General features: G+C 40.6%; 4 protein-coding genes, 2 long non-coding RNA genes and 1 other non-coding gene across 15 annotated transcripts; 4 read left to right on the top strand and 3 right to left on the bottom strand.

Moving 5' to 3' along the window:
- Nucleotides 1–15,898: 15,898 nt before the first annotated feature.
- LOC125904278 (uncharacterized) lies at nt 15,899–37,029 on the bottom strand. Of its 5 annotated transcripts, XR_007451410.1 has the most exons (19): nt 36,831–37,029; nt 35,172–35,260; nt 32,890–32,962; nt 32,677–32,754; nt 32,468–32,551; nt 32,268–32,345; nt 32,062–32,142; nt 31,652–31,741; nt 31,487–31,570; nt 31,326–31,391; nt 31,061–31,096; nt 30,891–30,941; nt 30,651–30,730; nt 30,224–30,336; nt 29,982–30,023; nt 29,681–29,853; nt 16,487–16,551; nt 16,221–16,321; nt 15,899–16,117 (listed from the first exon to the last, which is right to left on the bottom strand). XR_007451410.1 is itself a non-coding variant. In XM_049601605.1 (16 exons), the coding sequence occupies exons 6-16, from the start codon at nt 32,320–32,322 to the stop codon at nt 29,829–29,831; spliced, it is 723 nt and encodes a 240-aa protein (XP_049457562.1). In that variant the 5' UTR covers nt 32,323–32,345; nt 32,468–32,551; nt 32,677–32,754; nt 32,890–35,068; nt 35,172–35,260; nt 36,831–37,029; the 3' UTR covers nt 28,889–29,828. The 5 variants fall into 5 exon arrangements, 1 of the variants encoding a protein (XP_049457562.1); XR_007451411.1 differs by lacking the exon at nt 32,890–32,962; XM_049601605.1 differs by lacking the exons at nt 15,899–16,117; nt 16,221–16,321; nt 16,487–16,551 and having other exon boundaries at nt 28,889–29,853; nt 32,890–35,068.
- Nucleotides 17,227–20,224, top strand: LOC125904311 (uncharacterized). Its single transcript, XM_049601650.1, has 2 exons — nt 17,227–17,803; nt 19,816–20,224. Exons 1-2 carry the CDS (start codon nt 17,441–17,443, stop codon nt 20,152–20,154), a joined length of 702 nt encoding a protein of 233 aa, XP_049457607.1. The 5' UTR covers nt 17,227–17,440; the 3' UTR covers nt 20,155–20,224.
- Nucleotides 37,030–110,605: 73,576 nt separating the features above from the next.
- Nucleotides 110,606–246,327, bottom strand: sacm1la (SAC1 like phosphatidylinositide phosphatase a). 2 transcript variants are annotated; one of them, XM_049601576.1, is made up of 20 exons: nt 246,224–246,327; nt 220,032–220,129; nt 213,403–213,477; nt 213,176–213,303; nt 187,234–187,383; nt 175,588–175,647; nt 175,463–175,496; nt 173,994–174,095; nt 149,081–149,166; nt 148,827–148,913; nt 148,669–148,737; nt 148,491–148,570; nt 145,113–145,211; nt 144,892–145,030; nt 144,378–144,447; nt 144,200–144,272; nt 143,992–144,085; nt 115,168–115,260; nt 115,026–115,083; nt 110,606–112,810 (listed from the first exon to the last, which is right to left on the bottom strand). In XM_049601576.1, exons 1-20 carry the CDS (start codon nt 246,250–246,252, stop codon nt 112,674–112,676), a joined length of 1,761 nt encoding a protein of 586 aa, XP_049457533.1. In that variant the 5' UTR covers nt 246,253–246,327; the 3' UTR covers nt 110,606–112,673. The 2 variants fall into 2 exon arrangements, with proteins under 2 accessions (XP_049457533.1, XP_049457534.1); XM_049601577.1 differs by lacking the exon at nt 220,032–220,129 and having other exon boundaries at nt 246,224–246,281.
- On the bottom strand, nt 240,420–242,937 carry LOC125904354 (uncharacterized). Its single transcript, XR_007451446.1, has 2 exons — nt 241,232–242,937; nt 240,420–241,087 (listed from the first exon to the last, which is right to left on the bottom strand). It is a non-coding gene; the product is annotated as an uncharacterized LOC125904354 (long non-coding RNA).
- A 13,934-nt stretch (nt 246,328–260,261) lies between the features above and the next one.
- On the top strand, nt 260,262–263,253 carry LOC125904334 (uncharacterized). Of its 2 annotated transcripts, XR_007451421.1 has the most exons (7): nt 260,262–260,634; nt 261,221–261,368; nt 261,563–261,602; nt 261,967–262,011; nt 262,304–262,351; nt 262,815–262,868; nt 263,001–263,253. It is a non-coding gene; the product is annotated as an uncharacterized LOC125904334 (long non-coding RNA). The 2 variants fall into 2 exon arrangements; XR_007451420.1 differs by lacking the exon at nt 261,967–262,011 and having other exon boundaries at nt 260,264–260,634.
- LOC125905424 (small nucleolar RNA SNORD52) lies at nt 261,646–261,712 on the top strand. Its single transcript, XR_007451643.1, has one exon. It is a non-coding gene; the product is annotated as a small nucleolar RNA SNORD52 (small nucleolar RNA).
- A 2,824-nt stretch (nt 263,254–266,077) lies between the features above and the next one.
- Nucleotides 266,078–283,006, top strand: lg17h6orf47 (linkage group 17 C6orf47 homolog). Of its 3 annotated transcripts, XR_007451416.1 has the most exons (4): nt 266,098–266,595; nt 266,853–266,900; nt 268,085–268,327; nt 278,329–283,006. XR_007451416.1 is itself a non-coding variant. In XM_049601627.1 (3 exons), the coding sequence occupies exon 2, from the start codon at nt 267,394–267,396 to the stop codon at nt 268,318–268,320; it is 927 nt and encodes a 308-aa protein (XP_049457584.1). In that variant the 5' UTR covers nt 266,078–266,375; nt 266,853–267,393; the 3' UTR covers nt 268,321–268,327; nt 278,329–283,006. The 3 variants fall into 3 exon arrangements, 2 of the variants coding, with proteins under 2 accessions (XP_049457584.1, XP_049457583.1); XM_049601627.1 differs by having other exon boundaries at nt 266,078–266,375; nt 266,853–268,327; XM_049601626.1 differs by having other exon boundaries at nt 266,078–266,595; nt 266,853–268,327.
- The last annotated feature ends 5,352 nt before the right edge of the window (nt 283,007–288,358 follow it).

Genomic DNA, 288,358 nt, shown 5'->3' with positions numbered 1-288,358 from the left:
AAACAAAAATGACATTCCAACAGACATCCAGCACTACCACACATTCCAAGATGAACTGAGTTTCCAGGATGGCATCGTGTTCAGAGGAGAGAGAGCAGTGATACCTGATGCACTCAGAGTTGAACTCACCCACCGTATCCACTCTTCACACCTTGGAGTAGAAGGGTGTCTCAGGCGGGCGAGGGAATGTGTATACTGGCAAGGGATGAATGAGCAAATAAAGACTTTCATCTCTAAATGTGACATATGCAGGTCAGTAGACCCAAAACAACAAAGAGAGACACTGCACCCCCATGATATGGCATACAGACCCTGGGCCAAAGTGGGAACAGATTTGTTTTCATTTCAGAACAGGGACTACTTGATAACTGTAGACTATTACTCCAACTTTTGGGAGATAGATTATCTACCAGACACAAAGAGTAGCACTGTAATCAGAAAGCTAAAGGCCCACTTTGCACGACAGGGGATACCAGATGTTGTCATTTCTGACAACGGGCCGCAGTACACCTCCCAAGAGTTTCAACGATTCAGCCAAGTGTGGGAGTTCGAGCACAGGACATCCTCACCTGAATATTCCCAGAGTAATGGCAAAGTTGAATCTGCAGTTAAAACAGCCTCATGCTGAAAGCTAAGGCTGCAGGACAGGATCCATACTTGGCCATACTGGACCATCGCAACACACTGAGCCAAGGTCTTCACACAAGCCCAGCACAGAGACTTCTGAGTAGGAGAACGAGGACCCTTCTTCCTACCACAGACACTCTGTTGGAACCAGAGGTAACTAACAACACACAAGGACTGATACACAATAGACAGAGACAGAAGAAATACTACAACCGCACAGCAAAGGATTTGGACTCTCTTGAGAAAGGGGACAGTGTAAGAGTTCAACCATTTGAGCCACATAAGATCTGGAAACCAGCGCAGGTGATTAAACCTGTGAGCCACAGATCTTATGAAGTGAAGCTGGAGTCAGGAGGTGTTCTGAGAAGGAATTGTCGACACCTCAGACTGAACCATGACACGTACAACACACCGCCTCAAAAAGGGACTGTGATGCAGACACCAGGAGAGAACATGACAGAGAGGGGCCAAGAAAGAGGTCAACACCCTCTTACTACAAGGTCAGGTCGCCAGGTGACCAGACCTCGCTACCTGGCTGACTATACACAGGGATGACTCTTTTGTTCCAGAACTTGAATGTTTGTTGTTGATTGTTCTATGAACAAGTTTCTAGTTCATAAAAAAAAAGGATAAAGATGTGTTAACATATTATTCTAAAAGAGAAAAAAGTGTTGATAAAGAGATCCAGAGAGGATTATTTTATTTGCAGGATTTTATTTGTTTCAAGTGATATTTGAATTGATCTGCTGAGAAAGTTGGTTTGATTAAGAATAACATTGTTGGTTGTGAAGATGTGATATGTTAAAGAGTAAGAGACTACACTTCAAAGAAAAACAAGAAAAGATGTAACAATAGAATTGTTCCTAGTTATGTTGTTCGGGGGACGGCTTTGAGTGTGACACGGGATAGTGCAAGGAGAGCTAGAGAGAGTTAAATGTGTAGCCTGCTGGAATTAAATAAAGACCCACGTTGGAGTGAATGAGTTAAGTCGTCGTCCATTCTGTAGAGCTTATAAGGAACGGAACGGAATGAAACAACCTTTATTGATCCCATAATTGAGAAATTCCGGTGTTACAGCGGTCAAGGGGAAAGAGTCGGATTGAAGATTTCAAAATTTAAACCTGAAAAACTAGGCATGCCAAATAAGTACAAAATACAAGAAACGGCGATAAATAAAAATTATAATAATAATAATGAGAAGCCGTGAATGAAAATGAGCTGTGGCTAAAAGGGAGCGCATCTAGTGCAAAGTGATCATTTTAAAAGTCATTATTTTATTCAAATTGTATTCTTAATGAAATAAAACAAGTAATAAATATGAAATATACGTTTGTTGGATAGGGGGGAACGTTTATGAGCCGACGCGTGTTTCACATCGGACCTATATCACATATGCAATGTACGTTTGTTGGATGGGGGGAACGTTTATGTGCCGACGCATGTTTCACGTCGGACATGTATCGATAATGGTCCAACTTCATGTTTGTAGCATTGCAGCGTGAAGCCGACACAGATCCTGCGTTTTTACTTTTTTTTTTTAAAAAAAAAAAAAAGAAAATAAAAGGTTTTTTTTGACTCACCGGTTTTACGACCGTTGCGAGAAACACTCGGTCGCCCGTCGCTGTCGCTGCTGCTGCTGGTGCTGGGCGTCCGCCACCTCTTCCTCCCGGGTGCAGAAGAATATAGCGTTTGTACAGGAGGACGTGTAGTGTCCTTCGCATGCTCCGGAGCGGTCTGAGACGATGATTGGACCGGGTCAGCTCTTTTAACCACGTTGGCTGTTGAGGGAATCGGCGCCGGAGCAGAGTGCTTAGTTTCTTCGGCCTCCGCTTGACGAATGATTTCCCTCAACTCTTCCAGATCATCGACCATGACTGTAAAACAAACAAAAACAACGGAATTCATTGTGTAATAGATGCGTAAATGTGTATGAGATGTGCGTTAACAACATCAACAAGAACAAGACTTACAGTCGGACAGGTTGTTATACTCTGGGCTCATGAGATAACCTTTGTCCGTTAGATTGATGATGCCTGTAAATAGAAAATAATAATAAATTAACGGATCGCTGTGAAACTTAAAGGACAAGAAAATGGTTTTAAAAAGATGGTAAAAGTTTTCTTACCAAAGTCTATGACAGGTCTTGGTGTGAGTAACTAACGAACGGTGGAAAAAGCTGTAGGCGAAAGAAAACCGTACGAATGGTAACTTATGCTTTATTGATTGTAGTAGGCCTATGTGCTTAAAAGCTCACTCCATAATGGTCACCCCATGTGCTAAGGTGATTTGGAGAAACTGACGCAAAGTGAATTGTGTGTGTGTGTGTGTGTGTGCGCGCGCGCGTGCATGTGTGGAGGTGAATGTTGGGTGAGAATCGCTTGTACTTTCACACTTTGTACTTTTAGTGAGAACTCATCTTTTCACCCCCTGTAACTAATATAATTAACGTATTTTTTCATGTCACAAACAAAAAGAGTTTAAATAAAGTGAATATTTAATTGCTGTGTGTGTGTGTTTGAGAGAAAGAGAAAGGGAAACAAGAAGATGGTGACGATTTATTTTAACTACATCACCGTATCGTGATATTGTGAATCATGTCTGGCGTGTTCCCCCTTCAGACCTGAGGACTTCGACAGGACTGGGCGGACTCCTAAAAATAATACTAGCTACTGTACACTGTATTTTTTGTAAATATGACCTAATAATATAAACAGTTCTGTGTCCAGGCTCCCATGAGCACTGTGGTGTTATACATAGGAGATTAAAGCAAAATGTTGTGTAAACATGGAGCTCTAAGTCATTTATTTTCACTTGTACAAAACCAACATTTGTTAATCAGAATGTGTAACTCCACTGCAGCTCGGCACAACCCTGCTGATACACTATTTTTTGCACATTGTGTGAAATGTGAATAAACATTTATAATCAAAATTAATAATTAAATGACATTATGGTGGGCATTGTACATCTAGTAAGAAAAAAGAATATTTATTACATGGGGAAAGTTTAAATGTGTTGTAGAACTATTACTGTTACTTTATCCACATAAGATCAAATATTTTGGTATGAACAACTGCATTTTTTATTTAACCAAGTATCCTGTATCATAACTACATGTCTGACGATTGTAACAAACCAAACCGCATGAAAATCGGTTGAGAATTAAGCGAGTAATGATGATTTTAATCATAATTAAAGCTGCAAGCAGCGTTGAGAGGGACCTCGGCCCCCCGCCGTCGTCCCCCAGCTCAAGTTGCAGACGTAAGCCATGTGACCTAATGAAACTTTGACATGTGCGATGATCAAACAACACACACACACAAACACACACAGGCCTGTGTCTGTCAGAGTGAAGCCATTGTTATGCTAATTAATGACCACGTACTTAGGTGACAGCACAGGCAATTCAAGTTCAGTTTGACTAATGACTAATGATAACAGAATCAGCAGGACGCATTTGACACCACAGCAGCAACACAACCACACACACCACACTATCCAGGCACCGCTGTGATAGAAGTTAACCTGCAAGACAGTGGAACACAAAGGCTCTGGAGAAGAGGCCGAGTTACTGATATGCAGTACGGCAGTTAGTGACGAGCAGAGAGGGAGAGAAGGGAGAGAGAGGAGAGAGGGGGGAGAAAGAGAGACAGAGAGAGAGAGGGGGGAGAGGGAGTGGAGTGTTTGTGTGTGTGTGTGAGTGTTATTGTGTTGCTAAAATTTGCAAATTATGAGCTGCAGGTTGCTCTAAGGTTACATTATTTTTTTTCTCCATGTCTCTCTCTCTCTCTCTCTCTCTCTCTCTCTCTGTCTCTCTCTCTCTGTCTATCTCTCTCTCCCTGTCTTTCTCTCTCATACACCCACAATGAATATTTGGTATGTATACTCTGACTAGGAGTTAAAAATCAAAAAAAAAAAATTAATATTTTTATGGTTGTTTTTCAACAAAGACAAAAAAAAGGCCTGAAGGGGAACAGTGTCTATTTTTATTGAAAAATAGAAACTGCCGCAAAAATTGATAATGCATCTAAATTGGTGTTGTTATTTATCATTCACATATCACAGACTGTGATAAATAAAATTAAAAAATCCATCCAACATTTATTATATAGTTAATCTTAATTCATGTTTTTTTTTATTAAAGTAACAGTGACTTCATGTAAATAAAATGGCAAATATATTGTGAAAATCCTCAAAAGGAATGAATATTAGATATGCATAATCTGAGAACAAGTTGCTTAAAAGATTTGAGCAAAAAAATGTAGAGAAATATGTTAATATTTAATTTGTTTCTGTTGTTCACACCGTTCCGACGGGGACAGGTGTGATTTTTTATAAGGGGGCCCGCAGGGTTAAAAATGCAAGGTTCTTATGAAGGTGGTGTGAGCTTATAATTTGAAACTTGTAGACACAAGCCATGTGACCTAATGAAACTTTGACATGTGTGATGATCAAACAACACATCCATATTCATTTGAAATCATGTGACCTAGTGAAAGCTTGAGTGATATGTACTGGCTGCTTTGAGGATCTAAGTGCAGCAAACAGACACAAATATATACTAAGACCTACAAATGTTGAATTAAAATCTGATTGTATACATATGTGACACTAATAATATGTGTATAATAACACTAGAAGTATGACACACACAGACAGACAGACATAGACGGCCGAGTTCTCAACATGCAGAGAGGGAGAGACGAGAGAAAGAGGACAGAGGGAGGAGAGAGAGAGAGAGAGACAGAGAGAGAGAGAGAGAGGGGATAGGGAGTGGAGTGTGTGTGTGTGTGTGTGTGTGTGTGTGTGTGTGTGTGTGTCTGTGTCTGTGTGTGCCATACTTCTACGGCTATTATAGACATATGATTATTGTCATATGTATACCATCAGATATTAATATATACTTCCCACATGTTGTACCACAATAGCCAGAATTATAAGTAAAACTCAATTTTAAAAACTGTAAAGGGTTCTTATGAAGGTGGTGTGAGCGTATATTTTGAAAGTTGAAGACATAAGCCATGTGACCTAATGAAACTTTGACATGTGTGATGATCAAACAACACATACATATTCACTTGAATTCATGTGACCTAGTGAAAGTTTGAGTGATGTGAACTGGCTGCTTTGAGGATCTAGGTGCAGCAATCACACACAAATATATACTAGTTAATGTCAGTGGAGAAAGTGAGCAGGACTACATATATTCCCATTCTTCATGAGTTAAAAGACTTTCACCAGGACATCTTGTATTTACAGGTTTTTGGTATCAGGCATTTCTTTCAGAGTTTTAGGAATGAGTTTGGTAAATGTTATACTGTCATGTCTGTGTGACCACACACACACACACACACACACACACACACACACACACACTTCACTCTGGTTTGCTATGTAAACATTATACTGCAAATACAACAATGCATACTACAACAAAATTTTAACACAATACCAGAACATTACCATGGAAAAATCATGAATTATAAAGGACAGTGAATAACAAAAGACAATGATTTTTACAAAGACTCATCAGTTATTAAACAAAATAGCTTGTAATTTTTCATATATCATTTCCTCAAAGAAATAGATTCTTTCCTATGATTGACTTGCACTTGAAATTATGTAATTTGCTCTAACCCTCCACGTCAATCACTTGAATTAAGAGAAATCAAATTAGTGCAAATAAATGGAAATACATTTATGGTTATTTTTACAATAATTTTAAACCTCTTCATCTGTTAAAAGCTTGGGTATACAACTAATGTATGCAATCATTGTCAAGCTCAATGTCACATGTAAAGGGTGCTTTTGAAGGTATTGTGAGCTTATATTTTGAAAATTCCTCACACATCACACTATCCAGGCACCGCTGTGATAGAAGTCAACCTGCGAGACAGTGGAGCACAAAGGCTCTGGAGAAGAGGCCGAGTTACTGACATGCAGTATGGCCGAGTTAGTGACATGCAGTAACAGGACACGAGACAGAGAGATGGGGGGACAGGGAGGGAGAGAGAGAGTGTTTGCTGACATTTTGACATATCTCACATGTTCACATACTTCCTGTTTGTGGCAGAGGGAGTTACAGATTGCACTCAGTATACATAATGTTGTATGCATCAAAAAGACTACATTTAATTTTTCTGTCAATTACATCAAAAGAAAGGTGTTTGATGAGACTACTGTGTTTTTGAATGTAACATTTCCTCAAAGATGTATATTCTTTCCTGATGTTTGTAACACTGTTACTGACTTGTACTTGAAATGAGGTGATTTACTGCAACCCTCCAGGTCAGTCTCTTGGGTTCAGAGACATAAAATTGATAAAATACATGGAAATACTTTTAAGGTCATTTTTAAAGTAATTTAAAACATCATGTGTGTGTGACCACACACATACACACTTCACTCTGACACACAGACTGTCAGAGTGAAGCCTTTGTTATGCTAATTAAGGACTGCATGCAGCTGACACACAGAGCAGAATGGCTTGAAACTTTCTCAAACAAATCCTTCCAGATCCCAAACCGTGGGTCCCATCTTCAATCTGAAAGCATCACCAGATAGATACATTTGTTCTGAACGCAAACATATAAAGCTTGTATGTCTATGGCCTGAAAAATGTCACCTTAATCACAGGTTTACAGTGTGTTGGCCCTCATCTTTTCTTCCAGAGATCATCATGAGGAGTTGTGTCCTGCACCTTCTAACGCTTCTAAAATCCAAACCGTTCAAGTTATGACAAAGTCCTTCACAAGTAATGTTCAGCAGGGGTAGAGTTGTAATTTGTGCAAGTTTGAAGCAGTTATGATAAACGGTGTAGGAGCAAATAATTTTTGATCGACAGAATTTGTCAAAAACGCCATCTTACATTCAAAGACCGACAGCGCACTTCCTGTTGGAGTTAGGTCAGGGGTTGCAGCGCGACATTTGTAGGTCTTGATGAGACAAACGAGACAGTTTTGGTTTGGTCTTTCTAAGTGGTTCCTACCCGTCACAGCGGGCATTTTAATGTGTCTAGTTGGCACAACAAATCATCAGGAGGATTGGGAGCACATCACCTGTAACACGCCATTACATCCAAACCATTTGAGGATTGAAAAAGTTACGCACAATAATTGATAAGGACACGTTGAAGAATAATGTGTGCGAGTTTTTTGTTATGCTAATTAAGGACTGCATGCAGCTCACACACAGAGCAGAATGGCTTGAAACTTTCTCAAACAAATCCTTCCAGATGCCAAACCGTGGGTCCCATCTTCAATCTGAAAACATCACCGATAGATAAATTTGTTCTGAACGCAAACATATAAAGCTTGTATGTCTATGGCCTGAAAAATGTCACCTTAATCACAGGTTTACAGTGTGTTGGCCCTCATCTTTTCTTCCAGAGATCATCATGAGGAGTTGTGTCCTGCACTTTCTAACACTTCTAAAATCTAAACCAATATGTTGAATTAATATCTGATTGTATACATATGTGAAACTAATCATATGTGTATAATAACAGTAGAAGTATGACACACACAGACAGACAGACATAGACGGCCGAGTTCTCGACATGCAGAGAGGGAGAGAAGGGAGAAAGAGGACAGGGGGGGAGAGAGAGAGAGAGAGGGGAGGGGGGGGGGGGATCAGGAGTGGAGTGTGTGTGTGTGTGTGTGTGTGTCCGTGTCTGTCTGTGTGTGCCATACTTCTACTGCTATTGTAGACATATGATTATTGTCATATGTATACCATCAGATATTAATATATACTTCCCACATGTTGTACCACAATAGCCAGAATCATAAGTCAAACTCAGTTTTAAAAACTGTAAAGGGTTCTTATGAAGGTGGTGTGAGCATCTATTTTGCAATTTGTAGACATAAGCCATGTGACCTAATGAAACTTTGACATGTGTGCTGATCAAATCAAACCTCTGTCGTTTTTATATTTATTTGTTTTAATAACACTGTGCACAAGGACCAGACTGTCAGTCTGTCAGATCAGGTCTGAAATGTTTAATGCTCATAATATGTAGGTCTTATTGTTTACATTTTAAAAATCTTTATGACGCTTCAAAGACGTACTATCAATGACTAATAATCTCTATCAATGATGTTATTAGTCACACTGATGGAACATAATTCCTATAGCCTAATATTGCAAATTATTTGTTAATATTTCTGAGTGAGCAATGGTGTAACATTGCAGAGTCTTTAAATTTACTACATCTGTAACTGAAATACTGTCACTGAATGCTGTTGAGTCAAGAAACAAATATCGATCAATCAATCAATCAATATCACAAATCACAATTTGCCTCACAGGGCTTTACAGCATACAACATCCCTCTATCCTCAGGACCCCATGAGACAGAAGGGGAGACAGAGAGAGATGCAGGAGAGATGACCATGGCAGTAGCTTACAACAACATTAATGAAAGGAATAATATTAAAATTATAATTCTAGCAATTGTGGTACAATATGTTGAATTAATATCTGATAGTATACATATGTGACAATAATCATATGTGTATAATAACAGTAGAAGTATAACACACACAGACATAGACGACCGAGTTAGACATGCAGAAAGGGAGAAAAGGGAGAAAGAGGACAGAGGGGGGAGAGAGAGAGAGACAGAGAAAGAGAGAGAGGGGGGGTGCAGGGAGTGGAGTGTGTATACAATATGTTGAATTAATATCTGATTGTATACATATGTGACACTAATCATATGTGTATAATAAAAGGGAGTGGAGTGTGTGTGTGTCTGTCTGTCTGTGTGTCTCTGTGTGTCCGTGTCTGTCTGTGTGTGCCATAATTCTACTGTTATTATACACATATGATTATCACATAAGTATGACAAAGTTTTAGGAATGAGTTTGGTAAATGTTATACTGTCATGTCTGTGTGACCACACACACTTCACTCTGACAGTGTGTCAGAGTGAAGCCTTTGTTATGCTAATTAAGGACTGCATGCAGCTCAGACACAGAGCAGAATGGCTTGAAACTTTCTCAAACAAATCCTTCCAGATGCCAAACCGTGGGTCCCATCTTCAATCTGAAAACATCACCAGATAGATAAATTTGTTCTGAACGCAAACATATAAAGCTTGTATGTCTATGGACTGAAAAATGTCACCTTAATCACAAGTTTACAGTGTGTTGGTCCTCATCTTTTCTTCCAGAGATCATCATGAGGAGTTGTGTCCTGCACCTTCTAACGCTTCTAAAATCCAAACCGTTCAAGTTATGACAAAGTCCTTCACAAGTAATGTTCAGCAGGGGTAGAGCTGTAATTTGTGCAAGTTTGAAGCAGTTATGATAAACGGTGTAGGAGCAAATAATTTTGATCGACAGAATTTGTGAAAAACGCCATCTTACATTCAAAGACCGACAGCTCACTTCCTGTTGGAGTTAGGTCAGGGGTTGCAGCGCGACATTTGTAGGTCTTGATGAGACGAACGAGACAGTTTTGGTTTGGTCTTTCTAAGTGGTTCCTACCCGTCACCGGGCATTTTAGTGTGTCTAGGTGGCACAACAAATCATCAGGAGGTTTTGGCGCACATCACCTGAAACGCGCCATAACATCCAAACCAGTCGAGGATTGAAAAAGTTACACACAATAATTGATAAGGACACGTTGAACAATAATCTGTGCGAGTTTGAAGCCGATACGATCAACGGTGTCGGACTAGTTGATTTTTAAAGGAATTTCTTTTTTTGAGGAAAAATCTTACTTTGAAAGGAAATAGCTCACTTCCTGTTGGATTTAGGTCATAGGTGCAAGTGCGTGATTTGTAGGTCTTGATGAGACGAACACGGCTGTTTTGGTTTGATCTTCCTACGACGTTCCTACTGGCTGCAGCGGCCATTTAAGTGGTCTAGACTGATAGGTGGCGCTAGAGAGCCCATTTTGGCACTTTTCAGATTAATTTTTTCATTTTATAAAATTTTTCGCCAGTCCTGACATGCGTGCCAATTTTGGTGAGTTTTGGAGCATGTTTAGGGGGTCAAATTCCAGTTGAAAGTCGCGTCGGATGAAACAAACAATAATAATAAAAAACGCTACAAAAACAATAGGGTCCTCGCCCTTTCAGGCCGAGGTCCCTAATAATAATAATAATAAACACTACAAGAACAAGAGGGTCCTCGCCCTTTCAGGCCGAGGTCCCTAATAATAAACCTTACAAGAACAATAGGGTCCTCGCCCTTCAGCCGAGGTCCCTAATAAACGCACCAAAAACAATAGGGTCCTCGACCTTCAGCCGAGGTCCCTAATAATAATAATAATAATAATAATAATAATAATAAACACTACAAGAACAAGAGGGTCCTCGCCCTTCAGCCGAGGTCCCTAATAAACACTACAAGAACAAGAGGGTCCTCGCGCTTTCAGGCCGAGGTCCCTAATAATGATAATAAACACTACAAGAACAAGAGGGTCCTCGCCCTTCAGCCGAGGTCCCTAATAAACGCACCAAAAACAATAGAGTCCTCGACCTTCAGCCGAGGTCCCTAAATAATCTCCTGCCTCAATAGACATACATGCATTAGGCAGCGCGGCTCCACCTGGGCAAGATGGCGGCCGCAGTGACGTACCGCTCCAATGAGGAGCACCGTTGAATGCGGCATCTACGTATTTTTTTTTTATTTTATTTTATTTTTTTTTAAGGCACGATAGGCATGACAGCATCGTCAAAACACTTAAGAAAACCATTATATACATAAGTATAGATACATACATCAAAAAACCAGTGGAAACAAAGGATTAGGACATCCTAAAATAATGGGGGGAGAAGGAAAGAAAGCAAAAAAAGAATCAAACAAACAGAAAAAAAAGAAACATTGCCAGAAATGTACATAAATAACATCCATATTGTTCTTAAAGTGGGGCTATATTGAGCCTCTCAAAAATACAGTTTGTTTTCATGGCTTTTTTATTTTTAATGTCTTTTATTGTTATTGCATATTGGTGGAATTCTTGGGTGAATTGTTCCAGACTGGGTTTTGATTCTGCCCATTTTTTTGTGGATATGGAATTTGGCCATAAGCAGTACCAGCTGTATGAAGAATGTTGTGGTTTTTGTCCATTTTCAAAAGAAATAAAAATGTCCTTTTCCTGTAAAAAGATCGTTTGTCCGGTTGTTCTTCTTATGAAGTGTTGAATGCCAGTCCAGAATATTTTAGAGTACATACATTTATAAGACAAGTGCTGTATTGTTTCGTTTTCTCGTCCACAAAAAACACAAAGAAAGTCCATATCAATTTTAAATCTTTCCAGAGTCTTTTTTGCTGGATAAATGTTGTGCATTATTTTGAAAGACACTTCCTTTACTTTGTTACCAATACAGAACCTTTCACCAACTAACCATGCTTTGCTCCAATTGATGTCACCATATAGGGAGTTCCAAAAGGATTGCCCTGGTGACAGAGTTGTAATTTGCAAACAGTTTCTAATGTATTTATTGGAGCATCGTTTCTTTGTATTATCTATCTTATCAATGAAAATCGCACTGTTAAGTGAGTCCTCGCTGGAGACTCCTGAGCCTCTGAGGAGGTGCAGTATGCCCCTTGGTGCAGCATCATAAACAATAGCATATTCTTTTGGTGAAACTGGTAACTGAAACTTAGAGGGAAATTCATCATAACGCAACAGTTGTCCTTCAGTATTAAGAAGTTGACTTACTAGAACAATTCCATGGCCAAACCATTTTTGATAAAACAGTGACTTGTTTTTGTACAGCATACTCTCATCGTTCCAGATGTAAAGGTTAGTTGGTGAGAAGTTATGTTTATAGATCAGTTTCCAGACGAGTAGAGCTTGTTTGTGGAAGTTAGATAGTTTAATAGGTAACTTTTCAATTTTATAATTACATTTCAATAAGAATTTAATTCCACCAGCACCATTAAACACGTTTAGGGAAGGTGTTCCAGATGTTGTCATTCTCTTTGATCACATTTGATAACCATTTCACTTTAAAGGTTATTATTTAACGAATCAAAACTCAGTACCTCCATACCTCCTCTACTCTTGGTGTTACATAGAATTCCTTTCTTTAGGTAGTGACACTTATTCCTCCAAATAAAGTTAAACAGAATTTTATCTAGGTTTTTGCAAATTTCAGGAGGCATTGCGAATGATAAGGATACATAAACCGACCTTGATATACCTTCAGCCTTAGAGAGAAGAACTCTCCCATTCAGTGAGAGGTCCCTCATCAGCCACATATTAAACTTTTTGCTTACTTGTTGAATTATTGGATTATAATTAAGATTACAACAGTTGTTTGCATTTTTATCAATCACAACACCTAGACAAGTAATTGAATTGAATTGAATTTTTCACAGGAATGTTGTCAAGTTGTAATAGATCACATTTTTTAATTGGGAATAGCACAGATTTATTTAAGTTCATCCTCAGACCCGATACAGCTGAGAATTCTCCAATGCATATAATGGCTGTATTCACTTCATGTTTGTTTTTAAAAAATATTGCTGTATCATCAGCCAGTTGAGATAATTTGAATTCTCTGTCTAGAGCTCTAACACCTAGAAATGGATATTTTTTGATATGTACTGCCATAACCTGTGCAACTAGCAGAAATAAAAGAGGACTCAGTGGACAGCCTTGTCTAATTCCCCACTTAATATCAAATCTGGGGGTTGTTCCGTTTGTTAGCTTCACTGAGCCATTGCATCCTTTATATAAAGTTTTGACCACTTTCAGGAATCTTTCTCCAAATCCAAAGAAATAAATAATCCTGGTGATAAACTGGTGACTAATAGTATCAAAGGCTTTATAAAAGTCGATAAACAAGATAAGGCTATCATCCAATACATAATCATTATAGTCAGTCATATCCAATATTAGTCGTATGTTATTGGTTATGTTTCTTCCAGGCATAAAACCAGACTGTTCTTCATCGATAATTTCATTTAAGCCAATCTTTAATCTTTTGGCAAAGATCAAAGCAAAGATTTTTGCATCATTGTTCAATAGACTGATTGGTCTCTAATTCTCAATGTTAAGTTTATCTTTTTGTGGTTTTGGAATTAGTTTGATAAGACCTTGTTTCAAGGTTGGCAGTAGCTCCTCTTTTTCTAGAGCTTCCTCAAACATTGCTACTAAAAAAGGAACTAATGTTTTATTGAAATCTTTATAGAACTCACCTATTAATCCATCATTACCTGGAGATTTGTTGTCTTTTAAAGCATTAATGCAGTTTTGTACATCTATTATATTGATTTTTTGATCACACATTGATTTAAAGTTGCCATCGATTTTTTTTAGTCTCTGGTTCTATTCCTTTCAGAAACACATTCATATCATCTTCATTCAACTGATCTGCCCCATACAGTCCCCCATAGAAATTAGTCACAAATTGTGAGATTTGCTTTTCATCATCACATATGAGATCATTGATTTTGAGTTTACACAATGAAGATAGTTCAAAGTTTCTCTTTTCTAAATTAAAAAAGTATTTGGTGCATTTCTCACCTTTCTCTAGCCATTTTCTTCAGGATCTGACAAACACACCTCTGGCCTTATCTTCGTATGCTTTGTCAAGTTCTGCTTGTGCAATTGTCAGTTCTTTTACCTCTTCTTCAGACAGATTTAATTGGCCTGATAAACTCATAATTTTTCCAACCATTTGAGATTCTTTTCTTTATTCGTTTTGGAAAGTTTTTTACTTACTAGTATAGCCAGATTCCTGATTTCAAACTTCATTAGCTCCCAGCATTGTCCAAATTTTTTTGAAACCTTAGCTTGTTTGCAATATTTGTCTATGATTTCTTGGGCTTTTTTTTTTTAATTCTTTGTCATATATCAGAGTTTTGTTCAGTTTCCAGTATTCACTATTAGAGTTATGTCTCCTTGTCCCCAGATTAATTTTGATTGTTACGCTTTTGTGATCTGTAAGAACTGTTGGTTCTATTGTAACTGAATCCACTTTGTTTTCAATATCTGATGAGATTAACCAGAAATCTATTCGTGATTGAAGAGACCCATCCTTATTGCTCCATGTATATGCTTTTTCACGTGAGTTCCTGTATCTCCAGATACAGGACACGAGCATTCCAGCCGCCGTGTCATAGTACGCTTTCTGTCAAGATCTCATCGGGATAACATCTGGAAGGATGCCAGAACATCAGAGTTTCTCAAAGAAAGAAGAATAAAGATCATGGAGGACCTGACACAAGAAGCCAAGGAATCCAGGAATCAGCTGTGGCCACAGGTGGAGAGGGCAAGGAAAGAGGGGAAGAAAGCCGGCTTCAGAGGAGCGCATGCCTACATCAATGGTAAAAGAGTCACAGTCAAGGACATGTAAGACTTTTATTTTTTTCTCTTTTTCTTTTTCTCTCCTCAGTAATACTACAGCCTTTGGCTGTTAGAACATTGAATTCAGATTTTTGGGCATCTACGTATAGCCTATATATCTATGGTTCTTTCCACTGTAGCGTCGTGAAGCGACGTCCATTCCTGATGACGGCGGCAAAGCTGGACCCCCCCCACACCCCCCCCCCGACTTTGGTCACACAGTTTTGCATGTATTACCATTGTTATTGACTCATTTGCCGAAGATGAGCATCATTATCATTATTATTATCACTAATATTAAATCCACTCGCCATCATTCAACTAGTCAGCTGCTGAGTGAATAAGACATATCCCAGCAAACATTTTTTAGTTGAAAAGACGTTTAAAAGACGACTATGGTAACCGGTGAAAAGACATTCAAAATTGGTTCAAAAGTGAAAGTTTTTTTACCAGCTATTTGAAGACGTTTATTGAACGTTGACATATAGACCATATGTCACCAGGAAATGCAATATTACAAAAATTGTTCTTGTTTAATGTGCAGACATAGTGTATCGTCATTTTGGACCTTAACTAGTAAACCACATTCAAATTTCTCATTTAAAAACCATTATTGGAAATTAAGGTGAAAAATGGTCTAAATATGAACGTTTAATAAACGTCTTTAAAAAGTCGGTAAAAAACTTTAACTTTCGAACCAATTTTGAACGAGTTTTCAACATAGCTGTTTTTTCAACGTCTTTTAAACATCCTTTAAACCTAAAAATGTTCACTGTTAAATTAAACAGTAAAATTAATTCCTATTATAGTATATATAATTATATAATAATTCAACTATCAGCATGTTACAATTTACATACTTAGTCATAACAATTTGAGAGTGTCCACTTTAAGACCAAAGAAAACCATGACAAGCTACAATAAAATTGAATTTATTATTCAAATATACAGTGTATCACCCCAATTGTGCAATATTGCATCAACAACAGAAAAAAATAAAATAAAATAACATAAATTTGTCTAGGACCTCTATATCCTCAATAACTTCAAAAACGTAAAGCCTCCACAGGCTGTTCATTCAAAGCCCCCCCACCAGTCCTTCCAGGAGCCTGTTTGAGGTGGTCTGCCATAGCGCCGTCAACCTGTGCCTCTGTGGCACTTGGATTGGACCTTATGACAGCATCTAAAATATTAGAGGAGCAGCATTGTCAATAACATACAACGATTTCACACTGTGCAACCACTCATTGATAAAGGCAATTTTGAATATTAGCTAAAATTATTACCTTTAATCACAGAGTACAGGGTAGTTTCCCTGAAAGGCCTCTTGTTTTTTGGACCACCCCCCTTCATGTTAAACGTGGCCATCAACTTGTTGGTTAGAAGTCTGTGAATTTGATAATGTAGTGTCATTAAAGGAATTTCACACTGGACTTCAGTTAGGCTCCCTTGTTTAGAATAGCTCTATATTGAGTCATTGTCATATCTATTTGCTTTATACTGCTTTAGATATAACTGTGTGTGTGTGTGTGTGTGTGTGTGATGTTCATACCTGTCCATTATTTTATTTGTATTGTCCTTTATACTCTTCCCACCAACTTTGGCCATTGCTTGAACCTGTGAAGAAAATAGGGACACAATATCATGCTCTGTACTAAAATACCAACCAAGTTAGGAGTTATTTTGAAGTTATTTAAAATATATATTTAGACTAAAGTAAACTACGGAGCCCCTAAAGTGTCATGAAGAAAAAAAAAACTATATCGTGCGCACGAGATACTACAACGTGCGCACGAGATATTAAAACGTGCGCACGAAATACTAAATCGAGTGCACGAGATATTAAAACGTGCGCACGTTTAAGCTAAATCGTGCGCTCGAGATACTAAAACGTGCGCACGTTTAAGCTAAATTGTGCGCTCGAGATACTAAAACGTGCGCTCGAGATACAATTATTTCCCCCACTTTGACTTGTCCGTGCATACGGCTCTCGGTAGTGACCACTTCAGATGTTCACAGTAACACACGTGATACAATGGAGAGAAGAACTCAGCTAATTGACTTTTATTTTCACCTAGGAATGTCATATAATGACATTCTTGTTGCTCTTGCCCGGAGACATAGGATAATCATCAGCAGGAGTACTTTGCTGCGCATACTGAAGAACAATAGGCTCAGCCGACGGAAGGACTATGCAGATTTAGGCCGTGTCATTGACTTTATCCAGGAACAATTACAGGGTCCGGGGAAGATGCATGGATATCGATGGATGTTTACTAAGTGCAAAGAAAATGGCCTAAAAGTTAAAAAAGAAGAAGTAAGAGTCATATTGGCCGAGCTGGATCCAGAGGGGTCAGCATCCAGACAGCGACGGAGACTTCATAGAAGACAGTACTTTTCAAAGGGACCTAATCACCTCTGGCACATCGATTCATACGACAAGTTAAAACATTTTGGTGTGTGTATTAATGGCTGTATCGACGGCTTCTCCCGGAAAATAATTTGGATGAATGCATACAACACGAGCAGTGACCCGCGAGTGATCGGCGGCTATTTTGTAGAGGCTTTAGAAACATTAGGCAAATGTCCCAAACTTGTGCGCACTGACCATGGCACAGAAAACGGCCTTGTGCGAGACCTGCAGATAAGTTTACGCACAACCCATGGAGACGATTTGTCCGGAGAGCGAAGCTACATCGCTGGAGCGAGTACAGCAAACCAACGCATCGAGAGTTGGTGGGGCATCCTCCGCAAAGAGGGTATGGAGTATTGGATCCAGCTTCTTGGGGAATTACAGGACGAAGGAAGCTTTGATGGAGGTGTACTGGACAAGGCCATACTTCAGCTGTGCGTAATGGGATTGATTCAGGTATGATGATTGTGTGTTAATGTGGTCACACATGAGTTATTGCCGGTGGCAGACGAAGTATTCAGATCGTTTATTTCAGCAAAAGTAGACTAATCCACACAGTGGAAATACTCCACTGCAAGTCCTGCATCCAAGGCCTTACTGAAGTAAAAGTGTGTGTGTATTATCTGCAAAATGTACTAAAAGTATCATATGTAAAAGTACTCACTGACAACGTTTCCATTCACAAAATATTCTGGTTTTTGCCCTTATTCTGAAAAAGATAATATTCCTACTAAGCTTTTACATGGCTAATGAAAATGATTATTCCACTTATATTCCAGTTTACATGCGGCCGTGCATACTCTCATTAAAACGCTTGTTGGTTTGTTCACATAGCTGACCATAAACAGTACCGTCCGTGATTAGTCCACAGATCGTGCGGGGCACGTATTAAAAATAGACATTCTGATTAATTGCGGGTGAATGGAGTAATATCCCACCCCACCTCCACCGCCAGCAGAAAGGATGAATGTGTTTCCCCATTGAGAAAAACGCTGCGCACTTTTACGCACAAGGCACAGCCTCGTATTTCATTAATTATTTAAATCTCCAGACACACCGACAGGATCGGTCAGGATGTAGGGGTAATTAATGTTCTTCTGCACATCCAAAAAGTCAAGTGTTCATACACAGTCCAGGTTCATACAGTGAAACAGTTTAAGTAAATCAGCCATTCTCCTGATAAATCCCCAACTCCATCAGAGCTGTCTACAAATACTTCAGAGGCTAAAAGTTTAATTCTGTTTCCCCTGGAGAGTTTCCTCTGTCCTGTCAGCTTTATAAATACAGTTTTTAGTTTTGCTGCTTAAATGTCCCACAATATATGCTTCAGTGACGTTTACAGTTACTGAAAGCAGCCTCACTATTCTTTGAAGTAAACCGTGGAAGAAAACGTCACCCATTCATCAATACAACTCACAATAAAGAAATCATCTAGAAAGAAAACATCAGTACCCTATATCAGGTCAGAGCTGATCCGTGCATCTCCAGTCAACAGGTGAGAGGCTGTGCGTAGCAAACTGCAGTAAAACACCAGCTGAGACGCATTTTCTGAATGCGCTGTATACACGTCCAATTAATCCTCTTAAAACCAGGAAAATAGCGGAATAACCCAGATGTCTTAATCGGAAATTGCTAAATTCTGAAAAAGGCTTAATGCAGAAAATCCAAACGGAATATGCTGTTTCCATGACACCTTTCAAATTCAGAATATTGTCAGATTCGGAATAATAGTGGAATATTAACTGCATGCAGACGTGGGCATTAAAATAGTCCCTCTCAGTGTTTTACTATTAATATAGGATGTTTTGGGTTTTATATTACTGCTGCGTTATGTATGTTGCATTTTACTGCTTTATGTCTAAGCTCATTTTAACTCCTTTTTATACTGTTGTGTATTTTTATAGATCATTATATGTTTGTAGCATCGCTGTCCTCTGAGAACCACATCTCTACAAAATCAGCTTTTCTTGTGCACAGAATAACAGCCTGTTATCAGCTTTGTGATAATGCATTTTCAGGCTGATCCAAGAGCATTTTTAAAGATAATTTTCTCAACTGATAATAAATACACCACCCCTCACTTCATCACAAACATTTAAAATCAGCACATCTGGAGATACATGGTTTCCACTGGAGAGGAAGAATGTGAAAAATTGCAATCTGAAAAGTAACTAAAGCTGTCAGACTAATGTAGTGGAGGAAAAAGTACAATATTTCCTTCTCAGATGAGGTGGAGTAGAAGTATAAAGTAGCATAAATGGAAATACTCAAGTGCAGCACAAGTACCTCAGATTCGTGCATAAGTATAGTGCTTGAGTAAATGTACAAGTTATTGTCCATCACTTACTATTGAAACACGTATCAGGCAATTAAAATAAGTAATGATTATGATTAAGTCAGTGAAGAATGTGATTTTCAAGTATGTTGTTTCATTTTGGCCATTATAGTGGATATCTTTTTCTTTTTAGGAAGAGCTGAATAACATAAAGGATGTCTGGAATGCACACAGAATCCGACCCACGTCCAACCCAAATGTGCCGCATGGAATTCCAAATGTGATGTACTCCACCCCAGAGTTATGGGACACTGAGGACTGTGCCATGCCACTTGATCAAGAGGAGCTGGATGTGTCCAAAGGACAATGTGTGTTGCGCAGTTGTGTTCCTTGCGATGAAGATATATTTGATCTTTGTATGATAATTGTGGAGGAACTGGGCTTACAGTTCCCCAGTAAAAGCCCTCTGGAAGCCATTGATCTATATTTAACACTAAGGAATGCCATCAACACAGAATTAAGGGATGGCTAGACAGTGGTGGATAAAGTGTTCAGATTCTTTACTTCAGTAAAAGTACTATACCACTGTGAAAATAGTCCACTACAAGTAAGTCCTGCATTCAGAAACTTAAAGCTGTACTCTACGATTTGAAAGTTTGATCATTATTAACAACCTCATTTATATGGTGGTTATGGTCCTATAGTACGATCTACACAATGTGAAAAGCAAAAAAAAATGAAAAAAATCCATTCACTCTAGTGGCTGCAGGGCTGCAGAGAAGTTGACCAGTGGAAGCTAAACTGGTCCCTCTGCTTCCATTGGTCAACGTCTCTCTCCTACTCTCTCATCCAATCCCCTGCTCTAGTAAGGAAGGATCAGGGAGCACAGAGGGGAGGGGTGTGTGTGTGTGGGCGGGATGCTTTTTTCAAACGTCTCAATCTTTCTCAACTGATTCTCAGATCGTAGACTATAGCTTTAAGTAAAAGTATGTATCAGTAAAATGTGCTTAAAGTATCATAAGTAAAAGCACTCATTGTGCGTTAAAATGCTCCCTCTCAGTGTTTTACTATTATATAGGATGTTTTTGGATTAATATTACTAATGCTTTAATGTGTATGTTTTGTTTTACTATTGTAGAAGTTTTAAGGTTGATTAATTTTAACTACTTTATATACTGTTGTGTAGGTTAACCTGTAAGACCATCATAGCCTGTTTACAGCATTGCTGTCCTGTGAGATCCACATACTGTATCTCAAAAAAAGCCAACTTTTCATGAGCTCAGAAAGGTCAGGGTATGGAAAATAGTCATCTGAAAAGTAACTAGTAACCAAAACTGTCAGACAAATGTAGTGGAGTGAAAAGTACAATACTTCCCTGGAGTGGAAGTATAAAGTAGCATAAAATGGAAATACTCAAGTAAAGTACAAGTACTTCAAATTTGTACTTAAGCATAGTACTTGAATAAATGTAATTAATTACTGTCCACCACTGAGAATAGATATTTTTCATAGTTTTAGACTACAATACCTCTGTCACTCCTGTGCAAAGAATTAATTTAGGCAGTGAAATGTTTTATTTTACCCTCTTAATCCCTAGGCCCGGGTTAGGGTTAAATGGAGCAGTCCTGCCCCCTCAGGCTGAAGAGATTAAATGACCTCTAAATCCTTCTCAAGAACCTAAAAAACTTCGAGGACCTCAAAAAAATGTGTCTCAAAGCAATGGACAGGCTGTTAGGCAACCGGAGGCTCCTTCGCCTCTCTTCAGTGGCTCCCCTTGGCTTAGATAAAAAATTAATTTAATTAATTTTTAATAAATTAAAAAAATTATTAATTTTTTTTTTTTTTAACATTTCAATTTTTATTCAGCATTGTTGTATGCCTTAAGTGATTCTTACATTGTCTATCTTTGATTGTTTACATTTTTCAAACAAAAATGAAAGTTTCTTTATTGTTGTTGTATAGTTTCAGAAATTAAACATGTGTAAACAAATAAATAGCCCACTGCTGAGTGGCCACATGTGGTAAAACATTAATGAATGCTCATGACACATCTGCCCATGCACATCTGTGGTACTGTGACACATCTGTCTTTAGGGCATTATTTTAACATTGTTTGAGTACTGTATGCTTAAACTGGGGTTCTGAAAGAAACAATACTTCGGTCCTCTATATGTCCTGTACATATGGCAGAAGGGACAATAAAACTGACTTTGATTTCATTTTGATGAATGAGTTCCTTTGACATTGGCAGCCCTAGACCTCCATACAGGAGGGCAGCTGTTGAACTAACTAAGCGGCTGCAGTCTTGATGCCAACATGAATCTTCACACATTATGGCACTCTTTAACTCTTCTAAGCTGTCTTTGAAATGGAGCCGGTCTTGTGGGTCATAGGCAGATTTATACTTAATTAGCTGTTACAAAATTTTTTGTGGCTCAAGACAACTGTTTTTATAAAAAAAATGTCTCTTTTGATAGTAAAGGTTGCTGACCTGGTGTATGGGGAAGCGTGCATCACAAACTGCCAGCTGTTTCTATGCACCTCCTTGTGCTGATTTAGACAGAGAATCATCCATAAATTCAACTAATGGTCGCTGTTCAACAGCACAGTATGAGTTCCAGCTTTTTTTGACAGTGTATAACAACATGTGCTGTTGATCCTGCAATGAAGCAGTGAATAAGTATTTAATGCCAATGTAAAATTATGTAAAATGATGAAACACACAAATACTAAAGGGAGTGTTTTTTTTAATTTATTTTAACAGTAGGCCAAAATTAGGCAGACTTAACTTCAACAATGACTAAACAGGCACTGGCATTAGAACTGGAGTGGCGGGTGCCCACTGCACACCAACAGTTAAAATGGGTAAACAGTATAGTATAAAAATATAAATTAAAATAATAACTGAAATATTTTTACAGGCCTTAGTTTTGCAACCCATTCATGATACAAATAATAACCTGAAAAACAGTCATATGAAAAGACTGAAAAAAAAAATATACCCGTAAAAACAGGAACAATAAAGACATGGCAATAACATTTCTAAAAAGTAGATAAAACAAATAAAACGTCCCTCTACAGTGATACTGCCTTTTGGAAAAATGCCTGTGTCTAACAGGAACAATAGTCATTGAAATAAAACTTCCCATAAAAGCAGAATTAGAATAGCCTTTTCTCCCAACACATTTCAGTGAGTCTCGGTTGTCTATGATGCTGCCACCTGTTGCTATCTTGGACCACAAGACCTGCTGTTGTAGAGATGCTCTGATCCAGTCGTCCCGCCATCACAATGTGGCCCTTGTCAAAGTGGCTCAGGTCTATACGCTTTACACCTTTTTCCTGCTTACAACACATTACTTCAAGAACTGACTGTTCACTTGCTTAAAAAATAGGCACACATAAGGATATGAGCCACTTTGACAAGGGACAAATTGTCTAGACAACTGGGTCAGAGCGTCTCCACAACAGCAGGTGTTGCGAGGTGTTCTCGGTATGCATATGGTCCAAGGAAGCAGCCAGTGAACAGGTGACAGGGTCATGGACACCCAGGGCTCACTGATACATGAGGGGGGATAAGGCCAGTCTGATCCCACAGAAGAGCTACTGTAGCATAAATTGCTGAAAAGGGAATGTTGGCTATGATAGAAAGCTATCAGAACACACAGTGCATCACAGCCTGCTGCAGCAACATTAAACAACATTAAAACATGAAAACAACCAAATAGGCAGCTGGTTTAAATGTTGTGACTACTCCATGTATATTTTGTTTTAGCTTCTGTCTTTAAATGTTCATCCCAGGAATTTCCATTCAGGATTTTCAGAACCATAACAGCAGTGTCCAGTGGTACCTATAGGCACTCTCATCCTACTGGCCTAGATTATATCCATCACCCATACAGAGCTTGTGAGTATGCTATTGAAGTCACTGCGGAGATCAGGATAATTATGGTAGCCTACAGGCAGCTTTAAAAGAAACCCACGTGTGTGATTGTGGTCTTCGCTCAAAATCGGACATTTCGATGAACTCCACCTTTATTGGCTGTTCCACTAAATTGGAACCAGTGCAAAAGCGGAGAAAAAGCTGAAGGGTGCGGGAATCAACTTCACCCACATATCTCCTCAGGTAGCGGGCAACTGCTGTCTGGGCAGGGGTCATGTCGTCTGGGAACTGCAGGAGCTCCTTCACAGCTTTTCCAGTTGGTTTTTTCTGTTGAATGACGTGATGTAGAGCATCAGGTGGCAACACACTTGCTAACTGCAACACGATGGGACGCCAACAATCAATTATATACATTGGTGCCTGTATTAGAGCCTTGTGTCCAATCTGGGACAGCAGTGGGATCAAATTGTCCTTTGTAGGGGTTTGCTGGCACTCATGTGCCTCAAGGGCATCAAACAGTGCATCACTGTCAACAGAATCAAAGTTCTCCAAAGCCTTCAGAAGTACTTCTCTCTCCTGATCAGACACATACTGAATGAAGGTGTCTTTTAAGCTGCTGGTGGTTTTGCCGTACAGTGCCTCCTCGAGGAATGGTGCTGCCAGTTTCACTGGGAAATAGCGGGCAATTCGCCACCCCACTACTAAGATTCTGGCAACTGCCTGCCACTCTTCAGACAGAAAATCATGCCTAATAAAGGGAACTTTCACATCCCCTCCCAAAGTGCACCTTTCATAAAAGTCTGTCCAAAACTCTGTTAAGCAGTCCCGAGTCACACCACTTCCCTCCCCTTCCTCAAGGTTTCCATTGGGTAGACGCATCTTAATAAAAACCTCAGTACTTAAAATGTCTGGGTCTTTGAAGGCTTGGATTAGGTCAGTGAGACAATGCCCCCTCCTAATAATCAGTGTAACAGGAGCATGTTCAGGATAACCCAGTGTCTGGTCATTCCATGGCTCTGAAACAGGAGCAGGTTGCGGCTCGCTCAATCCCTCTGTTGGCTGTTCATCCCAAGCATCAAGTTGCTGTTCGCCTGTTGGCTGTTCATCCCAAGCATCAAGTTGCTGTTCGCTTGGTCTCTCTGGTGGCTGGTTATTCAGGATGAGGATCAGGATGAGTTTCATCCAGTCCCTGAGATGACTGATCATTCCATGGCAACGTGTCATCTAATTGCACATCTTGATTTTCCCCAGCCCCAATTATTACCTCAAGGTCGATCTCTTCAACCATGGCATCCATCCCTTGTACCTCTGTTGAACAATGTTGCTCAGTTCCAGTGAGATCTACAACAGTGGCTGAGGTTAACTGCATGTCTGCTTCCTCCTCCTCTGAGGACAGCCCCACTTTCTTCATTTTGGTATGAAGATAGAGTCTGAGGATTCTAACTTTGCTTTGTTCATACATCTCTTCCACAGTGCTAGAACTGCAGACCTTTATCTGAGAAGATTCAATTTCTGTTGAATAATCTGAGAGTTTTTTTTTCTTTTTAGAAAAACCATTTGGGAAGAACAGATTTTCAGCCATTTCTTTGATTTCCAGCACTGTTTTGTCCCTGTCGATGGTCAGGTGTCTTGTTCCTCCACCATTGAGTGCCTTCACTTGTTTGTAACACTTTTCTTTTTCAAAAAAGTCCATCCAGCCAAGCTCAATCCGTCTCTCGTTTTTTTTTTGCACTTGTATTTCCAACCCATTGCTTTTTTCTGGCAGGTACTGTCACCTCACTAGACACCAATCTATGTCGCAGCCTTTTGAGTATAGAGTCTTTCCTGCTCCTTGTCTCCATCGATGTGCTGGCTTGTCAGCAGAAGGCCACAGTGGCTAATCTATCTCCACATTTAGGGATGTACTTTGCCAAATCCCCATCAGTCATTACAGGAATTACAGATGCATCAATCTGGAAAAACAAAATTTAAAAGAATGATTACACTGTTGACTGCATTTAAGTAGTACAATTGTAAATGATTTTAGTCTTAAAACATTTTTTCCATACACTTTCAATTGGGGATACTATAATTTTTCAAAATCTTAGAGATACTCTTTTCATGTCAACATATCTGTTATTCAATCCCTGCTACATTTTTTTGATTTAAAGTTTTCACATTTTGATTAAAAAGGAAGTTAAGCCCTCATTTTGGCCTAAAGTTGTGCTGATATCAGAATTTGTATTAAGTTTTCTCTGTTATTTTTTGAATACCTTCCCTATGTTCTTCTCAGTTGAAATTTCTTACACAGTATCTCCTTGTATTCCTCTGCAGCCTGAATGACAAGCAGATTTTTATATTTTTATTATTAAGTCAGTCAAAATAAAGCCTTTGTTTTTGCTAAATTCTAACTTGGATGATTCTTTACTGGTTATAGTGAAATCATATGGTTCCCAGTTCACAATAAAATTTTGAGTTTTGTTCATTTTTGGATCAGTTCATTAAGACATGTCAAGGTCCCCTTTTTGGGCTGTTTTTCACTTTAATAATTCAGATAAAAATCTAAAAAATCAAACACTAGTTAGATTTGCCATGGCTAGCTCTTATGGTCACATACACCTGGAGAAAAAAATCAACATTTAATATGTTTTAGACCTGTTAAGTTTAAGCCCTGTTAAATATTTTGAATCTCTGTCTACGAATAATTACTACCTTTTTGCCACTTGTATTGTGATGCTGAACATACTATGATGTTGTAGAACAGAAATGTCAGAGATACAGCCTGCCAGCAAGTTTCATCCAGCCCGAAAATAATAATTTTTGTATTTCTCTCCTCTGCTTTAGGTCATTTTACATAATGTGTTATTTTCATGTACCAAAATGAAGTTTCTCATTAGTAGGCTACAAATTATTTGATTTAATAAATCAGAAAGTAGTCTAAAATAGCTATGTATTAACTCGAGTCATATTGATGTTAGCAAAAAATAATCCAGCCCTGTGAGATCCTGCTGGAAAGAATGTGGCACTCTAATGAGTATGACACAGTATGAGTATGACACCCCTGTATGGAGCCACCATCTGGTCAACCTGAGTACTGGCATATCTTTATATTCATTGTATAGCAAGGCTCTTTTTATATAGTCCTTCAACCAACATTAGTTAATTAAAAGTTCCTGTTCATCTGTTTTATTGGAAACCAGCCTAGTTACATACTGTATAGGAGTATGGAAACTCCAGTTTGTGAATTTAGTTGTTGTTGGTGGCCGTTGTCCAATAAAAGGGTTGAACTGAACCCTTGGACTCGTGATTCAGACAGATCATCTGTAGTGGGCTAGTTTTCCAAACACAGCACACAAGTTAATTTGAAGTAGCCATTCTTTCAATACACAGGACATGATTATGGTGTGCAACACATAATCCAACTAGCATTTCAGTTGAATCACAGCTTCTTCGAATCCCCAAAATTACTATTCTTATCAGTGGCAGTCAGCATAACAATGACAGAGTACACAACAGTTTAAGTATTAAAAAGGGAGAGTTCACCACAAAATCAAAAAAGTATATTTTTTCTCTTATCTGTAGTGCTATTCACCCATCTAGATCATTTTGCTGTTAGTTGATGAATTATGGAGATATGAGGCATAAGAATGTTTGCATTCTCTCAAATAAAATGGGACTGAATGGATTTTTTCTGGTGGTGCTCACACTGTGAAAGCAAAAACAGTACAACACAAATTTGTAAAACTCAAGAGCAATGTCTCTTTCCAGAAATCATGAACTGGTCACTCAAGATTATCCACATACCTTGTTGTGAGCAGTTTTTTGTAGTTATGTCAAAAGATAACAGTTCTTACAGATGTGAAACTGCTCACAACAAGGTGTGTGTATTATCTTGAGTAACTGGGTCATGATTTCTGGAAAGATACATTTCTGTTGAGTATTTCAAATGTACTATTTGGTGCTGTGAGCACTGCAGGAAAAGGTCTATTCAGTTTGGTTGCATTCCAGAGAAGGCAGAAATCTCTAAAGCCCATACTTCCAAAATTTGACAACTTACACCAAAACCATCTGGATGGATGAACAGCACCACAGGTAAGAGGAAAAATATTTTATTTTTATTTTTTTATTTTGGGTGAATAACACACAAAAGGGGAATGGAAACATATGTAAAGAGGCTTACCTTTTCATTTTCGAGCTGTTGGATAAACTCCTCAGGAATTTTCCGCTTACGTAAGAAGTCCCTCAGCTCTGCATCCATTGTCTTAATTGTCTGCTGTGTAAAGGGGATTACACAAAATAGAAGTACTTACTACTTAGTATGTGGTGTCTTGTATGCCCATGCCAACTGGGCATACAATTGAATGTATTAACACAATAATAAAACTTCTTTCAATCATTCTTTATTCGTATAAAATTCTAAAATTCTATCGAGAAAATTTATTTGGATCCAGAGCGAAGAGGGAGATGTTAAGTTGTAGGCCTTTGATAATCAGGAAAAAAACAGACTTGTAAATATATCTTCATAGTAGGCTATACAATTACAAAATCATTGCAGACATCCTTGAGGGAAAATGACAAGTTATTGTCATCAAATAATAGGGTGATGGCATTGCGTTATGTTTGTAGGAAAAGCTTGGTGAGAATACTATGAAAAGGCAACTAATATTCATTGAATATGATTCACAGTATCTCATACTGGCAATGGTTGGCCCATCATTTGAAAAGATCAAAATCTCAAACTTTTAGACCATAAACTGGACAATTACTGTATTTTTCCAGGTTCACTGTAAAGGCGGACTTCTCGATCTCAAAGTTGAGAAGCAGAAAAACAACCACTTCGAAATGAATTATTTCTAAATCTGTCACATCTCGTCTGGAGGTTTAAACTCGTCCTAGCTGATAAACGCCTGGAACACAAACGGCATGAGAACTGCACTTCCAGCTCCATTAGAGAAACCCCCAGCTGAGTTCAGACTGTTTTATTATAGCACAGTTACACTCACAGATACGTTTCATACCTGTCTGTCAAACAGCAAGCAAACCATAAAACTTCTCTAGATAGTCCGGATCTGAGAGAAGTCCTGCTGGGGTCAAACGTGAAGTCTGCGTTGTCGCTCGGCCTGCAAGCTGCTGCGGCTAACGATGGTCGGAGCTAATTAACTGCTAACAGCCACAAATCCACTGACCGGCTCCTCCAGCCACAGTCAGACATAATGTTACGGCAGCTTATTTTCTGCCAAGTTACAGCTAAAAACTCCCACTAACAGCTGACGCTGCTCTGGCCAGTGTTTTGTAGGCTAGCGAGACATACAGGCTGGCGCCGTCTATTTACTAAAATTTACCCAAGCCGCTGCTCGAATTTGAACATTTTAATTATAATGACTTGAATCGTTGGTTTTGCAGTGATGTATAGTTACCTCTAACTATTGCACCAATTTTCTATAAAGAATCAGTTTACCTTGTTTGCTGCATTAGTGTTCTGACCTGGGATGCCCTGGGGGGATTCGTTTACTGTTACAGGGCCGAAGTTGTAGCTAACTTCGGGGCTAACTCCCTCCACTTTATTTAGCAGGTGGCAGCAAGACACATAAGCTTGGCTTGAGTCTTGAAAGTTGTGTAGCTTTTATTTAAAGGTACTGATAAATAGCCTTTGAGGCTTACATTCACAGACAACCCTTGGCTAACGTTGGCTGACAGCTGGTCAGGCGGCGGACTTAACAGTCACAAACGCTCTCAATATGCACTGAGCTACCGTCATGCAGATATGTTGTTTGCATACCTAGTTGTCCCTTTCCAGAATGATTTACACTATGATGAGCTCACAATATAATCAAATCAACTTACCAATACTTGAAGTAAGTGTACTTCTTGTAGGTGTAGAACTTCGACGCTTCAGCAACGGAGCCCGGCTGTCTATTGTTGTTGCTACCTGTCTGTATAACTGAAGGAGTGCATTAAATCGAGCGCACGTTTTAGCATCTAGTGCACACGTTTTATTATATCGTGCGCACGATTTAGCTTAAACGTGCGCACGTTTTATTATATCGTGCGCACGTTTTATTATCTTGTGCACTCGATTTAGTATTTCGTGCGCACGTTTTAATATCTCGTGCGCACGATATAGTTGTTTTTTTCGTCATGACACTTTAGGGGCTCCGTAGTAAACAGCTAAGTTAAAATGAAGATATTTTTATTATACCAATGATGCCCTCTCTTTGGGATTCCTCAGACTAGCCTCCAGGTCTTCCAGCTCCTCAAGGGTATTTAATTATTTGACTTCTCTTGGAAGGCCCTCTGGCTCCATCGCTCCCCGGAGTCCTTTGACCTCCTCGGTGAGGTCCACCAATTTACCTATAACCACCCTCTGGAACTCTTTAAAAATAGGGGGGATAAAAAAGGAAAGAAAGAATGAACACCGTACACCTTTTCATGTGTACATGAAACTTCTGTACATTGCTGTCCATACAACATACAAATCACTCAATTCAAAAAGCTATTACTTGCTGTAGACATTGGGAACACGCTTTTCGAGGCGGTCTTTCCTGAAAGGAATTGAGAGACAAGTGGAAATGCATATGAGTCTGTGTGGAAGTCAAGTAGTTTCTCTTGGTCTACATTAACTGGAACAGCAACATATGAGCACATTTGAGAGTTGATGAGGAAAGAAACTTACAATTTGGTTATATTTAGGACATACTTATTCACAGCTGGCCATAGTACTTTGTTAGTGGTTAAGGCTCACCTCTTGGGCTCTTTTTTTTTTGAACTTCTGTGTCCCTGGCTTGTGACAGAAAGATCTCCGGAGCTGTTGAGACCGGTCTCTTTGTTTTTTCTTGTAGGGCTGGTGTAGGCAACCTGATTGAATTGAATAACGGTTATTTTTAAACATTTTACTTTTCATTTGTTGTTGTAACTTTTAGAAGTTCTGGAGAAGGGTTTAGATGTTCAGGAGGACATTTAGGGTTTCTACAGAAGGTATTAATCGATTTGCACTGTGACAGAAAATTAATCGCCAACTGTTACTCCAAACCCCTAACAATTTTCCAGGACCTCTTAACCTTTTGCAGGACCTCTAAAGCTTCTTGTAAGACCTAAAATATTTAGAACTATATATGTGTGACTAGATATTTAAAAAAAAAAAAAGTATATGCAACAAAAAATGTATGTACCCATATACATGTTACCCCACATGTCATACCTCCTCTGGGGCTCTGTCTGTGCAGAGAACTTGGCTTTAGTTGGTGGAGGTCTGTATGTTTGTAGAAAAAAAAACAAATTAAAGCTTTGTCAAAATAGAATGTACTCGGTGTTGTATGAATTCATGTTTAATATGTACTCTAGTCGTATGACATTAATAGAAATAGTACAGCATTGCTCTTAAGTATACTGTGCCGGTATTGTTTTCATACCTTTTGTTGTACTCTTCTTTTTCTGCACAGCCAATCGATATTGCATCAGATCTGTGTCAATACAGAAGGTGTTAAACAAACACTACCTCGCTACATGATGTTTACGAGTAATGTCAAGTTGCATAATATGAAAATTGTTTTGGTTATTCAACTTAGTGATGTAAGGTTACCTGTCCTCGGGCTCCGGTTTGTAGTTTGTGAAAATTCTGAAACATTTAAAACAACTTAGCATGGCACAATGAATGTAGTGCAGATATAGAACAAGATAATGTAGATTATAGGGGAATTGAAAAACACCCATATCAGCAAGGTAAATTACAGAATGTGTCTGTTTAAGGCCTAGATCCACCTGCCACATTGGAAACATTACCTACATAGTTTTTCTTCACTTGCAAATTCATAACATGGATTATTTTGTAAATGGTATGAGTGTACCAGTTTGACTTTGGCTACTGGTGGTTGCTACTGATGGTGATGACGTGAGGAGTCTGCGTTGAAGATCTGTGGGTTACACAAAAATTGTCACATTAGAGAATTTTACATTCAAAAAGTAAAGAAAGAATATAGCATCATAACTGGCGAGTTTGTGATCCTACTTTTTCGTCCCTTCACAGTTTTCGGAGTACACGGGGTGGAGGTCAGGTCAGGGATCCAGGTGTTATCGGCAGATCCCATGGTAGCTTTAAATGATAATAACATTTCTGCATGATCAAGCAATGTGGATAAACATGACTACATACAAAAAATAAAAAAATACTCACGGGAGGCAGTCGGTGAGAGCTGCGAAGCCTGGGTTTTGAGTTTTGGAGGAGGCATAAAAAGGTCCATCGACCAAGGTTCTGGAGTTTGTGCTGTTTAGGAAGTCAGACTTTAAGTTAGCTGAACTCTGTAGTCCTCAAACATCAGTATATCAAAAAATTCTATAGGAACATATCACTATGGGATTGAAACATTCATCCCCGTCTCATAGTGGAGTGTTTCTCTGGCAGACGTTTTTCCTGAGTTGATTTGTCTGTTTAGGAAAAATGATTTTCAGCTTGTTGAACTATATATATATATATATATATATATATATATATATATATATATATATATATGTATCAGTATGTTAAATTTTCAAGATGAACATATAACAGGGTGAAAACTTTCATCAATGTCTTATTTTACTTACATGTTGGTGTAGCAGGTGATGGCTTGTTTCTCTGTAATTTCTTGGGTGGCTCTGGCAGAGTTTTTCTCGTAGATGCTGCGTCTGTTAAAGAAACACCTTTTTCAGTTTACTGTATTCAATAGCGCTCAACATGTCAGTATGTCAAATTTTCATGATGAGAACATAAAATGGGATAAAAACTTGCATCAAGGTTTTATTTTACTCACGTCGGATGGGAGGTGACAGGTTTTTAATCTGATTTTTCTTGGCTGGCTCTGGCATACTGTTTCTCTGAGATGATGTGCCTGTTTAAGGGAACACCATTTTCATTTTGCTGTACTAAATAGTGCTTGAAACATCACTGTTTTAAAACTTGTAGATGCTCATAACAGTATGAAAAATTCCATCAATGTCCCATAATACTCACATGGTGGAGTCAGCAGTGATGGGTTGTTAATTCTTTTCAGTTTTTTTGGTGGCTCCAGCAGGCTGGTTCTCTGTGTTGATGTGTCTGTTGAGGAAACATGATTTCCGAGTAGTTACACACTTGAGTGCTCATTAAATAATTTTTGACAGTTCATATAGAAGAATACCACACGGGTATAATAACAGCTTTTAATGTCAATTATTACTCACATGAAGGATTTGCTTTATCCTTTCTAATCTTGTCATGAGTTCCTTGTGAGCAACCAGCGTCTTCATCAGGGGAATCATCTGAAAATATACACTGACATTAAGATGAGTATAAATGTCTATTCAAATGGTACAGATGGCTTAAAAAATTTGCATATATAAAAAATGACAAGTGCATGTGTAAGTAATTTTCATGATGCAGCACAAGATACTCACTTTGGATAAAATCTTTAAATACTCTTTTTTTCCCCCTTACTCTTTTATCTATATTCAGAGTCACCACAATCACCTGGCAAAAGAAAATTATTAAGCATTTGTCCAACAAACATTAACATTAATTTGCACCTATAAAATAGTATAAATATAGATACCACTAAAGCAAATCATTCCATATTGTGGAGAAGGGGGAATACTGCAAACCCTTCAGCATATGGAAGGCATACTGCTTTTCTATGCAAGTCTTTGTGCTGCAACAGACATCTCTTGGGTTTGTCCATGGGGCTCTTGACATAAACCATGTCAATGAGCCTGGACTTGCAGGGAGTCTCAAACAGATCCTCTGTGTCATCCTGCATAATGACATTGGCAACAAGAGTTCTGTTGGATCTTTTCTCCAACACAAAGGCATAGCTGTCATCCTTCAGGAAAAAACAGCAGTCGCGAGTTTTGGCTGACACAAACCGGCCGGTCTGTTTTGGGCACCTGGTGGACCTTTGGTGATGTTTCTTCTCTGCCAACCTCTTTCTGACCTGGGCAATAGGGTTTTTACTGTTCCTCACTTGTTTTTTTAATTCCTGGAGGTGGTTCCCAAATGGGAATGATGACAGCTCATTCAATGAACACTGGAAGTATGCGACATCTTCATGCAAATGCTGCACACTGTGGACATTGTAAACAGTGAACGTTGGTCCGTACAACTCTTCACACTTGTCCACAAAGTGCTTCAGGAGGTTGGCAGCGTAATCAAGATATGCCTCTCTCTTCTGAGTATCTGACTCTAGAAGGATTGACATACCCACAGTCAATGTCAAAAAATGTTCGTAGAAACAGTCCAGCAATAAGTCCCGGAGAACCACCGGCCCTGTGTACAACAGGAACTGGCGGAATTCTGTTGCTTTCCAGCGATCCACTTCCTTTAATGAACGGGGCTGCCTGGCAAACTCTGTTGGCATGGCACCCTGCAGCATTTTCATGCGATTGGACATTTCCTCCCTCATTAGCGGTGCCAGCCTGCAATTAACAGGTCCGCGCAATAGATAGATAAGCACTCTTTTAACCACTCCAAGACAAATAAGGTGCATGTAGTCTAAGGCAAATTGCTTAATGCATAGGATTCCAGCACTACTGAGGGGTGATTTATTTTTCTGATGACCTGCATAGCGGACCTGATCAAAATCCACATCTGACCTGGACTCAAAAGCTTCTTTTGAAGGGTAAGTGACCCTTCTCTGAACACTAACAGCAGGTGCCACACACCACTCACACCCTTGAAGTCCATTGTGTCCAACTGTGCACTTCAGGAATGCTCTAGCAGGTGCATCGCAGACAAAGGCCTTAATTTTGACCTTGTGCACAGTGCCTTGATGAAGGACACCATTTTGCTTGAGAGTCTTTATTTCCTCAACCAAGTCCTGCACATAGTCCTCAACTGAGTTGGGCTTTTCTGTTGCACAAAATAGTGCAACCTGGAATGGTTCCGAATTCTGAACAGCTGCCAATGTAGGCCAAAACTGCAATTTGGAAGATTTGAAAAGAGGAACACCATCAACATTTAAAACTACTTCAATGTCTCCTCTGAAATTTGGGCTCTGCGTAATGTGTTCTAAGATGCTGGTCTCTAAGCCAAAATATATATACTTTCCATTGCGCTTGTCTATTAAAGTTGCTGAGTGTGGGGTGGAAAGTAGTGTCCGGGCATCTTTGGGGAGGTGAGACCCGTGTTTTCTGAGAACACTGAGAAGTGCATTTACATTTCTGTGTGTTTGTTTTGTCTCCGTGGCCCAATCTGCCAAGTCTTTGGCTAAATTTGGAGCTTCTTCTTCCAAATCTGATTCAGCAGCGACAAGCTCTGGTTCAGAGTCACTGGAATCAGGATACTCAGCATATCCAAAGTCAGCCCCATCAGCATCTTCATCTTCCGCAGAAGTATCCAAATCCTCATTTGTCAGAAAGAAAATGTGTGTAGAACACCCCTCGAGTGCAGACGAGTCAGATCCCGTATGTACAGATGTGTCGAAATCCTCATTTGCAGATGCATCAGTTCCCTCACGTGCAAAAGATCCCTCCCGTCCATCATCAGTTGTGTCAGCTGTGGCTAATGCATCAATTTTAGCCTTTCATTCCCTCCATTTTCATAAGTAATTGGCGTCCATTATTTGGACTACATGTGATGTTACTGAAATTTAAAATTAAGCCTAGTTAGATGAAACTTGTATTGAGATTAGAGTAAATTCAATTAAAACATGAACAAAATCATGTGTGTTTAATTAGTTACTTACTTTTTCTCTTCTTCTGTCTCTCTCTTTTCTCAGTTTCTCTCTCTCTCTCTCTCTCTCTCTCTCTCTCTTCTGTCCTATATGGTGGACACCTGTAAATAAAAGTATTAGAGAATCTACAAGAAAAGGGTGAATGTCAATCAAGGTTTTGATAAATATCACTGAGCATAATTGTAATTACTGGAGACATTAAAAGGCCAAACTCAAGTAAAGTTCAAGAAACTCAAAATTTAACTTACATGCAGTATTTTACTAATTGTACTTAATAAAGCTTTTAACACTTCTCATATTTTCTCTTTCTATGTTGCTGTAGAACAAACAACAAGCTTTTAGTCTAGGGGCCAATACTGATATTTTCACAAATGACTACCAATCAAGGTGACCAAACCATTTTTGCATTTTTGTCTTCCACCATGTCTCTAGATGAGATTTTGGTATGATAGCCTTGCTGATCTTGTATCATATTAGAGTTTATCCCCTCTTAATTCTTATTCCCCATTATTTTATCCCCAGGTGAAAGCGTTAAAAATATTAATTAATAGATATCGCCATGAAAATTCCTCATTTGATTACTTACATAAAGCCTTTTTTTTTTTTTTAAATTACAAGCTTTCTGAAATTAAATGTTTAAATATGCAAGTGAGGCATTATCTACTTAAATAAGCACTAATTTGCTTACATTTCCAGAACAAAAATCTGAACATTGGATAAAGCCAGGTTCAAAATTCTTCTTTAATTTTGTTGATATATTAGAGCCAAAGGTTTTTACTGAGTGAATTTTGGATATCTGTTTTTAGCACTCCATACATCAGAAAACTCTGTCAACACTCATAAAAAAAAATCAATTTTCACCATGTTTACAGGAATACAATGTTCACTTCAGCAGCACTTAACACACCAGACTTTCCAGTTTAATTCCCAACTATATTCCGATTTATTTTTATATAGTTGTTTGTTCATATATCATTCATAGCCTGATTTATACAACATTTTATTCCTAAAGACATGGCGAAAATGGATTTTTTTAATGTGCTGAGAGTATTTTCTGATGTATGGAGTGATAAAAAGAGATATCCAAAATTAATTAAGTAAAAACCTTTGGCTCTAATATGTCAGATAAATTAAATTAGAAATTTGAACCTGGCTTTATCAAATGTTCACTTTTCTGTTCTGGAAATGTATGCAAATTTGCACTTACATAAGTAGATAATGCCTCATTTGCATATTTAAACATAAAGTTACTGAAAACTTGTAATACAAAAAATGACTGTCTTCATGTAAGTAATCAACTGAAGAATTTTCATGGTGATATTAATTAAATTTCTTACCTTTTTCACCACTCTATCATGCACTAAGTTTGCAGACTTCCTCGCTTTCTGTCATGTATTTTCGACGTAAAATGGCCTGAGTATTAAATTTTGAAGGCTACATCGACAGCCCAATTATGAAAACATTTGCAATAGCAAGCCAAAATCACACACACAACGTGAAAAGTAGTGTGGCAGTAAGTTTGGTCCAGGCCGCAGCATGCTAACGTTACAAGCTAGCATGCTAACCTTACTAGCACGCTGGAGCAGGCCAGCCATCGTGAGCAGCATAAAATTAAACTCTGTTGTTACTATTTATTGTTATAAATACATTAACGTTAGTACAGGCACTTACCAAGAATGCAGGGGAGGAATTTACTATCGAGCAGCGGCACCAACGGCTCAACAGTGGACAACAGCTCAGCTGCAGACCTGTGCAAGACACGTTAACAACGGAACCTCTTCACCTCTTGTACTTGCTAAGTACTTGCGCATGCGCGTTACGGCAGTAAGTGTGTTTCATCTATTTACATAGATATTGAGAAATACCTACACTGTGGTGTTCTGGAGGCTTCCTATTGACAGCACATAGCCTATATAGTTCCATATTTATGATATTTTATGAAACATTAAATGCGTTTAAATTGCGTTTACGTCTAGACGACATTTTGCCTCGCTATTTTAGAGAAAAAACGTTACTATATTCAATAAAATCGCTCTTTTGTCCTAGAACTGAACTGATTATCAATAGAAATTTTAAAAATATGTGTTTTGTGACACGTTGATGTTGTAAACGCTTTTTAAACGGTTGAAAAGTGGTTGAAAGACGTTCAAACCTAATATCAACCAGTTTTAAACTAGATATCAACGTTGCAATCCCGGTTTGTGCTTGCTGGGATCAGACCTGTCAGTCTGCCTCAATCAATTCAATTTTATTTATAAAGCCCAATATCACAAATCACAGTTTGCCTCACAGGGCTTTACAGCATACGACATCCCTCTGTCCATACTATGGGGTTCCATTTGTGCCAAAAATATGTCGACACGCGCACTGTCTATGTCTATTAAACACTGAACTCTCCTTGTGTCATTTGACTTTGTCATTACATCGTGTTGTCATGCTGTGTCATTTGACAAAGCGTTGTTATGATGGGTTGTTTGACAGTGTCATTATGATGTGTTATGTTGTGTTGTCTTGCTGTGTATTATACTAAGTGTTGTTTGACAGTGTCTTTACGTCGTTACTATGTGTCGTCTTGATGTGTCGTTTGACAACGTCGTTGCTATGTGTCGTTACTGCGTGTCGTTGCTATGCGTCCTTACTGTGTCGACTTGATGTGTCGTTTGACAACGTCGTTGCTATGCGTTGTTACTATGTGTCGTCTTGATGTGTCGTTTGACAACGTCGTTGCTATGCGTCCTTACTGCGTGTCGTTGCTGTGTCGTCTTGATGTGTCGTTTGACAACGTCGTTGCTATGCGTCGTTACCGCGTGTCGTTGCTATGCGTCGTTAGACAACGTCGTTGCTATGCGTCGTCTTGATGTGTTGTTTGACAACGTCGTTGCTATGCGTCGTTATTGTGTGTCGTTTGACAACGTCGTTGCTATGCGTCGTTGCTATGTGTCGTTTGACAACGTCCTTATGCCTGGCTACCGCGGTGGCACCGGGCGCCCCTTTCCCGACTTACCCTTTGCGGTCGGCGGAGGAATCACGATCTGCACATTAACTTCACCTATAGCACTGGCGAGGGACACAGTCAGTACACACACACACACACACACATAATTCAAGTCCCCCCGCTGCAACAGGTGACACGGAACCATAAAAATACTTAATTCGATTTAACACTGGTTTTACAAAAATATGAACATACATGGATAATATTACACATAGGTTTTGAGAATGTTCACAAAAATACAAGATTTAAAATAAAATACATGATAATATGTGGAACACATTGACACAGCTACACAATAAACATTAGTCAGAGTGATCAGAATTTATTTAAATGTTACAATACAGTAATGCAATAAAATAATAATCAAGGGGCATCATTGTTAATCACTGCTTTCACACAAAATTACACTGGAAACACAGGGCCAACAGTCACCAGTGTCCACTCAACTTCAAAGTTTACTGAGCACCTCATGTAGTTGGGTTTAAAGATACCATTTCATTTCAAAAGTAACACAAATAACAAAAATATTGATTAGACTGTATTTCACTCCAAATAAATCTGAACTGTCGTCTTCTTTTGTATAATGTTCTTTGGTATAACAAGAAAGTAAGCAACGATCTCACACGCAGTGAAAAATCTTCTAAAATACTCTATGTTTTTATTTCCACCAAGTCAGATGCACAATTTTTCCATGTGTCTCTTGGGTTCCTCCGCACGGACTGAAGGATGAACTGAACTAGCGTGGCCCAAGGATGGCGCTCACACCAAAGTGGTGACGTCACAGTTACCCACAGCCACCCTGTGGTGAACAAACAAACCGTTAACAGCAGTGTTTAAGACAAATTACACATTTCCAAATGGAGTTTCATGATCAATTGACACAATCTGTATCAAAAGACAGGAAAGGACATAGAAACAAAGGTAGCACACATCACAGGACCCATCAGTCTTGTGGTCACACTCAACTTGGCCCTGAACAGACACTCCACGGCAAAACCTGCAGAGGGAAAAAAAACTATATAGCAAAATCAGTCTCCAACACACATGTACCATACGTACATGTGCAACCAGTGTAGTGTAACAGGCTGGATTTGACAATTCCACTTTCAAAGTAAAAGCCTATAGTTGTTAGATGAACACATTTCAGCATTCAATGCACATGCAACAAGTATTAGCGACAGAGTGAGTGACACAATTACGCTGAAAAATAATGACACAAATATGAAGTACAGGGCATTACCCTGTGGCTGACAATTTAGGCGTGGTGGTATGGTACTATATACAGTGCCTTGCAAAAGTATTCATCCCCCTTGAACTTTTCCACATTTTGTCATGTTTTAAGCACAAATCTATATGTATTTTATTGGGATTTTATGTGACAGACCAACACAAAGTGGTGCATAATTATGAAGTGGAAGGAAAATGATACATGGTTTTAATTTTTTTCTCTAAATAAAAACAGAAAAGTGTGGTGTGCAAAAGTATTCACCCCCTTTACTCTGATACCCTTAAATAAAATCCAGTGCAACCAGTTGCCTTCAGAAGTCACCTAATTAGTAAATGGAGTCCACCTGTGTGTAATCTAATCTCAGTGTAAATTTACAGCTGTTCTGTGAAGGCCTCAGAGGTTTGCTAGAGAACGTTAGTGAACAAACAGCATCATGAAGCCCAAGGAACACACCAAACATGTCAGGGATAAAGTTGTGGAGAAGTTTAAAGCATGGTTAGGATATGAAAAATATCCCAAGCTTTGAAAATCTGACAGAGCACTGCTCAATCCATCACCTGAAAATGGAAAAGAGTATGGCACAACTGCAAACCTACCAAGATAATGGCCGTCCACCTAAACTGACAGGCAGGGCAAGGACAGCACTGATCAGAGAAGCAGCAAAGTGGCCCATGGTAACTCTGGAAGAGCTGCAGAGATCCACAGCTCAGGTGGGAGAATCTGTCCACAGGACAACTATTAGTCATGTACTCCACAAATCAGGCCTTTATGGAAGAGTGGCAAGAAGAGAGCCATTGTTGAAACAAAGCCATGCAGTTTGCCACAAGCCATGTGGGGGGCACAACAAACATGTGGAGGAAGGTGCTCTGGTCAGATGAGACCAAAATTGAAGTTTTAGGCCTAAATGCAAAACACTATGTGTGGCAGAAAACTAACACTGCACATCACCCTGAACACACCATACCCACTGTGAAACATGGTGGTGGCAGCATCATGCTGTGGGGATGCTTTTCTTCAACAGGGACAGGGAAGCCAGTCCGAGTTGATGGGAAGATGGATGGAGCCTAATACAGGACAATCTTGGAAGAAAACCTGTTAGGAGTCTGCAAAAGACTTGAGACTGGGGCGAAGGAAGAATGGGCAAACATTTCAGTCTCTATATGTGTATCGCTGGTAGAGACTTACCTCAAAGACTTGCAGCCGTCATTGCAGAAAAAGGTGGTTCTACAAAGTATTGACTCAGGGGGGTGAATACTTTTGCACACCACACTTTTATGTTTTTTATTTGTAGAAAAAAAATTAAAACCATGTATCATTTTTACACTTCACAATTATGCAACACTTTGTGTTGGTCTGGTCTGTCACATAAAATCCCAATAAAATACATATAGATTTGTGCTTAAAACATGACAAAATGTGGAAAAGTTCAAGGGGGATGAATACTTTTGCAAGGCACTGTATATAGTACCATACCACCACGCCTAAATTGTCAGCCACAGGGTAATGCCCTGTACTTCATATTTGTGTCATTATTTTTCAGCGGTAATTGTGTCACTCACTCTGTCGCTAATACTTGTTGCATGTGCATTGAATGCTGAAATGTGTTCATCTAACAACTATAGGCTTTTACTTTGAAAGTGGAATTGTCAAATCCAGCCTGTTACACTACACTGGTTGCACATGTACATATGGTACATGTGTTTTGGAGACTGATTTTGCTATATAGTTTTTTTTCCCTCTGCAGGTTTTGCCGTGGAGTGTCTGTTCAGGGCCAAGTTGAGTGTGACCACAAGACTGATGGGTCCTGTGATGTGTGCTACCTTTGTTTCTATGTCCTTTCCTGTCTTTTGATACAGATTGTGTCAATTGATCATGAAACTCCATTTGGAAATGTGTAATTTGTCTTAAACACTGCTGTTAACGGTTTGTTTGTTCACCACAGGGTGGCTGTGGGTAACTGTGACGTCACCACTTTGGTGTGAGCGCCATCCTTGGGCCACACTAGTTCAGTTCATCCTTCAGTCCGTGAGGAGGAACCCAAGAGACACATGGAAAAATTGTGCATCTGACTTGGATGGAAATAAAAACATAGAGTATTTTAGAAGATTTTTCACTGCGTGTGAGATCGTTGCTTACTTTCTTGTTATACCAAAGAACATTATACAAAAGAAGACGACAGTTCAGAATTATTTGGAGTGAAATACAGTCTAATCAATATTTTTGTTATTTGTGTTACTTTTGAAATGAAATGGTATCTTTAAAGCCAACTACATGAGGTGCTCAGTAAACTTTGAAGTGGACACTGGTGACTGTTGGCCCTGTGTTTCCAGTGTAATTTTGTGTGAAAGCAGTGATTAACAATGATGCCCCTTGATTATTATTTTATTGCATTACTGTATTGTAACATTTAAATAAATTCTGATCACTCTGACTAATGTTTATTGTGTAGCTGTGTCAATGTGTTCCACATATTATCATGTATTTTATTTTAAATCTTGTATTTTTGTGAACATTCTCAAAACCTATGTGTAATATTATCCATGTATGTTCATATTTTTGTAAAACCAGTGTTAAATCGAATTAAGTATTTTTATGGTTCCGTGTCACCTGTTGCAGCGGGGGGGACTTTAATTATGTGTGTGTGTACTGACTGTGTCCCTCGCCAGTGCTATAGGTGAAGTTAATGTGCAGATCGTGATTCCTCCGCCGACCGCAAAGGGTAAGTCGGGAAAGGGGCGCCCGGTGCCACCGCGGTAGCCAGGCATAAGGACGTTGTGAAACGACACATCAAGACGACACATAGTAACGATGCATAGCAACGACGTTGTCAAACGACGCATAGTAACGACGTTGTCAAACAACACATAGTAACGACGCATAGCAACGACGTTGTCAAACGACACACAATAACGACGCATAGCAACGACGTTGTCAAACAACACATCAAGACGACGCATAGCAACGACACGCAGTAACGACGCATAGCAACGACGTTGTCAAACGACACATCAAGACGACACATAGTAACGACGCATAGCAACGACACGCGGTAACGACACATCAAGTCGACACATAGTAACGACGCATAGCAACGACGTTGTCAAACGACACTTAGTATAATACAGAGCAAGACAACACAACATAACACATCATAACAACGCTTTGTCAAATGACACAGCATGACGACACGATGTAATGACAAAGTCAAATGACACAAGGAGAGTTCAGTGTTTAATAGACATAGACAGTGCGCGTGTCGACATATTTTTGGCACAAATGGAACCCCATATTAAACATTATTCCACTCACATGACATGCAGGACAATTAATGATGGGCAACTCTGTGTGTGTGTGTGTGTGTGTGTGTGTGTGTGTGTGTGTGTGTGTGTGTGTGTGGTGTTATGTCAACACGTGTGGTTCTGGACATGAGCAGCTGCACATTTAACAGCCACACATCACCGACAGTCCGCTGAACAACGCAACGGGTTGTGAATGAAATAAACTTAATTACAACATGACAGTCTTGCAGGAAATATCATTAACGTTACTCTTTGTAGTCACCTAGGCATGTGAATTATAGCGTTTCATTGCAAAGAATGCATGTAACGGGTACACTTGCGCTGTTTCTCCGCCATCTCGTTCAGATGAGCCAGATGTAGGGGGCGGGTATTTATAGCCTACGTCATGGCCTTCAGCTGAAAAACTCTTCCGGATAGGAAGCTCTCGACCATCCCAGCTCGTAGCTGCTTAAAGCTTGCTGCTAGCTCCTATCAAGACTATTCAAGAGAAGGCTGGACACGGGGTCAAACATGGGGGGATTGCACATGCGCAGTGTAACTTGAGCGGCGATGCTGGAGGGTGAAAGCAGGGGCGCTAGATAAAAAGCGCAGGACCCGCTTAGGCGATCAAGGAGTGCGCTTGGTGCGGTCTGCTTGGACTTTTGGACGGCGGCTGCCTGAAGTTGTCGGAATTGCATCTCTGTCATTCTCACCCACAACGCAGGCCACCAGTGACAGTCCAATAATAAGCTGTGAAAATGACATGCATGCACATATCCCAGAACCAACAAAATGGAGCCAGATCAAATACCTCTTGTTTTGCTGTGTGATGTTTCCAGCACAAAGCTCTTCCTCAGACTTTTAGTTCATTTGTTATTTTTGTGGTGACTATTTGTGTGTGAAACCGCAAAATAAATCATTTTTGTCCTGCAATTGTTCCTGTGTTTTGTGGTGTGTGACATCAAGACAATAATGAAACTGAGAATATTTGAATACTGGAATATGTCAAAATGTGTCAATAAGATCTTTTTTCAATATCATTTTAATTTGTTTTTCTTCATAATAAAGTAGCTAACCTTAACTAATGCCTCTGGTAAAGAACTGGGGCTGTTGTCATTGGTTTTGATTCTGAGAATCATCCTTCAGTGTAACACTAGATATTATCACAATATATTTTGCTATTAAGCCAGAGCACAGATTATCAGTTTTGCCATAATTGCTAAATTCTATTGCAAAAACAAATATTTTCAAATCATTCATAAATTCCCAAATGTAACCAAAAATACAAATTGATCATGAAACAAACATCCCCCTTATTCCAGATTTTACTGCACATGTGCAATCCCCCCCTGTTTGACCCCGTGTCTCAGCCTTCTCTTGAATAGCCTTGAATAGTTCCCGGAAGTAAGCGGCACATGCTAGCAGTGCAATTGAGTTACAGCAGAAAAGTTGAGCATAACAATTGCTCATTCTGTGATGATTGAAACCACAGAGCATTTATTTTATGATTGCAAGTTTATTAATGTCTTTTGGGAAGATTTACATGACTGGTTATTCCCCAAATTTGTCAATTTCTCTAATTTAACAAAAGAAAATATTTTATATGGCATACCTGTAAACGATCCAACACATGATCTGGGAATTAATACAATCATCATCCTTGCAAATTTTTTTTATACATAAGAACAAATTCATGGAAATAAAACCCCAAATCTATGTTTTTCATAAGGAGTTGTGTCATTATTTCTCATCTTTAAAACGCATGGAGAAAAAGACGGCTGTAAAGCTTTGTAATTTAGTAGAGGAGCTTAACCTCACAGAGTTCCCCTACCTCTCTCCCCTTATTTCCTATTTCTTTACTTATTAAGGTTTTTGTTTTTTTAATTTACTTATGTATTTATTTTCTTTACTCTTAGTAATTGGGTAAACTTTTACTGTGACATTTTGACTATTTGTACTGTTAAAACCCATCTTGAGGCTTGTCTGTAGCCTATATGGTTGTATAACACTGTTCTATGCCAAATTGTATTGTAAATTTGTCAATTAAAAAAAAAAAAAAGTTAAAACAGAAAAGACTGGCTGTGATGTACAAATTTTACATTATCAACACAACTTATCTAAATTAACATGTGCATTAAAGCTTGTTAGTGTATTATCTCCCATTAAATTAGTAACTTTAGATTTATGTAATGTTAAAAGATAAGATAACAGATTAGGCTAGGACACTGTACATACTGTACACACCATACAGGTAATGCTAGTTTTAAATTGTCTTCTCCTAAACCATTTTATCTAACACTGGGAAGTTAGAGCGCTTCCAGTCCTGATTTTTTGCGAGCCAGTCTGAGTTAGATATTAGCTCAGTTAAATATGACATTGCTGTGTGATTGTTGAGTGGAGGAGGTGAAATGAAACAAAAACGTAACTTATGGTCTGTTTTTTAGGCTTTGTGATTCTGTTGAGTATCAGTTGTGGTGAGCATGGACTTTTGGCTTTTATTTTATGAACATTTCTGGAGTCTACTTCCTGTGTGGGTTGTGTGCTGCTGTATTTACCTGTCTCCAGAGGCTTCTCCCCTCCCCCGCCCTGCACTGAGGCTGAGTGTGCACACCTGAGAGTCATCTGCAATCAACGGGCTTTAAGATTGCCACAACTCTAGCCTCAGCGCCAGAGTATTTGCTACTGCACGCAGTGGTATCTCGGCTCCTCTGTTCCTCCAGTGATTTGAGTAATCTTGCAAGTTTGATTGTGTTTTTGCTCTTCAAGTGTTTAACCCTCGTTCTCCTATCTCCTATCTCCCTCAGTGCCTCACAGCAGCCCACAGCCCAGCACTCTCACCTGGTTATCTCTCTCTGCACCTGGACTCCGGATCTCCTTTGTTCTCTGCATCATTCTGGCACAATAAAACTGTTAAACCTTTTCCCTCGGTCTGTCTGCATTTTGCGTCCATAACCTCGCTGCCACCACATTAGTATCAGTTTAGTACTCACTTTTGTCTACCCACAGACATATCCCATAGTGGTTGAATGCATACAGTATTTGGGAACACTTTATAATTACTGAACATGCATACACTCATTACATATCCATGAGACAGCTTCAAACAAATGCAATTAAAACTGATGCCATTTGTCATACTTGTGCCTTATCTCACAAGGCAACGTCAGACCCAGGCATATATATACGTGTGCCTAACCATTTCTCCTCTTTTTTTTTTCTCTTTCAGCACAAGAACAACAGGGGGATGCAATGGAGCCAGAACTCACCCCGCAATGAAACAACCCCCTTACCCTGAGTCTCAACTCCGTGGGTTTTGCAAGCCTTTCCCTGTTCCTTATTTTTAATAAACCAAACACTGAGCTTCCCAATAGTGTGGTATTTGTTTGTGGAAATGTGCCAATGCAGTATTTAAGAATGATAACCTTACATATTTTTGTTGTTGTAGTCTGTAGTGAATCTCAGGTTACTCCTGCTGACTTTAGCCAAAAAAAATTCTCATCTCTGTGTCAATGAAGAATGTGCATGCGTACCTCTCTCTCGATTGGAACATCCCCACACAGCACCATGGTGGAGAGTGTACGAGAGGACAACACAGAAGAAAGGGCACAGACAAACTGCTTGACATCCAAGTCATGTTTCTGAGTTTATTAAAAATTAATTTGTTATAGTAAATAAGTAGGCTACATAGTAAAAAGACAAAGATACATAAAATATATATGTCTATAAACTGCTGCTGCTGCTGCTGCTAGCCCAGTGACCCATTGTGCTGTCACTTGACAGTCATTGGTAAACACCTGTCGTCAGTCTCCTTCTGTCCCATTGAAAGTAATTAAGATAACATTAGTTATAAATCATTAGTATCATTACATTATCAATAAATGTTAGGATGTGATTACTCTTGACAACCACACAAGACTAAGGACAGAATTGAAAACATAATTTAAAGCAATAAAAGCAACATGCTGTTTCACCAAGGTAAGGAAAGACTGACATATTTAAACAAGGCAGACAACAATATATGTGCACTGTGTACATACTGTGTAATATTCCTGTGTGCAATATTTTGCCACTTCCTGGGGGATATCTATACATTCCTATATTTTTACAGTAAAAATACTACACATCATGTGTATTACACTCATCCTGTGCAGCTATTAATCATGAGCATACAGTATCTGTTTCAGTGAAAGGTGTATATGGATTTTCTATTATTTTCACTATGTCTAATTTGTATTTAAAAAATATTTTATCCTTTTTCTATTGCCTCTGCTCTGAGCTCTGAGCTATGGGGGGCCGTTTGTAAAGTGGCTCACGCTGAAAATAACATCAACATTTTGCCACATTTAGCTTCAAACAATGTTTAAAAAAGTGTTGTGAATTTTTTAAAAAAAATTTTAAATCTAAATACTAAATCTAAATCTAAATGTTAAATCTAAATATTAAATATAAATGTTAAATCTAAATCTAAATGTTAAATCTAAATGCTAAATATAAATATAAATCTAAATGTTAAATCTAAATATTAAATATAAATCTAAATGTTAAATCTAAATATTAAATATAAATCTAAATGTTAAATCTAAATGCTAAATATAAATCTAAATGTTAAATGTTAAATCTAAATGTTCATTTAACATTTAGTACTCAAAGTACACGTCAAATAAAATTTCTCCAAACATGTTTCTTGTTATTTTAGATAGTTATTATCACGCTAATGTATGTTCAAGTGTTCATTTCCCCCGATAAGTTGGTTTTAATTCGTTATTTGATTCTATAAACACAGTCTGACCATCTCGAGCTTTTATTTTGGTACTTCCGGTGACCGGCAGTGTGAATTTGCATATCAGCTAAATATTTAGTTTCACCCAGAACATTTAGATTTAACATTTAACATTTAGATTTATATTTAGCATTTAGATTTAACATTTAGATTTAGATTTAATATTTAGATTTAGATTTAGATTTAACATTTAGATTTAGATTTAATATTTAGATTTAACATTTAGATTTAGATTTAGATTTAGCAATTAGATTTAGATTTAATATTTAGATTTAGCATTTAACATTTAGGTGCCACATTTAATATTTAGATTTAACTATTTAATATATTTCTAAGTTAACAAATATTGCTGTAAATGTGGTAAAAGGTGACGTTAAAAAATTCACAATACTTTTTTGAAGCATTGTTTGAAGCTAAATGTGGCAAAATGTTGATGTTATTTTCAGCGTGAGACACTTTACAAATGGCACCCCATACTGAGCTGCTGTGAATTTCCAAGGTTGGGATTAATAGAGTCTTACCTAACCGTAGTAAACTAACACTAATCCTCAAATATTAGCACATTTTACTTTAAAAAACTACATAAAGATGTAACTGTTTATGGCGTGCTACACATAGGCTATATTATAAATCAATGTAGACCTAGTTATTGACAGCTACTTACCAAAAATCGGAGTTTTGTCTCTGTGTCCGAAATCACTCCCTACTCACTAAACAGGCCTACTGCACTAAATAGTGTGTTCGCCATTTTGTAGTGCTGTCCGAATGTTTAGTGTAAATTAATATACCCTATATAGTGGACTCATAGTACCCCACAATACAGTGCGAAAAGTAGTGTACAACGCCGCATCGAGTGGGTTTGCCCGCTGCTGCTATACGTCAACGTCGCCACCATATTGGATGTGGCAAGGCTGCGTTGTAAACTAATAGAAGTGAATGGACTTAATTTCATAAAGCACCTTTCTACAAAGAAATTTACGTTAATGCCTCTCATTTATTCATTCACACACGCACTAATATACAGTTAGGCACCAAAAACAATGTATTTGATCTTCTCAGATGGCTAAGATAAGAACTTTATTGATCCCACACAGGAGTAATTCACGTTATATAGGCTAATACTGATGCCTTATATAATGACTTGCTAGATGTCCTATCCCACTCTCTTCCCATTCTTTCTTTAACTCCATTATGCTTAGATCTATTCTAGGTCTCGGGAACAGCCGGGGGGGGGGGATATTACTAATAGGCGTAGGGGTGTTAAAACAACGTTTTCCAGCCTATATTCTTGCGATTTAGCCTTTGTTATCCAACCAAAGCCATTACCTTGAAATGTATTGTATTCCCAACATTCCTGAATTACACTCTTGGTAGGGTTTTCATTACCACACGTAGAACGCTCCAATATGTAAGCATAAGTTTATCACTTCTTAGATCTAATGGTACTGTTGTGGCTAATTATGTTGTGTGTTGTGCATGGTGTGTGTGTGTGTGTGTGTGTGTGTATGGGAGTGGGATAGGTTGTGTGAATGTCATCATCTCACCTGGTGATTGGCAGGTAAACAATCACTTGACCTATATATGGGAGCCACAGGTGATCTACTGATGGAAAATTAGGTCAGGGGAAGCCATACAGTTTTTCAACCGTGCGCGTGGGTCTGTATGTGCAACCGAGTTAATTTGTATGTTTTACACGAGCTCGGTATTTAAAAGAGTACACCCGTTTGTGTAGATGGTTTTTAATCTTTGCAAAACTTAATAAAGTATTGAACGGTACGTCATGGCAGACCTCGTTTTTGGCTACACCACGCGTTGGAAATGACTTCTGATTCCCATTAGTGGCCTTTTTTGTGGTTCGATGGCCACTACAAAATGTTGAAAAACTCAGCTTCAATGAATGAATGACGTTGACCTGCTCTGCTCTGCTCTCTGCTCTCTCTGCTCTCGGCTGAACGCTGATGAATGAAAGCCTGGTGAAAGCAACCGAAGAATCACGGTAAGATTATTTCAGAATTGTTAACAACTGTGGAAGAGATTGGCCTTCTCGCATCAGGATACAGGTAAATCCTGCTACAATTCTAAATAAAGCTTTCGGCAGCAATTAATTAATATCAACATGCGTCATGTGGAAAGTAATGCATCTGTCAATCAAAGTGAAGCAGGAGATGCGCTCGGTAAAAGACCGACTAAACTCACTATAAAAGCATCGGAAGCAAAAATAATATCAAATCAAAAGGAACGAAATGCCAGGATAAAGAAACTTTACACTCTAACAAAGAATACTGAACAGCTGATGCTTTCAAATAAAAATGTGTCTGAAGTGCAAGCCATGTCTGAAATGTTTTTGAGATTGATGGTGGAAACAACGGAGTTGCGTGAGTCTTTGAAACCATTAATATCTGAAGAGGAAATGACAAAACAAAATGCATGGTTTGAACCCCGAATGCACAGCAATAGAGAAATGATGCATACAATGAAAAAATGGTTGCAAACTACAAAGGAGCAATTTAAACATGATGATGGTGGTGGTAATGATGAGCCAGATGATGGCGATGATGATGCAGTGACTCATATTAATGTTGCAACAAATACAACTATGGTTGTTGATGATATTGATCCTAATGACAGCATTTCTAATGTTGGTGATAAAACATGCTCATCAGTTGGCCGCTCCAGTCATAAGTCTTCAAGGTCATCAGCCTCCTCTGCATGCCTCAAGGCAGAGGCCGAAGTGGCTGCTCTCAATGCTATGGCAGCTGCCCTCAAAGAAAGACATGCTCTGAAGGCTCAAGAGGAGCAGATCAGGCAAAGGAGAGAAATGCTTGAGTTGCAAAGTAAAATCGCTGCCCATACAGCAAAAGTTACTGTGCTTAAATACAGAGGCTCTGATGTACAGAGCTCCAGAGCTTATTCAGATGTAATGAATTCCTATCTGGAAAGTTCAAAAAGGAAATCCTCTCTCAGACCCTCTGCCATGGAATTTGTGCCACAAAGTTCAAAGCATCAGTTTAACTATTCACCAAAAGGAGACAGCAAAGCTACACTGTTGGTGGAGACTCAGCAGAAAGACACAAGCTCTCAGTTCCGTCATCCACCAAGGGGAGGCAACACAGCTGCAATGGCAATGGAAGCGCAACTAAAGGATTCAACTGATCAATTCCAGCACCCAGCAGCAGGAGACAGTAAAGCTGCTATGTCAATGGGGGCACGGCCCAAGGTTTCAAATCATCAGTTTCATTATCCATCAATAAGTGGCAGCAAAGTTACAATGCCAATGGAGGCAGCAACAAAGGAAACAACTTCACAAGTATATAGATCTAAAGCTTATGAGCCCAAATTGTTTCAAGAATGCCAGCAGACATATTATAACGCCAGGGCCACACTGCCCGCGGAAGCACAGCGCACCGAAATTCTCGTGCGCGCCGGAGCACCTCCGTTCACATCAGACGCGCATTTCTCCATGCTGTCGACAAGCGATTCTGCTCCCAGCTCTTGTTTTTCACTGCCTGGCTTGTCAGATTCCCTCGCAGCTCGCGCAGAAAATAGACCAGACGCCGAACTGATTGCTGCAAATCGTGAGCCTGCCGCGGAGCTTCCCGGCGCAGCGCGGCCAGTGTGGACGACACAGTCGGTTAACATGGGTGTCGAAAGGCCTTCTCTTCTTCTCGGCGCTTTGAGGCTGTTCGCGGCGCTTCCGCGGGCGGTGTGGCCCTGGCGTAATGCAGATTACACTCAGGAAGCCGCCACTAATTTCATGCAGGAAACCAACCAATATGCAAATTCAATGCAAGCCAATAAGGGCCAAGATAATCTTTTCAACATCATGCAAAGGCAAAATGACATCACAACCCTGCTAGTACAACAGCAGTCCACATTGGTATTACCCCCAAGAGATATACCAACCTTTGATGGAGACCCTCTGGAGTACAGAGCATTCATAAGAGCATTTGAGCATGGAGTGGAAGCAAAGGCTACTAGCACTGCAGACTGCTTATATTTTTTGGAACAATACACAAAGGGACAACCCAGAGAGTTGGTAAAAAGCTGTCAACACATGCCACCTGACAGGGGCTATCAACGAGCAAAGATTCTTTTGCAAGAACGCTTTGGAAACGAGCAAAGAATAGCCACTGCATATATGGATAAAGCTCTTGGATGGTCACTATTGAAATCTGAGGACATCAAGGCTTTGCAAGCCTTTGCTTTGTTTCTGCGTGTCTGCTGTAACGCAATGGAAGCTTCATGTCAGAGATGAATATGCCATCTAACATGCGTGCTATAATCTCAAAATCACCGTACAAAATGAGAGAAAAATGGAGGAACACTGCTTATGAGCTGCAGGAGAGGCATCGTCGTCAAGCAGGTTTCAGTGACATCGTCAATTTCATTGAGAGACAAGTGTCGATTGCTTCTGATCCATTGTTTGGAAACATTCAGGATACATCTAATACCTCACCAAAAAATAAGAGTGGGAATAGAGTATCACAGAACTGTATTAAAGGGAAAGGAAGTAGTTTCGCTATCTCTATTGCAGCTGTCAATCCTGGAACTGTAACTCAAAAGCAAAAGGAGAAAACTTCATCTCATAAGTCTATGAAGGTGTCCTGCCTGCTATGTGGAGAGGGTCACAAATTGGAGATGTGCCCCAAACCTAGAAAGGAAGCTCCACAGAGAGAAAATTAACTTCTTAAAGGAAAGAGGTGTTTGTTTTGGGTGCTTATCTGTTGGACACATGAGTAAAGACTGCTGTAATCGTCTGTCCTGCCAGTTATGTCATTTGAAACATCCGACCATCCTCCATATCCATTCAGAGGAGAAGGAAACCAAAATAGAAGACACACAGCAGGAAGCATCAGGAGAGAGTCAAGCAATTTCTCCCAAAACATGTGGCCATATAGGGGCCGGAGGACAGGATTGTGCCTTGTCAATTGTGCCTGTTCAGATTAAGGCTAGGAAAGGCAGTAAAACACTAAAAACATATGCATTCCTAGATCCTGGCAGCACGGCCACCTTTTGCTCAGAGCGACTGATGAGGGAGCTAAAGGTGAGAGGAAGAAAAGCTAAGTTCTTGTTGAGAACAATGAACCAAGAAAAGTTTGTGAATAGTTACATCATATCTGGATTGGAGGTTTCTGCGCTCAACAGTAACACCTGCCATGAGTTGCCTGATGCGTTCACACAAAATGAGATGCCTGTGACGCATGACAACATTCCAAGACAGGAAGAGTTAGGTGCTTGGCCGCACTTAAGCTCAGTGGAAATTCCCGTCATAGATGCTGATGTGGAGCTGCTAATTGGAACCAGTGTTTCAAAATTAATGGAGCCATGGGATGTTGTAAACAGCAAAGGTGACGGACCTTATGCTGTGAGAACCCTGCTGGGGTGGGTTGTCAATGGACTACTGAGAGAAGAGGACGAGGCTGAAAACAGTTGTCCCACCATTACAGCCAATCAAATTTCAATAAGTGCCTTAGAGGAACTATTGGCGAAGCAGTACAATCATGACTTCAATGAGAAATCAGCTGATGAAAGGCCAGAAATGTCCAGAGAAGATCTCAAGTTTTTGGAAATTTTGAACGCTTCAGTTGATCTCAATGACGGCCACTACTGTCTGAGATTACCTTTCAGAAATGATGATGTCATTATGCCCAACAATCGCCAGGTTGCTGAGCAAAGGGCACTGTGTCTGAAAAGGAAACTGCGGAAAACTGCTACATTTAAGGAGGAATATGTGAATTTTTTGAACAATGTCATACACAAAGGCTACGCAGAAAGGGTGCCAGAACATCAACTAAAAGGAGATAAAGGAAAGGTCTGGTACATTCCTCATCATGGTGTGCACCATTCTAAAAAGGGAACCTTGAGAGTGGTGTTTGACTGTGGTGCCAGCTTTAAAGGAACATCACTGAACACTCAGCTACTCCAGGGACCTGATTTGACAAATTCCTTGCTTGGAGTCCTCACAAGGTTTCGTCAAGAGCCAGTGGCAGTGATGGCTGACATTCAAGCAATGTACCACCAAGTAAAGGTCGCAAAACAGGATACAGATTTTCTACTTTTCCTGTGGTGGCCAGATGGCAAACTGACACAACGCCTAGCTGAATACAGGATGACTGTTCATCTGTTTGGTGCAGTATCATCACCCAGCTGTGCTAGCTTTGCCCTAAGGAAAACTGCTGAGGACAACAGAGCAAATTATCCAGCAAATGTGATTGACACCATCAAGCACAACTTCTACGTGGATGACTGCTTGAAGTCCCTGTCTTCAGAGGCAGAGGCCAAAGCCCTAGTGAGAAACCTGACAGCTGTATGCAACTTGGGAGGATTTCAGCTGGTAAAATGGATCAGCAACAGCAGGTCAGTTCTGGAGTCCATTGTCGTGGAAAAAAGGGCCAAGGAGGTAAAGGAACTTGATATGGACAGAGAAAATCTCCCTGTTGAAAGAACTCTGGGACTGCTGTGGTGTGCGGAAACTGACACCTTCAAGTTCAAGTTGGCATTTGAGGAAAGGCCACCCACAAGACGGGGTATCTTGTCCGTGGTGAGCTCAGTGTATGACCCCATTGGTTTTCTTGCACCTTTCACCCTATCTGCTAAGTTGATGATGCAAAACCTCTGCAGGTTGAGCTTCGGTTGGGATGATCAAATCCCACATACATATCAGATGCAGTGGGTGGGGTGGCTGGATGACCTCCGAAAACTCAGTGTGTTCAGTGTGCCAAGAAGTATCAAACCCAAAGATTTTGGACAAATCACCAGTGCCCGACTACATCACTTCTCAGATGCTTGTGAAAATGGTTATGGCACAGTGTCCTACCTGAGGCTGCAAAATGAAAGAAATGAGACCCATCTAGCCTTCATGCTAGGAAAGGCACGAGTTGCTCCAGTAAAGAAGGTTACAATCCCAAGGATGGAACTAACAGCTGCTCTGCTTGCAGTCAGAGTCGATAAGTTGCTGAGAGCAGAGCTGCAGTTAGAGCTGAGAACATCAACTTTCTGGACAGATAGCACAACAGTGCTGAAATACATCAGGAACGAAACAAAGCGCTTTCACACCTTTGTAGCCAATAGGATTTCTGCCATAAGAGAAACTACTGCTGTCTTGCAATGGAGATATGTTGGCACAAAGCAGAATCCGGCGGATGAGGCCTCTCGAGGTGTCAAAGCTGAGTACTTTCTTGTATGCAGCAGATGGATTCATGGCCCTGACTTTCTTTTCAAAAATGAAAGAGAGTGGCCTGTGAACATCGTGGAGCCTGCTCCTATCAGTAATGATGACCCAGAGGTCAAAGGAGAGGCTACAGTGAACACCATCATTATCAAGGACAGAAGGACTGCAACAGATCAGCTGGTAAGTTATTTCTCATCGTGGAAAAGGTTGAGAATCTCAGTTGCATGGTTTCTCCAGGTGAAAAAGACGTTGCAGGTGTTGAGTAAGAAGCGAAAGGAAATAAAAGCTTCTGTGTCCAGCAGCAAACTTGATGTGACTCATCAGAAGAGCACAGTGGAAAAGGAGATACAAAGATTCAGAACTATACTTGGTAACCAAACTTTGTCTACAGAGGATATTGATGCTGCAGAGCAAGCCAGTGTCCAGTTCTGTCAACTCGATAGGTTTCAAGATGAAATAATTGCTCTGAAAAAGGGAGCATCTGGAGTCAAGAAAAGCAGTCATATTTACAAACTCGATCCAGTGTTGGAAAAAGGACTCTTGAGAGTAGGAGGAAGACTTAGCAAAGCAGCAATGCCAGATGACACAAAACACCCAGTTATTCTTGCTAAAAATCAACACATCTCCGCTCTCATTTTACGCCACATTCATGAACAATTAGGGCATTGTGGAAGAAATCACCTGCTTTCCAGGCTTCAGCAAAAATACTGGATCACCAGTGCTAATGCTGCTGCCAGAAAGATTCTCTCCTCCTGTGCTGTCTGCCGACGTTATCGGGGAAAGCTGGCTGAGCAAAAGATGGCAGATTTACCTAAGGAAAGACTTCAGCCCGACCTCCCACCATTCACAAATGTAGGTGTAGACTATTTTGGCCCATTTGAGGTGAAGGTTGACCACAGCCTCATCAAACGCTACGGGGTTATCTTCACCTGCATGGCCAGACGTGCAGTACATTTGGAAATGGTATACTCATTGGATACAAGTTCTTGCATCCATGCACTGCGCAGGTTCATTGCCAGAAGAGGTCAAGTGTCGCACATCAGATCAGATAATGGAACCAACTTTGTGGGAGCAGAACGTGAACTGAGAGAAGCTCTGTCTGCTCTGAATCACAAGAAAGCAAGTTCAGTTCCTGGTGGATCTCTTTTGGCACAGATGGGTTCAGGAATACCTGCCACTGCTACAGGAGCGTCAGCGGTGGTTAAAGGACAAGAGGAGCTTTGTTACAGGAGATATCGTCATCGTAGCAGACTCTACTGCCCCCCGTGGATCCTGGTTGTTGGGAAAGGTGTTGCAGACCTTTCCTGACACAAATGGACTGGTGCGGTCTGTCAAGGTCCAGACCAAGTGCAGCATACTGGAGCGACCGATCACTAAGATCTGTCTTCTTCAGGAAGCTGAATGAAAGACTGACATAAATTTCCATCTTAGGGTTGTCTGTGACTATGGACACATACATGGACATTATGGACTGAGACACACACTTGCACTATGGACTCATAATTGGTGCCACATTTCATAGGGTGTAATTGTTAGGCTACAGTAACAATTAGGGGCCGGTGTGTTGTGGCTAATTGTGTTGTGTGTTGTGCATGGTGTGTGTGTGTGTATGGGAGTGGGATAGGTTGTGTGAATGTCATCATCTCACCTGGTGATTGGCAGGTAAACAATCACTTGACCTATATATGGGAGTCACAGGTGATCTACTGATGGAAAATTAGGTCAGGGGAAGCCATACAGTTTTTCAACCGTGCGTGTGGGTCTGTATGTGCAATAGAGTTAATTTGTATGTTTTACACGAGCTCGGTATTTAAAAGAGTACACCCATTTGTGTAGATGGTTTTTAATCTTTGCAAAACTTAAAGTATTGAATGGTACGTCATGGCAGACCTCGTTTTTGGCTACACCATGCGTTGGAAATGACTTCTGATTCCCATTAGTGGCCCTTTTTGTGGTTCGATGGCCACTACAGGTACTTCTCCTAATTCTATCTGTATTGCCTTAATTGGTGTTGACCTCATTGCCCCAGTGCATATCCTCAGTGCTTTATTTACCACTCTATCAATTTTATCTAAATGTGATTTGGCAGCTGCGCCATACACAAAGCAACCATAATCTATTATTGACCTCATCAAAGCCGTAAATATACATCAATGCCTGTTTGTCTGCCCCCCCCCCCCCCTTGTCCCACTACTGCTCTCACTAAATTAACAACTTGTTTGCATTTTGCTTCCACCTTCTCCACATGTGTTTTCCATAAGCCCCTCTGTTCTAACCAAATACCCAGATATTTAAATTTATCCACTTTCTCCATGTCTTGTCCATATAACTTCAGACTGCGTTTATTTATCCCTTTCTTTCTTGTAAAGAGCATGTAACAGGATTTGCTTGTAGAAAGTCTGAATCCCCAATCATATGACCTCCTTCTCCTTCTTCTTCTCCTTCTTCTTCCGAGAGGAGTGAGAAGGAAGAGCAGAGCACATTCATTAGCATTTTTTTTCTATATCATTATACCTTTTTGACTGAGTTTTTGAGTATGAATTGTTTAATACAGTTATTTAGTGTTCATAGGGTTAAATAGTTCTTTTTTGTTGTTGTTGTTTGTGCGCGCGTACCGGCCGGTCGGTGTCTCAGGTGCCATGGCGAGCCGTGATGGCTTCACCAGGCTCACCAGGGGTACGTCCCAAGTCCCTTAAATTTACTGCTAACCACCGAACCTAGCCACTTTACCTAACTGTTTAGTCCCTCCCACTTAGGAAAACATGCAAGGAGTCAGGAGTTAGGGGTGAGTAGCGAGAACTGCTGATAAGAGACGTGAGACAGCCTTAGAGGCCGTTTACACATACACGGTGATTTTGATAAACGGAGACATCTTCCTTCGTTTGTGCCCTTCGTTTATACGCAAACGGAGATTTCTCCTCTGAAAATGAGTCTTTCTAAAAACTCCGGCCAGAGTGGAGATTTTGGAAAACTCCGGTTGCACGTTTGCATGTAAACTGAAATAAACGGAGATAAACGGAGTTATAGGCAGTTGACGTCACAGTATGCACCGGAATTTACGCCTGTGTCAAAAGTGTGACCTATGTTGCTATGGTGACAATGGATACATGGAAGGCTTGAGCTTCTCGTTACACTGCCACCTACAGGTTTGGCATGCATTTTGTGTATATATACACGGGTAAGTATAAACGAAAATCTTTTTGAAAATGGAGACGGTGAAATGTCCATTTATGAAAATAGCTGGCAACGTGTAAACGGCCTCTTACTCTGAAGCGTCACGTAAAGCGACGTCCTTTTCTGATGACGGTGGCACAGCTGGATCTGCTGCATAACGGAGCCAGCGTTTGGCGTACATCCCAAGTCACATTACATTCGCTGATCAAAGCTGTAACCCCCCAAAAAATCCCTTTAACGGGGAAAAAAAACAGTAGAAACCTCAGGAAGAGCAACTGAGGAGGGATCCCTCTTCCAGGACTGACAGACGTGCAATAGATGTCATAGAAAGAGAGACAGAGAGAGAGAGAGAGAGAGACAGAGACAGAGACAGAGAGAGACAGAGAAATGCAGGACAGATGGTAATGACAAAAGCTTTACAACAACATTAATGAAAGTAATAATATTAAGTAATATTAATATTAATAATTAATATTAGGCTACCTACAGGCTATTAAACATTTCCACTCACATGACATGCAGGACAATTAATGATGGGCAAATGTGTTTGTGTGTGTGTGTGCGTGCGTGGTGTTATATCAACACGTGTGGTTCTGGACATGAGCAGCTGCACATTTAACAGCCACACATCACCGACAGTCCGCTGAACAACGCAACAGGTTGTGAATGAAATAAACTTAATCACAACATGACAGTCTTGCACAAAATATCATTAACGTTACTCTTTGTAGTCACGTACGCATGTGAATTACAGCGTTTCATTGCAAAGAATGCATGTAACGGGTACACTTCCTCTGTTTCTCCGCCATCTCATTCAAATGAGCCAGACGTAGGGGGCGGGTACTTATACATCAGGGCCTCAAGCTGAAAAAGACTTCCTGTCAGGAACCTCTCGTGTTACCTTACACATCGCACCTAACAGATCCTAACGCCTAACGCTAACTCCTTACTGGCAGAAATAAGAGACATGAGACGGCCTTAAAGATGGCGGACCTCGAACGACTTCAGGTTCAAGTAAGGAGTTAGGAGTTAGCAGTATAAAATAAGAGACTTGGGACGTACCCCAGGAAGCACGGGGTGAAGGTTGGTGGCAGTGCTTGGTATAGTGTAGAGGAGGTCGCTTTAGCCGTGGGGGAGGTAATTGGGCATGGGTCTGTGAAATCGGCGGCCCGTATGAACAGTGCCGGGGTCTTATTTATGGAGACAATAGAGCAAGCAAACACATTTGTGCAAACCGGCATCACAGTGAACGGGATGTTTGTGACAGTGCTTCCACTGACACAACCGGCGACTAAAATCGTCTTATCAAATGACCCCCGTTCATCAGTGACGATTTTCTATGTAAAGAATTATCACGTCACTGTAAGGTCGTTTCGCCAATTAGAAAAATGTCATCTGGCTGCAAATCGCTGCTGTTAAAGCACGTTGTGTCTCACAGGAGACAGCTCTTCATGATTTTAAATAACCGTGATGAAGAGTTTAACTATAGGTTTCACCTAATATATATTTAGATTGCTTCTCCCCAATTTCGCTTCAAGAATTGACCGCAGTGATTTCTTCATCTAAATCATCAACGTGTCACTAGGCTACTTAAGGAAGTCTTACCTTTAGTTAACACTCATATATTAGATATGATCAATATATCCTTATTAACAGGCTATGTACCACAGTCTTTTAAGGTAGCTGTAATTAAACCTCTACTAAAAAAGCCCACCCTGGATCCAGAGGTGTTAGCCAACTATAGACCAATATCTAATCTTCCCTTTCTGTCAAAGATCCTTGAGAAAGTAGTCGCAGACCAGCTGTGTGATTTTCTCCATGATAATAATTTATTTGAGGAATTTCAGTCAGGATTTAGAGTGCATCATAACACTGAGACAGCACTAGTTAAAATTACAAATGACCTTCTGATTGCTTCAGACAAAGGACTCGTCTCTGTACTTGTTTTATTAGATCTTAGTGAGGCGTTTGACACAATTGACCATCAAATTCTACTGCAGAGACTGGATCACTTAATTGGCCTAAAAGGTTCTGCACTAAGCTGGTTTAAATCTTATTTATCTGATCGATTTCAGTTTGTTGACGTTCATAATGAATCATCCTTACGTACCAAAGTTTGTTTTGGAGTTCCATGAGTTCTGTGCTCGGACCAATCCTATTTACTCTATATATGCTTCCTTTAGGTAACATCATTAGAAATCACTCTATAAATTTCCATTGTTATGCGGATGATACTCAGTTGTATTTACTGATGAAGCCAGAAGAAAGTAATCAATTAACTAAACTCCATAACTGCCTTAAAGACATAAAAACTTGGATGAGCACCAATTTCCTGATGTTAAATTCAAACAAAACTGAAGTTATTGTTCTTGGCCCCAAACAACTCAGAGACTCTATCTGATGACATAGTTTCTCTAGATGGCATTGCTCTGGCCTCTAGCACTACCGTAAGAAACCTTGGAGTAATATTTGATCAAGATTTGTCTTTTAATTCTCATTTAAAACAAACCTCACAGACTGCATTTTTTCATCTGCGTAATATTGCGAAAATTAGGCCTATCCTGACCCAAAAAGATGCAGAAAAATTGGTCCACGCTTTTGTTACCTCAAGGCTGGATTACTGTAACTCTCTATTATCAGGTAGCTCTAGTAAGTCCTTAAAAATTCTCCAGCTAATTCAGAATGCAGCAGCACGTGTACTAACAGGAACTAAGAAACGTGATCATATTTCTCCTGTTTTAGCTTCTCTGCACTGGCTCCCTGTAAAATCCAGAATTGAATTTAAAATCCTACTGTTAACTTATAAAGCTCTAAATGGTCAAGCTCCGTCATATCTTAGAGAGCTCATAGTGCCATATTATCCCAGAACACTGCGCTCTGAGAACGCAGGGTTACTCGTGGTCCCTAAAGTCTCCAAAAGTAGATCAGGAGCCAGAGCCTTCAGCTATCAGGCTCCTCTCCTGTGGAATCATCTTCCTGTTACGGTCCGGGAGGCACACACCATCTCCACATTTAAGACTAGACTTAAGACTTTCCTCTTTGATAAAGCTTATAATTAGGGCTGGCTCAGGCTTGCCCTGTACCAGCCCCTAGTTAGGCTGACTTAGGCCTAGTCTGCCGGAGGACCCCCCTATAATACACCGGGCACCTTCTCTCCTTCTCTCTCTCTCTCTCTCTCTCTCTCTCTCTCTGGTATTCTATTACTGCATCTTGCTAACTCAGCCATTCTGGATGTCACTAACTCGGCTTCTTCTCCGGAGCCTTTGCTCCTCTGTCTCTCAGATTAACTCATATCCCAGTGGTGCCTGGACAGCGTGACATGTGTGGTTGTGCTGCTGCCGTGGTCCTGCCAGATGCCTCCTGCTGCTGCCATCTTTAGTCATTAGTCATACTTCTACTGTTATTATACACATATGATTATTCACACATGTATACTGCCAGATATTCAACATATTGTACCACAGTAGCCAGAACTATAACTATAATATTATTACTTTCAATAATGTTGTTGTAAGCTATTGTCATTACCTGCATCTCTCTCTCTCTCTCTCTCTCTCTCTCTCTCTCTCTCTCTCTCATTGTGTCATACGGATTACTGTTAATTTATTATGCTGATCTGTTCTGTACGACATCTATTGCACGTCTGTCCGTCCTGGAAGAGGGATCCCTCCTCAGTTGCTCTTCCTGAGGTTTCTACCACTTTTTTCCCCGTTAAAGGGTTTTTTTTGGGGAGTTTTTCCTTATCCACTGCGAGGGTCATAAGGACAGAGGGATGTCGTATGCTGTAAAGCCCTGTGAGGCAAATTGTGATTTGTGATATTGGGCTTTATAAATAAAATTGATTGACTGAAATTGATTGACGTTAAGGTGGATGATTTTGAGTATGTGCTTTATGCAACTTCATCACACATGAAATGTTTTAACTGTGGTGAGGAAGGATATCTCATTAAAGTCTGCCCTAACCAAGCCGGACCGGCACCGCCCGGACCAGCACTGGCCGGCCCCGCTGTGCCTGAACCGATGCTGTTTGGCCTGGATCCATCCAGCGCGGAGGAGCGGAGCTCCACGGAGCAGAGCTCCGCTGCTGTGGAGTCCGGGACCAAAAAGCGCCGAGCCACCACGCTTCAACCCGGACCCGGAGTCGGCAATCTAGCTGTGGATCTGCCCGGACCAAGTACCGGTGGTTCGGCTGCTAAAATTAGAGCCACAGACAACCCTGTGATGTCACCGACGGTCGGTGAATCTCAGGTGTCTGAGGTAAGCGGTGAAGGAGAGAGAGACACAGGTGATGGTGGTGTTGGGGGTGAGGAGGCAGGAGGGGAAGTTGAGGTGACAGGGGAGGAGGATGAGATGACAGGAGAAGAGGGTGAGGTTACGGGGGAAGAGGACGAGGAGTCAGGGGGAGATGGGGATTTGACAGGTGAGGAGGGTGAGGGAAGGTCAGGTGAAAAAGGAGCAGAAAACATGCAAGAAAGAGCATGTGAGGAGCAGGCGGGTGAGTCAGCTGAGACAGCAGAGACTCTGGAAGTAAATATGAGGGAAACTGAATTGAAGAGGGGACTGACGGTAAAATGATCAGACGCACAAGACTGTCAGCCAGGGTGGAGAGCAATGACGGTGAGGACTGGTTCTCTGATGGCAGTGAGACATCAGCCACCTCGAATAGTGCAGTCTACCCTGCCAAAATGATCAGAAATTTTTTCCAGACATTAAACAGTTTTGTGAATCAGCCAGACTCCACATGAGAAATGGAGAAATTGGTACTCCAGAAAAGTATAGATTACAGAAAAAAAATGATCGAAGTTAGTAAAACATTGAAATAAACATGATGAATAGAAACATCTGTTTTTTATTAACTTATCTGGTTGTTTTTAGTATAGGTTTTAATCTCTCAATTTCCATGGATAGTTTTAGAGTTGGGATTTTAAACCTTAACGGGGCCAGAGATGCAAAAAAAGAGGGTGTTTTTATATGAGACTGCTAAGCTCAAGAAGGTTGACGTTTTATTTATTCAAGAGACACATAGTGATGAACATAATAAAACAAACTGGGAGAGAGAATGGGAGGGCAGAATGTTTTTAAGCCACAGCACCACAGCGAGTGCAGGAGTGGGATTCCTCTTTACAAAAGCTTTTAACCCACAGTCTGTAGAGGTGGAACATGTTGTCCAGGGAAGGTGCCTTTTAATAAGAGCCGGCTTTGAGCATTTTAATGTTGTTTTTAATCAACATTTATGCTCCTAACAACGGTGCAGAGAGGAAACACTTTTTAGAAAAAGTTAATGATAAATTAAAAGATTTTAATTCGTGAGATTATGTTTTTTTAGGTGGGGATTTTAATTGTACAGTGAATGAGCTTTTAGACTGCAATCATGCAGAGCCTCATCCAGCTTCCCAGCGTGCTCTGCAGCAGCTGGTCCACTGCCATGTCCTGGTGGATGTATGGAGGAGGATGCACACAAGCTCCAGACAGTATACATGGTCCCACTGCAGAGACAACAGGATCTCTATAGCATGCCTTGACTGATTTTATTGTTTTAAACAACACTTTAATGTTGTTAAAACATGTTGCATTTTGCCTGTTGGTTTTACCGATCACTCCTTGGTTTTATGTAGAGTTTTTATCAGAGGTGTTGTACACAGAAGCGCCTACTGGCATTTTAATTTGGTTTTAGCGGTTGATAGAAATTTTAAAGATGCTCTTAGTTATTTATGGTCTGATTTTAGAGAGAGGAAGAGCGAGTTTACAAGTCTGAGACAGTGGTGGGACCATGGAAAATTACAAATCAGACAGTTATGTCAGCAGCACACGCTCAATGTCACACGAGACATCACCAGATCTATTAGTGATTTGGAGACTGATATCATGGAACTGCAACATTTGAGTGAGTCCACAGGAAATCGAGGATATATTGAAATCCTCAAAACCAAAAAGATGGCGTTAGCCAACCTGCTGGACAAAAAGGTACAAGGTGTGCTGGTCCGGTCCTGTATCCAGACCATCACAGAGATGGACCCTCCCTCTGGCTTCTTCTTCAGCTTAGAGAGGAAACACGGGCAGAGGAAACAAATCCACTTGCTGCTGTCAGACACGGGGAAGGACCTCACAGAACCAGGCCAGATCTGGAGCAGAGCTGTGGAGTTCTACTCACAACTGTACACATGTGAGTACAATGGCAATAAACAGTTGTTTGAGGAGTTCTGTGGTGAACTGCCACAGATCCAGCAGGACATGAAACCACAGCTAGAGTGCCCCTTATCAAGGGAAGAACTGTTTGCCGCCCTCCAGGGCATGCAAGGTGGGAAGGCCCCGGGCATCGACGGCCTCACTGTAGAGTTCTACAAGGTCTTCTGGGACATTTTTGCTCACGATATGCTCCAGGTTTTCAATGAGAGCCTGGCCCATGGTTCTCTCCCAGTCTCCTGCAGAAGAGCTATCATCACCCTTCTGCCAAAGAAAGGAAACCTGCAGGAGATCAAGAACTGGCGCCCTGTGTCCCTTCTCTGCACAGACTATAAAATTCTCTCCAAAGCCCTCGCCAACCGCCTGAGAGAAGCCATGGAGCAGGTCATCCACCCGGACCAGACGTACTGCGTGCCCGGCAGGTCCATGGTAGACGATGTCTACCTCATTCAGGACATTTTGGAGGTCTCCAGCTCACTGGGTGTAAGTACAGGCTTGGTCAGATTAGATCAAAAAAAGGCATTTGACCGCACTGAACACAGCTTCCTTTGGGAAACCATGGAGAAGTTTGGGTTCAGCACTGGTTTCATTGCCAAGATCAAGGTGCTGTACAGTGACATTGAGAGTGTGCTGAAGGTCAATGGTAGCTTGTGTGCTCCTTTTGGGGTGCATAGAGGTGTCCAACAGGGCTGTGCTCTGTTGGGGATGCTCTATGCACTCTCCCTGGAGCCCCTCCTCCAGAAACTAAGAGAAAATCTTCAAGGTCTGTTTATACCCGGTTTTAATAAGAATTTGGTTTTGTCTGCCTACGCTGATGATGTTGTTGTTTTTGTAAAAAATCAAAAAGATGTGGAAGCGTGGAAGAGAGATGGTCTCAAATATCTCGGCATTTATGTGGGCAACGAAAAACAGAAAATAAAAACTGGGAAGACATAATGGAAAAAATAGATTCAAAACTACTAAAATGGAAATGGCTCCACCGCCAAATGTCTTTTAGAGGTAGAGTCTTGATTTTAAATAACCTTGTAGGTTGCTTCACTGCTGAGGCACTGACTGGCCTGCTTGGACCCACCCCCCGACCTGTTGGCTCAAATAAGATGGTAAAATTCTTCTGGGACCAGCTGCATTGGGTGCCACAGTCGGTGTTGTTTTTATCCTGAGAGGAGGGGCGCCAGGGTCTTGTCCACCTGGCCAGCAGAACAGCCACCTTTAGAATACAATTTGTCCAGAGGTACTTAACAGGACCTCCAGACTTAGTATGGAGGGATTTGGCCAGCTGTATTTTCAGACGCGTTAACAGCCTGGGACTGGATGCTGCTCTGTTTTTAACTGATTTTAGATTTTTAAGGTTAAATGGGTTACCTAAATTTTATCAGGGTGTTTTTAAATCCTGTTTGCTTTTTAACTGGGAAAGATCCCACAGGTTTAACTCTCTGCACTGGTTGTTAGAAGAGCCGCGAACAAATGGAGCCAGACTGGATGTGTGCAGCGACACCACGCCTGGGCTGAGGGGGGTGCTGTGCCAAAAAACCTGATAACCCTGAAACAGCTGATAATTTCAGCAGGGCCAGCGCTCGCCGACGCCCAGGCTGTGGCCTCAGCTCTGGAAGTATGCTCCGTCCAGCTGGCGCAGAGGATCCTGGAGCTGTGGAGGCAAAAGCTCTGAGAGAGAGAAGAGCCTCTTACAGCAGTACAGCGAAAGCAGAGTGGAACCCAACCCCCTGGATGACTTCCCTGAAATCCACCTGACCCCTGACCCCTCACCGAGCTGAGTGCCCCCTCCTAACAAACTGTACCAGCGACAAGGTCAGTCTGAACAACATGAACAGAAAAAAAAACTATATATGAACTTTGTGAAGATAATCCACAGGAAAAAACTGCAACAGACAGCCCACTGTGTGGACAGAGAGACTGGATGGACAATGGATGGGGCCATCGCCACAGACAGTTTTTTATCAGCTTTTAATCACTGTGTTTTCAACAAGTGTCCTTTCTGTGGACAACCTGAAAACGTCTTCCATGTTTTCACTGAGTGCAGCAGACTCACTAGGTTTTTGAGTTTTTTAACGGGTGTTTTTAACCTTTTTAACATTGCATTCTCTGGCCCTGTTTTTATCTGCGGTGTCAAACAAAATAAAACAGAAAAACAAAAGTGCCAACTGATAAATTATCTCTTAGCAGAAGCAAAACTGGCAATATACTTGACCCACAGAGACAAAAGTCAGACAGGCTCCACAAAAGATGCTGTGACTGTGTGGAAGATGGGTGTTAAAGCCCGACTCAGCTTAGAGTTCTGCTTCCACAGGGCCACAGGGAGCCTTGTAAATTATGAAAACATGTGGTGTTATGAAAACATCTTGTGCTGTGTAATGGATGGGGAGAAAATAATATATAAGAAGTGCCTTATTTAAACATAATGTATGAATTTGTTTGATTTGTTTTATGTTTTTGGCTGAAAATGTTTTCCCTTGCAAATAGTTGTTAATAAATGAGTTTTTAAAAATCAAAATCTTCTCCTCCTTCTTCTTCTTCTTCTCCTCCTCCTGCTCCTCCTTCGTCTTCTTCTTCTGCTCCTCCTTCTTTTTCTAATTCTGCTCCTCCTTCTTCTTCTTCAGCTCCTCCTTCTTCTTCTGCTCCTCCTTCTTCGGCCCATTCCCAAACCACTCCCTACCCACTACCACTTCACTACCGAGTGCCACTCCGTGTGCCGTGGAGGGCACTCCTGATTAAGGGGGAGGGTATAAAAGAGAAGCCAAACAAGTGGGACGCCTTCGCCACCTTACCGGAAACAGGAAGGAACCGTTACCATGGAGATGGACAAACACATTGCCTGTGCCGCAGCTGTCATGCTGTTTGACAGGCTAAGAGGAGCAAGAATGGCATCTCGCAAAAGACAAAGGCGTCTACAACGTGTCGCTGCATTGTTGTATGAGCAAGAGGTAATTCATCAAGCCTCTTAGATAAGGTTACATGACTCCTACCATTCCATAAATATTTACCCATGTCTGTCGCTACTGCAACAGATCTGAATTTCCACAGCTCAGGTATCACTGACGTATTTTGTTATGAGGCTACATGAAGTGATAATAGACCAATAAAACACAGGTGCATCTAAAAAAAAAATAGAATATCATGGCAAAGTTAATTATAATAACTTAAATTCTACATTAATTGCACTAAAATGACAATGATGAAGTCCAGGGCAGCCTATATACAATTTTCTTTCCTGGAATAACTGACAGAAAATATTAAACTCTAACACCATTTTCTAATTTCTTGACATGCACCTGTATAAATATAACCTGGCCATTGTTGACAGTGCTATTAACACTGTGCATCTTTGATGTAGGCTTCATTATCAATACATCAAGCAATATGTGCTTAAATAATTCAAATATTAAATACAGGAAGCAATTATTTATTTATTTTGCAAGTGATGTATTAATTCAAACTGCCACTCTGGTGCATGTTATCTGTTTTGATTTGGGACTTGATGAGATCAAGTTATGAAAATATATGTCCTGTATTTTCCTAGGGACGTGGAATGCTGTACATGCAGCTGAACCCCAATAGTCCAATTCTGCGGGTGTACAATGATCCAGAGACCTGCCTCAAAAGAGATCTCCGGCTCACCCGGCAGTCTGTCAACCTTTTATTGAGGATTATCCACAGTCCGAGGGACCATGGCTGGGGCCAGGAGTTGGAGGTCCTCATGTTTTTATACAGCCTGGCACACGGCCTTTCCCTGTCAGTGGTGTGCCGTGCCTTTGGGGTCCCCAGGTCCACCGTGCACTGGGTAATTCATAGGATAGCTGCAGAGATCAAAGCCAAACTGGGAACACTCATCTCACTGCCATCTCAGGACATGCTGTCAGACACTGGTATGGGTTTCTGCCAGCTTGCCTGAAGTCCAGTTTTCACTCGTGCTGCTGGTGCAATCAATGGCTGTCATATCAGAATCAAACCACCAGGTAACCAACATCGTGCCGATTACATAAACTGCAAGTTATTTCCATCAATACAAGCCATCTGTGACGCAACTGGCAGATTTCTGGACATTTTTGTGGGGTACCCAGGGTCTGTGCATGATGCCAGGGTCCTGAGAAATAGCCCCATCTTCAGCCAGGCACTCTACCCACCAGTGGGCTTTTTTCTCCTGGCAGATGGTGGCCATCCATGTCTGGAAAAACCGATCTCACTCATCACACCATACAAACTGCCTCTACAGGGTCGAGTACAGGAGCGTTACAACACCCATCATTCAAGGGCATGTTCAGTTGTTGAACGTGCCTTTGGAATGATGAAAGCGTGATGGAGGGCCACGCTTTTCAAGGCACTGGAGGTCAGTCCAGCCTTTGCTCCCGATATTGTTGCCTGTTGTGCCTTCTTGCACAATCTGTGCCTTAAGACAGATGACAGCTTGGAGATGGAGGACATCCCACCCAGTTCCCCTCCATGTCGCACCTGGCAGAGCTGAAACATCCGGACATCACATCAGGGAAAGGATAGCTGCCCAGTTGTCTGCACCTGCCCTCCTTCCACAGCACCCGCAGGAGCATGATTATTTCTGAACATTTCAAGGTCATTGTAACCTCCACATTTTGTGGAGCGCTTTGTTTATTCTGTGAAGCATTTTGTTTTATTTTGTGAAACAGTTTGTGTTGCATTTTTATTGTATGAAAAGTGCTATATAAAGCAAGTTTGATTTGATGTAACCTATTATGTACTGATCCATGCACATCTAGAATGTGTCTCTTTCCTTTTTGCATTGTCCCTGACAAATAAACCAGTCTATGAAACAAGGTCCCAGCAAAAATCATTTTATTTTTGCTGTGAATAACTTAAATTCACTGGACAAAACTATAAATTCCAAGAAAAAACAAAAGCAAAAAAGTGTTTACTGTATCTAAGACAAAATAAATTCCTGCATATTTCATTGATAAAAATAAAAAACAAATGACATTTTATCCACCATTTTCTCAAATGCCGAAACTAAACGTTCAGTTTGTTTATTGAAGTCCTCCTGTCTATGGTCCTCTTTTGCCGACTCCTTTTCCAGGAATTGTAGGACACCCTCACGTGCATGTCTCATCCTTTTGGAGACTGGTGGCTGGGGAGAGTCAGGTGAGGGCCTAGGGCCAGGTGTATGATCTGGGCTTGAGGGGCAGATGAGGGAGGGGGAACTAGAGGGGTCAGGAGGGCTGGTGGGACATGAGGGTCCAGGACTGCTCTCTGCAGGTGAGGGAGGGAGAATGGTGGGGTCTGGCAAGCATGATGACACAAGCACTGGGGGGATATTGAAGGCCTTGCCCCCAGTGCCTCATGCATTTCAAGATAATAAGGCCAGGTGCTTGGAGTGTCCTCTCCCCGGTCAGTTCCTGACCCTGTTGGGGGCTTTCTCAGTTCCTGTGGGTAATAATGTACAGTATGTTAGCTCTCAGCAGCAATAACACTAACGATTAACCAGAGATAACATGATTCACCTTATATTTCTTTTTAAGATTTTCCCACTTTTTGGAGGCCTGCTTGTGGGATATGGCGTCCTGCAGCCTCATCTTCTTAATCACAAAGCTATTGTACAACACAACATAAAAAGGAGAGGAAGATGCTTGTCTTTGGTGTAAGAACCTAGCCCATTTAAGCAAGGTAAAGCTGGGCTGCTTTAATTGTACAGCACACTTTAAACTCAAGACAATTCAAAGTGCTTTACATAAATAAAGAACAGACATGAGGACAGAACATAGAAGCAAAACAGTGCAATATGAAGGACAAAACATTTAAATAGGATTTGAAATGGGTTAAATCAAGACTAAAATATGACATAAAATTGAACATAGGAGTTACAATGTTATATAATCAAAAGAATAACCTTGTTCATGTGTTCTACAAACAGGATTTACAAAGTGCCATGTGAAATTGATTAATCAAATACTTACTCCCATGCCTGTTTTGCAGCATTTCTCTTCTTTGTGAAGAGGCTGTCATTTTTCATTCTGAGCTCTATCAGCTGTTTTGTTTGCTCCACTGTCCCTGTAAACACATAATATCTCAAAACATGAGATATGAGGTAGATGATGTTTATTTATGCACACAGGTATTTGTGGGTTTGCCACAAGTCAAGCGACCTTAGGGACAATGTGATTATCTCCTTTTAATCTATGTTTTTTTGTTGGTGATCTTTTAACTCTACATATTCTATGATTTAGTTTGAGATGTCAGAAATTAGACGGAACTTACACTTGAATGATGTTTCCTCCATTGTCCGGACGTAGTTTCTGCTAGTACCATCGGGGAGCCTGCACCTGTGCAGACTTGCTATTTAAGGGTTTGACAAGCCACTTCCACTCAGTGGTAATTGGTTTGGGACGGCCCTTAATATGGCGGAGCTCCGCGTGACCGCGCAAACAGAGGGGGAGTGAATAGGGCGTGGGGATAGGGGCCGGTTTGGGATTGGGCCTTCTACTCCTTCTTCTTCTGCTCCTCCTTCTCCTTCTTCTTCTTCTTCAGATGTAATGGAGGATTGCACACCATTGTGTATAGGTGCATACCGCCACCTACTGTACCGGAATGTGTAACCTTATTGGTTTATGTACTTCAGGTTACATTCTAATTTAAAGTAAATAAGAAGTAAAAATCAAAACAAGCAAAGAAAAAAAATAACCTACAATTCAAATAAATAAATACATAAATAAATGAGTAGAATAAATTGCACTTTACAGTCTAATCCTGTGTGAACACAAGGAGTGCCTGATAACATTCCCTCATTTAGTCACTCCTCCCTAATATTCCTTCCAAGCTCCATCTCCTTCCTAGTTTATATATCTTATTACATAGAGCGTTCCTCTCTAAGTCATATTTACAACACTGAAAAATGACATGTTCCACATTTTCAGGAACGTTACAGGCATCACATTTATCAGACACACACTTTGCCATTATAGAGTTGTTTTTAATCCAATGTGTCCTAATCGTAATCTAGAAATAATTACTTTGTCTCACCTGCATTTCCCTTTGAAAATCTTAATATCAGTTGATTTTTGTATGGTATATAAATTACCACTCTCTCCGGCCTTAACTCTTCTACCCATTGTACACAGTAAAAACTAAAGGTTCCTTAGTGGTTCCTCCAAGAACTCAGAGGTTCCTCTGAGAACTTCAAAGGTGCCTCCAAGAACCTTTGGGATTCTTCAGTATGAAAACTGGTTCCTCAAAGAACCCTTTTGAATTAAGGTTCCTGGAGGAACCCAAGGAATACATATTCCTTAGAGGAACCTGTTGAAATTTTCTCACTGAAATAAACCTTTGCTCTGCAAAGGCTTCCTTCTCCTATGTTTTACAACTGCCTTCTGCCAGGTATAGCCTTCACTAAATCGCTCCACAACCTGTGGGAACTTTTTAATTTACATTATGTATCCAGTGCTGGTAACCAGTTTGTCAAGAAGTCGAAACAAGAAACTTGCCACAGGACGATGTATGTACCACAGCTGTACCATGATGACAGTCCTATTCTGTTCTTCTGTTTTTTTTCTATTTTTTTTAAGTGCTTATTTGCTCCATTTCTTTCTCAACAATACGTTTTGTAACTGTTGTCTGCACATATTGTATGTTTGTAAATGTTAAAAATAAAGTAGTAAAAAAAAAACTGTCACTGTGATGACATAATGCAAGGCTACTTACAAATCAAAACTACTGAGCAATGTCTCTTGCTTGAGAGGATGAGTTTAGGATGTCCGTATTATGTAATAATAATAATAATAATAATAATAATAACAACAATCATTATTATTATTATTAGTAGTAGTAGTAGTATTATACATCTTTATCTATAAAGCACTTTTCATTCAAAAGAATCCCAGAGTGCTACAAAAGAATCAGGTCAACAGAACAATAACAAGTTGTCATCAACATGTAATCACAATAAAACACAGTTAAACAGTCAAATGCCTTTTTGAATAAAAAGTTTTCAGGCCTGTTTTTAAAGGGTTAAGTTTCTGTGGTGCCCTCAGCTGGATGGGGAAGCTGTTGCATATTGGGCAGAGGCCATGCTTTTCACAGCCAGTCAACCTGTCATCGCGTCATCAAGTTTGATGCAGCCATCCGCATCTCTGCCTCTACCAGCTGTTCATGAAACTGGCAAATACAACGCGTCTGTACCGAGCAGAGCTTCAGTGTCAGTTTCCAGGGGGACAGAAACTGGACAGAAACGAAGGTGAGTGCTACCGTTTAAAGGCCCATTTATGCTCCCTTTACGTATGACAATGTATACGTCCGTTTCAAACGATGTTACTGTCACTACCCACATACTTCCATGTGTCCTTTACGTTGGCATGGATGTTAACCAATATATCCACCAGGGGGCAGCCCAGAGTCAAAAGTTTATGACAACAAACTCAAAAACAAACATGGCGACTGTGGAGGAGATATTGATAATGTACCTCTTGCATAAAAGACAAAAACAGAGGGACCTCAGTGGGAGGGCGCAAGAGTCGGCCCTGAGAGCGGAGTGGAGCCGAGAGGGCGGGCGGCTCCGCAGGGAGGGAGACCCGAGCCCCACCTATGTGCAGGGCTGGGAGGGGGGGCTCTGGGGAGGGAGGCCTCCCTGTTTGAGACGGGAGCAGGCGGCGGGAGGTTGGACGCTCCCAGAGAAAGGAGAGGGAGAAATATAAGAACAAAAGATTAAATAGGAAAAACCTGTCTCCCTCTTTTATTTTATTTTCAGCGTTTCAGGTGAAAAAGTTCCGCCATTGTTATTTCTTCTTCGTGTCTCACTAGAGCTACATATCGGGTAGTGGCAGCAACACTGCCCCCACGGTTTCCAGTGGTACTGCTCCGTTTGGCGCGTATCCGTAAACTTTAACTTTTTAACTTTTGTCCATTTCAAACGATGTTACCGTCACTTTCCTACATACTTCCATGCGCCCTTTACGTTGGCATGGATGTTAACCAATATATCCACCAGGAGGCAGCCCAGCGTCAAAAGTTTATGACAACAACAAACTCAAAAACAAACATGGCGACTGTGGAGGAGATATTGATATGTACCTCTTGTATAAAAGACAAAAACAGAGGCAGCGTTGCAGGAGGCGGTGATCAGTGAGGCCATTAAATTCATCGTGACTGGAGGACGGAGAATTCTTTTCTCTAGTAGGCCTACTGCCGATGAGAGAAACTGAATTGTTACTTCTTCTTCGTGTCTCACTAGAGCTACATATCGGGTACTGACAGCAACACTGCCCCCACGGTTCCTGGTGGTACTGCTCCGTTTGGCCCGTATCCATAAGCTTTATGGAAACGTGCAGAAATACGGACAAAATTAATGCGGAGCACGGACAGAAGGCTCCCTCCGTATCCGGATCCGTATTTAACGTTGAGCATAAATGGGCCTTAACAGGTTACACCTTAATACTTTAGTTTGGTTTTGAAGCAATACATTCATGTTGATAAGACGTAGCAAAGACGTGCTTAGTTACAAACAGAGAGACCCGCATTTTCAAACTAAAAACGTCATGTCAGAAAAGGGCTAACTACCTAGCGCTAACTAACTGGCACTACTTAACGGTTGTTTTCAGTTAACGCTAAACGGCTTAAAACGAAACTTAAAGTTTCAAAGTTGGCCAGCAAGATGTCCCATTTAGTCCAGATATGTTATGGCATTCCTCTTTTCAACTGAGCTGTAATATTTATCGCCTAGTAAGACATTTGTTAATGTGGGGAGGACTAGATCATTATAATTTTGATAAACCCAACCATGACTAACGTTATAGCACTGTTTTGCTGACTTGCCAGTGCCCAAAATTAACAAAAACCTAGTGTCACAGAGTTCAGAAAACAAATAAGATTTTTTTTACGATATTTTTGGGAGCATTTCTTAGCCTTTATTTGGTAGGACAGACAAGTGTGAAAGGGGGAGAGAGAGAGGGAGTGACATGCAGCAGAGGGCCACAGGCTGGAGTCAAACCTGGGCCGCTGCGGCAACAGCCTTGTACATGGGGTGCCTGTTCTACCACTAAGCCACCGACGCCCCAGAAAATAAATAAGATTAAATGAATATGAATTCATTTAAATAAAATGAATGCTATTTTACATTTATTTCATTGACCTTGGTCTTTTTTTAAATAGCCTGCTTATAGGTAGTGCTTTAATCATGATCAGGTATCCATATAAGAATATTTTTTTACAAATAGAGAAACACTGTGACATTTTTAATCAATCATTTAATGACATGCATGTTATGTGTTATGTGTTTCTTTTAAAGGTACCCAACCTGTAGGCAGTACCATGATGTTTGTGCTGCACTGGTGTCTAAACATCCTTTCTTCTGAGTTCGCACAGGACAAAGATATGTAAGTAAATGGTTAAAAGCATGCTCTTCATGCTGAATGTCTATCCTACTATTGCTATATTGCTTAATATGGTGTCCATAAGACAAAAGGTGTTTGCTGTGAATTTCTTGTTATTTCTTGTGATATATCTTTCATAGGGGTCTTGGCTGGGAATGCTGAGAAATAAGTTTAAAAAGGAGCGAATCCCACTTGTCAGTCCTGATGTAGAGTTTCACAACCAGCAAAGAAAGTCATGGTGAGTGTTGATTATTCCACAAGCAATTCAACATTTTATTCTCTGGACAAGTGAATGTTAAAATAACGAATAACATGTGTTATCCATCCTAACCCTTACAGTTTACTTTGTTTGATTTTCTTTCTCGTCCATACAGGTGGCTGCTAGTGATGATGCTGCAATGCAAGGTCATACCTCTGCAACCTCTACTATCAAGGTAGTAACCACCCTAAAGCCTGCTGTACGCTGCAAGTTTTTGACAAGATCTAAGACATACAGCTTTTATTGAGAAAAATGCATTTTAAGTTCACTAAAAGCCTGTAGTGTACTGTAGGCTACAAACCAGAGGCTCAGGCAATGTTGAGAATTTATCTGTGGAAACAGAAAAGAAAGTTTAGGACTGTGTGCTACATTTTCATTTACTTTACATTATAATAACCTTTGGTATGCCTGAATAAATACTGTTTCTAATTTAATGAATGATTACATTTTTATTTTTCTGTTCGACTAGACACCTGCTGGGAAGGATGGAGATGCTCTCGGCCACACCTTCGTCATTGCCAGTGTAAGTTTCAAATTATGCATATTCACTGTTTTTAACCACTTTTTCCTCAATATTAAGTAGACATGTCATATAAAATTTTACAGGGATTTGAAGACAACTATAGTGTAGAGCTGCACGTCGCAAAAATGAAAGAGGAGTGTAAAAAGGCCCATCCAAATATGGACATGCTGAAGGAGAAATTGAAGAGGACATTTGCAGAACGAGAACGCTTCATTCAAAGCCACTCCACCAGTGACGTTCTTCAGGAGTTTCCAGCTTTACAGCATATCAGCATTGTGAGTTCAAACCCCGCATGGAGTTAATCTACTTAAGTTTAACTCTCAATAGGTTACTCTTTCAGACAAATCTATAATCTATGGAAATAATTATCTTTTAGATTTTGCCTCAAATGGAACACATTCATAAAGTGGATGTGGACAAACTCTTGCTGGAGGGCTTTGGGAGAGCAGCTGACAAAATCATTGCAGAGGTCAGGAGAAGGAACCTGGGTGAAGATATCCTACACACGTACCAGAGTACACTGAGCCAGGACTGCGTGGAGACACACAAAGGTATTTATCTGAGGTTTTTCAAATAAGTTTATCCATCATTGCTATAAAACTGATCCAAGTTTATTTGAATTTAGGCATCAAAGTAAGTGCTTCAATGCTGCTGCTCCTTCACCTCTTCAATGAGGATTCCAACAGGCTGTACGCAATTGACAAGGTAAGAGCACCACCAGTCATTCATAGCTAGGGCTCTTATATGCCTGCTATGTTTTCTTTGTTTTGATGAACTCTGGTGTGTATTACTTCTTTGGTGTGGTTCATTATGCCTACTGGAAATTGTGGGATTTTCTTTTGCTAATGATAGTCTTAAGACGGAACTTATTTCTCATTTTGTTTTATTACATTGCATGGTCAACATGATAAGGTAACTTCCATATCAGATGTGCTGACTAATTCTTCTAAACTTAAATTTGAAAATTGCACAACATAAGCTATAAGCAGCATAAGTACAGGTGCATCTTGATAAATTAGAATATCGTGAAAATTCAGAATTTTAGAAAGTAAAAACATATATATTTATATCTAAATATTTCAATGGTGTCTGAAAATATTTTTATATATTTATTTTTTCACTTTCTAAAATAACTGACAAAAATTACTGAACTTTTTCAAGATATTGTAATTTATCAAGATACACCTGTATATTCTTTCACAAGGGTTGCAAGGATGACATGAGAAAATTGGTGAAATCTTAGATGGCCTTCTCACTTTAAAAAATAATCTCATTTGGTATACTTGGATGTTCACTTGCTCCAATATCACATCTTTAAGGCAGGCCTAGCTTTTGATATTCAGTGTGCATCTGGGATAGATTAGGACATCCTCACCTATCAGAATGAACCACACCAAAGAACTAATACACTCCAGAGTTCCATTAAGTCAAACAAAGTACGACAAACATACAGTACATAATAAATCAAATCGAATCAAACTTCCTCACATGAGGAACCATGAACCATTGAATCTATTCCTGTAGTATTTTGCATGTATTGAATTTATTGAATTTATTCCTGTAATATTTCGAATTTGTTGTATTTATTCCTTTAATATTTTGCATTTATTGAATTTATTGTATTTATTAATATTTTGTATTTGACTCTATTTTTGCGAAATCAGATATGTAAATAAACCTTGCAGCTGTTGTTTCATCATCATAATTTAGTATTATCATTATTATCATTAGAAGTAGTAGTAGTAGTAATATTATTAGTAATATTAATATTATTCTTATTCTTATCAATAAACATCGCTTACATACAGTGACTTTTAAAGGTTTCTCAAGTAACCTACAGAAGGGGTTCTTCGAAGAACCTTTTCTTAGGGTTCCTCAAAGCACCTTAAAAGGTTCCTCCACAGTGTCAAATTGAAGAACCCTTAAAGGTTCCTCAAGGAACCTTTAGTTTTTACTAATATTATAGCTGTTATTTTTTTCTTCTTGGTAAAGAGCATGTAGCAGGACTTTGTAACTGACATCTTAAATCCCCAGTTGTAGGGCCACCTCTCAACCTGCACTATAGCACTCTTGTCCATATTGCTGTTTCACATGATATGCGTGGCTTCTCGCTATGACGAACGGTCGCGGAGAAGATCCATAGAGAAGAACAGGTGGGAATTTGGACGCACTATGCGTCGTTCAGGCCCATAGGGTTAACCTATGAGGACGTCATCAAAAGGCCAATGATGTCATTGGTTTCCTCATGTGAGGAAAAACCACCTATGGGGAGCTCATTATGCAAGACTATCATAAGCAAAAGAGAATCCCACAATTTCCAATGGTCATGATGGTACTAATGAATTTCTGTTCACCCTGCAAATGCTTGACTAATAAGCAACAGACATCTGCAAACATGTGGTTTTGGGTATAAAATGGTATGTTTTGTTCTTTTTGAGCAAATCAAAACAAGTGAAAAATGTAATATATCAAATATTATTTTCTTATATTAAAAGGTAGACTGAACAAAGGTTACATGTCTAATAGCATTATGTGAATTGGTCAGTGGCACACACAGGATTTCCACAATACACGTGTGCAACAACCTTCAAACCTTATGCTTACCACCAGCACTCAACAGCAAAATAATGTCATTGTGTGGAACTTGATATCTAATTAATGCCTAATTAACCTACATATCAGACTACATAATATGCAATAGACACAGCATTTAAGCTGCCACTTGCAGTTGAATAAAACCAAGAATGTTTGAACATCACATTTTAATTATATATATATATATATATATATATATATGTGTGTGTGTGTGTGTGTGTGTGTATATATATATATATATATATATATATACATGTAAAATAGATATAATATAATCATGTCAGATACTGTCTATTTGTTGCCTGCTTGTTATAGGTGGTGAAGGCTCCTACACCCGTGTTGCTTGTCAGTGGGAACCCCTTCAATGCAGACAGTGACATCTCCCTGCGCTTGGATGGAGTTTAAATAACAAAGCCTGACGACATCACAATGGGAGTTGATGCCCTATTTGCAGTCTATTCATTTTTGGAATCAGGTTTGCTGAAAAATTAAGGAAGACTCTAATTTTTCTGCAGCAGTGCATGATTGGGATTAAATCTAATGGAAAAAGTTCCAGCAGGGGTAATTAACATGGCAAATTTCTTGTTCTAAGTGAATCTATACTGGAATCATATAATATATGATTCCTGTAATATTTTGTATTGACTTTATTGTATTTATTAGTGTAACATTTTGCATTTATTGACTTTATTGTGGGGCGGCACGGTGGTGTGGTGGTTAGCACTCTCGCCTCACAGCAAGAGGGTTGCTGGTTCGATCCCGGGCGTGGGAGCCCTTCTGTGCGGAGTTTGCATGTTCTCCCCGTGTCAGCGTGGGTTCTCTCCGGGCACTCTGGCTTCCTCCCACAGTCCAAAGACATGCATGATTGGGGACTAGGTTAATTGGTAACTCTAAATTGTCCGTAGGTGTGAATGTGAGCGTGAATGGTTGTTTGTCTCTATGTGTCAGCCCTGCGATAGTCTGGCGACCTATCCAGGGTGTACCCTGCCTCTCGCCCAATGTCAGCTGGGATAGGCTCCAGCCCCCCCGCGACCCTCAAGAGGATGAAACGGTTAGAATGAAGATGACTTTATTGTATTTATTAGTGTAATATTTAGTATTTATTGAATCTATTCCTGTAGTATTTTGCATGTATTGAATTTATTGAATTTATTCCTGTAATATTTCGAATTTGTTGTATTTATTCCTTTAATATTTTGCATTTATTGAATTTATTGTATTTATTAATATTTTGTATTTGACTCTATTTTTGCGAAATCAGATATGTAAATAAACCTTGCAGCTGTTGTTTCATCATCATAATTTAGTATTATCATTATTATCATTAGAAGTAGTAGTAGTAGTAATATTATTAGTAATATTAATATTATTCTTATTCTTATCAATAAACATCGCTTACATACAGTGACTTTTAAAGGTTTCTCAAGTAACCTACAGAAGGGGTTCTTCGAAGAACCTTTTCTTAGGGTTCCTCAAAGCACCTTAAAAGGTTCCTCCACAGTGTCAAATTGAAGAACCCTTAAAGGTTCCTCAAGGAACCTTTAGTTTTTACTAATATTATAGCTGTTATTTTTTTCTTCTTGGTAAAGAGCATGTAGCAGGACTTTGTAACTGACATCTTAAATCCCCAGTTGTAGGGCCACCTCTCAACCTGCACTATAGCACTCTTGTCCATATTGCTGTTTCACATGATATGCGTGGCTTCTCGCTATGACGAACGGTCGCGGAGAAGATCCATAGAGAAGAACAGGTGGGAATTTGGACGCACTATGCGTCGTTCAGGCCCATAGGGTTAACCTATGAGGACGTCATCAAAAGGCCAATGATGTCATTGGTTTGTTAGTGGTCCAATGGTGTGTTAACGACGGTTGTTGAAACTCCTGCTGCAATGGTGGTCGTTGGAGTCGTTAGAGTCACATGAGGCCATTTGTGAACGACCATTGTTTTTAGTGGTTAAGCTGTTAAATCTCCTGGGCAAGGATGAAAGGACAACATTATAGGTGGGGGATAGGTGGTGTCGCAGACCTCCTCCTCTGTTGAGAGATGTTTTTTCCAATTTCACATAGATGGCGTCTTTTACTCCTCTTTAAAAACATCTGTCTTCCCTGTCCAATATGTGCACGTTGCTGTCTTCAAAGTAGTGTGCTTTCTCCTTGAGGTTTAAATAGACAGCGGACTGTCACCTGCTCAACGCATCAGCATCTTCGGATGCCGTGACAGTAATAGCCTAATAATTTTAATAATAATAATGTCAAGCTATCATTTACAGACCGATTTAACAGACGATCTCTGCTGCCCGACCCGCAGGTCCATTTGCAGGTTCCGCGGGTTATGGGTCGACCCGCGCATCACTACTCAGCTCAGTCTATAAGGCTGTACACACAACAGTAAGGCTATAGACATTATATTCTATTCATGCCGGCAGAACCAGCAGCGCATCGGCTCTATAGTGCACGGCACTGCTGATTAACCATTTTATTGCAGCACAGAGTGTCTGCCAGCAACCAATTAGCCTACTTGCAGAGGCTTCCTACAACTTGTTTCAACGGTTCCGATTTAATCAGAAGACAAATTAAACAGGATGACTAGCCAATGTGAAAATCAAAAGAAGGCATAGAATAAAGTACTGAAGGAGACTGTTGTGCCATCACATTTTCTTGTGGTTTGAGAGCAAAGATCCGGTCACTGCTGTGTAAAACTCCGCAATACAATTCTCAAACTTGATTGAAAATCAGTTTCGGAGTGGGGCTGGTTCGGAACGGCGGTGTTTCGGAATGGAGGGCTGTCCCCTGTTGGAACATTGTGCGCGCACAGCCCTTCACCACCTGGATCCTAAAATAAACACCTGTTTTATTAGGTAATCATGCTTCCGTGTGCGCCATTCATTAAGATCCTATATTTCTGTCATTCAAATAACAAGAATTGTGGTTTAATACTCTTAATTATAACAGCCAACTTATTGAAAAATGGCGGGTTTAAATCATAATTCAAATCCCGTCATAATTTAAATCCCGTCCCGAACATAACGTGCACGGACTCGGGCCGGGTCGGGCTGGATTTTTTGGGCCTGATCTAAGCTCTATTAGCCGCTTTCGTTTCCCCTGAGCCGCCTCAAGAACTGTCTGCTCTCGCCCTGCAGCTACGCGGAGTCCCTCCTGATCAAAACGCCGCTCCACCTCTGAGGGCAGCAGGTCCAGGGCCTCTGTAGCCTATGTTGTCAGGCAGGCTGCATATCACATCAAAAGCATAGATCTATGCATTCATGATATGAAAGAGATAAATGTAAGTCAGAGAAACTGAGCTTAAATTCAGATTCTTTGTTTTTTGTTTTATGTTTGTGTTGTATGGAGCCGCGGACGCGCCATTGAGAAAAAAATAAAACACACCAGCGCTAGAAATGTTTGATTGCGAACCAGATAGGCCTACAATTTGGCTCGCTTTTTGATTTATTTCTATTTTTTATAACTGGGGAGTTCTCACAATACGGTGCCAGGGTTAGTGGGGATACAGCCAGACGGCTGGGAGTCTACCCAGAGCCTGCCGAGGATGCTTGAGGCTTTACCGGGCTGGTGAGGCAGTAACAGGTGCACACAATTGAGTGCTTGCTGGAGGCTGTATCTTTCTCTCTATGGCCCCTCTCTGTATTTTACCTAATGTATGAGAGTGGAAGTGAAGAATGAAAAGTCTTTTTTTACCGTAAGTAAGGTAATATAGGGACCTTTGATTCGGCTTAAAAATAATGTGGCTGGAGGGTAAAAGTGGGGGGGCCAATGTGCATGTTGCTGTCTTCAAAGTAGTGAGCTTTCTCCTTGAGGTTTAAATAGAGGGCTGAGTCTTGCCCTGACGAGTTATCCCTTGTGTGTTGGGTCATGCGTTTGTTTAGTGGTTGTTTTGTTTCACCAATGTACAAGTCTGGGCATTCCTCAGGCATCTTGACTTAAATGTTTTCTTAGAATTCTGAATGCACGATTCCTTTCTTTAATAGCAGTTTTGCAGTCATCATTCCACCATGGAACGGTTTTCTTTTCCAGTTCACAGTGTTCTTGGGAATACATGTTGAGGCAGCATCAATTGTAATGTAAGTCACTGCTGCTGTACAGCTATCTATATCGCCCTCTATGGATATTCTTTCTGTGGCTTTAATATAACATTCTTTAAATTTTCCCCAGTCAGCTTTAGAAAAGCACTATCTTTCTATTGCATATCCTTCCTGCACATGGAAGTCAAAATTTATAGAGCATAATATCATAAAGTGATCACTCCCTATGTTTGTATGATCCTTTACATTCCATTTGCATAAATTACTCAAATTCCCAGAGACTAGAGTCAGATCTAAACATGACACTGTATTTCTTCTAACATCTCCTTGAGTGCCTCTTCCATCAATTAGACACACAAGTGATCTTTCTTCAATCAATTCTTCAACTACTTCTCTGTTTGCATCTGTATAATCACTTCCCCATAAAGTACTGTGTGCCACACCATATTTCTCTTCTATTAACACTTTCTGAGATCTCACGAAACATCTGTATTGATAAGCTCCTGCAAGGATTATAAAAGCTGACTAATTTAATACTTCCTCTGGGACTACACATTTCTATCACTATGCATTCATACTCATTTGATACATCAATTTTCCTGTATGGTATATATGTAAAGTATTCTTAATGTATTCTTAATGAACGTCACACACCCTCCACCTTGTTTACCAATTCTGTCACATCTGACCAAGCTGTAGCCTGGCATGACAAAATCCAAGTGTGGTCTTCATCACGTTTCTTGTATACACATAACATCAGGTATAACTTCCAGATCATCTACAACCTTCGTAAACTCTTGCCCATTAGCAATTAAACTTCTGGCGTTCCACTGAAGAATACCAATGAGAATACGAATCACCTTGAGACAGATCATCAGACTTGGAAGGATTCAGCATCTCATGAATCAGCTCACAGCTCAGCTTACAGATGAAAGCAACAAAGTTGATTTTGTCCACAACCAATGTATTCTCCAGGGGCGTTGCTCGGAGCTGAAAACATCCAGGGCTTTAGCCCTGAAGTATTAAAGTGTTTTTTACCTGGGAGTCTGGGGGTTTCTTCCCACTCCCCAGAGTGAAACAATGCACTGATCACGAGAAATATAGTGAGTGATGGGCTACAAGGCTGTAAAAACCCTTTTTACATGCCCCAAACACAGTTCAAACAACAACTAAATAAACAACAACAAATCAATACATGTTTATTTAGTTGTTTGTTTATTTAATTGTCAATCAAACAACAACTAAATAAACAACAACAAATGAAACACCATACAGCACCAATGTGCCAACCCACACTGCATATTTCGGGCTCTACCTCGACGCCACGTTATGCAAAACACACCATTTATCTCAAATGAAAGCAGAGACTCTGCTGTTTCTACACATATCCACCAAAGCTTCGGAGAGATAGAGGCCAAAGAACAACAACAACAGAAATCGTTTCGCTGAGCCATAATTGTAATATTTCTCTTACCGTTGTTGTTTTGCCGTGAAACGGTAATTCTGTTGGTAAACATTCCTGGCAGACGGACATTGTGATGTGTTCAAATTAATCTGGGCGAACATGACGGGCTTTAGGTTCCGGCCCCACAATGGTGTTCTGTTGACTCTGATTGGTTTACAGTGCTGTCAGTCTCGTTTTGGTGGGTATAGCCTCATTCTATTGACCTATGGCTAAGTCCTGCCCTCAAATGAGCCAATCACAGTGCGTATAGCCCATGTTATACCATGGTCTGGATGAATACTCAATTCTGATTGGCTGCAGGTGTCCGTTAAAAGGTGTTATGCTGCATTCTATTGGTAGCCGGAACCGGGATTGATACAGTTTCCGGTCCGGAAAGGTACAAAAGAACACCCGTTCTACCCGGAGGTCTAACTCGGGCAAGGTCCAGGTAGACCGAGTCGGTAGAACTGACGTCACGACAAAGATGGCTGCGCACATTGTGAATGGTAAACAAAGTTATTTGTCCTCAATTTGTCCTCGTATATGCTGCTTAATTAAGCGTTTGTGTTGTAAAAATCATACAAGCTTCCGGTTTTTTGTGCAACACTTCCGGTCCAGCACTCTTGACCACTGTGTAAATGGGGAACTGCCCATTGGTCCGACAGCCCATTGTTCCGACCATATTAAACCCATTGTTCCGAAGTCCGTTCCGAAATCATCATGATGCCCTGTGGTTAAGGTCTGGTTAGGTTTAGGCACAAAAACCACTTGGTTTGGGTAAGGAAAAGATCATGGTGTGGGTTAAAATGAAAAAGAAAGTGATAAAGACATAAGCTGTGAGCCTGCTTCGCCTCAAGCCTTTCCCAGCTGACCCAGAGCCGGTCGCGGGAGAAGGACCCAGCTGCAGACATGATGGCGGACATGGGCGGCGCCATATATCCAATCCATACCGGAAGTTGGTCTGTGTGTGTGTATTATTCGCCGAAGAAGAAGAGGAAGAAGACAACGGAGAAGACGAATAGAAGGATGCAAACAATACACGCACAACGAAGAGAAAGAGTGGTAAGAGAACAAGTCTTTTAATTATTAGAATTAGACAACTTTATTGTCATTGTGCATTGTACAACAAAATTCTGTTCGGCACTTAGCAATAGCAGTAATAGGTAGTAGCTAGCACTAGCACAGAGTACCAAGCCGATGCGTTTATACGCACTGCCATCTTCATTATCTTGTAACACGTGTGTTATGTTCTCTAAGATGCAATTCTACGTAATCTCGGCATGCACAAATTACTACCACCGGATGGATTTAGCTACATTTGTTGTGTAAAAAAGATGACATGATTGGTATTAACTTAACGTTAGCTGCTCAAGGTCTGTTGTGCTCCCTTTCATCAATGTCTGTGTGTAAACAGTGTTAGTGCCCTATTTAGATGGTCTAAAGCGGACGGCGGAGGGCTCATAATCCATGTCGCAAGTGTCATTGCTATTTAGATGCAAGCCCAGTTGTCATTTTCATGCCCTGCACCCTTGTCGTCTAACTGGCAAATGAACTTGGGCTTCTCCGGGTGTGTTGGTCTTAAAATGAGGAGTGGTCAGGCACAGTCATGGCACGTTGATAGTTAGATGATGTAAAAAGCAAATGCGCCATTGACCAACAAAAATCTGGTCTAAAGTCAATGGTGCAGTATTTCACTGTTAGACAAGTTAGTAACACACACACAGAGCAGCCACACATATGCAAAAGATAACAAATAAAAATATAATTACAATGTAAAATGTTATTATTGTGCACATTAAAATATTTATCAGAAACACATCTTAATGGTCAGTCATTAATCACAATGATCTAATGGCAGTAATAATGATCATCATAATCCGGGAGGTCCAAGCTCGCAGTGTCCAAATATACGGAACTGCGAGCAGACCTCCACGGGCTGATGATGCATAGCCTGTAAAATGAACTTGTCTTTCCCAATTGAATTGTGATCATTTTGGCATGTAAATCACAAAATCAAATATGTGAAATGTTTGATAAACTTAATTTTGACATAAACACAACAATAACCAGCTTCTGTGAACTAAAAACGTAAACTTATAGCCCTACAAGTACAAATTACAAGTACAAAAAAAAAGAAAAAAAAAAAAAGCTTTTAGAACGTTAAACTGAAGATCATCTTGTCAGGAGGAGGAGGAGGAGGAGGAGGAGGAGGATGACCCCAGCTCCACAGCCAGCACGCAGCCAGACCAGACAGGCCCGGGTGCAGCCACGGGACCAGCCCTTCCTGCACCTTCAGGCAGGGGGGGGGGGGGGGCATTCAGGATGAGGGAGGGAGGAGAGGGAGCTGGGCTCTCTAACCTCCCGGGTTAAAATAAAATACATTTGAATAATTTACAATTTGTTGACAGCGTTTCTCTCGTGCGCGCGCACTCTCTCTTTCTCTCTCACAGTCTCACTCTGTTTCTTCTCTTTTGGCTTTTCTATGACAGATGCTGAATCTATCTGATGCTGTGGCTGTTTGTGGCTGGCTGAGAGGGATGTGGACTTATTAGTTTGCAGCTGTGTTAATCATTTCAGGTTGGGTTTCCAGTACACGTGCCAAACGGTGCCAATCCCCTTTGATCTGACATCAGATGTGATGGGACAGTCGATATAGAGATACATTTATCATCTCCTCAGCTGTAAAACGCTCACTCTTTCCAGTTGGTGGGTCCGCCATCTAACTAGCTCTCCGCCGTGCACTCCAATCGCACCTCTTTTAAAGGGAATGAGAGGTGACACTCTGATTGGCTTATTGAATGATAGGCCCAAAACACACTCATGACTAATTCAGAGTAAGTCCAACCCTTTTAGACTCTCCGCCATGGTGCAGTCTGAAAACGCGCTGTCTAACGAACAAGTGACTGGGACACACCCATGCGCTGCACGCCTGGCGCTTTGCGTTTCAGACCATCTAAATAGGGCCCTTAATGTCTGTCAGAGACTATTACTGCCCTCACTTGATGTTTTGGTTCATTTAGATGTGTAGTTTGCAGTGGGGTTAATATGTGTTCCTCTGCTTTTTGTTGTGTTGTGGTGTAAAACATCTGTGCACACACTCACTGCACACAAGCCATTTTTCCCAATTTTTGGTTCGCCTGGTCTCCTTGTGTATTAATGTTTGTATAACCTCAACCCTGCACTGCTCAATGAAGTTATATACAGCTTTTTTTCCCAGAGATATTCTAAAAATCGTTTAGAATTAGTCGTTTCATGTGGTGTACGACATGAGCGACTCCCGAGGGTTAACCGGGTCAGATAAATAACGTATACATAGCCCCGGGTGTCTGCAAAAAATACATTTGTATTATGTTTTAGTAATGCAGAGCACTAATACACATACACATGTGGATACATAAATAGCTGTAGTGCCTTCTCCACCATGAGTCCTTTAGATCGGTAAAATATGGTTGATGTTCAGTATGTTTACCAGCTCTCAATGTTGATTGATATGGATATCTGGAATAAAAACTTGTTCACAAAAAAGAGAACTCAAGTCTACTTCTTTATGTTGCCAGTACAATAGTGTAATATTGTGTTTACATGTGTTCCTGGAATATAATAGAATACATCTGACAATATGACAATCTAATTATTACGTTCATTTAATAGTTAAATAGTTACAATTAACCAAATTGATGTAAGAGTAAGTATGACATTTGTTGTGTCCATGGTTTTCAGTTGTTTTGAATGACCTGATAGTAATCTGCATGTTGCAACTGTAGCCCAATAAATGAAAGTGCTCAAATTAATCCAACTAAAATTCATGTGTTTGCTTATTTTCTGCAATTTTTGTAGGTTTAACTTGCTGAGGTCAATGTTATTCCAAACAAAACACGATTGTATTTAAAATAATTGTTGAAATAATTGTATTTTATATATATATATATATATATATATATATATATATATATATATATACATATACATATATTGTTGGTTGCTAAAAAAGACAGACTTAAAAACCGACTTCTGGGAGAAAAAAAAAAAACCTGACTTCTAGTATCGTAGACACAAAGAAGATTGACTTCCGGTATGGACTGTATATATGCAGAGATATTGGATAAAGCGAGATAGGCCACTCAACTCACTTCCTGATTCAGTGACGTCAGCGCCACGCCCCCGTAGGAGACTTGCGGCAGCTCTGAATGTATCGTTGTCAATGAGGAAAATGAACGTGATTACAATTTATGGTCAATTCTTTTGCCCTATAGTCACTAAAGTAAATATTGGACTCATTTTCCACAAGCCACACATCTTACCAACATTCTGACACTAAAGCTGCATTTTTCATCCATACAGATCAAGAGAAAGTTAACTTTGGTTTGAGCCCTGTCCGTCTCAGAAAACAAGTTCTCGCGAGATCTCGTGATCTTGATAAACAGGCGGTAAAATCAGGCGCACAATCACAGTTATCTTACAAACAGTTATTTACTGCTAGTAATAAATAAAAAATGCCCAAGCTTTGTGCAGCAATAGGCTGCAATAATAGGAAGAATGTATTTTCATTCCACCTGCTTCTCAATCCGCATACACAGACATCCACAGATCCTCTCTTCAACATGGTGGTGGTGGGGGGGTTGAGGGAGAACAGGCTCTGATTGGAGGGAGAGCTAACAACGCCCACTTAGGAGACAGGAAGAGTAACCGTTTTCTTAACATTGGATAAGCCTACGGTGGGATATCTCCTTTATCTAATATCTCTGAAATATGGCGGCGCCCTTGTCCGCCATTTTGTCTGCAGCTGGGTACTCTTGGGGTCGCAGTGCACCATCAAGGCAGAAATACGCCCGCCGGGACCCATTCAGCACCGCGGACCGTAGTACTAATGGGATGTCAGACCAATGGGCTGTCGGACCAGTGACATGGACCCGTGTAAATGGGAATCGCTTTGTTGTTTACCTTGTTGAGTTTATATATGTATATATATATATGTATATATATATATATATATATATGTGTGTGTGTGTGTGTGTGTATCACATTTTTCACGTCTCTATATCACCGTTTAGACTAATCTGATGTTTGTACAGTCTATAAACACAGTGATTGAACAAACATTACTATTTCTGTGTGTGTAATTAATAACATGGTTATCGTAGATTAGCTGGGCTAACCGTTATCTGTTAGCCATTAGCGGTGTCTGTAATAACTCACTAACTCAGTAAACTGTCCGTGAAAAAAATATTTTCTCCAGCGGATGCCTTAGTTACAACATGATTGAGCTAACTGGAGTAGTTTCATGTCATATCCGACAACGGGAGGCTTTTAACAGATGACGTCCTGATGTTAGCTTTGCTGCTAGTGTTAGCTGTCCCTGTCAGCTGCAGCCACTGATGCTTTCTAGACATCGTGATTTCCCAAAACTGCAGAAATACCACACATAGCAACACAAAACTGCTTTGCTAGCTCAATCATGTTGTAACGGCTGGATGGTTGATGCGTACATGCTGATTTGGGTGCTATCAGAGCCGATCCGTGCATCACTATGGCTTAATAATCAACTCAGTCAATAAAAACAACCTGTCCTGTGTTAGGAGTGTGTCGCTGACAGAAAGAAAGAAAGAAAGAAAGAAATGGAACAAAAAGATAGAAAAGCAGCGTACACCTCACATATTTATTTCTCACAGTTGCGCACACATTTGGCTGGCATGCAGAAGCACCGTCTGTGTGTCTGTGTGTCTGTGTGTCGAGGGTGCGAGCTTCGCCTCCACAGTGCATTCACTTCTATTGAGGAAGGAGCTGTATGCACAAGTAAAATAGAATAACTCGCTGAATTTTCAACTGATTTTCACGCGGCTTGGTTTGTTACAAACGGCGTACATGTAGTTATGATACAGGATGCTTTCGTTCATTAAAAATGCAGGATTTCATGCTTTAATACTTCCTACAGATAGCAACAGCATGTTATTTAGGTCACAACACAGTTATTTTATTCACCTCAACCCCAGAGTGGGATGGATATATATATATATATACAGTATTAAATAGTCCGCTCAGCTGTGGCTTGTGAAAAACTCATGATTTTAACTGTAAAACATATTAAATATTCATTTTATTTAATATTCATTTCTTTGGTAAGTGACCATGGTATAAGCGGGTTAATGCCCTTCGAGGTGTCCATTATAAGGAATGAATGGACTTCACGGAAGCTTCGCGTCGGACGGTTCACGCCTCCGCGTCGTCCATTAATTCCTGATAATGGACACCTTGTCGGGCATTAACCCTTACATCACTACTGAAAATACGTTCGAGACTAGAGTCATAATATCGCATTTTAATTTTCTAGGGCATAGCATTTTCAAATTCCAGGAGTGTCGTGTTCTTAAAGCAATATTTAAAAAAAGTAATAAGTTCGTCTGGCCACTGTGCAGTACGCAACTCTGTTTATTTTTTCTTGCTCGGCAGTCACCCTCGACAATACAATACAGCCTGACGCCACAGCGCCCCCACATGGTAACATGACTCAAGAACTCCCATAGCAATAAACCATACTATGAATCAACATACAATAACACCACATCTCCCCTTTCTAGAGAACAAAGAGTAGACTACCTTTGTCTCGTCAGACCTTAGAGGATTATTCTGCCTCCTTTGAAGAAAGGTCTGTTCCTATCTAAATCCTGAACAGAAGAACACTGTAAACATAGACTCTTTAGTGGTTATTCAGTCTAATGTAATCAAACAATTACCATTTCTTAAATTCTCAAGTATTTAACTTAAAAGTGCTCAAAACTACCCCAAATAGCAGTAACATAAAATGTCCATAACATAAAATAAAATAGGAGTTTCTATTCTTTTTCTCAATATTTCCTTATTTCAGGTTTCATATTGTCCTCTTTGGTGCATGTCAGTTTATAAGTTAAGCCTAATAGGTTTAACGATGGCTCTCCCAGACCTGGTTCTGGGAGCAGGAGTCTCTGCAGGTGAGACTTGGGGTACCACAGCAGGTGACCAGGATGCCTGTGTTGGAGATGGCTCTGGCGTCTGCTGCGGTGGTGGTGAACCTCTGTTTTGTGCAGGTGTGTGTAGAGGTATTAGATGCTGACGGTTTCATCTCACCACCCACTGAGGTAAACCCACCAAGTATGAGCTCGGAGTGGTGTGGTGCTGGAGTACAGTTCCAGATACTTTCGCGTTGGTTTCCCATACCTGCTGTCCTGGTGACAAGTCACTGAGAGCTTGGGCACGGTGACGCCTGTTGTAGTTCCCAGCATCTGCCAACTCCTTCTCCTTTTCTTTCCTGGTGAATGTGACACTGTCAGGCAGTGCAGGGTCCAGCTGAGAGAGAAGAGTCGGCACCGTAGTGCGAAGACGTCGGCCCATGAGGAGCTGAGCCGGACTGTATCCACTCTGGAGAGGTGTGGCCCTATAGGAGAGTAGAGCCAGGTAGGGGTCTGTTGCCTTTTTCAGGAGGTTTTTTACAGTCTGGACTGCCCGTTCTGCTTCACCATTACTCTGCGGAAATCCCGGGCTGCTTGTGATGTGCCTGAACCCATATGTAGCTGCAAAGGAAGTGAAGACTTGTCCAGAAAACTGTAGCCCATTATCCGACATCAGGACCTCCGGGATGCCATGGCGAGCGAAGATTGACTTCAAATGAACAATGATGTCTGTGGACCTGGTGTGAGATAAGTGTGCAATCTCAACATACCTGGAGAAGTAATCGACAACAAGCAAGTATGTTTTACTCCCCAGGACAAACAGGTCTGTCCCCAACTTTTGCCATGGTCTTTCAGGGCGCTCTGATGGCATAAGTGGCTCTTTGGGATTGTGTCGCTCCTGTATGCATGTCCTGCAATTGAGCACCATTTCGTTCACTTGCTGGCTGAGTCCCGGCCACCACACAGACTGACGTGCACGTGCTTTACACTTCACTACACCAAGGTGTCCTTCATGTAGTTTAGTGAGAACGTCATTCCGCATTGCTGAAGGTATTACGAGCCGTGTGTCTTTCAGCAGTAAGCCGTCTTTCACTGTGAGTGTAGCTCGCTCTGGCCAGTAGTTTTTCAGCACTGGTTCCTGTTTTGCATGCGCTGGCCATCCTTCTGTGCACAGTGTCATGATGCATGAGCAGACACTGTCGGCTTTCAGCTGCTCTTTCAGATTTTCCATGTATGATGAGCTGACAGGTAGACTTTCAATGACACAGTCCACGTAAATGTTGGTGCTCTCCATCAGCTCCTGCTCATCAGTGGACATGCATGATTTCACAGGTGAGCGTGACAGTGTGTCTGCTGTCCACAGTGACTTTCCTGGTACATGCTCGATGGAGTATGAGTAGCGCATCAGCCTCATTCTGAAGTGCTGTATTCTTGGTGGCAAAAGATCCAATGCTTGAGCTCCAAGCAGGCTGAGAAGGGGTTTATGGTCGGTCTCCAGGCAAAAATGCTTTCCTATGAGAAAATCCCGGAACCGTTCGCAGGCCCATGTGAGGCCCAGGGCCTCCTTCTCTACCTGTGCGTATCGTTGTTCGGTTGGGGTGAGCGACCGGGAAGCATAAGCCACAGGCCCACCTCTGGAGAAGAACGCCCCCCAAGCCATATAATGATGCATCAACAGATACTTTGGTGTCTCTGCCTGGGTCGTACATGGTGAGCACAGGAGGAGAGGATAGAGCTTTCTTTAGCGCTGCAAACGCTGCTGCCTGGTCCACATCCCAGACCCAGCAGTTTTTCTTCGAGAGAAGGTCACGGAGCGGTTTATCTTTTTCCACTAGCTGGGGAATAAACTTTCCCAGCTGGTTGACCATACCGAGAAAACTCCTTAACTCACTCACATTTGTGGGCTCTGTCATGTCTGTGATAGCCTCTGTCTTTCTTGGGTCAGGGCGGACGCCTGCAGTTGTGATGATATGGCCCAGGAAGGCTACCTCACTCTTGGAGAGTTCACACTTGTCCACATTCAGTGTGATGCCTGCTTTTTCCAGTCTTTGTAGCACAGCATGAAGTCGAGCGTCATGCTCTTCCTGGTCCCGCCCCCACACCAACAGATCATCGATGTGGCAGACCACACCTTCGAGCCCCTCTGTGATCTCTGCCATCCTGCACTGAAAATGTTCGGACGCAGAGGCGATGCCAAACGGAAGACGGTTAAAGTGGAACCGCCCGAAGGGTGTTATGAATGTAGTGTACTTGGCTGATTCCTCTGTTAGTGGAATCTGCCAGAACCCCATGTTGGCATCCAACTTGCTGAACACTTTTGCTCCAGTAAGCGTTCCCAGGCTCTGTTCCACTGACGGCAGAATGTACTTTTCACGGCACACATACTCGTTCAAGCCGGTCAGATCCACACACAGCTGCACCTTTTTCCTGTCCTTTTTGGGCACGACCACCATGCCGGCACACCAGTCTGTCGGCTCCTCCACCCGGCTGATAACGCCCAGAGCTTCCATGCGCTGGAGCTCTTTTTTAACTTCGCCCACCAGAAGTAGTGGAATCCTCCTGGGGTTTTGACAGAATATGGCACAGCACCAGGCTTGAGCTTGATGGTGTAAGGTTGCTGTAGCATGCCTAGCCCGCTGCACAGCTTAGGGTAACTTGTCTTGAGGGTCTCCATGTTTATGCTATCGACACGGATGAGCAAGCCGAGAGCTTTAATGGCTGGCAACCCAAGCAAAGGCGTACTCAGGTTTTTGACCACATCGACCTTCTCCATGGTCTGCTTGGCCCCTTTCCTTAGCACCAGTCTGGCGAACCCCGACACCTACAGAGGAATCCGTCCTGGGCCAAACAATGGTTTTTCTGGCCTTTGGAGAACCGGCTGCTGTGTGTTGAAAAAGATGTTGTTAAACTCTGTCTGTGACACAGCGGTGACATCTGCCCCAGTGTCGAGTTTGAAGGTGATATTTTTGTCCATTATGTCTATATCAGCAGTCCACGTACTGACATCTGATGTCACAGAGCCCAGAAAGAAACTTTCCTCCTCTTCCTCTATACAATGCACAGCTTTTCCAGCACGGCACACACGCTGGTAGTGACCCTTTTTCCCACAGGAATGGCACTTGGCATCATTAGCAGGGCACTCATGTTTTGGGTGAGGTGTGCCACCACATTTGTAGCACTGGGAGCCTTTTTGGTTTTTGCTCTGACTGCTGCGTGGCTTTGCTCCGTTACTTTTGAACTTGTTGAATTTTGGCTTTTCCTTTTGCTGTTTGCCTTTAAATACTCTATCCACAGAGCATACATCCATCTGTTTTACACCACTGGCTTCGCTCCTCAGTGTGTTTTGCTGCTTTTTGATTTCCTCCGATTGCCTTGCAATATTAATGGCTTTTTCAAGTCTAAGTCTTTTTCCATCTGCATGCGTTCTGAGAATCGTGTGTCAGCCAGTCCAACCACTATCCTGTCCCTGATTAGCTCATCATGCAATATCCCATAACTGCAGTGCTCTGCTAATGTATACAGAGCAGTGACGAATGCATCGACAGTCTCATTTGGCTCCTGTTTGCGCATATTAAAGCGTGCACGTTCATACACAATGTTCTTTTTCACTATGAAGAATGACTGGAAGCCATCTCTTACTTTAGTGTACTGGCACTGGTCTGCATCACTGAGCTTCAAGCCTCTCAAAACATCATCCGCTTCGTCTCCCATACAGTAAATTAAGGTATTCACCTGGTTTTCTTCAGAGCTTGCTGATAAGTTGCTTGCTTGACGAAGTCTTTCAAATCTTCTTATCCATTTTGTCCACTCGTGCGGCTTGGAAAAGTCGAAGGGCTCCGGTGGCTGAATGCTAAACGTAGCGCTGGGTGTGCTAGCCATCCTGCTAGCTCCTTCCCCACTGTGCTCGTCTTCTCTGTCACTCATTTGCCTTGCTCACCAAAACTCCTCTTTTTCCTCCCAGTTGGACCTTTTCCCGTTCGGGTTACAGTTTCACAGCACTTCTGACACCATGTCGTGTTCTTAAAGCAATATTTAAAAAAAGTAATAAGTTCGTCTGGCCACTGTGCAGTACGCAACTCTGTTTATTATTTTCTTGCTCGGCAGTCACCCTCGACAATACAATACAGCCTGACGCCACAGCGCCCCCACATGGTAACATGACTCAAGAACTCCCATAGCAATAAACCATACTATGAATCAACATACAATAACACCACAAGGAGCACAGAAAGGCTATTTTCACTCCCATTCTTTGTGTTTGCAATCTTGTAGCTTTCACCACTTTTCCACCTTTCACTTCCTGTATTATTTCATCCACTGTTATAGCTACAGGTACATCATAAATAACACCTCTAAGCTTTGCTGTTTTGTTTTGTTTTTGTTTTGTTTTTTTTTACCAATCAGTGTTTCTGCTTTATCTCTTTGCAGCTCCTTTTCAGTTGCTTTGGTCAGTTTCAAAGGCCATTCAGTTTGTTCATCTTCCCTCATCAAACTGTCCGATTTAACTTTTTTAATCATGTCACCCTGCTCCAAATCAGAAGCTGCCCTTCCAGAGCTGATGCTCCTATCTTTCATTCATTCATTCATTTTCTAACCGCTTCATCCTCTTGAGGGTCGCGCGGGGGCTGGAGCCTATCCCAGCTACATCGGGCGAGAGGCGGGGTACACCCTGGACAGGTCGCCAGACGACACATAGAGACAGACAACCATTCACGCTCACATTCACACCTACGGACAATTTAGAGTTACCAAATAACCTAGTCCCCAATCTGCATGTCTTTGGACTGTGGGAGGAAGCCGGAGTGCCCAGAGAGAACTCCCGCTGACACGGGGAGAACATGCAAACTCCACACAGAAGGGCTCCCACGCCCGGGATCGAACCGGCAACCCTCTTGCTGTGACGCGAGAGTGCTAACCACCACACCACCGTGCCGCCCGCTCCTATCTTTCCTTTTCCTAATTACATCCTGCCATGACATACAATCATTATTACTGTCTCCATCCGTACTGTCTCCCATGATGGTTATATTCAGGGTACAGTTGCTGCAAATCCGATTCAAATTTTCGCCCGCTCACCAACACCAACACAGCGTCGCTCCTCTTCTTCTTCTTTTAGATGTTAATAGTAAACTAGGTACGTTCGGCGCATTGCTGCCTCACTCTGTTTACACTGTTCATTACACCTTAGTCAGCTCCTGTTGGCCTAAATCCTGGGGTGCAGGCCTGTTGTATGGAGAAAATCAATGATTTTCATGGCAATTTGGCTTTTGTGTTGGGTCTCCCCCGACAGAGTCCTCTACAGCACTTAATTTCTAATGTCTTACATTACTCCAGCACTTTAACCCCCAATGTCTCTACATCCATTACTGTCGTCTATCACAACTGATCACAACCACAACAAGATCTATGTACTGGACTCTGCATTGCTACAGGCTAACACACTATTCACATACCTCATACAGCCCCCTCTCCCCCATCTGCTTGTTAGCTGGTTGCACCCAGAAACACGGCGTAAAGCATATACATACTTAAGGCACTGGAGGCAATATGATGTGTGCAATACTTCTGTTATGTGTCGCTGGCCAACTCTATACTGCAACAATAAGACTGTTAACATCTGGCAGGGGGACTACCAATGTAAATCAGCCCCTGGCTGCAATTAGGTGCATCTGCATTTTCTTTTTTCTTATCTTTAAAAGAAATGTTTATTGATGTACACTGTCCCTTCTTAAACAAATAAATGTATTGTATTGTATTGTATTGTATTGTATTGTATTGTATTGTATTGTAATGTAAGTACATCTCCACTCTCAGCTTAGCCACTTCCTCAAACAAGAGCTTCCTTTCTTCTGTGTACAGTTGGCACTGGAGCATCACATGTTGGACAGTATCTATCACTCCATCACACCATCCTGGTGTTTCCCTAGCAACAGTAGCCCACTCCACAGTCCAAAGTGCCCCAGCCTGAATCTTGTCAGCTAGATTTCATCTTCTCTGTTTAGTTTGGCAATACTGTGTCAGTTAGCCCAATTGAAAAAAGATGCCCAGCCTCATGTGACAAGAGTGTGGAGGCAGTTCCTGGATGATGAAGGCATTAATGCCAATGACTGGCCCTCTCTTTGCCCTGACCTAAATCCAACTGAGCACCTATGAAACGTTATGTGGGTGCATCCAATACATAATTGAGCAGAATATATGAATGCACTATACAAGAGAGGACAGTGCTGACTCTATCTGCTAAGGGGACTTGGGTCCTTTAGAGTACAGGGGGCACTCCTGAGGACCTTCTATGACTCGGTGGTGGCATCAGCCATCTTCTATGGAGTGGTTTGCTAGGGCAGCAGCATCTTTACAGCTGACAGGAAGAGACTCAACAGACTGATAAAGAAGGCCACCTCCATTCTGGGATGCTCTCTCAACCCGGTGGAGGTAGTGGGGAAAAAGGAGAATGATAGCCAGGCTATCATCCCTTATGGACAACATGTCCTTCCCCATGCAAGACACTATGACAGGACTGGGCAGCTCCTTCAGTGACAGACTGCTTCAGTCGCAGTGCTTGAAGGAGAGATAACGCAGGTTCTTCCTTTCTGCCGCTGTCAGACTATACAACCAGCAATACTCCCAGTAGACCACAAATATGAAAACTACTGACAATCAATCATCCTTCTTGTGCAATATCTGTATCTGTATACACAAACTTCGAAATATCTACACTTGATACGCACAATAATGAAAATTCTACCACTCAGCCTGTCTATTTATTATTATATCTTGCTTTTATTTTTAACTGCTTACAATCCAAGCACTAAGGTACAATATCAGTATTGTAAAAATGTGCAATATCTGTACTTCCATCAGTCAATAATGTAAAATCCGCGATTCGGTCTGTTTCTTCATAACATTCTGTTTCTTTTTAATGCTTCCTTATTATATTGCTTTGTGTTTCTAAATTGTTTGTTTATTATACCGCTCTTGTTTTTGTACAGTTTACTTATTTTCCACACTTCTATATTGCTTTGTATTTTTTTTTCTACTGTTTGCACTATCCCTTTGCTGCTGTAATGTTGCAAATTTCCCTGCTGTGGGACAAATAAAGGATTATTTTATCTTATCTTATCAGACACCGCCAAGTACCACTGCAGACTGTCCACAAGCTCACTGATGCCCTGATCCAGGTCTGGGAGGATATCCCCCTGGACACAATCCACTGACTCATCATCAGGAATATGCTCAGACATTGTAATGAGTGCATACAGGCACACGAGGGCCATACACACTACCGACTTACGAGTTGCCATGATAAAGTTCACGCATTGATCATTTTATTATTACCCTAAAACCTTTCTTACCCTAAAAGTAGTTATGTTAACTTTGATTGGGTAGGCCTACACCTTACACAGTCTAATAAAACAGCCCTGCATAAATCCTATCATATATGTTCAGTTATTGACAGCTCCGTTCATATCAATAAGGGTTCTAAGTATTGGTACCTCTCTCAGTGTGACACAATACAATTCAACAGCACCACAAACTACAGCTTCCAAACTAACCATCCAGGTGAATCAACACCTCTTTCACAGTTTTAGCAAAAAGTAAACATTATAACCTTAACACAGGGAGAATTTATTGCATAAGTGTTGTATAAGCTAGACTGTGTTAGTTTTAGCTTGGTGGACAGAGTGAACTTAAGTGTAAATTGTGTAAAAACAGCAGAAACAGCTATATGGAACATAACCTCTCACCAGCATGTTAAAATATCTACAGGACAAACAGACAAAGTACATAAGACTTGACCTGAGTACCCTAAGTGGTAGTGTAGTGTAATGTCTACTGAAGTGTTTATACTACACCTTTAAGTTGAACTTTAAAGACACGTGTTGAAGCAATGTACTCTGTGCACTGAGAAGTCACACACTGGTTTATTATTTTATGTATTCCTATGACACACACACTCACTGAGCATTTAAGTATTGTGGTGGAGAAGTACCAATTTCATCATCATTTCTAAAAATAGCATGCATGAGGATGGGCTCAGAAACACTGGTGGAAAGTTAGGGGAATTACAGCTTGTCCTGATATGACCCTGGTAAGAGAAGGCGGTCTTAGACTGTCCAGGAAAACATTACGAGTACAAGTAAAGAGGCGGGGTTTAGGATGAAAGGAGAAAAAGTGAAGACTCAGCAGAAATATGACACCGTTATGGTGGTAGGATGACACCGTTATGGTGGTAGGATGACATTGTTACGGTCAGAGCCAAGTGGGAAGGATTAAGAAAGAGACAACTCAGCAGAAAATCTTCACAATAAAAACGAGTGCGCAAACAAAGAAATTTCAGTCTTGCTCCGGAGTTTGACTCATTGAGTTGTATTGTGCTGATGCCTGCGTGCACAATAAAACTCAGTTGCATCTGATTCTACGTGTCTCCAGTGATTTTTTTACCTCTGAGTATTTGAGTTTTTGATATCTAGACAACTTAAAAACAAAATGCTTCCAGCTACGGCTATCAGGCATACAAAAGCCAAACGAACAATGCTGCCATGATGGTAATCTGTGTGTATTCACTGGAGTTTATTGACATTTACAGAAACCACAGGATGAGGTCTGGTTCTGGAAGGAGAGCACTGAAGACTGCTGAGGAGAAACACTGGGTCATTTACATGTTCCACCATAAACTATATTACTGATTCTGGCTTCCAATACCTAAGATAAGACTTGTAGAATGTTGTTTATAGATTCGATTCAAAATAATACATTTACAGCTATACAATCCCAAATGCTCCTAATATATGACACTATATTAGTACAATGTACTATATATGTACAATCTTCAGACATAAAAACAACATCAGCTGTACTGCACAGAGTTGTAACATCATTTGCAAACTTGTGACACAAACTGTAAATTTGGAAATATCTGTTTGTGTTTTGTACCGATTTGCAACTTGTAAACAGATGTTTAAAGTATTTCATTTTATAAGGTTGAATACTTTATATGATTTCCTTCCTGATTCATTATGTTTATAAGCAAAACATACAAACAGTAGAGATATAACGATTACATCCAAAAAAAAATCAAAGTATAACTGTGGAGCCTTCAGGTCAGGTTTCAGCCAGTAGCAGTACATGGTGGACACAAACTCTTACTGTTTTCTTTATATAATGATATTACAGTACAATGTCCAAACAGACTTCAAATAAGGTGCTGCTGAGTGACTGCTACTTCCTGTTCCAGATGGAACCATCACTTTATCCCACAAATAATACTGCATTAGATCTGTACATGCAAATCTCAGTTTCAAATGCACAGGCATTACAGGGATATGTCCATGAGACAGATTTCACCTACACGCACATATTACATACATATTACATATGACAGTCAGTGTTCATTCTTGTGAGTTGTGAAATGTTAAAACAAAAACAAAACACAACTTTGCTTAAGGTCCACTTACTGCTGTAACTTAAAACTCCACAACAACTGAGCATTAAGCTCCGTTTGTTGATAGAGGTCATAAGATGCAGCTGAAATTCTATTAAGTACCCAAATTGTGTTTTTTTTTTAGTTTATATTCACAAGTTATCTTGTGTAAATAAGAGATCAAGTTATTATCCAGTTTGCAAAAAAAGGGATATCATCTTCTTTGCACAAGATAACCTCATTTGCACAAGTAATTATCTAATGTGCACATGATTAAAAAAGATCTTTTCTTGGATATGGGGACTCCATAAGGAAGTGGACCTTGGTCTATACTGTCATATGTTATATAGTTCAGATAGAGATATGACAACCTCTTTGAAAAGCTAGCATGATGAGAGCACAGTTAGATACACATTTGACTAATGTAGCAATAGTGTGAAAATCAATCACTTACCCAAAGGCTTGCACTACTTGTTGGTATGATCTGATACATGAGATAATGTTTGCAGGAATGATCTTAAACACAGGAATGAAAACTAAAACCACATTTTGCATGTTAAATCATACACAGAATAGAAGGCACAGTGACGAACAAGTACATCTTAAAACAACATCAGAGAAAGGTTTCAAAACCAAAGTCTTATCTTACTATTATATAAAGGTTTAAATGTCTGCGCTCTCCATGAGGGGGCAGCTTTATAAGGCTGCATTTGGACAAACCCCAGCCCTTTGTAAGGGAAACAGGAAAATGAACCAGACTGAAACATTCATGAACAAGTGCACTATGGAAGCTGAGCACTGCCATGATTACTGATTGGTGTTTTGTTTTGTTTTGTTTTTATGCCTGAGATCTCAATTTACTAGTTACTATTAATAATAATCTTGAGATAAACTGTTTGGACTCGACCACAACCTAATTCTCTAGTAATCTGAAGATACAGTGGTGCTTCTAGATCTTATAATACTACTATAATAAGAAATTGAAATATAATAATATAATAGTAACATTATGTGTAAGCCCTCTTCCTTTCACCTCAGTCTGTTCTCCCATTAAGCTATTCCAGTGAACCAGCCTGCACAATACCAGAGCCTCCCCAAAATGGAATGCAGACATCATTATTAAATTCACCTGTGCTTTTCCCACTATGAAATGACCCAAAAGTATCCAAGTGGAAGCAAGGATAAGAGCTGGGCTGAGGTCCAATACTCCAAAAATTACTTTTTGTTTTTTACTTAAACAAATGACCTTAACCGAAAATGTCATGAGGTTGCTCAGGAAAAGACAACCACAGTACGAAGAGAATCTGACTGAACATACACTAGGCTACACTGAACTGACAACAGTTTTCTGAAGATGGACTGATAAAAGCACATCTTAGGGTACTCACCCCATGTGTTCTTACCATTTTGTTTTATGCAGGCTATATAAACATGAACAAGCAGGTGAAAAATATGACTTCCATTTCTACGCTTAGAATTAAAATAAACTAAACTAGAATACAGAAGATTTCACCTGAGTGCCCTAAGTGGTAGTTACGCCCCTGGTTGTGCACAGGATGCTGAATGTGCATTGATACTATTAATGTTATGTAAAAATTAAAATAAAATATAGCCGCGAGCGGCAATCTGCGGGTTCTAACCTGTTCCGCCCCAAATCAGCCACCGTGACCCTCACCACCCACCGTGACCCTCATCTGCCGTAGTTCAAGACGTTCTCCCCTCTGTCCCTGAAAGCTCCCATGAATACATACTCTTTCCAAGTCACATCTAATTTTTTTATCCATCTAATGGTCTTTGAGATACAGATGTGTGGCATTTATAGCGCCCCCTATAGGTTGATCTCAAAATCTTTTTTTGGGTGTGTTCTTGGTCCCCTTCTGATGATATTTACCCAGGTTTGTGACGATTGGAAAAACGCTTAACATTTTACAGCCGTTATTCGCTAAACCCCGCCCTTTCCAAGGACACTTTGCGTGACGGCAGCCGTGTTTTTTGTCCGATCTTGCACATTTATAATAGAAATGAGTGTCTCGGTCCCCCGATGCCTCATACCAAGTTTGGTGTTGATAGCACAAATATTTCAAAAGTTTATTCATTTTACTGTTTTTAACAATATTAAAATTAGCAAAAATTCTGTAAGGGCGGCATTCATGGTGCAAGAGGCTTTTTTGTAGAGGACTATCAGAAGGATGTGTGTGTAAAGTTTCAAGTCAATAGCACTTGTGGTGTGGCGGGCAGAGCCTTTCAAGCTTTACGCTCTATGTTATAGCGCCCCCATAAGGCCGATTGGGACCAAATTTTTTGAGCAGTATTTGGATGTCCTTTATAGTCCATGTACCACGTTTCATGTCCCTAGGTCCTTCCAGCTGCTCATAAATTAATAAAACGCAAATTATGACGGTTAATGACGAATGGACCACGCCCACTTTCACCTATGAACATGGCACTCAAGATAGTAGTTAATAGCCACCCCTAGAGCATGCATACCAATTTTGGTGAAATTCCATCCAATGGTTTTTGAGATACAGATGTGTGGCATTTATAGCGCCCCCTATAGGCTGAGCTCAAAATGCTTTGGTAGGCAGCTTCCAAGTCTCATTGTGGACCTACCCACCAAGTTTGGTGATGATAGGTCAAAGGGTGGGAGTTATGGCCAATCAATTCTAAGCTCCGCCCACAGCGAAGATTCATTGGTCCGTGGCGGCCATGTTTTTTGACCAATCTGGCTCATTTGTAATAGAAATGTGTCTTGTCATCCCCCAAAGCCGTGTACCAACTTTGGTGTTGATGGAGTCAAAATTGTAAAAGTTTATGTCATGTTACTGTTTTTCAAATTATGCAAATTAGCAAAAATTCTGTAAGGGCGGCATTCATGGTGCAAGAGGCTTTTTTGTAGAGGACTATCAGCAGGATGTGTATGTAAAATTTCAAGTCAATAGCACTTGTGAAAGCGGCAGAGCCTTTCAAGCTTTACACTCTATGTTATAGCGCCCCATAAGGCCGATTGGGACCAAATTTAGAGCAGTATTTGGATGTCATTTATAGTCCATGTACCACGTTTCATGTCCCTAGGTCCTTCCAGCTGGTCATAAATTAATAAAACGCAAATTATGACGGTTAATGACGAATAGGCCACGCCCACTTTCACCTATCAACATGGCACTCAAGATATTAGTTAATAGCCACCCCTAGAGCATGCATACCAATTTTGGTGAAATTCCATCCAATGGTTTTTGAGATACAGATGTGTGGCATTTATAGCGCCCCCTATAGGCTGAGCTCAAAATGCTTTGGTAGGCAGCTTCCAAGTCTCATTGTGGACCTACCCACCAAGTTTGGTGATGATAGGTCAAAGGGTGTGGGAGTTATGGCCAATCAATTCTAAGCTCCGCCCACAGCGAAGATTCATTGGTCCGTGGCGGCCATGTTTTTTGACCAATCTGGCTCATTTGTAATAGAAATGTGTCTTGTCATCCCCCAAAGCCGTGTACCAACTTTGGTGTTGATGGAGTCAAAATTGTAAAAGTTTATGTCATGTTACTGTTTTTCAAATTATGCAAATTAGCAAAAAATCTAGTAGGCGGAGCTTAATGGTCCTTGAGGCTTTTTTGTAGAGCACATTGAGCTGGACCTGTGTGTCAAATTTCAAGTCAATCAGACTTATGGTGTGAGGGGCGTGGCCTCCCAAAAAAGTCATTTTTAAGCCTTAATTACAGCGCCACCATGTGGCCGACTGGGCTCATATTTTAATAAAAGTTGATGCACATCATTTCCAATCATTGGGCCAAGTTTCAGGTTTCTGGCTCATTCCAGCTCACGGGAATTTCAGCTCAAGCGGCAGACAACAAAAAATAATAATAAATATAGCCACGAGCGGCAATCTGCGGGTTCTAACCTGTTCCGCCCCAAACCAGCCACCGTGACCCTCACCACCCACCGTGACCCTCATCTGCCGTAGTTCAAGACGTTCTCCCCTCTGTCCCTGAAAGCTCCCATTAATACATACTCTTTCCAAGTCACATCTAATTTTTTACCCATCTAATGGTCTTTGAGATACAGATGTGTGGCATTTATAGCGCCCCCTATAGGCCGATCTCAAAATCTTTTTTTGGGTGTGTTCTTGGTCCCCTTCTGATGATATTTACCCAGTTTTGTGACGATCGGAAAAACGCTTAACATTTTACAGCCGTTATTCGCTAAGCCCCGCCCTTTCCAAGGACACTTTGCGTGACGGTAGCCGTGTTTTTTGTCCGATCTTGCTCATTTGTAATAGAAATGAGTGTCTCGGTCCCCCGATGCCTCATACCAAGTTTGGTGTTGATAGCACAAATATTTCAAAAGTTTATTCATTTTACTGTTTTTAACATTATTAAAATTAGCAAAAATTCTGTAAGGGTGGCATTCATGGTGCAAGAGGCTTTTTTGTAGAGGACTATCAGAAGGATGTGTGTGTAAAGTTTCAAGTCAATAGCACTTGTGATGCGGCGGGCAGAGCCTTTCAAGCTTTACACTCTATGTTATAGCGCCCCCATAAGGCCGATTGGGACCAAATTTTTTGAGCAGTATTTGGATGTCATTTATAGTCCATGTACCACGTTTCATGTCCCTAGGTCCTTCCAGCTGCTCATAAATTAATAAAACGCAAATTATGACGGTTGATGATGAATAGACCACGCCCACTTTCACCTATCAACATGGCACTCAAGATATTAGTTAATAGCCACCCCTAGAGCATGCATACCAAATTTGGTGAAATTCCATCCAATGGTCTTTGAGATACAGATGTGTGGCATTTATAGCGCCCCCTATGGGCTGAGCTCAAAATGCTTTGGTAGGCAGCTTCCAAGTCTCATTGTGGACCTACCCACCAAGTTGATGATCGGTCAAAGGGTGTGGAAGTTATGGCCAATCAATTCTAAGCTCCGCCCTCAGCAAAGATTTATTGGTCCGTGGCGGCCATGTTTTTTGACCAATCTGGTTCATTTATAATAGAAATGTGTCGTGTCATCCCCCAAAGCCGTGTACCAAGTTTGGTGTTGATTGAATTAAAATTGTAAAAGTTTATGTCATGTTACTGTTTTTCAAATTATGCAAATTAGCAAAAAATCTAGTCAGGCGGAGCTTAATGGTCCTTGAGGCTTTTTTATAGAGCACATTGAGCTGGACCTGTGTGTCAAGTTTCAAGTCATTCGGACTTATGGTGTGAGGGGCGTGGCCTCCCAAAAAAGTCATTTTTAAGCCTTAATTACAGCGCCACCATGTGGCCAACTGGGCTCATATTTTAATAAAAGTTGATGCACATCATTTCCAATCATTGGGCCAAGTTTCAGGTTTCTGGCTCATTCCAGCTCACGGGAATTTGAGCTCAAGCGGCAGACAACAAAAAATAATAATAATAATAATAATAATAATAATAAACCGGTACAATCTTAGAAGGGTTCTACCCCTTCGGGGTTAGAACCCTAATAAAAAAAAATAGCCAAAGGTTTACTAGAATTACAGCTGCTAGAAGTTAGAATTAACTAGAATTACCGCCCAATGGTTGTATGCCTCCATGTACCAATCAAGTTTCTCAAGTCTTCTGTTTCTTCACACACATTTTCCTCTTGGCAGAAGATCTATACATTCAGTACAGCTTCAAGGTGGACACCCAACATTAGTGTCACCAATTCAGTATCTGACCAAGTGTCTCTCCCTCTGCTTCTGAGATATGACAATGAGTAATGGCCAGAAAATTGTTCTTGCGCAATAGAGTGTGCCAGGGCTGACATCAAAACCCGGAAGTTTAGCATCGCGCTGGTTCCTGGAAGAGAAAGTGAATGTGATTTTTGCATTGCGTTTTGGATTATGTCAGAAAATAAGCTCCGTGGCTAACACAAGTTTATGATACTTACAGGTTTTGTTCAGCGAGATAATCTTCACATATGAACACCTTTCATACCGCATTTTAAGCTTAAATGCGATCGCCAGAAGTAAAAAGCTAAAGGCTTTAACGGACTTCATGACTACTCCACGGTCGCATGACTCTTGACGTCACAGCCACTAAGCTTTCAACTGATTTCGGCCGCTTTATTTTAAAAATATTGTATAATGGGGAAATCGGACTGTTTAAGCTAAATAAGAAGCTGTAATGGCGGACTGCCAGCACTCTCGCCTGTTCGGGGGTGATAACGTTTAATGTCCCAGACAGGGTTTGTAGTCGTATTGAGCAACTTGTTAGCAACCGCCTTTTTTTACGACACATAAAAGCTTCAAAATCCACAAGTAGGGTATTTACTTAAATGTTTTATGTCAATTCAATCAATCAATCAATTTTATTTATAAAGCCCAATATCACAAATCACAATTTGCCTCACAGGGCTTTACAGCATGTCGTAGAACAAAACCTGAATCTCGCTTAAGCTTTTGTTAACCACAGACCTTATTTGAGGCATTTTACCAAAATCCCATTCAAAAAACGTATTGACTTTTAGACGAGAGAACCGGAAGTGCTAAAAGCGCTAACAGAGTTCCGGGTTTACTGGCACACTCTATCCACCTTATTTTTCACAGAAACACGGAGGCAAAACACAACGCAGCCAGCTTCCATTTTTTTGTGCGACACTTCCGGTCCAGCACTCGTACCACTGTGTAAATAGGAATCGCCTTGTTGTTTACCTTGCTGAGTTTAGCTATATATATGTATATATCACATTTTTCACGTCACTATATCACCGTTTAGACTAATCTAATGTTTGTAAAGGCTATAAACACAATGACTGAACAAATATTAGTATTTTCTCTGTGTAATTAATAACATTGTTATCGTAGATTAGCAGGGCTAACCGTTAGCTGTTAGCCTTTAGCCATGTCTGTAATAACTCACTAAACTCAAAGTGGCCCGTAAAAAAAATATTTTCTCCAGCGGATGTCTTACAACATGATTGAGCTAATTGGAGTAGTTTCATGTCGTATCTGACAACAGGAGGCTTTTAACGGATGACGATCCTGATGTTAGCTTTGCTGCTAGTGTTAACGTTAGCTGTCCCTGTCAGCTGCAGCCACTGATGCTTTCTAGACATTGTGATTTCCCAAAACTGAATAAATACCACACATAGCAACACAAAACTGCTTTGCTAGCTCAATCCTGTTGTAACGGCTGGATGGTTGATGTGTACATGCTGATTCAGGTGCTATCAGAGCCGATCCGCGCATCACTATGGCTTAATGATCAACTCAGTCAATTAAAACAACCCGTCCTGTGTTAGGAGTGTATGTCGCTGACAGAAATAAAGAAAGAAAAGGGAAAAAAAGATAGAAAAGCAGCGTACACCTCACATATTTATTTCTCACAGTTGCGCACACGTTTGGCTGGCATGCAGAAGCACCGTCTGTGTGTCGAGGGTGCGAGCCGCAGCTTCAGCTGCTCAGGTAGAGAGGCTGTGTAGCCCAGTGTTTTTTCGCTGATTCGGTTCTGCAGGTTCTCTGCTGGTACACTGGAGACGGGGATCAAGCAGTTTGTCTCACTCGGGATAGATTGTACTTTTTTTGGTTCATAGTTTATGATTGACGTGCGATTTATTCGCGTTTAGAGGGAATAAATTTCCGTTATAACGGAAACGTGGGCACAGTTATCTATACAAAATACACAGACTAATAACTAACTGATTGACTAACATAAACAACTGAAAATTGAAAAAAAAAAATAGCTTGCACCGTTAGCTCTGGTAAGGGAAAGCATGAGGGAAAGCGGCTGACCGGAAGTCACGCACAAAAAAAACGGAAGTTGATCACTATTTACTTCCATGTTTGAAAATAAGGTGGATATTAATGGTGCGCTCCAGGCAACCCGTAACTCGTGTTTTCACAACCTGTAACCCGTAAAAGTGCACTGGAACGGCAGTCAAACCTGTAACTTCCCACCCGTGAACTCATACCAGATCGATGTACTCCCAGTTATGGTTTCTGACGTCACACAGCCCTCTAAACCAATTACCTTACTCCTCTAAACAACAATGGCAGCCCTGTGGATGCGGTGTTGATGCAGGTGATACATGGTGAGAAATAGACATAAAATAACCCTAATATTAACGCATATTGGCAGCTGCTCTAACAGCTGGTTTCTAGTGCAAGAATAAATCAATACAAAATACGTTTCCAAACCCACAGATAACGTAAAAAATAGCCTATAATAGCATCTGTGACCCTATCCTCCTCCGTTTCACTCAAATGAGCAAGGAGCAGGTATCTTTGGCGATAGCAATAATGGGGAAGCACAAACAAACGGTTCGCCATGTTCAACGTTAAACAGGAAGTAACTGGCAGTTTGCTGTGACTTTCCTGAACGCTACAAAGTCGTGACTTGAAGTCGTGACTTACGAGTTCAAAAGCCTGCCTGGAACGCACCATTAGATGTCACAGTAAAGTTGACCTTTGACCTTTTGAATATAAAATGTCATTACTTCATTATTTTATCCTATTAGACTTTTTGTGAAGTTTTGCCATATTTGGCTTAAAGCAACACTTACCTTTCTGGAAATTTTACACTTTTCTGTGTTTAGGTTAAAATGCTATTAATATGCTGATGGCACACTAATATCTAAGTGAATTCCACCAGAAATAAAAACTCATACCATTCTCATATGGTGAGAGGCCTCCGACTGACGTAACCGCTCGCGGCCGCACTTCCCCCGCATCTTGCGGCGATGTTACGCGAGCGATTACGTCAGCTCTAGGCTAAGAGTTAACCCCATCAAACCAGCTGTTCCCAGCGTCCTTCTGGCGAACTTCCGCTTGCTGGACACGAAAATGGATTACATCCGACTGTGGAGATCCACACACTGAGGAGGGAGGGACTGTTTGCTTGTGTTCACTGAGACATGGATGAAAGGTAACATATCAGACTCCGGTGTTGAGCTAACGGGGCTAACACTACGTAGAGCAGACAGGGAGGCTGCATCATCTGGTAAGCTCCATGGTGGCGGTCTGGCAATAATAATATTGACCAATCATGTTTGAGCTGGCTGCAGTTGTTGCCAGGTTAAACGGTCCGTGCGGTGAACTAACGAGGCAGAACATAATTGGCAAACTCACTGCAAACTCTGAATCCATCGCAATGTTTCAGCATATTTACTTATATATAAACGGAAGTTGTAAATGGAAATTTGCCTCGGGGGTCTGCCCCCAGAGGCTGTTCTGCTATCTGCCGGAAGTCAGATGCTGAATACAGCCGATGGGTTCCGAGAATGCGTTTCCACTTACTAGTAACATTAATGCTACTATTGAACGTTAGCACTGTAACCTTATTCTAAAACTCATCAGTCATCACTGACTCTGATTGAGTTTTAAAACTCCGGGGTTACGTTTTACTGTCTTGGTTGTAATGTTACACTCGCTCTCCTCTTCCATGTATTTAACGTTACCTTGCCAACGCCTACGTCTATCATAGAGGTAATGAGGACGTAATGGAGGAGGGGGGAGTAGGCCTTTGGAGGGAGATGGAGTTGCAGAAAGAGGGGGATGGGACTGTGGAGGCATGGATGTTCAGATTTTTTCTAAGTGCTGTGTGAAATGCAAGAAAGGTAAGAGTTGCTTTAAGAATTACTGAGTGATAGCCAAAAACATGATTTGCGAGGTAACACTGACCTTGACCTTTGACCTTTAACCACCAAATCCTAATCAGTTTCTTCTTCAGTCCAAGTGGACACCTGTGTTAAAATTTAAGATATTACCTTAAGGTGTTCTGGAGATAGCGGGTTCACAAGAATGAGACGGATGCAAGATTACAGTAACCTTGACCTTTGACCACTAAAATCTAATCAGTTAATCGCAACCATTTTACTTTTGTGAGTGGTGGCCTATAATACTCTCTTACTTTAATTGCTATTCATATTTTTCACCAGGTTGTCCATGATTATATAGCCTGCATGAAACAACGCTAAGAAGGCACAGGCAGAAATATCTAAAATGCACTTACAGTATTTCATCTTCAGATCACTGTTTATACCACTGCAGAACCATGATAGTAATATCTACTGTCACATCAGAACATAGCCCAGTTTAAGTGCAGTCGGATTCTCTTAAGACCACGGTTGTCTTTTCCTAAGTCCTTATGAATTCTCTGTCACGTCTCCTTAACCTCATGATGTTTCCATCAGGGTCAAGAAAAAGTGGTTAGGAAAAGACAAAGGACATCATGTTTTGACTATTTGACTGCAGCACAGGTCTCTAAAAACCTAGTCAATAACTGATTTGTTAAAAGACTCAAATAGGTCTGGTGTTTTTCCCACTGACAGTCAGTACGTTTACATGATATTAGCCACAGTGAATTTATTGTGTTAGCCTGACTAAAACCGGACTTTTAAAATACAAGTAAACATGTTAGTCTGATTGAAATTGTAATATATTGAATTTCTCAAAGTCGGACTAACACATCCAGATAATGTGAATGGGAGCTGAATATCTCCTGCATGTGCACAGTCAGTCAGACCCAAACTGGCCTAGGTGCTCTGCATATGCTCCACAGTTTCTACCCTGGGCTTTGGCCTTGAAGTCGAATTACATTAAATGTGTAACAGAGGAAGACGCCAGTAACAACATGGCGAAATCTACATCCAGAGCTGTGCATTTTTGGATGGACATAATGTAGAGTTGTCAAAAGCAGTCCACCTTGGTACCAGTTTGCCACTAAATAACCATAGCTAACTTGTTTGTCGATTGTTTGGTCTGTGATGTAATAGGTCAACCAGAAAAAGGTCCAATACTAACAAGCTGAAATGGGACATATCACCACTTACCATAGAGGAGTCGGACATACTTTGGTAATTAATTGATTTCCCACCTGTGCTTGTATACTGGTACAAGGACAGACATCCAATTAAATGGCCTAGTCAAGCTATAAATGTAGCTCCATTAAACTGCATTGAGTTTTTCCCCTGGATAGAAAGCTAATCAACTAACCACAGCTTTGTAAGCCAAATAAAGAATGGGGTTGTTACAGTCCCATCTAGCTAGCTAAAGCAGTGGCAAATAAAATCACGCCCCTTTCCCCACCCCAAATGCACCATGCCACACCACATAAACTGTTCAGGAATGTCTTGATGAACGGGACAAAGAGCTTGAGGTGTCTACCTGGCCTCCAAATTCCTGAGATCCCAATCTGATTGAGCATCTGTCGGAAATGTGCGTACCCCACTTTACAACCCACAGGACTCAAGGACTTGCCACCAACGCCCTGGTGCCAGACACCACAGTGATGTGTCGTATTAAGGGACCAGTACATCCCACAGATGCTCTATCAGATCAGGATCTGGAAGATTAGGGCAGGTCGACACCTTGTGCTCTGTGTCACGTTCCTTGGGCCATTCCTGAGCAGTTTTTACGGTGTAGCGTGGTACACTGTCCTGCTGGGGGAGCACTGCTATTGGGGAATACTGTTGTCAAGGGGGGTGAGGGTACCTGGTCTGTAACAGTGTTTGGGTGGGTGGAGCATGCCAAGTGGCATTCACATGAATACCAAGCCCAGACTACCTCTTGAAGTTCATCGAGAGAATGCCAAGAGTGTGCAAAGCAGTAATCAGAGCAAAGGGTGGCTATTTTGAAGAAACTAGAATATAAAACATGTTTTCAGTTATTTCACCTTTTTTTGTTAAGTACATAACTCCACGTGTTCATTCATAGTTTTGATGCCTTCAGTGAGAATCTACAATGTAAATAGTCATGAAAATAAAGAAAACGCATTGAATGAGAAGGTGTGTCCAAACTTTTGGCCTGTACTGTATGCAGGGAACACATTTTGTTTGTTTTTTTCATGGGGCAAAGGCATCATAGATACTCTCCCAAAGTTAGCTTAATAGAAATATGTATTGTTCACTCCACTTACATACAGATTAGCCAGATATTTATATTTCATATGCAAGTTCGTAAGGCTTGTTATATTCAAAACTCAAGTGCACACACTGTATAGAGTGCACTATTCATCAGTTCGATACATCATTACTATGTAATAAACTGCATCTTGAGTGCCACATCATTGACAGTAACTGTTCAGGGTTAATTGACCTTAATAAATAATCACATTGAGTTTCTTTAAAGCTGCACTAATCAAGATTTTTATATTAACGATGGATCAAATGACTGTGTGTAGCATGAATGCGGTCATTTGTGGTGATGAACACAGAGAATTATCACTAACTCCAAAGCACTACAGAGCTTTCTAACTTCTTCAGCTCACTGTTTTGGTTTTACGGTCCAAAACTCTGCTCTTATCAACTTCATTTCTAGCAGCAGGCAGCTGTTTGAAGTAAAAAGCTCTGAAAATTCCCTGTACACTACTGCCCAACTTCAAATAATTAAAGTTAGTCACTGTTTGCAAACATGTTAGTCATATCAACTTTACACGGTGTTTACAGGTTGTTCCAAAGACTGTGTACTTGTATAAACTGCACTTGACATCTCCTTCACTCTTTGGTTGTTTTTGGTATACCGATTTAGACAGGACATCTTAATACTTTTATCATTTATTTGTACACAGAGCTTGTTGATATTATGTAATTTCCAGCATAGCTCCACCAAACGTGACAACCTGACTGGAGGTCTGATCAGCCAGAATAATCAAAAACACCTATGTGGGTGAGCAGGGCTGCTAACTAAAAGGCTTGTAATGAAGCACAATAGAAAAATTCTTGTTATAACATTGTGACAGATTTAAATTTTTAAGAATGATTCACAAATAAGAAAATGAGCACTAGTGTTAGGAGTCTTTTTGGTGGAAAATAATTAACACAGAAACAGTTACCTAAAGTGCCATCACAGATCCTCTGTATAACTGACAACCTATGGCCTACATAACCAACAAACCAGCATAACCAACCTAAAGATACAGTATATGGAATCTAGGAAATTCAATGCAAACCATGTGATGGAGTGTGTGCAGTACAACTGAAGAAGGTTAATAATGTAGTCAAATAACAGAAAAACTGTTTTGGATGAGGAAGTCTGGAGGGCAGTATGAAGGCAGCAGATCAGTCTGGAGTCCAGACCTGGGGAAGAAGACTTTAAAAATTATGAGGTATATGAACCTGCTGGGCCCAGATACTCCTCACATACGCACGCACGCACGCACGCACGCACGCACGCACGCACACACACACACACACACACACAAAAACATGCATGCATGCATGCTCAGTCCAGCTTCTCCTTGTGAACCAGTTTGGGGGCGTCCACAAAGTCTTGGCCGTTAAACAGGATGATAGTGGCTGTAATCGCACTAGCAGCCCCCCAGAACATCACATAAGCCAGGGTCTCTGTCCAAGTGTCACCTGGAAAACATATTGTAGTCATTTAGTCTGGTTTTCAAAACCACAACTAGAATTACTGGCTCACAATTGTATGCCTCCACACACTAGTTTCTCTTACAGTTTACATCCATGTCTGTGAAAACATGGATGCTTCACACACATCTTCTCCCCAACAGCACAGGGAATCTATACAATCAGCACAGTTTCAAGTTGGACACCCAAGATAAGTGTCACCAGTTCTGACTGGGGCTGGGTATCGCCACTGATTTCCTGAATCAATTCGATTTCGATTAAAGGGGTCCCAATTTGATTCGAATCCTGATAGTGATTCGATAGTGTAACATTTACAAGGAATTATTTTTTAAAAAGAATAAAATCACAACAGGAATAAAACTGAATATTTTATAACTAAATGTTGTTTCTAGAACAGCAATTCAGTATCTGACCAAATGTCTCCCCTTCTGTTCCTGAGTTGTGATGTTAAAAAATGGCCAGAAAAGTGTTTTTACATATTTATTATGATGTTAAAGTGAAGTTAACCTTTGACCTTTTGGATATAAAATGTCATCACCTCATCATTTATCCTATTAAACATTTGTGTGAAGTTTTGTCATAATTAGCATATGAATTCTTGAGTTTTGGCCAAAACCATGTTTTGTGAGGTCACAGTTACCTGACTATCGACCAGGCCAGACTTCAATACTGAGGGTTAAAAGGGTTTTCTTCATAAATTAAATGTAACACGGCATGCCTTAGAGATTAACAAATGGTCATTTGGTCATGGGTGAAGTATTCCTTTAAGTGTCAGCATCTGGAATACTGTCGCCCAACATCTCTCTGACACAAAATGTGCATTCCAGTACCCATACAACCATACTATATAGTATACCAGAATGTATGTCCCAATACATAGTATGTCAATTGCAGTATGCCAAAAATACCAGGATGTTCTACTACATCCAGTCATATTTTGCAGTATGCAAGCCAGCATGCTTTTCTGGCTGTTCTGACGCACAATCCTCTGCACAGATGAAGATTTGTCACATCACCAGAGCCGCCAAGAGATGCCTGCTTGTTGACAGCTGCTTGACAGCTCTCAGAGGCTGCAATAACAGCACATTCAAGTAAGTGATGACTAACCCAATAGTAAAAACAGGAATATTAATTGTTTAAATGAACAAAATAATCATATAGATTACCACCAACAACAGGAAACATCTATGAAAATAACAATAACAGAGAAATGCAGATGTAATTTTACTGTGGTATATGTTATAATCTCCCTTGTATGCAATTATAAGTTAAAAGTTAAACTTCATAAATTGCAGAGTAACAACAACAGCAGATCTCTCCGGATCTGTCTCTGGTGAGCTCGGTGAACGTTTTGCTTTATCACCAAAGTAACAAATATATCACAAAGACGGTCAAAGTTCAGGTTGTACTGTTTATGTCCCGATTGTGTGCATGCTGCATGCAACAGTATGTACTCTCTGAGAGTAGCTGCAGTACATAATAAAAGTAAAAGGCAAAATTATGCATTTTGGAACACACCTAACATCTTGAGGCTCTATCCCGCCGGTTTTGACAGAGAGGGAATGGGTGGACTTCTCATTCAGGAAATACTGTTTGTTTATACTCTTGCTTTATAACTGCATGGTGAAATAATACAGGCAGCAGGGAAGAAAGGATGTTGCTCTAAGTGGCCAGAAAGTCACACTCCCTATCAGGAATTTGTTTATAACCCTACCACCCTGTCTCCACTGCTTTTTGCCACTGGGCCCCTAGTAAATGTTGCTTGGTAAATCTTGGTCTGACTGCAGCTTTAAACTGCAGACTTTTTTACCCCACTGTCAAGTGTGGCCATTCAGAGCGGGTAAAAAGATGCGGTTAAACACCATGTGAAATTTATATGAAGACAAATCTGGCCTAATTGACAGGTTTTCAACTGTAATAGTCCTTCAGTTCAACCCCACAAAAAGTCACTATTTTAAACAGTTCATAACATTTTAACAAGGGAATAAAGTAACAAGTAACAAAACAAAAGAAATAAAAAACTATTAGTTATTGAAAGGACAAGCTAATAGCAAAACTACCAATGATGTTAAGACCTATTTAATCACAAATAACAGTCTCCTGTATCTTAAAATAAATTGTTCACCGAAAAAGATTTCAGCAGTGCTGGCTTGAACCAACATTGACAAAATCAGCGTAGATTCATGAGAGGAGAAGAACTTACCAGCCATGAGAAGACAGACGATGCACATGGAAAATGCCACCAGCATAATGATGGGCAGCTGCAAGAGCAGGATTCAAAGGATCAGACTAACAGTCACATTAACTGCTGCTGCTGAGAAGACAGAAAGTACTGATATACTGACCGTGAGGAACTTCCAGTCCTTCTGCACACGAAGAGGAGTGGGTCCGTCAGACTCATCGACAGCAAAGTTACCCAGAAACAGGTCAATAGAATCCTGAAACCAACAAAACCACAGTGACGCTGTGACTGGATTGATGATACTATTCCAAACCACATTTATTTCTTTACTGGGGCTCATTTCACAGCCAGCTTCACTGCCCCCCCCCCCCTCGAAAATCATGACCCATCCCTAGAACTAGCAGCAATGAAAGCCGACTGTTGCGTCACATCATGTCCTCAGTGCCTTGGCCAAAAAGTTGCGCTTAAACACAGCACAAAGACTACAGCCGAAAGCCAACAAGCACATACATTCTGCACCTGTGTGTGAAATAACTCTCCACACCAGCAGGCGTTGGTCGTCTCTATTCATCATTAAAAAAGGGAACCCGGAAGACGGTCTTGACGCTAGTTAGCCAGTTAGCACATGAATAACACAATCCAATGTTGACAGAACAGAGCACATTTACTGTGTGCCAATGTAAAATAACACAAACCATCAAGAAATGTTTCTGCTAAAGAGCTCAGTGGATGAAGAAAAATAATCTGACTTTATGTAACAAGTTTGTTTTGGTCTCACTCGTTCTGGATTTTAGCTCTTTGTTTACTTTCCTCGATTCTGTTTGTCCTCTCATGCACTGAGCTGAACTGACAATCACAGTGATTTAATTCACAGATGGGCTCTGCCATCGCTGATTCAACATGCTGAATCAGCTGACAATAGCTGACAGGGGCGGACAATGGTGCGTGAAACACCTCAATCATTATGGTGTCAGACGCTCACCAGTGTTAACTCTGTTGATGAAAACTATGATGAAAAGTTTTCGTCAACGACCTTTTTTCCATGACGAAAAGGAGACAATGACAAGCTAAAAATAGATCTTGATGATAAAAACTAAGACAAAATTTAGGTTTCATTTTCGTTGACTAGACTACACGTGACAAACATGTTTGTGGTGGACTATACAGCTAAAACACTCACAATGGAGCAGTGTCAGCCATTGTTGCGAGTTGTGAGCCGTAATTCAGCAGTAAATGATCAGCCATGTGTGTCTGACTGTGGATGGTGAAGCTGTTGAATGGATTTGTGGAGTTTGTTAGTAGCAGCAGTGGCTGTTAGCAGTCAGCTCTGCTTATTAGCCACTGAACGGCAGCGGAGCAAGCAGCCACCAGCCGCCGGACTTCACAGCTGTTGATTCCCGCAGGACTCCACTCAGAGCCAGATTGTCTTGATAAGGTTTATGGTCTGATGCTGTTTGACAAGCAGGTACAGTAGGAGGCTCAGTTATCCGTGAGTATAGCTGTGCTGTCAGTAAACAGTCTGAACTCAGATCAGTTTTGATGAAAGTTTTTCTGCTTCTTAACAGTGAGATGGATAAGTTACACTGAACCTGGGTATATATCCTAGTTGTCTCAGATTACAGTTGTGCTCTTAAGTTTACATACCCTGGCAGAATTTGTGATTTCTTTGCTATTTTTCAGAGAATATGAATGATAACACAAAAACTTTTCTTTCACTCATGGTTAGTGGTTGGGTGAAGCCATTTATTATCAAACAACTGTGTTTACTCTTTTTAAATAATAACGACAACAGAAACTACCCAAATGACCCTGATCAAAAGTTTACATACCCCAGTTCTTAATATTGTGTATTGCCCCCTTTCTTTAACATCAACAACAGCTTGAAGTCTTTTTTTTTTTTTTTTTTTTTTAGATATTTTTTGGGGCATTTTTAGCCTTTAATGGATAGGACAGACAAGTGTGAAAGGTGGGGGGAGAGAGAGGGAGTGACATGCAGCAAAGGGCCACAGGCTGGAGTCGATCCCGGGACGCTGCGGCAACAGCCTTGTATATGGGCCGCCTGCTCTACCACTAAGAGATGGCCACTCCAGAACCTTCACTTTATTCTGCTGTAGCCAATGACAGGTTGACTTGGCCTTGTGTTTTGGATCGTTGTCATGTTGGAATGTCCAAGTACGTCCCATGCGCAGCTTCCGGGCTGATGAGTGCAAATTTTCCTCCAGTATTTTCTGATAACATGCTGCATTCATCCTGCCATCAATTTTGACCAAGTTTCCTGTGCCTTTGTAGCTCACACATCCCCAAAACATCAGCGATCCACCTCTGTGTTTCACAGTAGGAATGGTGTACCTTTCATCATAGGCCTTGTTGACTCCTCTCCAAATGTAGCGTTTATGGTTATGGCCAAAAAGTTCAATTTTGGTCTCATCACTCCAAATGACTTTGTTCCAGAAGTTCTGAGGCTTGTCTCTGTGCTGTTTGGCGTATTGTAAGCAGGATGCTTTGTGGCATTTGCGTAGTAATGGCTTTCTTCTGGCAACTCGACCATTGCAGCCCATTTTTCTTCAAGTGCCTCCTTATTGTGCATCTTGAAACAGCCACACCACTTTTTTCCAGAGAGGCCTGTATTTCAGCTGAAGTTATTTGTGGGTTTTTCTTTGCATCCCAAACAATTTTCCTGGCAGTTGTGGCTGAAATTTTTGTTGGTCTACCTGACCGTGGTTTGGTTTCAACAGAATCCCTCATTTTCCACTTCTTAATTAGAGTTTGGACACTGCTGATTGGCATTCTCAATTCCTTGGATATCTTTTTATATCCCTTTCTTGTTTTATACAGTTCTATTACCTTTTCCCGCAGATCCTTTGACAATTCTTTTGCTTTCCCCATGACTCAGAATCCAGAAACGTCAGTGCAGCACTGGATGAAAGATGCAAGGGTCTGTCAGGAGTCTAGAAACTCAATGCCCTTTTATACACACACTGATTACAAGCAAACAGATGACAGGTGAGGATCGTTACCTTTAGTAGCCATTCAAACCCGTTTGTTTCAACTTGTGTGCATTTTATCAGGCCAAAATCTCCGGGGTATGTAAACTTTTGATCAGGGTCATTTGGGTAGTTTCTGTTGTCATTATGATTTAAAAAGTGTAAACACATTTGTTTGACAATAAATGGCTTCACTCAACCACTAACCATGAGTGAAAAAAAAGTTCTCTTATCATACATATTCTCTGAAAAATGGCCAAAAAAATCACAAATTCTGCCAGGGTATGTAAACTTATGAGCACAACTGTAGTTATTTGCGGTGTTTTTGAGAGCATAAATAGAGAAATGTTGAGCTTTCCAAATGATGATCAGAATCTCTTTATTGTCATTGTATGAGTACAACAAAAGTGAGGTAGCAGCTCTCAGATTCAGTGCAATAGAGGTATACGTTAAAAACAAGGCAGCAAAACAACAGCTATAGAAATATCATAAAAATAAACTTTAAATAAGAAATAAAAAATATCACTAAACTGTACAAAACAAATTACACTAGTATACAGATTTACACTATCATTTTAAGTAGAACCCAGTCTATTATATATTGCACAGACAGCATAATATTGCACAGATGGCTGTATATTGCACAGTAGAGTATTTAGTGAATATTCAAGTGTTTTCAGGATTGTGCAGAGTTCAGTGCAATGACAGCTTTGGGGTAAAAGCTGTTTTTCAGTCTGTTTGTTTTTGCTTTGATGGTGCTATAGTTCAAATAGGTGGTGGCCAGGGTGGGATGGGTCTCTGAGGATGCTGTGGGCTCTCCTGAGGCAGCATGTATTGTAAATGTCCTCAAGATAGAAGACAGTAGAAGGACACTAACAGTTTCTGTGTTAAGTTTTTCTTCCTGAGTATCCTTAGGAAATACAGTCTCTGTTGTGCCTTCTTCAGCAGTGCCGTGGTGTTTGTTGTCCATGACAGGTCCTCCTTGATGTGAGTGCCGAGGAACCTGAAGTCTGAGACCATCTCCACTCCATCCCCATTGATGACAATAGGCTGAATGTCAGATTTCCTTCACCTGAGGGCGACTATCAGCTCTTTGGTTTTGGAGGTGCTGAGGATGAAATTGTTCATGGAGCACCATGCTGACACCTCCTCCCTGTATGCAGTCTCGTCTCCTCCTGAGATGAGCCCCGCTACGGTGGTATCATCCGCAAACTTAATGCCGTCGTTCGGGTTGGTGGGTGTGCAGTCGTGGGTATAGAGGGTATAGGTGGCTAGGTGGCTGGGAAATGTATTGCTCCAAATAATATTGCAATAATTAAGATGAGACTCAAATAATGACCGATATAATGTTACAAGTGCTTCACCAGGTAAGAAATACCTCATCCAACATATTTTGATAGTTTCGTAGTTAATACATCAATATGGCCCCTGAAATTTACAAACTCGTCCATATGAACTCCCAGGAATCTAGTGGACTTCACTCTCTCAACAGGACAGTCATTTATTTTAATATCATTAAGTTCAAGGTTGCCCCGATTTCTGTTGGATCAAAAAATTATAAAGTTTGTCTCATTTATATTTAGAGATAATTTATTGCATTTTAACCATGTATCAACCTTGATCACTTCATCATTGAGGTTCTTTTGCAGATCATTTATGTTCTTGTGTGATAAAAATAAATTAGTATCATCTGTGAACAGTGACGGACTGGGACCAAAAAGAGGCTCTGGCATTTCTGATACAGAGGCCCCATGGCGCAGCATCGGCGAGCCAGGGGTGAAAATTTTCATATTATTTTACAAAAAATATATGCATTTTTACATCATTTTAGATCATCAGTTCCTTATTTGTGAAAGAACAGGCGTGGTGTCTCATATGCCCCCTCCCACATATTACTAGGTACTATGACTGATGATTTTACACATACTAACATAAAAAACACTACCATTGGCAGAACGTTTCAGAGCGCCACAGAGACACAGACTGTTCCACAACTACCATAGAAACTCACACACTCACTGCCTTGATGCACAATAGAAGAGGAGATATACAGACACAGTCATTATGAATGATAAAATTGATTAGTGGCTTGCATGGGAGCATGTGGAAAGCTAACCATATGATGAGAATGTAGAAATTCAGAACACACACCACGCAATCAACTCACTACAATCGCACTGGTACAGTAGACAACAATGCACAGCACACAAGATAATAAGGCAGCAGCAGAACCCCCATAAATTCAGGCACGTTCAAAGGCCAGACTAATAATCTCAGTTAATAATACTAGCTCTATGTCTACCAAAACACAAAACTCTGAAATTAAACACCACACAACTTCATCCTAAAGGCTTAGCCTACTTCCACCATTAACCATAGGCGCCCCCTCTTGGACAGAAGACAGCACAACCAAATTATAACAACAGAAACATAAATCTTACACCAACCACAATGCATGTTACAATAGCTTCACCAAAACATGAAAAGAGCACTGAACAGCCACAGTGCACATTTCAATAGCTCTATCAAAAGCACTAGTTACAACAGAAACAAGAAGGACCCTATGTCTTATAAGCCATAATGTTACAGCAGCCACAATGCATATTACAATAGCTTAACCAAAACATGACAAGAGCACTGCACAGCTAAAGTATAAAAATAAATATGTGTCTCTTAGTGTCTTCTTTTAAATCTCTTCTTACTCACATTTATCGTATGGTCTTTTCTTAATTGATGGTAATTAATTATTGTAACTGTTTTTAAATTATTTGATGTTTTATTGTTTTATGTACTAATTGTTTTTATTGTGTAATTGTTTTTATTGTTAAGCACGCTGTGACTCCGTTTTGAAAGGTGCTATACAAATTAAGTTATTATTATTTATTATTATTATGTCTTACCTTTAAGTAGTTAGCAGGCTGCGAAGGAGTTTGCTCTTCTCTGAGGCAGAGGCCGTACTGCTAGCTGCACTTGCTGCAGAGGTGCTCGATCTGTCGCCGCCGGGTAAACACTTTTTTGTAAATAAATCTTATATTTTCGCATACTTTTCACTCCGCGAGCATAGCTTTCCTTTTTTCTCTTTTTCTCCGCTCCACTCTTCTCCACTCGTCTTTTTGTGCCTCGATCCATTTTCTTTTGTTGCTGTGATGTTGTCCTTGACGTTGAGTGCATTATCCATCATTCATTTGTCACTTGTCAGATGTCAAATGTCATCACTTAATGATCGCGAAAAAATGCTTGATGACCAAAAACACTTTATATTACCGGTAGCCCCATTTCACTCATATTTATTTAAAATTATATTTAGGCTACTACTTATATGTATATTGTGGCCGATAAAAATGTTTTGGGCCGCCAAGAGAAGATTTATTTATTTATTTATTTATTTTATTTATTTATTTATTTTTGCCTGGCGGCCGTTCTGGCATTTGCCCAAATGCCAGATGGCCAGTCCGTCACTGTCTGCGAACAGAACTTTGTGTAGAATGTTAGAACAATGTATAAAATCATTTATATATAAAAAAAATAAATATTTAAGCTTATTTAAAAGAATTTCAAAATCAATCGTGTCAAAAGCCTTTGACAAATCAAGGAAAACTCCAATGCCTAACTCGCCTTTATCAATACAATCATAAATTTTTTCCAAGAGATTCAGAATCGCCATAGAGGTGGAGCCAACCTGATCTCACAGAAATACGTGAAATGACCACGACCTCTTAACACCGCATTCCCTGGTGGCAGCACGTAATGGGTTGAAATTACGTGCTGCCACCACGAAAACAATGCCAATGTAAAGTCAGTTAGGATCCTCTCCCGTGGTGGACACACGGATTCCATGATTCAATCACATCACGTCAACCTCGTTTTCCTCAATGATATCTTTAACATTCCTGTATGGCCTACACACAAAAACGCGGAAGTGTTCTTGATATTAAAACGGCAAATACATTCCACTGTTATAATTTCCCACCAATAATAATAATAATGATAATAACGTGATAGTTCGGCTGTTCTAGATGTTTGTTAGGGTTAGGGTTAGTTACTATTACTATTATTACTATTCAAATATTCAATCACAAAAACGCCGTTTCTAGAGAACTGGCTAAAATATCTGAAATGAACCATCATGCCTATTTTTTCTTAACATATTTCATCTAGGTGCAGTGACATTACTAGTTCAGCTTTACTAGACATTTGATATATTCAGTAGATGTATCTTTTTACGACCCTGTTTTACAACAAGCCGCAAAAAACCTACCGTCCCAAAAACGCTGTTTTTAGAGTACTATCTAAAATAACTACGATTAGCCAACATCCTTGCTTTTTTTCTTAACATAGTTCATCTAGGTGCAGTGTAATAACTACTTCGGCTTCACTAGATATTAGATTTATTCAGTAGATCTATCTTTTTACAACTCTATTTTACAAGCCGCAAATGAACCTACTGTCCCAAAAACGCCGTTTCTAGTGTATTAGCTAAAATATTGAAAATTAACCGACATCTTTACTTTTTCTTACCATAGTTCATCTAGGTGGAGTGTAATAACTAGTTCGGCTTTACTTGATATTAGATATATTCAGTAGATATATCTTTTTACAACCCTATTTAGAACCCTACTTTGCAAATCAGAAGAACTACAACTATGTTGCTGATATGTATCAAACTGCATGGCGCGGTCCCAGGGGATTGTAGTTTTTTAAAAATCTAAGTGTTTTTCCCAGATTTGGAAGTTGTAAATACTGAATTGAGAGTACACTGTGGACTTTAAGAGGATGGTAAACACATTTGTGAAATCAGATTTTAAATATCTAATTTCTAAATGGGTGAAAATTAATTTTATCCATATTTTATCCATATCTGACAGCACCCTCAGTTGTTGAATGCAAATCTTGGTGCTGACGTGCTGACGTATTGCGGAAAGCGAGTTGTGTCATTTCCGGTGTTTCTGTGACAGCGTCTCTGTACTGCTCTGGTGGATTCTACTAGCCTGCTTTCTCACTTCAGTTGCTTTAACGTCTACTTCAAGTCTTAACCCACACTGGTTCTGTTTAAGCACTTATAGCTCTCCTCCTTTCTACGACTGTCTCGCTAATCTCTTAGCGGTTGTTTGCACGTTACCAGCCTTGGTAGCTACATTAGCTTTACAGTTAGCGATGGCTTCTCCCTCTGCTCTCTGTTGCTCGGTGTGCCAAATGTTCAGTTATGCCTCTGCCTCCTTTAGCGACAGTGGTAATTGTAATAAGTGTAGCTTATTTGCTGCGTTGGAGGTGAGGCTTAGTGAATTAGAAGCGCGGCTCCGCACCATGGAAAACCATTCAGTAGCTGCAGTAGTTAGCCAGCCCCCTGTAGCCGGTGCGGAGCCACACAGCATAGCCTTAGCCTCTGCTAACTGTCCTCCGGTAACTCCCGTTCAGCCGGGAGGTTGGTTCTGATTCGCCAGAAGCACAGCTCCAAGCCGAAGCCCACGGCTCACCACCAGCCTGTTCACGTTTCCAACCGCTTTTCCCCACTCAGCGACACACCCGCTGAGGATAAAACTCTGGTTATTGGCAGCTCTATTCTGAGAAACGTGAAGTTAGCAACACCAGCGACCATAGTCAAATGTATCCCTGGGGCCAGAGCGGGCGACATAGAATCAAATTTAAAACTGCTGGCTAAAGCTAAACGTAGATTCAGTAAGATTGTTATTCACGTCGGCGGCAATGACACCCGGTTACACCAATCGGAGGTCACTAAAATTATTACTGCCTGGGTGTGTGAATATGCAAAAACGATGTCGGACTCCGTAGTTTTCTCTGGACCCCTCCCAAATCTGACCAATGATGACATGTTTAGCCGCATGTCATCATTTAATCGCTGGCTGTCCAGGTGGTGTCCAGCAAACGATGTGGGTTTCGTTAATAATTGGCAAACTTTCTGGGAAAACCTGGTCTTATTAGGAGACGGCATTCATCCCACTTTGGATGGAGCTGCTCTCATTTCTAGAAACCTGGCAAACTTTATTAGTAATTTAAATCCCTGACAACCCAGAGTTGAGACCAGGACTCAGAGTCGCAGTCCTATACACCTCTCTGAGCTTCTAGTTCAGTTACCCAGCCATAGTTTTCATAGTTTTATACAAACGGTGTCTGTCCCCCGACCACCTAAATTATTTAAATCTAAAATTAAACAAAGAGGAGTTGTGCATAACAACCTCATAAAAATTAAAACCTCTTCTGTGACAGACAGACAAAACAGGAGAATTAAATGCGGACTGTTAAATATCAGGTCTCTATCGTCTAAAGCAGTGTTAGTAAACGAATTAATATCAGATAATCATATTGATTTACTCAGTCTCACTGAAACCTGGCTGTGTCCAGATGAATATGTCAGTCTAAATGAGTCCACTCCTCCCAGTCATAATAATACCCACATTCCTCGAGGCAGCGGCCGAGGAGGGGGAGTTGCAGCCATTTTTAACTCTAGTCTGTTAATCAGCCCTAAACCTAAACTAGATTATAATTCATTTGAAAGCCTCGTTCTTAGTCTTTTACATCCGACCTGGAAAACCTCGCAGCCACTTTTATTTGTTATAGTGTACCGTGCTCCTGGCCCGTATTCTGAATTTGTATCTGAATTCTCAGAGTTTTTATCCAGTTTAGTTCTTAAATCAGATAAAGTTATTATTGTAGGCGATTTTAACATTCATGTCGTAGTTGCTTATGAATCCCTGGCTACCGCGTTTATCTCATTATTAGACTCCATTGGCTTCAGTCAGGGTGTACATGAACCCACTCACTGTTTTAACCATACCCTCGATCTAGTTCTGATGTATGGAATTGAAATTGATAACCTAAAAGTCTTTCCACAGAATCCCTCGCTATCGGATCATTATCTGATTACTTTTGATTTCTTTTTACTCGATCACACGCCACTCAGCAACAGTTACTATACTAGATGTTTATCAGATAGTGCTGTCGCAAAATTTAAGGAAAAGATTACTCCGTCATTAAATTCAATACCAAGTCCCTCAGTAACAGAGGTTTCCCGTACCGACTTTGATCATTTTGTCGATAGTGCCGTAGGCTCGCTGCGAACAACACTTGACTCTGTAGCTCCTCTTAAAAAGAAGTTAAAAAAGCAAAGAAAATTCGCTCCTTGGTATAACTCTCAAACCCGTAAGTTAAAACAAATATCGCGAAAGTTTGAAAGGAATTGGCGATTAACCAAACTGGAAGAATCTCGTTTAATCTGGACAGACAGTCTCAAAACTTATAAGAGAGGCCTCCGCAATGCCAGAGCAAACTATTACTCAGCATTAATAGAAGACAATAAGAACAACCCCAGGTTTCTTTTCAGCACTGTAGCCAGGCTGACTGAGAGTCAAAGCTCTATTGAGCCTTGTATTCCTTTAGCGCTTAGCAGTAATGATTTTATGAGCTTTTTTAATGACAAAATTCTAACTATTAGAGGCAAAATTCATGACCTCCTGTCCTCAGATAGTACCTATCTAACCTCAAACACAGCTGTAAAACCTAATATATATTTAGATTGCTTCTCCCCAATTTCTCTTCAAGAATTGACTGTAGTGATTTCTTCATCCAAATCATCAACGTGTCTCTTAGACCCCATCCCAACTAGGCTACTTAAGGAGGTCTTTCCTTTAGTTAACACTCATATATTAGATATGATCAATATATCCTTATTAACAGGCTATGTACCACAGTCTTTTAAGGTAGCTGTAATTAAACCTCTACTAAAAAAGCCCACCCTGGATCCAGAGGTGTTAGCCAACTATAGACCAATATCTAATCTTCCCTTTATGTCAAAGATCCTTGAGAAAGTAGTCGCAGACCTGCTGTGTGATTTTCTCCATGATAATAATTTATTTGAGGAATTTCAGTCAGGATTTAGAGTGCATCATAGCACTGAGACAGCACTAGTTAAAATTACAAATGACCTTCTCATTGCTTCGGACAAAGGACTTGTCTCTGTACTTGTTTTATTAGATCTTAGTGTGGCGTTTGACACAATTGACCATCAAATTCTACTGCAGAGACTGGATCACTTAATTGGCCTAAAAGGTTCTGCACTAAGCTGGTTTAAATCTTATCTGATCGTTTTCAGTTTGTTCACGTTCATAATGAATCGTCATTACGTACCAAAGTTTGTTTTGGAGTTCCGCAAGGTTCTGTGCTCGGACCAATCCTACATACTCCATATATGCTTCCTTTAGGTAACATCATTAGAAATCACTATATAAATTTCCATTGTTATGTGAATGATACTCAGTTGTATTTATCGATGAAGCCGGAAGAAAGTAATCAATTAACTAAACTCCATAATTGCCTTAAGGACATAAAAACTTGGATGAGCACCAATTTCCTGATGTTAAATTCAGACAAAACTGAAGTTATTGTTCTTGGCCCCAAACAACTCAGAGACTCTTTATCTGATGACATAGTTTCTCTTGATGGCATTGCTCTGGCCTCTAGCACTACCGTAAGAAACCTCGGAGTAATATTTGATCAAGATTTGTCTTTTAATTCTCATTTAAAACAAACCTCACGGACTGCATTTTTTCATCTGCGTAATATTGCGAAAATTAGGCCTATCCTGACCCGAAAAGATGCAGAAAAATTGGTCCATGCTTTTGTTACCTCTAGGCTGGATTACTGTAACTCTCTGTTATCAGGTAGCTCTAGTAAGTCCTTAAAACTCTCCAGCTAATTCAGAATGCAGCAGCACGTGTACTAACAGGAACTAAGAAACGAGATCATATTTCTCCTGTTTTAGCTTCTCTGCACTGGCTCCCTGTAAAATCCAGAACTGAATTTAAAATCCTACTGTTAACTTATAAAGCTCTAAATGGTCAAGCTCTGTCATATCTTAGAGAGCTCATAGTGCCTTATTATCCCACCAGAACACTGCGCTCTGAGAACGCAGGGTTACTCGTGGTCCCTAAAGTCTCCAAAAGTAGATCAAGAGCCAGAGCCTTTAGCTATCAGGCTCCTCTCCTGTGGAATCATCTTCCTGTTACGGTCCGGGAGGCAGACACCATCTTCACATTTAAGACTAGACTTAAGACTTTCCTCTTTGATAAAGCTTATAGTTAGGGCTGGCTCAGGCTTGCCCTGTACCAGCCCCTAGTTAGGCTGACTTAGGCCTAGTCTGCCGGAGGACCCCCCTATAATACACCGGGCACCTTCTCTTCTTCTTCCTCTCTCTCTCTCTCTCTCTCTCTCTCTCTCTCATATTCTATTACTGCATCTTGCTAACTCGGCTTCTTCTCCGGAGCCTTTGTGCTCCACTGTCTCTCAGATTAACTCATATCGCAGCGGTGCCTGGACAGCGTGACGTGTGTGGTTGTGCTGCTGCCGTGGTCCTGCCAGATGCCTCCTGCTGCTGCTGCTGCCATCATTAGTCATTAGTCATACTTCTACTGTTATTATACACATATGATTATTGTCACACATGTATACTGCCAGATATTAATACATACTTTCAACATATTGTACCACAGTAGCCAGAACTATAATATTATTACTTTCAATAATGTTGTTGTAAGCTACTGTCATTACCTGCATCTCTCTCTCTCTCTCTCTCTCTCTGACTCATTGTGTCATGTGGATTACTGTTAATTTGTTATGCTGATCTGTTCTGTACGACATCTATTGCACGTCTGTCCGTCCTGGAAGAGGGATCCCTCCTCAGTTGCTCTTCCTGAGGTTTCTACTGTTTTTTTTCCCCGTTAAAGGGGTTTTTTTGGGGAGTTTTTCCTTATCCGCTGCGAGGGTCATAAGGACAGAGGGATGTCGTATGCTGTAAAGCCCTGTGAGGCAAATTGTGATTTGTGATATTGGGCTGTATAAATAAAATTGAATTGAATTGAATTGACTACACTCACATGATAGCTGAGGTCAAGAGCTCTCTATAACAGTTGGTCCCATGTCTGTACCCCCTTTAGTTGCTGAGTTATAAGCCCTCAAACATGCACTGAGGTCAAGGTTCAAAGGTCAATGGCTGAAAGCAGGAGCCATGTAGAATCTTCATACTGACATATGTTACTCTCCAGGTTGAGACCTTTCCAATGATGTATTTGGTTTAGCTCTACGACAAAGTTTAGATTTTTTCATTTTTTGGACACAAGCCATGCCAGGTGTAGTTTCAGAGAGCACTTTGAAGGCCCAGTGTATAAAATGAGTTTTGTTTGTTTCTTTGCTTGTTTTTTTCTTTTTTACTGTACTGTTACTAACATGAGTTATCCTCAGACAATACTACTAAAAAGTAAAACCAACAATAACTAATGAAATAAGCAAAAAATAATATTAAAATCATATTGAAATTTTAAAATCTATTTACAGAGTGGAATGGTAGCCTAATAGATAACTTAGATAATATTTATTATTGTTTAGAGACTTTATTATTGCTTAGATACTATTTAGCCTATTATTGTATTTACTTTTAGCATGTTCTACTTTTGAGTAATTTCCAAGAAGTTATGATAAAAAAAAAAATAAAAAATTACAGACTATAGGAGACAACCTCTTCAATGTCTCACGTCAATTAATTAACACTATTTGTCGGCTTTTTATAATGCCTTGTTTTTTGTTTTTTTTTTTGCTGCTGTCTCCAGTTGAGAGTGGTGATTTGCTAAATACATTCTACAATAATAATTAGATTAACATTTGGTCTATAATATTGTTGGCTATATTACGCATTTTAATTAAAAAAACGGAAGAATAAAAGAAATAAGCACCGAAATAATTACTTTTTTTTTATTGATACTCCTCTCTGAAACACACACACACACACTGAACACGCGATTGAATGAATGAATGAATGAATGAATGAATGAACATTGGAAATGGTTCAGCCACAGTCCCGCCGGCTGGCGTGGTCACATTGAGATTACATTTGTTTTTTATTACCAACAAAATGTTTTATATTGACCGTATGAATGGTTTCGTTTTCAAATAAATATTTGGAAACGAAAATATGCTTTGGTGTACTTTTACATAGTTTTGCAATATGTATATAGCCTACCTGTATCAAAATGTATAATTTTCAGCAGTGGTTTGTGTGACAGCTGCCACGGTCGGAGGTATAACCAGGGGGCAGCCGCTGGTTCTGTGGCGCTGGCTTGGGGTCCACTCTCCCCTGGTGGAGTGGAGGGTGGCCGGGTTGCCAGGGGCAGACGGCTCCATGTGATGGTGTTTCCTCTCTGGTTCTTCCGTGCTCAGCCTTATTTTTATCTTCTTATTTATTTATTTATTAGTGGCTTTTGGATTCAGTTACGGCAGACGGATGGTAATCTGAAATGGCATTAAGCCCACAGACGGCAGAGAGCAGCTACAAAACAGTAGTGGCACGTGCCCCATCCGCCCACAGCACAATGCTCTTAAAGCCCTACGCTATCAAAAGCTGGCAAAATACATTTATTTTATTTTATGGCCTTGACATTAACCTGTCATATTGTTGAGTTATCAAGGACACTTCCGCGTTTTTGTGTGTGTACAGGAATGTTAAAGATATCATTGAGGAAAACGAGGTTGACGTGACGTGATTGAATCAGGGAATCCGTGTGTCCACCACGGGAGAGGATCCTAATTGACTTTACATTGGCATTGTTTTCGTGGTGGCAGCACATAATTTCAACCCATTACGTGCTGCCACCACGGAATGCGGTGTTAAGAGGTCGTGGTCATTTCACGTATTTCTGTGAGATCAGGTTGGGTGGAGCTCTCTTTCCTAAAGCCATACTGTTGTGGAGATAGGATTTTAAATTTTTCTAAAAAGTCACTCAGTCTACGACAAACAACTCTCTCCAGTACCTTGGGGAAGACAGGTAAAATAAATATGGGTCTATAATTATGTAAGTCATTTTTATCCCCCGACTTAAACACTGGTACGATTCTTGCATTTTTTGTCATATCAGGCACAACTCCACAGAGTAAGAAGAGATTGATAGAGTGGACCAGTGGCTCCAAAATTTCACTTGTAATAGCTTTCAGAATTTTATAACAATTTTCAACACTTCATCTCTATCAGTTGGCCTAAGGAAAAGAGAGTTCAAATAATTGCCTTTTGAGGTATTGTCTAAATGTGGCATTGTGTGGTTGATTAATCTTTTGAGAGAGGTTTTTTCCAATAGAAACAAAATGATCATTAAATTTACTGTCGAGTTCATCATTGTTGGTGGCATTTCCAGTGATATTTTCAGCATTTTTGGAGTTTCCCTTGATTTTGGTATTTTCTGAGAATAGTATTTTTATGCTTACAACAGAGGATTTCATTTAGTACCTGCCACGATTTCTTTTGGTCACCCCGATAAACTTTAATGTGTTCAGTATAGTAGGGCTGTCAAAATTGCTCAAAAATGACGTTCCAATATTCTTTCTAAAAATAACTCATAGGTTTGAACCATTCGAATTTTTTTTTTTTGCATTATGTCCACAAGAGGGCAAATTAATACAAGGAAACATACTTGTATATGTATTAATACAAGGAAACATAACTACGTGTAGGTATTTTTATTTCAACATAAACGTCTTTGAAAACATTTACATACCTACGCATTAAAACACATAAAACAATTATCTATAGGCTAACATTACGTTAAAAACGACCGCGGACCTCTCGCTCGCCCCCCTCTCTGACCCGTGGCCACACTGCCCGCGGAAGCGGTGCGAATAGCCTCGAAGCGCCTGACCGTGACATGCTCGCTCCCTGCAGCGATCATTTTGGCGTCTGGTCTATTCTCTGCGCGAGCCGCGAGCGAATGTGTCAAGCTGGGTGACGGAGACAACAGCTGGGAGCAGAACCACTTGTCAACCAGCGCAGAGAAATGCGCGTCTGATGCCAACGCCCACTCGCCAAGAGGACAGCTACGGTGGTGTTTTTTTTTCTCTCCACAATCGAATATCAATTTTCACATTCGAAGGTCCATTTTTTTTTCAAATTCGAATTTAAATTCAAATTTAGAATATTCGTTGACAGCCCTACAGTATAGTACCTTCGCTTACTCATGCGAATTACTTGTGTGAGCTCATTTCTATACTTTGTACATGTTTCTTTATTTGCATCACTAGGGTTTTTAACAAATCGTACGATTTATTCTTTTTATTGATAGATTTTAAAATACCCTTTGTAAGCCAGGGTTTCTGTGTAATGGCACTTTGTTTTATGAGTCTTTCGCTTATAGTGCAATCCATAGAATCGTTGATTTCATTAATTAGTACATTATATGCAGTATTTGGGTCCTTACAATTATAGACAGAATCCCACGTTTTAGTTCGCAGGTTTGCACATAGTTTTTGTAAAGATTTTTCATTTAAAACCTTAACTTTAGTTTTGGTGGGGGAATCATCAACTTTCTTAACAAGATCAGTGAATAAAACAATAGGATAATGGTCTGTTAGATCTGAGAATATTATACCAGAATCTATATGAACTTTGTAAGAATTTGAGAGGATACTGTTGATTATTGTCCTGCTAGACTCTGTAACTTTAGTGAATGTATTGATTGTAGGAAAAAATGAAAAGGAATGCAAAATATTAATAAAGTCATTTGTCATAGTATCATCCTTAACGAGGTCTATGTTAAAGTCCCAGAGAATGAAACATGTTTTATTTGTTTTGTTTATACGATATAAGAGTTTTTCTAAATTAATTTTGTAGATGTCAACATCAGAATCTGGTGGCCTGTAAATTACTCCAACTATAATGTTTTTACTACTTTTTACATCTATGTCTATGAATAGAGAATCAGAGTGACCATCGGCAATAATAAATTAATCACAAATGCTAACTGAGAGTTCAGAGGCTGCATACAAACAGACTCCTCCTCCTGATCTACCAGATCTATTTTTATTGTATAATTTATATCCATCAAGATTAAGGATGTCCATATAAGATCCTTCATTTAGCCAGGTTTTGCTGCAGCCAATGACATTAAAGCTCTGGCCTATACTTGTTAAGAGGGAAACTAGGTCATCCTGATGCTTGTTTAGACTCCTAATGTTAAGGTGCAACAATGAAAAGTTATTATTATGATTTAAGTGTTTCAACTGGTCTGGCAAAAATTGCCTACAATTTAGCTTCCCATCATTGTAGAGGCAAAGCTGTTCAAACTCATCATAATCTACAGTACAATCTAAGCAGTACTCAAGCTGAGGTGGGATGAGAGGAGATGGCATCCCCCTTGAAATAAAAATGGTCAAAATCATCCCCCTTCTAAAACTGCCATCCCCCCTTTCCATCCCTTGTGTCGTTTTTTTGAATGAATGTGGTATTACTACTATTTCAACATTTAGTTTTACCTTTGGTTTTATGCATATCGAGTAAAATACTGTGGGTGAGGGCACGCATGCAAAGATATTTTTATATTGTATCTCAGCGAACTGTGCTGTGGATGTTATGTGTGTGCCCTATTGAGGGCGCCCGAACGACGCATAGTGCGTCCAAATTCACACCTGTTCTTCTCTATGGATTTTCTCCGCAACCGTGAGTCATAGCAAGAAGCCACAGTGGAACCGTAGCTTTCCGACAAGACCAAGCACTTGTTGGTAGTCCAATGTTTTCACAGTGAAAAAAAATGATAATGTTACACTCAAATTATGTAGAACAAAAATTTCATACAGCTTTGCACATACATTACTCTTGGATGGATTACTCGCGAATGCAAGGTCGCACAGAAATGCCCCACATATCACATGAAAGCACAGGAGCAGAGCTTTCCAGTGATACCAGACATCATTGTGCTGTCATCCCATCACGCTGTAAATCCAGATCAATCGTCTACAAAATAAAAACCTGACGAATTTCTTTACAATCCATTATACAGATCTTGTTATCAGTCACTTCATAAAGTGAGGAATATTGTATCTTTCCATGTCTTAGGCTTGCGTGTGTTTCTCCCTGTCTATCCACATTTGTAGTCCGGCTTTCAAGATGCAAATATCTCCATATTGTCCAGTTGACACTCCATCAAACTTTGTATGACAAGACCAGCACACTTCACCTTTGCGCACCCAGACAACAGAGACCTAATTATGCATGCTGACAGGGCAGCAGTCGCCATATACATTGAGGGGGACACGTGCCCCCCCCCACCACCCATTGCCCAAAATCCCCCCCCCAATATATAACTGACATTATTGCACTTGGTTGACTATTTTTCTATTATCTTAGATGTAGATATTGCATGTTTCTTTCAGATAAAACATATTTTTGACTTGTGAATGAGTCAATGGAATTTCTTGCAATAATGAAAAAATACTGGCAATCATGTCCGCCTGGCACAAACCACATATTTTGGACAGCTGTGATGTGACAGAATGTCCCACCATCCCCCCTCCCCTCTCCATATATGGCAGAATATGTCAACTTCCAACTTGCTATGGTGAGATACATGTAAAAATGTAAGAATTTAGTCACACAGATTTGTTTTTTTCATTGATATAAAAATTAATATAAAATACAGACACATAGAAGGACATGGAATGATGGCAGATTGTCCTGAACACCCCCCCCCCCCCCCCCCAAGATAAAGCATGTGTCATAGGGTTAAACAGTAATATTAAAAGGAAGGTGAGAAATTATTTTCAGCCCCAAAACTATTTTATCTTCAGTGTTTTTTTTAATTTACATGATTTGATTAATCACAATTAAAAATTAACCTTTCAATACCAGGTTTGATCATATACCACAAACTGCTTTTTTGAAAAATACACTGTAATTCAATATTCTAAAAGCAAAACTGACTTTGATTATTATTAGTATCATCAGTTGACCCATCTGAAGAAATGATTTTGCACTTGTCCTGTGCATTTGACCCTAACAATGTAAGAGCAGTGGTGCTATGGCAGACCCTCTGCGCTGTCATCAGCACAAATTATGTCCCCATGTGATAAAATCCACCACCCCCCCGATTTTTTTTTACAACTTGAGTACTGAATCTAAGTCATTTGATCCCATACAATGTAAACTTAAGACAATAATTCAATGTTGGGTGACTGATGAAAAGAACTAAGACCAAAATACAAGACCTCATGTTACTTCCTATTACTCTACTAAAAACTAATCTAAGTTCCATTTCCTAACTACTTCTGCAGAGAATAAAAACAGATATTTAAGAATCAATTCAATGTCCAGTACAAGTACAAGGGCCAGAGAAATCTTCCAAACACTGCTTAAATCCAGCAAAAAACAGCAAAACACTGTAGTCTATGTGTGATCAGGTAGTCCAAAGTCATTTGTGTCTAGAGTTCAGATGATGCACAACTTACTGGCGTCAGAGAGTCTACTGATAACGTGTAGTTTCTTCTTGTGTGTCAGCAGATGAATGCACCCATCTCGAGTCCAACTAGCAGCCAGTTTATTCCTGTGTTTTTCCCGGAGATCAGCCAACAGTTTCACTCTCTTGGTCGTTAAGTTCTCCAAAATATGCATTTTAGAGTCCTTCAGTGCTTTTTTTCGCCTTGAAAACATTGTCCCAAACATAATATTTGGTGAACTTGACAATAATGCCCCTCGGTTTAGCCTTCGGGTTTTCAGGCTTTTGACCAAGGCGGTGGCTCCTGTCAGTCTCCGTAGGCTGCACCTCTATCTTGAGATTGGTCTTAAAAATGTCACAAACGACTTTGGTTGTATCCTCATCTCTCTTTTCAGGTACACCAAAGACAATAAGGCAGTTTTGTCGAGAGTACTGTTCTTGTTCATCGAGGTTGTCAATCAAATCATCATACTTATGTTGCAGATCACATAGTTTATCAGCCGTGTCTTTTAGTTCATACTGTATGGTTTCCTTTACCATCTCCGTGATAGACTCTGCGATAGCCTTTTTAACAGGTTCGATGAGGGAAACCGTCAATATTTTGCTGATTTTGTTGACAAAATTGGTGTCCAGAAATAGGATGTCCATCTGCTTGCTTATTATATCTTTGATATCAACGCTGGATAGCTGATCATCCACAGTGTTTGTAGTGGTGTCGCCTTCCTTCGTCAGCATGATGGTAGTTTTACTGCCAATAGTGACACGGTGAGAGTCCTGTTTCTGTCCGATGGACTGACACTTTAATGGTCAGTTTTGGCGATACAGATGTTCCGGACACCAAAAACACAAGAATTAGTAAGCAAGCAGCAGAAGATCACTATAGAAAATACACTGGTTGACCGGAGCACGTTTGGTTACTCCCATTTCGATCTGATGACGTCATGTCCAAACTCCCTGTAACATCGTTGCAGAGACAGAAACCAGACTTTTTCATAGCATATTCAAAGGACATGTAGCTAGCGGATCGTGAGGAGATGTTTGCTGTATGTGACATATGACTTGACTTGTGACTTGCTTGACCTGAGCAATGACTCGACTTGACTTGCTTGACTTAAGGTGTGGACACACCAAACTGACATCAAAGAACTAGCCGTGATGAAAGCCAACTGTTGCGTCGTCTACGTCGCCTCACGTCACCTCACGTCACCCTGTGTCAGTTGCATTTGAACACACTACACGGACTACATCCAACGGCCAAGTGGCACGTACGTTCTGCGCCTGCGTGAGACAGCGGAGTGACAGAGTGGTACATCCTGACAGCCGAGGTGTTACCTGTCTGTGCAGCCGAGCACTGCAGCACCTCCACAGACTATTACATTCAGATGGTCCTGTCATTTCCTCCACAGGCTCCACTTCACTCAGCTGCCCGATAAACCCGTTGCTTCTGCCACTTTAACCTGAATAACAAACCAGGGCTTGGTGCTCCAGTTGGATCCAAATGGAGAGCCGGGGCTAGCTCAGAGACTAGCAGAGACTAACTGGCTGTGCATCCCTCCGTCATGCTGCGGCTCACGCTCCGCTAGCCACTCCCAGCTAGCCCTGGATCTCTGTTCGGATTCAAACGAGGAGCCGGGACTAGCTGGGAAGCTAGCGGAGGCTAACTGGCTGTGCTTCCCTCCGGTCATGCTGCGGCTAACGCTCTGCTAGCCGCTCCCAGCTAGCTCCGGTTTGTTATTCAGGTTAAAGTGGGAGAGTCAGCGGATCTGTTGGGCAGCTGAGTGAAGTGGAGCCTGAGGAGGAAGCCCGGTTTCACTACAGGCAGATTCACTCGCTACAGGGGCAAGGGAATAAAACCTAAACAGCCAATCAGAGTGATCTCTTTCACCGACTAGCTCTGCCGCCGATTCAACATGCTCAATCGGCCAAAAAGTCGCTGACGCCGAAGGGCCGACGGTGCGAGACACACCGCAAAAACTAGGCCGACAGACACTCACCGACGGCCCGACTTTAGTCAACGGCCGACCATCAGCTTGGTGTGTCAGGGCCTTTATAGCAGGGACTTGACTTGCTTGATTCTCACCACAACTAACTTGGGACTTGCTTGAGACTTGAAGGTACAGACTTGAGACTTGCTTGTGACTTATCCCCATGTCTGGTTGGTGAACACACTGGCCAGCTGGTCTGCGCAGTCTCTCAGCACCCTCCCAGTCACACCGTCTGGTCCAACAACTTTTCTGGGATTCACTGCCCGCAGAGTGCACCTTACCTCCTGTGCCAGCACTGTGAGGATGTGGCTACTGGAGGCTGGTGAGTGTGGCCTTTCCACCACTGGTGTCCCAACCTCAAAGCGGGCGAAGAAGTGGTTTAGCTCCTCGGCCGATGAGGCATTACCGTCGGCTGCAGTTAGGTTGCTGGACCTGTAGTTGGTGATGTTTTGGACCCCTTGCCACACCTGCGGTATGTTGTTGCTGCTGAAGTGGTCCTCAATCTTCCTCTTATACGCTGTCTTGGCCTCCCTGATGCCTCTCCTCAGGTTGGCTCTGGCAGCCCTGTGCTGAGCTTCATCCCCGGACCTGAAGGCGCTGTTTCTCTCCTTTAGCAGCACTTTGACCAGTTTTGTCATCCATGGCTTTTTTCTTAAGGGGGGTGTATGCTGGTATCATGAGCAGGGACATGTGATCAGATAGGCCAAGGTGGTGTAGCTGTGTAGTCCTGTAACCATGCTTGATGTTGGAGTAGGCTTTTTCCAGCGTATTTGCTCCTCTGGTAGCACATTTTATGTGTTGGCGGAACTTAGGGAGCACTACCTTCAAGTCAGCATGGTTAAAGTCGCCTGCTATGATGTGAACTGTGTCTAGATAGGTGTCCTGTTGAAGGCTGATGGCATTATACAAGTGGCTGAGGGCTAAGTTAGCGTTAGCATTTGGTGGAATGTACACTGCAGTCACCATGACAACAGTGAACTCTCATTGAAGATACGTGAGTCTGCATTTGACAGTCATATACTCCAGGTCTGGAGAGCAGTGGCTATCGATGGTCGTAGCGTTGGTGCACCAGTTGTTATTCACATAAATGCATAACCTCCCTCCCTTGCTCTTACCAGAGTTATTAGCCCCTTTTACACTGCCAGATTTTCCGCGAATGTTGGGCCGTTTTGCCGGCAAGCTGCGAGCGTTTAGACACACAGAGCCGGATTGGCGAGTTGATCCGAGGTGCCCAATTTTCTGCCTCATAGGGCAGACATATTGGCGGAACCTTTTTGGTTTAAAAAGAACGAGGCACCACGGGTGGGGCTGTTGATGACTTATGGGAGGAGCTGTTGATGACGCTACATGTGCGACCCACTGGCGATGGATAAACAGGAAACAGCTGATAGCAGGAATGAGCAGCTAGTACTAGTAGCAAGAGGGAAATGCAAACCTGACAGACACTGTAAAGATGAGCAACTGGGGAGACAAAGAATTGCGTGCCCTCCTTGCCTTGCAAGGGCAAGGAGGGCACCAAGAGGCCATTAACTGTCAAATGACGGGGACGGTGAAGGACGGGCTGACTTATGAGAGTCGCCGAAGGACTGAGCAGCTGCCCTTGGAGTACGTCAGTGTTTACGTCACACACTGAGCTACATGTTTTGTTACTTGCTCACACCCCCCATTGCCCCAAAAAAGGCACATTCTGTATGAACAAAATAGGCAGGCGGCATTTTGCTGCACTCTCCGATTTTATTTTTGCCAATGCTGAAAGAAGACTGATTGGGCTTTACTGCAAATTTGCACAATTCCTATTTAAAAAGGGCTACTGTCTCTGTCATGGCGGTGGACTGTGCAGCCTGCTAACTCGATAGCCATATCCGGAATGGATGAGTGGAGCCAGGTCTCTGTTATCAGCAGAATGGAACAGTCCTGGACGAGCCTGTTTGCTGCAATCTGTAGCTTCAGCTTATCCATTTTATTTGCAATGGATCTGGCAATTGAAAGGAAGATGCTGGGAACTGGTAGTTTGTGTGACCATTTATCGCAGCAATATAAAGGACGCCAGCCCGCAAGACCATCTTTTGTTTTCTGATCACGCTGCTTCCTCCTCCTGCCCGCAGGGATGATGATCCATGGACAGCCCCGACGAGCTATATCCTGCGGTATGCCGAGCGATCGGATAAAGTCATTGTTTACAGGTTGTTTACTCCATAATCCAATGCTTAGGAGATCCTGGCGACTGTAGACAGGATTTGCACGACAAACTGGATGAATAATAGAAAATAACAACATGTGCAAAAACACTGAACGCTGAAAACGAGAGGAATTACGAGCCGCTGCGTCTGTGTGCGCCAGCATCTTGAAACACTGTTAACACTGTTGATCAATAAGTAAGATGTAAGATGGCGGAATGACGGTCACCTGGGTGATGAGACGCCCCAGTGTGAGGGAGGCCGACGCGGCGACTGGTGGACCCACCAGAGGCAGCACCTTCCCGGACAAAATGGGGATGACGAACACCAGCGCCGGAGACGCTGACATCGAAGCAAGTGAGGTGGTGTGCTTACTAAACTTCGGGAAAGCCCCTTGAGCCATGCCCACCTCTATTTATTTTTCACCCCTCTCTCCAGTTCTGCTGTATTAACACCGGGTTTAATATATTTTGCTTCCATCTCTCTGCCCTGCTCTACTTCAACGCTACTTAGCTCTCTCTCTCTACTCTACCAGTAGACTACCACATCCACCTGTTGCACAAAACGCACACAGCAGTGTTTCCCCTAGGATGGAGTTGTAGCAGCGGAGGTGAAGCACATGTATGAAAAATAATTTTCACATATGTGAAACTTTTTTGTATGCTTGCAAAGCACAGCCTGCTGGGATGTTTCTATGTATCTACTGGCACCAGAAGGGCTCTTTAGGACTAAGTACATACAGTACATGTGTGCACAGTAATGAGCAGGTGAAATGTCTGTCTAGCTTACATATGAGGTGTCTCAAGATTTAGGAACATACAGTTTTATTGAATATAATAAATAGTGCTGCACGATTTGATAAAAATGTGTAATTGCGATTATGGTGGACAATATTGCGATTTGCGATTGCGATTACAATATAATTACAATAAAATGTAATAAATAAATGGTATCATGAGTCTTTTTTGCTTGATTCAATGTTTCCCCTACATTATATTAGGGGGGCACTGACCTGACATTTATTATTTATTATTATGGACAGACAGTGCGTCAATGCCCATCAACAGACTGAGCACAGTCAAGCACGCTGCTCACACAGCAGCGCAGCACATCTGCAGATGAAAATTAGCCTGTATGGCTAAATTTGGCACATTTACGTGACTTAAGTGATTATGTTAATTAATGTGCACTGTCCCTTCTTAAATAAAATAAACATAAACACAAACTGTACACAGAGCGGAGCGAGCCTGTGTTGCGTTCAGGCGTTGTCACGTAAATGACAAATTCCAGCACGCCATAGCACAACACAGCAGCATGTCAAGTGGGCCGAAACAGAGCAAAATTGCTCAATTTTTCATTTGTTATGGAGTCCATGATTTCCCTGTGACACTTACAAATGTCTGCATAACTGTGCTTGGATGCTATTTTATGAGGCTCTGGCGGCTTTCAGTTGTCTCTTTGTCTTTAACGTTACACGGCTCGGCTTTCTCTCGCATGCACTCTTCCTACTTTTCTCTGTGCTGTGCTGTCTCAAGTGCTGATATAGATTGGTCGTGTTGCTGCGGGACGTGGCGACTTTAACTTTTACACTTACACAGCACGTCTTTCTGTTCAGCGTCGCCGTACCTGAATCCAAAGTATTGCCATGTAACAGACGTTTTTTTCGCCACCAACTCAGCCTGTTCTTGGTCGAGCTCACGCTCTTCTTCAGCGTCTGTGTTGGTCACTGCTGCACGCCAGCTGCACGCACCAGGATAGCTTGTGGGCGTGATGTCAACAAACTCCACACACTACAGGAGAGGCAGTCACGTTCACAGGCACACACGTTAACATTTATTTAGCCTACATTAAATCGCAAATCGCAGCCTTTATGCAGTTATGTAATCGCACAGCCTGACATCGCGATTGCGATTGCGATTAGATTAATCGTGCAGCACTAATAATAAAGTAAAAAGTCACTTGACATGCTGCTGTTTTGTGCTATGACCTATTTAAGTGTTGGAAGTTGTTATTTGCGTGACAACGCCTGAACGCAACACAAGCTCATCATGAGTGCCGTACTGAGCTGCTGTGCGAGCAGCGTGTTTGTCTGTGCGTAACAGCAGTCTGTTGGTGGTTATTTACACACTGTCCATTTCAATAACTTTGTCAGCTGACAAACTGCACCGGGCTCGGGGTCAGGTTTGGTCAGGAAAATGCGGCCCGGGCCGCTCTAGCGTGCTCAACCGGTGTGTGTGGCGGAACTCCGCCGTGCACCTGCATCAGAGCAGAAGAGCACGTTTTAAAATTCATTTATTTTATCAATTAGTTATTAACTTTTACTATTTTTAGCAACTTGCCCGATCGGGCAAGTGAGGTTGTTAGTTTACATGCCCGACCGCGAGTTTTACTTGCCCCGGGCAATCGGGCAATCCTTATTGTTGAGCCCTGCAGAGGATCTGGATCAATACTGCGATGCTGTTACTGGATATATCAACTTCTGTATTGATATGTGTGTTCCACGTAAGGTGGTGAAACAGTATTCCAGCCAGAAACCCTGGCTTAATTCTGATGTCAGACTCAAATTAAAGGAACGTGCCACGGCTTTTAAATCTGGAGATGCTACTAGCTACAAGCTGGCCAGATATTCACTGGAGCAGTCTATAAAAGATGCTAAGCGTGCCTATGGAGAGCGAATTGAGGGTCATTTCAGGGAGAATGACCCCCGACACATGTGGCAGGGTTTGAACACTGTTACCTCTTATAAACCCAGAGGCCATGCCACTGCAGCTTCCAAATGAACTTAATCATTTCTACTCCAGATCTGATGTCATGATCACTGAGTCTCCTGTTTTTATCCCTTCTAATCTTAGTGACCAGGCCAGTTTCACTGTGTCAATAGATGAGGTTCACAAGATTCTGTCCAAAACTAGGATGAGGAAAACCGCAGGTCCAGACGGCATCCCTCCTTGGGTTGCTAGGTTATGTTCTGAACAGCTTTCCCCTGTGCTCACGGACTTGTTCAATATGTCACTGGAGCACCGCCTTGTTCCATGTAGCTTCAAGGAATCTATCATAATTCCAGTACCTAAAAAGTCACCTGTGTCCTGTCTTAACGATTACAGGCCCATCGCTCTTACTTCTGTGTTAATGAAATGCCTGGAGCGGCTAGTACTGGATTATATTAAATATCAGACTCCTGTTTCTGTTGATCCTCTGCAGTTTGCTTATAGTAAAAATAGGTCTGTGGAGGATGCCATTTCTTTTGCTTTGAATTCTGTCTATGCACACTTGAATATGGGAAACACCTATGTCAGAATGCTTTTTATAGACTATTGTTCTGCTTTTAACTGTATTATTCCTTCAAATCTCATTCATAAACTCCAGTGTCTTGGTTTGTGTGATGCTGTATGTGAATGGATTTTTAGCTTTTAAACCTCGAGACCTCAAAGAGTCAGAATCGGTGACTGTGTATCTGATGAACTTGTTTTAAACACCGGCTCACCGCAAGGCTGTATTCTCAGCCCTCTGCTGTTCTCTCTCTGTATGTACGACTGTACTGCCTCTCACCATAACAATCTGATTGTAAAGTATGCTAACGATACAACCGTCATTGGCCTGATAAACTCAAATGACGAGTCACACTACAGATCTGAGGTAAAAATTTAGTCAAGTGGAGTGAGAACATCAATTTAATCTTAAATGCTTCCAAAAGAAAGGAAGTTGTTATTGACTTTGGCCGCAAGAATGAATCCCATCTCCCTCTCACCATAAACAGCACGGAGGTCGAGATGGTGAGTAGTTTTAAATTTCTTGGTGTCACTATCACTGATAATCTCAGCTGGCACTTAAACATCAGCATCATTGTTAAAAAATCACTGCAACGACTTTTCTTTCTGCGCAAATTAAAGGAATTCACCTTAAACTGCCAGATTTTATCAAATTTCTATCGTTGCATGATTGAAAGCATCCTTACCTCCTCGCTTACAGTGTGGTTTGGTAATCTAACTGTACAGGATCAAAAATCCTTAAACAGAGTCATTCGGTCCGCCCGCAGGACCACTGGTGCTGACCTGCCAGATGTTGATGTCGTTTGCGGCTCTAGGCTTCTGTCTCGCGCTTTAGGTATTGTAAACAACCCTACTAGTCACCCTGGTGCTGGTCTTTTTGTTCTTCTTCCATCCGGCAGACGCTATCGTTCTATCAAATGTTCTTCCTCTCGGTCTGCCAATAGTTTCTTTCCCAGTGCTGTGCGTAGCCTTAACAACTTCATATCACATACTTAACAATGTATGGTGTATGCTTTATATTTCTTGTACTTGTGTACTTGTATTGTTTGTAAGGATTGAGAAATTATTTGTATTTGTAGAAAAATTTGTCCAAATGAAATTTTATACAACCCATCACATTGATTCTAATTTCTGATACATAAATCTGGATTAGTTTAAAGATAATATTTAAAGCAACACAATGGAGTTTTTGAGCCCTCAAAATATATATCCAAGATTCTTGTGATGGTATATCACATAGAGAGCATCTGTTGCACTTGCACTGGCACTATGCAGTTTCAGGTTCGGGTAGGAACCCGGACACAAACAGACTACAAAATTTGGCTGCTTTACGGCATACGTCATATCCCCCTCCTCTCTTTAGAGTAGTGTAGCCGAACCAAGGTGAATGAAGTTAGTCGTGGTTGTCATGGCTGAAGCCACAAAGAAAAGGAAGAAGGTGAAGGTGTTGTTCAAGGAGACAAAGAAAAGAAAATGGGAGAGCGATAAAACAAGCGCTCGAATAAGGATTAATATTGGCCCGGCTTTCACACAGCTGGCGAGAGCTGAAAGAGGAGGAGGGATGCCCGACCGATGGTGAAATACCGTTTTTCGTCTATAGGGGGACCCCGTGAGGTAAAAAGCGCAATCCTCCATTGTGTTGCTTTAAAAAAAACATAGAAAAAATTATATTGACTTAAAGTAATGACTAAAATGTCACAAATTTTCATTTACTTGAACATTGAGTTTTTGTCGACTAAAACTATAGGATAGGAAGGATAATATATGGATAAAAATTACTAGAATGTGACTAAAACTAGTAAGCATTTTCGTCTCAAGACTAAGACTAAATCTAAAATAGTTGTCAAAATTAACACTGACGCTCATCGATGGCCTAGCCTTGACCAATGGCAGCTTGGTGTGTCAGGGCCTTTACACACTGAAAGATTAAAGATGTAAAGCCTGCTATATGTGGGTTGGCTCTATAGCATGACATGAGCAGGATATAGCGATGCACAGAAGCATTATGTGGAATTTAATGCTTGTCTTAATTTCAGAGAGACTGTAATGCAACTAGAGGATTTGTACACAATCTTGTAAACAAATATTCTGTCACAAAGAGGGTGTGTAGTTACTAAATACATAATGTGCAGTTACTCTGTGTGTGTGTGCAACATTTTATTCTCTTATCTGCCAAATTCAAGAAAGTTTGTGTTAGTTTAGTCTACTGGAAAGTTCCTTGGGCATTAAGAGTTAAACTGTGATTTTTTTTCTGGTCCTGTATTAATTTCTTTAATAATGATGGACCTACAACAAATCATGCCACAAAAGTCATACCTGTCTGAATCCATCAGAGAAGTTATTTTTGTAGTAACGGATCATTGAGTTCCAGCCATCCATCAGAAGCCCCCACCTGGTCCTTTTCCCTGTCCTGATGGGCAAATTAAGTTTGACTAAACAACAGCCATGACACTAACACAAAGGAACTCCAGAAAACAACATGTTGATCAACCGACGTGTGGTATAGGATTGTACACTACTGTACCTTGTGAAGTCTGTTTTCAAGGCTCCAGTTCCTGCGTACTGTATGGCACATGCATTGGCATTGTCAGCCCATGCTGGTTAAAGAGCACACACACAGAATAGTGAGGACACACTAAGAGGCTACAGGGTCTACTTATCACACAACACATGCTTATAGTCGATCATACACAATACATTACCATTCTTGTAGATCTTTTCAAACTCAGCCTGCTCTTCAATCCGTTGACCCACATTCAGAACTCCCATCCTCTGAGCACACACAGGCACAACACATATAAAGGTCAATAACATTCAAGCCTCTCAATATGAGCAGATTCTGTATCTTTTCATAATGAATGTGTGTATATTTATTACAGGTGGGATTTATTCCCCAATTGGCTGAAAACATACATTTAAAGGGATATACCATCCAAAACGGCACATCTATCTATTTATCTACCAACATCAACTTGCTCAGTATCTTTGGAAGATTATATTTGCCAAAATATGTTCAAAGTGTTGACTCTGGGAACAGTAGTATAGCAAATCAATCTGAGCTATTTCACTTTAACAAAACTAGGTAAAAAAAAAAAAAAAAACAAGGATATGGCTGGACCGTGTATGAAAAAAATTACCCTTAAAGCATAGATTGTGACAGTATTGTATGATGAATTTGTTCTTCTAAGAGGCTTTGCAGTAGTCAGTAAAAAATACCTGAAGCTGAGACTGCAGGGAGCGTCGAGCCAGCAGGCTCTGGATGACATTAGTCCTGTCCAGGCAGTCCATGCAATTACTGCGGAAGACTCCTCTCTGCTGGGCTACTGTCTTCCCCTCTGAGTTCACCATGAAGTGACTACACACAGAGGAAAGTTGGAACATTCCAACAATGTATTCAACAACAGATATTAGCCTGGAACAGCTGCTGGTTAAGTTACCTGTATTCATCTTGTGTCTCAGCGACAGCATCCACTAAGATCTGGAGACGATCCCATCTCATGTGGCTGCACTCTTTGTGGAAGTCGAAGGCTATGTAACTAAAGACGTAGGAAACAACGTTACTGTACCATAGTCAGATTAGGAGGACATGTCTGGATTATTTTGTTTTTGATCAGGCAGCAATTCATTGTTACAGAGATGGCTGAAATAGTTATACACTTCACAGTACCCAAGGAGAGCTAAATGGAAAATGAAAATGTCTCCCAGACTCCGGACAGAAATAAAGTCAGTGCATTTACATGCAATCACGTAACTGGGTTACAGCCAGCTTTATCCAGTAAGATGATTTTTCAAACCCGGTACTGTATTCACAAAGCTTCCTTGTACAAAGAGGACTCCTACTGAGTCGTACTAAAATTCTGAGAAAATTCTTGAAATTATGCTTTCTAAGAACTTCCTCTTGAAGTTAAGACTGGATCCTGGTAAAGACAAAAGTTATTCACAAAGCATCTTAGCCCTTAACAGAGCTCCTCAAGTGAAAAACTGTAAGGAGGAGCGAGGACATTTAAGAGGCTTAAGAGCTTCTTAAGCAGATGAAACACTGGATGAAAGTGCGTAAATGAAATGCCACAAATTAGATGGTGCAGGGATAATGACTGCCATCAATCTTATTAGAGATGCACTCACATCTGCCACCCAACACTATAACAACATAATGCCAGAAATAAAGCGATCACAACACTAAGATATTTGGGAAAAATTACTGGGTCACGGCGGTATGCCTCTGCACACCAGTCAAGTTTCTCTTACAGTTTACATCCATGTCTGTGGAAACATGGATGATTCACACACATCTTCCCCCTGGCAGCACAGTTCTGACTGGGGCTGTGTATCGCCACTGATTTCCTGAATCGATTCGATTTTGATTCAAGGGGTCCCGATTCGAATCAAATCCAGATAGTGATTCGATAGTGTAACGTTAGCACAACACAGCAGCATGTCAAGTGAGTCGAAACTGAGCAAAATTGCTCAGTTTTTCATTTATTATATAGTTTGTTATGGAGTTTGCGATTTCCCCATGACACTTAGAAATGTTTGCGTAACTGATTTTGATGCTCCTCAGTCTAAGGCCGTTGCAGTGAAAAGTCCAGTGTTCACAGCTGGGCATAACTTAGCTGGGCGACGTCCATCGATAGCTGCCTCCGTGAGAAGAGAACAGAAGGAAGGGGGTGGGTATCACTGTAGAATGGCAACGAGGATGTCAGCCGACCAACACTCGCTACCCGGTCCCTGGTTGTGGCGATTTGTGATGCTGGCCAGCTAGGAATTAACTAGCAGCCAGTACAGTACAATCCTCTCTCGTCTAGCTAACATTTAGCCATGTTACTTACTGATCCATTAGAAAGAAAGCTAGCTGGACATGGGTTTTGAAGCCTCTTTGGTCATGGAGCTCCCTCCATCTCTTGAACGCCGGACTGAGGTTTACCCTTGTTTTTCCTCTTCTTCTATCACTCTTCTTTGCCTCCTCAGACAGAGGAACTTGTTTTCTTTTGCTAGGCCGTTTTTCACTTGTCTCCAAACTTTGTCCGTCTGTCATTGTGCTCGTGACTCAACTACCTCATGCCCAGCTCCTTGTAAGGACCAGCTACAGTCCCTGATTGGCTGACCCACCAGTTTCGCAATACATGATGCCTTTCCTGCCGTAAAACAGATTTTTTCCATGAAATTTCGCCCCCAGTGGCAGAATCTTATTACAAAGATTGTAAAGCCACTAAGTAACCTATGTAAATGCTGATAGTCTGACTTTACTGTGGCCACTACCCTGTGCAACCCACATTATTTTCATAATGGTATATTTAGGAAAAAATGCTGTCTGTTGCCTCTTTAACGTTACACGGCTTGGCTTTCTCTCGCATGCATTCTTCCAGTTTTTCTCCGTGCTGTCTCAAGTGTTGAAATAGATTGGTCATGTTGCCACAGCACATGGCGACTTTAACTTTTAAACTTTACACAGCACGTCTTTCTGTTCAGTGTCGCCGTACCTGAATCCAAAGTATCGCCATGTAATAGACGTTGCTTTTTTCCGCCACCAATTCAGCCTGTGCTTGGTCGTGCTCTTATGGTCACCTGACCATACATGCTGCACATACCAGGATGGCTTGTGGGCGTAATGTCAACACACTCCACACACTACAGTAGAGGTAGTCACGTTCACAGGCACACACATTAACATTTATTTACATTAAATTGAAAATTGCAGCCTTTTATGCAGTTATGTAATCGCACAGCCTGACACTGAGATTGCGATTAGATTAATCGTGCAGCACTAGTGTAAAGTTTTGTCATAATTAGCATTGAAATTGAGTTATGGTCAAAAACATGTTTTGTGAGGTCATGCTGACCTTGACCATTGACCTTTAACCACAAAATTCTAATCAGTTTATTCTTCAGTTCAAGTGGACGTTGGTGTCAAATTTTTAAAATTCCCTTAAGGTGTTCTTGAGATACCGCATTCATGAAAATGAGATATAGCAAGGTCACAGTGACCCTGACCTTTGACTCTTGACCACCAAAATTCAATCAATTCAACCTCGTGTTCAAGTGAACATTTGTGCCAAATTTGAAGAAATTCCCTAAGGCGTTCTTAAAATACTGCCTTCACAAGAATGAGATGGATGCAAGGTCGTGGCCACCTTGACCTGTGATCCTTGACCACCAAAATCTAATCAGTTCATAACTGAGTCCAAATGAACATTCATCCAAAATTTAAACAACATCTGTCAAGGCGTTCTTGAGATATCGTGTTCACAAGATGTACAGATGGACAGACAACCTGAAAAGAAAATGCCTCTGGCCACGGTTGTCGTTGGTATGGAGGCATAAATTAGAAAAATGCAGCAGTGATGATTCAGCAGAAAGATCACACCGACAATTTCCAGCACTTTCAGTCTCATATTGTGATGCAGTTCATTTCACATCCACTAGGTGTCCACACCTTGCAGGCTCACAAAAGGACTACCAATCACATGAGTTAAAAGAATGTCACACCTGGCAACAGGATCAACCCCACCCCCTAAAAGTTTCTGTTCTTATGTTTCCTACATCACTCCTAAGCTAGGACTCCTTTCCTGAAATGTTCAAGCCAAGTTAGGAACTCTATGAGAGTATTCTCAGAAATGTGAAGACGGACCCTGGTTTCTGTAATCTGGCTATGGGATTAGAAAAACCCAATTTCCCCAGGTAGATGCATTTATACACATATTTACAATAGCCAGGTTACTACAGTGAATGTAAATGTGTTCTCTGGGTAACCTGGTCACTAGAGTGTATGTCCTTGACGAACATAAAAATAGTAGAAGCCACTGAGCGACACTTACTTGAGCATACCATTGTTCATGCCAGACACCATCTTGGCAAAGGCCTGTTCCAGTGGTTTCTCTGAGCCCTTCTGATTCACCTAGAAAAACAAGAAACCCCAAAGTGGCCTGATAATTACTTGCTTACTTACTTCCTTTAAAAACATATCATGAAAAGAACATGAAAAAGGGTCCTCACCAGGTTCAGAATTGTTTGCTTCCCATAGATAAGCAGCTGAGAGTCAAAATGTCTCTGGAAACCATCCATCTGTACAAAGTTTCCATGAGGTTAACATCAGATTTCCACTGCTATCACAATTTAGAAAGCACACAGAAACATTAAACGCCTGCTCTTACGTGATTGGTGGTTTTGCTGATTATAGGTTTGGGTTTGTATTTGAGGTTGGGCCTCTGACTCCAGTAAAATGGCATGGAGCCTCGTGTCTGGGGATGGAAAAAAATGTCTTGAAAAGTAATTTCTGAAATCTTGCACTTCTCAAACCTAAATGTTTTAACTTCTGAACTAAAAGCTGCAGAGAAGATGAAGAGAAAGCCAGGTAAAAATGAGCCACAAGTGAATCAGTCTAACAGTATAACTGGCTTATACTTGCCTGTACAAATGAAGCCTTTGCTCCCTCATACAAAACTATCTGCTCAGTCTCCACAAAGTTAGCCGCATGGCCTTCAGAGTCGATGCCTGTGAGGACAGCAGAAGAGAAACATCCATGTGCAATCAGTAGTGTTAGAAGTCATGTCATTAGTGAGGCAGACAACATCACCTTCTGTTGGACCTTTTAGGGCTGCACAGTATATATATTTAACCGAGATGGCGACATGGATTGCCGCCTTGCTCTCTTGTACTTCTCCTGGTTTTGTCTGTTTTTTTAAGCCTCCTGCTCCCCCTTTCTAGTCACCTTCACCAGAGAGGAACGCTTATTGATCAGTCCTGCACTGCACTTTATTTTTTGCATTGTGGTTTTTCTAGGATTTATTTGCACTATGCGGTATATTTCTGACAGGAGTATATTGTTTTCCTCCTTTATAATTCCTAGTTTTAATTTCTAGTTTTGCTTCTATTTTTTTTTTTAAATAATTATTTATTTGATTTTAAAAATCATCAGTACATAGTGCAATGTAAATAAGGAACCAAAAATAAAAAAAACATGAAACAAACAAACAGAAACAACCAAAACAAATGAACAAAGCAAAAATTGTATGCTGTTTCATATGGTAGAACAAAGAAAAAAAGGGTCCATGTCATTGGTTTGACAGCCCACTGGTTCGACATCCCATTAGTCTGACTGTCCGCGGTGCTGAACGGCTCGCGGCGGGCGTATGGTGCGCTGCGACCGGCTTGAGGTGGAGCAGGCTCACGGCTTATGTGTTTGTCACTTTCTTTTTCATTTTAACCCACACCATGATCTTTTCCTGACCCTAACCCAGTGATTTTTGTGCCTAACCCTAACCAGACCTTAACCACAGGGCATCATGATGATTTTGGAACGGACTTCGGAACAATGAGTTTAATATGGTCGGAACAATGGGATGTCGAACCAATGGGCTGTCGAACCAATGGGCAGTTCCCAGAAAAAAATGTATGCTGTTTCACATCGTCAATAGAGAATTAAAACATTCATCAATGAAGTATATGCAATTAAGTAAGGGTCACCCAAACAAATGCAAACAAGAAGAAATCATAATTCTAAGCAAGTATAAGCCTCCAGAAAAAAGAAAAATAAAGAACAATAGTTTAAAAATAAACACAGCCGTTGAGGCAGCAAGAATGATTCGTTTCCATGTATGTGGTAATGTAACATTTGGGTTGTAACCAAAAAGCCAAAAGGCTGGGCAAAATGGGAGATGTTTATCCAACAAATCTGACAGTGTTTGAGCAACATAGACCCAAAGAGTTTTTACTATTACACATTCCTAAAACATATGTAAGTAAGTTCCTAGTTTTGAATGGGGGCACCTATCACAAAGATCGCTACTTGACAATTTCAGTCTAAATCTGCGTTTGGGAGTAAAATAACCTCTGTGAACAAATTTAAAATGAATAAGCTGATGAGCAAGATTTTTGGACAAAGAAAAGACGTAATTCCAGATCTTAGGCCAGTCCAATTCGAAACCAAGCTCATGCAGGTCTCCATCCCAGACCGATGTAATAGGTAGAGGATTAATATTATGTTTTAATAACCAGTCATAAAAAGAAGTAACAAACCCAGACTTTGAAGTAGAAAAAAGACAATTTACAATAGGATGTGAACTTAAAGGATGGTCCCACGGTACTCCATACGTTTTTAAAGCAGTACGAAGTCTGAGATAGAGAAACCAGGAGGAGCCTGGTAATGAATAAGACTCCCTAATGTCCTGAAAGGAACGGAGACCTTGTTGATTAAAAAGGTCACCGAGAACATTTATACCCTGATGAGCCCATTTAGGGAAGTGGAAAGGCATGGAATCAGTTAAAAGATAGTTATTATTCCGTATGGGGGTCAAATTATGAAACCTACAATTACTACACTGTAAATATTTAACTATTTGATACCAGACAGTCAGAAAATTTGACATAATAGACCCCATATGTAGCCGTGTCGTCCTAATCTTTGCACCGCAAAATGGCAGATCTTGAAGTCTAAAAGGATGACATAAAGTATTCTCAAGAGTTTGCCATGGAACAGAGGAGGAAGAATCGAGCCATACCATCAGAGATCTTAGCTGGAAAGACCAGTAGTACATTTTAAAATTGGGTAGAGAGAGTCCACCTAGTGTTTTGGGACATGTTAAGGTGGAAAAACTAATTAAGGGGCGCTTACCTTTCCAAAAAAAAATTTCTACAAATTGCCTCCAAGTCCTTTAAAAACTTACAAGGAGGTGAAAGTGGAAGCATGGAGAAAAGAAAGTTGATGCGGGGGAGGATATTCATTTTAATAACTGAGATACGGCCATGGAGAGTCATATGCAAGGGAGACCATTTGGTTAGGTCGCTATTAATTTTTGCCAATACTGCGGTGTAATTATCCTTAACAATAGAAGGAAGGCTGGGATGGACTGTTATTCCCAAATAGGTAAAAGCATTACACTCCACAGTCACTGGTAGTGAAGAGGGGGTAATTTTACTAACTGTGGAATTAAGGGGCATTAAAAGGGATTTCGACCAGTTAATTCCATAGCCAGAAAATGTCCCAAAAACCTTAAACAGACTTAGCACATGGGGGATAGAAGTAGTCAAGTTGGACAAATACAGTAAAATATCATCAGCGTAAAGGGAAATAGAATGAGCTGTTCCTTTAATTGAGATAGGTGATATATGTTGATGTTGTCTGACAGCTTGTGCCAAGGGTTCTAAAGAAAGTGCAAAGAGGCCAGGTGAGAGAGGGCAGCCCTGTCTAGTCGATCTGTACAGTCTAAACTCAGGTGAACCAGGGTGGCCAGTTTGAACGTGTGCAGTGGGACTGGCATACAATTAACACATTAATAAACTTGGGACCAAACCCAAAATGTTTTAAAACTGCCCATAGGTAGTCCCACTCCACGCAGTCAAAAGCCTTTTCTGCATCCAGAGAAAGTATGGCAGATGGCTGTTCCAGAGACGGTGCTGCTTCAATAATATGCAATAATCAACGGATATTATCAGAAGCCAAGCGGCCTTTAATGAAGCCAGCTTGGTCTGGATGAACCAAGGACGAGATACAAGTGTCCAGTCGTCTTGATAAAACTTTTGCATATAGTTTGATAACACAGTTTAAGATTGATATGGGCCTATAGCTGGAACATTCCAACGGGTCTTTACCTTTTTTTAAAAGAAGAGAAATAAGTGCAGTTTTTTGATCCCGATGGAAGCCTCCAACCACAAGTGAAAAATTAAAAGAGTCCAAGATGACTGGACCAACCAGGTCCCATAAAGCCACAAGAAGCTCTGGTGGAATGCCATCTAAAACTGTTGATTTTGCTTTTGGCATTAAGTCCAGAGCATCTTTCATTTCAGTGAGGGTAATAGGGTCCTCAAGCTTAGAAATCTGCTCTGCTGAAAGAGTGGGTAGATTCAAGGAGTTTAGAAATGACAATATTGCCGAATTATCTTCGTGAGACTCAGATGTATATAATTTAGAGTAATAGTAAGAAAAAGTTTCATTAATTTGTGAAGGAAGTGTACATAATTCTCTATTAGCATTTTTGATCATATCTATGGATGCTAGTTGTTCAGATTGCTTAAGTCTCAATGCCAAAAGTTTACCTGGTTTCTCAGCATTTTCATAAATCTCTTGACAAGTTCTGAGATGTAAGAACTCTGCTTTAGAAGTTGCTAGAGATTTAAACTCTGATTTTACTATAGATAAATCTCTCTGTCTATTGTCTACTGTCTATTCTCAGAAAAGGAAGATTTCTGAAGAAATTCAAGTCTCTATTTCATTCTCTAGAAATAGAAATTTACTTTTACATTCTCTACTCAAATGAGAGGAGAAAGAAGTACATATACCTCTTATACAACACTTAGTAACTTCCCACAGGGTGTTAGGGTTAATCCCTGGTTGTAAATTAACCACTAAAAACTCTCTCAGTTAGTTGGTGATTTTGTTCAGGAAATCAGCGTTCTGCATCAGAGAAGTATTGAAATGCCACCTTTTGAACCGAGAGTGTCCAGGCGTAGTTTCAAAAGAAATAAGGACAGGTGAATGATCAGAGATAAGCATTGATAGGATGGATGCATGTGAGATGCATTTTAAAAAAGTTGAAGAAATTAATATATAGTCTATTCTAGAGAATGAGTGATGGCGAGATGAGTAAAAGGTGTAATCCTTAATAGTTGGATTTTGGATATGCCAGACATCAACAATATTCAAATCCTATAAGAACGAACTAAAGTAAGAAGAATATGTTTTTCGTGCAGAGAAATCAGGATTAGTTGAGTCAATAGAGGGGTCTGCTAATAGATTAAAATCTCCCCCTATAATGTGTACTGAGTCCAGTGTTGCCAACTTAGTGATTTTGTCGCTAGATTTAGCAGAGACCCCTTCAGTGACATTTTTTCAAAAAAGCGACTAGCGCGGAATCTAGTGACTTTTTCTGGTGTTACTGGAAACTTTTCTGGTGGCGACTCTGATGTGAAAGCACACATCGCTCTGCAGTTCCTGTTCTCAACAAGCAGCAGCAGGTGCTGCCGTGAGCCCCTCCCCCTTCCCAAAGCACTCACAAGCGGTCAGTCTCACAGCAGCAGTCCCCAATGCAGTCAGAGCAGAGAGGAACTCCTCACTCCTCCGCATCCAGACTGCAAATGAATCGCGCGTGCGCAAAGCCGCCGCTGATCCCGCCCTGGCTTGCAGAGCGGCATGTAAATATAAAATAGTTCTTCACTGTTACACTAAAATAAATCACTGTATTTGACTCACACACCGCCTGTCCGCCTCAGTCACTACTCACCTCGTCTGCTGACTGTGTGTGCCTCTGCTCTGTCATGCTAATTAATAAATCACTGCATTTGAATCAAATCGCCTGTCCGTCTCAGCTTTCTGATTGTATTGTATATTGTATACTGTATATTGTACATTGTATATTGTATTGTTTAAGGATTTTGGCCTCATTCACGTCTCACCTCGTTGTCCATTGTGCTAGCTAAACAGCTCATCATGGCGCAGTCTAAGCTGTACAACCAAAAGTACAGAAAGAGTGGGAAGCAAACCCTGATTACAAAGGCTGGTTCAAGCAGCTTATTGGAGATAACACACGGGCATGCTGCATGTATTGCAAGACTGATTTTTATGCAAAACTCAGTGACATAAAAAACACATGCTACCACTCAAAAACACATTCAAAAGGCAAAGCCTTACAGTTCCACTCAAACGAAGCTGCCATTATTTGTGAAACAAACTGACACAAAAAAGGCTGAAGCCACCATGGCATTAGCCATTGCTGAGCACTGCTCCATGCTTGCATGTGACCACATTGGGGAAGCATGTAAGGCTGTTTTTTCTGACTCCACTGCTGCTACCCACTTCAAAATGCACAGGACCAAGTGCACAGAAATGATAAATGGCGTTTTAGCGCCATACTTTCTGAACAAGTTGGTTGCAGATGTGGGTGATCAATGTTTCAGCCTCCTCCTCGATGAGTCCACAGATGTCAATGTTTCTAAGTACCTGGGGGTTGTGATAAGGTACTTTAGTGACACCAAACAGACAATTGTCTCAACTTTTCTGGGGCTTGTTGAGTTGGAGGGAGGAGATGCCAGATCTATAGCCCGTTCTGTTGTGGCTTTCCTGGAGAAGTGCTGTCTCAAAAAAGAGAAACTCCTGGGGATAGGGACTGACAATGCCTCTGTTATGACAGGTATTAATAATGGGATCCATAAAGTCCTGAAGGAGGAGAATGGGCTCAAAAATCTCATCCTCATTCGCTGTGTGTGTGTGTCACTCTCCGCAGACACCCTCCCCCGTAGTGTGAAGTACTTGGTACGGGAGACCTATAACTGGTTTTCTGTGTTTCCAAAGCGGAGGGAGGCCTACAAGGCCATATATGAGACCATTAACTGTGGGGAGAAACCCTTACAAATAACCAAAGTGTGCGCCACCCGTTGGCTCTCCATCGAACCAGCGGTTTCACGCATTTTGGACCAGTGGGAGGAGCTGAAACTGCATTTTGCAGTCACCAAGTCCAGTGAACACTGCTACATGGCTAAGGTTTTACACTCCATGTAAAGTGATCCACAGAACATGTTGTACCTGACTTTTTTGAAGTCAGTGCTGGGTGAGGTGCAGTTGGCCATCAAAGCTTTTGAGGGAGAGCAGGTAAATCCACTGAAACTTCTGGACAGCTTGGTTAGCCTGATAAAGTCAGTGAGTAGCAGGGTACTGAATCCACTGGCGAATGTTGATTCTCAAAGGGCCAATTGATGGATACATCAGTCCGAAACCATACCTTGGTTACCTTTTTGAGTCCAAGGCAGCTGAGCTCCACCTTGCGCCTGAGGAGGAGAACAACGTCAGAAAGCGATGTGTAGCCTTCACCATCTCCCTCACAAAAGAGCTGAGGATGAGACTGCCAGACAACAATGGAGCACTGCAGTATATGTCGGTTTTCAATGTGGAGGAAACTTTAAAGCACAATAAGAGCCCTGGAGAAGTTGAAAAAATAGCCAAGCTCCTTGCCTACTCTCCTCCAGATATAGACAGGATTGTCCAGCAATGGCGTGACATCCATCTTAGGAAGTGGAATGAAACAAAAAACACAGTGGGTTTCTGGAGTGAGATTTGGAATTTCAGGGATGCAGCTGATGTCAATCCGTTTCAGGAACTTGCCATGGCTGCTGTGTCTGTGTTGTCCTTGCCACACTCGAATGCTGAAGTCGAGAGATGATTCAGCCAGATGAGTGTGGTAAAAAGCAAACTTCGAAATCGGATGTCCTTGCAGACCCTTAACTCCATCCTGTATGTCCGATATGGTTTGAAGCTGTTTGGTGAGGCTTGCTATGAGCACAAGCTGCCTGATAATGTTTTGCAGCTTTTTGGTACATCAGTTGCGTTTTCATTTAAGTCAGCTCCCTCAGTTGCTGAACCTGCCGCAGAAAGCCTTGACCAAAATGAAGATGACCTACTCTTTCTGTGAGCCAGCACAGCATGTGTGTGTGGAGGGGGGTCTGAAAAACAAACAACCTGAATTAGAACCAGACCATCATTTTTTCACATTGCCATTGTTGTTTTCTATTGTCTCTTTTTGTTGTTAAAGTTAAAACCATCTATACAAAAAATGTTAAAATTGTTATAGTTATGGAAACAAATGTTCATGTTTTACTGTGCCTTGTTGTAGGCTCCTACTGTAAGTGGAGCATATGTTAGAAACCAAACCAAACTTAAGAAAACTAAAAAAAAAAATAAAATCCTTTAACAAAAACAAAACAAAACAAAACAAAACAAAACAAACAAACAAAAAAAACTAAGTAACTCTGCCAGAGTGTCTCTTTTGGATCACTTTGCCGGTCCCAAGTCTGGATAAAAGAGGTGGGCTGGAAGTAGAGCTAGCAATTCCACCCTACTTAACAGTCTTTTGATTAAATTTGATAGTCTAATAGGGTGACCATATTTTTATTTCCAAAACATGCTTTCAGCATGCTTTATTATGCATGAAATAATCTCTCTTTCACATGTATCAATGGTACAAAAATAAAATTAAAATTATAATCTCCGGAATGAAATAATCACATAAATAATGCCTCTTCTGTATTAGAAAATCAACCTATAACAAAGTAATAGCTCTCTTTTCAAGTCCTACTGTGGAAAAAAATGAAATAATGTTATAAATAACACCTCTTCTGTATTAGAAAATCCTTTCTAACAAAATATATGTAAATAATACAACAGCACCCCACAAAGACATGACTGGGCAAAAAAGAACGTTTGGTCACCCTAGCCAGTGCACTCTGCCTTCCATATGTCCCGACCGGGACGGTAAGTGGGAATTTTTTTTTAATGTATTCATCTGTAAAGCTAGACTTACACTTTGGCATTTTGTAATGAGGCAATGCTGCTCTGATGTTTGCTCCCTCTGTTTGTGAGCGTAGCAGAGCCACCCACAAAACAGCCTACCAGAGATTATGTCACATGCAACAACCGTAGTATTCTGTGCAAAGTGCCAGTCAATTGAAGTAATTTACATACTTTATGGTCTCGTAAAAAATAATGAAAACCAGACATTTTCACGTATTTATAAAACCTCCCCGGACAGGGCGTGAAAAGTGGACATGTCCTGGCAAAAGGACGTTTGGTTTCCCTATATTCTAACATTTAACAATCCTATGTACATAGGCTAAATCAATTTTGTCCTGTATTGTTAAATGTTTAATGCTTTGTCTAGAACCACGTGGGTCTAGACAAAGCATTCAAATCAAGTTATTTTGAGAAGTGATGGCCTATGTCAACGGCAAAAAAGAAGAATGAATCTACAGAAGAAAGTTCATTTGTAGCTCTAAACATATTTAGAGTGTTTTTTACTCACTTTTTGTCTCTCCCACGATGTTAGACACTGTCCTACAACACTCCACTCTCCTACAGTGTCCGTTACACACACACTCAATTATGCAAATTAAGTGATGACATCATTTAGCGACTTCTAGCGACTTTTAGGCCAGCCAATAGCTACTGTCCTTACTGAGGAGTTGGCAACACTGACTGAGTCAGCAGAATCCAACAATTTCAGCTTCACACCATCAAGGAATGTAGGATTAAACACATTAGGTGCATAAACTGAGGACACACAGATCTTTGTTCCGTTGAGGATTAAAGTTACATAGCAAAACCTTCCCTCTACATCTCCACCAGAGATACCTATTTTTATGTTAAGTTTTCTTTTGACAACAATTAATACACCCTTTGATTTATTAGGGGCACAGGAATATGATATAAATTTATACATTCTATTATTAAATCTACTTATATCTACCTGTTTCAAATGAGTCTCTGCAAAAAAGCCAAATCCACATGCTTGAGTTTTAAAAATTCAAGGCATTTCAATCTTTTCACTGGTGAATTCAAACCTCTTACATTCAGAGTCATAAAATTGAAGTTAACCATGAAGTGGAGATGTAAAAGGATGATGACAGATTATGTAGATCATATACCATATTTGGATACAGCATACACAAAAAACAAAACACAAGGCAAATAAAGCAAAATGGAGTAAAAGTAAAGCATAAACTAAAATTAAAAAAGTGAATAAAAGTGTGCAGTATAGGCTATGTACCCATAAATAGCTAATTAGCTGTGGAAAACAAACAATACAAAACCGGTATGCCAGGGAACAGCACTGAGAAGCCCCTGTGAAGGCACCGGTAAATGAAAGCATATAAGAGCTCCTTGGGATACTGACACAGCAAGGAGGACCAATCTACAAACTAGTAAAGGTAAATAAATTGTTTACAGTGTTTAATTAGGGTTCTAACCCCCGAAGGGGTAGAACCCTTCTAAGATTGTACCGGTTTATTATTATTATTAGGGTTCTAACCCCGAAGGGTGGTGGTGGGCAGGTCCACAATGAGACTTGGAAGCTGCCTACCAAAGCACTTTTAGCTCAGCCTATAGGGGGCGCTATAAATGCCACACATCTGTATCTGAAAGACCACTGGATGGAATTTCACCAAATTTGGTATGCATGCTCTAGGGGTGGCTATTAACTAATATCTTGAGTGCCATGTTGATAGGTGAAAGTGGGCGTGGCCTATTCATCATTAACCATCATAATTTACGTTTTATTAATTTATGTCCAGCTGGAAGGACCTAGGGACATGAAACGTAGTACATCGACTATAAATGACATCCAAATACGGCTCAAAAAATTTGGTCCCAATCGGCCTTATGGGGGCGCTATAACATAGAGTGTAAAGCTTGAAAGGCTCTGCCCGCCGCACCACAAGTGCTATTGACTTGAAATTTTACACACACATCCTCCTGATAGTCCTCTACAAAAAAGCCTCTTGCACCATGAATGCCGCCCTTACAGAATTTTTGCTAATTTGCATAATTTGAAAAACAGTAAAATGACATAAACTTTTACAATTTTGACTCCATCAACACCAAAGTTGGTACACGGCTTTGGGGGATGAAAAGACACATTTCTATTACAAATGAGCCAGATTGGGCCAAAAACATGGCCGTCACGGACCATTGAATCTTCGCTGTGGGCGGAGCTTAGAATTGATTGGTCATAACTCCCACACCCTTTGACCTATCATCACCAAACTTGGTGGGCAGGTCCACAATGAGACTTGGAAGCTGCCTACCAAAGCATTTTGAGCTCAGCCTATAGGGGGCGCTATAAATGCCAAACATCTCTATTTCAAAGACCATTGGATGGAATTTCACCAAATTTGGTATGCATGCTCTAGGGGTGGCTATTAACTAATATCTTGAGTGCCATGTTGATAGGTGAAAGTGGGCGTGGCCTATTCGTCATTAACCATCATAATTTGCTTTTATTAATTTATGACCAGCTGGAAGGACCTAGGGACATGAAACGTGGTACATGGACTATAAATGACATCCAAATACTGCTCAAAAAATTTGGTCCCAATCGGCCTTATGGGGGCGCTATAATTATCTCCAGATTTCTCCCAAAATTATCATGATCATGGAACTGTGATTGCTTAAACACTAAAATACCTATTGAAACTTTGATTTACGCATCAATGGGTAAAATTTCAATTTATGTTTTGATGTTCAAATGGAGTCTCTATGTGAAAGTATACCACAAATGTTGTTAGCATGTAGGCGAACTGAAAACCCGATTTCAAGAAATGTGTGACTTGGCAAGAGTATGTATTGCTCGGAGCTTTCAGGGACAGAGTGGGGAACGTCTTGCACTACGGCAGATGAGGGTCACAGTGGGTGGTGAGGGTGACGGTGGCTGGTTTGGGGTGGAACAGGTTAGAACCCGCAGATTGCCGCTCGCGGCTATATTTAGGGTTCTAACCCTGAAGGGGTAGAACCCTTCTAAGATTGTACCGGTTTATTATTATTATTATTATTATTATTATTATTATTATTTTTTGTTGTCTGCCGCTTGAGCTCAAATTCCCGTGAGCTGGAATGAGCCAGAAACCTGAAACTTGGCCCAATGATTGGAAATGATGTGCATCAACTTTTATTAAAATATGAGCCCAGTTGGCCACATGGTGGCGCTGTAATTAAGGCTTAAAAATGACGTTTTTGGGATGCCACGCCCCTCACACCATAAGTCCAAATGACTTGAAATTTGACACACAGGTCCAGCTCAATGTGCTCTACAAAAAAGCATCAAGGACCTTTAAGCTCCGCCTGACTAAATTTTTTGCTAATTTGCATAATTTGAAAAACAGTAACATGACATAAACTTTTACAATTTTAATTCAATCAACACCAAACTTGGTACACGGCTTTGGGGGATGACACGACACATTTCTATTATAAATGAGCCAGATTGGTCAAAAAACATGGCCGCCACGGACCAATGAATCTTCGCTGAGGGCGGAGCTTAGAATTGATTGGCCATAACTCCCACACCCTTTGACCTATCATCACCAAACTTGGTGGGTAGGTCCACAATTAGACTTGGAAGCTGCCTACCAAAGCATTTTGAGCTCAACCCATAGGGGGCGCTATAAATGCCAAACATCTGTATCTCAAAGACCATTGGATGGAATTTCACCAAATTTGATATGCATGCTCTAGGGGTGGCTATTAACTAATATCTTGAGTGCCATGTTGATAGGTGAAAGTGGGCGTGGTCTATTCTTCATCAACCGTCATAATTTGCGTTTTATTAATTTATGAGCAGCTGGAAGGACCTAGGGACATGAAACGTGGTACATGGACTATAAATGACATCCAAATACTGCTCAAAAAATTTGGTCCCAATCGGCCTTATGGGGGCGCTATAACATAGAGTGTAAAGCTTGAAAGGCTCTGCCCGCCGCACCACAAGTGCCACTGACTTGAAACTTTACACACACATCCTTCTGATAGTCCTCTACAAAAAAGCCTCTTCCACCATGAATGCCGCCTTTACAGAATTTTTGCTAATTTTAATAATGTTAAAAACAGTAAAATGAATAAACTTTTGAAATATTTGTGCTATCAACACCAAACTTGGTATGAGGCATCGGGGGACCGAGACACTCATTTCTATTATAAATGAGCAAGATCGGACAAAAAACACGGCTGCCGTCACGCAAAGTGTCCTTGGAAAGGGCGGGGCTTAGCGAAGAACGGCTGTAAAATGTTAAGCGTTTTTCCGATCGTCACAAAACTGGGTAAATATCATCAGAACGGGACCAAGAACACACCAAAAAAAAAATATTTTGAGATCAGCCTATAGGGGGCGCTATAAATGCCACACATCTGTATCTCAAAGACCATTAGATGGGTAAAAAATTAGATGTGACTTGGAAAGAGTATGTATTAATGGGAGCTTTCAGGGACAGAGTGGAGAACGTCTTGCACTACGGCAGATGAGGGTCACGGTGGGTGGTGAGGGTCACGGTGGCTGGTTTGGGGTGGAACAGGTTAGAACCCGCAGATTGCCGCTCGCGGCTATATTTAGGGTTCTAACCCCGAAGGGGTAGAACCCTTCTAAAATTGTACCGGTTTATTATTATTATTATTATTATTATTATTATTATTATTATTATTTTTTGTTGTCTGCCGCTTGAGCTCAAATTCCCGTGAGCTGGAATGAGCCAGAAACCTGAAACTTGGCCCAATGATTGGAAATGATGTGCATCAACTTTTATTAAAATATGAGCCCAGTCGGCCACATGGTGGCGCTGTAATTAAGGCTTAAAAATGACTTTTTTGGGAGGCCACGCCCCTCACACCATAAGTCCGAATGACTTGAAACTTGACACACAGGTCCAGCTCAATGTGCTCTACAAAAAAGCCTCAAGGACCATTAAGCTCCGCCTGACTAAATTTTTTGCTAATTTGCATAATTTGAAAAACAGTAACATGACATAAACTTTTACAATTTTAATTCAATCAACACCAAACTTGGTACACGGCTTTGGGGGATGACACGACACATTTCTATTATAAATGAACCAGATTGGTCAAAAAACATGGCCGCCACGGACCAATGAATCTTTGCTGAGGGCGGAGCTTAGAATTGATTGGCCATAACTTCCACACCCTTTGACCTATCATCACCAAACTTGGTGGGTAGGTCCACAATGAGACTTGGAAGCTGCCTACCAAAGCATTTTGAGCTCAGCCCATAGGGGGCGCTATAAATGCCACACATCTGTATCTCAAAGACCATTGGATGGAATTTCACCAAATTTGGTATGCATGCTCTAGGGGTGGCTATTAACTAATATCTTGAGTGCCATGTTGATAGGTGAAAGTGGGCGTGGTCTATTCATCATCAACCGTCATAATTTGCGTTTTATTAATTTATGAGCAGCTGGAAGGACCTAGGGACATGAAACGTGGTACATGGACTATAAATGACATCCAAATACTGCTCAAAAAATTTGGTCCCAATCGGCCTTATGGGGGCGCTATAACATAGAGTGTAAAGCTTGAAAGGCTCTGCCCGCTGCACCACAAGTGCTATTGACTTGAAATTTTACACACACATCCTCCTGATAGTCCTCTACAAAAAAGCCTCTTGCACCATGAATGCCGCCCTTACAGAATTTTTGCTAATTTTAATAATGTTAAAAACAGTAAAATGAATAAGCTTTTGAAATATTTGTGCTATCAACACCAAACTTGGTATGAGGCATCGGGGATGAGACACTCATTTCTATTACAAATGAGCAAGATCGGACCAAAAACACGGCTGCCGTCAAGCAAAGTGTACTTGGAAAGGGCGGTGCTCAGAGAATATCGGCTGTAAAATGTTAACCGTTTTTCCCATCATCACAAAACTGGGTAAATATCATCAGAAGGGGACCAAGAACACACCCAAAAAAAGATTTTGAGATTGGCACATAGGGGGCGCCACCGCCATTCCCAGATATTCCCGTTTTTTCCCCAAACCGTTTTCCCATTGACAATGAATTACGGAATCTTCAAAAATCACAAAATTTCAAACGGTAACTACCGATTCATACTTTCAGCTCGAAATTCAGCAATTTCTGAAACTTGGTTATAATCAAAGTCAATGAGAAAATCCTTCAAACTCACTCATCTTCACCCACACTTCACGAACTCATACATTCACGTAGAAACTCCATTCCAACTCTGAAATGTTGACATTGCTATCGACTTTCAGTGACTGATTCATATTTTCCATATCTCTTTTAGTTTTTCTACACCAGCTGTTTAAAAATCATGACATTTTCAGCCCTTCTCAGAATTTATAATGGGTGTGTATTGCGTGGAATGTTGAGAGTTAGAGTGGGTGATGTCATCGCTAGAGTGCACAGCACCTCTGAAATCATCAAGAAATTTTCTCTTAAACTCGCTGGTGCGCCACATCGCTCACTCTACATACACAAATTGTACACCAAATTGTAGGAAAAGCCGTTCCGGTCGCAGAGGTGCGACCGCTGAAGAAAATGGATTTAGGGTTTTGGCTGCAGGTGGTCTAAAAGGACAACAAGTCCAACCAACTGCCCCATTCACTCCCATGTTAAGTGAGAGCCCACATTTCTGGAAGAAAGCAGACCATTCCACTTATGTCCATCATGGCTCTGGCCTCATTTTTCACACCACAGAAATGAAATTTAAACCTTTGTGATCCGCATCCTGTCCTCTCGCTCACGGTGTGCTTTTTGTAGCTGTAGCACTTATGGTTTTTCATTAAACAGTTGGAGTTTGAGAGGAACTTTTGGCTCAGTTTCTGCCTTTTCTTGGTGTATTTAAATTTGACTGTGTCACTGCCAACTGGTGATTGGCTGAATCAACTCCAGCCGCTCGCCAATCGTCTGTGTGTCACAGCACAGTCAAATTTGAATATTTCAGCAACCTGACTTCTTTGCAGTTAAAGCCTCATCATACAGAGGTAATTACATATGTGTCAGTCTGCCTGTCTGGGTCTGTCTGTCTCTGTCTTTCTGTGTCCATCTTGGACATTTTAGACTGCAGTCTTTTTAGCTGTTAAGTTAAGCTGTTTTTCTATCTGTAAGTGGACATACACACAGACAGACAAACAGACTCACACATACACAAAGCAACAGCACGTGAACATACACACATTCAGGCATGCACACACACACAGACACACAGTGATACATTTACTGCTATTAATAATTAGCATATTGGTATGGGGATACTAGTTGGCAGCGAGCATCAGGCACACTCAAAATTTCATGTGAAATTTTCTAGTTCATTCATTCACTCATTCATTCATTCTTGAAAATGAAAATTTCATTCATGAAAATTTCAAATGCTCTGCAGAGATCAGATGAAGGCCACAGGATTTGAAAGCCAATTTCCCAATTGCGTAACTTATATCATCAGGCCGTATGACCACATTATCATGAGATACATCGCCAACAGTAAAAACATCACTTTTAACACAGTTAAAAAGCTCCATGTAATGTCTTCTCCATAATTCCATAATATTTACATTGCCACTTACCCCCTCCATACTGGAGGACAAAGGTATTTTACTATGATTCATAATCTTGACTTCATTCCAAAAATCATTGACATCATTTTGTTGCATCTTCCTAGCCAATGCATTTGCTCTCAGATGGAGTCTCTATGTGAAAGTATACCACAAATGTTATTAGCATGTAGGCGAGCTGAAAACCCGATTTCAAGAAATGTGTGACTTGGCAAGAGTATGTATTGCTTGGAGCTTTCAGGGACAGAGTGGGGAACGTCTTGCACTACGGCAGATGAGGGTCACGGTGGGTGGTTTGGGGCGGAACAGGTTAGAACCCGCAGATTGCCGCTCGCGGCTATATTTATTATTATTTTTTGTTGTCTGCTGCTTGAGCTCAAATTCCCGTGAGCTGGAATGAGCCAGAAACCTGAAACTTGGCCCAATGATTGGAAATGATGTGCATCAACTTTTATTAAAATATGAGCCCAGTTGGCCACATGGTGGCGCTGTAATTAAGGCTTAAAAATGACTTTTTGGGAGGCCACGCCTCACACCATAAGTCTGATTGACTTGAAACTGACACACAGGTCCAGCTCAATGTGCTCTACAAAAAGCCTCAAGGACCATTAAGCCCCGCCTGACTAGATTTTTGCTAATTTGCATAAATTTGAAAAACAGTAACATGACATAAACTTTTACAATTTTAATTCCAATCAACACCAAATTTGGTACACGGCTTTGGGGATGACAAGACACATTTCTATTACAATGAACCAGATTGGTCAAAAACATGGCCGCCACGGACCAATGAATCTTTGCTGAGGGCGGAGCTTAGAATTGATTGGCCATAACTCCACACCCTTTGACCTATCATCACCAAACTTGGTGAGTAGGTCCACAATGAGACTTGGAAGCTGCCTACCAAAGCATTTTGAGCTCAGCCCATAGGGGGCGCTATAAATGCCACACATCTGTATCTCAAAGACCATTGGATGGAATTTCACCAAATTTGGTATGCATGCTCTAGGGGTGGCTATTAACTAATATCTTGAGTGCCATGTTGATAGGTGAAAGTGGGCGTGGCCTATTCATCATTAACCGTCATAATTTGCGTTTTATTAATTTATGAGCAGCTGGAAGGACCTAGGGACATGAAACGTGGTACATGGACTATAAATGACATCCAAATACTGCTCAAAAAATTTGGTCCCAATCGGCCTTATGGGGGCGCTATAACATAGAGTGTAAAGCTTGAAAGGCTCTGCCACGCACCACAAGTGCTATTGACTTGAAATTTTACATACACATCCTCCTGATAGTCCTCTACAAAAAAGCCTCTTGCACCATGAATGCCGCCCTTACAGAATTTTTGCTAATTTTAATAATGTTAAAAACAGTAAAATGAATAAACTTTTGAAATATTTGACTCCATCAACACCAAAGTTGGTATGAGGCTTTGGGGACAAGACACATTTCTATTACAAATGAGCCAGATTGGTCAAAAACATGGCCGCCATGGACAAATGAATCTTCGCTCTGGAGCTTAGAATTGATTGGCCATAACTCCCACACCCTTTGACCTATCATCACCAAACTTGGTGGGTAGGTCCACAATGAGACTTGGAAGCTGCCTACCAAAGCATTTTGAGCTCAGCCTATAGGGGGCGCTATAAATGCCACACATCTGTATCTCAAAGACCATTGGATGGAATTTCACCAAATTTGGTATGCATGCTCTAGGGGTGGCTATTAACTAAGATCTTGAGTGCCATGTTGATAGGTGAAAGTGGGCGTGGCCTATTCGTCATTAACCATCATAATTTGCGTTTTATTAATTTATGACCAGCTGGAAGGACCTAGGGACATGAAACGTGGTACATGGGCTATAAATGACATCCAAATACTGCTCAAAAAATTTGGTCCCAATCGGCCTCATGGGGGCGCAATAATTATCTACAGATTTCTCCCAAAATTATCATGATCATGGAACTGTGATTGCTTAAACACTAAAATACCTATTGAAACTTTGAAATACGGATCAATAGGTAAAATTTCAATTTATGTTTTGATGTTCAAATGGAGTCTCTATGTGAAAGTATACCACAAATGTTATTAGAATGTAGGCGAGCTGAAAACCCGATTTCAAGAAATGTGTGACTTGGAAAGAGTATGTATTGCTTGGAGCTTTCAGGGACAGAGTGAACGCGTCTTGCACACGGCAGATGAGGGTCACGGTGGTGGTGAGGGTCACGGTGGCTCGTTTGGAAGAAACAGGTTAGAACCATTATGTCCATGCATATTTATTATTATTATTATTATTATTATTATTATTATTATTATAATTATTTTTTTTTGTTGTCTGCCGCTTGAGCTGAAATTCCTGTGAGCTGGAATGAGCCAGAAACCTGAAACTTGGCCCAATGATTGGAAATGATGTGCATCAACTTTTATTAAAATATGAGCCCAGTCGGCCACATGGTGGCGCTGTAATTAAGGCTTAAAAATGACTTTTTTGGGAGGCCACGCCCCTCACACCATAAGTCTGATTGACTTGAAATTTGACACACAGGTCCAGCTCAATGTGCTCTACAAAAAAGCCTCAAGGACCATTAAGCTCCGCCTGACTAGATTTTTTGCTAATTTGCATAATTTGAAAAACAGTAAAGTGACATAAACTTTTACAATTTTGACTACATCAACACCAAATTTGGTACACGGCTTTGGGGATGACAAGACACATTTCTTACAAATGAGCCAGATTGGTCAAAAGATGGCCCACGGACCAATGAATCTTTGCTGTGGGCGGAGCTTAGAATTGATTGGCCATAACTCCACACCTTTGACCTATCATCACCAAACTTGGTGGGTAGGTCCACAATGAGACTTGAAGCTGCCTACCAAAGCATTTTGAGCTCAGCCTATAGGGGGCGCTATAAATGCCACACATCTGTATCTCAAAGACCATTGGATGGAATTTCACCAAATTTGGTATGCATGCTCTAGGGGTGGCTATTAACTAATATCTTGATTGCCATGTTGATAGGTGAAAGTGGGCGTGGCCTATTCGTCATTAACCGTCATAATTTGCGTTTTATTAATTTATGAGCAGCTGGAAGGACCTAGGGACATGAAACGTGGTACATGGACTATAAATGACATCCAAATACTGCTCAAAAAATTTGGTCCCAATCGGCCTTATGGGGGCGCTATAATTATCTCCAGATTTCTCCCAAAATTATCATGATCATGGAACTGTGATTGCTTAAACACTAAAATACCTATTGAAACTTTGATTTACGCATCAATGGGTAAAATTTCAATTTATGTTTTGATGTTCAAATGGAGTCTCTATGTGAAAGTATACCACAAATGTTGTTAGCATGTAGGCGAACTGAAAACCCGATTTCAAGAAATGTGTGACTTGGCAAGAGTATGTATTGCTCGGAGCTTTCAGGGACAGAGTGGGGAACGTCTTGCACTACGGCAGATGAGGGTGACGGTGGGTGGTTTGGGGCGGAACAGGTTAGAACCCGCAGATTGCCGCTCGCGGCTATATTTTTTTGTTGTCTGCCGCTTGAGCTCAAATTCCCGTGAGCTGGAATGAGCCAGAAACCTGAAACTTGGCCCAATGATTGGAAATGATGTGCATCAACTTTTATTAAAATATGAGCCCAGTCGGCCACATGGTGGCGCTGTAATTAAGGCTTAAAAATGACTTTTTTGGGAGGCCACGCCCCTCACACCATAAGTCTGATTGACTTGAAATTTGACACACAGGTCCAGCTCAATGTGCTCTACAAAAAAGCCTCAAGGACCATTAAGCTCCGCCTGACTAGATTTTTTGCTAATTTGCATAATTTGAAAAACAGTAAAATGACATAAACTTTTACAATTTTGACTCCATCAACACCAAAGTTGGTACACGGCTTTGGGGGATGAAAAGACACATTTCTATTACAAATGAGCCAGATTGGTCAAAAAACATGGTCGCCACGAACCAATGAATCTTGGCTGTGGGCGGAGCTTAGAATTGATTGGCCATAACTCCCACACCCTTTGACCTATCATCACCAAACTTGGTGGGTAGGTCCACAATGAGACTTGGAAGCTGCCTACCAAAGCATTTTGAGCTCAGCCTATAGGGGGCGCTATAAATGCCAAACATCTGTATCTCAAAGACCATTGGATGGAATTTCACCAAATTTGGTATGCATGCTCTAGGGGTGGCTATTAACTAATATCTTGAGTGCCATGTTGATAGGTGAAAGTGGGCGTGGCCTATTCGTCATTAACCATCATAATTTGCGTTTTATTAATTTATGACCAGCTGGAAGGACCTAGGGACATGAAACGTGGTACATGGACTATAAATGACATCCAAATACTGCTCAAAAAATTTGGTCCCAATCAGCCTTATGGGGGCACTATAATTATCTCCAGATTTCTCCCAAAATTATCATGATCATGGAACTGTGATTGCTTAAACATTAAAATACCTGTTGAAACTTTGAAATACGCATCAATAGGTAAAATTTCAATTTATGTTTTGATGTTCAAATGGAGTCTCTATGTGAAAGTATACCACAAATGTTATTAGCATGTAGGCGAGCTGAAAACCTGATTTCAAGAAATCTGTGACTTGGAAAGAGTATGTATTGCTTGGAGCTTTCAGGGACAGAGTGGGGAACGTCTTGCACTACGGCAGATGAGGGTCACGGTGGGTGGTGAGGGTCACGATGGCTGGTTTGGGGCGGAACAGGTTAGAACCCGCAGATTGCCGCTCGCGGCTATATTTTTCTACTTTATATTAACACACAATAAGTCAGCCAAAAAAATATGTGGCCTGCAAAGTGTTTAATTAGACCGCATTTATTTATTTTTTAACACATTGCAATCATTTATCAAACCTCCAAACACAATGAAGTAGAGGGGCAATAATAGAAATAAATCTGCCTCCTAATAGGCTCGTTTGGACTAAATAAATTAAAAAAGGGAAATCAAAGAGTAGGCTACTTGTAACTAAGTCCGTCTCTATAATGACCGACACCAAAGAGAAAATAGTTTAAAGAAAATAGCCTCTATATTCAAATTAGGTATTTCTGAGCTACAGTATGCAGGTGGAGGCTAGGCTATAAACTGTCCAAAAAGCACGAAAGGTGCGGCCCTAGTCCAGGTAACTGTCACCATGATGTTATCCATTCATAAACCAAGTTAAGCACTGGGATCAAACATATCAAGTCACCGTTTCTGAGCATTGTAGCAATGTGGTGATCCCAAGTTGAGAGTGAAAAGGTGAGAAAATGTAAGCTTGTGTGTATGCGTTGGTCCCACTGGAAGTGTGCGCACATATACGCGCATGTGCATAACCATATGATGTTGGCGTCTGTCAGTGTGTGAGTGTCTGTGAATGTCTGTAAGTGTAAGAAAAAAAAAAGTTCACCTGACGTAGGAAGGATTCAGACTGTAGTTCAACTCACTGCAGCTCAGCCAAGAATTTCTCAGCATCATCCCGAGTTTCAAACAAGAACTGCTTGCTGTTATGGGACACCTTCAGCTTCGCTGGATAGATGAGGAAGTGTTGGATGCCCTTCTTATATAGATCGGACATCACTTGGGCGAAAGCTTTCCTTAGCCTGGAGGTGGATGGAGAGTAGTCGGCAAATAAGAGTAGTTTATGGCACTCATATGAGAGAGAAGATCCAGCAGCTCTGTAGGCATCCATGATAGCTTTTCTGTCAGAGTAGCGAAGAAGTTTGAAGATCAGTCTTCTGTTGAAGTTCTTGCCATCCGATTTTGCAGCACCATAAATCCGATGTGCTCTTTCAATCTCAATAATCCCACGGGATGAGAGACTGGGCAGCCAAACTGATCGATGACGCTGGAGAAAAGTGATGGCGTCACCCCCCTCCACTCCCTCAGGTAAGAAAGCTAATCTCAAATTAGCTCTACGGGTGTAATCTTCCGTTTCAGCCAGCCGATCTGTGAGATATTTTATTTTTTCTGTGTTGGAGCCGATGGTATTCCTTTGTTTGCGCACTTCAGCCTGGATTAAATCAGTGCGTCTTGATAAAGTTGTGAAAGACTTGTTAAGAGTAGTAAGCTCTGTTTCAATCTTGGAAGTCTTAGATTTCATGCACACCAAATCTGCTTGCATCGCGATGACTGTTGCACTGGTGTTACTGACCTCCTTACGGATATTTTCAAGAGACTCCTTAATGTCTGTGACTGCTGTGGAAATTCCAAGAACAACAGATAGGACATCCACGGCGGCGGCTGAATCAGCTGTGTGCTGGAATGGATCTACTGGAAGAACGCCGTCAAAGGCTGTTTTCGGCTTTTTGTCATCTTGATAAGAAGTAGGCGATGGAGTAGATGGCTCCATATTATCTTTGTTTCTTTTAGTAGAGTTAGGCATTAAATCCTGAGCCAGTTGATTAAATAAAACACTGTAGAAAGAGTTGTAAATGTTTGCAGAGGCGAGAGCTGTGCTCCTACACCACCATGCTGCTCAGTGACCCGGAAGCTTTTCAATTTCTAGTTTTTTATTTTATTTTTTATTTAAAATTTGCACCAACAGTATAATGTGGTAGGACATAGAAAAATTCTTAACTTCTTCCTACCCCTTTGAACATGACACATACCATCTAACTTACTCAACAACTATTGTATTGTTTATATGCCCTATTTTTGTTATTTGTTTTTCTGTGTCTGTTAAAAAAAAAAAAAAAAAAACTCAAATAAAATAAAAATAACCTGTGTGGTCCATTTCATCCGGCAGAAGCCGCCATACCACAGCAAAAGGTGCAGGTTTTATAGAGTCTTATGGCTCCTCTTTACCTAGGTCGTCGGGTGGTGGTGCTTTGGATGAGCCAGGCGCCTGCTCTGGGGCTGGGGGTGAAGGCAGCGGCTCGGGCGGGAATGAGCAGGACGAGGCTGCCGCTTGCTCCCCAGCAGCTAGGCTAACTTCACGTGGAGGTCAAGTCTCTGTCTCACCATCGTTACCGTTGTCTGACTTGTTGCTGGTCGTGTTTTGCTTTAACCATTTTCGAATATCCATGGCGATCTTGTTAACGTTATTTGTGTTACAGGCTGTTAACGGTACAGCAAAAAGCTGCGTCCGGCTGGTGCAGCAGCCGTCGGGCCGGTAACTGCGATGGACGCAAATGAGTGACGTGCAGTCACGTGCATTTGTCATGACAGACAGCGTTGACAGTGACGTTAATGAAGAAAGGCAGGAATTTTATTTAATTACCATTGAATTAAAACTAAACTGGCAAATAGAATACGCACTTCACTATCACTGTGTTCTATATTGTTATGTCAACAACTGAGCATGCAGACACATAAAATAAGGGTGCAGTGCATGCATATGCACCCTCGTAAAACCGGGCCTGGCTCTCTGGCAAATAAGATGGACGAGTTCCTGATCATCACTCATAAAAACTCAGACTTAAGCAGATCTGCAGCCCTGCGTTTCACTGAAACCTGGCTCAGTGAACACATCCTGGACAGCGCATTATGACTGCTGGGATTCCAACTTTTCCGAGCAGACAGCATCACGGAGCTCTTGGGGAAAATGAAGGGAGGCAGAACGTGCTTCTACATAAAAAAAAGTTGGTGTACAGATGTCACAGTGTTGAAGAAGTCATACAGCCCTCACTTAGAAAATCTCATCATTAACTGTAAACTGTTTTATTCACTGCGGGAGTTTTCCTCGTTTGTTCTGATCGGTGTTTACATCTCACCTCAGACATGTGTAACGGAGGCATAACAACACCTGGCTCACCAGGTGACAAAAGTGGAGAAAAAACATCCAGACTCCCTGTTCATCATCTTAGGGGATTTTAACAGAGCAAACCTCTCTCACGAACTTCCCAGATACAAACAGCATATAAAATGCCCCACCAGGGACTCTAACACACTGGACCACTGCTACACAGTTTTAAAGGACGCCTATCGCTCTGTCCCCCATGCAGCTTGGGGGCTCTCTGATCACTGGCCTGCTCCATTTCATCCCAACCTACAGGCAGAATTTGAAAACTTCTAAGCCTGTAGTAAGGACTGTAAGGAAGTGGACTGAGGAGTCAAAGCTGGAGCTACAGGCCTGCTTTGACTGCACAGATTGGAGTGTTTTTGAAGCTGCAGCCACAGACCTAAATGAACTGACCGACACTGTGACATCTTACGTCAGTTTTTGTGAGGATATGTTTGTGCAGACCAAGACCTTCTGTACATATAACAACAAACAAACAAACCTGGTTCACACCCAAACTCAGGTGGCTGCGCCAGGCCAAGGAGGAGGCCCAGCTCCCAGTCCATCAGCACCGGTGCCCCCCAGGGATGTGTCTTCTCCCCACTGCTCTTCTCCCTGTATACCAACGACTGCACATCAGGGGACCCTTCTGTAAAACTCCTGAAACTCCCACGGTCATCCGTCTGAGTCTGCATACAGACAAAAGGCGGAGCAGCTGGTCCTCTAGTGTGGTCAGAACCACCTGGAGCTGAACCTGCTCAAGACTGTGGAGATGACAGTGGCCTTCAGGAGAAGCCCCCTGACACTGCCCCGCCTCAGGTTTCTGGGTACCACAATCTCTCGGGACCTGAAGTGGACCTCCCACATAGACACTGTCCGGAAAAAGGCCCAGCAGAGGCTGTACTTTCAGCAACAGCTCAGGAAGCTCAACCTGCCTCAGGAACTGCTGATCATGTTCTACACAGTCATAATCCAGTCTGTTCTCTGCACATCCATCACTGTCTGGTTTGGATCTGCCACCAAACTGGACAGAAACAGACTGAAACGGACAATCAGGTGTGCAGAGAGGATTATTGTGACTGATATTCCCTCCATCGAGGACCTGTATACGTCAAGGGTCAGGAAACGGGCAGAAAACATCAGTGTAGACTCCTCATACCCCAGACACAATCTGTTTAAACTCCTCCCCTCCGGTAGACGCTACAGAGCACTGTTCGCAAAAACCACCCCTCACAAAGACAGTGTCTTCCCCCAGGCTGTTGCTTTGATGAATCCCTCAACAGTCACAGAGTGGCAGGTCAAACAACACTGAATCCTTGTATATTGTAAATATTTTTTTATGTATTTTTGGGGACCCGCTCAAACCTACCTGTGGGTCGCAGGGACTACACTAAAAGCCTATCAACATCCCTGCATTTCATTTTTCCTTTTTCAGTGTGCAGAGGCTATTCATTGTCTGGGGTATCTGTTAGCAGTGGTAATCTAAAGCAGAAAGACAATAAAACTGTGTAATTCAGTATTTATTCATAGCGAGTCATATCTTCATTGCAATATGCAACAACATTACGGTATATTGCTTTTTTTCCTGATATAGTGCAGCCCTACCCTTCTGTACCTTCATACCATTTGTGAAAATGTGTTGGCTATCAGCTACTTTGTTCTCCACTAGTTAATATGCAATTCCACATTGCTTGTTGCAGTCCAACAAAGAAAGTGCTACAGTGTCATGCTTCAGTTTTTTTTTTTTTTACCTCTGACGTAGTATCTGACGCCAGCCCGGAAGCAGCTTCTACGGGAAATGAGGATCCACTCAAAGATCTTCCCATTTATACGACATGGCTTCATGACGATGACTGAACCAGGAGGGTCAAGGAAAGGTTTGTTCAGGAGTTTATCTGATCTCATCTAAAGCAGGGCTCAACAGTGCGAGCGTTTCACTCGCATTTGCGACTAAAAATAGGTGTGTGCGAACTGTAAAAAATATGTAGGGGCACATGTGCGCATGAAATAATCAGCCGAAGCAGCCTATATTTTTGTCAATAAAAAAATATGATAATCTAACCGCAAATGTTGGAGGAACCCTCTTCCCCGTGTGACACAGTTATGGGCGGTCTTCTAAGCCACTGTCGGCACAATGAATTTAAGTCCCACTGTCGGCAGCGTGGAAATAGCCTAAGTCAATGTGTGGAGGAGATGGACCGGGTGGATTTCCGGGGAAGCCTGCTCCATTCTCCCCGTAGTTCAAATAATTTCAACTCTGAGCGCAGCACTCCGGCGGAAAATCAGAGCGGTGCGTGACGTCAAGGGTAGCGGTGCCGCTGCTGCCCTCTCCATAGACAAACAATGGGACAGCCAGCGCAAAGCGGTTTTACAGCTGATCATGTGTAGAGGCCTTTAGGGACCGTTCGCCATGGTACCGCTGCTGGGCAGGGTGGAAATAAAGCCCTTTTCACACAGAGCGCGCAAAGCGCAGACCTCCGCCGACGAACCCATTCATTGTGTATGTGCTACCGCGGCGCAAGAGCGCACCGCTCTGCCGCCGAGCTGAGCAGTGTGCGAGGGGGAGCATGTCGCGGCGTCTGCGCGCCGCCAGCCTGCGCTCGAATTGAAATTTTTTTAATTTCACCCCAACGCGCTGTGACGACACCTCGGCGCCGCGCATCCAATAGCAGAGAAGAGCCTGAAGTAGACCCGAAAGCGGTCACCATGGAGGTGTAGCTCCTGAACGAGCCTGTATTCCCTCAAATCCTGTCCTCTGCGCCCTGCCCCGCGGTGGGCGCCACGAAAGCTCTGTGTGAAAGAGGCTTAAGTCCTGCAGAGTTTCAGAGGACCTGGACAATGTTTTAGGATAGTAATAACATTATATAAGATAATCATATTGCAAAGATAATATATATAAGATAATAACATTAAGGACAAAATTAAATTGCAATACTTTTTCAAAACTTGATTTTACCTTTCTGTACATTTTGGATACAAATTCAATAAATAATTTTGCTTGTAAATGTCTATTCGCATCACGTTTATTACGGAAAACACATTATTTGATCAATTTACATTGTGCCCCTAAAGTTCTTTGTGCGCTCCTTACTTTTTCAATTTAGGAGCACATGTGCTCCTTGGGAAAAAAGTTAGTGTCAGGCCCTGTAAAGTGTGTTGTAGATCAGATAAAATGTCCCATTTCAATTAAAAAATATTGAACATTCAATGAAAAGGATACATCCATGGACAACAGGAAGTGCAAACTTATGAAGCTATGGAGAAATAATGACAGTTAATCTCATGAAATAAAATAAGTGGGAAAACAAAACAAATATGCCACAGATCAACAGTCGTTTGTGTAACCTCTGGCTGCGCAGACAGTTCTCTCAACAGGTTCCCATTCCACACAAACCTCTGATCTGCCTGAAAACCAGAAGCAACATGATGTCAGCACATTATTCATCAGGCACAGAAGAAAATGCATGCCTCTTTATAATAATGATCATATTCATTGTCATCATTAGCTAGATTAAGTAACCATGATTAAAACATATCGGTTACTGTATATCTAAACAACCCACTTGTCTACTGTTTCACAACCAGGACGGAATCTGCATTGCTCCTGCTGAATCGAAGGTTCGACAATCGGTCAAAGCTTCCTTTTCAGCACCCTGGAATAAACTTCCCTGGGAGGCTGAGCAGTATGGTACCGCAGTGGAGCACATCCTTTGGTTCCCTTTTTTAAAAAATGGGAACCACCACCCTCCTGGTCTGCCACTCCACAGACACTGAAAAGGCATGTCAGCTAAGCCACAATAGGACTGTTGTATTAGACTGTATTGGTTTTAGCTGGGTGGAACTAATAAACTGATAACTAAGTGTATATAGGGTAAAATGTCCCTAAGCCCACCAAAACTGGTTTTAAGACATTTCTAATATATACTGTCCCAGTTTAAGTGAGAACATTTCAGTCAAAATGAAAGTTTAATCTCTTATTTAGGTGTCAGTAATTTCTTTATGCCAATTTCTAATATTTTCATAGTTAAAGCTGTCAAAATATGCCAAAAATCTGGCATGGGCTTAATGGATATCCAACGAACCAAAAATGTAGTTTAGTGTGACATGTAGTGTAAAAGTGCTTTGAGTGGTCAGAGGACTAGAAAGGCGCTACATAAGTGCAGTCCATTTACCATTGCACTCTCACACACTGATGTCTGCTCCATCAGTGTGTGAGAGTGCATTTACCATTGCACTCTCACACACTGATGGAGCAGCCATTGGGAGCAATTTGGGGGGGGGTGTGGAGTGGAGGAGCTGGGGATTGAATTGCCAATCTTCTGATTACTGGACGACTCACTCTATCTCTGAGCTAATTTTACTTAGTCATTTTCATGCTCAGTAAATTTGTAGTTTATGTGCTGTTAAATGTTTTCTTGTTTGTGTTTACATACAGTACAGGCCAAAAGTTTGGACACACCTTCTCATTCAATGCGTTTTCTTTATTTTCATGACTATTTACATTGTAGATTCTCACTGAAGGCATCAAAACTATGAATAAACACATGTGGAGTTATGTACTTAACAAAAAAAAGGTGAAATAACTGAAAACATGTTTTATATTCTAGTTTCTTCAAAATAGCCACCCTTTGCTCTGATTACTGCTTTGCACACTCTTGGCATTCTCTCCATGAGCTTCAAGAGGTAGTCACCTGAAATGGTTTCCACTTCACAGGTGTGCCTTATCAGGGTTAATTAGTGGAATTTCTTGCTTTATCAATGGGGTTGGGACCATCAGTTGTGTTGTGCACAGGTTAATACACAGCCGACAGCCCTATTGGACAACTGTTAAAATTCATATTATGGCAAGAACCAATCAGCTAACTAAAGAAAAACGAGTGGCCATCATTACTTTAAGAAATGAAGGTCAGTCAGTCCGGAAAATTGCAAAAACTTTAAATGTGTCCCCAAGTGGAGTCGCAAAAACCATCAAGCGCTACAACGAAACTGGCACACATGAGGACCGACCCAGGAAAGGAAGACCAAGAGTCACCTCTGCTTCTGAGGATAAGTTCATCCGAGTCACCAGCCTCAGAAATCGCAGGTTAACAGCAGCTCAGATCAGAGACCAGATGAATGCCACACAGAGTTCTAGCAGCAGACCCATCTCTAGAACAACTGTTAAGAAGAGACTGCGCGAATCAGGCCTTCATGGTCAAATAGCTGCTAGGAAACCACTGCTAAGGAGAGGCAACAAGCAGAAGAGATTTGTTTGGGCCAAGAAACACAAGGAATGGACATTAGACCAGTGGAAATCTGTGCTTTGGTCTGATGAGTCCAAATTTGAGATCTTTGGTTCCAACCGCCGTGTCTTTGTGAGACGCAGAAAAGGTGAACGGATGGATTCCACATGCCTGGTTCCCACTGTGAAGCATGGCGGAGGAGGTGTGATGGTGTGGGGGTGTTTTGCTGGTGACACTGTTGGGGATTTATTCAAAATTGAAGGCACACTGAACCAGCATGGCTACCACAGCATCCTGCAGCGACATGCCATCCCATGCGGTTTGTGTTTAGTTGGACGATCATTTATTTTTCAACAGGACAATGACCCCAAACACACCTCCAGGCTGTGTAAGGGCTATTTGACCAAGAAGGAGAGTGATGGAGTGCTGCGGCAGATGACCTGGCCTCCACAGTCACCGGACCTGAACCCAGTCGAGATGGTTTGGGGTGAGCTGGACCGCAGAGTGAAGGCAAAGGGGCCAACAAGTGCTAAACACCTCTGGGAACTCCTTCAAGACTGTTGGAAAACCATTTCAGGTGACTACCTCTTGAAGCTCATGGAGAGAATGCCAAGAGTGTGCAAAGCAGTAATCAGAGCAAAGGGTGGCTATTTTGAAGAAACTAGAATATAAAACATGTTTTCAGTTATTTCACCTTTTTTTCTTAAGTACATAACTCCACATGTGTTCATTCATAGTTTTGATGCCTTCAGTGAGAATATACAATGTAAATAGTCATGAAAATAAAGAAAACGCATTGAATGAGAAGGTGTGTCCAAACTTTTGGCCTGTACTGTACATGTATGTGTGTTTTTGACAATGAATTAGTAAATTAGTAAATTAATTAGTAAAACAACTGGATTATTGTAAATAATTAGATCAAGGTCACAGTAGTATTAACATTATTAATATGGTGTGCAGTAATCTGAATCTGCTTGAGCTTATATGATTTCTTTGATAGTTAACTTGATATTTGCAGCCAGATATCACCTATCACTTCACAAGACTCAGTACACCTTAATCAAGGTCAGTGCTCTTATTGGTGATGGAAATACTGACTGACAAATATGTGCATTCCATGATTACCATTACCAGTATTGAGTAAGTATACAGTAAATTGATCATTTATGACTGATGGTGTTGATCTGCACAACTGTGAATGCCTGACTTTTAGCAGCTTGTAACTTAAGGGAAAGTTAACGTTACCAGTGTGAACATTGCATGTGCACACAGAGATGTTTGCCACTTTGATTACTTGGCTAAAAAGATGAGCCAAATTAGCTAAACTGTTTTCATTTTCCTTAACTGCATCATCAAACTCTGATGGTGAATAAGTTTGTCACAAAATAAATAACTCGTTTGATTTATATCTGAGGGCATAATGTAAATGATGTTATCTATCAAATTAGCTATTGGCCAGCTTGCTCCTCTGCGTGGTTGTTCAGACAAAGGTGTATTTACATTGATAATTTATGGTGGTGCGTGTCAAACACTTAGGGCCCTATTTAGATGGTCTAAAGCGGACGGCGGAGGGTGCATAATTCATGTCGCAAGTGTCATTGCTATTTAGATGCAGATGCAGTTGTCATTTTCACGCCCTGCGCCCTCGTCGTCTAACTAGCAAATGAACTGCGCTTCTCTGGATGTGTTGGTCTAAAAATGAGGAGTGGTCAGGCGCAGTCATGGCACGTTGCTAGTTAGATGGCATAAAAAGCAAATGCGCCAGTGACCAACAAAAACCTGGGCCCGTATTCACAAAGATTCTCAGAGTCCTCCCAGAGAGCCTAAAAATTCCGAGCAAGGAATCTTAGCTTAAGAGTGATTCAGGAAGTTTCTGAGAGCAACTCTGAGCAAGGAGGGGATAGAAATGTTTATCTTAGTGAGGAGGTGTGGTTGACCCCATTGCTAGGTATGACACAGTCTTCTAAAAGCTGTGATTGGTTGTTACAAAAAAAAAATAAAAAATCATCTCCTAGTAATGAATGGACAGTGAAATCAACCGATCATAGAACTTAGACTGTAGGCTATTAAGAAATGTGTAATCGTGGAAATAATTTTATGTCATGATGATGAAACTCAGCAAAATTAAATTAATTGTTACACAGCTTCAAAATGTTTGAACGTAGGCTCTGATTTTTATAGCCTATTGATTTGCTTATTGTTATGTTTACTTGCCATGCTGGTAATTTTACTACTTAATCTATTTGATATTAATGGTGGACGCAGACTCAGCTGTCAGCAATTACTGTGATTGCTGGCCTCCTTGTAAAAAGCGATTTGATTTGGCAGAATGACCAAAACAATGAATGAAATGGAGAAAAAATAACGAGAGCCGAATTGGACAGAAGAGCAGTGCCTGCTGTTGGCACAGCTCATGGAGGAGAACAAATGAGTTTTAAGAGGGAAATCCAGTCCTGGGATCATGGCACAAGGGAAGAGGCAGACCTGGGAGCGCATTGCCCAACAAATCAATGCGTTGTTCCCTCTCCTTTTACGCATAAGTGATGAGTGTGAGAAGCGCTCCTATGTGCTGCAATCCAAAGCGAGAGCGGAGATTGCAGCAATACGAGGCTGTTAAAGCGCCGAAGCCTAATGGTCTGACTGACCACTCTGCTGACAGAGGGTTGTGACAGACCCAAGTCATCACTGCTACACACTGTTGCATTTTCCCCGTAGCAGGTATGGCAATGTTGTGATGACCTTCATCTCAGGCGTGATTGCGTTACTACGCTGGGTGGGAAAAGTAAGCTCATCCCTGATGAGGTCAGCCACAAACATTATCCCTGCACGATCAAGCCGGTAGCGTCTTATTAAATCACTGTTGTATACGGAGAATATCTCTCCTTCCTCTCTGTCTTTCCGCCATCTTCTCTGTTTAAGACATTCTTAGGCTTCTTAAAAGTCCTCCTCCCTCCTCTTAACAGTTTTTCACCTTAGGACCTCTCGTAAGGCCTAAGATTTTTCCTTAGAATGACGTCACTAAGGGGGGCGCTAGTGAGCACCAGATGGAGTAGACGTGTTTTCCCCGAGCTCCTCTCCATGTTTTAAATAATTCGGTATTTCATTTAATATCTGGTCAGTTCACCCGACCTTCTGCTAATTTAACCTACTGTTAAAAGCTACGCAATGCCAAAATCGAAGACAGATCGAGGAAAGCACCAGGATAAAGGTCCAAACGAGACTGAAGCTCACTCAACACCGGAGCTAACGTTAGCAGAACATGCTATGGCGGACACCGAGTCAAGCAAGGAGACCGATCTTTGGTGAGTCTGGGGAACCGTATGACAGAAGTTGAAGAGGCTACTTCCAACTATGATCACCGGCTCTCACAAGTTGAACAAGCTTGCATGAAAATGCGTGCAGAGAATGATGCACTCCACACCAAAGTGACTGACCTCGAGGCTTGCTCTAGGTGTCAAAATATCAGAATTATTGGCCTGCCTGAAAAGATCGAGAACGGACGCCCTGCTGAGTTTCTGTCTGGGTTTATCCCTGAGCTGCTAGGTGCTAGCAATTTCCCCAGCCCAGTTGTGGTAGATCAAGCCCACCATCTCGGGAAGCAGCCCTCAGAGGGAAACGCACGGCCACGCGCAAAGATTGCTTGGATTCATCACTTTCAAAACAAGGAGAGGATACTGCAGCTTGCCCGTCAACAATATCCCCTGACATACAACCAAAAGGCGATTCATCTCTTCCCCGATTTTCCGATCGGGGTGATAAAGCGGCGGCAGGCTTTTGATGAGGTCTGAAAGAAGCTCAAGGATGCTGGGGCGAGGGTCGGTTTCATCTATCCAGCTCGGCTTCACCACAAGAAGCCGAGATGTTTTTGGAGACTGTATCCTGAATATTTCATGTTACTTTTGTTGGCACACACTTTCTGGTATGTGACTTTTAATCCTGCAAACACGCAGGTCGGGACTCTTTAATGACTGTTGTTCAATATTTTCTGCACGTATGGGAAAAGGAGCAAGGGCTCTTCTGTTAGCTGAGCTAGACTAGTTTTTCCTATGGTCCAGCGGCTCCTTTGTGAGTATAAGGAGAACATGCTCTCACTTTGTTTTGGAAAGTGGAACGGGGCGTGGGGGGCAGAGTTCATAATGTTGTTATTTGCACTGTGTTTTTGTTTAAGTTGTTACCAGCGTTTTTCAAGGGCGTCATTTAGCACTGTAATTAGTCATGCATCCTAGTCTTTCTTCTAGAGGTGGTGGCTTTACTTTCACTAGTTGGAACATCCAAGGATTGGGGCATGTAATTAAATGAGCTAAAGCTTTTTCTCATTTAAAGTCCCTTTCTGCAGACATTATATTCCTACAGGAAACTCATATTAAGCCTGTAAGAGCAAAGCTGCTTAGATGCAGCTGGGTCAATCAAATCTTCCAGTCCACATTTTCCAGTAAAGCCCGTGGAGTGGCAATCTTGATCCGGAAAACTGTTACATTTAGACATGTTTCTACTGTGTGTGATCCAAATGGTAGATTTATCTTAGTAACGGGCTACATTTACTCATATCATGTCACACTTTTGAATGTATATGGTCCAAACTTCGATGACCCAAATTTTTTAATCAAGGTATTTAGTTCACTGCCCAATCTCTCAGACACACATATGATTATAGGGGGTGACTTCAACTGTGTGCTTGACAATTTTTTGGAAAGGTCAGCCCAAGGGAACCAGCTGCAATTTAGTTGACATATGGAGGCTTCAACACCCCACAAACAGGGATTATTCATTTTTTTCACAGAGACATAAATCTTTCTCTAGAATTGATTATTTTTTACTTGACTCCAACCTGATATCAAATGTGATCTCCACTATGTACCATAATATTTTGATCTCTGATCATTCTCCGATATCATTGATCCTTGACCTTAACCATAAGAAACAGCAGTATAGCTGGCGCTTTCGTCCATCGCTCCTCTCTGATTCATCATTCTCTCAGTTCATTTCTGCTAAGATTTCAGACTTTTTGAAACCAATGATAACTTGGAGGTTATAGACTCTACCTTGTGGGAAGCCTTTAAGGCTGTGATCAGAGGACATATTATCTCTTTTGAAACTTCAATGAGAAAGGAAAGGAAAAAACTCCTTTTAAAAATTGAAAAAGAACTAACACAATTAGAAACTGCCTATAAATCCTCCTCTGATCCGAGCATTTTGCAGAATATTCCTAAGTTGAAGTATGAATATAATAACATATTATCTGACCAGGTACAGGACCAACTGTTTAAACTAAGACAAAAACAATTTGAATTAGGGGACAAGCCCCAGAAACTCTTGGCCAGACAGTTGAAGGGTTTGCAAGGGAGCAGAGCCATACATCAAATTAAATCAACAGCTGGGGAAATTATCAGTGATCCCAGTGGAATAAATAAGTGCTTTAAGGAATATTACCAACAACTGTACACATCAAAAGCTAAGGGCGTGGCTAGAAAATCTGAATCTCCCTAAATTGAGTGAGGCTGCGTGTGAAGCGATTAATGACGACATCACCATTGAAGAGATGCAAGATGCTATAAAATCCTTCCCCAATGAGCGCTGGTCCAGATGGTTTTGGAATTGAATTGTATAAGATGTTCCCTGAAAAGCTGGCCCCCCTTCTGCTGAGGATGTTTAATCACTCTTTTGAAACAAAGAAATTCCCAAGTTCCTTGTATGAGGCTAACATCTTGTTAATTTTAAAAGAGGGCAGAGATGAGACAGAACCCTCATCTTATCGTCCTATAGCGTTGCTGAACGCTGACATGAAAATCTTTACAAAATTATTGGCAAACAGGTTAAACAAACATATTGCTTCTATAATCCATGCTGACCAAACTGGCTTTATCCCTGGTAGATTTTCTTTTTTTAATATTAGGAGATTAATGAACATATTGCATCATAATTATCAAAAGGATCAGAAGGGGGCTGTTCTCTGCTTAGATGCAGAGAAAGCTTTTGATCAGCTAGAATGGGCGTATATGTGGAAGGTACTGGAGGAGTTTGGATTTGGTAGCCGGTTTGTCTCATGGATCAAAATATTATATGCTCACCCCTCTTCCTCCATTCTTACAAATCAAGAAAGATCAGCATCATTTCCATTACATCGTGGAACACGCCAGGGCTGTCCCCTCAGCCCACTTCTCTTTGCCATCTCAATTGAGCCTCTGGCTGCTAGTATTAGGCAACATTGCTCTCTCAAACCCATTCGACTTGGAGACATGGATCATCATCTCTCTCTGTACGCAGATGATTTAGTAATCTTTACATCGCAGCCTGAGCAGTCCATCCCCATCCTGTTAGACTTGATAAAGTCTTTTGGTGAAGTTTCCGGATACAGTATTAATTGGCAAAAATGTGAATTTATGTCTCTTCGTGATAACCTTGAAGCAGAATTCTTGCACAGTCTCCCTTTCAAAGTTACAGATAAACTGAAGTACCTAGGTATAATCCTGCCAAAAGAGCCCAAATTAATTTTCAAACTAAATTTTCTTGATAAGGTGGAGAAATTGAAAGGAGATATTGGCAAGTGACGCACACTCCCTCTTTCCGTGGTGGGTCGTATTAATGCAATTAAGATGCTTTCTTTGTCGAGATTTCTGTACCTCTTTCAAAATCTTCCCATTTTCCTAACAAAATCATTCTTTAAACTACTAGATTCAATAATCATGCCTTTTATCTGGGGTTTTAAAGCTCACAGAATATCCAAAATTCATTTACAAAAACCAAGAGAGAGGGGTGGATTTGGGCTACTGTGTTTCCAGCATTATTATTGGGCAGCAAATCTTAGAGCGCTGGCAGGAAGGTTATAGTCCAGATATTTCAAACACTCCTGTCTGGGTGGCTATTGAAAAGAAAGACATCATAAACACTTCACTCTCAGCACCTGGTCAGCCTGTAAATACCAAGGTGAATAACCAAATAATTCTCAACTGCTTGAAAATATGGCAGCAAATTAAGAAATGCAGCAAGTTGCCTGACACTTCTGTTTATAGCCCATTGTGTCGTAACCATGCATTTCCCTCTTCATTCTCTGACCCAACTTTCTACAGTTGGAAGCTTAAAGGTATAGTCATTTTAAAAGATCTGTACATTAACAAACAGTTTGCCTCATTCATTCAGTTAAAACTTTTCTCTTCCATCATCACACTTCTTTAGATACCTACAAATTAGGAACTATGTGTGCCAAAATGTGCCTATCTATCCTACAATCTCTCCTTTATGTGATCACTGTAAGTCTGCTGATGGCTCCCTAGCCCATCTTTTCAGGACATGTCCAAAGTTGCATGATTTCTGGAGTAAAGTGTTCAAATGGTTTTCTGAAATGTATAATTGTGTGTTCAAGCCCAAGCCAGAGGTGGCACTGTTTGGCTATTCTCTGTCTTTGTTGACTCATACCCTCCCTGTCCAGAACACTATTATGTATGGAATGATAATAGCAAAGAGACTGATTTTGATGCACTGGAAGTCAGAAATTGTACCCGTTTTCAAGACATGGCTGACAGAACTTACCTCTGTACTGCACATGGAGAAAATTCGATACAGCATGATGAACAATCTTAATAAGTTCTACCAGACTTGGCAGCCATTTTTAGACCATCTTACTAAGTTTAATGGGGACCCTGATCATTGATAAGATCTATAATAGGCCACTCACCTCTTCCTTGAGAATTTGTGTTTGAACTTAGAGTACTAGTGATGCAACAATGTATGGCATTGCTTGAAGTGTACGCCCTGTTCGGTTTTTGCTCTTGTTTTACTCACTCTTTTTATTTGCTTTTTTTTTTAAACCTTTATCCTTATTTTTCTTGTATGTCTTGCACAAACCTAACCTAAAAAAACCTAATAAAGATATTGTGCAAAAAAAAAAAAAAAAAAAAAAGAATGACGTCACTAAGAGCTACTTTTAGTCTTAGGATTCTTTGTGAATACGGGCCCTGGTCTAAAGTCAACGGCACAGTATTTCGCTGTTAAACAAGTTAGTAATATGCATCTCTAGGCGGGTGCACAACGCGCGTGCACTTTGCTCAGACACACACGGAGCAGTCACACAAAAGATGCAAAAGATAAATAAAAATATGATTACAATGTGAAAGGTTATTATTGTGCACATTAAAATATTTATCAGAAACACATCTTAATGGTCAGTCATTAATCAGAATGATCTGATCGCAGTAATAATGATCATCATAATCTGGGAGGTCCAAGTTTGCAGTGTCCGAATATACGGAACTCCGAGCAGACCTCCACGGGCTGATGATGCATAGCCTGTAAAAGGAACTTGTCTTTTCCAATTGAATTGTGATCATTTTGGCACGTAAATCACAAAATCAAAGATGTTAAAACGTTTGATAAACTTTACTTTGACATAAACACAACAATAACCAGCTCCTGTGAACTAAAAAGGAGGAGGAGGAGGAGGAGGAGGACCCCAGCTCCGCAGCCAGCGTGCAGCCAGACCAGACGGGCCGGGTGCAGCCACAGGACCAGCCCTTCCTGCACCTTCGGGGGGTGGGGGGGTTCAGGATGCTGGAGAGGGAGCTGGGCTCTCTAACCTCCCAGGTTAAAATAAAATAAATTGAATAATTTACAATTTGTTGACAGCGTCTCTCTCATGCGCGCGCGCTCTCTCTTTCTCTCTCGCAGTCTCACTTTGTTTCTTTTCTTTTGACTTTTCTAAGATGACAGATGCTGAATATATACTCCCTATCTGATGCTGTGGCTGTTTGTAGTTGGCTGAGAGGGATGTGAACTTACTAGATTGCAGCTGTGTTAATCAAATCACGTTGGGTTTCCATTACGCGTGCCAAAAATGCCAAACGGTGCCAATCCCCTTTGATCTGACATCAGATGTGACGGGACAGTCGATATAGAGATACATTTATCGTCTCCTCAGCTGTAAAACGCTCACTCTTTCCAGTTGGTAGGTCCGCCATCTAACTAGCTCTCCGCCGTGCGCTCCAATCGCGCCTCTTTTAAAGGGAATGAGAGGTGACACTCTGATTGGCTTATTGAATGATACGCCCAAAACACAACCATGACTAATTCACAGAGTAAGTCCAACCCTTTTAGACTCTCCGCCATGGCGCACAGTCTGAAAACACGCTGTCTAACTAGCAAGTGACTGGGACACGCCCATGCGCCGCACGCCTGGCGCTTTGTGTTTTAGACCATCTAAATAGGGCCCTATGTCTCTTTTTGCCTTCAGTGTGTCTTGTCTCCAGCTTCTTCCTCATGGCGTACCCGTTCCAGCTCAAAGGCCTCCACAGCTCTCTCAAAGGGTGCCACTGACAGAGGCTAATGAGTCAATGCCACCAACCCCCAAGTGTGAATCAATGCTGACCCTGCCTTCTACCACCTGCCTAAACCACAACCACATCTATAAAACATTCATTAAAACCATTACCATACCAATAAAGCTATCATAACAGGATCAATTGTTACTTGGTTTAGATCTGCATTATGAGATTTGCTGACAATAAGAAAAATAATGGAACATTACTGTATCCCTGACTTATGACACCCCTGACAACCCAGAGTTTTTGAGTTGCCCTGTAGAGCAAAAAATGATATGCTGTTGATATGTTGTGCTCTACCAGAATGTGCACAAGGACATGAATACATGACACAAACACAGTAGTGGTGCAGAAATGACTGAGCGCAACTGTTTCAGGATCTATTTTGGCATTTCTGACCTACAACACTGGAGTGTGGAAGTTTGGACTTTTGTAAGGCAAGTTATTGGATGTCTCACCCTCTCCAGCAGACTCATCTCTTGGAAGTCTGGGCTGGTGTTGGCCAGCCGCTGCAGACTGTGTGTCAGGTCATAGTCAGTGCAGAAGTAGAAGCCATCTGTGGTCAGCACATTGTTAATCATGGACAGGAAAGTCTTGTTCTCTTGAGACTAAAGGAGGAAAGAAAACATGCTTTAGTTTTCGAGGAAAACTCATGACCATGCAATTTACAGGGCGCAGGGAACTGGATACTCATGTTTTACTGGTACTGTATGTGTGCACCGATCCAACTTTTCCCCTCCCTATCAAGTACCAATCTGATACCAGCTCTCTTTTTTAACCACTTTCAGATCTGTTTACCTCACTGCATGGTCCATCTTTGCAAAGTAACATGATACCCATTACTTACTGGTAAAAGTCAAAAGTGTTGGACTCGCACAGTAGCTGCTGTTGAAGCCTTACCACTACCAAAGCTAAAACTATAGTGTCCTGAGGGTGCTGTTCCAAAAAGTCATGAGGTTGTAAAATCATGAATGTGAGATGTTGTGATGTGAGGTGTCTAATCACCAACAAGCATAAAAGCTGTTGCACAACAGCTCTGAACCCAAATTCCAATGTAAAAATGCAAAACTTTGTGCATGTGAATTTCATATTCACTTTTTCTTTTTTGTTTTTTTTTTTAGTGCATTTTCTCAGCATCAAAGTCACTATACTTCAGTTGTGAGGCAATGAAAAGATGTTGAGAATGAGAACCAAATTTTCTTTTTAATTTACACTGACACTAAATCTTTTTCATTCACTCATTCATTCAATTTCCATAACTACTTATCCTGTTAGGGGTTGCAGTGGGGCTGAAGCCTATCCCAGCTGACACTGAGTGAGAGGTAAGGTACACTCTAGACAGGTTGCCAGACTATCAGAGGGCTAACGCATACAGTACGTTAATATGACGTTAGAGAAAACTGATTTATTGTGTTAGTCTCACTAAAACCCTTTGGACTTTTAAAATACATGTAAACATGTTAGTAATACTTAAATCATACTAAATCGAATTTCTCAAAGTCAGACTAATACTGATGATGCGACTGAGAGTCGAATTCCTCCTGCATGTATACTGGTATTATATAAAGCGGGGATACTATTTGTTGGAAATCTATAACAATACAATGTTTTACACGGCGGCGCCATTTGTTGGGACTAAGCCTCACCAAGGGCCTAACCTCATAATAGATCTCCAATTGAAGTTTAAACATGGCTATCAGAAATAATTAATAATCATTAATAATATTGAATGATATGACTTAATTGACATTAAATCACCTCGTGGGGCACCATTCCCAAAAAGGGAAAAATGATAGCCAATTAGTGATAAAGTCTCAAAAAGTTCACTAAACTATCAATATGGAATTTTGATTAATAACTGCATTAAAAACCACAACCACATTAATAGTTAAGCTTGAAGGATTTCTGAGTTCTTGACATAGCAGAGGTTGACTATTCATTCACTCTTGTGCAACATTAAACAGACAGCAAGTATGATTCCAAACTGACAACTGAAAACTACAGTGGTGGAAAAAAGTTTTCGGACACCCTTAAAATTTTACACAATCTCAAATATTATCATGAAATATTTGTGGAAAAATCTTTTTTGTGTTTCAAAAGGTGTGGCTGCATTAGACAGATACAAACAAATACAAATTTTATTTTTTGTTTATTGTTTACAAGAAAAACTAACAAAACTAAATTCTTGACAGTTTCAATATGTCAGTTCTCAACATTGTCGGTATCAAAGTCAACAAATAACAGAGAATGTGTTCAAAACTGAACAAAAAATAAATAAACCATCACATCATCAAATTAATATTTAGTAGTCCTGCCATTGGCACATAGTAGAGCTCTAATCCTGGCTGGCATGTTCCCCATGAGCCTTTCACACTGTTGAGGGGTAATCTTGTCCCATTCTTCTTGAATTACTGCTTTTAATTCTTCTAAATTCTTTGGTTTATGCTTTGAAACAGACCTTTTGATAATCCACCACAGATTTTCAATGGGGCTCATGTGCGGGGATTGAGCTGGCCACTCTAAGACCTGGACACTGTGCTCCTGCAGCCAAGTTCTACTGGCCTTGGATGTGTGGCAAGGGGCATTATCTTGTTGAAACATCCAGTTTTTACCTCGACGGAAGAGTGCACGCGCAGAAGGGAGCATGTAGGTTTCGAGAATGGTACAATACTTAGTAGAGTTCAATGTGCCATCACAGACAGTGAGATGACCAACACCAGCAGCACTCATGCATCCCCAAACCATGATACTGCCTCCACCATGCTTGACAGTAGGTACTGTACATGCTGGAGATAATGCTTCGCCTGGCCTTCTGCGTACCCTCAAATTAATAGGAGGAAGATAAAGCTGGAAACTGGACTCATCTGACCACAAAATCTTCTTCCAATTCCTGGCTGTCCAGTTCTTGTGTGCCTGGGCCCAATGACGCTGGGCTAACCTCTGTTTCTCATTGATCAGGGGCTTCTTGGTAGCCTTGTAGGACCTTAAGCCATGATCTAAAAGTCGGCCACGTACAGTGTGGGTGGAACACTGGACACCAGTTTGGTTTGACCACTGCTGCTGAAGCTCCTGTGATGTCATTTGGCGGTTTTGCCTGCACATGCGGATCAGGATGTGGTCATTTCTTGCTGAAGAAACCCTTGGATGCCCAGATCTTGGTTTGTCTTCCAAGCTGTTGGTTCGTCTGTATTTCTGCAGAGTTTATCCAACTGCTGAAAGACTGTATCTGCACTTCCTGGTTATCTGGCGGCAGCTGTACCCTTCCTGGCTGAGAATCTTTATCTTCAGGCGTGTTTCCTGCGTTAGGTTCCTTGTTTTAGCCATTTTTGTGTCTGAAGAACTTTCAAATGTGCTGGCTTTATGTAGACACGAAGCTTGGCGACAAAAATTGTGTCTTTTAATAAAAAGAACGACCTTCATCACTGGTACCAAAATGACCCAATACTCAAAATTTCTTATGTATTTTTATGGAACCAATCAGTTTTTAATGGCTTTTTAGGATTTATTGAGTATTTTGGCTGTGACTGTACTAAAAGAAATTGCACTTGAAGACCTATGAGTGATTCTTAATGCAATATTTCACAATTGCATGGGGTGTCCGAAAACCTTTTTCCACCACTGTACAAGATGGCTGGATCAAAGCTGGCTTCAGACTGGGGGAGGGTTTGTCTGACTGTGTGGTCAGGACAAAGACAGGAAAAGAAGTGAGAACTTTGAGCTTCCTCTTTGGGTGTAGCTAGGTTGAAAGCCAATTTGTAAGTGAGTCTATGTGAATGTGATATGTGTTTCAAAGGATCTGGATTAGTGCAGAGGATGTTTAGTTCTATCTGTGAGTCTGTGAAAAGCATCAGCAAACTAAGCACGACCTAATGACCAACCAATGACCTAACTGCAATCAATCAAAACAATGACTCAATAAACAGCATTAATGGCATCTCATACAATACAATGAGCTATCAATTTGGAACTCTGAATAAATTATTAAAATTACCATATTAATAGTAAAGGTTGAAGGATCTGGAAGTTCTGGACACAGTAGTTCACAATTCATCCACTCTTGTGCAATATTAAATAAACAGACATGATTCCACATTTATTTACAAATAAAGCAAAGCAAAACAAAACAAATAAATTCTAACTAGTCTCTATATACATGGGTTTGTATAAAAACAACATGGCTGACGACAGAAAACTACAAATGGCTTGGCCTGATCAAAGATGACGGAATCAAAAAACGACCTCGGAGGTCAGGCAGAGGTCTGCCTGACCATGTGGTCAGTCAGACAATGGTAGCGGGAACTTTGAGTTTCCTCTTAAAGAGTAGTCATGTTGAAAGCCAATTCCTTGTGAGTATATGTGTATGTGATATATGTTGTAAAAGGGTCTGGGTTAAGAGTAGGGGTGTAACGGTACACAAAAATCTCGGTTCGGTACGTACCTCGGTACACAAGTCACGGTTCGTTTTTTTTTTGGTACAGTAATGAAAAAAATAGACAACTATTAAATATCTTTTACTTATTGGTAACCTTATTAAAACACACCACCACAGCAGTTAACTCTTTTTACACAATTTTTGAATGAAACAAATATATATAAAATCTGCTTTTTCACATTGTTTGAATGAAAATAGAAATATAAAAGTGAAAAATAAAATCCTGCTGTTTTTTTTAACACATTCTTTGAATGAAAAATATAAATATACATTTCTGCTTTAACAGTTTTACTCAATTAAAATAAAAAGTATAGTGCAGCTGATCAGCTTTAAAGCCTGCTCAGACTCAGTTTTACTAGGAACTTACTTAGCTTTCCCACTTTGTTAAAGTGCAGTAAACAAAACATACTTATGTCTAAAGTGCAGCTTAAACAATTTTACTCAGCTCCAATGGCATTGGTTATTTCTTTAGCACGGTGGTCAGGGAAACACTCTTTCTTTTTAAATGACGACGATATCATAGTTTGCACCAGATTGCTTTTTCTAGTCGTGCCGGTTAACGTTCAAACTCGGGTGGTGTTGCTTTAGATGCGTTAGCATGTTAGACGTGTTTCCAAGTACATACACGACCGCTGTTCTGCAGTGTCGGCACACTGCTTTTGTCTTGTCAACTTGTTTATTTCCATCTTCGTATTTTACCCTGAAACCAAAGTGCTCCCAAACGGAGGACTTAAGGTTTGCGGGTGGGTCTTCAGGTTCGTCAGGCTCACTTGCCATGTTGTCAAAATGCGAGAATGCGCTGCACAAAGAGATTTACGGAGATTTATTGGTCCGTCACTCAATTATGTCCGTCGGGGAACTAGATATTTTAAATGGTACAGCTCGCAAAAACGGAATTAAACTACAACAAAATAAAATAGAATAATATCCTGCGCCCAATAATTCGGTACAGGGTCGTGCCAAACCGAAAGTCGCGTACCGAACGGTTCGACACAAATACATGTACCATTACGACCCTAGTTAAGAGGATGTTCAGTTGCATTCAAGTGTCAATCCGGGTAAAGCATTAGCAACCTGACACCAACTAACCAATAATGGAAGTACAAACAATAACAAGAATAACTCAGCTAACAGCATTAAATCATAACTGACAAAGTTAAACAGCCTTGCTTAGCCTGTACTACTGTAATAATGCTATGTCCAGTTGTTACCAGAGGCAGTCCTGGCTGGTTTTACGCCCTGGGCGAACCATCCCTCACCGGTCCCTTCATAAGTAAAGAACAGTCCCTAAAGTGCAGTGAGGTTTGTGGACCGTTACCTGCCACAAAGAGAGAAATGTGAACGGCTCGTTTCTCCTCTGACACGCCACATACCTGTGTGCCGCCACAGCTCGGTTGTCCAGGTACTACTGGGCAGTCATGACACCAACGAAAGAGGAAATTACTGGACCTGGAGTCGGACTTCTCTGTCGCTGGTAAGCCGTTACCTTGCGCCGCAGAGCACTATGAGCCTCCGCCGTATTCCTGTCTGTGACCCACAACCAGTAGGATTCGCCTTTCCTTTCTGTTGCTGGTTGAAACGTGATAATGGGGCGCCCCAGCACCCACTCCACTAACTTGACGTGGAAATGAGTGGTAGTCTAGAAATCTGGCGAGTTTTTTTTTTTTTTTTTTTTGGAGGGCGCTCATGCGCCCTCACATAGATTGCACCCCATAGCAAAAACCATCCCTGGTTGTTACGTTATCAATCCTTGAATGGAGGAAAGAGTTGCTTTGTGCTGCTTGTTACCCGGCAGTTGTCTGTTGTGGATGAAAGCTGGAAAAAACTGTGGATCCAGATGCAGTCCTTGCTCTGTTCTCGTTCCAAAGGTGCAGAGGAGTCAGTGGGCTCTGTTTCCTTACAGAATTAGCAGTTTGGTGCTAACTTGACTTGGTTCTTCTTGTTGCTGGAAAAGTTTGTTTGCAGACTTTGTCTGCCCAGTGCACTAACTTCTCTGGTCTTCTGGTTCTGTGTCTGCTGGGAGCAGCCCACATCGAGAGCAAAGCTGCAGCTCCTGCTGTGAGCATGCAGAGGTGAGAAAACTAGGAAAGGTCAGAGCAGGTCCCCCTGCCTGGAGTCCTACTTCTGTCAAGGTCAAGGAGCAAGACTCAAATGGAAAGCAAAAGCTTCTCCCTAAGCTGACTTGGTGACCTTCCAGGGGGGTCATACGACACAGTGGTGCCCGATCAACTTTAAAAACCAGGTCCATGGGCAGGACTCTCACTGAGGTGTCACAAGTGAGGCAACCCGTGGAGATGAGTGTGCCAAATGTCTGTCCTTTGTTTGATGAACAAAGAAAATGCGGTCTCAGCCACAATTATCTAAGAGAACTGAACTTTAAGGTCCTGTTTATACAACAAAGACTTCAACTGAAAACGGTAAACTTAAGTTGCGTTTTGACTGATCATGTACACAGCCGCGTTTTGGGTGCCTGAAAACGCAATGTTTTGAAAACGGTTCCAGAGTGCAATTTTTTGGAAATGGCACCGTCTCTGTTGTCACATAAACTTGTAATATGCAGTTCCTCTGAAAACGGAGACTTTTCGCAATGCGAAATTACGGTTCCAGTCACTAGGCATGCACGAGAAAGTCGACCATCACAACAACAATGGCAGACTCCCAAACTCTGTTTGTGCTGCTCACCCTATTGAATTTATCAACGCTTCTCCAGCACAGTGTAGATTTACTGAACCAGATAAGGGTTGTATATCAATCAATCAATCAATCAATCAATTTTATTTATAAAGTTCAATATCACAAATCACAATTTGCCTCACAGGGCTTTACAGTATACGACATCCCTCTGTCCTTTGGACCCTCACAGCAGATAAGGGAAAAACTCCCCCCAAAAACCCCTTTCATGGGGGAAAAAAATGGTAGAAACGATATAGTATAGTATAGTACATTGCAGGGCAGGAATTTCACGAGGGTGCGCACACACACACGCACACACACACAAACACACATAAACACGCACACACACACACACACACACACACACACACACACTATGGAGTACCATACGTTTCAATATACGTGCGCAGCTATCGACTGAACGTGTCACACACGCGTGCTTTGACGCCTGTGCAGCAAAGCAACGCCTGACGTGTCATGTAGTTTCCCCACTGATTTATAACGGTCGCGCGTGTACGCGCACATGTACGCGTAATGACTGCTGCACACCGCATAATCACACGATGCGGAGTGACTACTAGTGACTACTATGACGTGCGCAAACTACATCACGTGTTATGAGGGGTGAAACGTATCAGCAAACACACACACACAGTGCATTCACCGTGCACTTGTTACACATGCAATGCGCGAGCAAAGCCTGCACACGCCAAGACGTGTGGTTATTAGACGTGCGTGCATTGACACGTCATGTGATCGCAGGGGTCAAAAGTGTCAGCTCGAAGCAACGTGTCGTGTGACAGGTAGCATATCATACGAAAATTATTCTAAATTTCGATTGAATAAACTTGCCTGATTAACTGAAAACAATTATACAATAACGAAAAAAATAATAGCCTATCGAAATAAGTCAAGTCAAGTAAATTGATCATCTGAAAAACGGCCATTTTACTGCGCTGAGACTCACAGCGAGCAACTGACATTGAAGTGTCCCAAAATGCATGTGACAGATCATTTGTTATAATACTTGCAGCTTTAAATCAAGGAAAAATGTGTCTCATGAGATTGTTATTTTTTTTAATGTAAACTGTAAATGTATGCCTATTTAACGTTTAGAGTGATTCCAGCAGGTAGTCTGAGTAGACTGTTAGCAATGTGACTGAAAATATTACGCCATAATTTACATGGAGTATTAGATTTTGAAAAGGTATCACACTATTTGAATGCATTGCAGAGTAGAGAGTTTCACCCTCCTGGTCACAGGTTGAGGTGGATTCAAACGAGGTGTGTAAATTCAGCACCATGGACAGCTCCACGGATTTATCATTAAACAGCGACCTGCTCCACCTCAATCTGTGATATTCACGGATTTGGGTCATTCAATTTTAATTATTAATTAATAGCGTAATAGGGTACGGGGGGATTAAAACCAGCGAACTTCTGTGTTATACTTTCCCGAACTATAGGCTTTATTGTGTGTAGAACCACTTTCTACAGGTGGCGGCTGGCTTCAGTCTTAACTCGTGTGATCAATAATGTGCTGAGAAAATGTTTGAAGTCCCAAAAAAGAAATTTATTACCAAAAAAAGGTCAACAAAACAAGTTTCAAAATTCAAATTATACTTTTTTCAAACGAAATCTTCAATATGACACCTTATCTTTGGTTACTTTTCTTTCAAACATTTTTTTAAAGATGTGCACTCCACAGACAGAAAGCACCGCACGGAGCGAGGTTTTTGAGCGTGCTCAGCTTTCAGTTATAACTGACAGGACTGCAAATATAACACAAACACTTAAGCTGTCATACTTTAAAACAAACTCTTAACTGGCCGGATCAACGAGATCCTCCCCCGGGGTCTAGGCTTGTGGCGCTGGTCCAACCTGGCCCGTATGCAGTGGAGGTTCCAGCGCTGGAACACCGAGCAGCTGACAGCCTGACAGACGCCCGCACACACAAAGCTGGAAAGCGGGAGGACACTCCTAATTCCCCGATCCTTAATTAACCTCCACCCTACCCCCGGAACTTCTCCACCTACGCTGGCTGTCTTCACCCCCCCTTCCGGCTGTGAATGCAATAGAGGTGGCTTCGTCGGGCACTTTACAGCAGCTCCGCTTCCCTGAGCCAAACTGTCACTCGCTCGGATCTCCTTTCTCAGTTCGTGCTCTGCAATCAAGTCCAACTGTGTATGATCAGTCCAGAGTCTCTGTCAGATCCACAGGTAAACACACTGTCTTTTATTACTTGTCACCATGGCAACCGGTCCGCTCAACCCCAGTTCATTAGCCTACAATATGAATAAATATTGGACGGTGATTAGAAAATCCTCCAACATGGTGCAGGGAAACTAGTTTTCGGATCGACCCAGGAGAAAGAGACTAGGATGCGGACTTAAAAGCAAAGAAAGGCAACCCTACATATATGGATTTATGAGAAATAATTATTTTCTTTCCTTGTTCAGGCACTATTTTTAACACTTCTACATCAGATCATTTGTTATAATAATGGGATACTCAAAGCTTTATATCAAGGGGAAAAAAAATTGTGTCTCATGAAATTGTTATACTATGCAGAAAATGTGGCCTACTTATTTCCACAGCAGTTAGGGTTCTGTGTGTTCTTGCCTGTTCCTGCCACAAGGTGGAGTCTGGGGTTTGTGAGTCAGTGCCATAATACCAGACTGTATAGAGATTTCATTTTTATTTTGAATAAAACTGATTTGACATGTCAGAGGTTCAGCCCTGTCTTGAGATACAAAGAGACCAGAAACCAATCCCCTCTGCAGCTGTGGTTGAGCAAAAATGAGAGATGGGACCAGGCCAAACTTTTGTCAGGTAATTATTGTATTCAATGTAGTGCCTTATTTCAAAATACTTTATGTATATCTAACAACACATCAAAAATAATTGCAAGCCAGTCTTGTTCAGTGAATCAGTTTAACATGTACACTCAAAAAATATTTAGGCCTAATATTTAAGATTGTTTGCTTATATTATATTATATTATATTATTGTTATTTAAAAGACATTGGGTTTATTAGTACTATTCAATAAATCACATTATTATTTATTATACTCATTATTACTTGAGCTTGTTTTATTTATTCATTTCACAGATAGTTATACATCCTTAAGCCCTATTCACATGGGATAAGTATTACCTGGGGACGTCTGGTAATGTGTAAATTACCCCCCCACGTCTGTGTTTCTTGCGGTGCATTCGCACGGGATAAGCGAAGTCTGTATTTTACTCGAATTACCTGCTCTGTCCAACATGCTGAACCGACAGTATCGCCAAGACAACATAATTTGTGCTTTACAAAACCCTTATACATCACTGTTAAAAGCTTATGTTGTAACAATGCTATTGTTAGGGTCTTATTAGGTTTAGGCACAAAAACCACTTGGTTAGGTTTATGGAAAGCTTATGGTTTGCGTTAAAATGATCACTTTTAATGTGGTATGTGTTAGTCGTTATGGCAACAGTAAATAAAATGTCAAAGCAGTAATGGGACTTCAGAACAGTGGGCAGCTGCTGTCGGGATAACGGGCTGTCAGGGCGTTTGTATGAAGCCTGTTGAAAGATAGAAAAATTTTCCTTACCACACGCTGCTACGCATGTCATGCCATCTCAATATCTTCCGAAATTTCGCTCTTCTGATGGATCTGAGCTTGCTGTTACTGCGAATGGGTGACCATACTGCGTACCGAGATGATGAGACTCCTGCATTTGCACCTAAAATGTCAAAATTTCCGCCGCAGCCTCCATAATTCAACCGGGAAAGAGGTAGAACAAAGACGCACAATAAAAACAACAACAACTAAAATACCCCCAATCACTGAGATGCAGATTCGCACGAGACTAGTATTACCACAGGACGTCTGTGTTTGGCGAAATATAGTCAGTAATTTGCAGTGGAATTTTTACTTTACAAATTACAGACATGGCGCATTCACATGGGATTAAGATCACAGACATCCTCTGCAATTATGACAAAATACCAGAGGTCCCCAGGTAATACTAATCCCGTGCAAATAGGGCTTTAGTCCTTAAATTAAATTCATTGTGGGCGTGGACTTAAAATCATTGTTTTATTTTATGGCCTTGCTGCCCTGGCTTTTGGCCTTTGTGCCCTCAAAAAATTGACAACACGAAAGGCCAAGTGGCCTTGCCCCTAAAATGACGAAATTCCAGGCCTGTAGGGCATACATTTTAGGACATCCTCAGGTGTCAGGCTTCAGTGTCAGACCTTAGATGAAAAGGCATAAGGTCTCAGGAAAACCTCTGTCAGACGTCACACTAAATAGCCTTACAAAAAAGTCGTCAGACAAAACGGCCTCAGAAAAAAAGTCATTGGACCAAAAGGCATCAGAAAAAAAGTCTTCAAACTAAACGGCCTCAGAAAAAAAGTCATCAGACCAAAACGCATCAGAAAAAAAGTCGTCAGACAAAACGGCCTCAGAAAAAAAGTCATCGGACCAAAATGCATCAGAAAAAAAGTCGTCAGACAACATAGCCTCAGAAAAAAAGACGTCAGACCAAAAGGTCTCAGAAAAAAAGACGTCAGACCAAAAGGCCTCAGAAAAAAAGTCACTGGACCAAAAGGCATCAGAAAAAAAGTCATCGGATCAAAAGGCCTCAGAAAAAAAGACATCAGACCAAAAGACCTCAGAAAAAAAGTCATCGGACCAAAAGGCATCAGAAAAAAAGTCGTCAAACTAAACGACCTCAGAAAAAAAGTCATCAAACTAAACGGCCTCAGAAAAGAAAAAAAAACAGTCTCATATAAAAACGGACTATTTTTATATGTGTGTATGTGTATATATATATATATATATATATATATATATATATACATACACACATATAAAAACGGACTATTTATATATATATATATATATATATATATATATATACACATACATATATATATATACATATATATATAGATAGATACATATATAGATATATATATTTATATATAAAATCATTAAAAATTCAACATCACCCTCTAAACTTTTGGGATATCGGGTGTTGGACTTGCATGTCCTGTACGCACACCGCTTCAGTAGCCTATGTGCCAGAGCGGTGTGCATACGGGTGTCTTATTTTATATTTGTTTATTGTCCTAATGTAGACGGATTCACTACAAACTTTACGTTTTATGAGCAGCAACAGCAGCAGGTCAGAGGAGCCAACTAACTAACTTACCAGTTAACAGTGAGTCATTACGTTTGCTTTTGTGAACTAACTGACACATGCTGAGAGAATGACGAGCAACATTTGTTTGTAGAGGGAGGTTGTTGTTGTTGTTGTTATTGTTGTTGTTGTTGTTGTTGTGGCGGCGGCGATATAGCTAGAGATGTTATTCAGATGATACACGGAGTTTTTTTTTTTCATATTCCCCGTTCATTCGACTTGAGCAAGTGTTGTAATGATGGGGGAAACCCTGCCTTCACCTCCCAGATGACAGCTGTTGTTTTAAAGCTTTGAACTGGGCTTTTAGGCGAGGGATCCTCCAGACTACGGTGACCAGACGTCCCCGATTTCTGGGGACAGGCCCCGATTTGGGTGACCTGTCCCTGGTAAAAGCTGTCCCCGGTTTTGACATTGAAGGGGGAAAAATGCGCGCAGACTCAAACACCAGTTTTTACGGCAATCAGTAAACGCATCGCCAGAGAAGACCTCGTATGATGTACAGATGTTATCAGGAAGCACGACCAGATGCAGCAGCATCAACAACAACAATCTAGAGGTGGCAAAAAGGAGCGAAGAGGAGACCAGCAGCCACGTTAAATAGTATGCTGTGTATGAACTTATTTATTTTGTGTGAGCTGGCAGTAGACTTGACTGTGTGTGTGTGTGTGTGTGTGTGTGTGTGTGTGTGTGTGTGTGTGTGTGTGTGTGTGTGAAGTGAGGTAAAGTAGGCTAAGTATGATTGTAACATGCAGTGCGTCTGTTTAATCTGAACTGAACCTAACGTAACGTTATAAAAGTCAGTGAACGTTAACATTATGTCACTGTTTTTATTGGTGAAGCTGTAACATTAGCGTGAGATTACCAGGTGATGATATTGTATGTGGCTGTGTTTTAGAAAAGGAGGAGGTGGAAGACTGCTTTGGTAGCATAAGATTTTCCTGGAGGCATAGGGACCTGAGAGTGTGTTAAAATAATAAATAAATAATAAGTAAATGGTTAATAGCTGTGTGTGTTAACTGCTGTATTTTGTGTCGGGCTGGCACCAGTCACTGCTGTGTGGGTAACCAATGAATTTAGTAGTTATAATTGCAGACCATCTGATTAGATGATGCCCTATGTCACTGTTTTGTATGTCCTGTTGTTAGTGAAGGTGTAACTTGTATTAGATTACCATGAGATGACAATATTATCTCTATCTTTTGTGAGTGCACTTTATAAATGTAGGCTATTCTTTGATTTTAATAAAGTAGCATTTTGTTGATGTTGTTTAGCCTTGCTGATGCTGTTGCATGGGGGATACAGTTATTTTTATTGTATGAAAAAATCATATCTGCAGTAGAAAGTTGCACTTTGGAAATTTGGTTTGGTACATAGTGATACATGGTCTGAAAGGTTTAGGAACCTCTGATGTGGCACATTTCAAACAGAGGCAATTACATAGAGCATATAAAAAAGAGCACAATGACTAAATTGTATAAGTATATTACCAAAACTGATGTTATTTCTTTAAGAAACTATTCACTTACTATTGGCTCTGTTCTTGCAGTTTTTCTCATGTTTTCCTCTGCTCTTCTTCTACCCAGGCTTCTGAGGCGGAGGCTACGGAGGTGGATGAATGAGGGGATCACGGTGATGTCATCCCTTTTTTTGATTGCCACCTTTTGTGTCATAAATATCAGTTCAGTATTCAGTTATGAGTTGAAACCTTTGTCCAAAAAAATCCATCCTAACTCAAGCTAATAAGATTAAGATATTTTTGTCTTCCTCAGTGGATGGATGGTTGGTGATGTCACTCGTTTGTTTGATTGCAAACTTTTTTGTAATAAAAGCTGGTCAAAATACACGAAAAAGTACTTGTCCTCGTTTTTTATTTCATAATGATAATATTTAATGATTTTTCACCACCGCACTGAAAATGTCCCCTATTTTCATCTTAGTAATCTGGTCACCTTACTCCAGACAGGGACTGTTTTCAGTGACTGAAATACAGCGGCGAGGAAAAAAAAAAAAAAACAGCAGCAAGAGCTGGATACTGATCATAATCACCCAAAACTTGTAGTCTGACAACGTCTCTTATGTTAATGATCAGTGAAATGACCTAAGAATTCGTGAGTTGATAGATGGGGAAATTAACAGTCCTTATTGCTGCTCTGTACAGTGTCTGGTCGTGCTGTTGAACCGCTGTTTTGCCCTTTCAGCTGTGCGGGTCATGTCGTGAAAACTGACGTCTCCGAACAGTTTATCCATAAATTTGCTGATATTTCCTTTAAAATCGATGCCAGTATTGGTGAAAACTCCGTATTTCCTATGCTAGGAGCATGGCCGGTGTTGTGCCGAGATCTGCATGCCTGCCGAGAACTGCATGCACCTCGCGGGAGCGCGCGCACAGTTGAAAGGAAAACTACCGTCTTGATTTTTTAAGGAAACGTACTGTTTAAAAACGAAATAATCTTCTTCTTAAACATACACTGTACATATTTTATATTTTGTAGATTTGTACATACCGGTGTCTTGTGTATATTATTCTGTCAGCTAACACTTTGTTTTTGTTTTTGTATCTAACCTTTGTCTTTTTGTAATGCTGCTGCTCTATGTGCCTTAATTGCCCCCTGGGGACAAATAACGTTTTTTGAATTGAATTGAATTGAATTGAATTGAATTGAACTGAATTGAATTGAAATAATCTTCTTTGTCAGGTTCCTCCGTGATGATCACTGATCTGAAGTCTAGTTTTTTAAAGCTATAGTGCGTAACTTCACCCAAGCCACTACTAGAGGAGATGACACAATGCTGATTAAGCCGATCGGCTCCTCTAACATCTCGCGGTATTTTTCAATATATATTATTTTTAGTTTGCGTGTCGACCGGCGACATTCCCGCGCTGGCGCACAGGAAATGCTTCCTCACGACAAAAAGGGAGGGGGAGGAAGAGTGGAGAGTGTCGTAGCAAGAGGTAGAGCGCAGGTAGAAAGAGAAAGCAACATGGCGGAGAAGCGGCCGAAACACAGTGCAGAAGTGGATCCTGCCACAAAGAAAAAGCCTGGACGTTCGGCTGAAGGTCTATTAGCAAAGAAGGAAAGTGACCGCTGGAGAAGGCAAACAAGAATTTGTATTGGCGTCGCTTTTCCTCGGTGGAGAGCCCTGAAGGAAGAAATTGGGCTGAGGGCTGACACGGATGTTGCCTTGCTGCTGTTGGATAAGTAAGTGACTTGGTTTATAACTCTATTATGAGTAGTATGTGTTGCTGTTAAATGTACTGGACCTAGTACTTTATTATTTTCTTGGAAATGGCGCTATGAACGTAATGTAATGTTAGCAGCCTGGTGTTCGCCAAGTTGTGTAGTATTGTGTACACGGTGTGAAGCAAGTGTTACTCTGTGTACACTGTGTGCGGCGACTGGCGAGTGTTACTCTGTGTACAGTGTGTGGCGAGTGTTACTCTGTGTACATGGAAGTGCTGCTGGCTTATTAGTTGTAATAACGCATTATCCACTGGGAGGCAACAGAAGTTACGCACTATAGCTTTAACGTTTAGCGTCATCAATGTTTTACTGGAATCGGTAACGTTTCTTCGATTGGTCTGAATAGTCTGCTTGATTAATCTGTCATTATTTCTTAATGCCAACTGTAACGCCCGCCAATAATGTCCACAAACATAATAAACCACAAACGTAATAAAAATCTGCAGCATTTAATGTAATAAACCCACAACTGTAATGAACTTTCCACAAACATAATAGCCGCTGCCTACTACAAACCTAACACGTGATTTCCCACAAATGTAATAATACAATGAATAATGGTCGTTGTGGTTGTTGTTTGTTTGTTTGCCTATACACCTACTAATACTACTGACCGTGGGTGCAAAATCCAGTTGCTGACTCTCCGCTCCGCTATCACACAACGGATCCCCCGGCGCCACCAGGGGTTGGCCAGCCAGTCAGTCCGACCACAGCACTTCCAACATGAAGCAGTCTGTGCATTCCTCCCTCACTGCACCAGAATGGACTGTGAGGACAGTTGCGTTTATCTCATCGATTGGAAATCACATCCATCTGCTATATGTGACGTACGTGCCCTTATTTGGATAACACATCCTGGTATTCCCCACACATAAAGCCTACTGACAGCGTAATGTGCTCTGGCTGCAGATGTATATTAAGCATTAATCCGTTCTTGCAGCACATCTACAGAAAGTATTTTGTTAGAGACAAACCATCCATCTGTCTGTCATCTCACCTGTACTAACGTTTTGCCTAGCCTTGACCAGCGAATTCATCAGCTTGTAACAATTCGCCAACAACAGCTTCTGTGTGCGTGCACCTTGAATATCATATGTGAGGCTATTTCATAACTAAAATGGTGGTGAAAATATTTAACTTTGCTAGACAACATTTCTCTGAGCCATTCGTTAAAAGGGATTAATTTATTTGCTGTGGAAAGAAGGCAACATAATGCGGAATTATAGGTTAAACAATTTTTGCTTCCTTTAATTTAGTTTGGATAACAGTAGTAGCCTAATAGTAGCTGCAGCAGCAACAGCGTTAGTTGCCAACAGCTGTCTTGTTTTTATTTCTTTATTACCTCTGCCAAGGAGGTTATGTTTTCGCTGGCGTTAGTCTGTTTGTCTGTTTGTTTGTTTGTCTGCAAAATAACTCAAAAAGTTTTGAACGGTAATAGTTATTACATTTGTGGTAAATCGCGTGTTACGTTTGTAGTAGACAGCGGCTATTACGTTTGTGGAAAATTTATTTCATTTGTGGGTTTATTACATTAAATGCTGCAGATTTTTATTATGTTCAGTGTTTCCCATTAATTAACGAAACTATGGCGGCCCGCCATAGTTTAATTTAACCCGCCATAGTTTCTACATTAAAGATTTAGGCTGCCGAAAGTATTGACTTCTCATGATATAAATAATATCTCGAACGCCGTAGCGTCTTGTGCCGATGTGCTCAGGCTGTCAGATCCAGCGCTCGACAGTGCGACTAAAAATACGTGTGTGCGAACTGTAAAAAAATATTTAGGGGCACATGTGCGCATAAAAAAAAATCAGCCGAAGCAGCCTATATTTTTGTCAGTAAAAAAATATGATAATCTAACCGCAAATGTTGCAGGAACTCCAGCTGCCTTCCCTCTTCCCCGTGTGACATGGTTATGGGCGGTTTTCCAAGCCACTGTCAGCACAATGAATATAAGTCCCACTGTCGGCTGGGTGGAAATAAGTCAAAGGGCTCTAGTTTCCCGGCGCAGCGCAGGGTGGCACAGGGTGGCGAACCCCGTGCAGAGCTAGTTTTGAGCGGCGCAACCCGAGGTGCGTTCAGTTTGGTAGTTTGGCAGACCGAGGTGCGCTGAGATGGGTGTGGTGGTGCAGCAGGGGGAGATGTCGACAGATCCAGCTTGGTGCAGTGACAGTTTCGTGCCAGAAGGATTCCCCGAAGGTGCGCTAAAAGCTCGCCATCTGAAACCCCGTCTACTGTCAGTGCAGGGGGAGCGCAGGCGGTGTAAGCTGAAGTTTGGCTGACCGGCGGACAGTGCGCACACGTCACCAAAACCTCACAGGCAGGTTTCCAGAATGTCAGGCACATTAACGATGCAATAAATAGCCAAAAAACCACTATTCAATGCAACTATCCGCAATCAGAACATAAATGTATCTCTATACCGACTGTCCCGTCACATCTGATGTCAGATCAAAGGGGATTGGCACCGTTTGGCACGTTTGGCACGCGTAATGGAAACCCAACCTGATTTGATTAACACAGCCTGAAAACTAATGAGTTCACATCCCTCTCAGCCAACCACAAACAGCCACAGCATCAGATAGGGAGTATATATTCAGCATCTGGCATCTTAGAAAAGTCAAAAGAAAAGAAATAGAGTGAGACTGCGAGAGAGAAAGAGAGGGCGTACGCGCGCACAAGAGAAACACAACATTGATTTACAATTGTGGTGACCTCCTCCCAGGCTACCTTTGCATCATCAGCCCGTGGAGGTCTGCTCGCAGTTCCGTATATTCGGACACTGCGAGCTTGGACCTCCCGGACCAAAAACATCAGTTTCCTCCTGGGAGAAGTTTGGCCGTCTGACGCTGCTGCTCTCTTCTGTGATGGCGAATTGAGTAAACTCTCATTACGCCTTCGTGCGGTACATTTAAGGGCGAGGAGAGGGACTCATTTGATTGGTGTGATGTGTGTTAAACCCACTCCACGCCTTCTCTCCTCCCTCTTTCCGACTTGCGCAGGTAGGAGGGACGGAGGTGGGACAGACGAGTAGCTGCGCCAGCGCGCACGGTGTGCCAAACTTGCAAAATCCGCCTGGCCATACCCAGTTGGCGAAGCGCAGGTGCGCTGCACCCCCACCTCGCCCGGTCTGCGAAACTAGAGCCCAAAGTGTGGAGAAGAGGGACCGGGAAAAGCGGCGGACCTCCGGGGAAGCCTGCTCCGTTCTCCCCGCAGTTAGGGACCGTCCGCCACGGTACTGCTGCTGGGCAGCGTGAAAATAAGTCCTGCAGAGTTACAGAGGACCTGGAGAATGTTTTAGGATAGTAATAACATTATATAAGATAAAAATTTTCTTCCTATCAAACTTTCATTTGAAGTTTCATGAGGGTGTTAAGGGGTGCATGCATTTTTCGGCAGAACTGATTGCTGCTGCTGAATAATGCATCCCCTGTTAATTATGCTTAGGTCATTATTAAATGAATGAAATCCACACTGTTGAGCCAAAAGGACCCAGAATATGAGCTGGTAAAATCCTTTGATTCACAGACCTCCTGAAATATAATTACAGCCTGGATGCATTATTCGGTAGAGGTGTATTTATTACCTGCCGAGATTTGCATCCCCTGTTTTTTCAGCCTAGGAGACTACCACATGTCTGAAATTCACACTGTTGACCCAAAAGGACCCAGAATGTGATCTGGTAAAACCATTTGATTCACAGACCTTGTGAAATATAATTACAGCCTAGATGAATTATTCGGCAGAGCTGAGTTTGGACCTGCCGAGATTTGCATCCCTTGTTTTTCTTAGCCAGAGACATTGTTACATGTATGAAATTCATGTTCATAAGCTAAAACAGACCCAAAATATAATGTAGGTAACACTATTTGACCCTAAAGTGCAGTTAAACACAAGAGGGGGATGATCTGACGACTTTTTTTCTGAGGCCGTTTTGTCTGACGACTTTTTTTCTGATGCCTTTGGGTCTAACGTCTTTTTTTCTGAGGCCTTTTGGTCCGATGACTTTTTTTCTGAGGTTATTTAGTGTGACGTCTGACAGAGGTTTTTCTGAGATCTTATGCCTTTTTATCTAAGGTCTGGCGCTGAAGCCTGACACCTGAGGATGTCCTAAAATGTATGCTGTAGGCCTGGTATATAGTATTACAGTACTACAGTATAGTAGTATAGTATAGTATAGTATAGTATAGTATTTTTATGACTTCCATCATCATATTGGCTAACTATTTAGGTGTTATCAGAATCAGAATCAGAATCAGTATAAGTATTTCTGATTCTGATTCTGATCAGTGTATTTGCCAACAAGGAATGAGGCAAATGCGCCAGCTGCTACATCCGCTAAGATGTAATAATATCATCGGGCTTACTACATTATCTGCTCACATCCTTAGTATGAAAACAATTTAGAAACAGTTGCTTGACTGAAAAATTGCTGATTTGCCATGCAAACTCTGTTTAATGCTGTTTTTTAGCCATGTTACAACCATAACTCAAACTGTTACAATTTAAACTCATGTGCTTCACTTGTAAGATCAAATAGCATCCATTTTCAGTTAAATTCCTCACAATTTGTTTTCTCTATCAATAAACTTACAGTGGTTTATGATAGCAGTCACAAGAAGGCCGTTTGACTTACGGTATCACACATGCAGGTAAAAGATTCTCTGCGTGAAAGAGTTAAAAGTGAAAAATGTTACAATTGTGGCGACTCTCCCCTACTATCAACTAACTCACACATTTAGCTAGCTAGCTACAGCTAACAAAATCTGTTATTGTTCCACTGTTGTTCCGCTGACAAAGTTGATGGTTAGCAACTAGAAATGAGAAGATGATTTTCTTCATTTCCATCTCAAATTACAGGCCCAGTGTTCGTAAAATGATAAGAATTTGAATGGTGAATGAATACTAAAGTGGAAAGCTTGACAGGCGTAGCAACAGTAACTAAGGGGCTTAGTGAAGGGTCATGTTACTATAGGTCTCTTTCAGGTTTTAAACTTTTGTGCTGAGGGGAAGCTGAAAGCACATCGCTTGTCAAAAAATACACCCCTATCATTTTCAAAGCACAATTCCACACCAGAGGCAGCTAGATGTGCGTCACTCCTGGACGCGCCATCCAGCAGCACTTACAGAGAGGTGGATGGAGGAGGAGGATCAGAGGGAGCAGGAGGAGGTGGCAATGTGGAGGAGATCGGAATATGGGGGGGGGGGGGGGGGGGGGCGCGGTTATGGATGGCCTTGAATGTGTAAAAGAGAATTTTGAATTGAATCCTGAATTTAACCGGAAGCCAGTGAAACTGCTGGAGGACAGGGGTGATGTGGTGGAATGAGGGGGGTTTTGGTGATGATATGAGCAGCGGAGTTTTGAACCATTTGAAGCTTGTGACTTGTGAGGAGACCAAAGAGGAGAGAACTGAAGTAGTCCATGTGAGAGGTGACAAAACTATGGACAAGAATAGAAGTGGTGTGGGGGCTGAGGAAAGGGCAGAGACAATTAATGTTGCAGAGATGTAAATATGCAGACCAGTTAATATTATTGATATGACAGTGGAAGGAAAGTGTGCTGTCAAGGATGACACCCAGACTCTTAATCTGAGGGGAGGGGGAGACGGGGGAGCTGTCAATTTGGAGGGAGAAACTTTAGATAGTGTAGATTTCATGCCCACGAGGAGGATTTCTGTTTTATTGCTGTTGAGTTTGAGGAAGTTAGATGGGAGCCAGGATTTAATTTCGGAAAGACAGGTGGTAAGGGAGGAGGGTGGGAGGGTGGAGTTTGGTTTAGTGGAGAGGTAGAGCTGGGTGTCATCCACGAAGCAGTGGAAATGGATAAGATAAGATATACTTTATTGATGCCCCAGGGGGGAAATTCAAGTATTACAGCAGCACAAGACAAAATCAAAGGATATTAAATAGAATAAGATTAAAGAGAAAAATAAAAAATAAAAATAAAGATAATAATAGATAAATAAAAGATAAAATACAATTGCTACATCAATAAAATTGCTACATCAGATGAATAAAGTTACTAAACAATGTCAAAAAAATCGACAGAAAATATTGCCAAGTGGGAGAAGATAGATAATAAAGAGAAGGGGCCCCCGGACAGAGCCTTGGGGCACACCTGAAGTAACGGGGGAGGGCTGGGAACTGAATGACTTGAGTTGAATGAACGGAGTGTGGCTGGAGAGATATGAGTGAAAGCAGTCCAGGGGGGTGTGACAGATGCTGATGGAGGATGGTATTCCCCATGCATGTCAGCGCTTTTCACCGGGAACGTATGCTAGTAATTCAGGCTGACATTACCTGTTTTTCAGCGAACTCTGCTGGTAATTTTATTAAAAGGCATGGCATATAGGTCCATAGTAGGCTAACTTATTATTAGTATTATTATTATCATTATTATTATTATTATTGGGTCTTATAAGAGTGGGCTACAATGAGTATACCGGGCCATCAAATCACAGCATCCGCGGTGAGAGGACACGGAATTGTGTGCGCTTTTACACACGTGGGTGTAGGTGATCACGGATAATTGATGTGGGAAAGATGTAGCCAGATGTATTACCTGTTTTAGATACGTGGTTGTCTGTCCGTCCGTCCGAGTCATAGCACGAGTCATGTGCACCACTTCATCACTGACCCGTGCGTAAAAGCGCAAACAGTCCCTCAGTCCCTCACTGTCCCTCCTTGAGGCAATGAATGAGGAAATAATCGCCCTGGCGTTTAATCGGACCAGCGTTTAATACGCAAAATGGGGTCAAACCCCCAGCGGCTATTAGGCCTAGGTGCCTGGCAGCTATATGCCACCGGGCGACTATTTGGAAATATACGGTATGTGACAATAATCATATGTGTATAATAACAGTAGAAGTGTGACTGATGGTAACAGCAAGCAGCAGGAGGCATCTAGTAGGACCATGGCAGCTCTTGTCAGCTGAAATCAAGACGATCACATTAACCAGTGTGCAATCATCAGACTTGACAATTGTCACGGGAAAACAATCTTTGTTATATCGAGATAACGAAATAATAAGTCGTTATCACGAGATAACAGTGCACACACACACACAAAAAATACATGGCCGTTCTCGTCTTCCGTAGCTATGTTGTCTGTGTAATAATACGTCGGTTATGCCCAGGTATTGAATCAAATGGGTTTTAAGACATTTTTGCTTAGTTCACCTTATTGTCTATTTGTCTCATCATGTTTCATGGACATGGCGATGAGAATAGCGCTGGGTCAGCTCATTTCTGCTCACTTTTGAGGACTTCCGGGTCTGTTTTCCTCTGCTGAATGAAACCATGGTGACAAGAAATGCGGGTACCTTATTGGTGTAGCACGGTCACGTGACGGCCGTGCCACCACTCGTGTATCAAATCTCATTACGCTCAGACAGAACAAGTGCCGAATTACGACACCGATCACAGGACTCTTGTGGGGTTATCAGCTATGAACTCCCGCTGATTAGCTGAACATGTATCGATCTTTTTTATGAAGTAAAGATCGTGTAGTCCCCAGATGTCGGAACGAGATGAAACGATAACTGTGTTCACCTTATGGCCTAACTCTAGTTGACGACATTTGGCTTTGATGGACCGGAGTTGGGTGGTGAACCAGTGGCCAGATCGAGTAAAGGTAACAGAACATGTTTTCACTGGAGTAAGACAGTTGAGAATGTTGTTTAAACCATTATTGTAATGAGTAGCCAGTTCATCAGGGGTGGATGAGTGGTCAGAGATCAGAATATTTTCAGTGCAGGAAGAGAGGGTATCCATGTTAATGTCCTTAATATTGCGGAATGAAATGAGACGGGGTGGCTTGGTAGGAGAGAGACAGAGAGTAACATTAAATGAGAGGAGGAAGTGGTCAGTTATGAGGAGGTCTTCAGCTGTACAGTTGGAGGGGGTGAGACCAGTGCAGCAGATTAAGTCCAGAGTATGACCTTTTGTGTGAGTGGGAAATAAAAATCATTGAACTGATGAAATCCAAAACTGTCAAGGCAGGATAAAAAGTCTTTGGAAGAAGAGTACTATTGAAGTTGATAGCAGAGGTGTCATGTGTGAAAGTAGCGTTAGCTGATCTAGCCAGGCTTGGTAACGTGGTCAACAGTCCAGGCGGCGATTCTTTGGGGTTGACCAGAAGGAGTTGTGGAGATGGAAATTCCGGCGGGACCCACGGTGGATGTATAACAATGGATGAGGAGAGACTCGTTGAGGTCGAGAAATATCCTGAGCTAAACGACCCATAACGACCCCATAGTGCTGGAGATCGACTCTTAACACGAGAAATAAACTTTAATTAGGGGCTGTCCACAAATCATTTTAAGCTAATGCAGAGTTGGAGGAAATACAGATCTTTCAGTAAAAGTAGTAATGAGTAATGATTGTCTGTTGACGAACTGCAGTGTGACATGTCAAGTGTGTGCTAGGGGCATCACATGACACGCCGCACGGCAGCGGCAACAGTGTGGTTTTAGCTTTAGTGTACTCTTGCACCACTCCATTTACTCTTTCCAAGAGTGCTTTTTGAGCTTTGTCTATCTGTGCTTGGTAATGGGATCTGCTGTTAAGCCAGTTAGCACAGAGAGTGAAGCCTGATGTTACACCTCCACCATTCCACTGTTCACTCACCCCATCTGCTTTCTTATATTCCTCTCACTAGATCAGCTCTTCACTGTCCTGTTTCACCGCTGATTATACTACAGTAATACTTACTTAACATGATTTCTACACTGCATTCAGTGTTTACCATGAATCACACAGTTTTCAGCCAAAGCTACTCTTTCAGTATATAAGTATACCAAGAATAGCAGCCGCAGCAGATTAATAATGCACTGCCTGTGACTCTGAAATTAGATAGTGTGATTCCAGTCTACCAAGAATAACTTATCCTGAAACACAAGGTCTCACTCAGAGAGACTGGATGTCACAACAGAGTGTGATAGTCTACTGGACTATCAGTACCACTAACAGTATTTAAGCCCTACTATCACATACAATTGTAGTCAAAAGTTTACATACACATGTAAAGAACATCTTCAACACAGTCTTGAGTTTCCAATAATTTCTAAAACTCTTTCATTTCTGTGATTCAAAAAACATTCAGGAATTTTTGAACTTTTATTAATTTATTATGGATCTTCTGAGAATGTGACCAAAACTTCTAAACTTCTTGAGTAATTATGACTGACTACAGCTAGTTACTTAACTGAGCCCATTCAAATAGGACTTGTTTGATGCACCTATGAGATTCGGCCTCAAACACTACAATGGTAAAGTCTAAGAAGCTCAGCATGGATCTGAAAATGCAGGTCACTGACTTGAACAAGTTACGAAAGTCTCTTTGAGGTGTTTCAAAGCAGCAGTCCCAAGATCAACTGTGCAAACAACTGCTTTCAAGTTTAGAGTGTATGGCACAGTTGTGTCACTGCACGATCAGGAAAAAAAACAACCCATCACCTGCAGCTCAAGAAAACTGGTCAGGATGGTCAAGAATCGACCAAAAACCACGAAAAACAGGTCTGCAATGAATAAGAAAATGCTGGAACACAGCTGTCAGTGTCCACATTCAAGCGTGATTGATATTGCCATGGGCTGAGAGGCTGCTGCTCAAGAACAAAGCCCTTGCTCCAGAAGCGGCACCTTAAGGCCCAACTGAAGTTTGCTGCTGATCACACGGACAGATAAAACAAGCAAGAGAGACAGAAGCTGAAGCCTTTAACCTAAAGAACACTATGCCTACCGTCAAGCCTGGTGGTGGTGATATTATTCTCTGGGCCTGTTTTGCTGCAGTGGAACTGGTGCTTCCCAGAAAGTGATTGAAATAATGATGGAGGAAGATTACCTCCAAATTCTTTAGGAAAACCTAAAATCGACAGCCAGAAGGTTGGGTCCTGGTAGCAAATGGGTGTTTCAAGAAGACACTGACCCCAAACACACATTAAAAGTGGTAACAGAATGGCTTAATCAGGCCAGAATTAAGGTTTTGGGATGGCCTTTCCAAAGTCCTGATTTAAACCATGGAGAACATGTGGACTGTGCTGAAAAAACAAGTCAGTGCCAGAGAGCCGACAAATTTAGTTAAACTGCACAGATTATGTTAAGAGGAGTGGTCAAAGATTCATCCAGAAGCTTGTTAATGGCTAACAAAAGTGCCTAATTAAGGTGAAGAGGGCCAGGGGACACTGAACTAAATATTAGCCATTGCTGTATGTGTATTTCTGACCCAGCAGATTTGGTCCCAATTTCAGGGGACACATAAATTCCTAAGAGTTGCAGGTGCACCTGGCTTTTAAAGGGAATGGGAGATGATACTCTAATTGGTTGAAAACACAACTATAATTTATTAATGGACTAAATTCCTCACAGTCCCCTTTTGGAAAAAATGTACAATCGGTAAAAACCACGAACAGCATTTAATTGGGCAAAACAAAGTGAATCTGAGGCTAATTCTACAGTATATAAAAGAGTTACAAGTATTATTGATATGAGACTAGATATCGTCATAGATTTTGGATATTGTAATATCATAAGCATAGTCTTTTCTTGGTTTCAAAAGATGCATTGTAGTAAAGTGATGTCATTTTCTGAAGTTACCAGACTGTTCTAGCTGTTCTATTATTTGTTTTTACTCAATTTGGCATTATATCCACATTACTGCTGATTATTTATCAAAAATCTCATTGTGTAAATATTTTGTGACAGCAATGATAGTCTACCCTGCAATATTGATATCAAGGTACTGCGTCAAAAATATCATATTTGATTTTCTCCACATCCCTCTGCTCTACTGTTAACACAAGTCTATTTTCCAAAGAAACACTGTCTATTGTAGAGTCTGAGTAAATAGTCTTGCTGACCTGGATCTCTGAGAGATGCAACACTGTCTTCTTATAAGAGATCACATCAAAATCCACAGCCTTCCACACAGCATGGCCCAGGAGGCTGCCCACATTCCTCTTCCTGGTGATGACAATCAGGTACATCCCTGTGTGGTATAATTGGTCCATCACAGCTGTTCTACTTAATAGGTTTCAAAGACATGTTCAACAAAGCACCGACAATGCTGTGTCACCACGGTACCTACCTGCTACCAGGCGAATAGTTCCCATGATGCCGCATATAGGCCTGGTGACTGCTGAGGGAGGGACATCTTTTTTACCTGTGAAAGCACCACAGTGGTTCAAAAGACTTGTAAGAGCCAAAATATATATTTTGCTTATGTTTATTGTTTATTTGTATGTATGCACAGGTATGTCACATCCAGTGGTTGACACATGGGTGTGGTTTAAGTTATTTAACCAGGCATTTAAATCCCTGGCGGGAATGGAGACAATAGGGTTGAGTGAGCTCTGATATTTTCTGTTGACCGTCACGTCGGATCACAGCATTGTAAGTCTTTCTTTCGTTTGCTAAATAAAACTTATAAAACTGTCAAGTGGACTGATTCAGTGAAGGAACGAGTCACAGATGCGAGCCCACTTAAGCCTCTCAGCGGCTTTTTTATTGATAGCAGTCACTACAAGACTAATAATTTAACTTTCTATTCAATCTGTGTTCTCAGCTTCCAGGTATGTGCTTCAACTGTGAAATGCAAGGCAGATTAGTAAGACAAAACAAAAATCAATTCACCATATGCCTTTTTTACCTCTACAGTGAATTTGCACAAATACTGGATGAGGTGGAAGCATGTGACTTAACAATGACAGGGTGTTGTAGAGTTTTCCTACAAGCATCTGACGAAAGCTAAGGTAGGACACTCGTCCTACTAGGTTTGTGTAGAGGCTGATATTTTGCATATATTTTTTAATGCCTGCGTTATGTTTTCAGGTTGTCTATATGTCCGTACGTCTGCCCTATTCTTGATAATGTGATATCTCAAGACCACCTTGAAGAAAGGCACAAACGTCCACTTGGACTCAACAATAAATTTGGATTTCAGCAGCCAAAGGTCAAAGGTCAAGGTCACTGTGACCTCACAAAACATGTTTTTGGCCATAACTTAAGAATTCTTATGCTAATTATAACAAAACCTCCTGCAAAAGTGGTGGTGACATTTTATATTCAAAACGTCAGAGGTCAACTTCACTGTGACATCATAATATTCTGTAAGAACAATTTTCTGGCCATTACTCATTGTCATATCTCAGAAGCAGAGGGGGAGACATTTGGTCTGATACTGAATTGGTGACACTCATCTTGGGTGTCCACCTTGAAACTGTGCTGATTGTATAGATCTTCTGTGCTGCTGGGGGGGAAATGTGTATGAAGCATCCATGTTTTCACAGACATGTGAAACTGTAAGAGAAACTTGACTGGTGTGCAGAGGCATATAACGGTGGAGCAGTAATTCTAGTTTGCAGTCGATTTCTGTTGATGATCAATCTACTTTGTTGAGCTTTGTTTGGTTTTACACTATTAAAACACCTCTTGACAGGGGCGGCACGGTGGTGTGGTGGTTAGCACTCTCGCCTCACAGCAAGAGGGTTGCTGGTTCGATCCCGGGCGTGGGAGCCCTTCTGTGCGGAGTTTGCATGTTCTCCCCGTGTCAGCGTGGGTTCTCTCCGGGCACTCCGGCTTCCTCCCACAGTCCAAAGACATGCAGATTGGGGACTAGGTTAATTGATAACTCTAAATTGTCCATAGGTGTGAATGTGAGCGTGAATGGTTGTTTGTCTCTATGTGTCAGCCCTGCGATAGTCTGGCCTGTCCAGGGTGTACCCTGCCTCTCGCCCGATGTAGCTGGGATAGGCTCCAGCCCCCCCGCGACCCTCAAGAGGATGAAGCGGTTAGAAAATGAATGAATGAAAACACCTCTTGACAGGACTTAGACTGAATGTTTCATTAATATGGTTCCTATATCTCTTAAAGGAGGAGGCGGGTATTTTGCACTTTGAGCCCATTTCTAGGTTGTATATGATGAAGACCAAAATAGTGTAGATTGCTCATTTTGGGAGAATTTGGCTTTCCCCTGCCTGGCTTAACAGTGCTGCCTATGGTCATGTGTGAACCCGTCCTAAAACCACCCTAAACGTTCTTTTTTAAAGCTCTCAATTGTGGAATTATTTTTTCAGCTGCCTCACACCCGTGTGTAAACTTCCACTTGATCGTCCATTTGACCCTGAATTGTATACACTCCAGCCAACTTGATGGCGACAATGCTCCTTTATGTGGGTGTCGCCAACCGGCAGGAAACCATTGCAATGTAAAGGGACACAGAAAAGAAGCAGAAGAAGAAGGCTGGCGTTGTGTTCAAAGGCATCGTACTGTGAAGGTTGTTTACAAGCGAGTAATCCATTGTACAGTTGTTTAAACTTATTACAAATCTTTTTCATTCATTCGCGTTCTTCCTCCAGGAGCGCACACAGCACTGTCGAGCTGGCAATATCGCTGAGCTACAAGACTACAACCTTGTTGTTAACAACCACCTTTCCGTTTCCGGTGGCGCATTACTACCAACGGACAATGAGCCTTCCTATAGAAAACCAATGGATTACACAAAATGTCAAACAAGTCATCACGGAAACCACAGTTTGCTACGATTTTTATGTCAGAACATCAAGGAACACCACTGACCACTTGGTGAGTTTCATGGCTTTGAAAACGAACGTTTAGGGTGGTTTTAGGACAGGTTCACACATGGCCATTGGCAGCACTGTTAAGCCAGGCAGGGGAAAGCCAAATTCTCCCAGAATGAGCAATCATCAGTATTTTGGTCTTAACCACTCTATTCAATCATAAACAACCCAGAAATGGGACTCAAAGCGCAAAATACCAGATTCTCCTTTAACCCTTTGGGCCCTAGGCCTTTTTGGGGTACTTTTCCTGCCTTTACCTGTAAGCTCATATCAGTCATTATATATTTTTTTTCATTTCATTTTTTCATTTATTTATTTAACTCACGACCATGATCACATGGTATGGAGCACAGCTATATGAAAACAATTATACAAACACAGCTAGTAGCAAGGCTGTACAAATTCTCTCATCCCGGCAACAAAAACAAAATAAATGTATTACTTAAATAAAGGAAGGACGCTCTTCAAAAAGGCACCTAATTTACAAATAACTTTTAGCTTATTGTATTGTAATAACAAAATTAACTTAGTCATAGATGGACGATTTATATAATACTTTGGCATAAGTTTTTGTCATGACAATTGTATCATCCGCGTACAACAATACCATAAGTTGCATATAATTATCAATCATTTCATCATCAAAGTTAATAGACTGACAGCCATTACATATCAGATAATCCTCTAAATCATTAATAAACAGTGCAAACAGCAATGGAGATAGATTTTCGCCCTGCCTAACACCTGCTAAACTTACAAAAAATTCTGACTTAATTGCATTTACAAAAACACACGATTTTATGTTTTTATACATGTTCACTACTACGTCCAGGACCCTTGACACCTACTTTTAGCAATTTATACCAGAGAGCATCCCTCCAGACTGAATCAAAAGCCTTACTGTAATCAATAAAGGAACAGCATAGTCTCCTCTTTTTGAAACAAAATAAATTAATGACACACCAAAACAAATGATCAGTGGTGGAATAGCCCTTTCTAAATCCTGCCTGGTTTTCCCTCAGGATAGAACTGTCCTCACAGAACTTAAGTAGTCTTGTGTTTAGTATATTCGTAAATAGTTTACCCAAACAACTCAAAAGTGTGATGCCTCTATAATTATCGCAATCTGCAGCATCACCTTTTTTCTTAAAGATTGGCACAATCAGACCAACTGCCCAGTCCTCAGGGAAAATACCAGTGTCAAGGATCTTATTAAATAAAGAAACATATAATGGCATAAAAATGCTTGCAGTACTTTTGATATACTCGTTTAGGATCCGGTCAGTTCCTGCTGCTTTTCCAGGTTTTAATTTTACAATAATCTCCTTAATTTCATGTTCGGTAATACTAGAATTTAGGACGTTACTATCATGAGTGTGTTCAGCACAATCACCTTCAAGCACCTCAGTCATTTGTACTTCCCAGTTAGATAATATTTTGAAATGCTCGTAAAAAACTTCAGGTGAAATTGGACAGTTCTCATTGTTACTGATAGAACCATTAAGCATCTTCCAGAAAAACTTTGGATTTTTGGACTTTACATTCAACAGTTTAACAGCTCCCTCTTAAATTTAATCCTATAGGCCCTCTGAGCTTTAAACAACTTTCTTATATTCTTTACTTTTTAGCTTTACACTTTCAGTACTGGCCTCATTTCTACGTAACTTATGTATTTTCTTTGCTTTTAGGTATTCTTGCCTTCTTAGTTTGCATCCCTTGTTAAACCATGCTGCATTTTTACTGGGTTCATAGATATTTCTAGTTTTTACCACTACCATGTTTTTAGGAAATGTAGTCACTGCACTATTAATCATGATACTGCAGATCTCCTTTGTAATTTCATCCACTGATAAATTATCTAGATTGAGCAGCAGTTTATCCACCTTATCAGGCTGAATATTTCTTATAAACTCATCTACCTTGTTTTTATCCCATTTGCCAATAAGCACTTGATTTTCAAAGTTTACAACTGAGGGATTTAACTGGTCTGTACTCTGGCCTTCTGTTCGTAAATAATCCCTATCAAAATTCACATCCAAAAACACTTCCACCATACAATGTTTATCAGAGAACAAGGGATCAAACTCATGAACACAGAAACCACTAGCCTTGCTCCAGACAAATGGAGAACCTATCATATAATCAATTACACTGTCTTCAACTGTGGTTGCCTTCCCAATATTCATATCCTTCGGCACAGTCTGTTGCTAATGAATATTTGGAAACCCATCCTTTTGAACTTGTCCAGCAACTCCATTGTGTCAGTATCATCAGTTTTTGTCTCACTGAAGCACAATATATCATAGCTTTTACAAGTCTCAACAAAATCAGGAGTCTCTAACTTACTTCGGATCCCACAGACGTTCAGGGTAAGAATCTGCAACCCAGTGTGATGCGCCCTCCTAACACCGGGTAAAGATGCGGTTTCCTCTGTCTGTGCTCCGTATCTGTCCTACACGTCAATGCCAAAGTCTTTATAATCCACACAGTCATATCATATCTGGAACAGGTCATCAGGGGTGTGGATTGTAACATATCGGCCGTCAAGTTTACAGATGACTCTGCCTTCCCTGATAAATGTGTGTTGGCATTTCTCCTTAGCATACCAAAAGAGCCTATATCTCAGACATGTGAGATCATCGCTGATGAAGATATCCCTGTGCTCTTCCTTTTCCCTCAGCGTTGATTTATTCCTCATCAATTCCGCTTTTTTCCTCCTGCTCACGAATCTGACAATTGTAGGTCTGATCTTGTCTTGCTTTTTTTGTGCCTCCCAAACGGTGTGCTGTGGAGATGTCCTTTTCAGTAACAGTTGTACCTGCCGCTGCAGCGAGCTGACACACCTTCTCCACGAGTTGGTCCTCCATCTCTTCATCAGTTTCCTCAATCCCATTGATGCGGACGTTTTCTTTCTGACTGTACTGTTCAAGTTCATCCTCTTTATACCTGCTTTCCAATATGCATTTGTCAAGCTTGTAACAGTCCACCGATGATTCAGGACAATCTAGGCTTCTATGTGCCTGTATTTTATATTAATTTTTATATCAATGAAAAAAAAATCTGTGTTACTAAATTCTTACATTTTTGCATGTATCTCACCATAGCAAGTTGGAAGTAGACATATTCTGCCATATATGAAGAGGGGAGAGTCTCTGGAATCTGCCAATATAAGAACCATGATGTTGGGACATTCTGTCACTTCCCAGTTGTCCAAAACACGTGGTTTGTGCCAGACGAACATAATTGCCAGTATTTTTTCATTATTGCAAGAAATTCCCTTGACTCATTCACAACTCAAAAAATGTGTTTTATTTGAAGGAAACATGCAATATTTACATCTAAGATAATAGAAAAATATATAATATTATTCCTCACTATATGAAGTGACTGATAACAAGATCTGTATAATGGACTGTAAAGAAATTTGTCAGCTTTTTATTTTGTAGACAATTGATCTGTATTTATAGCATGATGGGATGACAGCACAATGATGTGTTGGTATCATTGGAAAGCTCTGGTCCTGCGCTTTCATGTGATATGTGGCATTTCTGTGCGACCCTGCATTTGTGAGTAATCCATCCAAGAGGAATGTGTGTGCAAAGCTGTATGAAAGCTTTGTTATACATTATTTTAGTATAACTTTATCATTTTTTTTCACTGTGAAAACATTGGACTACCGACAAGTGCTTGGTCTTGTCAGAAAGCTATGGTTCCGGTTCATAGCTTCTTGCTATGACAAATGGTTGCGGAGAAAATCCATAGAGAAGAACAGGTGTGAATTTGGACACACCTCTGTCCATAAAAACATATGTTGACTGTATGTTGAAAACCTGAGGACATGCAGACGGTTTCAAAATGTATTAACCTTTCTTGTTCATTAAGCTTTCCTATAGGATGTATAGTGCAGCGTATGGCAATTGATTGCTGGCTGTAAGGTACTTTTTTCTAATGTATTCTGAGAGTATAAATCTATGGTATGCCTAGCTAATGCGTGTGGAGAGTGAAAACAAAGCTCAACAGCCTGGGGTTCAAAGGTGGTGAGAGCTGAGGCTTCATCTGCACGTGTCTCAACCACAGCTTAAACCATGTTGTCTTTGTAGTGTCAGTGATTTAGAGTCATTGCACTGTCAAAGACTACCTGTGAGAGTCATCTCATTTGAGACCCTGTCGATTGCCAGCACAGCATCAGCCCCCTCATCACAGGCCTCAATGAAGAACTTCTCTGGGGTTGTGTGCCTGGAAGAGAACAAGGCAGATACTAAAGTTGAGTTTGTCGTCCCAAGTACTTGCAGCTTGCAAATGTTTAGTTGGGTTCATCAAACAAGCATCACAATGTGCTACAGATGAGGCTTTGGGAGACTAATGTCCTCCTGCTCCAAAACAAAGGTCAGCTGCTTGTGTGACAGCAGCAGTGATGCAAGCAGCATTACATCACACTTCACTGCTTTGCAATACAAAGTTTGACATATACATCGTTTAACTATTTCTTGGTAGATAAACTCAAGCAACATGGATAACAATATATGAAAATAAATAAAGACAAGAATTCTCTCAAAAATATCCTACAGAGGAGGATACCACTATGAATGGAGTGTCATAGACTCTCAAATTGTGGCCATTATTTATTTACCTCACATGCAGTGGGAACCCAGCCATTACCTGTTATTTTCCATTTTGAAAGAATATTTCCTTATAGTTAGATGTTTTTTTTTTATTATCTGTTCCCAATTTAATTTGACTTGATAAATTCCCTATGACGTACAAACTTTTTTTTTTTTAATCAATTTTTCTTCATCTGCATTTTCTGCTTATCACTGGATTTATTATATCAAGCGAATGGACACAGACAACGCAACACCAACCGGCAAATCCACCTCCACTTCCAACAACAAAAGAATTCTACTGGCTTCACTGTCCAACTCAGGTACACCATCCACACCCTCGAAACCACCATACTGTACAGAGGTAGGCAACATACCCATCTCCATTGAACATAAACTCTCCAGACTTGACAACAGAATCACACTTATAGAAATACTGCACTGTGAATTCCAAGCACTCTGCCAAAGCCTTGAATACACTCAGGACCAGATCGGCAGACTCACGCAGGAAAACAAGTCACTACAACACACAGTCAACACACTCACCACCCAGCTCACCTCCGCTCACTATTGTACACAGAGCCATGAGAGAAACAATTCTGGACTTACAAGCACGCAGCATGAGGGACAATATAGTTTTCACTTGCGTTCCAGAACAACCTGCAGCCAAATGGTTGAAAGTCATTTAATGACTTCATGACCCAACAACTCAAACTACGTTCACCGTAACACTACCAACAACCATCCCCATCCTTAGGGCTGTGCGATATGACAATATATGTCGTGTGACGAGAAAAGAATGTCTATCGTTTCATATTTTGTTCTATCGTTTATATTGTTGTGACGCAAATTACACTTTTTACAGCAATATTTTTTGTCATTTGGAGTCTGTTCATCTTTTGCGTGGATCACACTGATAAATTACTCTTCTTGGCTTTTTAATTCCAGAAGCTTTTACAGCACTTACAGTAACATAACGTGTTTAGTTGTCGTCAACTCCACCGCTGTCTGTCTCTACTGTGCTGCACACACTGAGGGCTCAGCCCCACAGCCCTGAGAAAGAACAGAGAAGCAGCGAGACAGCAACAACTTTTTATTCATTGGATTAAAATGTGCTATATCTGGATAGATATCGTTATCGGGATATGAAATGACCTATATCGGGATATGAGATTTTGGTCATATCACCCAGCCCTACATCCAATTGATGCCAAATTTGAAAATTACAAACCAAAACAACTGGTACAATGTCAGGGCAGGCAGCTGATAAAAACGAACTATGGACTCAATGATCACTACCCTGAAGAAATAATACAGCGTCGCAAACAACTTTACACCATCCGAAAACAAATGATGCAACAAGAACAAAAAGCAGTCATCACCAAAGACAAACTTTACATAGATGGACAATTATACTTTGACAAGGACATAACCCCCGGCTCTTGTAAACACTCCTCCACCCCCCTGCAAATGCTTTTTCTCACCAGTTCACCACTCATATTCACACACTGACTTCTTCCTCACCAGCAATTCAATTATATCTCACATCTCAAACTCAAATATCAACCCCATTATTATCAGTGATCATGCCCTAGTAACATTCACATGGAATACAACCAATTCACATAAACCCAAAACCAGATGGTGCTTAAATACATCCCTCCTTAGAGGTCTAGAATTTGACAGTCTCATCAAAAACGAGTGGACATCCTTCCTTGAATAAATGATCCCCAAAGTCATCTCCATCCGTTCCATGGGAAACAGGTAAAGCAGTCCTCAGAGGCATAATCATTTCACTCTGTTTCCAAAAAAAAAAAAAAAGAACAAGAAGAAGAAGCTGAACTGAACAAAAAAAAAAATCAAACGACTCGAAAAACATTAATTTAAATATTCCAACAGAAGAAGTACAGAATTAACTAGGGAAGCAATTTCTGAAGAAATTGCGGGTGTGAATGCTGCAAGCTGAAGCCACGCTGCAATGCTGCCTTGAATACAATAAAATTTGAATGATTTGAATGTTTGAAAGTTTGTTGAAAAGCTGATGCCACACTGAATAGCTGCCTTTAATAAAATAAAGTTTGAATGATTTGAATATTTGAATGTTTTACTGAGATTTATGAAATCCAATATGGCCGCCACCTAGTGACGCCACAATATTCAAATTACATGAGTTAATTTACTCCCATCAGATTCCTCTTCCTTTATTTTTAGGACAAGATGACAAAAACAGCACAAAAGAAATCTACTGTGTAAATATGTTCAAAATGCTGTTTTACTGAGATTCATTAAATCCAATATGGCCGCCGCCTAGTGACGCCACAGTATGCAAATTGGATGAGTTAATTTACTCCCATCAGATTCCCCTCCCTTTTTTTGTTTGAATGCTTTCAGCATTCACACCCAATAATAATAAGAAAAATAAAGAATTTTGGTAACAGAACAACATAGGGTTTGAATGCTTTCAGCATTCACACCCAGTAAGAAAAATAAAGCATTTTGGTTACAGAAGAACATAGGGTTTGAATGCTTCCAGCATTCACACCCAATAAAGAATTTTGGTAACAGAAGAACATAGGGTTTGAATGCTTCCAGCATTCACAACCAATAATAAGAAAAATAAAGAATTTTGGTAACAGAAGAACATACAGTTTGAATGCTTTCAGCATGCACACCCAATAAGAAAAATGAAGAATTTTGCTAACAGAAGAACATAGGGTTTGAATGCTTTCAGCCGGGCTGCAGCCGACCACAACCAACCCCTGACCACCTCGCTTCTCACCCTCAAACAAGCCATGTGTGATGTCAGACTCTCTCATCTTTGACTTCCGGAGACCATAGAGAAAGACATTTTTAAAACTCATTGTGTGTTCAGCTCTCAGTAGTTTTGTAGCTTCTAACTGAATCTCTGTGGTTTGGAGTTAAGTTTCTCTCCTGTGTCCTGTACTTTAGATATCTGCTTTATTTTACTGTTTATGTTCCCTATCCGCCGTATTAGAAGTTGTGTGAGGTTGCTGCTCGAAATCTCAACATCTCCTCATTTTGGTGCTTCACCATAAAAGTTTATACATAACAAAATAACACGGAACTTTTACTGTTAAGACTCTATAGGAATTAAAATATATTTATCACCGAATTAGCTAAACTTTCTTAGAGACTTTTCTTCGATTGAGACAAGTGTAATAATATGGAGATATATATTAGTAATAATACTAATAGAGTAAAAGCAGAAACAGCCACAGTGAGATGTTGATGAAGAGCTGTAGACAACAGGCTCTTACTGCACCTTTGCAAACAGCTCACCTCCAACAGGTAAACTTCTTTTACCTGCCATGCTGTGGAAAATATGCAGCAAAAATAACAGGTGACTTTAGCCATGGATCAGCTTCCAACTGAACATGTAGCCCACTTAGTAGAAAATACCAGGACATATATTGTGTATCGCCATTCAGCCTGAAAATACCGAGATAAGAATTTTTGTCCATATTGCCCAGCCCTACTATGAGTCACATTCACCCATTGACACACACATTCATACACTGGTGGCCAAGGCTCCCATACAAGGTGCCACCTGCTACTCAATTTTTAACACACTCACAATTTGGGGTTCAGTATCTTACTCAAGGATACTTCGACATGCAGACTGGGGGACAATGACTCAATTCTTAACAGTATTAATCTACCACAACTCAGCAAGGAACAAATTGATACAATTGACTCACAAATAACAGTTTAAGAACTCTCTGGTGCCCTCAAACTCACACCGAATAATAAATCACCAGGACCCAATGGCTTTCCTGCTGAGTTCTATAACCACTTCTGACCAATTTTAACTCCGCTCTTAAATCCTTGACTAACTGTAAAAAACAAAATTCAAGAATTCCACCAAACATGAACACAGCCACAATTTCTCTTCTCCTTAAACCCAACAAATACCCAACACAGCCAGCTAGTTACCGTGCCATCTCTCTCCTCAATGTAGGTATCAAAATCATCACTAAAGCACTTGCTCACCAAACACAAAAAAATCATCCCATCCATAATCCACCCAGAGACATTCAATAACACACACAGACTTTTCAATTTGGATTATTCATCACAACATCAAGCACAAACCATCATAGCCACAACAGATGGAGAAAATGCTTTTGACAAAGTTAACTGGTCATGTCTCTTTTCCATATTACGAAAATTTGGCTTTGGGAACTCATTTATTAACTGGGTCAAAATTCTGCACACTGCACTTTCAATCAATCAATCAATCAATCAATCAATCAATTTTATTTATAAAGCCCAATATCACAAATCACAATTTGCCTCACAGGGCTTTACAGCATACGACATCCCTCTGTCCTTTGGACCCTCACAGTGGATAAGGAAAAACTCCCCTCAAAAAAACGGGGGGGGGAATGGTAGAAACCTCAGGAAGAGCAACTGAGGAGGGATCCCTCTTCCAGGACGGACAGACGTGCAATAGATGTCGTACAGAACAGATCCACATAATAAATTAACAGTAATCCGTATGACACAATGAGAGAGAGAGAGAGAGAGAGAGAGAGAGAGACAGACAGACAGACAGACAGAGATACAGGACAGAGGTAATGACAGTAGCTTATAACAACATTAATGAAAGTAATATTATAATTAATAATAACATATTAATATCTGATAGTATACATGTGTGACAATAATCCTATGTGTACAGGGTATATGCAGGAATCCTGAGGTTAATTTCAATACCTTTTTAAGAATTTTTAAGACCTTCCAAAAAAACCTTAAGACCCCATCGCCACTTCACGCTGTCGTTAGCAGCAACGCCTCTTTAACTTACTAAACAGTTGTAGTTTGCAATTAAATCTATGGAGCAAAAACATACAACAGAACTCAGATAAGATGAGAAGGAATAAAGCTTGAAAGAATAAATTAAACCAAAGGCAGGTTTATTAAAATACACCTTAGGTCATAACAAATAACACAGCTCAACATCAACTATTCAACGTCAACTTGCTGAAAACAACAACCTTATGGCTAGCCCCTTGCATGTGGGTTTTAGGGCTGACCCAAAAAATTCGAAGCTTCAAAGTTTTGTTCGATGGCACGGGATTTGATTGTGGGAAAAAAAAAATCGAATATTCGGCCTCTTTTTCTCCCGTTTTTTGGGGGTACCTTGAACGCAACACTAATCATGCCGTCTGTTTACGGTTGTTTTTTTTCCCCCTTTAGCCATATGTAAACTCAAAGAACGAGAAGCAATGTCTGTTAGGCATATAAGATTTCATGTTCCAGTTCCAGTTTGTGTTTTTATTTGATTGATTGTTTTTGGTTGGTTATTAAAAAAGAAAACATCTCCGACAAGGATATAGAAAGCCCGACATGCAATGAATGGAGACCTATTATCCTGCTTGAACACAGACAACTAAATTCTTTCAACAGTGTGACTCAAAATAATGATAAAATAGATTTTATTGATGTAAAATAATATGCTGATGGTGACATTTTCCACTGGTCCGCTGCGCTCTGAGGGACGAATTCACAAAGAGTGAACTGCGGCTGCTGATAGCACCTTGAATTGCACTTCACTTGCATCCGCAGTTTGCTCCGTCTTAACGTCCTATTCACAAAAGGATATTGCGCTAATGATATACCAGTGCAAACACGCCCACAAAGTTTGGCAGCTGAGTGCAGTTTGCCCCTGATTTGCCCCTGATTGCAATTAGCCACATGGCAAAGTATAAATGAACGAATAAAAGAACACCGTGGCAGAACAATGGCAGACTTTGTTTGGCAAAGTACTGAATACTGTATACCCTCATATAGTGATGTCTGCTGGTGAGTCAGTCTAACAGTGTCGGATGGGTTGAGGCTGTGGATTTGACTAAGTTTGACCACTTTATCACTATTCCCTCTCACTTGTAGCTGTTTTTTCGTTATCTTTTGAATTTAATATGAATCATGGAATCATTTTTGTTCACGTTTGTTTCCCCCGTTTCGTAAAAAAAATTATTTAAAGTTGCTTTTGAAGTGCGTGACAGAAGTGTGTTTTGAGAACGACCACAGACTGTCACCTGTTCAACGCATCAGTATCTTCGGATGCCATTGAAGTAATAATGATTATAATAATAATGTCAAAATATTATTTACAGACTGATTTAACAGACGATCACTGCTGCCATGATCACCGGAAAGTCTGGGCGAGAGGCTTCCAGCGCCCAGTTTGCACCAGTTTTCTAAAGACGTTATTAACTTCACTCAAACTGCTGTGGCTATTAGCGCTGGTGTTAGTGAATTAGACGTTGTTTATCAATGAGGATCATTTGCATAGAAAGGGGCAATTTTTGTGCCAAATATATGCATATTACCTCATTTAAATACGTGCAAATAATACCGGAGCACCGAGACTCGATCTGCTTGGCAGCAGTTAGTGGAGCATTTCACCCTTTGCACGTGCTTTGTGAATTAGACGGTATCTGTTTGCTCCATTTTTACCGGTTTAGCGGCCGCAAAAGCCACGCAATCCTTTTGTGAATTCGGCCCTGAGTCTGGTGTCAGTGACACATGCTGCACTGCAGTGCTTTTGTTAAATCAAAAGTGAAACACTACTTATCAGCAACCAGAAGTGCTTTTTCGTTTGTGAATATTTTTGTCTTAATGCTAGGGTTGCAACAAACTACCCTTTCGCCATAATTTTTAAGTTATTAACTTTTTGTCAAAGCTTGAATGCCAAGAAAATTTAATACTTCATAAAATTGCGATTAAGACTTTTGAATACTTTTTAAGGGTCTTAATTTTCCGACATTTGATTCATCAACTTTTAATACTTTTTAAGACCCCGCGGACACCCTGGTGTATAATAACAGCAGAAGTATGACTAATGGTAACAGCAGCAGCAGGAGGCATCTGGCAGGACCACGGCAGCAGAACAACCACACACATCACACTATCCAGGCATCGCTGCAATAGGAGTTAACCTGAGAGACAGTGGAGCACAACGGCTCTGGAGAAGAAGCCGAGTTAGTGACATCCAGAATGCATCCAGAATGGCCGAGTTAGCAAGATGCAGTAATAGGACACGAGAGAGAGAGAGAGAGAGAGAGAGAGAGAGAGAGAGAGAGAGGAGCCCGGTGTATTATAGGTGGTCCTCCAGCAGACTAGGCCTAAGTCAGCCTAACTAGGGGCTGGTACAAGGCAAGCCTGAGCCAGCCCTAACTATAAGCTTTATCAAAGAGGAAAGTCTTAAGTCTAGTTTTAAATGTGGAGACAGTGTCTGCCTCCCGGACTGCAACAGGAAGATGATTCCACAGGAGAGGAGCCTGATAGCTGAAGGCTCTGGCTCCTGATCTACTTTTGGAGACTTTAGGGACCACAAGTAACCCTGCATTCTCCGAGCGCAGAGTTCTGGTGGGATAATATGGCACTACGAGCTCTCTAAGACATGACGGAGCTTGACCATTTAGAGCTTTATAAGTTAACAGTAGGATTTTGAATTCAATTCTGGATTTTACAGGGAGCCAGTGCAGAGAAGCTAAAACAGGAGAAATATGATCTTGTTTCTTAGTTCCTGTTAGTACACGTGCTGCTGCATTCTGAATTAGCTGGAGAGTTTTTAAGGACTTAGTAGAGCTACCTGATAATAGAGAGTTACAATAATCCAGCCTTGAGGTAACAAAAGCGTGGACCAATTTTTCTGCATCTTTTCGGGTCAGGATAGGCCTAATTTTCGCAATATTACGCAGATGAAAAAATGCAGTCTGTGAGGTTTGTTTTAAATGAGAATTAAAAGACAAATCTTGATCAAATGTTACTCTGAGGTTTCTTACGGTAGTGCTAGAGGCCAGAGCAATGCCATCTAGAGAAACTCGGGCCAAGAACAATAACTTCAGTTTTGTCCGAATTTAACATCAGGAAATTGGTGCTCATCCAGGTTTTTATGTCTTTAAGGCAGTTATGGAGTTTAGTTAATTGATTACTTTCTTCTGGCTTCATCGATAAACAAAACAAACTTTAGTACGTAAGGATGACTCATTATGAACGTGAACAAACTGAAAATGATCAGATAAATAAGATTTAAACCAGCTTAGTGCAGAACCTTTTAGGCCAATTAAGTGTTCCAGTCTCTGTAGCAGAATTTGATGGTCAATTGTGTTAAATGCCACATTAAGATCTAATAAAACAAGTACAGAAATCCTGACTGAAATTCCTCAAATAAATTATTATCATGGAGATAATCACACAGCTGGTCTGTGACTACTTTCTCAAGGACCTTTGAAAGAAAGGGAAAATTAGATATTGGTCTATAGTTGGCTAACACCTTCGGATCCAGGGTGGGCTTTTGTAGGAGAGGGTTAATTACAGCTACCTTAAAAGACTGTGGTACATAGCCTGTTAATAAGGATATATTGATCATATCTAATATATGAGTGTTAAGTAATGGTAAGACCTCCTTAAGTAACCTAGTTGGGATGGGGTCCAAGAGACATGTTGATGATTTAGATGAAGAAATCACTGCGGTCAATTCTTGAAGAGAAGGGGAGAAGCAATCTAAATATATATTAGGTCTTACAGCTGTGTTTGAGGTTAGATAGGTACTATCTGAGGACAGGAGGTCATGAATTTTGCCTCTAATAGTTAGAATTTTGTCATTAAAAAAGCATAAAATCATTTCTGCTAAGGGCTTAAGGAATACAAGGCTCAACAGAGCTTTGACTCTCAGTCAGCCTGGCTACAGTGCTGAAAAGAAATCTGGGGTTATTCTTGTTTTCTTCTATTAATGCTGAGTAATAGTTTGCTCTGGCATTGCGGAGGCCCCTCTTATACGTTTTGAGACTGTCTGCCCAGATTAAACGAGATTCTTCCAGTTTGGTTAATCGCCAATTCCTTTCAAATTTTCGCGATATTTGTTTTAACTTATGGGTTTGAGAGTTATACCAAAGAGCAAACTTTCTTTGCTTTGTTAACTTCTTTTTAAGAGGAGCTACAGAGTCGAGTGTTGTTCGCAGCGAGCCTACGGCGCTATCGACAAGATGATCAATTCGGGAGAGATTAAAGTCGGCACGGGAAACCTCTGTTACTGAAGGACTTGGCATTGAATTTAACAACGGAGTAATCATTTCCTTAAATTCTACGACAGCACTACCTGATAAACATCTAGTATAGTAACTGTTGCTGAGTGGCGTGTAATCAAGTAAAAAGAAATCAAAAGCAATCAAATAATGATCTGATAGCGAGGGATTCTGTGGAAAGACTGGGTTATCAATTTCAATTCCATACGTCAGAACTAGATCAAGGGTATGGTTAAAACAGTGAGTGGGTTCATGTACACCCTGACTGAAGCCAATGGAGTCTAATAGTGAGATAAACGCGGTAGCCAGGGAGTCATTATCAACGTTGACATGAATATTAAAATCGCCTACAATAATAACTTTATCTGATTTAAGAACTAAACTGGACAAAAACTCTGAGATTTCAGAAACAAATTCAGAATACGGCCAGGAGCACGGTACACTATAACAAATAAAAGTGGCTGTGAGGTTTTCCAGGTTGGATGTAAAAGTGTTGTGTCTCGTCAAGTATGTTAATTTTATTCATGTTCATGTTTAGTGTTTCATATTTTATGTCATGCCTTTGTTTAGTTTCATGTTTAGTCCTTTGTTGTCATGAGCACTTGTCATGAGCACTTTATGTTAAGTTAAAGTCACTCATGTCCAGTCTTGTCGTGCACTTCCTGTTTTATTTTGTACTCACCTTTTCCCTCTTTTTTCAGACCCTGACTTCCTCCCTTTGTGTGATTTTCCTGCCATTGTGATTGTCTACCCCGCCCCGATTGGTTTCACCTGTGTTCCCCTACCTCATGTATAAATAGTCCTTGTCTCCCTTTGTCTTGTTGCCAGTTCGTCTTGTTCAGTCTGTGTGATGCCAGGTTTTCATGTTATAAGGTTTGATTCTAAGTTGTGATATTTTTTTGATCCTCATTGTGAGTGTTTTGTTTTGAACTTTGTATATCATCCTTGAGAGCGCCTTTTGTTTAAATTGATTTTGCCAAGTAAAATACTTTTGTTAAACCTACTGCGAGTCGTGCATTTGAGTCCACCAGTTTCGTGTCTGAGGTCGTTACAAAAAGACTAAGAACGAGGCTTTCAAATGAATTATAATCTAGTTTAGGTTTAGGGGTGATTAACAGACTAAAGTTAAAAATGGCTGCAACTCCCCCTCCTCAGCCGCTGCCTCGAGGAATGTAGGTATTATTATTATGACTGGGAGGAGCGGATTCATTTAGACTAACATATTCATCTGGACACAGCCAGGTTTTGGTGAGACTGAGTAAATCAATATGATTATCTGAAATTAATTTGTTTACTAACTAGGGTTGGGACTCATTAGGATTTTAACGATTCCAATTCCTTACCGATTCCTTCTTAACAGTCCGATTCCTTTCCGATTCCTCTTACATTATATTCATTATACTTGCTATACTTAAACAAGTATATAATAAAACACAAATGCAATCATACAAATACAAAAACTTTATTCTAACTGTTTCACAGTACAATTAGATGAAAATACACATTTGTGTGTGGTGTTTATTTCAGATTTAGAGCTTGTTTCATCTCCCTGAGAATATATAACAACAAAAAGTGATTCTCTGATTTCTACACTACATTTCTACAGTTACACTATTACCTCAAATTAACCACAGCAATGTAATAAAAAATAGTTATATGCATTCATGCTTGGCCACTGTTATTTACACTCGAACATAACCCACACAGACACACTGGCTGTTTGTTTCTACCACTCCTCTCGCTGGAAGCGGACCTCCCGCCGCCCGCCTCCACCTTGATTAAACGCTGAAAATAAAATAAAACAGGGAGACAGGTGTCTCCTATTTTATCTTATTTTGTAATATGTCTCCCCTCCCCTCGCTGGAAGCGTCGGACCTCCCGCCTCCCGCTCCCGTCTCAAACACGGAGGTCTCCCTCTTCGGAGCACCAACGGCGCACGCCCGGCCTGTTAAATAGCCTGTAACCATGACAACTGTGTGACACAAACTCAGTGCTTTAGTGATTAGATAATGTTGTGCTCGGTCGGGTTCGGACAGAAATATGCGGCCCATGCCGCACTCTAATGGAAATGCACGTAACAATCTAGGAACCATTTGCAGGAACCATTACGCCAAATGTGATGGAACCGGTTCCGGACCCGGAACTTTGGACCTGGTTCCAAAAAAGAACCGGATCCGGATTCCAACCCTATTACTAACACTGCTTTAGATGATAGAGACCTGATATTTAACAGTCCGCATTTAATTCTCCTATTTTGCCTTTCTGTCACAGAAGAGGTTTTAATTTTTATGAGGTTGTTATGCACAACTCAACTCAAAATTTTAGATTTAGATAATTTAGGTGGTCGGGGGACAGACACCGTTTGTATAAAACTATTAAAACTATGGGTGGGTAATTGCACTAGAAGCTCAGAGAAGCGTATAGGACTACGACTCTGAGTCCTGATCTCAACTCTGGGTTGTCAGGGATTTGAAATACTAATAAAATTTGCCAGGTTTCTAGAAATGAGAGCAGCTCCATCCAAAGTGGGATGAATGCCGTCTCTCCTAATAAGACCAGGTTTTCCCCAGAAAGTTTGCCAATTATTAACGAAACCCACATTGTTTGCTGGACACCATCAGGACAGCCAGCGATTCAATGATGACATGCGGCTAAACATGTCATCACTGGTCAGATTTGGGAGAGGTCCAGAGAAAACTACGGAGTCCGACATCGTTTTTGCATATTCACACACCCAGGCAGTAATAATTTTAGTGACCTCCGATTGGTGTAACCGGGTGTCATTGCCGCCGACGTGAATAACAATCTTACTGAATCTACGTTTAGCTTTAGCCAGCAGTTTTAAATTTGATTCAATATCGCCCGCTCTGGCCCCAGGGATACATTTGACCATGGCCGCTGGTGTTGCTAACTTCACGTTTCTCAGAATAGAGCTGCCAATAACCAGAGTTTTATCCTCAGCGGGTGTGTCGCTGAGTGGGGAAAAGCGGTTGGAAACGTGAACAGGCTGGTGGTGAGCCGTGGGCTTTGGCTTGGAGCTGTGCCTCTGGCAAACAGTTACCCAACCTCCCGGCTGAACGGGTGTTACCGGAGGACCGCTAGCGGAGGCTATGCTATGTGGCTCCGTACCGGCTACAGGGGGCTGGCTAACTACCGCAGCTACTAAATGGTTTTTCATGGTGTGGAGCTGCGCTGCTAATTAACTAAGCCTCGCCTCCAACGCAGCAAATAAGCTACACTTGTTACAGTTACCACTGTCGCTAAAGGAGGCAGAGGCATAGCTAAACATTTGGCACACCGAGCAAAAGAAAGAGCAGAGGGAGAAGCCATCGCTAACTGTAAAGCTAATGTAGCTACCAAGGCTAGTAATGTGCAAACAACAGCTAAGAGATTAGCAGGGAAGTTGTAAAAAGGAGGAGAGCTATAGGTGCTTAAACAGAACTAGTGTGGGTTAAGACTTGAAGTAGATCTTAAAGCAACTGAAGTGAGAAAGTAGCCTGGTTCCAGACCATAGACCCCACCCACTCAACTGAGCAGGCTTGCATCTCTGGTCTGGCATACTGCACTGAATTTGCGATTTATCTCGTCCAAACGCTGGACGGACCAATGAACGGCGGTGGTCTAGCGATTAGCCAATCAGCGCCACGCTGATGTCAAGCTGTATGCCGCTGGGTAACTGGTGAGGATAGCAACAATGGCGACCGCTACAGATCCTACAGACCACATTCATGATGCTATCGAGGTATTTCGCCACTACTCGCGTTAATGGAGGACCAAAATAAGGAAGCTGCTAAACTGGATTTAACAGCGATGCAGCTGGGCGTGCACGACAATGGAGACATTTTAAACGGGCAATGCTCGCTTGTTTTCGGCACCCCCGAGGCATGGATACTAGTGACGTCAGATTCTGGGTGAGTTGTTGATCTCTACTGATTGGTTAGGGAAAAATCAAATTCCCTCCCCCTTGTAAATCGCCTTCAATGGAAGCCATGTCAGACTGAAGGTTCTGGGAGCTTCAGTCTGACACTCAGGCTAGTGAGAAAGCAGAAAGCAGGCCAGCAGAATTCACTAGAGCAGTACAGAGACGCTGTCACAGAAACACCGGAAATGACACAACTCGCTTACCGCAATACTTTCAGCCACTGTAATCACCAAACAGCAAACTCCGGGGCTGCCGAGTGAGGCTGGCTGCAAAACTGAGCAAATCCCCATCCCCATGTTAAAATGCCCAACTTAATGTTTACAGACTGGTTCAAATAACGATTTGGGCCTCTATGTCTTATTTCATCATTCATGACAACTTTACAGGGGGTGAATTTTTTTTTTATAACGATCCCGTTTAAATGTTTTTAAGGCTTAAAGTTCTACATAATTAAGGGCATGGCCACTTTGACTGACAGACTGTCTGCTCAACCTCACATCAGGCCACTTAAATTGACCTCCTTACTTAGAGGTGCTGAAGCCGGCTGGCTGGAGCAGCCGGAGATTTTTTTGTTCAAATGTCGGACAAATAATAAGGCTTGCTGCGCAGATCATTGTACCAACTGACCATCCAAAATACCAGTTCTCTAGTATATCGATAAGTGACTTTCCTTTATCATTTTATGTCAACACTAATTAGCATGTATTGTTGATTGTGTCGCTTGTTAGCTTAGCTCCTTATCTCACTATCTAGCTGCCAACCAGGAAGAGCCCAAGTCCAAACATAATACAGAAGTGTTAGAATTTAGGGTGATAATACTTTTCAACAAAAGGTGTCTGTGTGAGGTTAGAAAACAAAGCTCCACCACATTAAAGTTAGTCAGCTAAAGTTATGATATGTAGGCGATACACTTGCCATACGGGCAATGTAACGTTAACATAATGTCAATGCTAGACTTGGATAGTAACAGTTAGGTTAAAATGTTGCAGACTGTGTGCAATTACAATAAGGTGTTTGTTTGTAATTTGAAAATATTAATGTCACGTTTCAGCATGGTTTAAGAAATAACTTCAGTCTAACTAGATATTGCGTTCTTTGGTTTAGCTGGAGCTAGATATAGAGGGTATACGGAAAGTTAACGCAAAATTTGATGGTCCACAAACCCAAACTTCATTATTCTTATTAATATTATTGCTAAAACAGACGGCTGTGATCTGCTGTAGACTGAAATGTCAACAGCTTGTCCGCTGCATTCAGTGTTTTTACATCATCTTTAACACTTACTGAATTTAGTCATGTGTTACATACCGTAAGTGAATGTGGTATGACAAAACAATGCATTTGACTGTCACATATGAAAAATAAGTGTAAATTCAACAGATATGAATATGAGAACTGTAATGTCCTCCACCTCTTTTAAACTAAAATAAAGCGGTGACCTGTTGGACATTAAGAAATTTAAATTGAAATGTTTTCATGGGAAAAAAAGTCTGTGAGGGAGATAACCTAACACATATATTCATTTACATATCTGTTTGTCTGTGTTAAGTTTTCCTCTAGGTGATCCAGTGGACCAGGTGGACCAGTGGATGATCAGCGTGAGAAGACAGAACTGGACTCCTAACAAGACTTCACATCTGTGCTGTAAACACTTTGAGACTCATCGCTTCAGCACTGACCTCAGGGTACAGAGACCTTTTTATATACCACATAAAGAATCTAGCAACTTACTGGTTTAAATTGATGAAGTATTGATAATAATTATAAGGTACAATACAGCATTTAGAAGATTATTTTTTCATTTAGGAGTTTTGTTCACCTAATACTGTAAGTCCATACAAGTTAGTTATTCTTTAACTGAAGCAGACATTCATGCACCTATTCTGTCAAGCTGGTATATGTATATGATTCATTGTGACCCACCATGTCTTAACAAAAGTGTTTGTCTTTTACCGTAATTCAAAAGGCATCCACATTGTGAAACCTGAATGACTGCTGCCAAAAGAAGGAAGATCTCATGTATGGAGCGGCGTATTTGGTGCCATTCATTTGGACTGTGGAGAAGGGAGACTGCATGGACAACATCCTGAGCTCTCAAATGGGTTGTGATTATGATGCCAGAAAACCACTTCAAGTTCAGCTTCCTCTGACAAAACCAAGCTTCACCCGTTTTTTTGTTATTCTCTATCCTTAGTATTCGGATTTAGTTTCTTACCTGACTTAATTTCTGCTGTTGTCAGACAGCTGACGGAAGTAGTAACATTTTAAAAAACAGCATTCTTAAAACATTAAATGGGAATCAAGTGATGGATCAACTATAGCACAGTCACCACCTGCACAGCTGAAGGTATTTCCTAATTTGACATCCAAGGGAAACAGCTGGAAATGGCAAAATGTGACACCTGTAATAGATGTGTACTGAGTATGCATCTTGCATACAAACTCTGTTGTGTGTAATGAAGATTTGACAATAAGATTTTAATTTCAAAGTTGGGTTTAGTAATTCATATCGTATGTCCTTGTATGTTTGTTTTTTTGTTTGATCAAGATCTGTAAGATGTCAGCATGGTACATCTTATGTACATTTGTTTTATTCCAAATTACAGAAATAACAACTGAAAAAAAGTGTTTGTCTTTGTAATCTGGGATGATATTTTTCCATTTCATCAAATTTTACACAAAGCTAACGTGATTTAACAGTACTGAGTGCATTTTTCAGTAACTACAGAACACTTTTGTCTGGTTCATTTCAGATTTACTGTATGCCTCATCATTTATCTAACAGGACAGTTTGGTAAATTAGTGTTTTTCAGTGTCATAATAAATGTCAGAAAAAATACACCAGAAAGCACAAACTGTAATGCTGTTTTACCCTTCATTGTCAAATGTTCAAGAGTGGAAACATTTGTTCTATCATTTATGTTATTGATTAAAGTTAATATAGAAATAGCCCTGTAATTAATAACACATTCTGGGAAAGCCATCAATGTGTTTATTACAATACTACACATGTTGGCTATTGTTTAAATTTAGACCAAATATGCACCATAAAAACCATCAACAAACTCAGAACATGATTTCCATTAAAACCTTTTTTGAAAAAGAAATGCTTTAATTTAAAAAAAAAATGTCATTATCCATCAACAACACCAGGGAGCAATCTATAAAACAATGTGATTAAAGGGATTCATTAAATAATGTGACAGCACAGTGACAGTATAGCTGTGGATTAAGGAAAAGGTAAACTTAATTGTTAAAAGACACTAGGGCTGCTCGATTAATCAAATTTTAATCTAGATGATCAATAATCATACTCAAACATACCCGGAAGCCGCGCATGTGCAATACTGCCCCCTCCGCTCCTCTCCTCTATTCACAGAGCGAGAGAGGTTGGTCTGTGTGTGTGTGTGTGTGTGTGTGTGTGTGTGTGTGCGCGCGCACGCACATGTCTGTGTGTCTCTGTGTGTGTCTGTGTTTGTGTGTCTGTGCCAAGCCCCAACCTCCAGGGGAGACGAGTGAGACCAATGCGGAAGTGCCAAAAACTGCAGTTCACTGACTGTCCACTTGAGGCTGGCTCCGGAAGTGAGTCAATTCCCATAGACCCCCATGTTAAAATGCCCAACTTTAGAGCAGAAATAAACATGTTTACAGCCTGGTACAAAAAATGGTTTTGGGCTCTATAGTTAAGTTCCCCTTTATGACAACTCTGGGGGGGGTGAATTTTTTTCTAACTCTTCTGTTTAAATGTTATTAAGGTTTGAAATTGCGCATAATTAAGGGCATGGTCACTTTGACTGACAGGTCGCACCATCACGGGTGGCTAACTAGCATGCTAACTAGCCGCTGGCTCTGCTGCAGAGCTGAGCCTCGACTCGGCCGTCTGCTCGGCATCATCTCAGCCAATTCGTGCCCATGTTCAAGGCATTGAACCCGTACTCTCAGCCGTGTTTGCGCCTTTCGGATAATTTTTCAGGCAAATATTGGAGTAATATGGCTTGCTGTTCAATTAATTATACCAACAGACCGTCCAAGAAGTCTGTGCTCCAGGTTTTTCGGTAAGTGAAATTCTGAAATTCTAGTATTATTTTATTTATGTTTATATGTTAGCGCTAATTAGCAGGTATCGGTGTCTGCGGTCACTACGGTCACCACCTAGCTTGTCAGCAGCGTGTATCGGTGTTTGCGGTCACCACCTAGCTTGTCAGCTGATTATTATATTATTAAGTCTTTATTTAATACATGTAAAATCACGTTGATACCGGAGGTCTCATTTTCAAATGCGACCTGTATCACAGCAGCAACATCCACATCAAGTTACAGAGCCACAGACAATACGATACAACACAAGCTTAGCTCGTTAACTAGCTAACTAGCCAGCTAACAGTTAGCCCTCGAGCAAGACGCCAGTCCGGGGATGCATCGAAGTCAGAGCCTGACAGAGAAGTGTTAGGATTTAGGCATTTAGGGAGAGAATATTTTGAACAAAAGGCTGAGGCTGTGTGAGGTTTGAAAATAAAGGTCCACCACGTTAGTTAGCTAATGTGATGCAATGTTAACGTTGTCATATGAGCAGTGTAACATTAACATAACATTAAGGCTATACTTGTGTATGTGAATTAAAAAGTGGCGAACTGTGTGAAATTACAATAAGGTGTGTAACGTAATTGAAAAAAAACTAATGTGACATTTGACTGTCACATATAAAATATTAAGAAGATTAGTGTATCATATAGGCCTGTGCTTATACAACAATAGATAATGCACAGACAGAATATGAGGACTGTGATGGCCACCACCTTTTTGTTTTGCTAAAATAAATTGATTATGATCTGTTAAACATTGAAGTAAGTTAAGTTGTATTGTTTGCATGTAATGGAGTCTGTTAAGTAGGTAACCTAACACATATATTACTTTTAATATCTATTTGTCTGTGTAAAGTTTTCCTCTAGGTGACCCAGACAGACTGGACCAGTGGACACTCAACACGAGGAGACAGAACTGGACTCCAAACAAGACTTCCCGTCTGTGCAGTGAACACTTTGAGTGTCATCACTTCAGCACTGACTCCAGGATAAAGACACCTTTTTTCCATACAGTACCTCACAAAGAGTCAAGAAACTTATTAGTTTGAAATGATGAATTATTGTCCATAATACATTTAAATGCATTACATAAATTACTAATTGTCATACATTACTAAGTACTCGATTAGGGCACAGCTTGCTCTGTACTATTACTGATAAGGTGAAATTACTGACACACCAGTGCAGTTTAGTGTTCCCCTGATGCAAAAGGCCAAATGAAGATTTTATTAATCAAGGAACATGACATGTATTTACCAACTTTAACATTTTAGTGCCTTTTATGCAAAGACCCTTTATCAAAGTGAGAATTACTACCTTTTTCCCCACACACAGTCTGTGAAGAACCAATGGAAAAAATATTCTCATAATGAGACAGCTGAACATAGCATGATTCCACAGTGACAGTGAGCTTTGGTAACAGTTCAGTTTCCTTTTGATAGCAACAATTATTTTAATGTGGATGAATTGCATACTGTACATTCATACTCTAGTTGTCTTGATAGTACAGTTAAATTTAAAATCACATTCAAATATAAAGTTGAATATCTACAGAACTTAAACACAAAACTATTTTATGAATGACAGCCACTTACTCAGCAATAAGATCATTTTGGTGGTGAGTGGGCTTTTAACCAAGACAGGCTGTAGTCAATGTTTTCTACCTGTGTTTTCAACCTATTATCTTTCTCTCATGTAGGACACTTGTGGAAAGTTACAATGCCCCGACCAATGTGATATTTACTCCACAGTAAAGAGGTTGTTTAACAAGAAATTAAGATTTTGCAAATTATGACACTGGGTCTTAATCCATAGGTTTTATAATTACTGTTATAAATCTTTTCATTTATTTCATGTGTACTTTTTGTAACATTTTAAAATGGATGTTTTCATGAATGCAAGCTTTGACTTAATTTTGTTAAACTGTGAAATGGTTCGAATTTTTGTGATATAAAGTGGATCAGACAAAATTTACTTGAGAGTAAAAGCAATTTTTTTGAAAGCTGTCTTTCATCAGTTTTCTGTGATGATTGGAAATATAGTGGTAATTTAAACCTTTAACAAAATACAATAGTTATTAATGGCATCTTAATGTTTTCATTTATGTCTTAACATTTACCCAAGTTTGCATTTATCTTAGCAGAATGTAAAAAAAAAAAAAAAAAATGAAAAGCTGATGTTATGTGCTGGTTTTGTTTGGACATTTCTTTAAGACAAATGAAGAAAATTCACTGAGAAAGTCTCCTCCTTTTGTGAAAAACAAGGAAATATGTGCACACTGAATAGTTTTAAGTCCCGTAGGAGGTATTATTTATTTGTGACGTTGTGACATATGAGAAGGTTCTGTGGGTATTGCTCGGTATTGAGACTTATATAGTGAGGCTAAAAAAACCAGCAACACATAATTGGCTGATTATCTTTCTGCTTGCCTCACTATAAAAACGTCACAGTACCTTTGCCTGAGGAAGACCCTCTCAGAGTTGGCAACATAGCGAACAAGTGATACCTCCTTGGGGGCTTCAAAACTATTGTGTCCAGCTAATTCTTTGTTTTTCACTTTGAGCCCTTTTATCTAGTCACATTCTTCTGTTAAAACTAGACTTCTAACAGAGCAGCAAACAAAGGTTACTCTCCAAAATCTTCTCAGGCTCTGCTGCTGGGTGTAAGATGCTTAGTTATCTTCAAGTACAAAGTTAAAATAATCAGGCCCACACAGAAATGGACAGCTTAATTTTTTGTCAGTGACAATGTTAAACATTAATGCTTAATGTTTTGTCTGTAGTATATGATTTATTTGTCCTTTCAATTGACAGTCAGATTTGATTGTGAAATACAACATTCAGTCAGTAACAAAGACAAAAGGAGTGCAAATGTAAATAGAATTTATTGAAATTTTAAACAAGTTATAGATGAATATCAAAAACTCAACATTAGCCATGACAGCCTGGGCTATGATCAGGCCTAACAAAATGTGTCCTAAAGGCCAAATTCAAAAGCAGTAACACTGCCAACTGTAAGCAGTTCACTGCGTTTGGAGGTGGTCTTTAAGACAATTAACTAATTTACTTAAAAACATATAATTTCCCCTAGGTGTGAGATGAATGTGTCTGATGTTAGGGTGCTCAATTATGGCACCATTTAAACTATGAACAAATGTAGCCATAACACACATTTCCTGGCCTTATCAATCTTTGCTGGATTGCCACCAGCCTCCCACCTGCACCTTTGGGCCAGTGAAGAAAATATTATCTTAATGCCAGGATGCTGGAGGTGAAGCTGGTGCAGGTCCTCCTTCATCATGCTGACCAGCTTGACACTGCTGACCTTCACCATGCCATTGCCGCCACAGTGGATGATGAGGACATCTGGTGCTGCTCTTCCTCACAGGGAGTGCGAAAAGAAGGAGAGAAGGCCTCCCCACTGCAGTCAGCCAAACCAGCAGACGCGGATGCCCGGCATGCTGAGGGTGCTTCCCAAGGTCTCTGCAGCTCTCTGGACACCACGCCGGACATAGCTGTCACCAATGATCCACACTGTGTATATGAAAGTAAAATGAGTGTAATAAATTATTAGCGTTACATATTTAAAAAAAGTTGAAGCCTTTTTTTTAAGATAACAGCTGAATCATTGTTTCAAAGTTTGTTGTATAACGTTAGTTTCAGCTAAACTCAACTTACCTCAAGTTTCGTGAGGGAGCTGGCACCAAGGGAGCAGCCAACACCACAGGGCTAGCCAAAGTAGCGTAGCTTCTTAGCCCCGTAGCTTCTTAGCCTTAGCTAACTTAGCAGCGCCGAGTGAGGTGGGCGTGTTTAGGCAACCAGGCTTTCTTTGGCCCACCTCTTTGCCCATTTTTGATTGTCCGGGAGTTGGGCGGAGTCAGGCACTGCCAAGATGGCGACGTCCAGAGCGGAGTGTTTTGAGCTTCAAATCCACTCTTCAGAAACGGGCGGATGACGTCACGGTGACTACGTCCACTATTTTATACAGTCTATGGTCTGTGCCCATCAGGGCCGAACTCCGCAGAGAGCAGAGGAGAATTGTAAACATGCGACCATACAGAGACAGAAATGACACGCCGTCGTGTAAACAATATCAGTCGTGTGCCGCATAATCGTTTGCATAATCGTGATATCAATTTTGACCAAAATAATTGTGATTATGATCGTTTACATAATCGAGCAACCCTACAAGACACGTTTGCAAATAAGATCTTCTTCTTTCTGCTGTTCCCCTTAGGGGTCGCCACAGCATATCATCTGCCTCCATCTGAACCTATCCTCTGCATCCTCTTGTCTCACACCAACTGACTTCATGTCCTCTTTCACTACATCCATAAAGCTCCTCTTTGGTCTTGCCCTAGGCCTCTTGCCTGGCAGTTCCAACCTCAGCATCCTTCTACCGATATATTCACTATCCCTCCTCTGAACACGTCCAAACCATCTCAGTCTGGCCTCTCGGACTTTATCTCCAAAACATCTAACATGAGCTGTCCCCCTAATGTACTCATTCCTGATCCTATCCTATATATCCTATACTTCCACAGGTATATTATCAGGACCAACTACCTTTCCACTCTTCATCCTCTTCAATGCCCTCCTCACTTCATCCTTACTAATCTTTGCTACTTCCTGCTCCACAGTGGTCACCTCTTCTTTCTTTTTCTTTAAAGATATTTTTTGGGGCTTTTTAGCCTTTAATGGATAGGACAGATAAGCATGAAAGGGGAGAGAGGGGAGGAGTGACATGCAGCAAAGGGCCACAGGCTGGAGTCAAACCTGGGCCGCTGCTGCAACAGCCTTGTACACGGGGCGCCTGCTCTACCACTAAGCCACCGGCACAAAGACAAAGGCACTGGAGAAAGTAATCAGAAACGCACCATCAGCATTCAAAATCAGATGTCGGGAGTTATTTTGGATTTTTAACACAGAGGGAAAGGCGGACTTAGATATGACACATGCTGTGTCATATGAGAATAAAATACTACAAACACGAGGGCTCACCTTACACGCCACTATCCAGAGATAGCATTAGCTGTTGACGACCAAGCTAACTCTAAACCCGCTCCGCAAAAAAAAAAAAAAAAAAATCAACTAAGACTGGATATACTTAGCTTGAAAAAATTACCATCCAGCTCTGAGAGCTAAGAAAATAACAGTCCGCAAGCAGTACATGAAAGTCACACCAGCTGGATACCTGCATGTTTAATGTCTCACTCACATGCTTAATGTGGCCTTGCAGAAAGTGTTAAAACTGCTAACAGCTTAGTTTGTCAGGTGTATGCAGCATTTCTGACAGGTTTTTATGACAGTGTTGGTCAGTCTGCCTGCTTTGCATCACATTTTGCTGCAATAAAAATGAAGTCAGATGAATAGACTGAAAACTTCTCAATACGTAAATCTGATGTTGACAAACTTTTCCTTTGAGAAAATAATTTGCAGGATATACGGTAATAAACCACTAAATATTTCGCAATATATTTTATTGCAATACGCAGAATATCGCAATAATATCATACCGTGGGTACTCTGGCAATTCCCACCCCTACATCACAACCCAACCATTTGATGTTTTGTAGGCAATGAGGGGGCAATGTGAGCATAGAGACTGCTGTTTAACCTCTGGATGCAGGATCCCACCTTACATCATATCCATCCTGCTGCAGTGGCATGAAGCAAGAAACTAAAGTTGATTTCAAAAAGCCTTTTTGATAAGAAAGGATCCTAACAAAGTGAAGTGACCTGGGAGCATGATGTTTTTTGCACCAAGGAGAAGTCATTAGCCATGTTTCCATCAACCTGTTTAGATGCGCATCTAGAAGTATTGCATCGAAAATGTATGATGGAAACGCCAAAAATCAAATTAAAATCCCCTGATTTGCACAAACTAAAATACGCTTGCTTTAGCCGGGCTTTGATTGATTCAAAAAAATGTTGATTCGCAAAACGGGGGATGGAAACAGTTATGTTCAATCATTTCAGTCTATGACAGACAATTCAACTCAAATAAGTAGTGAAATGGGGCATCCCTGTTACAAAGAGGTCTAACAGCAGCAACAGCTTAAGTATCACACAGCTCGTTGGGGTTTAAATCCCTGTAGCAGAAGAATGTGCTGTAGCGATACACACACAAACACCCTATTGTTGGCCTTTCATAACTTCAACAACACTTAGCATGGCTGTGCTACACCAACACAAAGTAGTATTACTGACACACTAAGTGTTTAAGAACCTCAGCAAACAGTTTGCATGGTTCAGCACAGGTACTACAAACAATGTGGACTGGAACTTTTTCTAAATTAAGCTGAATTCAGATAATTTGAGATTTTTCCCCTAAATTTCAAAGAAACCAATAATCTTGAGTCATTTTAGTGCAGCATCAGATAAGATAAGTAGCCTATATGTACATGGTATAATTCTTAAAATGTTTAAAAAATGGCTCTGTATTTTTTTTTAAAAAACAAACGTGAAATTCTATTAGAAGCTGCACCTTGTCAAATTAAATCAAAACCTATATCACTGGACCATGTGGGAATTTAATTTGAAAGGACAGACACAGGAAGTAGCCATGTTCAGCAGTCAGACAGGAGCCAGGTTCATTTACAGGGCTAGTACCAGTTATTAGACAGGCTAGTTAATAACACGTCAGACAGGAAATCCAAAGTGTGGGACCATTTTGAGAAGGTGAAGGACAAACCCAAGGTGATATGTCAACTCTGCAGGCAAACATTTGCCTATCATTCATCAACTACAAACATGACATATCATCTGAAACATGCAAGTAGCTACGTGCCCATTAGCCACTTAACACAATCATTAATGCTTTGCTGACAGCATAATTAACAGGCCGCTCGCTTAGTATGTGATGTGCTGATCACTTTCCTGATCACTGATGACACAGAGGGAAGTCTGCACCTCATTTATTGTCCACAAAACGAGGTTGCACGGCAACATCTTCAGAACAAAACAGAACAGGCTGCGGTCAGAGGATATTTAAACTCAGCCCTGTGCAAGACTGACTGTCCTCTGTCCTTGGGCAACTCTGGCTCATCCAGACCGCATATCAAAGTATCCTTGGGCATATCTGTATCATATATATTATATTTATATTTTACAAATTGTTTTACTTTTTTTTTTTTTTTTATGTTTTGATTGCTGCTATCCAATGCTACTGGAATCTTAATTTCCCTGAGGGAGTCTTCCCAAGGGATTAATAAAGTTCTATCTCATCTAATCTAAGATACTGAATCCCAAATTGCTCCTGATGGCTGTTTCATTGGAATGTGAGAGCGTGTGAATAGTTACTGAGTAGCAAGTGGCATCATGTATGGTAGCCTCGGCCACCAGTGTTTGACTGTGTGTGTGAATAGGTGAATGTGACATGTAGTGTAAAAGCCTGACACAAGTGCAGTCCATTTACCATTTATTGACCAATCAATGGACTGCAGTGTTTCTAGCTCCACCTTTAAGTACCACATCTGTGAGCTAGGTACCCCAACAGAGGGGTGGCCAAAAATGAGGACAATAAGGAACAATTCCATTGATACCATCCACAACTTTTCACAGTGGAAACAGAAAAAATGCATATCTTACTGAACTGAACTGTAACAGACTGCTTGGTGGAAACCGGGCTAAAGATGCCTAAAGCACAGATGTGGAAGACCCGGAAACCCTGACCAATGAGAGCAGGCTGGGCCCTCTGGAAGGGGGGCTTAAAGAAATAGGTGCTAAAACAGAGCATTTCAAGGAGAGGGTGAATACAGGTATATTCAGGCAGACAGCATGAGAAAAATAACGTGTTTTTTGAACATAAACGCATGTTAACAAAGTCTCGTAGAACTCCAAATACAAGTATGAACCTAAAAATGAGAATATTATGGGAACTGTTCATTCTCATCTCAAATGTCCATGGTGGCTGAGGAACACTCTATCCTAACAACCTGAAACTGTCAGGGTAACAATGATCGTTTCACTCAGTACAGATGGTATGAAACACTGGTCGGACCAGGTAGCTCGCCCTTTGAATAAGGTGCCATGTTTGAACAAGGGTGTGTCTGGGAAAGTAAGAGAGAGCTCTTTCAACTGTCTGTAATGCGAAGGGCCTAGATTGCAATAGATAACATTTAATTTCACCAAATGTGTTCGGTTAACACACAGTCACTGTCATGACTAATGGCTTAATAAACTTGCGTTTCATAGAAAAGAGTGTCACAAAACAACTATCACATGCCACCTCAGAATGGAACTAACAGTATATCCCGGTTTAAAATATACGAAATAAAGCCATGACCAAGCCTTGTTGCTAGCTAACTTAGCGTTAGGTGAACTAACTTTGAGCCGCCCTGTTCTCACTTAACAAAACCCCTGTTGGTGATTTAAAGAAATGACGTATTTGACAGCCGTATACACTTCCTGTCAAGTCTAAAGTTTCATGCCGATGCCAAGATGTTTTCTTCATAATGATTGAGTGTGGAGTGAAACTTGACTGGCTCCTGTTCTAACGTTACCCTCCGTTCCGGTCAGCGAACTTCAGCCGTTGTGTCATCAGTGCTACTTCTCAGCTTCAGCTCCCGCTTTACCTCATTCACAAGCTCTGGCTCGTGCTCGCCTTTTATCACATAAGAACATCGGGAGACAGATTTAAAAAACATTAACTATGTTCTATGTACTTACAAATTGTATCTCTCGTAGGCGGTCGCCATCTTCGCTCGGTCTACCTGACCTCAGTGACGACAGCAGTGAGATTGGGCTCTGTGTACGTTGCCAGATCGACGTTGTAAACCCATTGTGCTTAAGATGCAATTTTCACCTCCAACTCTAGAGAACCTGGCACCCATGAAAGGCGAGACGATGGGTGGTACTTGTAGTTTAATACTACAACTATAGTAATTAGGTGGTATAATACGTAGTAGCCTATATGTACGTGGTATAATACTTAAAATGTTTAAAAAATGGCTCTGTATTTTTTTCTTCTAAATTTCAGTAGGAAAAGTCTTAATTAGCTACTATTGAAAAATGAATAAATATCTTTACCCTGATTCAGAGTTGAGGTTGAGTGCCCTGAAATGTATGATAAAATCTACAAACCACTGCTTTTCTACTTACATATTTCCACCTTCTTTACCCAACGTCTCCACCGAGTGTGTCATTAACAGTTAGGCTGCGACTATATTCACATTATTCATTTGTCAAATATAGCTTTAGTTTTTTTAGTTACATCACATATTATTATCATGTTATATTTACACCCATTCGTTCTGTTAATATGAAATTGCCCTAAAATTGAAATGAAATTCACTTAGATGAACTTCTTAGATGATCTTAAGAATTCAAATGACTTGACATTTTTCAAATTCTTTAAACATATAAACATTAACATACTATATACAGAGAACCACCCATACCGGGGTGCATACAGAGAAAAAATTTAATTTGAAAAAAAAAGAAAAAAAAAACATTGAAAAGAATAGCAAAAAATTATTAAAGATCCAGAATACTGTATCATCAATTCATATGGAATTTATCAAACACATAGTGCATTTTTATTGCTATTTTATTCTTAAGGACTCTTATTGTTGCCAAATTGTTGTAGTTCTTGATAAAAAAAAAAATTCAAAATCACCACCACTGTGAATTTAGAATGTTCCCAATAATAAATTATATATACATATATATATATATATATATATATATATATATATACAGAGAGAGAGAGAGAGAGAGAGAAGAGAGAGAGAGACCTCCTAAGGTGGTTGAGTATGACCAAGCTAAGATCGACAAACAGAAGAAGGCAATGGTGATAGATGTAGCAGTCCTGTGCGACAGCAACATCAGGAAGAAGGAACACAAGAAGCTCGAAAAATACCAAGGGCTGAAAGAGGAGCTAGAAAAGATGTGGGGAGTAGATGCAACAGTGGTGATGGTGTTAATTGGGGCACTTGGGGCTGTAACCCCCAAACTGGGACAGTGGCTCCAGCAGATTCCAGGTACAACATCTGAGGTCTCTGGTAGAGGACCTGAGCTTCTTCTTACGTAAGTCTGAACATCTCTTTGCTGGATATATTCAATGGAAAATTTTAAAGGAAACCTCATTATGAAGACAGTATTTGTCCTCAACTAGCCAAACTTTCTGGCCATTAACTGTTCATTACTTAGGAGGGGGACACAAGGCAAGGTAAGGCAAAGCAAGGCAAGTTTATTTGTAGAGCACAATTTGTACACAAAGTAATTAAAAGTGCTTTACAGAACAAGAAAATGCATTAAAATCACAATACAAAATAAAAACATAAATAATCATTATAAAATGAACTTAAAAAGAGAAGAGTGCAGATAAGATCCTTTCAGTCATATGCACAGTGAAATAGAGCTGTTTTGAGCCTAGATTTGAACATTGTCAGAGTAGAGGCCTGTCTCACATCTTCAGAAAGACTGTTCCAGATTTTAGCTGCATAAAACTGGAATCCTGATTCCCCATGTTTAGTCCTGACTCTGGGCACCAGCAGGAGGCCCTGAGGTCCTCAGAGTCCGAGATGGTTCATATGGCACTAACATGTCAGAGATGTACTTTGGTGCTAGGCCGTGGAGAGACTTGTACACAAGCAGAGCTGCTTTAAAGTCTATTCTCTGAGCCACAGGAAGCCAGTGTAGAGACCTGAGCACAGGACTAATGTGCTCGTACTTCCTGGTTCTGGTCAGGACCCGAGCAGCAGCATTCTGGATGTACTGCAGCTGTCTTACAGCCCGTTTGGAGAGGCCAGTGAGCAGGCCGTTACAGTAGTCTAACCTACTAGAGACAAATGCATGAATAAGTCTCTCCAAGTCAGGTTTAGACACTATACCTTTGGTTTTGGCAATGTTTTTTAGATGGTAAAAAGCTGCTGATGTTATTGATTTGATGTGGCTGTTAAAGTTCAAGTCTGAGTCCATTATTACGCCGAGATTTCTAGCCTGATTTGTAGGTTTTAGAGAGAGAGACTGGAGGTGACTGCTGACACTTTCTCTTTGTTTCTGTAGACCAAATACGATGACTTCAGTCTTGTCTGAATTTAGCTGGAGAAAGTTGTTTTGCATCCACACACTGACCTGTTGGATGCAGTGACAGAGTGAATCCACTGGTCCATATTCACCTGCTGTCAGTGAGACATAGATCTGAGTGTCGTCTGCATAATTGTGGTAGGACACATTATTACTTTGTATTAACTGGCCTAAATGCAGCATGTAGAGATTGAACAGAAGGGGTCCCAGGTTTGACCCTTGGGGCACCTCACAGGTCAAGGCCATGTGGTCTGAGACACAGTTACCAATTTCAACAAAGTACTTCCTGTCTTCTAGATAGGACTTCAACCAATTTAGGGCAGTGCCAGAGATGCCCACCAAGTCCTCTAGTCTCTGTGAAAGGATCTCATGATCGACAGTGTCAAAAGCAGCACTCAGATCTAGCAGGACTAAAACTGAGACTTTGCCTGCGTCAGTGTTCAGGCGGATGTCATTTGTCACGTTAATAAGAGCGGTCTCAGTGCTGCGGTCTAAAACCTGACTGGAAAACATCAAAGGAGTTGTTCTTTAGGAGAAAGTCAGTAAGCTGTTGGTAAACAACTTTCTCAAGGACTTTGCCTGAAAACGGCAGATTTGAAATGGGCCGGTAGTTGTTCAGTACTGTGGCATCAAGACTGCTCTTCTTTAGGAGAGGCTTTATGACCGCAGTTTTCAAGGCCTTTGGGAATGTTATCATTGGATTTTCAAACTTCCGTCAGTTCTTGGACACATCGTGTGCGGCGAATTCCTCAGTCAGTAAAAAGACATAACCAAATCTGAGCTGAAAATAGTGATATTTCATCAAAATCACTTTATTCTACATCTCATTTAAAATTTGGCCAAACGAAAAATAATGAAATGGACGAAAAATATTTGTATCTTTGGGGAGGGACAGAGGGCGGCACGGTGGTGTGGTGGTTAGCACTCTCGCCTCACAGCAAGAGGGTTGCCAGTTCGATCCTGGGCGTGGGAGCCCTTCTGTGCGGAGTTTGCATGTTCTCCCCATGTCAGCGTGGGTTCTCTCCGGGCACTCCGGCTTCCTCCCACAGTCCAAAGACATGCAGATTGGGGACTAGGTTAATTGGTAACTCTAAATTGTCCGTAGGTGTGAATGGTTGTTTGTCTCTATGTGTCAGCCCTGCGATAGTCTGGCGACCTGTCCAGGATGTACCCTGCCTCTCGCCCGATGTCAGCTGGGATAGGCTCCAGCCCCCCCGCGACCCTCAAGAGGATGAAGCAGTTAGATGAATGGGGAGGGACAGAATGAAAAATAAAAATAAAAAACAAAACGAAGTCACAGGTCAGGCAGTTCGTTTTTTCGTTTTTGCTTTAAAACGAAAAAACGAACTGCCTGACCTGTGACTTCGTTTTGAAATACCAAGGTATTCCCGTTTTTCCGTTTTTGTTGTCAGAATCAAAAAACGAAAAATGACAAAACCAAATTCAAATAACAGCCCGATTTTGGTTTTTTTTGCAGATTCATTTTTTCCATCTATTGTTTTGGACAAAAAGTAGAACGGCGGTGACATCAGAGGCAGAAGTAACTTCAAAATAAAACACAGGAAGATAAAATTGCCTATAAAACTTATAAATATCCTATAAAACTTTCCCATGTATCTTTTATTTCCACTTACACCTGATGTTTTGCACATTTTGAAAAGCTGCCTGCCTTCATAAAAAATAGAAATGAAATGTTATGATCGCAAATTTTATGGCTACAATAAAACTTGTTCATCCATAACGTTGCTGTTCAGAGACTAATAAGGGAAATCGTCATGCATATTGTTCCCATGAAAGACATATAGGGATTCCCTCAAAGGTTGTGTTTTAACATTCATTCGCCGAATTGTTTGCAATAAAGTAATCGAGGATATAATAAATTATTGTGTGTGTTGCGTTGTTTTCTCCGTCAGTGAAGTGTCAAGCTGATGTTTGCCCTTTTTACCAGTAGATGGCAGTAGGCCTATGGATTTATTTGCTGTCAATGAAAGCCTGGTTTTCTCTTAGTTTCTGTTGGATTATACATACCTGCAATTCTTCAGGTTATTGATACGGACAATTCAAATTATATGCAGCATATATTTACTTGTATTCTTTTATATTGTTGTATCATATAGGCCTATGAATTGTTGGCAGAGATGGGCAGCATTTTAATTACATGTATTTAAAATGTTTTATCACCTACTATGACAATAGAAATGTCACACAAAAATACATCCTGTGCCTTTGTTCAAAATCTGATTAATCGAATAAAATAATCAATGATTAATCCATTATTTTTTTTAAATATATAAGTTGGTGGCAGCCCTAACTGTATGCAACACATCTGATTCATATTATTTTAACCTGTTAGTGTTTCTTGCAATGTCCCTCACAAATAAACTAATAAATACATGAATACAAACACCTTAGCTACTATTGAACATTTGAATGTGATGAGGAACATTTAATGTTCATATGAAGGCAAGTGAAGGAGCTGCTATGTTACGTTGTAATAACCTTTCCTATTTTAATTTGAACTTTTTTATGTCAACCTCCCAGTGAGGTGCAGTTTCCTCATCACTGCCCTTTGCATTGAGGCCCTCCAGACTGGACTAAAGTCTTTTGGACTAAAAAAAATAATGGATTAATCATTGATTATTTTATTCGATTAATCAGATTTTGAACAAAGGCACAGGATGTATTTTTGTGTGACATTTCTATTGTCATAGTAGGTGATGAAACATTTTAAATACATGTAATTAAAATGCTGCCCATCTCTGCCAACAATGCATAGGCCTATATAATACAACAATATAAAAGAATACAAGTAAATATATGCTGCATATAATTTGAATTGTCCGTATCAATAACCTGAAGAATTGCAGGTCTGTATAATCCAACAGAAACTAAGAGAAAACCAGGCTTTCGTTGACAGCAAATAAATCCATAGGCCTACTGCCATCTACTGGTAAAAAGGGCAAACATCAGCTTGACACTTCACTGACACATCGATGCGTTATTGGAGAAAACCCGTGTTAACAGTAACAACGCGGCACACACAATAATTTATTATATCCTCGATTACTTTATTGCAAACAATTCGGCAAATGAATATTAAAACACAACCTTTGAGGGAATCCCTATATGTCCTTCATGGGAACATGACGATTTCCCTCTGAATAGCAGCGTTATGGTTGAACAACAAATTTGCGATCGTAACATTTTATTTCTATTTTTATGAATAAAAAGTTCCTCACAGCAATGGCAGGCAGCGTTTCAAAATGCGCAAAACATCAGGTGTAAGTGGAAATAAAAGATACATGGGAAAGTTTTATAGGATATTTATAAGTTTCAGACAAGCTAATCTTCCTGTGTTTTATTTTGAAGTTACTTCCGCCTCTGATGTCACCGCAGTTCTACTTTTTGTCCAAAACAATAGCCAAATGAAAAAATGAATCTGCAAAAAAACAAAATCGGGCTGTTATTTGAATTTGGTTTTGTCGTTTTTCGTTTTTTGATTCTGACAACAAAAACGGAAAACGGCTCCATTTTCTCGTTTTTTTCGTTTTAAACCAAAAAGGAAAAAACAGGAAAACCATGGTATTTCTTTTTTTTTCGTTTTTGGTTTAAAACGAAAAAACGAACTGCCTGAAGGTACCCTGTACCGAATATCTATCCAACATATTCTTGTATACATACAGTAATAAAACAAACGGCAGATTGTTTCTTCTTCTCATTCACAAAAAATATAAAAATATTCAGTATGAAGTCCGATTCACATCTCCCCTCCCCCCATCCCCCACCCCCCACAATAGTACCTTGCTGCAGTCAAGATGGCCGACAAGGCGCCGCCATACATCCAATCCATGCCGGAAGTCACAACCGGAAGTTGGTTAATCGCCACTCGATCCCGGAAATATGACCGAGCTAAAACAAAAATAAAATCTTAAAAAACACGTACGTTTACACATAACATAATTTTATGCATTTTGTGCAGTTACATGTTTATCGTAACGGTATAAGTGACTAGTTAATTGTCTCGCCACGACTTTATAGGCTACTGTAAAACTCAGAAGTTAGTTAAAAGCCTACAATAATATCACTAAGTTATAATGCTAACGTTTCATGGATTTAACTTTAATATCAACGTTATGAATACAAATGTAAATATTATGTTTGTGTGGTGGTGGCCACACACACACACACACACACACACACACACACACACACACACACACACACACATTCACAATAGGACTGAAGAATAACTTAAGTTAAATAAACTGAATTCTCAGATTAAATAAACTGAGAATTAATAAAAAATGAGAATTTACACAACCAAATAAACAGCACTTTCAGAGTAGGCTGCAGTTACAACATGCACACATGGTCACAACAAATGTCATACTTACTTTCACATTAGCATATGGTTAATATTAATTTATGTTAACAGTAAAAAAGAAGGCACTGTAAATCATTGGTGGTACAGTGTAAGGGTTGTACTGCCCAGACATTACGCATTAATCATATGATCCTTCCTTTATCTCCTGGATCACAGATTACCTGAGAGGAAGCGCACAGTATGTCAGGTTGGGGAACTGTGCTTCTGGGACATTAATGAGCAGCACAGGGGCTCCACAGGAGACTGTCCTGGCTCCATTCCTGTTCACACTGTACACAACAGACTTCAAATACAACTCTGAGTCCTGCCACATCCAGAAATACTCGGACGACACTGCTATTGTGGCATGTATCAGGAATGGGCAGGAATCTGAATACAGGAACTGATAAAGCCTTCAGTGACTGGAGTCACAAGAACTGTCTCCTACTGAACACCTCAAAGACCAAGGAAATGATTATAGATTTCTGCGGGTCCAAGCCCACTCTTCAGCCAGTGAATACCTGTGGGATGGACATCAAGGTGGTGCCAAGTCATAAGTATCTAGGTGTACACCTGGATAATAATTTGGACTGGTCCCTACACATAGACGCTCTCTACAAAAAGGGGCAGAGCCGCCTCTTCTTCTTAAGGAAGCTCAGATCTCTTGACATCTGTAGTAAGATGCTGCAGATGTTTTATCAGTCTGTGGTGGCAAGTGTGTTGTTTTATGCTGCAGTCTGCTGGGGAGGGAGGAAAATTGTTGTAGATTCATGGTGTATTAATCTGCCTCTGCTACAAATATCATTCAAACACTGTGCAGACACAGCTCCCCACACCCCATTTGTTCAAAGGCACAGAAGAGCAGCTTAGAGAAATGACTTCAATCCTGCTGGTTGTATTTTCATCCACCAGGGATCTTCAGGGATGAGCGGGGACATCATGGGCAACACAATGGCACCAGACATTTGTTACTGCAACAGAACAGGCATTTCCTGGGTCGAGAGATGTGTTCATTATCCAGTTTAGCTATTAAATGAATGCAATAATTATATTTTCCTATTGTCAGTCTTCTGTTAATTCTATTTTATTTCTGGAATCCAATAAAACACAATATTACACTATCATACTGGCAATAATAACTTCACTTGGAGTTCTCTTTTTTGTAAACAACGTCTTTACTGAGTTCAATCACAAATCAAAAACAAGGGAAAAGCATTAAACAGAACAGGCAAACAAATACATGAACATACAACAATGAAAAAACAATGAATGGGGGTCGCCAGGCTTCCACTGGCCATCGTGATCTCTTGGGGGTTGGTGGTAGCAGGTGGTGGTGGAGGGGTTTAAAAGAGGCTCCCACTGGCCATCGTTATCTCTTGGGGGTGGGTGGTAGCGGGTGGTGGTGGAGGGGCTTAAAAGAGGCTGCCACTGGCCATCGTGATCTCTGCCTTCAGCCTCGTCATGCCTTCTTCTTGAAGGATTTTGATCAATATCTGAAAAATAGTTACATGATCCAATCATAGCTTGTGATGCTGTAAAGGCTGCACTCTTGTTTTTATGCTTTCCAAAGGAATAAAATTGACCATCCAATAATGCCCTTCCATTTCCCAAGCAAGCTAAAGCTATAAAATGTACAACAATATATACAATACAATAGAATATATGCAACAATATATACAGCAGTGGCACACATACTAGTGTAAAAAAAACAAAAACAAAGTGTCGTTTCCATGTTGACATGATTGAAGGATGGATGAGGATGAGGAGGGATGTACACAGTCATAATAATGGCATGTGAAAACTCCTTTGGCAAATAACACGGCCTGAGTCCAACAGCCAACAGTTCTATGTCCGGGCAACAGATATGTTCCTTGATGGTAATAATAATGTGACCAGGATCACACGAACTATATACTTTCTTTGGCTAAGCTAACGTTAGTCCAGACCATCGAGTCAAGCGGAGAAACAGCCTTCACGAGACATGACACTCTAATTCTTCGATGCATCGCATTTGTAAATAGCACGAATTACATCTTAGAAATCATACCACACTCGTTGGATGATAATTAAAAGACTATTTTTCTTACCGTTCTCTCGTTCTCTGAACACAACCCGCTAATCAGTATGGCCGCCGAATAAGCAAAAAATTGCAAAGAAGCAAAGAAAAGTCCGCTTGGGACTTTCCAACTTTCCGGTATAGACTAGATATATGGCGGCGCCCTAGTCGGCCATCTTGACTGCAGTTGGGTCCCTCTCTTCACATCTTTTTTTTTTTTTTTTTTTCCTCTCTTTATTTAACCATTAGAAAAAGGATAATGTACAACATAACAAGGCAAATATCAATTATTTAACATCTTTCAAAATGCAAAGAACAGAACATCAGAGATACAAAACACAAAGACAGCAAACAAAACAAAAAGAGTACCAAATTGAGTAAATCATAAATGAATCATTACTGAGTATAATGCAAAAAATAATAAATAAATAAATAAATAAAAAAATTAATAATAATAATAAATAAAATGATGTAAGATGTAATAAGGCTGAATGGCAAATTTAAAATATTTATTCATTGCCAATTAGTCTACAGAGGTCTTTTGCATGTTTGGAGTTTATACTTTTAAGGGACTTGGTGTAAAGTTGAATTTCATTATAGTAGCCAATAAAGATGGGTGGGGTTTTAATAAATTTAGCTTTGTGAATAAAAAATTTTGCTAAAATAAGTAAAACATTTATCATGAGGTCCAATTTTGTATCTTTTAATGACACTCCAAAAATAATACTCTTGTGATCTAAAACAGGCATTGTTGTGGTTTTCCTGCTTAACCATTCACTAAATTGTTTCCAGAATAACTGTGTATGAGAGCATGAAATAAAAAGATGCTCTGTTGTTTCAATATCACCATTGCAGAAAACACACACATTGTTCTCAAAACCAAATCTTAGTCTTAGAAATTCACTGGAAGGGTAGAAATCATTCATTATTTTGTAGTGGATTTCTTTTGTTTTGGGTGGAACTGGGTATTTAAAGAACTTTGTCCTCAATTTGGATACCACTGATTGGTCAAACAGATTCAAAATACTATTTCTAGACGATTGGGCAGGGTATAAATCGTTTGTTAAGATGGATCGTATGAATTTGTTTGAACATCTTTTGTCAAGAAAATGAAATTCATTAATAAAAAGTGTGGGAAGATGGGATGGGGACTGAGAATGCAATAATGTATTTTTTGCTAAAACAAGAAATGCTTTGGGTATGGCCTTGATAAGACAATTAAATTCTGTGAGGTTGCAGTTAAAACTGAATTTATAACAAAGCTCATGATAGGCAAGTATATTTCCATTTGTGTCTAATATGTCCATTATGCACCAAATATTTCTGTCCATCCAGTTCCTATAAAAAATTTTCTTTTTGTGTATCTGTTGTTCCACAATGGTGTATTGTGAGGTGTAAAATTGTGGTTGTAAAATAATTTCCAAAAAAGTAAAACCTGTTGATGATAATTAGAAAGCTTGATTGACAATTTGGTTACATTGTAATCACATTTTAAAATAAATTCCACACCACCCATTTTATCAAATAAAGTTTGAGGGAATATATGCCAGATGCTGCCAGGGAATTTAACACATTGTTTCAACCAGTTCATTTTTAAAGTCCCATTCATACATTCAAAGTCTATTGCCTTTAACCCACCTTCAGACAGGTCTTTAACTGTGAAAGCTTTTCTCATATAGTGAGTTCGATTCTTCCATATAAAATTGAAGTTGAGTCGGTTTATAGACTTAACAAAGTCTGTACTAAGTGCTAATGAAGATGCAGGGTGGACACATCTCGAGATGCTTTCCATCTTGGTGAGATATGTTCTACCAAAGATTGATAGGTCCCTTTGCAACCAAATATTAAGTTTATGTTTACATTCATCGGTTTTGTTTGTCAGATTGAGCAATTCCCTTTCTTTTTGATCTTTTGTTACATAGATACCAAGGTATTTTACTACAGTTTTGACAGGTATATCATAAATAACATTTTTTGCACATTCATGAATAGACATCAATTCACATTTTTGGATATTGAGGAATAGTCCAGAAGCCTTTGAAAACAGTTCAATGTTCTTTATGGCAACAGGAATCTGATGTTCGTCCTTGAGAAGGAGGGTTGTATCATCCCGAATTGACTTATTACAACTTCAGATCCAAGAATATTAAGTTTTTAAAGTTCTCACAGTTCTTTATCATAATAGTCAACATTTCCGCTGCCAGAATGAATAGTCCTGGACTCGCTGGACAACCCTGTCGAATTCCTTTCTGTATATTAAACCGAGGTGAGGTACCATGAGGTAATGAAACACAGCTATTAATGTCCTTATATAAGGTTTCCATGACCTTTATGAAATTGTCTCCAAAACCAAATGCCCTCATAGTATGAAACATGAAGGGGTGTTCGATCATATCAAAAGCCTTTTTAAAATCAAGAAATAAGATAAAACCTTTATCCTCAATCATTTCACTGTAATCTAGTATATCAAGAATAAGACGGATGTTATTGTGTATTGATCTACCATTTAAGAAGCCTGACTGAGTTTCACTGACAACTTGGGATATACCTTTTTTGAGACGGTTTGTGTAAATATGTGCTAATAACTTGTAGTCATTGTTTAATAAAGTGATAGGTCTTAGATTGTCTATTATTTTAGGATTCTTGCCTGGTTTTGGAATTAACACTATGACCCTTGTTTCATGCTTACTGGAAGCATGTGCTCACCTAGAGCTTCAATCAAAACATTATAAAGAAATTCTCTGATCTCATCCCAAAAGTGTTTATAAAATTGGCTGTCAGACCATCAGAGCCTGGGGATTTGTCCAAATGCAAGCGATTTAGTGCATTATCCAGTTCTTCAAGTGTTATTTTTTATCACAGATGTTTTTGAAATCTTGGTCAATTGTTGGAATCTTGTCTTTGATTAGTTCAAAGAATGTTGAGCAGTCATGTTCAGAATATGATGTTTTATACAAACAATCATAGAAGGAGAAGATTTCCTTAGATATTATTTTAGGATCAGAACATTCTTCATTTTTAATCAATAATGTTTTGATAGCATTTTTCTCTTGGCGACGTTTCTCTAGTTTGCAAAAATAGGAGGTGTTTTGTTCTCCCTCTTCTATCCACTTGGCCTTTGACCGGATATAAGCACCCTTAGCTTTGTGGACAAACATGGCATCAAGCCTGTTTTGCAATTCCATAATTTTTTGTTTGTCTTCTTCTGTAGGATTACTTTTATTACAATGTGCATTAAGTTCTTTAATTAAATCTTTCTCTTCCTTTCTAACCAAAAGAGCTTTTTCTTTACTAAAGGATATTGAAAATTTTCTGACCTTATATTTAAAAAGTTCCCACTTGTTTACATATGATAGAATTTCAGGGTCATTTTTGATTCTTCTAGTATGGTTCTGATGAACTGACAGTAGCCTTCATCTTTCAACAGACTTGAGTTAAATTTCCAAAACCCTTTGTTGTTTCTGTTAGTATTGGTTGGTTTTAGCTCCAAATGTATTAAACTATGGTCTGTTAAAGGAGCGATATCCATTGATAGATCAGAGACATACTGTGATAAATGATTTGAAAGTAACCAATAATCAATTCTCGATTTACACGTCCTATCAGGTTTAAACCAAGAGTACTGTGTTGTCTCAGGATTTTTGACTCTCCATATATCCTCTAAACTCAGAGTGTCACAGAAATCTGTTAAGATATTGTTAAAGTGATGTGTGACAAACCTTGATGGGCACCTGTCCCTCCATTCATCTGGGGTCATATTAAAATCTCCCCCAACTATAATATTATATGTAGGATATAGGATTTTCATTTCCTCAATCATAGTGGTAACTTCTGACATTAATTCTTTGTTCTGTTGGCTGTTATTGTAACCATAAACATTGCAAAGGATAAAAAAGGAATCCTCTATATTCATAACTAACATAATCCAGTGACCATTTACATCATCTTTGTAAGATATGACTTTCCCTGGGCAATTGTTGAATAAAATTGCAACTCCACCTGAACGTGTAGAACCATGGCTGAATATTATTCTATCACCCCACTGGTTAGACCAAAACTTGGCATCATTTTCACATGAATGAGTTTCTTGTATGAATGTTAAATGAGCTTTTGAACCCTTACAAAATAAAAAGATTGCTTTTCTCTTGACTTTGTTTTGCAGACCTCTGGCATTCAAACTGTTTAGCGTTAACTGGCATTTTAAGGAATACATGGAAACAGAAAACAAAGTAAAAAAAAAAAAAAGTTAAACTTAAAAGTACTAGTAGTGTTTGTAGACTCTAGTGTCTCTAACTAAACTAGATTTGTAAAGGCAGTGTCCCTTGGTAATAAATTCTATTTAAACTTTCTGTCATAAGAACCTGTTATTAAATGAACTGATAATAAAGACAACATCATATTCTGAAAGATCTGAGGAAGTCCAGCTCTAAATGAACAGTCATTTAACATTAAACACATCTAGCAGTGTCATCTAGACACTTAAAATTATGGCACTGGAATCAGGTATGCATATGTATTGCTTAAACGTGCCATAAAAAGAGGAACAAATTCTAAATGATTTAAAAGTCACTTAACAGTCTTAAACAGTAGATTTTGTTGAACATATGTGGATGTAATCTGGGCTGGATTTACCCCATTTATGGCACTGGAATTGGTCGGTTGTTGATGTAGCCAGTGGCACCGCGGTAGAAAGCCGTTTGACCAAGAGCTCTTTGCCTCTCTTCACATCTCTCCAGTGCCTTTTTTGCTGGATCTATTCGATGCAAGCTCTTAAAGGAAGCCTCCTTAATTTTATTAATAATACAGAATTTGTCCCCAACAAGCCAACCTTGTTGCCAGTTAATTTAATCATAAAGCATAGCCCAAGAAAATTTTACGGACTTCATTTGTTCAAATTAGCTATCCCAAAAGTATCCCAAACGAAAAAATGTATATCCTAATCATAGATTAATTGCCATTATGTTTTTAGATGTTCTTGTTTCGTTTTATTAAATGTTCATTTAATACCTGGTATTTGTATAATTTGTTGTCGGTAAACGCAGTTGGGAGAAATTTTCTTGCAGGGCTTTCTGCCAGAAAGAGACCTCTTGGTTAAGACTGGGGGGAAAAAATCGTAGTTTGGGTTTAAATGAACAGGTTTTTGTCATTAAGAGCTTCCTTGGAGAACGGAGAGTGCCGCAAACAGGCATTATTTAGGACACCTTAAGCACGCACGCGGTGCTCTGAAGGACCCTCCTTATATAAACCGTGGCTCAACGATGATTCAGTCTTTTTTAGACAACTCTTCCTGTGACTGGAAGAAATCGCTCGGTTGTCAGGACTTTTCACCAGTTACAGTACCTCCAAGACAATCGTGGAAGGTAAATGTGATGCAGTTTGAGTCTTGCGGTGCCTTCTAGGCTTCTGTAGCGGTCACTCTGCGAAAATGGGACAAAGAGCAGCGTCTGCAATGTGTCTGTGATGCCGAGCACATGACACGGCGAGAAGACTGTAATGGAGGGTAAAGAACCTGACGTTAACCCGTGAGCTCTCAGTAGATCGTGTAATGAGTCCCCACATTGAGTTCGCAGAGCTGAGGCCTGAGTGTCCAAGGAACTCCTGAAGAATCAAGTTTGGAGATGGATGAATAAAGTGAGTGATTTTAATATGGTACTCTGTCATAATTTGAATAATTGAGAACAAACATGAGTCTGATAATATTTTAATAAATCTGCATCAGATCTAAAAGGATGTGGTGTTACTGTGACTTACTGCAGGCATGAAAAGACACTGGTGTTTGCAGGGGTTGCAGCCCCCTCTGCAGGGATTTAGCCAAGACTCTGTCCCATCCTCATTAAATATGAAGAGGCACTAGTGTATTTTTTTCTATTCATTTGCTTGTAAATTTTCTTCTATCTCCAGACTACATGGTGGCCTAAATGCTGTAACAGATGGCTTTTAAAATGCATGTGTTAAATGGTAGAATTCTCATTAATCTCCTCCTAATAACCAGATGCATTTCCAGGGATCTATGTCCTCATTGGTAACCACATCTACAAACATCTTTATGGAATCAAATTATAACTAAATTGATCTTTCTTGTAGATGTTTTGATTTTTGGGTTACACATTAAATTTAATTTAAAAATGTGTTCATGAGAAAGGAGATGAGACACCTTAATACTATTTATGACAAAGCCTTGACTGTGTAATGGAAATTACCCACGTTGCTGTTTCAGGATCACACTGACTAAAGATGGATGCAGCATCCACATCAGGCTTCTCAGAGCTCTCAAGGAACATGATGTCCTTCCCCTTCCTCCTGGCACTACAATACTCAGTAGTCCTAACCTGAGTGACTGTAAAGTCTGCAGCCATGAGCTGATGGTGAGTCAGGATGGGATACCACAGAATGAGATACTATAAAAACGATGACATGCTACTGTGATGATTCACAAGACTAGAGTCTCTGATTATACTATGAAGCTCTTTCACAGTGCACTGAGCGTGCATATTACTGATTGTCTGTATGAACTGCCAACAGTAGAGCTGGTTAATACTGTTTTCAATTCTCTCACCAGGTGTTCAGACTTGCTTGATTAGATGGAGACAGCTGTCTAGGTAAGTCTGAGATTTAAAAGCCTCTGTTTTGTGCTCTTCTATGTGGAATGATGATTTCATAGACTAGAGTCTCTGACAAATCATGATGCTGTTTTCACAGTGAACTGATAATATTTTAATAAATCTGCATCAGATCTAAAAGTGGTATGTTTTAACTGTGACTTCATGCATAAATCACCTAGACCTTATTGCAGCTTGACATTTTTGGAAGACTCTGTCCCATCCTCATTAAATATGAAGAGGCACTATCTTTTGTTGTTGTTGTTGTTGTTGTTTTTAGTTCAGCATTGCCATGTAAGTCATTTGCACACACCTGAAACTTGCTTTAGTATGCTAATCAACATGTCTGCTTTTATTAAAGCAGCATTATCATGGCATAGTGAGACAAGTATGGACAGATGGACATAAGGTTTGTGCTGCATCACTTGTGATTTTTGATCATAATGGCAGATTAACTATTAATAACTGGGAACTCAAAGATCTGGCTCACCCAAATAAATAAACAGCTTAGTATAGTTTAGAGTTAGCTGTCATGTTTTGAGTGAATAGGAGGTGCATCTGATTTCTGTTGCCACCATAGCAATAATAAAGCCTTAAGTGTGATTGCAGTAAATGGGCTAAAACATCCTAACTGGTGTGGGCCCTGAACCTGTCCTTGTTTTGCCAAATGATGGTATTGATGATGTAAATTTGCCTTGCAGCTCATCTACACAATGACAGAAAGCAATCACCGCAACAGTTCCGCAGCTGTAAGTACTGACTGGAGTCCTCAATCTCAATCCGAGTCCAACGGGTCCCGAAAAGCCCAATGGGTCAGACTAGGTTTAAATGTGCGCTGATTGGTTGGCTAGGGCCTTGGCTGTTGGGAATTTTGTATGTTTTAATACATAAAAATTTAAGTGAGCCCTCTGTGCTTCATTTATTTTTATAATGTAAACCCACCATTTACTATAGACTTCTAGATTGATTTAGGAGAGAGCGCAGCCAGGCTCCGTGCTGTGCTGTCATTCCTCCCGGATGGAACAGGGGCTTGGAATAGCTTTTATCTTGTAGCTTTTGTGTCTGAGTTTGGTCAATGATGATGCAGTTATTGGTTCATCTGATCCTAACTGAAGTCTACTCGCAGCGCACTGAGACACTCAGACTGTTGGAGCTTCTGTTGAAGAATTTGTGGATGCAAAGACCAGTGTTAATCTATTTCTATCCTGTCAGGTGTTACTGGGGCACTCCAAGCTGGATTGCATCCAGACACAATGAATTAACCAGGTTGGTATTGATGTGATGGGGTTCAGGTGTTTTGCAGAGCTTCCTGACAGACTATAAGACTTGTTAAGGGTGAGTGACACTGAAATTCAAATGTGCTGAGAATTAACCCCAAGATTTAATGTCCCTTTACAGGTGCTGCAACTTGTGAGTTGGGACCCCTGAAAGCTTCAAAGATGCCCAATATCAAGTCATCCAGGAAACAAAGCAGTAACTGTCTAAATGCATCCCTATTGTTTTTGTTATCCATAGAAGTTACTGGCCTCTGAAAATGGGTTCTTAAGAGTTGTTTCCTGCCTTGTTGGTGCAAAGCTTTTTGCCCCCGGCTGTAAATGGCTGACATTTACATGCATTTAAAGACATTTCAAATAAATGGTTGACAACACAATGGCTTGTTTTTTTTTCCCCTTCTCCAGTGATGGTAGGTCAATTGCAATAAAATGAACCATGTGGCTAAAAGCTGTTATGGGATGCGACTGATCTAAGTTAGAAATAAGCACATTGACTCAAGTACTTGACGGTTTGAGTAGTTGAGTATTTATCATTTGGACCTCAAGGGAAATGCCACCTAAACTAAGAATTCTAATGTTGCGTCCATGGCTTGGGAAAGTTGAGTCAATAGGCTTGTTCCAGATGAGCCAGGCCTCTGCAGATTTGATCACCGACGGTGCACAATGCATGCCGTGGAGTTTTGTGACTTCGTCCTGACTTGCTCTGACTTATTTAAAAAAAAAAAAGTGGACAGTGATAATCTTGCGACAGCAAGGTGGCTGCAGTTTTTAGAGCCAGGTGCTGCAGTTCTCCACCGACTGCAAGACCTGGAGCATGATGGGGAAACGCCTGGCTCTCGCCTGATCTAACAGCTGATTGGTTCAGATGTTTACTCAACAATATGATGTTTTAGATAAACTTTTAATTTGTCTTGAATTTCAGAGATTTAAATTTTGTCTGATTTGAAGGTTTATTCTGTTAAGAGTGTTGTGTGATGGTGAAGTTTAGTTGTCAGACTGAAAACATTCAAACTATAAATGGTCTACTGTTCATTAACACTGGACTGTTTTATTATTGAAGTTGCCTGTTTAGCATCACAGAGACTTGTCAGTGAAATGTGATGATTCTTAAAATAACATCTGTACAGATGTGATGCCCTGACTATATCTGATCTTTAATGAAAGCTGTTGTGTATTTTTTTCCTCTGAAAATGTTAGCCTTATAGTCAAAAACAATTCATTTAGCCTATGTAGTTAAGGGGACAAGTCAGCTCTGCTGCAACTAACTGACTCACATGAAAGCTCATGCAAAATGGAGGTTGAACCATGAACAGAAATGAAAATAAGAAAATGAAATTAAATAAATCCATGTATCGTAAAAAGAAACAATTGGAGACTGAAAATGAATGGGTCTGATAACATTTTTAATAAATTTACATCATATCGGACAGGATGCACGTGTTTCTGTGACTTCCTGTACGGACTGAAAGCTGCTGGAAACTGTCCGACTTTGCGTCTTTTTTGTCACCGCCGCCTGATCGCGTCTACTTTCCAGGCGAGGCGCAATTCATCTCGAACGAGTCTAATGTTTGTGATTATGAGATAGGCTACTCTGTCAAAACCAGAAACCAGAAGGAAGTCTCAAACTTGTGATGTCATCCAAGAGTGAATTCCGGAGCTGCTTTAAATTGCCTGATTTTTGTGGATCCACAGAAGTCTTTTGTAGCAAAGTGAGCTTTATTCTACTGTAGTGTTCCTGGCTCTGAAACAGAGAAAATGTACCCATATACTCAGAACATTCCCCTGGGTGCTCTGTGTCACCTACAACATCTTTCAACATTTATTGTCCACGCAGCAGCTCCAGACTTAATACTTTTTTTTGGATTTGGGAGAGTTGTTTGTTTACTAGTATTGAGATCAGATATGATTCAATATTCAAAATATGACCAACAAATAAAATTAATTGCTGTGAATGAAATCAACCAGCTGTTATGCAGTTAGTCATCACAACCTCTTGAGTTGCACGATGCTGCATGCATATTAATGACCCAACCTATTATCTAATGTCAGTGGTGGAAAGAGTATTAAGATCCCTAGGTACTAATACCACATTGAAAATTCTCCATGAAAAGTAAAAAATGCATTCAAAACTTTAAAGAAAAACTATGCAGTATCACCAACATGTACTCAAAATATCAAATGTAAAAGTGTTCATAGTGTAGTAAAATGTTCCCTGACAGTGTTTTCCTCCTCTATCTGATCTCTGGATTAATATTCCTGATGCATTCATGTGTATGTCATTTTACTGCTGTACATGTTTAAGGTTGTGCTCATTTAACTCATTTATATACTTTTGGGTAGTTTAATCTACAGTAATGTATCAAATTCTATAAGTTCATCATATGTTTGTAGCAGGACTGTCCTGTAAGATCATGTGTCGAAAAAGTCCCTGTTTTCAACTTTGAAATGATGAGTTTTCTAGCTGATCCAGGAGGGGGTTTAAAGTTTATTTAGCTGAAGAGGTAGGATAATTTTCTTAACACATAGGGAACACTTCATCCATCAATTTATCACACACGTTCAACATCAGGACATAAAGATACATAGTTTTCACCGGACAGGACGGGGATGATGCAATCTCATCTGAAAAGTAACTCAAGTTGTCAGACAAATTTAGTGGAGCAAAAAGTAGCCTACAGCTTCCCTCTAAGAGATGGTCTTGATAGTATAAAGTTACATAAAATGAAAATACTCAAAAGTGCAAGTCCCTCGAATTTGTACTTATGTCTGCTACAACACTTGAGGAAATGTACGTAGTTACATTCCAACACTGTCCAATGTACATAAGACAACTTTGAAATAAATGGTTATGCGTAATGAGATCTTTGACAAGTAAAAGTGCATTGTACAGATAAAGTATTTTCGAACAAAAGGCTGAATGCTAAAGTGCATACACATGTGCTACACTCTGGCATGTTGCTGTGACCAGATCTTCATGGTCTTCACTGTTTTAAAATATATTGCATTGCCAAGTGTATATTGGACTGATCTGCAGAAAACGACTTTCCTCACTTGTTATTTAAGGCTGTACAGTTGCATAAAAAGGGCTGTTCGATGGTTAAAACAATAAAATAGGCCCTCGTCCTCCCACGTAGCCAGCTGCAATGTAACCACCCGATTGCATGTTCCTGAAAACTAAACCATATGGGGTTTGAGACCACACCCTCGTAATGCACCCTGTCATAAATGTAGATAACTGTTACACACTGTCCGCGGAAGTGAATTAAAACAATCAAGACTATGGCCATATTTCTACGCGTGGAGTAGTATTTTTGTGTATAACACGTTTACATATGACAAATGACAGGAGCAAAAGCATGAACTACTAATGGTCAGCCATGCTTTTATTTTGAAGGTTGAAAACGAACCGGTAGTCCGTCTCCTTTGTTCTCATTATTAGCTAGGTAGGCTAAACATTTAAGTCGACTGGCCAAGCGGACCTCCCCTCCGGATTTTGCTGGTTAGTAGTACCGTTAATGGCAACGTACCTGTCGTCAGTTAGCTCTAGCTGGAAGCTAACTTTATAACGTTACAACACACAAAAGATAGACCCGTTGGTGTGTTCGTAACATGGTGTCTAGAAGTTGAGGAACTTGGTTTGTGTCGAGTTATTTGATGCTAACACGAAGGGCTAACGTTAGCTACGGTCTGACGGAAAAACTCAACTAACGTCGCTGAAGGTGAGCATTTGTTTATCATTTTAGTTAACGTTCATAATAAACACCATAAATTCGAAAATTGTTTACAGAAATTGTATAAAACCAACGGACACTAGTTGTGAACCAATTTTAATTTCTAGTGAAAACCTAATTTACAGGTTAGCGAAGACAACTATCAAGACGTGTGTAACATTAGCTAACTGGCATTGATGTTGACAAGGAATTGAAAGGAAGCTTTAATGCTTAACCGTCTTAATTGTCTCTTCTTTAATTTGCAGGGATGCAGAGTGGAGTAATATGTTCCGGGAGACTGAACAGTTAAACAGGTTTGTCAAGCAATGACGTTAACGTTAATGTTAACGTGAAGCCTCACGTGGAAGTAGCCGTTGCTAACTTGCTTATTGAGCATATCTGAAAGTAATGTTGAGTTACTGAACGCAACCTTGGCAGCTCCAAAGGTTGCCATATTGTAAAAAAAAAAAAAAAAAAAAAAGAAAAAAAAAAGACATGTAGACGAGAAGCCTGACTTATAAATGCTGGCATTTCATTAAGAGAGTCACAAGTAATATAAGGAGGGGTCATTCCTTGTTTCTGTTGAACTGCTCAAACACACCCACAGGTGTGTCTATGGCCTGTGGACGTCATTTTGCCTAAACCTGAATCCTTGTGAACAAGTATTACAACTTCACAGCTGAACTGGCAATACGTGCATGCCTTTCCAGTAAGCTCTCAAAGCTGCCTGCCCAACTTCATTGAGAGGAGCTGAAAACTGAGTGTCTGCTAATTTTAATTCACCTCCAACAATCTCTGTGAGAAAGCATGACAGCTGTGGTAGGCAGAGCATGGGGGTGGGTATTGGGCTCATGGAACAGCAGAGCGGTGTCAGAGAAGACCACAGTGGTGAAAGCCAAGGGCCAGGAGCATGGCTTCAGAGGAGAGGGCCTCGGGGGGTGGACTTCTTGGATCTGGGGAGGGTGGAGATGTCAAAGTGACCAAAGTAGTCCAGTAGAGGAGTACTGGGAGGCGCAGGAGAGGCTTCAGCCCATGGAAATTGAAGATCTTGGTGCAGGGAGACAGGAGACAGATGCAAGTTCAGAACAAGTATCTAGATGGTGGAATAAGTATCTCCCAACTTCTTATTTTTCGTGGCCAAGAAAAACAGAAACAATTGGATTAAGACGAAGGAAATGTGATGTTCAAAGTAGAGATGCACGGGACTGTGATATTGATGGAGACTTTTCTGACTATGGAACACCTCCTCCTTCTCCTACACCTCCTTCCTCTCAGCTGACATCTCCTTTTCGACTCTTTGCGCACAGCTGGAAGGTGGAAATCCTACCAGAGCACTACGAGATTTGTTTTAACTTCCTCCGCCACTTGTTTGATCTGTTCGTGGTTGGCTTCCTGTGGACCGTGTCCCCCCCTGCCAAGCTGATCCTGGAGGTGTTGGGGGTCCAGGGAGCACTGAGGCTGTGGTTTCATGGTATGGCCATGTTTTTTGTCTCCACAGTTGGAATGGCTGGATTACTCTGGTTGATCCAGGAGTATCTCCCTCAGTTTGCTTTGATCTATGGCATCATCCAGGCATTGGTGATCTCTGTCAGTGTTCGACAGAGTGTGATCCTCAGCATAGAAGAAGAAAAAGAAGAAAATGATGAGGGGGGCAAGGAGACCGAAAAAATGGAAGACTGCAGGGAACATAAAGAAAAGGTTATGTCTATAAACAACAAGGTGAAGACAAGTTAAATAAAAGGTAAGCCCCTTAATTTGTCTGATGTGCTGTTAGATAACATTTAGATAACATTTTACCACCTGATAAGTTTTTTTTTTAATCTAACAGTGTGGTGTTCTATCAGTGTTTTGGTTTTATGACTGTATATGTTAAACTAAAATTACAAAAATTTGCAAACCAAAAATGTGAGTGCATTACATCACCATGAAAAAGTGCTTAATAACAAAAGCAGGTAAAAGGATGGACAGCTGAAGATGTACTGTCACTGAAAGTAATCTCCAGGATATAAAATGAAGCTTGATGAGCCCTGCGGGCCCCTCATCATGGACAGCTGTAGCAAAACACTCGAGTAGTCTAGTCTGGAAGTGATGAATGCATGAAAATACTACTTGCACATTCACTAATAATAATCCTATACTGCTAATATATCACCCAAAAGGGCAGTTTTTCTGCAGAACAAGCACTTTAGAAAATGTCTAATTTAGTTATGCAGGACTTTGAATGCTGTACTTTAGAGTTTTATATATTGTGGCTAGAGTTGTACCGATACCAGTATCGGAAATGCCCCCAATACTGCCTAAAATGCGGCATCGGCCATCGGTGAGTACAGCCTACGACCAATCTGATACCATGTAATGCCTCACGTCATTACGCATATGCACGCTACAGGCAAAAGAAACGGAAAGGGAGCGGAGTAGTTTTATGGCATTCATTCTACTATTATGTATTTATTTCTTAATATTTTACATAGAATTTTAGGAGTTGAGACATACAACAATTCATATCCCATCCATTTTTATTTCACGCGCTGGCATTGTATCAGTACTCGGTATCGGCAGATACCTAAGGTTCAGGGATCGGAATCGGTTTTGGGAAGAAAAAAGTGGTATCGGTACATCTCTAATTGTGGCATTGCTACTTTTATAAAGGTGAAGTATCTGTTTCTTTTGACACTGCTTTTAGAAGCGTTTAAAAATAGAGGAGCTGTAGATAAGAGTGGTTAGTTGTTTAATAGATAGCCAACCCTGATTTTGGCCACAGTTTGGTGAGTTCTGGTCATGCTCTAAGGAATTTGATAAAGGCAAGACATAATCATTTTAAGTGGCAATAAAGCTAAGTATTTATGCACAGTACATACTGCCAGTTTAGAGTGAGTTCTTTTCAGCTGCATGTGAAACCTTGTTATTGAAGACAATCACAATGGTATTTGTGTCTAGTAGTAGTTCACTTTGGTCTGAACGGAGAGTTGCCATTGTGGTAAGATCAGTTTGTATAGTTGAATGGGCTATTTTATTGTAGTGATCAGAATAATACTGAACTGTGTTACATGGAGATTCTGGAAGAACTTGTGTTTTATTTGTTGGTTAAGGGGCGTGTGCTCATACATCCTGATGTATTTGTTATCCTGCATTAAGCGCATACTTATTATTACTTATTATACTTACTAGGCTGGGATTCAGTTATTCTAATCCAGATACTGTGAGAGAAACAGGTAAAATATGTACTGCTCCCTCAGTTGGCATTCAGCATTCACACACACACACACACACACACACACACACACACACACACACACACAAAGTTAGGCCATCATGCATTTGTTTTGATCATCTTACCATAGAAAAGGAAATATAAGATTCTCTGGGTGGTGTGAAACTGATACCACTGGCAAAAAATAAAATGATTTCTCAGGGAGATAGATAATCCAGTTTATTTGCCCGAGACTTCTGATCTCCAGCTGCTTCAGTTGTTCTCAGAGAAATGTGTCATTAGTGTATATTATGTGGAAACAACCATTAGCCTGACAGCAGAGATGAGGGAATACATTTTGTGGAAATAAATACTCTAATAACTTACTCTGGACTAGGGATGGGTACCGAAACCCGGTAATAAATTGGCCCCGGGGCTAAATTATCAAAGAGCGTAGTATTGATAAGCTCTGACGGTATCGGTTCATTCATGGGTATTTCAGTTTAATTAATTATCCTGCAGCCTCTCATCTGCGCTCTGTGCCAGGGCTGAACTCCTTCACATCCACATCCACACACACATAGATACGACAAACATAACCGGTGAACAGCCAAGCGGCCGCGGTGGTAACAAAGTTCACATCAGCTACACTTGTTACTGTAAGTGAAATTAAACCATAGAGATTAAGAAGCCAATAATTTATCAATACATGTGTTTAGCAAGCATGAACATGTAGACAATGATATTCAGTATGCTCTGTCCACAGTCTCTAACCCACCGCCCCCAATGTTATGTTTTACGCGCTGATTTAGACAGCACTTGAATTCTTACTAATAAGCTCAAAAGATAGCTGTCTGTATGTAGACTAACTTAGTTGACATTTCTTGTAAAATTGGGCAGATACTTTTAATCTTAGCTGCTGGCTGAGACAAAGCCCCTCCTCTCTCTTCTAGCACTAATGTTACCTGCATACAGTGAATCACATCAGCAGCGAGGGAGCAGAATAGAGGACAGGTGGACAGAGGACAGGAGAATACTAAACTTCACTCAGTAGTGTCATGTCAGGAATATTATTTATATAGTGACTTTGCTGTTGTAAAAAATGCTGCTCTAGAAACTAGGGATGTCCCGATCCAGCTTTTTCACGTCCGATCCGATACCGATATTACAGCCTTGAGTTTTGGCCGATACTGATACTGAACAACTACTTAATCGGGTTAGTTAGAATGATCCACAACAGCTGGTATGAGAACTGACCCATTTATTGTTAACAGGATTAAATAAACAAACTTTAAACTTGAACATTAACATTAAATAAAAAATATAGCTGGTTTGCTTTGGCTGCTTTGGCCCCTTAATAAATAGAAAATAAATCAACACAAGAAATCTTTAAAATGTCTAACATTGAAATTAAAATAGCAGCAAGACTCCACACGCTTGTGTTTGGCTCCCTAATAAATAAATAAAAAAGATTAACACCACAAGACATTGTTGACATTTAACAAACAATGCAGCCTTTCCTTTTCAGTTATTTTTGTAGCGTGAGTGCCAGCCTGGTGCACAGGCACACAATATTGTACAACTGTTTAAACAAGCAATAGTCCATCCATGGCTCCAATTTCACTAATTGTGCCCATCAGTGCTCTTAACTTAAACAGTAAGAGTGTAAACCAAATAAAAATATCACTCTCAAAAAACCAGAGCAGAAAACAAATGAAAAACTGGATCGGAGTTCTTGGATCTGCATTTTTCCATGCAGTCCGATCCGATGCCGATGCCCGTTTTTTGCTAATATCTGCGGCTGATACCGATCCGAATATCGGATCGGGACATCCCTACTAGAAACAACAATTTGTTTTATTTAAAAATATTCAATAATCCTCTTCTGAATTTATTCTTTTTAAGTAAATATATTCTAAAAAGCAATTATTTAGAAATGAAAAAGAACCGATAAGAATACTGATGAAGTACCGGATTGATGAGGAGTATCGATAAAAGTAGTATTATCGATAAAATCTTAATAATACTCATCCCTACTGTGGACCCATACACCTCCATCATTACATTGTGATGTATGGAGGACTATTGATTGGTCGGTCTGGAGATTTACACACCAAGACCAAAAACAGAGTTCAACAGAAGCAAACAAAGCTGTGCTATGGTAGTTAGTCTCCTTTCCCTCTCAAGCCCTTTTTAGATAGGAGTTGTGCAGATTTGCAGGAAAGCCCAATCAGTCTTTTTCAGCACTAGCAGTATAAAAACAAAATCGGGGAGTGCTGCAAAATGCTGCCTACCTACTTTTGTTTATACAGAATGCGCCTTTTTCGGGGCAGTGGGGGGCATGAGCAAGTAACAAAACGTGTAGCTCAGCGTGTGACGTAAACACTGACGTGGGAGGGAAGCCGCGGCTGGTCAGTCCTTCGGCGATTCTCTCATAAGTCGGCCCGTTCTTCACTGTCCCCGTCGTCTGACGGTTAAAGGGATAGTGCACCCAAAAATGAAAATTCAGCCATTATCTACTCACCCATATGCTGACGGAGGCCCTGGTGAAGTTTTAGAGTGCTCACATCCCTTGCGGAGATTGGCAGGTGGAGCAGCTAGCATATCTAATGGTAGACGGCGCCCCAGACTGACATCCAAGAACACAAAATTGAATCCACAGAGTACCTCCATACTGCTCATCCATAGTGATCCAAGTGTGCTGCAGCCGCGACATAAAAAGTTGTTTGGAAAAACGTCATATGAACTCTGTTTTTAGCCTCACTGTAGCCTGTAGCTCTGACTGCTTCTCTCTGCTCCACGTTCACGTGTGCACGCACAGGGTAATCGGTGATCTCGAAAGAGCAGCAGTCTCGTCAGTACTAATGTCTAGATTCTCAAGTGCAGGCATCGCCAATTCCCAGTCTGAGCAGCAAAGAATTTCCTTATCCGTTGGCATTGCTTTGCATTTGAAACAACTACACCACCAGGTTTCCAGTGCTCGACTCCGGTATTCTGCAGCTGGCTGGGGCTCATGAGCTGCGGCGGCTGCTTTGTCCAGTAGCCTGAGTTCCGTGCGTATACTCGGGCTCAAACAAATACGGCTCAACAAAGAAATGCTGTTCCTCCTCAATTTCAAAGTCTTCAGACATGTTGGGCTGTCCTTTGCTAAAAGACCGTAGTGCAAATGATCTTTTAGCTCTGTGGTTACGTTGTCTCCCCCTGCGGTGCACGTGTCACGTGATGTAAACACGGGTGAGCAAAGCTCATGCTTTTGTTGGTCTCGCGCAGGCGTGCACACGTGAGCGCGGAGCACAGCGACAGGCTACAGTGAGGCTAAAAACAGAGTTCATATGACGTTTTTCCAAACAACTTTTTATGTCGCGGCTGCAGCACACTTGGATCACTATGGATGAGCAGTATGGAGGTACTCTGTGGATTCAATTTTGTGTTCTTGGACGTGAGTCTGGGGAGCCGTCTGCCATTAGGTGTGCTAGCCGCTCCACCCGCCGATCTCTGCAAGGGATGTGAGCACTCTAAAACTTCACCAGGGCCTCCATCGGCATATGGGTGAGTAGATAATGGCTGAATTTTCATTTTTGGGTACACTATCCCTTTAATGGCCTCTTCGTTTGCGAGGGCAAGGAGGGCGCGCAATTCTTTGTCTCCCCAGTTGCTCATCTTTACAGTGTCAGGTTTGCGTTTCCCTCTTGCTACTAGCTGCTCGCTAATTCCTGCTATCAGCTGTTTCCTGTTTATCCACTGCCAGTGCGGTGTCATTGACAGCCCCTCCTGTTGCGGAAGGCCGCCTTGGTCTTTTTTAAACTAAATCTGATCTGAGACTCTTTTATCTGATGACATAGTTTCTCTAGATGGCATTGCTCTGGCCTCTAGCACTACCGTAAGAAACCTCAGAGTAACATTTGATCAAGATTTGTCTTTTAATTCTCATTTAAAACAAACCTCACAGACTGCATTTTTTCATCTGCGTAATATTGTGAAAATTAGGCCTATCCTGACCCGAAAAGATGCAGAAAAATTGGTCCACGCTTTTGTTACCTCAAGGCTGGATTACTGTAACTCTCTATTATCAGGTAGCTCTAGTAAGTCCTTAAAAACTCTCCACCTAATTCAGAATGCAGCAGCACGTGTACTAACAGGAGCTAAGAAACGAGCTCACATTTCTCCTGTTTTAGCTTCTCTGCACTGGCTTCCTGTAAAATCCAGAATTGAATTTAAAATCCTACTGTTAACTTGTAAAGCTCTAAATGGTCAAGCTCCTTCATATCTTAGAGAGCTCATAGTGCCATATTATCCCTCCAGAACACTGCGCTCTGAGAACGCAGGGTTACTCGCGGTCCCTAAAGTCTCCAAAAGTAGATCAGGAGCCAGAGCCATCAGCTGTCAGCCTCCTCTCCTGTGGAATCATCTTCCTGTTACGGTCCGGGAGGCAGACACTGTCTCCACATTTAAGACTAGACTTAAGAGTTTCCTCTTTGATAAAGCTTATAGTTAGGGCTGGCTCAGGCTTGCCCTGTACCAGCCCCTAGTTAGGCTGACTTAAGGTCAATTTCCACCAGATGCGTGTTGGTTGCGTCTCCGCTCCGGCACGGCAGCGGAGCCGATAGGATTCAATTCTAGTCAATGTGTGTGTTTCCACCGGCTGTGGCTGTGCTGCGTTCGGGCTCCGTCTCAGCTCCGGCACTCCGGAGCCCTCCGCAACAGATACGCAGGACTTCTATTTTTGCCCGACGCCGGAGCACAACGCAGCAATTCAGCACAGAGCAGATTGTGCGGGGCAGGAAGTCGTGCACAGAAACACAATAAAACATCCGCTTAATTTTCAAAATAAAATACAGTGTTCACGGCGGATCATATTTCTCTGCACTACACCTTAAAAACTACATAATGGGCAGAGGCAGGCCTGAAGTCAACAGGTCAGAGATTTTCAGACGTCATTTCACCCCTTGAACACCATGGACGAGGAGATATTAATCATGGCAGTGCACAGATGTCTTCCGGCGGAGCTGCACCGCACCGCACAGCAAACGCAGCCGGTGGGTATTGACGGACGGCGGAGCACACAGCGAATAAATAATCCGGCGTTAGGCCTAGTCTGCCAGAGGACCACCTATAATACACCAGGCACCTTCTCTCCTTCTCTCTCTCTCTCTCTCTCTCTCTCTCTCTCTCTCTCTCGTATCCTATTACTGCATCTTACTAACTCGGCCATTCTGTATGTCACTAACTCGGCTTCTTCTCCGGAGCCTTTGTGCTCCACTGTCTCTCAGATTAACTCAAATCGCAGCGGTGCCTGGATAGTGTGACGTGTGTGGTTGTGCTGCTGCCGTGGTCCTGCCAGATGCCTCCTGCTGCTGTTGCCGTCATTAGTCATACTTCTACTGTTATTATACACATATGATTGTTGACACACATGTATACTGCCAGATATTAATATATACTTTTAACATATTGTACCACAATAGCCAGAACTATAACATTATTACTTTCATTAATGTTGTTGTAAGCTACTGTCAATACCGTCTGTCCTGCATCTCTCTCTCTCGCTCTCTCGCTCTCTCTCTCTGTCTCTCTTTCTGTCTCATTGTGTCATATGGATTACTGTTAATTTATTATGCTGATCTGTTCTGTACAACATCTATTGCACGTCTGTCCGTCCTGGAAGAGGGATCCCTCCTCAGTTGCTCTTCCTGAGGTTTCTACCGTTTTTTTCCCCCTGTTAAAGGGTTTTTTGGGGGGGGGGGGGGGGTCCTTATCCGCTGTAAGGGTCCAAAGGACAGAGGGATGTTGTATGCTTTAAAGCCCTGTGAGGCAAATTGTGATTTGTGATATTGGGCTTTATAAATAAAATTAAAAAAAAAAAAAAAAAAATTAAAAAAGACATTATGAAACAACTCTAATATACAGGGGTGAAAGTAGTTTTAGATTCTTGCCGGTGCTATTACCAAAACCTTCATTGCTTCATATTGTTTACCTCTCCTAGCTTCATGCATTTTGAATAGCAAAGTCAAAAACCAAACAAATAAAAACATTTCAATTTTTTTTTTTCTTTTTAACAGTATTTTTAATTATGATTTTTTCATAAACATACAAAAGGAACACATTACAAACAAACAAACAAACAGTGGCCACAGAAATGACACACCTTACTGAAATCTCTGACATAAGATATACACTGAACAACAGCTCTGGTGGACATTCCTGCAGTCAGCATGCCAATTGCACGCTCCCTCAAAACTTGCGACATCTGTGGCATTGTGCTGTGTGATAAAACTGAACATTTCAGAGTGGCCTTTTATTGTGGCCAGCCTAAGGCACACCTGTGCAATAATCATGCTGTCTAATCAGCATCTTGATATGCCACACCTGTGAGGTGGGATGGATTATCTCGGCAAAGGAGAAGTGCTCACTAACACAGATTTAGACAGATTTGTGAACAATATTTGAGGGGAAATGGTCTTTTGTGTGTATAGAAAATGTTTTAGATCTTTGAGTTCAGCTCATGAAAAATAGGAGCAAAAACAAAAGTGTTGCGTTTATATTTTTGTTCAGTGTACATAGCCCACAACCTACTTGGAAAAATAATTGCATACAATTGTGTAGGTGTACCGTGGGAGGTGTCATAGCACCTAAATAAACGTATGCACATAGTTAGGGCACACAAGTGTTCAGCCCATTACAATTGACAGTGATGCAACAACTCACCATCTTGGGAGGAGTAAGTGAAAAAAAGGATACAAACTTACATAAATTAAAGTATTGAAATTTTCAACAAAATTTCATGAGGCAAAATACATGAGTAATAAGTAAATGACAATCAATCACCAAGTAAGTAGAAATCTAACCTTATGACCCAAAGATGTCATTTTGCCAATTGTCAGTGCTGCAGTCAATCATTTCCTTTTGGACAATATTAGTGAATCTTTTACCAGTATATTTAAAGAAGGGTGTCCAAGTCTTAAAGAAAACTGATGTTTTATATTTGAATCTGTATGTAAAATATTCCATTGGTATTCGCTCAAATATCAGTTTATGCCATCCTATAATTGTAGGAGGTGCAGTAAACATTTCTATATTTTACTGTACCTGTATTGAGTAGAAAGAAATTAGAAACGCTTAACATGTAGAGTAAAATATTTCTTTTAATGTTTAGGGTGCTGGCATGTATGAAACTTTAATGAACACTCAAAACCATGCATGTCATTTTTTTCTTTTTCTCTTTTCCTCTTTACCTATTTTTCGTTGAAAAGACATTGATCAACATCCGCAATAAACTCAATAAACTATTAAAATATTTTACTATTTAAATCATGCTGACAGCATTTGAGCCAACCACAAGAATGTGTGGAATTTCGTTGGTTTTATTTAGAGTTTGCCATGTCCCTGTCCAAACGGTGTTTTTTGATGTCCGTGGTCCAGTTGTGGAAAAATCAAACATCCCAGTACAATAAATCAAACGCACCCAAACCGCTGTGTTTCGGAAGTAGATGCGCATGCGCAGTCACGTACTGCTGAGAGTGAAATCCCTGATCAATGGCTCACAAACAGCTTGTTCAAGCTGTTCTCTGTGTTGTTGAAATTAAACAAAATAACATGGAACATATCTGCTTATTATGCTAAGCAATTCGGGACGAGTTAAAAGCAATTAATAAACGGACAAAGTGGTATTTAAAACTGCATATATTGCTAGCAGATCTATTTTCTGGCCTAAAGTGCAGCTGTGACTGGTTCTGAATGTGGGCTTTAGCAGGCAGCCGCTCTCTCCTCTTCCTGGTACTGCGTACCGCCACTGAATCTTTTAGTGGTACGCAGTACGGGACCGTACCAGCTATATACCATTCTGTTCCAGTGTTTGGCTTAATATCAAATCAGTCTGAAAATTTTTTCACCGGCCCAACCCTAGCAAGAGGCTGGTACTGTGAAGGAGCAAGGGGTGGATCCGAGAAGCTGATGACCGTATGTCTGTCACTCAAAGCAGCCCGGCCTTAATTATGTGTAACTTTAAGCCATAATAAAATGATAATGGGTAAGTAACTTAAAAAAATTCACCCCCTGTACAGTTGTCATGAAGGGGGAAATTAGTTATAGAGGCCAAAACCGTTTTTGTATAAGGCTGTAAATATGATTATTTCTGTTATAAAGTTGGGCATTTTAACATGGGGGTCTGTGGGGATTGACTCACTTTTGGAGCCATCCTCTAGTGGCCAATCAAAGAACTGCAGTTTTTGGCACTTACCTGTTGCCTCAGAGGTTTCCCTTTGGTTACAACAGACAGTTTGGATAACAAGGTCCTTTCCATCTTGTTTTCTTTGTTTTCTCGTTTTCTTTTCCAATTAAGTTTGTTTCCAACCTGGCAGATCATATTGACTGCGTGTGTTTCAGATTTGCAGTATTTTGCAATATCAAAGTTTCTCGAAGAGTACAATATTATTACAGATAGAAATGATGGCCAAATATGTGAAATTAAAATCAAAGTTGAAATGCACCAAAACAATGGAGAAAAACAGTAACTACTCCTGCTGTTTATTAAGAGTGCTGTGTCTTTTCCACAGATGGTGAGAAGTTACGGTGTGTCCAGGAGTCCACCAACATCAGTCCAGCTGTATCAGACCTCTTCCTGCGGGACTACACAGAGACTGTTTCACTACCCCACTGTGGTCTGCAGTGTGACTAAAGAACTGTATTATCCATTCATTACGAACTCTTAGTTTTACTCATGTCACTTTATGTGAAAACACTATTGATCTGCATTTTATAGACATCTGTCCTCAATTGATTTTAATGTTATCACCAAAATGTTGACATTGATAGCAGTGCAAAGTTTAGTATCAAAAAGCATACTCAGTAATAATAGAGGCCGTGGATGTTCAAGAAATGCCTTTTAAGTAAAAACACAGTAGAAAGTACACAGTATTTAGGGAATACTCTGTTGCTTTTCTTGTCCTGTGGGACTACTTTTCTCATGATTCGCCGTGAGGCAATTGCCTGCTTTGGGACCAAGTGATTGCCTTTGGTGCATTGTGGGTGAGGAGAAGTGAACAAACTTGACCCAAAACAACCAAATACACTGCCTGGATTAACAGAAATCTTAGGCATCACCACTGTGGAAAACTAAGTTCCAGGATTTCATAGTTATGCCTAAAAAGGGTGTGATAAGTAACCCTTCGCTGAAAAGAGAGACACTGATCAAATCATTTATATATGTTAAATAATAACTCTCACACCAGCAGACAGCAGTGGTCTGTATTCATCATCTTGACATTAGTTAGCACATGAGCAATTCAGTGTTGAAAGATCAAAGCATATTTACCTTATGTGGCAAGTTTGTTTTGGTCTCACTCCCTCATGACTTCAGCTCTCTGTTTACTTTCCTTACTCGTGTGTTTTTTTCTCGTGCTGAACTGAACTGCCAGTCAGTGTTTCATTCACCAACAGACTCTGCCGTTTGCGACGGGACACATTGCACTGACTAGGGTGACAGACGCTCGCTGACAGCCCAACATTGACTGACGGCCGACCTACAGCTTGGTGTGTCAGGGCCTTAAAGTCAAAGTCACATTACATGTCTCCCCAGCAAATATTCATTCCATCTTTAATTCAACTGAAGTTTGCAAGATGAACAAATTTAAGCATGCATTTCCTGATCTGGTGCCATCTCTAGCTGGCAACAATCACCTGCTGTTCAACTTTAACCTGCAAATTTACATGGTTGACCACTTGAAACACTGCGAAATGGAGATGCTGTTATCCTAACACTGTTATGTACCTAGTTTTGTGCAATATTAGACTCCCAGATTACTACATTTCACTTTGTTTACATACTGTTATTGTGCTGTTTAATTAAGCAATATCACATGAGAGGGAGTGATGTTGTACTGTGATATCGTCACGGCTGTGATTCGGTCGTAGACATGAAGCCGTAGGCCGAGTGCCGAAGACAATTACAGCCGATATCACAGTACAACATCACGAACTCTATGTAACGCAAACATGGTGCGCCAGGCACTTACTCTTTATACACATTTATCAGCACGTTTCCATTAATTGTGCAGCCGGTGAAATAAGTCTCTGGTGACTGCATGGTGGACTGTCGCTTCACAGGCACAGCCGACTCTGCCTTCTGATCTGACAGTATGTTGCTTTTCTCCAAGTCATTGAGCTCCGCTGATGAAACACTGACAAACCTGGATGTGTGCTCAGATGGATTCAGCTTCTCCTCTCCCTCATCTTTCTCTGATGACCATTCATAGTTCAATTCAAAACTTATTTTAGGAAATAAATCCATATTTTAGGCTGTTTGACAGTGGATGAATTAATTAGCCTACAACGCAACTGCTGACCTAACTGACACTAACCGTCAGTTTTGATTTGATTGTTGATTGCAATCAGCTGTGAGGTGGAGTGATACATACACAGTGAAATAACCGTGATGTTGTACTCCAATATCATCACAGTTTTACTGTCTCTCGACCAATCAGATTGCAGGGCCGGAACTAACTGTTGTATAATATTCATTTATTACCCACATCGAACCTGTGACATCACATTCTAGGGTAGAGTGCAAAGAAATTCTGTTGAACTAAAGGCTAACGGCTAATTTTACTGGAGCAGTTCCACATTTGGTCAATGGTGGGAATCCTGGGAGGAGAAATGGACTTAGTAACCAACACTGCTGATCGATTTACTAGTTTTGACACCTGTCAATAAGCACACACAGGTTACAAAATACTTTATTAAAGCCATAGGGTCTCCTTAATGCTTGACTCTAAGTATTGACCTCAAATTGAATGTTGACAATAAAATATTTTGGGAATGAAGACTAACTGAATGGAATGCAATGGTTGGTCCAGTGCTGGTTGTTTTCTTGAAGTAAGCATCTAATAGCTTAGAAGAAATGGTGTCATCACTTATCTGTGATGATTGCTTCTTAACTTAAATTAATATAACCTCGTCATTTCTGCTCATTAATTTGTTTTGTATTTTACATAGTTTCACATAATGATGGGCATGTCCAAAATTTGGCCTGGCGTACCCCCACAGACAAAATATACAGTATTTGACCAACCACACGTTGATTTATAAAGCAAGTTCACTTACTATCTTTTCTGTTCACCTCAAGATGGCAGGACAATCACACAGTTTGTAGACAAGCACCAAGTAGGAACTACGTATGTGGAACTAATGTGTTTTCATGAACAGATGGTAAACAAGCAAACTAACACGTAACAGCAGGCATTTTCTGCTAGGTAGCAGACAGGGCCACGGTAAAGAGGCGTAAAATCGAAAGTGAGGGAAGCCACTTTTAAGAGCAGTAGAAAGTAGAATTCTTTTTTATTGAGTAATAAAACACGTTGTGTTTTTTTTTTTTAAAATATCATTAATTCATATGATGCAAGAAGCTGGTCTCCTGATTTTCACAATATCTAATTTGGCCCCCATTCAAAAAAGTTTGGACACCTGTGTTGTTGGAGGTATCTGTTTAGAGGTTTCAAGTATTGACACAATACCAGCAGCACATTTAAATGTGCTCTTTTTTTCTTTTCTTTTTTTGCCTTTCACATTTTCTGTGCCATGATATTGCTTATTTTGAAGTTTTCTCCACTTGTTTTTATGTATTTTTACCTCCTTGCTATGCTTTCAATGTAAAGGTACAAAAATGAAAAGACCAAACATCTAACTTGATCTGAGTGCACAATAGCATGTTTTTGTACTTAACACTCCTGTTAAATTTAACCACATTTGCCTTGCATCATACATTCTCTCAATAGTATGTTGTGATAAACCATTTATTAAAAAATACATAAACTTTGAGTCTGCTTACATGTAACACAGCCTGTAAGTTGTGGAAGCCTGTGGCTGAATATATTAAATAAAATAAAAAATATCTATATGCGCGCGTGTGTGTGTGTGTGTGTGTGTGTGTGTGTGTGTATGTATGTACACACACACACACACACACACACACATATATATATGTATATATATATATATACACACACACACACATACGTATATATGTGTGTATGTATATATATATATATATACACACACACACACACACACATGTTAGGGATGGCCAATTTACAGTATTTTTGACATTTTATAAACCAAACAGATGTGAAAATAAAATGTAGATTAATTGATTTTTGATAATGTTAGTAACTAAAAGGATGGTCTTTTTTGTCATCAAATTTAATGATTGAATAGTTGACTCTGACAGATTTTTATATGAAGCCTGTCCTGCAATTATGGCAGAATTTAATTTCATTAGTAACAAGATAAATTAGGTCATATAAGAGTCCAGAGTGCCATTTTATTTTCAAGTTTAATTTGACAAAAAGAAGTGTTCATTGTTACAACAGAAGCGCAAGCAAGTCCAGTTGTCTACGCTATTAGCACTTACGATGTTATAACAGTGTTTTGTTAAGGGGTGTACTGAAAAAAATTTTTTTAAAGATATTTTTTGGGGCATCTTTACCTTTAATGGACAGGACAGGTAAGCATGAAAGGGGAAGAGAGAGGGGGGATGACATGCAGCAAAGGGCCACAGGCTGGATTCGAAACCTGGCTGCTGTGGCAACAGCCTTGTACATGGGGCGCCTGCTCTACCCACTAATCCACCGATGCCCCGTACTGAAAATAAAATTGGCACTGTATTTTTATTTTCATTTTCATTCTGTCAGCATTGACATATATCAAACAGTAAAGTTAGATTTTAAATTTGTAATTTAAATCTTTTCAATTGGAAAGTGAGTAATTTGATTACAAGGGTTCATTTTAATATTGGCATCTCTGGACTTCTATAAAAGTATGTAAAACTATCATATGCTTTTTTGTATTACACCAAATATCTATCAACAATTTTAGTTCCCAGAAAGTGACACAATGGCTTCTACTCTTTGTTGGCTTTTATTCAGTATTTGCTGAGTATGTATTGCAGATATATTAATGCTGATAGTCCCTTGTAAGTAATGCTATTTTACATGAGCAGCCAACACACCTAACAAGTTCTGGATAGCTAAAGAAGCGCTATCCTGCTATCTTTAATAAAGAGGAAGGACCTGACTTATAACCGTGGTGTAATCGTAACTTGGGGGGGGGGGACGGACGGAACGGAAGGAAGTAACTGCTGTGAACTACTACTGTACATCTAATTTATAGCCACTTTGAACTCCAAACTACCCTGAGGTTAAATGCTTTCACTGTCTAAATAAATCTGCTCTTTTATTAGAGTGTCTGCTTGTTCTTGATTTTCTACATGAAATTAAATAAATGCATTCATGACATGTTGATTAAGCTAGGATAGCCTTTACAGTACTAGAACCAACACAGAGTACAGAAGCAGAGCACAAAATGTTCCCAGCTAACAAAAAGTCCAGTATGGCTGTTTTTGCACGCAAGCTATTTAAAAGATACATTAAATAAACTGTGCTTGTGTTTCCTACCCTCCTGACAGCCATTTTTTTCCATTCATTTCAGTGTGCTACCAAATAATTAAAAACACTGACTTACTGCCTCATGGTTGCATGCCTCTACACACCAGTCACATTGAAGTACGTCATGTCTGTGAAAACATGGATGCTTCACACAAACACCTTAAGCACAGAAGGTCTATTAAACACAGTTTCAACGTGGGCACCAAAGAGAAGTGTCACCAGTTCAGTATCTGACCAAATTTCTCTCCTTCTGGCCCTGAGTAATGACATCGAATAATGTCCTGAAAATTGTGTTTGCAAAATATTATGATGTCACAGTGAAGTTAACACCTGACCTTTTGAATAGAAAATGTCATCACTTCATTTTATCCTATTAGACATTTGCATGAAATTTTGTCATAATTAGCATGATTTTCTGAGTTATGGCAAAAAAAAAGTGTTTTGTGAGGTCACCTTTGACCACCAAATTTTAATCAGTTCATTCTTGAGATATCATGTTCACGAGAGTAAGACAGACACAAGGTCACAGTGACCTTGACCTTTAACCACCAAATTCTAATCAGTTCATGTTATTCACTTTACCCACCAGGGGTCTTATTTTTTTGGCTGATTGGTGTATACTGTATATACTGTGATGTTTTAATTTAGTTTCATGTTGTTTTACTGCACCAGCTGTATCTGTGTTTTAATGTCTTGTATCAACTTGCCTCCTTTGGCTGCCTCTTGGCCAGGTTATTATTTTAAAGGAAAACTGGTTCTCAGTTGACTTATCAGGTTAAATAGGGGTAAAATAAATAAATGAATAAACAGGGATGTAACTCATGTGACAATAATCTACATGATGTTGAAGTGATACATTACCCAATGTGAGCAAGTTCCAAGTAATCCAACATTATCAAATGTCTGACCATGAACTCCAGGTTTGTCTCCTTGTTACACCAGCTTTAACAGGTCAATAATAGAGTGCCAAAGTCACGCCCCTTCCGGTAGAGCTCATGGGACCTTAGATCGGAAAAAATATGAATGGCAGTGAATGGGGAGAGCAATATTAATTTTTGTTCCCATTTGAGTTGACCACACAGTTTTACTACAAAGTATGACTTTCTTGACCTTAAAATTTATGTTTTAAATTCATTAACAACATATTTAGATTTCATGTCGCAACTCAAACTGGAACAAAAGATAATATTGCTCTCCACATTCACTGCCATTCGTATTTTTTCCAATCTAAGGTCCCATGAGCTCTACGGGAAGGGGCGTGACTTCGGCACTCTATGGGTGCAGCATTGCCCTATTATACACCAACATCTGTAGTGAATAACAATGGTAATGTTCTTCTACAACCCCAGGTTCTGTAGTAACCCTGTTGTTTTCCAGTTGGTTTCTGTGCATTTCACATTAGCATGACAACAGCATTCAGAAATAGCAAAACTTGCATGTTATTTTGATTCAAACATTTAATTAAAAAAATGTTTTTTAGGCCAACTTAGAATTAAACTTAGAACTTAGAATAAATAAAAATACAAATCTAGGCCACAGGCCACATATTGCACATGATGCATCATAGCCCTTACACATGATCTGCATGAGGTCTATATAAACATACACACATACGGTAATCTTTAAAACATACACACACACTCTCGCATACATCAATACAGAACCTCAACATTACTTTACAACCCCTGTGGGTTTAGAAGCATTTAGAATCCTGATTGAGGTAGGCACAAATTAATTCTTAAAACGATTCAGCCTGCAGAGGGGAAGTCTGTAGCGTTTGCCAGATGGTAAAAGTTCATTCTTGGGAGTAAAGGACATGGGTCTCATCAGACAAGATTCTCTGCACCTGTCTGAGCAAAGACTGCTCATAAATAGCCTGCAAGGGGGGCCTTTCAGACCTCCCTATCACTTAAAGTTACATAGAGTTGAGGGGAACCATAGACTGTAAAAAAACAATCTGTGTTACATGGGTTTTGCCACCATGCCACCTCTTCAGGAGACTAGCCACAGGTCCTGAGTCCTGGGGCAGGGAAGAGGATGACGATACATGACATAGATACAGGAAATGATAAAATAATTTCATCATGCCGCTTTTAAAGACTTTTCAAATGTTACTGGACCTAATGAATCAAATCCTGAAAGTAAAATGAATGATTTTTGATGCTCAAAAAATGTATCCACTGATTTATCCATGATCATCCATGATTTACAGATGTCTCTTTCCCAGTATAAATCTATGGTGAAATTTTTTTTTTGAGCCGCAGGTCATCATGTGATGGACTCAGAAGTTGTAATTCTGCTCTTTGCCGGGTATAGGCCAGGCCCCCAGGTAGTAGCCAAACAGTGGAATTACAACTACGTGACGCCATCAGGCCCAAAAAAAGTTTTCCCATTGACTTACATTGTGAAAGAGTCTGTAAATCAGTGAATACATTTTGTCTAACTTTAAGCCTCCCTTAAATGTAAACAGATGAGTTATTTAAAAATTCACCCCCTGTTCAGTTGTTATATCCTCGGTGAATACGCCTTCTTAAATGTGGATATTGCTGATGAACTATCTTTGAACTATTGAACTATTTTCTGTTTGGGACAGTTGAACCTACCGCGTTGATGTGGAGCGCTGTCAGTCCCCGTGCGGTGCTACTAGGTTTATATATTAGACTACTGCAACTTCTCCTTTTCTCTTTCTGTTTTTTGGCACTACGACCAACCAGTTCTCCTCCTCAGTTGCTATATTACTTATCAAAAAAAACTGCCCAGAGGACACCCCTACCTTTCTTTTTACTTTTTTGCGTATCAACAACTCTCCTTATAGGTTGTGGGACTAAGAATGAATCTGCTCGAATGGGACCAGAAAACCTGTTTATGTACGATCGGTGTGTGTGTGTGTGTGTGGTCTTACCTGTTATGCTTGTGTGTGCATGTCTGTGGGCAAGCTTGGCTATGCATGTGTGTGTGTGTGTGTGTTTGTGTGTCCACTTGTTGTCGTCTATGTGTATGTTTATGTCCCTGCCGGTATAAGCGTTGCACAAAAATTCCGAATATTGACTTGCATCTGTCTGGTTTATGTTGACATAGATGGAAATGGAGATTATACTGTACCTGATGCTGTATTGACAACACAAAAGTAGTAACATAAACTGCAAGTAATATGACCCAGAACAACTCAAATGCCTAGATGCTTGTCATGATTTATCCTTGATGCATATTAACATCAGAAGTCTAAACAGTACACATCATTCCAAGCTTATTTCTTTCCTTTATATCTCAGAATGTGATTTTGATATCATTGGTTGTACTGAAACATGGATTAGCAATATGTCACATCTTGATACTTTGAACCTTGATGGATAAAAAACTACCATAAAGATAGATTAGGTCAAAAAGGTGGTGGTGTATGTCTTTATGTAAAGGACAGACTCCATGTAACTGTTTGCGACAAACTTGCCATTAATGATGATAGCTCTGACTCTGTTTTTATAAAGATTGACATTGGAAATTGCAAAAATCTCATGGTTGGAATAATCTGTTCTAACCCACCTGATTATAATTTGGATGTGTTTAGAGATAAACTTGAGGAAACCCTTTATGCTATAAACCAATTTAACAAAAATTGTATCATGTTAGGAGACTACAATACAGACATTTCTAAGGATGACAGTCACAAACAAGACTTCTTAAATACTCGGTACTCCTTTTCCTTTTTTCCAACCATAAATATTCCTACTAGAGTTACACCCTCCTCTCAGTCTATAATTGACAATATTGTCACAAACATTCAGAATGCAAAGCTGGAGTCTGGTGTTGTCCCTGTTGATATATCTGACCACTATCCTATTGTGCTGTTTCTCAACACTGGTTGCAAACATACATCATCTCGTACAAAAATCAAAACAAGAATTATAAAAGATAGAACTCTGAAACAATTATGTGAATATATGGGGACCAGGACATGGAATGATGTCTGTAAGGCTAATGATCCGGACACTGCTTATGACAGCCTCATCAGTGGAATATCAGACTCAATCCAACATACTATCCCTGAGAGGACTGTCATGAGCAGAAATAGTGATCAAAATCCATGGCTCACGAAGGGGATTTTAAATTCTATTAAATCTAAAAATAAGTTATATAAGCAGTACATTAAAAATCCTAGTGCAACTAATAAAGATAAATATAACATGACTCTAAAAGGACAAAAATTAGTGAAGTTGAACTTGCTGAGTAATTTGCTTCCATTGGTGAAAATCTAGCCAAAGAAATAATTGCTCCTCCAGGTGTTTCCTGTATTCAGTATCTTAAAGGTAATTACCCTAACTCCTTTTTCATGAATCCTACTGATACAAGTGAACTTCTTCAAATCATTTCTAAACTAAAAGGTTCACATACAGTTGATGCAGATGGGATATGTAGCAAAATTGTCAAAACCATAGCACACATAATTGTCAAACCCCTTGTTCACTGCATGAATTTATCATTATTACATGGTATTGTCCCAAAAATGACAAAAATAGCTAGAATCATACCAATATTTAAATTTGAAGATAAAAATAATTTATGTAATTACCGTCCTGTATCTGTTTTACCTACTCTGTCAAAGGTATATGACAGAATAGTGTATAACAGACTAAGTTATTATCTGGACAAATTCACTATTTTCTGCATAACACAGTATGGATTTAGAAAAAGGAGTACCACATGTATGGCCATACTGGACCTAACAAAGAAAATAAATGATGCTATTGAAGAGGGAGATTATGGGATTGGTGTTTTCCTGGACCTATCAAAGGCCTTTGACACTGTAGACTCTACTGTTCTGTTAACGAAGTTACAACATTATGGTATCAGAGGTTTGGCGCTCAACTGGTTTTCAAGGTACTTGCAGAACAGTTTGTAAATATAAATAATCATAACTTGTGCCATACGGATGGGTCCCCCAGGGCTCAGTTTTGGGGCCTTTGCTCTTTATTATATATATATATATATATATATATATACACATACATACAGTACAGGCCAAAAGTTTGGACACACCTTCTCATTCAATGCGTTTTCTTTATTTTCATGACTATTTACATTGTAGATTCTTACTGAAGGCATCAAAACTATGAATGAACACATGTGGAGTTATGTACTTAACAAAAAA

Source organism: Epinephelus fuscoguttatus, linkage group LG17 (assembly GCF_011397635.1).
Source record: "Epinephelus fuscoguttatus linkage group LG17, E.fuscoguttatus.final_Chr_v1".
NCBI classification, from domain to species: Eukaryota; Metazoa; Chordata; class Actinopteri; order Perciformes; family Serranidae; genus Epinephelus; species Epinephelus fuscoguttatus.
Note: the sequence above shows the minus strand (reverse complement) of the source record. Positions and strands in the feature narration are given on the sequence as shown.

Coding starts and splice junctions, on each gene's coding strand:
- LOC125904311 (XM_049601650.1), top strand. CDS start 17,441: ATGAATGCATACAACACGAGCAGTGACCCGCGAGTGATCGGCGGCTAT. Junction 17,804..19,815: donor GCGTAATGGGATTGATTCAG/GTATGATGATTG, acceptor TTTTCTTTTTAG/GAAGAGCTGAATAACATAAA.
- LOC125904278 (XM_049601605.1), bottom strand. CDS start 32,322: ATGCCAGAGCCAGCCAAGAAAAATCAGATTAAAAACCTGTCACCTCCC. Junction 32,143..32,267: donor CCTGTCACCTCCCATCCGAC/GTGAGTAAAATA, acceptor TTTCTTTAACAG/ACGCAGCATCTACGAGAAAA. Junction 30,337..30,650: donor GTGGGGTAACATGTATATGG/GTACATACATTT, acceptor CAATTCAATCAG/GTTGCCTACACCAGCCCTAC.
- sacm1la (XM_049601576.1), bottom strand. CDS start 246,252: ATGGCGACCGCCTACGAGAGATACAATTT. Junction 175,497..175,587: donor AACTGTCTGCGCAGCCAGAG/GTTACACAAACG, acceptor ATTTCTCCATAG/CTTCATAAGTTTGCACTTCC. Junction 115,261..143,991: donor TCTCTGATGGATTCAGACAG/GTATGACTTTTG, acceptor TGTTGGTTTCAG/GATTCTATTGACCTGTTTCT.
- lg17h6orf47 (XM_049601627.1), top strand. CDS start 267,394: ATGACAGCTGTGGTAGGCAGAGCATGGGGGTGGGTATTGGGCTCATGG.